The sequence below is a fragment of the Myotis yumanensis genome, unplaced genomic scaffold (genome assembly GCF_028538775.1).
Source record: "Myotis yumanensis isolate MYYU_CA2020_CCGP unplaced genomic scaffold, mMyoYum1.0.hap1 SCAF_11, whole genome shotgun sequence".
In the NCBI taxonomy this organism is placed as follows: Eukaryota; Metazoa; Chordata; class Mammalia; order Chiroptera; family Vespertilionidae; genus Myotis; species Myotis yumanensis.
Window position 1 is genome coordinate 72,447,570 of NW_027223762.1, and position 285,371 is coordinate 72,732,940.

The 285,371-nt window shown below is 46.8% G+C and overlaps 6 protein-coding genes and 3 pseudogenes across 10 annotated transcripts; 5 read left to right on the forward strand and 4 right to left on the reverse strand.

Moving 5' to 3' along the window:
• Window positions 1-19,006: 19,006 nt before the first annotated feature.
• On the forward strand, window positions 19,007-54,642 carry LOC139020180 (U5 small nuclear ribonucleoprotein 200 kDa helicase). Its single transcript, XM_070429936.1, has 45 exons — window positions 19,007-19,141; window positions 19,868-20,031; window positions 28,477-28,648; window positions 30,060-30,252; window positions 31,228-31,283; window positions 32,394-32,492; window positions 33,073-33,225; window positions 33,328-33,427; window positions 33,591-33,727; window positions 34,164-34,247; window positions 34,338-34,511; window positions 34,795-34,932; window positions 35,144-35,299; window positions 35,840-36,010; window positions 37,594-37,787; window positions 37,994-38,117; window positions 39,492-39,641; window positions 39,868-39,978; window positions 40,352-40,483; window positions 40,642-40,830; window positions 41,124-41,321; window positions 41,714-41,866; window positions 41,978-42,058; window positions 42,309-42,392; window positions 43,187-43,293; window positions 43,624-43,742; window positions 44,023-44,177; window positions 44,274-44,463; window positions 44,625-44,798; window positions 45,922-46,082; window positions 46,397-46,624; window positions 46,942-47,133; window positions 47,221-47,399; window positions 47,620-47,771; window positions 48,739-48,847; window positions 49,739-49,847; window positions 50,269-50,458; window positions 50,554-50,718; window positions 50,923-51,044; window positions 51,262-51,405; window positions 51,505-51,681; window positions 51,937-52,097; window positions 52,198-52,279; window positions 54,025-54,117; window positions 54,216-54,642. The coding sequence occupies exons 1-45, from the start codon at window positions 19,097-19,099 to the stop codon at window positions 54,357-54,359; spliced, it is 6,411 nt and encodes a 2,136-aa protein (XP_070286037.1). The 5' UTR covers window positions 19,007-19,096; the 3' UTR covers window positions 54,360-54,642.
• On the reverse strand, window positions 26,289-27,000 carry LOC139019593 (solute carrier family 25 member 16 pseudogene; annotated as a pseudogene).
• On the reverse strand, window positions 54,327-61,597 carry LOC139020181 (probable cytosolic iron-sulfur protein assembly protein CIAO1). Of its 3 annotated transcripts, XM_070429939.1 has the most exons (8): window positions 61,328-61,399; window positions 60,711-60,793; window positions 60,427-60,575; window positions 60,178-60,289; window positions 59,982-60,070; window positions 59,546-59,747; window positions 58,846-58,933; window positions 54,327-58,262 (listed from the first exon to the last, which is right to left on the reverse strand). In XM_070429939.1, the coding sequence occupies exons 2-8, from the start codon at window positions 60,727-60,729 to the stop codon at window positions 58,022-58,024; spliced, it is 900 nt and encodes a 299-aa protein (XP_070286040.1). In that variant the 5' UTR covers window positions 60,730-60,793; window positions 61,328-61,399; the 3' UTR covers window positions 54,327-58,021. The 3 variants fall into 3 exon arrangements, with proteins under 3 accessions (XP_070286040.1, XP_070286038.1, XP_070286039.1); XM_070429937.1 differs by lacking the exon at window positions 60,711-60,793 and having other exon boundaries at window positions 61,328-61,597; XM_070429938.1 differs by lacking the exon at window positions 61,328-61,399 and having other exon boundaries at window positions 60,711-61,286.
• A 216-nt stretch (window positions 61,598-61,813) lies between these two features.
• Window positions 61,814-76,665, forward strand: LOC139020182 (transmembrane protein 127). Of its 3 annotated transcripts, none has more exons than XM_070429941.1 (4): window positions 61,814-61,932; window positions 62,159-62,608; window positions 72,854-73,018; window positions 74,296-76,665. In XM_070429941.1, exons 2-4 carry the CDS (start codon window positions 62,365-62,367, stop codon window positions 74,601-74,603), a joined length of 717 nt encoding a protein of 238 aa, XP_070286042.1. In that variant the 5' UTR covers window positions 61,814-61,932; window positions 62,159-62,364; the 3' UTR covers window positions 74,604-76,665. The 3 variants fall into 3 exon arrangements, with proteins under 3 accessions (XP_070286042.1, XP_070286043.1, XP_070286044.1); XM_070429942.1 differs by having other exon boundaries at window positions 62,293-62,608; XM_070429943.1 differs by having other exon boundaries at window positions 62,297-62,608.
• A 6,323-nt stretch (window positions 76,666-82,988) lies between these two features.
• On the forward strand, window positions 82,989-83,874 carry LOC139019557 (mitoregulin-like). The gene is made up of 2 exons (XM_070428559.1): window positions 82,989-83,341; window positions 83,783-83,874. The coding sequence occupies exon 1, from the start codon at window positions 83,039-83,041 to the stop codon at window positions 83,207-83,209; it is 171 nt and encodes a 56-aa protein (XP_070284660.1). The 5' UTR covers window positions 82,989-83,038; the 3' UTR covers window positions 83,210-83,341; window positions 83,783-83,874.
• A 7,206-nt stretch (window positions 83,875-91,080) lies between these two features.
• On the forward strand, window positions 91,081-185,940 carry LOC139019558 (nephrocystin-1-like). Its single transcript, XM_070428560.1, has 20 exons — window positions 91,081-91,162; window positions 95,410-95,483; window positions 102,372-102,432; window positions 102,887-103,011; window positions 105,618-105,852; window positions 112,511-112,612; window positions 115,782-115,882; window positions 116,445-116,487; window positions 117,340-117,436; window positions 120,524-120,618; window positions 122,542-122,670; window positions 133,984-134,058; window positions 146,605-146,715; window positions 150,068-150,150; window positions 156,106-156,182; window positions 167,769-167,868; window positions 175,688-175,800; window positions 176,220-176,293; window positions 183,236-183,280; window positions 184,902-185,940. The coding sequence occupies exons 1-20, from the start codon at window positions 91,094-91,096 to the stop codon at window positions 185,172-185,174; spliced, it is 2,082 nt and encodes a 693-aa protein (XP_070284661.1). The 5' UTR covers window positions 91,081-91,093; the 3' UTR covers window positions 185,175-185,940.
• Window positions 185,941-204,226: 18,286 nt separating this feature from the next.
• LOC139019334 (protein Daple-like) lies at window positions 204,227-249,695 on the reverse strand. The gene is made up of 21 exons (XM_070428362.1): window positions 249,636-249,695; window positions 248,479-248,619; window positions 247,933-248,051; window positions 247,152-247,233; window positions 246,700-246,843; window positions 241,378-241,515; window positions 240,701-240,827; window positions 238,249-238,394; window positions 233,487-233,624; window positions 231,751-231,936; window positions 231,475-231,699; window positions 230,742-230,986; window positions 227,470-227,613; window positions 225,110-225,290; window positions 223,753-223,864; window positions 222,983-223,662; window positions 220,868-221,013; window positions 217,912-218,001; window positions 215,970-216,208; window positions 204,582-204,770; window positions 204,227-204,399 (listed from the first exon to the last, which is right to left on the reverse strand). The coding sequence occupies exons 1-21, from the start codon at window positions 249,693-249,695 to the stop codon at window positions 204,227-204,229; spliced, it is 3,705 nt and encodes a 1,234-aa protein (XP_070284463.1).
• A 12,393-nt stretch (window positions 249,696-262,088) lies between these two features.
• On the forward strand, window positions 262,089-263,380 carry LOC139019335 (F-box only protein 31 pseudogene; annotated as a pseudogene).
• Window positions 263,381-269,312: 5,932 nt separating this feature from the next.
• Window positions 269,313-270,206, reverse strand: LOC139019336 (pre-mRNA-splicing factor 38A pseudogene; annotated as a pseudogene).
• Window positions 270,207-285,371: the final 15,165 nt, after the last annotated feature.

The following is a 285,371-nucleotide window of genomic DNA, read 5'->3' on the forward strand; positions in this document are numbered from 1 at the left end:
CCAGACCCCGCCCCGCCCAGCCTCTCCCACCAACCCCGGCCGCGGAGCGTGCAACTGAGCCCACCTTGGGGCAGATGTGACCTTCGTCGCGCCCACGCACCCTCTGTCGGGGCCCCGTCTGCCAAGTATTTGCTCGCAGAGCGCAGAGCTGGCGGCCCCAGACCCATAACGGGGCGCTCACGCCGCAGCTGCTCAGCCCCCTGAACTGGCGCCAGGGGTCACTGCTTCACTCAAATCGGTTCCGTGGAGAACATACGAATTTAGGTGTAAGGGTGATGGTGGAATCGACGCGGAGAACGTCCTTTCCACTTGGGGCCTGCCCAGAAATGGTACAAGAGGTGTGGTGTCAGCATCACTCCCAGCCCAGCCCTAGTCTCAGGTGCTTCTCCCCGGCTCCTCCTGGCTCTCATGTTGGACCCGCCACACAGCACCCAAAGACCTGGCTTGAGGCCTTGCTTGCCACTCACTAGCCATGTGGGAATAATAATTCTTTTCGATCTTTATTGTTGAAAGTATTACATAGGTCCTCCAATTTTTCCCCAAAAAACCTCTTCCAACCCCTTCTCCCCCATCCTCTCCCCCCACCTTTTGGGAATAAGAATTCTAACCACTCTGGCCTGGTGGTTCAGTTGTTGAGTGTGGACCCATGTGAACCAAGAGGTCACCCATTTGATTCCAGGTCAGGCACATGCCCGGGTTGGGGGCTCCAGGAAGCAGTCCATGTTTTTATCTCTCTATCCCTCTCCCTTCTCCTCTCCCTAAGATCAATAAAAACATATTTAAAAAAAAAAAGAATTCTAAACCTATGGTAGCTCTGCTTATGAGATGGGTGTATAAGAGAGAAATTTATGAAGTGTGGAGGTGGGACAAGCCTTAGGATTAACATTAAGAAACACCAATAGCCATTTGACCCAGTGATCCCACTTCTAGGAATATATCCCAAGAAGCCAGAAACACCAATCAGAAAGGATGTATGCACTCCTATGTTCATAGCAGCACAATTCACCATAGCTAAGATCTGGAAACAGCCTAAGTGACAATCAGTAGATGAATGGATTAAAAAACTGTGGTACATCTACACAATGGAATACTACGCTGCGGTAAAAAAGAAGGAACTCTTGCCTTCTGCAACAGCATGGATGGAACTGGAGAGCATTATGCTAAGTGAAATAAGCCAGTCAGAGAAAGATAAATACCTCATGATTTCACTCATTTGTGGAATATAGAGAACAACATAGACTGATGAACAGGGACAGATCCAAAGACAGAGAAACAGCGATCAGAATATTAATCCCCAGAGGGAAAGTAGGGGAGCGAGGGGGCAAGGGGAAGAGATCAACCAAAGGACTTGTATGCATACATATAAGCCAAACCAATGGACATGGACAACAGGGGGATGAGAGCATGAGTGGAGGGGTGGGGGGGAGGGATGAGGACACATTTGTAATGCCTTAACTAATAAAGAATTTTTTTAAAAGAAAAAGAAAAACAAACAGAAAAATAGTAAAATAAATTTTTTTAAAAAGTAAAAAAAAAAAAGAAAAGAAAAGAAACACCAATAGTCCCCGCCAGCGTGGCTCAGTGAACCAGGAGATCACAGTTTGATTCCCGAACAAGGGCACATGCCAGGGTTGTGGGCTTGAGTCCCAGGAGGGGACATGCAGGAGGCAGCCGATCAATGATTCTCTCTCATTGATGTTTCTCTCTCTCTCTCCCTTTCCCTTCCTCTCTGAAATCAATAATTTCTTTTTTTAAAAAAGAAACAACAACAAAAAAGAAACACCAACAGAATGGATTTCCCTGAAAAGGATCTTCAGATATCAGGAAGAGCCTCAGCCTTCTGTCCTGTGGCAACCACCCAAGGAGAAAAGGAAGGAGTGATCTCTTGATAGTAACTGAAGTTCTTTGGCTGAAAGAACAAGTTTCAGGCCTCCTTACCCAGTGGCAGTGAAGAAGGGGCCTCAAACAACTTTGACTGTACTTCCACAAACATTGGCTTAATCAAGGGAGGGAAAGACTACCTTCTGGCTGACCATGACTGAGGTTCCAAAGTCCCTCTTTATAAATTTGCAATGCAAAGTAACAGACCACAGGCTGCTACTAAGCATTCAAGTGATGATAATGAAATTCTCCATTATTTTAACATTTATGACATGACAATGTCGGAATGAAAAAAATACATTTCAGAGTGTGCAAACCAATGGTTTTAAAAGCCAAGTGGTCAAATACAGGTTTGTTTTAAAAGTATTTGGGGTTAGAAGACATTTGCTAGTTCATGATCTGCACAGAAATGAAGTTAGTTGTTAAACAGAATTAGAGACCACAAGCTAGAGAACTATTAAACATTTCAATCACAAAAAAAAACACAAAGACTGGACATTTGTTAGCCTGTATTTTTTTGTGCTTTTTCTTCTTCAGCATGATGTGAAATGACTGTTGGTTTAGTCAATGGGAGTAATAGGAAATCAAGTCATTGGGCCACCTTGTCAGTCATGTTAATTGGTTATTGTGCACAAATGACGTATGAGTAAATTGTAGCAGTGGTTAGACCCCACTGTGGTGGAACTTACCTTCGTCAAGCAATGGGACATGGTAGTTTTCCATCCAAATAATTTTTAAAAATATATTTTATTGATTTTTTACAGAGAAGAAGGGAGAGGGATAGAGAGTAAGAAACATCGATGAGAGAGAAACATCCATCAGCTGCCTCCTGCACACCCCCTATTGGGGATGTGCCCGCAACCAAGGTACATGCCCTTGACCGGAATCGAACCCGGGACTCTTTAGTCCAAAGGCTGATGCTCTATCCACTGAACCAAACCGGTCAGGGCCAAAATAAAATTTTAAAAAAGAAAAAGGAATTTTATCTTTATTAACACCTTAAAGTACTCCATTAGTTTCAAAATACAGAGCAAACATGTTACACTTTAGACAAAGTCTATGGTGATTTCAAGAGGAGTAAACATTCAGAAACCCATGGAGAAGTAGTCACTTCCTGCCTTTCATCTGCCTACGTTGAGATCTGTCAACTAACAGACATGGTTCCCATGTGACACTGGATGTTTTCATGCTCTTTGCTGAAGTGACCGATCATATGAATACAGATAAAGGAAGAAAACAAAAATCATCACAGCCCCGCCACCCAAAGATAACTGCTGCTAGCATTTTGGAGTTTACTTAGGTCAGAAAGATGCCGAAGAGTGGGTAACAGTGGGTTGTGCAGCCCAGCCCCACTCTCTTTAGTTGTGAGGCCTTGGCAGGCTGTTTGGCCACTTTCTGTCTCATTTCTCCATCTGCAAAATGGAGGAAAGATACTACCATGCTGAAAGGTTGACATGAAGAGTGAGGAGGTTAATATTTATAAAGCACCTACAACAATGCCTGGCAATATGCACATTACATTTTTCTCTTATTTTCTAAAAAATTGAAATATTGTAATAGGAAAAACTAATCTATGGTAGAAAAACATCAGAACAGTGATTAGCCCTAGGTACAGAGATTAAGAAGGGCCTGGAGGGAAACTTCTGGGGTAACTATAATGTTCTGCGGCAGTAGGCGTTGAGTTTACACAGATATATGAGTTCATCAAAGCTCTGAGAATTTTACACTCAAGGTTCGTGTGTTCATTATATATAAATTTTATTTCAAAAGGACAAATGGTTGATCCAGCCGCGACAACTGTTGTGCCCAAGGTCACACAATCTCAGCTGACTTGGAAAAGTGGAAGGTGTGAAAGGGTGCAATGGAGGCCAGATGGGGAGAAGGAAGAAGTGTTTTTACTTTATTTTTTTCTTTTTATGTTCTGTCTTGCTTCACTGGCTACAATGTTCATTTCTACTTCAGTAATTTTTTAAAAAATGAATAAAACAAAAACATGTTAAATAGGGGGGAGGACAAACAGAACTGTAAACAAATATTCTTTTTTGCCTTATTAATAACTTTTATTTATTTAATAATTCTTTATTGTTGAAAGTATTACATATTGTCCCATTCCCCCCCTCCATTAACCCCCTAAAGCCTGTCCCCTGCCGCCCGCCACCCCCACCCACACCACCCTACTGTCTGTGTCCATGGGTTATGCATATATGCACACAAGGTCTTTGGTTTATTACCTCCCACCCACCCACCCTCTCCTGCCTTCCCTCCCAGATTCCACACTCTGTGCCATGCTCCCATGTCTCTGGATCTACTCCTTTCATCAGTTTGTTACTTAGATTCCACATATGAGTGAGTTCATGTAACATTTGCCTTTTTCGGACTGACTTATTTCACATAGTATAATACTCTCCAGGTCTCTCCATGCTGTTTCAAAGGGTAAGAGATTCTTCTTTTGTACAGCTGCATAGTATTCCATGGTATAAATGTACCACAGCTTGTTTATCCACTTCTCTACTGATGGACACTTGGGCTGTTTCCAGATCTTAGCTATTGTAAATTGTGCTGTTATGAACATAGGGAAATTGTGCTGCTATGAACATAGAGGTGCACATATCCTTTCTGATTGGTGTTTCGGGTTTCTTAGGCTATATTCCTAGAAGTGGGAATACTCGGTCAAATGGCAGTTCCATATTTAATTTTTTAAATATATTTTATTGATTTTTTTACAGAGATGAAGGGAGAGGGATAGAGAGTTAGAAACATCAATCAGCTGCCTCCAGCACACCCCCTACTGGGGATGTGCCACCAGCAACCAAGGTACATGCCCTTGACTGGAATCGAACCCGGGACCCTTCAGTCTGCAGGCTAAGCTCTATCCACCGAGCCAAACCAGTTAGGGCCATTTTTTCAACAGATTCTAAATTACCCTAGCTGGTTTGGCTCAGTGGATAGAGTGTTGTCATGTAGCCCAAAGGGTCCCGGGTTCGATTCTAGTCAAGGGCAAATACTGCGGTTGCAGGCTCCTCCCTGCCCGGACCCTGGTCAGGACGGGTACAGGAGGCAACCAATCGATGTGTTTCTCACACATCAATGTTTTGTTTTTTTTAAAAAATATATTTTATTGATATTTTACAGAGAGGAAGGGAGAGAGATAGAGAGTTAGAAACATCGATGAGAGAGAAACATCGATCAGCTGCCTCCTGCACATCTCCCACTGGGGATGTGCCCGCAATCCAGGTACATGCCCTTGACCGGAATCGAACCTGGGACCCTTCAGTCCGCAGGCCGATGCTCTATCCACTGAGCCAAACCGGTTTCGGCTCACACATCGATGTTTTTCTCTGTCTTTCCCTCTCTCTAAAAATATCCGAGGGTGAGGATTTAAAAAACAAAAAAGAGAGAGATTCTAAATTATATCCCATGATTCCTTTCTTCTCATTGCCCCACAGTCAGCTGAATTGAGCTCTTAACAGTTCTTGGGATATGTCTGTCTTCCCAACTTCACGCTTTTGTTTTTCTGTATCCCCCTGAAATCTTCACCTCTACTAAAACCTTAGCCAGCCTTTATAACACATCTGCAAAGCTTCGCTCTGGTTCCTAAATCCGAAGTGACTTCTCTGATCTCCCACAATGCCCCCTTGTGGCACTGGCTGCATCCTGCTTTTTAACTGTAGTTATTTGTATGTTTTATTTCTTCTATAAGACTGAAACTTCTCAAGGGTTCTAATTGCACCTTGTTTCTCCGAGTCCCTAAAAGTGCTCATGGAGTTTAGTGCACAGATAAATATTTGAGAGGTAACTAAATGAAGTGACAAGTCTTCAGGTACAGAAATGCAAGGCCCGGACTCTGGGCAATCCTGTGTCAGTTTGGGGCTAGGGCAGTGATGGCAAACCATTTGAGCTCGGTGTGTTAGCATTTTGAAAAACCCTAACTTAACTCTGGTGCCGTGTCACATATAGAAATTTTTTGATATTTGCAACCATAGTAAAACAAAGACTTATATTTTTGATATTTATTTTATACTAGGGGCCCAGTGCATGAATTTGTGCAGCTGGAAAGGAACTATGGGCCGGGAAGCTGCAGTGGGCACAGGGGTGGGTCTCGGCCCATCCTCGGCCCTCCGCCTGGCCCCTCCCACCATGACTCCTGGTCCCCCCTCTGCCAGCAGCCCTGCTCCCACTGCTGCCAGTTCCACATGCTGACTGCGACAGCCCCACTCACACCCACTGCTGGCACCCGGCACCAGTCCCGATTGCTTGGTGCCATCAGTGGGTGCAAGTGGCAGCTGCTGGCCCCAATCACCCCTCAGGGCTTCTCCACCGACCGGTGCCCAGTGCTGGCTGAGGCTGTGAGCGGGGCCAGCACCAGCAGCAGGTGTGAGAGGGGCCGGCACCAGTAGCAGGTGTGAGTGCCAGGCAGGATTGTGGCATGTGGGAGCAAAGAATTTTCAATAACCACCAGAGGCTTGCCCCGACGACAGTGACTGGTGCCCTGCCTTGGTCTGGCGTCTCCACTCACCTGCTCCACCATCCCACTGCAGCCAACACCCACCATGTTCCGTGCACACCCCCCTGGTGGTCAGCACATGTAATAGTGACCAGTTGTCCAGTTGTTCAGTTGTTCAGTTGTTCTGGTTGTTCCGCCATTCAGTCTATTTGCATATTAGCCGTTTATTATATAGGATATTTAAATGCCATTTAACAAAGAAAAATCAACCAAAAAAATGAGTTCGCGTGTCACCTCTGACACGCGTGTCATAGGTTCGCCATCACTGGGCTAGGGAGTAGTGAATTCTGAAGGTCATCTTTGCAGAGAGACAGCGCAACGGGGCACACTGGAACACAGCTAAATCTGAGCCCAACTCGGTAACTAATATTCTCTCTGTTGGGGTGCTCCCAGGTTCTTCAGCTTCTTGGGGATGATCCTGTTGGTTTATTTTTTTAATATATAATTTTTATACCATATGATTCTTTTTTTAAATTAAATCTTTATTGTTCACATTACATTTGTTCCTCCTTTTTTCCCCCCCATAACTCCCCTCCTCCCAGTTCCCGCCCCACCCTCCGCCCTCACTCCCCACCCACTGTCCTCATCGATAGGTGCATGATTTTTGTCCAGTCTCTTCCCGCATCTCCCACTCCCCTTTCCCCCCCAAGAATAGTCAGTCCATTCCCTTTCTATGTCCCTGATTCATTATAATCACCAGTTCATTCTGTACATCAGATTATTTATTCACTTGATTCTTAGACTCACTTGTTGATAGATGCATGTTTGTTGTTCATAATTTGATCTTTACCTTTTTCTTCTTCCTCTTCTTAAAGGATACCTTTCAGCATTTCGTATAATACTGGTTTAGTGGTGATGAACTCCTTTAGCTTTTCCTTATCTGTGAAGCTACCTTCAATTCTGAATGATAGCTTTGCTGGATAAAGTAATCTTGGTTGTAGGTTCTTGGTATTCAGCACTTTGAATATTTCTTGCCATTCCCTTCTGGCCTGCAAAGTTTCTGTTGAGAAATCAGCTGACAGTCGTATGGGTACTCCCTTGTAGGTAACTGACTGTCTTTCTCTTGCTGCTTTTAAGATTCTCTCTTTGTCTTTTGCTCTTGGCATTTTAATTATGATGTGTCTTGGTGTGGTCCTCTTTGGATTCCTTTTGTTTGGGGTTCTCTGTGCATCCTGGACCTGTAAGACCATTTCTTTCACCAGGTGGGGGAAGTTTTCTGCCGTTATTTCTTCAAATAGGTTTTCAATATCTTGCTGTCTCTCATCTTCTGGCACCCCTATAATTCTGATATTAGTGTGCTTGAAGCTGTCCCAGAGGCTCCTTACACTATCTTCGTATTTTTGGATTCTTTTTTCATTTTGCTTTTCCGGTTGGGTGTTTTTTGCTTCTTCGCTCCTCTTGATTCTTGCACTCCTCTGGTCTGCTATTGGGTGTCTGTATAATATTCTTTATTTCAGTCAGTGTATGCTTAATTTCTAGTTGGTTCTTTATCACAGCATCGAGGGTCTCATTAGATTTCATGAGGGTCTCATTAGATTTCATGAGGCTCTCATCAAGTTTATTGGCAGCTTCTAGCACATTATTGCAAGCCCTCAAAATTGTGTTTTTTAGCTCTATATCCTCCATTTCTGTCATGTTTTTTTGTCTCTGCATTTTTTATGCTTTCTTGGTGCACCCCCTTGTGGTCTTTGTGCGCGGTCTTGTTCTAGTTAAGCCTTGATTGTTGTAGTTAATACTAGAGGGATTTGACCACCAGGCCGACTGGCTGTGAGAATCAGCTGTGGGAAAACTTCTGTCCTCTGGGGAGGTGCTAATCTAGCCTTTGCCTGAGGCGATCTGGTAAATGGCTCTGCTGCAGGGCTTGGGCGGGGCGGGTCGCAGGGGATCAACAGGGCAGGTGGAGGGAGCAGTTATGGCTGCTCTCAGTCCCGTTCCCAGAGGCTCTGCTTCTCAGAACCCCAGCAACCACTGCAAACCTCGGAGAGAAAGCTGCCCTCACGTTCCAACTGATGGCAGACAATCCCGCCTCTCCCGTTTGAGTCTGAGTCCCTAGAGACTCGCCTGGATCTGGAGCTCAGAGTCTGAGACTCCCTCCTGATTGAAAACGACAACCGTGCCCTCAGCCACCAGCCCGCTTTGCGCGCGCACCTCGGTACCTTTGTATTTTCCACACTGCGCCTCCTCTGAGCTTCGGTATGCTGTTCTCTTTCCTTCTAGTTGAAGAGTCTCTCCTCAGCCAGCCTTCCTGTGGTTCTGGGTGATGTCTGTTCCATATTTTAGTTGTATTTTTGAAGTGGTTGTTTGCGGCAGCAATCTCCAGTGTTTACCTATGCCACCATCTTGGTCTCTCTCTCCCCATTTGATTCTTTAAAAATTTTTTTATTTTTATGATTTCAAAGAGGAAGGGAGAGGGAGAGAGAAACATCAATGATGAGAAAGATCATTGATCGGCTGCCTCCTGCACACCCCAAACTGGGGACCAAGCCGGCAACCCAGGCATATGCCTGACCGGGAATCGAACCGTGACCTCTTGATTCATAAGTCAACACTCAACCACTGAACCACACAGCCTCGGCTATCATGATTCTTCCATTTAAAATCTACAGTTCAATTATTTTTAATCTGCATTCATAATTGTGCACCAATCGCCGGAGTCTAATTTTAGAACATTTTCATCACCCCAACAAGAAAGCTTGTTCCCATTTGTAGTCACTCCCCATCTCTCCTCTCCACACACCACCCCTTTAACTGCTAATCTACTTTCTGTCTCTATAGATTTGCCTATTTTTGACATTTCATATAAATGAAATAATGAAACATATGGTCTTTTGTGACTGCCTTCTTTCACTTGTTAAATTAATCAATCAAGGAGGCCTAAACTGAGGTGGTTCTAATGGTTCAGCAGCCGATGTAAGCAAACCAAACCTAATCCTGAAATGCCTCAAGCACATTAAAAAATCAAAACCTAACAACAACCAATTAAAGAGCCAATCAAACAGCTTTTCCAAGTAAGATAAAAGTGTAAGTTACAGATAATAATTTCCTTGCTTTGCTTCCTCATCTTCTCCACAAAAGTCTTTCTCCTAGCTCCTGTAGGTGGAGCACTCCTAACCACTTATGGTTTGGTTCTGCCCAATTTGAATCTGCTTTTACTCAAATAAACTTATATAAAAATGCAATATGCCTCATTTTATCTTTTAACACAATGTATTTTTGAGATTTATCTATGTTGTAGCATGTATCAGTACTTCACTGGTTTTAGAGGCTGAATATCTATGTATATAAAACCCTAATATGCAAATAGACTGAACGGCTGAACAACGAACAACTGGTCACTATGACATGTGCTGACCACCAGGGGGTGTGTGGGGAACATGGCGGGCGTCGGCAGCAGGCAGCAGAGCGAGGAACATGGCGGGCATCAGCTGTGGCAGGATGGTGGAGCAGGTGAGTGGGGATGCCCAACCAAGGTGGGGCACTGGTCACTGTCATCGGGGCGAGCCTCTGGTGGTTACTGAAAATTCTTTCTTCCTGCGCACCATGGCCCCGCCAGGCGCTCACACCTTCAGCTGGCGCTGGCCCTACTTGCACCCACTGCCAGCGCCTGGCGCTGGTTCCGATGGCTCAGCGCTGCCAGCGGTGCAAGCGGCCCCAATTGCCCCTCAGGGCTTCTTCACCTCCCCCTGCTCCTGAGGAGCGATCGGGGCCGGCAGCTGCCTCACCCATCCACTGCTGGTGATGGCCCTTCTCGCACTTGCTGCTAGTGATGGAGCCGCCACTTGCACCCACACCACTGCCTGCGAAGGTGCTGGCCCCGATTGCCCCTGAGGGCTTCTCCACCACCCCCTGCTCCTGAGGGGTGACCAGGGCACAACTGAATGGCGGGTTGTTCTGCCAATCGCTCTACGCCATCAGCAGGTGCAAGCAGGGCCGAGACGTCAGCACGTGGGAGCAGTGGTGGCAGTGGGAGCAGGGCTCCCGGTAGACAGGGGATCAGGGGCCATAGCAGGAGGGGCCAGGCAGGGGCGTGGAGGATGGGCTGAGACCTACCCCTATGCCCACTGCAGCCTCATGGCCCACAGTTCCTTTCAAGGTGCACGAATTTGTGCACTGGGACCCCTGGTTTCATTATATAAATCTAAAGTGCCACAATTTGTGATCCATTCATCAGTTCGTGGAAATTTGGGTAGTTTCCACTTTTTGGCTATTATGAATAGTGCTTCAGTCCGGCAGGTGTGGCTCAGTGATAAAGCATCGACCTATGTATCAGGAGGTCATGTTTCGATTCCCAGTCAGGGTATATGCCTGGGTTGAGGGCTTGATCCCCAGTGTGGGGGGTGCAGGAGGCAGTCGATCTATTATTCTCTGTCATCATTGATGTTTCTATCTCTCTCTCTCTCCCTCTCCCTTCCTTTCTGAAATTAATAAACATATATTTTTAAAAATGAATAGTGCCCTAGCCAGTTTGGCTCAGTGGCTAGAGGACTGGGGACTCAAAGGTCCTGGGTTTGATTCTGGTCAAGGGCACATGCCTGGGTTGTGGGCTCAATCTCCAGTAGGCTGGGTGCAGGAGGCAGCCGATCAATGATTCTCTCATTATTGATATTTCTATCTTTCCCTCCCTTCCTCTCTGAAATCAATAAAAAAATGAATAGTGCTTCAATGGACATTAGTGTTCAAGTTTATGGCTACACATATATTCAATTCTATGGGTAGATACTTTGTGTTAGGGTTGCCGAAGGAGGAATGCACGAGGCCAAAGGGGGTATAGAATTATGAATTTACTAGGTCATCTGGAAACCTGGATGGGCTAAGCCTCAAAATGGCACCAGCCCCCAAAGACGGGAAGTCAGAGGTTTTTAAAGGACTCTAAGCAGGCTTTTTCTGGGCGGAGAATTCTCTGGGCGGGTCGGGATTCTGGGAAACTCTGGAGGGAAGAGATAATGGTATTAGCAAGTGGAATGTCCAGTGTGAAGTGGCCTAAAGGTCCATTCCCAGGGGAGGGGGCATTGATTCAATTATTGGATCAGACCTAACACTTAGGAGCGGAATTGTTGGGTCAAATAACTCTATATTTAACTTTTTGAAGGAGCTACCAAATTATTTTCCAAGGTGGCTGTACCATTTATATTCCCATGAGCAATGTATAAGAGTTCCAGTTTTTCCATATCCCTGCCAACACTGTTATTGTCCACATTTATTGTAGCAATCTTAGTGGGTGTTAAGTAGAGTTCCATTGTGGTTTTGATTTGCATTTCCCCAATGACTAATGATGTTGAGCATCTTTTCATGTGCTTATTGACCATTTGTATATTTTCTTTGGAGGACTATTAAAATCCTTTGCCCATTTTAGAATTGGGTTATATGTCTTACTATTTTTAAAAAAATATATTTTATTGATTTTTTACAGAGAGGAAGGGAGAGAGATAGAGAGTTAGAAATATCGATGAGGGAGAAACATTGACCAGCTGCCTCCTGCACATCTCCCACTGGAGATGTGCCCGCAACCCAGGCACATGCCCTTGACCGGAATCAAACCTTGGACCCTTCAGTCCGCAGGCCGACGCTCTATCCACTGAGCCAAACCGGTTTCAGCTATATGTCTTACTATTAAGCTGTAAGAGTTCTTTATATATTCTGGGTACTAGTCTCTTATCAATCTTTTCACTTCCCTGATGGTGCTTTTTAAAGCACAACTATTTTAAATTTTGATGAAGCCTAATTTATCTATTTGTTCTTTTGTTTGTGCTTTTGGTTTCATATCTAAGAAACCATTGCCTAACCCAAGGTCGTGAAGATTAAACCCCTACATCTTCTCATAAGAATTCTATAATTTTAGCTCTTACATTAAGCTTATTATCCATTTTGAGTTAATTTTTGTGAATGGCATGTGGTAGGGGTGTAGATTTATCCTTTTGCATGTGAATATCCAGTTGTCCCAAAACCTTTTGGTAAATACAAAACAAAAACCTCTTCTTGCCCTGGCCAGTGTTTCTCAGTGGTTAGAGCACTGGCCCTTGCACCAAAGGGTTGAGGGTTCTGTTCTCAGTCGGGGCATGTACCTGAGTTTCGGGTTCATTCCCCACCCTGAAAGATGGATGAGGGAGGCAACCAATCGATGTGTCTCTCTCACAACAATGTTTCTCTCTCTCTCCCTCTTTTGCACTCTCTCTGAAAAGCAATGGAAAAAATATCCTCAGGTAAGAATTAACAAAAAGACAAAAACAAAACAAAACCCTCTTCTTTACCCATTGCATTGTCTTGGTATCCTTGTCAAAAATCATTTGCCCACCCCTGGCTGGGTGGTTCAGTTGGTTGGAGCATTGTCCAGTACACCAAAAGGTTTTGGGTTCAATTCCCAGTCAGGGTACATATGTAGGTTGTGGGTTCGAGTCCCTGGTAACCAGTGATGTTTCCCTCTCACAATGATGTTTCTCTCTCTCCCTTACTTTCTCTCTAAAAGTCAATTTTAAAAATCATTTCCTCATAAATGTATGGGTTTATTTCTGGACTCTCAATTCTATTCCATTGACTTATCTCTTTTGTTGTTGTTAATCCTCACCTAGTATATTTTTCCATTGATTTTCAGAGAGAGTGGAAGGGAGAGGGACAGAGAGAGAAACATCAATGTGAGAGAGACACATCATTTGGTTACCTCCTGCACGTGCCAGGGATCGAGCCTGCAACCGAGGTATGTGCCCTTGACCAGAATTGAACCTGGGACCCTTCTGCTCACAGGCCAACTCTCTATCCACTGAGCCACACTGGTGAGGCCTGTTTATCTCTTTTACTCTTACAATAAATTGGCTCAAGCTTCATTCTCCATGTTATGAGGACAACAACATCTCTCCACTCTCAGAAGTCTGGGAATTCTCTGGGACATACAGGGGTGGGTATGTGAAACACCGAGCTTATTCTTGCATTATTATGTATTTATTAATTATTATATTATTTGTCTTTTTATTGTTGTTATTGTTTTGTGTCCTTACTTGTGATTTATCTTTTAGGTAATGATGACTGATAATTTAACCTACTTTTGCCCACCCCTGTGTTTTCCCTCCATTACCTCTTGTACCAAATTCTTGTTTTCACTGAATTGATTCTCAGCTCTGGGTCTTGTCGTCTATAACCTAGACTTTCTCTCTTCATTTTAACTTTCCCTAAACACCACCTTCATTCCTTCATTCCCTAGAGTACCAGGAACACAACGTGTGGCAAACTCTCACTCAGGATTCGAGTAAATGAATGGAGAATACTGCAAAGTTCATATGGATAGCAACTAAAAAACAATTTGATCATTGCCTAAAAGTATATCAGCCAGTCTCTATGATGGGAACTTTTTGTTTGTGTCTTCTTTAGGTCCTGGCTGATGGTCATCTTCTGGGCACTCTTGCCTCCTGGATACCTTTTTTCTCTCTTCTCTACATGCCAACCTCCAACCACCACTCGTCTTCCTTTTCTTATTGAGTTCTTTCCCTGACTTGCCTTCACCAAGATTCCCAGTCTCACCCTTTTCATTAAGAAGGCCCATGAAACCCTGGTTGGTTTGGCTCAGTGGATAGAGCGTCGGCCTACGGACTGAAGGGTCTGGGTTCGATCCAAGTCAAGGGCACATCCCTGGGTTGTGGGCTCAGTCCCTAGTAGGGGCATGCAGGAAGCAGCCAATCAATGATTCTCTCTCATCATTGGTGTTTCTATCTCTCCCTCCTTCTCTGAAATCAATAAAAAGTATATTTTTAAAAAGCCCATGAAATTTCCTTGAACTGGTTCCCCCAACAGAGCTGCCATCTCTGACATAAACACTGCCCTTTCCCTAGAGTGAGGAAGCATAGCTGTCATTTTTTTCTTCCTGTACATATATTTCTGTGGGATAATTCTCTCTTGTCTGCAGCCTCCTCAAGTGAGAACCTGAACTACTCTATCTCTAAAGCTCTTCCCAGTACTCATGTCCTATGGAAATTGCCAAATCTATCTAAATTACTAAATGTAGGATTAAACTTGGTAGAAACTGCTTAAAGAGGAAAAGGAGGGGGAAAACCAAGATGGCGGCATAGGTAAACACCAGAAATTGCTGCCTCCGACAACAACTTCAAAAATACAACTAAAAGACAGAACGGTCATCATCCAGAACCACAGGAAGGCTGGCTGAGTGGAAATTCTACGACTAGAAGGAAAGAGAAGAGCACACAGAGGAGCTACGAAAGTAAAGTGCAGAGGTACGGAGGCTCCGGCGCACGGGGAAAGCGGCTGGCACCTGAGGACGCGGCTGTCTTTTTGAATTGGGAGAGAGTCACAAGCTCCCGACTGCTCTGAACTCCGGTTCCGGGAAATCTCTGGGGTCCCAGGGCTCATACGGGGAGAAACTGGATGGTCTGGCAGCAGGCAGAACTCGGAACTTGAGGACGGCTTTCCCTCAGAGGTGCTGGCAGCAATTACCGGGACACTGAGACGCGTGGCCCCTTAGGGCAGGGCAGAGAATCAGCCATAGCTGCTTGCTCCACCCTGTTGATTCCGAGAACCCAACCCATCCAGGCTGCTGCAAAGGCTTTTGCATATGAATGCCCGGGTCCTTTGCAACCTGAAAATTACCTAACAAATTGCAGCTGGGCCAGACAGACCCAGAACTTCCAAAAGAAGGCCCAAGGCCCCACAGCAGCTTGCATCGCTTCACAGCTGGGCCTCATCTGGGCACCCCCAAACCCCCAAAAAAGGAAGGGGAATCTGCAGATCTCTTCGTAGCTCCTGCTGGGTAACCTCAGGAAGAGGCTTAATTAGCACCTCCTTAGATCCAAGAGCCAGTGTACCCAGTGGTCAGAGTGGGACCATCCAGATTACAACTCCTCAGATTCATAGGGAACACACTCAGGGGGCAGACTCAGTGAGCATCAAAGCCCCACTGAAGCAAGTCTTGCCCCAGAAGGGTGTCTTCAGCACAGAAGTTCTCCCACTGCAGACACAGCTGATTCTCACTGCCAATTGGCCTGGAGGTCAATTCCTTCCAGTGACACCTAAAACAGTCAAGGCATAACTACAAGAAGACTGTGCACAAAGCCCACAAGGGGGTGCACCAAGAGTGTCCACCTCAGGTAACTGGGGAGGCTGAGCCACTGGGCCCTGTAGGACACCTAGCACACAAAACCACTCTACCAACACAGGGAAGCAGACAAAATGCGAAGACAAAGAAACAGGTCACAAATGAAAGAAATGGAGGACAGCAAACGACTGGATATAGAGTTCAAAACCACATTTCTAAGATTTTTCAAGAATTTTATGGAAACCGCTGATAAATGTAGTGAGATCCTCAAGAAATCTAGTGAGACCCTCGATGTTGTGATAAAGGACCAACTAGAAATTAAGCATACACTGACTGAAATAAAGAATATTATACAGACTCCCAACAGCAGACCAGAGGATCGCAAGAATCAAGTCAAAGATTTGAAATATGAAGAAGCAAAAAACACCCAACTGGAAAAGCAAAATGAAAAAAGAATCCAAAAATACGAAGATAGTGTAAGGAGCCTCTGGGACAACTTCAAGAGTACCAACATCAGAATTATAGGGGTACCAGAAGAAGAGAGAGGGCAAGATATTGAAAACCTATTTGAAGAAATAATGACAGAAAACTTCCCTTACCTGGTGAAAGAAATAGACTTCCAAGTCCAGGAAGCGCAGAGAACCCCAAACAAAAGGAATCCAAAGAGGACCACACCAAGACACATCATAATTAAAATGCCAAGAGCAAAAGACAAAGAGAGAATCTTAAAAGCAGCAAGAGAAAGACAGTCAGTTACCTACAAGGGAGTACCCATATGACTGTCAACTGATTTCTCAACAGAAACCATGCAGGCCAGAAGAGAGTGGCAAGAAATATTCAAAGTGATGAATAGCAAGAACCTACAACCAAGATTACTTTATCCAGCTAAGCTATCATTCAGAATTGAAGGTCAGATAAAGAGCTTCACAGATAAGAAAAAGCTAAAGGAGTTCATCACCACCAAACCAGCATTTATGAAATGCTGAAAGGTATTCCTTAAGAAGAGGAAGAAAAAGGAACTCTTACCATTTGCCACAGCATGGATGGAACTAGAGAGCATTATGCTAAGTGAAATAAGCCAGTCAGAGAAGGATAAATACCACATGATCTCACTCATTTGTGGAATATAATGAACAACATAAACTGATGAACAAGGACTGATCCAGAGACGGAGAGGCATTGATTGGACTGTTGGGCCTTGGAGGGAAGGTAGGGGAGGGTGGGGGTGAGGGGGAAAGATCAACCAAAGGACTTACATTCAAGCATATAGGTCTAACCAATGGACACGGACAACGGGGGGCGGGGGGTGAGGGCATGAGGGGGGGGGGTTGGGTGTAACATGGGTATAAGGACACATATGTAATATCTTAATCAATAAAAAAATATATTAATAAATAAAAAAAAATTTAAAAAAAGAGGAAAAGGAAAGATGGGGAATTTTCCTTTTTCTCTTGCTTCAGCTTCCCTGTGGCCCAGGCTCGATTGTGAACATGAGCACCACTCCTACAGAAATGCAGAGCAGAATCCTAGAAATACTTTTCAGACCCTTTTGTGTCAGGTGGGTGAGCCACAGCACGACCATGGAATAAGTCAGTCTTGAGGACTCAGATTTCAATAGCCTTCAGTGAACTCACACCGTGAGTCAGGCACTTCATTAGTGCTTTTAAACACAGTACCACCTCATGTAATCACAACAGTCCTGTGAGGAGAGTTTTATTGCCTCGAAATTTTAAAAACTATATTGATTTTAGAGGGGAAGGGAGAAGGAGAGATAGAAACATCAATGGTGAGAGAATCATTGATCGGCTGCCTCCTGCACGCCTCCTACTGGGGACTGAGCCCACAACCCAGGCATGTGCCCTTGACTGGAATTGAACCTGGGACCCTTTAGTCTACAGGCGGATGCTCTATCCACTGAGCCAAACCGGGTAGAGCTATGGCCTCAATTTTTAAAAAAAATATATATTTTATTGATTTTTTACAGAGAGGAAAGGAGAGAGATAGAGAGTTAGAAACACTGATGAGAGAGAAATATGATCAGCCACCTCCTGCACACCTCCCACTGGGGGTGTGCCCACAACCAAAGTACATGCCCTTGACTGGAATCGAACCTGGGACCCTTTAGTCCGCAGGCCAACGCTCTATCCACTGAGCCAAACCGGCTAGGGCTATTGCCTCAATTTTAAGGATAACAAAATGAAGCTCATCCAGAGACCAGGTAGCTACCTCAAGGTCACACAGCCACTGGGGGGCAGAGCTGCCACAAGGATGACTGTCCTTTGGAAGGCCCAGTTAGAGATGGAAAAATCTGGTCAGGACTGCAAACTGGATGCTACTGGGCCCAGGCAGGTAACACCAAGGAGTGAGGAGCCAGGTCTGAGAAAACAGGGGCAGTGGCAAATGCTCATCAGCCCTGGAAGGTATGCCAGGTAGGAAGGTGGGTCTCATGTGGCCAGTGTTGATTTCTCCCTAGATGCAGGAAATGCAGATTTTGTGTGAAGTATCCCATTTTTTCCCTGCTCTCTTCTCGGTTGTCATGTTGGTAGTGAGCTACTGGAATTTTAAAATAAGGAGCCAGTAGTGAGCCAAACAAAATACCCCCACAGGTCAATTTGGGCTCAGGAGACTGTTATTGAGGATGAATTCATTTATTTTTCAAAAGCAAACAGGCTCTAAGTGAGGTACCCATTCAGCTGTTAGTTGCCATTCCACAGGTGAGAACTGTTGGTTGGGGGTGGAAGGGCAGGGGCTTTGTCCTAAGGCAGTGGTTCTCAACCTTGGCTGCACATTAGAATCACCTGGGAATCTTTTTAAAATCCTGATTTCTGGGCCTCATCCTCCGGCAATTCTGTTTCTTTGTTATGGGGTGGGGCCACAACATTAGTAACAAAGAAACAGAATTTCCGGAGGATAAGGCCCAGAAATCAGGATTTTAAAAAGATCCCCAGGTGATTCTAATGTGCAGCCAAGGTTGAGAACCACTGGGTAAGAAATTAAGTTAATTGTCTTTAAGGAGTTGATTCCCCGAGGGTGGTGCAGAGCCGTGCAGAGCCCTGCCGTGGAATGTGACAAGCCTTTTGGGAGCAAATTGAGGGCCCCAGCTGGCCGAGGGCTTCAGGTAGGGCAGGTGGGGGGAGTGGCAGAGTTTTCTTCCAGTTCTTAAATATAGAAGAGAAACCCAAAGGAAGACATCAGTTACACACACTCACACTTCATTCATTCGATGGCTTCTTAGCTTGCAGCCGGAGATGGGGCTAAGGGCCCTTCCCTGCCGGCGTAATCCCGGTCAGCGGCCGGAAAGCCAGTGCTTGGGCTAGACGGGTAAGCAGGCCTGCGTTTGTCCTGAAGTGAAGAGTCTTGGGGGCCGAAGGCCGGAGCTCGAGGTGGGGAGAGTATTGGTCCTGCGTCCGAAGTGGCAGGAGATGGTCGGATTCAGAGTTCGGGGTCCCGACTACAGGAACTGGGAATACGCCCCCGGCAACGCCAGGCACCCGCCAAAGACACGCCCTTCCGCCCTTCCGGCGCGCGACCCGGAAGCGGAAGGGAACTCGTTTCTCTTTGCCTCCGGAGCGTCTTCGCTGCGGCGTTGCTCTGGCGGGAGGAGAGCCCTGAGTGCCGGGCCTCCGGAGCGTGCGGTTTAGGGGAGCGGGTCGCCGAACCCCAGAGCAGCCGCCGCCATGGCGGATGTGACCGCCCGGAGCCTGCAGTACGAGTACAAAGCGGTGCGTGGGAGCTCGCGGAGGACTCGGGCTCCGAGCCCAGTGGGGAGGCGGGGGCCGGGGAAGGCGGTTTCGGCCTGAAGGCCTAACAGCGGTTCTCAACCTGGGGGTCGAACGATCCTTTCACAGGGGTCACCTAAGACCATTGGAAAACACATATATAATTACATATTGTTTTTGTGATTAATCACTGTGCTTTAGTTATGTTCAGTTTGTAATGAAATACATCCTGCATATCAGTTATTTACGATTCATAACTAGCAAAATTACAGTTATGAAGTAGCAATGAAAATAATTTTATGGTTGGGGGTCACCACAACGTAAGGAACTGTATTAAAGGGTCGTGGCATTAGGAAGGTTGAGAACCACTGGCCTGGGAGGACCACGCGGGGTGTGTGTGTCGGGGGGGGGGGGGGGGGGGGGGGAGAGATCTGATCTCTGAGCGCGGTACCCGCCCCCTCCCAGATGTCACCCCAGCATGCCCAGCACTTTCCCAGGGGTGGGGTGGGGTGGGGACCGAGTTAGGAGCCGCATTAGTCTACTGATTTGCTCGCCCTTTGCTCGCGTGCTATTATACGATGCTCTCCTCTAGGAAAACATCTTTTTAATCCGACTAGTGATCATCAGTGCTTAGTCGCTCTGATTTTTACTTTGTTTGTTATTATCCTTGTGATGTAGGAATTGGCCCTCCTCACATCAGAGCTTTGATGATATTGTGATCTGTTTCAGAACTCGAATCTTGTCCTCCAAGCTGACCGTTCTCTCATTGACCGGACCCGTCGGGATGAACCCACAGGAGAGGTGCTATCCCTGGTGGGGAAGCTGGAGGGCACCCGGATGGGAGATAAGGCCCAACGGACCAAACCACAAATGCAGGAGGAAAGAAGAGCCAAGTGAGTACCCAGGGGAGAATGATTTTTCTTCAGATGCAAAGACCATCTTCCTTTGAGCAATTGAGCAGCATTTTTGCTGAAATGCTGGGTACAGGATGAGAAATCAGTGGCATTAAAACAACATAGTGAAGGTAAAAACAACATGAGTTTAGAAGGTTCCTTGGCCATAACAAGTGTCCCTGAAGTGGAAAACAACTTTTAGACTTTTATCCCATTACATTTAAAAAAGTATTTTGCTGTCCTCTTTTTCTTCTTCTTTTTTTAGGAAGTTTAAGGAAGATGGCAGAATTCACCTTATGCCCTTTTAAGTAATTTTTAAAAAGTGATTTAAGTGGAAAAAGGTGTTTGCACCTTATCAGATGTATATGACCCTATGCAAACACCAGCCAGCTAAAACCCTGAGTGATCCTTGAGCTTTGGTTTGCTAGCAAAACTACCCAAAAAATTAGTTTATATTTGGTACAGTACAGTTCATCTCACTCTATACAGTTTTTAAATCAGGTATATATGAGTAAAACCTCTAAAATCAGTTAATGCATCAAGTAAACTCTATGGTCTTTGGACATATAAAAAAAAAAAATAAAACCCTGTTGTCTTCAGCAGCCTATAAACAAGAGTTCTTGAACATATGGACAAATCACTTTTCTTTTTCTTTTTTTTAAATATTTTATTGATTTTTTACAAAGAAAGGAGAGGGATAGAGAGTCAGAAACATCAATGAGAGATATTGATCAGCTGCCTCCTGCACGCCCCCCACTGGGGATGTGCCCGCAACCAGGGTACATGCCCCTGACCGGAATCGAACCCGGGACCCTTGAGTCCGCAGGCCGACGCTCTATCCACTGAGCCAAACCGGTTCGGCGACAAATCACTTTTCAAATGTACCCTTGATTGTAATGTTGAAGTCTGTACACATGCAATCAGTACTGAATCCAAAATGCATTAAGAATAGGAAAAGAATTAATTTGTTCAATGCCGAAGAATTCATAGGACACCTTTACCTTTGATCTGTTTCTTCTTCCCATGATTCTCTAAATCAGAGGTGGGGAACATCTGGCCCTGGGGCTATATAAGGCCCACAAAATCATTTGGTCTGGCCCTGCCAAGGCAGTAGGGGTGAGTTAATTAAATGTTTTTACCAAACATAGCAAGCTAATTTTTTTAAAAATATTTTTTATTGATTTTTTACAGAGAGGAAGGGAGAGAGAGAGAGTTAGAAACATCGATGAGAGAGAAACATCGATCAGCTGCCTCCTGCACATCTCCTACGGGGAATGTGCCTGCAACCCAGGTACATGCCCTTGACCGGAATCGAACCTGGGACCTTTCAGTCCGCAGGCTGACGCTCTATCCACTGAGCCAAACCGGTTTCGGCAGCAAGCTAATTTTTAAGTTGATAATTTTGTATGTCCTGAGAATGATGTTATAAGTATCCAAATAGCCCTTGGCAGAAGAAAGGTTCCCCACCCCTCTTCTAAATCATGGAAGGTTACATATAAATATATGGATACAGACTCAGATGTAGATATAGACATGTAGGTAAATGTACATAGAAGCTATCGAAACATATCACTTTTCTAGAGTCTGCTTTACTATGCTGTATAAATATTTCAATATTTTAAGTCATTCTGAGTTATATAAAAGGTTTCAGCACAATAAGAGGATATAAAGGTCATTTTTTTAGTGAAAAGATCAATTAAAATCATTGTGCCATAAAATGCCCCCAGGAGTAAATAGAGAAGTCATCACATTTGAAATTTTAAACTCCACATACCCAACCCCAGTTCATTGCTAATTTTATTTATTTATTTGTTTGTTTATTATCTTCATTATTGAAAGTATTACATATGTCCCTTATTTTCCCTCATTGACCCCCTCCAGCCTGCCCCAGGCCTTCACCACCCTATTGTCTGTGTCCATGGGTTATGTGTCTGTGCATACAAGGTCTTTGGTTGATTACCACCCACCCACCCACCTGCCCTTGCCTTCCCTCTGAGATTCTGCACTCTGTTTCATTCTTGCATGTCTCTGGATCCACTCCATTTAATTAGATTCCACATATGTGTGTGCGATCATGTAGTACTTGCCTTTCTCTGACTGATTTCACTTAGCATGATACTCTCGTGGTCCCTCCATGCTGTCTCAAAGAGTAAGAGATTTTTCTTTTTTTTACTGCTGCATAGTATTCCATGTGCCACAGCTTTTTTATCCACTCATCTACTGATGGGCACTTGGGCTGTTTCCAGATCTTAGCTATTGTAAATTGTGCTGCTATGAACATAGGAATGCACACATTCTTTCTGATTGGTGTTTCAGTTTTCTTAGGATATAATCCTAGAAGTGGGATCACTGGGTCAAATGGCAGTTCCATATTTAATTTTTTGAGAAACTCCATACTGTTTTCCATTATGGCTGCACCAGCCTGCATTCCCACCAGCAGTGGATTAGGGCTCCCTTTTCTCCACATGCTCGCCAGCACCTGTCATTTGTTGATGGTAGCCATTCTGACAGGTGTGAGGTGATACCTCATTGTCATTTTAATTTGCATCTCTCTGATGATCAATGACTTTGACCATTTTTTCATGTGTGTCTTGGCCATTTGTGTGTCCACTTTGAAGAAGTGTCTATTTAGTAGGTCCTTTGCCCATTTTTTAAATTGGATCGTTTATCTTCCTTTTGTTAAGTTGTATGAGTTCCTTATATATTTTGGGTATGAACCCTTTATCAGATGTATCATTGCTAAATATGTTCTCCCATACAGTGGGTTCCCTTTTCATTTTGTTGATGGTTTCTTTTGCTGTGCAGAACCTTTTTGCTTTGATATAGTCTCATTTATTTATTTTCTCCTAAGATTCCTTTGCCCTAGGACAGTGGTTGGCAAACTCATTAGTCAACAGAGCCAAATATCAACAGTACAACGATTGAAATTTCTTTTGAGAGCCAAATTTTTTTAACTTAAACTATATAGGTAGGTACATTGTTATTAACTTAATTAGGGTACTCCTAAGCTGGCCTTTGCCAAAAACGTCCTCAATCTGATTGAGGTACGGTCGCTGGGATCAACCCCTTCCAACTCTCTCGTCCACACTCATCTTGTATACTTGTTCCGTCTATCTCCTTTCGTTCATCCTCTCTATATGTCCAAACCATCTCAACATACCTTTCTCAATCCTCAACAGTACATCTTCTTTCACTCCACAATGTTCCCTAAAATTAACTTAATAAACTTTCCTTAAAGTTAAGTCAACTTCGCATTGTACATGTGCGCCCGCATGTGGTATTTTGTGGAAGAGCCACACTCAAGGGGCCAAAGAGCTGCATGTGGCTCGTGAGCCGCGGTTTGCCGACCACTGCCCTAGGAGGTGTATCTGTAAACATATTGCTACGAGAGATGTCTGAGATTTTGCTGCCTATGGTTTCTTCTAGAATTTTTATGGTTTCCTGACTTATATTTAAGCTTTTTATCCATTTTGAGTTTATTCTTTTGTATGGTGTAAATTGATGGTCTAGTTCAGGGGTGGGCAAACTTTTTGACTCGAGGGCCACAATGGGTTCTTAAACTGGACCGGAGGGCCGGAACAAAAGCATGGATGGAGTGTGTGAACTAATATAAATACAAAGTAAATATCATTACATAAAAGGGTACGGTCTTTTTTTTTTTAGTTTTATTCATTTCAAACGGGCCGGATCGGCCCGAGGGCCGTAGTTTGCCCACGGCTGGTCTAGTTTCATTTTTTTGCATATATCTGTCTAATTTTCCCAATACTAATTGAAGAGACTGTCGACGACATTGTATGTTTTTGCCTCTGTCAAATATTAATTGAGCGTAATGGCTTGGGTCAATTTCTGGGGTCTCTGTTCTGTTCCATTGATCTATATGCCTGTAATTCTGCCAGTACCAGTTTGCCATCCTTTTAAAAAAACACAGGTTTTTATTTTAGAGAAGGGATAGAGCGATAGAAGCATTGATGAGAGAGAAACATCAGTTGGCTGCCTCCTGCACGTCCCCCATCAAGGATGGAGCTGGAAACCCAGGCATGTGCCCTGACCAGGAATCAAACTGGTGACCTCCTGGTTCATGGGTCATTGATCAACCACTGAGCCTCATTGGCCAGGCTTGCTGTCCTTTTTATTGATAACAACTGAGATACTTATTTTAAACATCTGATAACAATATTAGCTACAGAGCAATCCAGAAATGAAAATATACAAAATAGTTTTAGAAACATATGTATTTCTGCCGGCATGTACACTTACAAATCATACAAAGATCATATTTATTTTAAAATAAAGACTTTGAAAATGAAACCAGTTCATCTAATTTTTACCAAGGTGTGACAAGAAATCTTTTATGCAAAAATAAAAATCCAAGCAGAAATAACACTTTGAACTTAGTTTTCTAATGTCTTAAAAATTACATCAGTTCTACAAATTACAATTTTTTTTTCATTTTACACATTTTATTTATTTTTTAAATTTAAATTGTTTATTGTTTAAAGTATTACATGAGTCTCCCTTTTCCCCCATTTACCTCTCCCTGGCTGCTCCCACCTCCCAGTACATGCCCTCACCCCCCTACTGTCTGTGTCCATTGGTTATGCTCATACAAATCACTATGTCTGAGGATAAAACTATAACTGTTCCTCTCCCATTTCTATCATGCTTATACTAAAACATAGAAGTACTCTAAAAACAATACATGAAATTCTTATATTTTAAACCACTTTAATATTAAGGATAACAATTCAAATCATTACTTATTTTTAATCTTCACTTGAGTACATGCTTAGATAGACAGATAGACATCCATGTGTGAAAGAAACACTGATCTGTTGCCTTCTGTACATGCCCCATCTGCGGATCGAATCTGCAACCTAGGTATGTGCCCTGACCAGGAATCTAACTGGCAACTTCTCAGTGCATAGGATGACGATCATCCAACTGAGCCACTCTCGCCTGGCCGATTCAAACCATTTTTACATTTCTACTTAAGTTTATATTGCACTAAAATTATTTTACATGAAAGTGCTGGTTGATGTATCATGACGATACTTTAGAAACAGTCTTTGACCTTTCCATCTTTATTAATGGATGTTTCAGTCTAATTAAATACATTTTCTAGTATGCACCAAGTTATCTAACAAAACAAATCTACAATGCTACTCTATTTTGAGAGCAGATAGTCAATATTTACTATTTACTAAGAATAACTTTTTTTGTGTGTATATGGGAATAACATTTGACCAATACCTGAAAATTCTTCATTTATTGATGAGTCTATTTGACTGCTTTTTAAATACAGCATTTATTTTTTTGAAAAGAGAAAAAGTGTTTGTCCTTTTATTCAGTGGAGCAGAATTCCTTTTAAAATTGATTTCAGGGAGAGGAAGAGAGATAGAAACATCAGTGACGAGAGAGAATCATCCATTCAGCTGCCTCCTGCATACCCCCTACTGGGGATGAAGCCCCTAACCTGGGCATATGCCCTGACCAGGAATCGAACTGTGACCTCCTGGTTCATAGTTTGATGCTCAACCACTGAGCCACACCAGCGGGCAGTGGAGCAGAATTTTAAGAAGAGAAATAATAAGAATAAAATTTCAATGCTGGCTTCTAAGCTATGGCTTATATAACTTAAAAGTTCAGTTCTCGTCATGCTGCTGCAAAGTTTGTTATAAAAATAATGGTCAATATTAGAGTCTTTGAAAGTCATGATTACAATGAAAAGCTTGGGACAGCATGATAAAGCTAATGGCAACCTCTTGAATCCCATTTTAAGTTACTTCTATGTCCAAATAACATTTTTGAATGGTTTCAAATAACCTAATTCTGTGATCGGCAAACTGCGGCTCGCGAGCTACATGCGGCTCTTTGGCCCCTTGAGTGTGGCTCTTCCTAACCCTTAGGAGTACCCTAATTAAGTTAATAACAGTGTACCTACCTATATAGTTTAAGTTTAAAAAATTTGGCTCTCAAAAGAAATTTCAGTCATTGTACTATTGATATTTGGCTCTGTTGACTAATGAGTTTGCCGACCACTGACCTAATTGATTAGGTAGCATCAGTTTAGGATTTTTTTCCAATGTTCTGTGGTGTAACTTTTGGCATCAGAAGGTATAGTAACCACTTTTGATTTGTGATTACTAAAAATTCAAGTGCTGAAATATCAGTGATTCTGTGACAGGATAAATATCCCCCTTCAAGTAATGTTTACCCCAAAATTAAAGTAACATTTTATTTCTCTCTCTAAGAGTTTATTAAGGAAAGAAAATTTTTTTCAGCTGAAATGCAAAAAGTTGTTTCGTAAGTTCATATGTTGTTGTAAAAGCCCCTGCTTGAGAGGGAATGCAGCGGATATAGTTCAGAGATAAACCATGATATAATCCCTTTCCAATTCCATGGTGTCCATAGGTGTATTTCATAGACTCCGGCATGGTAAGGTACTTTTCAAATTCTGGAAGAATGGTTCCTAATGGCACTCGCCTATGAGCGACATCAAATGAGTAGGATATTGTCTGTGCTATTGCTCCAGCAACGCCACCACAAAGAAAGTTTATGTGAGTTTTCAAAACAGACTTTAGGATTGTTGGATGAAGGTCTGCCAAGAAGGGTACGTGCATGGGAAAGCCCAACACTCTTTAAGGTATCAAAAGTAAAAAGTAAAACAACTGCATATGGAGCCAATCCTAATATAGTAGGCTCAGACCTCTAAAATCCAAGGAAACTGCCTTCCCTTGCATACATTGTTTTGAGTGCATGCATATGCTGTGTGTATTCCTCTTTCACCTGGAATTCTGGGTGTGTACTCTAACTTAACCATGTCAAGAAGGTATGCTGTCATACCTGCCATGGATCCAGCCATTGATCTGTACACATAACCAGAAATTTCCAGATTTGTAGTAATTAATGTTTATAATGCTCAAATGCCATAAACTGGATTGCACCATAGGGAAAGATTTGAATTATCATTGTACCATTTCCTAAAATTCTTTAGTTATTTATCCTCACCAAAGGAGTAAGGCTATTTTTTCATTGATTTTTAGAGAGAGTGGAAAGGAGTGGGGAGGAGAGAGAGAGAGAGAGAGAGAACACAGTGTGAGAGAGACACATGGATTGGTTGCCTCCCACATGCACCCTGACTGGGGTTTGGGGGGAGAGATGGGGAGGCGCAAGAATCAAACCTGCAACTCAGGTATGTGCCCTTGACGGAATCCAGTGTGCAGGCCCATGCTCTAACCATTTATCAATGCTGGGCAGGGCTTCCTAAAATTGATACTATCCAAGGTATCCCTTCTTTTGGGAATGGCACGAAATATAGAAAATATTCCTAAGTGTTTGTAATGGTGAATGTGAGCTTGTAATAAAACCTTTATTCCACCCAAAGGAGTAACCTTTAGCACAGCATCTCGAGGTACCTCAGGTCAAGAAGGAGCACAGCCAGTAGAAGTCTTGGTGGGTGGTGGGCCATCTGGCTCCTGCACCTGTGCCATTGTGGGAGGGGGATCGGCTGATACTAGGGCCACCATCACTGCCACCGTCAGGAACAGGGCTGCTTGGAGCTTTAGTCACCAATTTACAGTCCAAGGGCTGAGGCCATGGCCTTTGCTGGTGCTGACAGGACACTGACCTCCATATGGGTGGGGTGGAGTTCAACTTGACCTTTTTCTAACGTATGCTTTTTTGGTCCATAGAGAGATTTTAATTTTCTTTCTGATATTTTCAAGACCCTTGCTGTTCCCTTGTCTCAGTAACATTTTTTCTTCCATTATTAACTTCCCATCCCTACTTCCTTCTATTGCCCATTTCCTACTTATGTTATAAAGTTTATAAACTAATATTCAAGCATCCACGGTATAAATGACAGGTTTTTTGTTATTTTTTACTTTTTGGAGGAAGTGTTTTAAACTTAAAAACTCATCCAACTCCATCTCACCCCTGATCATCTGTTTTTTTCTCCTTCCATGAAGTCTCAAAAATTTGTAGGCTCAGTTTTGATTAAAGTAGTTACGTTTGAAATAAGTTAATGCATTATTGGTCTTCCACTTTGCAAAATATGACTTCTTTACCCATTCTAATTTGTTGGGACTCAGTGGCAGTAGATTCCTTTGGAGCTACTGTTGCTCTGCCAATTGTATAATGTCATACAAAATGAAAAGAGTTGTGTTTTTTAAATGAATGAGAGGATGTCTCATTATAACATTCAATGCTTCTAGAGAGAGAATGATAGTGGACTCTCTTTGCGTTAGTTACTGTTTTTCCTAATAAAGAAGTAACTCCTGCAAGTGACTAAGGCCAAGTGGGGATGACTTACTGAGGTACAGATTCATGTTCTAAGATATTACCTGTGTTCCATGGAGCTGAGAGGGAGAGAAGTGGGGCCTGATTTAGTCTTGCCTTTGGGAGGGAAGGTTCTGCCTGTTCACCATCACACTGTGTGTCCGTTAGGCGAAGAAAGCGTGACGAGGACCGGCACGACATCAACAAGATGAAGGGGTACACTCTGCTCTCGGAGGGCATCGATGAGATGGTGGGCATCATCTATAAGCCCAAAACCAAAGAAACCCGGGAGACTTACGAAGTGCTGCTCAGCTTCATCCAGGCTGCCCTTGGGGACCAGGTGAGGCAGCCAGAGGGTGAAGTCATGGTTTTGGAGAGGGAGGGAGTCACAGCTGGAAGGAGCCAGAAGAGCCTTGTCTGCAGAACCTTGTCTGTGGGTGTCCCTCTGTGGGCCGTGCCAGTTTGTTGAGACTTTATATGGGATAGCACTTTGCATGTCTTGTCTTACAGTCCTCATGTTAGCTCTATGATTAGGTGCTGCTGACACTCGTTTTCAGTTTTATAGAGGAGAGCTGTGAGGCAAAGAATAGTTACACAATTTTCCCAGGTCACAAAGGTTGTATTTGCAGAGCCATAAGAAGAGCCCGGTAGTCAGTGTCCAGAATCTGCTCTTAACCCCACTGTATGTGTGGTGAGATTCAGGACCTTCATGAGTCTCAGAGAGGCTCTGGTGAGGCGGGTGCTAGAGGAGGTGAGGACAGAATTACCAAAAGTTTGGTGGGCTAGAGGAAGACTAGAGTGCCTCTGCCCACCTGGAGAAATGTGGCAGACTAGTGGAAGTCGTGTCCTGCTTCCTAAGACCACCTACTAATCTTTTTAAAAGATTAGGTTACCTTCAATTGTGTGACTAGCATTTAAAAAAAAATATATTTTATTGATTTTTAAAATATATATTTTATTGGTTTTTTACAGAGAGGAAGGGAGAGGGATGGAGAGTTAGAAACATTGATGAGAGAGAAACATCGATCAGCTGCCTCCTGCACACCCCCTACTGGGGATATGCCCGCAACCAAGGTACATGCCCTTGACCGGAATCGAACCTGAGACCCTTGAGTCCGCAGGCCGACGCTCTATCCACTGAGCCAAACCGGTTAGGGCTATTTTATTGATTTTTTACAGTGAGGAAGGGAGAGGGATAGAGAGTTAGAAACATTGATGAGAGAGAAACATTGATCAGCCACCTCCTGCACACCCCCTACTGGGGATGTGCCCGCAACCAAGGTACATGCCCTTGACCGTAATCGAACCTGGGACCCTTCAGTCCAAAGGCCGATGCTCTATCCACCAAGCCAAACCGGTCAGGGCTAGCATTTTTTATTTTAATATATTTTTATTGATTTCAGAGAGGAAGGGAAAGTTGGAGAAAGATTTAAATATCAATGATGAGAGATAATAATAGATCGGCTGCCTCTTGCACACCACCTACTGGGGATCAAGCCCACAACCCGAGCCTGTGCTCTGACTGGGAATTAAACCATGACCTCTTTGTTTACGGTTTGACGCTCAACCACTGAGCGACACTGGTGGGCACTGGTGGCATTTTTTATTAATGTTAATGAAACTGATCAGAATCTCCTATACGGGTTTTAAAGGGGTGTGACTCTTCACATCTAGTTATCACATAAAGCTGGACTGTGGTGTGCAGCATCTCATTGTTCTAAATGTTTTTATTGTTTTTTTTTTACAACCAGCCACGTGATATTCTTTGTGGGGCAGCTGATGAAGTTCTAGCTGTCCTAAAGAATGAAAAGCTTCGTGACAAGGAAAGGAGAAAGGAGATTGACCTGTTGCTGGGGCAGACAGATGATACCAGATACCATGTGCTGGTGAACTTGGGCAAGAAGATCACAGACTATGGCGGAGACAAGGAAATCCAGAATATGGGTAACCGAGCTTATTATGTCCTGCTCATATTAACTGATTGCTTGATGACCCCTAAATGTGAACTTCTAGCTTCAGTCATTAAATCACCTGGATGTGTCAGTTCCCATAACCTGTTTGGTGTTTTTGAGGAGTTATGATTGATGGATACCAGAATCCCTACAACAGAACCCATTTCTTACTCTGGACCCTTTTATTGTATAGAACACTAGAGGCCTGGTGCATGACATTTGGGCACTGGGAGGTGAGGTGGGGGGAGGAGGGTGAACTCTCGCAGTCAGGGACCCCTTGGGAGATATCCACCCGCCACGGAGGTGGGAGAGGCTCCCACTACTGCAGCTGTGCTCACCAGGAGCCCGGCTTCTGGCTGAGCGGCGCTTCCCCTGTGGGAGCGCACTGACCACCAGGGGGCAGCTCCTGCACATCATAGTGACTGGTCGTTCTGGCGTTTGGTTGATTTGCATATTAGGATTTTATTATATAGGATGGGGGGAAATTGGGCAGAGCTGGGGAACTCAAGTGGTTGAGCAAGCAGAGCAGGGTCACATCCAAGGTTGGCTGGTCAGAGGAGCCCTCATTGGTGGCAGTACAGATGGCTCTCTCTCTTTTTAAAAAAAAAATATATTTTATTGACTTTTTACAGAGAGGAAGGGAGAGGGATAGAGAGTTAGAAACATCAATGAGAGAGAAACATCTATCAGCTGCCTCCTGCACACCCCCTACTGGGGATGTGCCTGCAACTGAGGTACATGCCCTTGACTGGAATCGAACCTGGGACCTTTCAGTCCACAGGCCGACACTCCATCCACTGAGCCAAACCAATCAGGGCAGATGGCTCTCTTATGTTGATCCTTAAGTGTCTGTGAGTCCTTAGACCTGAGATCTGTCCTGAGGAGAGGCAAGTCAGGTATTTGGGGAGAAATGTGCTCTGTAGTGCCTCATTTCATTACCTGTTTCTCTAATCCCTCCTTGTTTCAGATGACAACATTGATGAGACCTACGGTGTGAATGTACAGTTTGAGTCTGATGAGGAGGTGAGCATAAAACAAATGGACCTAGTTTCTTCTTCTTTTTTGAAATTATCCTTTTCAGGTTTTATAGAGCAAATTAAACTTATAAATCAATGCAGTAATGTAAAATAAACTAAGTGCATCAGCAAAAAGAAAGATATACTGAAGGAGTATGCTGCCACATTTTAATCTTATTGTGATTATGTCCCACTGGTCAGTGCTGTGTCCTACTGCCAGTTTCAAAAGATGTACATTTGCCCAAGAGAATGGGCATGTTTTGTATGGTTGTTTTAAGTAACGGTTGCAGCAGCCACTAAGGTTTATGACCTAATCATAATTTCTTGACTATAACTAAACAGAAACAAGGGGGCTCTTCAAAATCTTTGCAAAGTTGCCCTAAAATTCTCAGTGGTTGAATTTGGCTCAAGAAGGGAAAATGCTGGCCTTGGAATATCATATCCTAGGATGGGAAGAAGGGGCAGCACAGAAGAGTCAGAGCACCAAGCTGGGAGTCAGGAGGTCTGAATTTTGGTCCTGTATCTTGGGCAGGTCATTTTGCTTCAGTTTCACTATCAATGTGATGGAGTGAAATAGTTGACTGCTAAGCCTCTTCCTGCAGTACAAGTAATAGAATTTCAGAGTTTAAGTAGCAAGGACCTGAAAGAATGCTTTGCTTGTAGAACTCACTCACCTAACATATACTTATTATTAAGTGCCTGCTTTAAACATAATATTGTGCTGAGTCCACAGTGTAGTGTGAGCTAGTGTGTGAGTAAAGACTGGTGAGCAAGCCAAGTGTGGTCTGCACTTCTGGGTCCAAGCATGCTTCTGCAGAGTTCGTCCTGCTAGCTGCTAGCTCTTTTTTACAAATACTGATTGTGTGTTTATGAGAGATTGGGGTCCAGTTGGTTGCCTTTGTGGACAAAGCAGAAAAGAGAGTAGATGCACCTTATGAAGCCATGCCACAAGGACTTAAGAGTACTTGTGTACTGAGGTTATTCCATTAAATGTACTCTGGATAAGGCTGGACCTGGTCCCAGTTGTGCTAACCAATCTTAAGTGACTCGGGAGAGGTTCTGTGGTGATGTCAGAATCAGCTCCAAATCATGGGTTGGGTTTCGGCTCTTTCCACAGGAAGGTGATGAAGATGTGTATGGGGAGGTTCGAGAAGAGGCGTCCGATGATGACATGGAAGGGGATGAGGCTGTGGTGCGCTGCACCCTCTCAGCTAATGTGAGTATAGTCTGCTCTTGCCCACTGCTGCAGGCCAGGTCCTTTCCCACACCAAGGTCCTGTTACATCAGTGAGCTCCCTTTTTATTTAATTGATTTTTTTTTTTTAGAGAGAGAGGAAGGGAGGGGGATAGAGAGATAGAAACATTGATGAGAGAGAAACATCGATCAGCTGCCTCCTACACTGCCCCTACTAGGGATTGAGCCTGCAACCTGGACATGTGCCCTGACCAGGAATTGAAGGCGACCTGACCTCTTGGTTCCTGGTCGATGTTCAACCACTGGGCCACACCAGCCGGGCTTGAGCTCCTTTTTTATAGTGTGGGCCGTAATAAACATTTAGTGTCTTGGTTTCCTTATTTGATTTTAGTCAGTCGTCCTCCCTCCTAAGGGCATGTATGGATGAGATATGTTGATGAGTTTGGTGTGTTCCCAAATTCAGGATAGCAGACTTTTCTTTCTCCTGGAAAGCTCTCTTTCCAGAGGTGGGCTACGGGTGGCTAGTAGAGCTGCTTTGCAGGATAATGAGAAAGTAGATGGGGCAGATAGTCGTGGGAGCTCAATGTCTGTTACTTGTGCAGCTTGTAGCCTCTGGTGAACTGATGAGTTCTAAGAAGAAGGATTTGCACCCTCGGGACATTGATGCGTTTTGGCTGCAGCGGCAGCTCAGTCGCTTCTATGATGATGCCATTGTATCTCAGAAGAAGGCAGATGAAGTGTTGGAAATCTTAAAGGTATGGCTAAGGTCATATTTTTGCATTTACTGTATCTTAGGGGATGGACAGTGTATGGAGCAGATGTCTGTGCCTTTAATCCTGATGTTTCCTTCTCTGCAGACGGCCAGTGATGACCGCGAGTGTGAGAACCAGCTGGTGCTCCTGCTCGGTTTCAATACTTTCGATTTTATTAAAGTGCTGCGGCAGCACAGGATGATGAGTGAGTCACAGTGGCCCTTCTGTAGCGTGTGTGCACGTGTGTCATGAGGCTATTGTTTTCATAGCTTCAGCATGTGTTTCGTTCATTTTCCCTTCTACTCCAAGGTTGAAGGTTGATTTGATTCACTGCCTCTCACCTTCTCTTCTCCTTTTGCTGTTGACAGTTTTATATTGCACCTTGCTGGCCAGTGCACAGAGTGAAGCTGAAAAGGAAAGGATCATGGGAAAGATGGAAGCTGATCCAGAGTTATCTAAGTTCCTCTACCAACTTCACGAGACGGAGAAGGAGGATCTGATCCGGGTAAGGGCTGGGCTGGCTTTTCTGTCTGAGTCCGGGGCTAGAGTGTTTGCTTTGGAAAAGAGACATCAGTTAGAAGATTGCAGCATAAAGCGAAATGCCTACTAACTGGAAGATGAAGAAGTAAAGATTTATCTAAATGTTTTGAGGTTTGTCAGTGGTATAGATTAGAACCGACAAATTCACATTGGTGTGGTTGGGAGACCAGCACTGCAGGCCCTTTCCTGTTTGTGCATTATGCATTGCTGCTTTAAAGCCGTTTCTTGCTTTCATCATCTGGTGGCCCCCGGGGCAGGTATCTGAACATAAAGGGCTGTCTTTCTGTTTTGGGATTTGCTGGTCAGCACCCATGAGTCAAGCTCAGCTAAGGAGGGACTGAGAAGGACACGAACCTGGAGTGGTCATAAATCACCAACCTTTTTCTCTTTCCTCACTGCAGGAGGAGCGGTCCCGGAGGGAGCGCGTGCGGCAGTCCCGCATGGACACTGATCTGGAAACCATGGATCTGGACCAGGGCGGGGAGGTCGGTGTTCGGCCCTTGCCAGGGCTGTGGTGGGTGGAAGCTCATTTGCTCGGCCTCCTCACTTTGTATTTCTGTTTTTCCTGCTGTCAGGCATTGGCTCCGAGGCAGGTTCTGGACTTGGAGGACCTGGTTTTTACCCAAGGGAGCCACTTCATGGCCAACAAACGCTGTCAGCTTCCGGATGGGTCCTTCCGGCGCCAGCGCAAAGGCTACGAAGAGGTGCACGTACCTGCTCTGAAGCCCAAGCCCTTTGGCTCCGAGGAAGTGAGTTCCTTGCTTCTCTCGGTTTTCTCCTCAGCTCACCTCCCTTCCCATTTGGATTTGAGCCCATTGACCCCATGTGGCCTTGTCTCGTAGACAGTTTATTCCGGAAGTGGAAGCTTTTCCATTCTGATTTTTAGCCTAGGGGACAATACTGACCCCTCTGGTCTAGCCTTCAATGGGGAGTACATAGGGAGCTTGCCCGGAGATGTAGTCCTGGAGACCCCACGAGAACACGGCCTGCTCAGGTGCTGCCAGTTCAGTAGGAATACCTTTCTTCTTTCAGCAACTGCTTCCGGTGGAGAAGCTGCCCAAGTACGCCCAGGCTGGATTCGAGGGCTTCAAGACGCTGAACCGGATCCAGAGTAAGCTCTACCGGGCTGCCCTGGAGACAGATGAGAACCTGCTACTGTGCGCCCCCACTGTAAGTACTGCCTGCTGCGGCTTTCTTGTGGAATGTGGTGTCTATTTTTGGTGGCAAGAGGTTCATCTCCACCCATACCCCCACTTCTTCATTCTGGATTGGAGAGATGTTAAATGGTTGAATAAAATTTTTGGACATGCTCTAGTCTGTTTCGGTGGTAAGTCCACAGGAGTTAGTAAACGGGCCTCCTCATCCCTGGTCTCTGTCTCAGGGCGCCGGGAAGACCAACGTGGCCCTGATGTGCATGCTCCGAGAGATCGGGAAGCACATTAACCCGGACGGCACTATCAACGTGGACAACTTCAAGATCATCTACATCGCCCCGATGCGCTCCCTGGTGCAGGAGATGGTGGGCAGCTTTGGGAAGGTAAGAGTGGGGCTCCTCCAGAGATGCTGCAGCGTCACAGGGCAGGGGGCCTGGCGCGTCACTGCTTCCTGTATCAGGGCGTCTCTGCAGTGCCTCAGATGGCGTTTCCACTTCAAAGGTGGTACTTGACCCACGTACAGAGTGTTTCTGAACCAAGAATGTCCTTGATGTATTCTGTCCTTTACAAGGGTGTGTCGTCTTTCTGTCACCCTCTGCATAGCAGTTTTCTCCAGTTCTCCTGGGTGCTGTTGGAGTAGCTCTGTGGCCCTCATGTGGCTGGGGTTGATAAAGACCTGCTGCTGCTAGACCAGGTCCTGTGATCTGCACGTTTCCATTTCCCCCTTTGTGCGGAGCTCCCAGAGAGCCTTGGCTTCGTTTGCCCAAGTGTAAACTTGGATTTGTTCTTAGATCGATCTAATTCACCTGCTGTTTCCCTGATGGATTGGTACCTACTGCCAATGCCCTGTGCTCAGACTTCCAGACAGTTTGGTGCTAACGCCCCCGAAAGCATTCTTGCCTGACCTGCTTTTCCTCCACCAGCGCCTGGCCACATACGGCATTACTGTTGCAGAACTGACTGGCGACCACCAGCTGTGCAAGGAGGAGATCAGTGCCACTCAGATCATTGTCTGCACCCCTGAGAAGTGGGACATCATTACCCGCAAGGGTGGGGAGCGTACCTACACCCAGCTTGTGCGGCTCATCATTCTGGTAAGCAGGGGGCACTTGTTGGGGCGCAGAGACTAGTCTGGTTCAGGAACTTGTCTCCAGTCACTGGCCTTTGTAATGAGCCCTGTTGTCAGCATTGCTTTTACCATTAAATGACAGTCTGCACTTCAGTGAGAATTTCCCAGTAGGTGCACAGAGATTGCCATATTATTCTTTATATCTTTTTTATGTCTGAAATATTCTGAGAGAGATGTAAACAGGCAAACGAAAAACTAATTGTTTCCTCCCAGAACATCCAAGAACTTTATAAACAAATAGCCCATTCCCAGAGGGAATGAGTGAGGAGTCAGGATGTTATGTTCCATAGAAGCCGAAGCACCCGGGACCAATGCCAGAGTGTGAGTGTAGTTTATGTTGTCTGGGAAAGCAGAAAGGAGAGCTCATGTGATGTTCAGTGATCCAGGGGAGGGCTGGCAAGCTTTGGCTGCTGGTTTTTGTTGGAACACAGCCTTACCTATTGTTTAGCTACTGTTTATAGCTGCTTTTGTGCTGCCATGATTGAAGTGAATATTTGTAATGGAGTGTGGCCCATAATCCTGAAGTATTGACTTTCTGGCCCTTTAAGGAAATGTTTGCCGACTCCTGCTTTGGAGCCTTGCTGTTCAGTGTTTTGTTTTTTTTTAGATATATATATATTTTTTTTTACAGAGAGGAAGGGAGAGGGATAGAGGGTTAGAAACATCGATGAGAGAGAAACATCGATCAGCTGCCTCCTGCACACCCCCTACTGGAGGTGTGCCCACAACCAAGGTACATGCCCTTGACCGGAATCGAACCTGGGACCTTTCAGTCCGCAGGCCGACGCTCTATCCACTGAGCCAAACCGGTCAGGGCAGCTGTTCAGTCTTAATAGAAATACAGTCCCACCCTAGCTGGTTTGGCTCAGTGGATAGAGCGTCGGACTGTGGACTGAAGAGTCCCGAGTTCGATTCCAGTCAAGGCCATGTGCCTGGGTTGCTGACTCAATCCCCAGTGGGGAGTGTTCAGGAGGCAGCCAGTCATTGATGTTTGTATCTCTCTTTCCCTCTCCCTTTCTCTCTGAAGTAAATTAAAAAAATTAAAAAAAAAGAAAAGAAAACTGTGCCTCATCCACAGTTACTGAAATGCAGTGTGATTTTAATAAGGTCCCCTGCTGGTTTGTGTCCCGAAATTTAAGAAGCTCTGCCCTGTGATCCACCATTTGATGCACAATATCTTTTGTTCTTGGTGAGGGTGAAATCTCACCAGAGGTGAAGTCTTATTTGATATAAATGTGGTTTGATCAGAAGCTTCATTTGCAGTAAAGAAATACACCTTTGAGTGAAGTTATGAACCACTTTACCTGAAGTATCAGATTTCCTTGCGGTAAAGCATCGTTTCACTGAATGGTAGCAAAGTAGCTCGTGGGAGAGCGTGTTATTTCTGGGGGTGTTTCATGGTGGATTTTGTCTCATCACTGGTTTATCCAGCTTGAGATCCCCTTATCTGTATTTGGCATACTAGGTGTGTGCCTACAAAACGAGACTGCTCTCAGGAAAGGGCTCCATTTCTCTAGTCCTAGAGGCGATTTCTCTCTTCTTTCTCAGGATGAGATCCACCTCCTCCATGATGACAGAGGTCCTGTCTTGGAAGCTTTGGTGGCCAGGGCCATCCGAAACATTGAGATGACCCAAGAGGAAGTCAGGCTCATTGGGCTGAGCGCCACCCTCCCCAACTACGAAGATGTGGCCACATTTCTGCGTGTTGATCCTGCCAAGGGCCTCTTCTACTTTGATAATAGGTATGAGAAGTTTAGCCAGGTGACCTTCCTGTTGTATGTTCCCTTTGCCAAGGAGCTCTGTTGGATTAGGTTTAGGAAGGGCCTTTGGATTTTGATGTGGTGTAACCTGAAAAAGAGGACTAGTGCTCCTGGGCAGTGAAGAGGACCGTTTACTTTCTCAATATTTTGTGCCCAAAGCCTCATTTGTCTAACTGTTGAACTTCTAGCTTCCGCCCAGTACCTCTGGAACAGACCTACGTAGGCATCACAGAGAAAAAGGCTATCAAGCGTTTCCAGATCATGAATGAAATAGTCTACGAGAAGATCATGGAACATGCAGGAAAAAATCAGGTCTGTGTGTGGTTTCTTACCATTTTTTGAATTCTGTTCTTTCAAATTCTTGATTTACTGATAATTAGACAAGGTTGACAAAGATAGAGAGAGAAGACAATACAAAAAACCAATATCAGAAATGAAATGGGATATTACACAAGCTGTTGTCATTGAAAGCAAATAAAGGAATACTCTGAACACTTTTTGCACATAAATTTGACAACCTGGAAGAAATGCTCAATTTTTTTCAAAACTACCAACTACTACTAGTACCTGTGCTCAGACTTTTCAGACAGTTTGGTGCCAAGATGATATAACTTAGGTGACACAGGTAATCTGACTCGTGCTATGAGCCATTAACGAAATTGAATTTGTAGTCTAAAATCTCCCAGAAAAGAAGTCCCCAGGTGCAGATAATCAATCTGTCTCTTTGCGTGACCCAGGGTCCTTCTGAAACAGATCTGGGCGGCTTATACTAAAAGTGTAACAGTAAAAATGAAGATGAAAGTTAGTAGTGGAGGGAGCATTTTACTAGAAAGTAGGATGTAATTTTTAAAAAATATATATTTTATTGAATTTTTACAGAGAAGAAGGGAGAGGAATAGAGAGTTAGAAACATCAATGAGAGAGAAGCATCAATCAGTTGCCCCCTGCACACCCCCCACTGGGGATGTGCCCAAAACCAGGGTACATGCCCTTGACTGGAATCGAACCCGGGACCCTTGAGTCCGCAGGCTGACGCTCTATCCACTGAGTCAAACCGGTTTGGCAGGATGTAATTTTTTAATTGCAAACTTACTTTAGGCATGTTAACGAAGACTAAAAACTAAGGAAAAGTAACAGGTTATGTATTTGTTTTTGTCTGATAAAAAGCACTGCATTTAGGCGAGGAGGTGAATTTAGTGAAGAGGCAAATCTTTTCTTGGCACTAAATACTTGGAGGACTATATTTCCTACAAAATGGTGCTTTCATCCTGACTGTTAAAGAAATTGAATTTATAACGTGTTTATATAAAGGGTAGGGCCCGTCATGTCATGAATATTTTAGTTGTTACTTTGCAGACACATGCTTCAAGTGGCTTTGAATCTTACCAGGTGCCTGCACACAAATTCTTACTTGAGATTCCTGAGTGTGCATTCTCGCTGTGTGTAAACTTGCTGTTAACGATGTTGCTGGCAGTTAGTTTGGTTTCCCAGCGCAGGACTCTCACTGGACTGGGTGGTTCATTCTCTTAGGGTCTTATAGCCATGATGAGGCTTCTGAGCCAGTACATTCCTGCCGTGGCTCCTCCTCAGGCCCGTGGCTTCGCTTGTGCTGCTGCAGCCTCTGCATCTTGCTGCTGGTGCTGTGTGAGCTGTGTCTTGACTGTGACAAACCTGGTTTCTGCTTAGGTGCTGGTGTTTGTCCACTCCCGGAAGGAGACTGGGAAGACGGCCAGGGCCATTCGGGACATGTGCCTGGAGAAGGACACTCTGGGTCTGTTTCTGAGAGAGGGCTCCGCCTCCACAGAAGTTCTTCGGACGGAGGCAGAACAGTGCAAGGTGAGGAGAGACAGGCCAGTTCCTCCTCCCTCCCTGGAACTGGCTCCATCGAGGTGTCCAGACAGTCCCTCTGGGCTGCACCTGGGTGCTTCTGTGTTGAGTTGCTTGTCTGCATGTGGTTGTGTGGTATAGATTAGGCAAGGGGATCGCGGGAGGAGATTTATTCCTCCTTGGGAGAGCCCCCCAGCGAGGCTCATCTCACCGCCTGTTTTCCTCTGTTCCTCAGAACCTGGAGCTGAAGGATCTGCTGCCCTATGGCTTTGCTATTCATCATGCGGGCATGACCAGAGTGGACAGGACACTCGTAGAGGACCTTTTTGCTGATAAACACATTCAGGTGAGGGTGGCTGAAGCACAGGCTTCAGAGACCCAAAATGTCAAAGTTTGTGCCATACACTTGCACCTGTTTTTCGTTGTTTCTGGCAGGGCCTTCCTTGTTCACTCCCTCTCTTGGAGCCTGAGTATTTAATTGTCTGGTAACCCTAAGTTGATTACTGTAGGTCTGTACTTCTGCCTCTTAGGTTTTTCTAGAAACTTGAGAGGTTGGGTATTGACTAGATGAGGTGCCAAGGACTCCTTCCTCTTTATTCCAGCCACACACTGACAAGGATGGGACCCACCTCAGTCCTGCTAGAAGCTCTGGGGCTGGTTGCCTAGAGAAGTTGGCGATATTGACCTCTGTTTTCCTTATTACCTTGCTTTATCTACAGGTTTTAGTTTCCACAGCAACTCTGGCTTGGGGTGTGAATCTCCCCGCACATACAGTCATCATTAAAGGTACCCAGGTGTATAGTCCAGAGAAGGGGCGCTGGACAGAGCTGGGAGCACTGGACATTCTGCAGGTACAGGTCCTTTGTGTGTATTCTGGGTTGGGAAGAGTACCTTGTAAGTAAAATGCAAGTATGCTGAAAATATGGCAGATGGGAGGTGAGGAGAAGCCTGGAATCCCTTCCAGCATCCCTGTGGCTACAGCCCTCTTGGTTTGCTGTCTCTGCCCTAGATGCTGGGACGAGCCGGAAGACCGCAGTATGACACCAAGGGCGAAGGCATCCTCATCACATCGCATGGGGAGCTTCAGTACTACCTGTCCCTCCTCAACCAGCAGCTTCCTATTGAGAGCCAGATGGTGTCAAAGCTGCCTGACATGCTCAACGCGGAAATCGTGCTGGGAAATGTCCAGAATGCAAAGGTAGGGAGGGCGCTGCTCTTGGCGCCTCTTGCCTTTTCCAGAGAGGCCAGGGCACCAGGAGTGGATGGTCTCTGTGGTGCTGCGGACTGACATTTCCACTTGTTTTAAGATATTAGAAAAAAAAAAAGATATTAGAAAGGACCCTCTTTTTCATGATGAAATATTATAAACCCTCAGAAGACATGTAATAAGATAAACATTCTTGTAGTTGGGAGTCAGTTTCTAACAATCCATGGGAGCTTTTCATCTGGACACCAGTCCTCCATGCTGAGACCCACGGCTGTCTCTCATAGGATGCAGTGAACTGGCTGGGCTATGCCTACCTGTATATCCGAATGCTCCGGTCCCCAACCCTCTACGGCATCTCTCATGACGACCTCAAGGGAGACCCCCTGCTGGACCAGCGCCGGCTGGACCTGGTGCATACTGCTGCCTTGATGCTGGATAAGAACAACCTGGTCAAGTATGATAAGAAGACAGGCAACTTCCAGGTGAGGGCTGAGGGGTGGAAGTGGAGGCTTGGCAAAGTCATTGTACCAGGAGACCTGTTCAGGCCACTCTTAATTTGAGCACTGGCTCATGCTCATTGCTTGGAACAGTAGAAAGCAGGTTGCAGTATGCACTGTGCTGATTGAGCCTAGGAACTCCTAAAATGGTACAGTCAAGCCTGTCAGCGCCTCTTTTCTGTAACTTGAGTGGAGGTGGCTAATTTATCTGTCTTTTCTCTGTGGGTATCAGTTCACTATAGGGCAGATTATTGTGCCATCTTTCTTCATGTGCTTGGGCCAGGGACTTGTATTGTGATGTGTTCACCCAGTGGGCACCTGTTGTTTGCAATGAGAGGTCGAAGCTCAGCATTGGATTGTGTCTTCCTCCTTCATAGGTGACAGAACTGGGCCGTATAGCCAGCCACTACTACATCACCAACGACACAGTGCAGACCTACAACCAGCTGCTGAAGCCCACTCTGAGCGAGATTGAGCTCTTCCGAGTCTTCTCGTTGTCCTCAGAGTTCAAGAACATCACTGTGAGAGAGGTGCGGCTACGGCACGTTGGGACGGGTACCTGGTACTCATCTCCAGATCACTGTGTGGGTTCTCTCCTCTGCCACCTGGCTTTCCCTTGACCTGCTTCCTTCCCGTGGCAGGAGGAGAAGCTGGAACTGCAGAAGCTGCTGGAGAGGGTGCCAATTCCCGTAAAGGAGAGCATTGAGGAACCCAGCGCGAAGGTAAGCCCAGCACCTCTCTTAGGTGAGGGTTTCAGAATTTCCTGAAAGATGGGGGTTGTGCTTGGCTAGCCTGCTTGGTTCTCCCAGCAGACTTCTCACGCGCGCTCTTTTCATATGGAGCAAGTTACTTAATGTCTAAACCAAGAGCTGTAGAAGATCTTACCTGGCATTGATGCCTAGAGCAGAATGTGATCTGTTTCCTTGGACTATCCAATAATTGGCTGCCTTCTGGCTAACCTTGCTTTTTCAGATCAACGTGCTTCTCCAAGCCTTCATCTCACAGCTGAAACTGGAGGGCTTTGCACTGATGGCTGACATGGTGTATGTCACACAGGTGAGGGCGGACTTGTACCGCTGGGAGAGGGGGCTGAACAGTTCGCTCCCATGTGCTGTGTGCATTTTGGAGAACGTGGGCTAAACACATGAGGGAGGGAGTGCTGGGGTTGCCCTGGCAGGCTCATTGGTTCACGCGTGTGTGATACAGCTGCTCTGTCTCTCTGCTCTTGGGCGTGCAGGAAGGTAAGGCCTCGAGAGAGAGTGGTGAGGCCTCCATAGAGAGCCACACACAGCAGCGGCTTCCCTAGAGAGGACTTCCCTCTGTGGCCACTGCCCAGAATTGATGAAAAGCTTTATTAACTACTCTTTGTTAAACTTTACTTCTGAGAGCAAGTCACTAGCATCTTACTCTTGCTGGAGCCCTAAATGCTAAATGGGCTCAAAGCTTTAAAATCACATTGAGCTTTAGGTTAAAATGTATGGTGAGCTCACGCTGCCTTTTCTAATTAGTCTGTGTTTAGCAAGCACCTACTGTATAGAGGGGGAAAGAGTAGTTGCAGAGGGACTTTGTTGGTTTTGGATTTTTTATTGATTTTTAGAAAGGGAAGAGAAAAACATAGTAGAATGAAACATCAATAGGCTGTCTCTTGTACTACTCCTACTGGGGATAGAGCCATGTGCCGTGAACGGGAATTGAACCAATAACCTTCAGTACACCAGATGATACCCAGCCAATGGGCCACACCAGTCAGGGTGAGGGACTTTGTTTTTGAGTTGGTGGGGCTGATTGCATCAGAGTGAGGCAGTTAAGCTGCAGAGTAGGGACAGAGGGAATGCTTCATCTTTCTCCAGTCGGCGGGCCGGTTGATGCGGGCCATCTTTGAAATTGTCCTGAACCGAGGTTGGGCACAGCTTACAGACAAGACCCTGAATCTCTGCAAGATGATCGATAAACGCATGTAAGGACTCGGGGTGCTCACAGCTGGTCCCATGTTGGGCTCCCCGGGCTGAGAGTGGTGGGAGTTCACATGACCTCTGGTCCTGAAGCACGAAATGGGACATGCCCCTGGGGAAGTTGAGAAGAGAAAAGACTTTGAGGGGTGGAGCCGGGGAGTGGGCACAGGGTGGTGGTGAGGGTTGGCTCTCAGGTCCCACAACTGGCACGGTTTCTAATGTGTTTAACAGCTGTGTCTTGTGTGGTCACAGCTCACCTATCGGGAGCCACGATGAGGGCAGTTTGTTACAGGCCGTGCACAAGGGGTTAAATAGTTTGTTTTCTTCCTGGATAGGTGGCAGTCCATGTGTCCTCTGCGTCAGTTCCGCAAACTCCCTGAGGAAGTAGTGAAGAAGATTGAGAAGAAAAACTTCCCCTTTGAGCGTCTGTATGACCTGAATCATAATGAGATAGGTGTGTGGGAAACTGTCACCTGCCTGGTTTACAGCCCAGATGTCTTTGTCTTTCTAAGCTTTCATACTTTGCAGGTCCTAGGCCTTGTGCCTAATGTCCCGGTCACCTCTCGTGGCCCATTCAAGCACTGGGCCCGCCCCTGGTCTTGGCCTTTGACTCCTTTGGGCTCCACTGAGAGTGAAGGGAACAGCCTGCCACACTGGAGTAGAATCTGCTCCTTCCTGGTGGCCCGTGTTTGGTGGGCTGGGCTGTAGCCCCTGTGCCCTCTGTGTCCTCACAGGGGAGCTCATTCGCATGCCGAAGATGGGCAAGACCATCCACAAATATGTTCACCTGTTCCCCAAGTTGGAGCTGTCGGTGCACCTGCAACCCATCACGCGCTCCACCCTGAAGGTGGAGCTGACCATCACGCCAGACTTCCAGTGGGATGAAAAGGTAAGCTCTCGCTTGGTGGAGGGACTGGCTTCAGCGTGATTTGAGGAGAGCTGTCTTGGAGGTGCTGCTCACGCTCCTGCTTGTGCATGCTTTCAGGTCCATGGTTCGTCCGAGGCATTCTGGATTCTGGTGGAGGATGTGGACAGTGAGGTGATACTGCACCATGAGTATTTTCTACTCAAGGCCAAGTATGCCCAGGATGAGCACCTCATTACGTTCTTTGTGCCTGTCTTTGAACCACTGCCCCCTCAGTACTTCATCCGCGTGGTGTCTGACCGCTGGCTCTGTGAGTGTCTCCTCTGCACAGCCCCCTAGGGACAGGCCCTTCCCGGCGGTTTTAGGAATGAGCTGGTTGGGGGAGAGCACATGCTGCCTGGGGTTCCAGGGTGCCCGGAGGGGATCTGGAGCCGTTAGGTGAAGAGGACTGCCTGCTTTTTCTCCTGGCAGCTTGTGAGACTCAGCTTCCGGTCTCCTTCCGACACCTGATCCTGCCAGAGAAATACCCACCTCCCACTGAACTTCTGGACCTACAGCCCTTGCCCGTGTCTGCCTTAAGAAACAGCGCCTTCGAGAGCCTTTACCAAGATAAATTTCCTTTCTTCAACCCCATCCAGACCCAAGGTAGGTGTGTTGGTTCCCCTGGAGGCCTGGCAAGGCCACCGAGAAAGATGTTACCTGGGCCAGAAGGGCAGTGTGCTCAGGTCTTGGCTGGCATGGCAGCCCATCAGCGCCGGCTGATGGAGCACACCCGTCGCCCCTCGCCCCTCTAAATCCTTGATGGTTAGATTTGCTTTGCTTCTTTGCGTGTCTCACTGAGGAGGGTTGGTGGGGCAGGGTCTCATCAGTCATGGTGCATTGTCATTTCTCAAGCTCAGGGGACTGCCTGCCCTGACACTCAAGTATTGGCCGTTGTCCAGTGTTGACTGAGGCCTCCCTCTTAACATTTTGTACACCAGGCGTCTACAGAACACACGTGTGTTCTGAGGGCATCATGGACATTTTTATTCCTTCCACTAACACTATGGGGGATTTGCTATGTGAGATATTACTGTCAGTGTCCTATTTGACAGATCGGGAAACTGAGGCAGAGAGATGCCCAGTTGAATGAGCTAATAAACAGGACTTGGATGTTCACCCAGTCTCAATGCTGGGGTTTGGCTGTTTCCTTCTTTCCACATTAGGCTGTTTTTAGGAAACGTGAGAGCATCAGAGGTAGAGAAAGGTAGCCAGGGCCCTTTTGCTCTGTGTCTGGGCTATAAGGCAGAAGAGACTCGGCCTGCTTTGCTTCTGCTTTTGTCCTACAAGTCTCCCTGGGACCAGAACTCTTTTTACTTATTAAATTTTTACTGATTTCAGAGAGGAAGGGAGAGGGAGAGGGAGAGAGAGATAGAAACATCAATAATGAGAGAGAATCATGGATCAGCTGCCTTCTGCACGCACCACACACGGATGGAGCCTGCTACCCGGGCATGTGTCCTGACCGGGAATCGAATGGAGACTTCCTGATTCATAGGTCGATGCTCAACCACTGAGCCACACTGGCTGGGCATGGGACTGGGACTCTTGATCTTGACAACCCCCCCCCCCCCTCCTTCTGTGTGGGAGGGAGACCCATGAGGGGACTGACAGGCAGCCCGACTGGGGAGGGGCTGCATCCCGTCGCCCCTCAGTGCTCCTGCTGACTCTATGATGAGCGCTCTGCATCTCCTCCTGGGTTTCACGGTGCTGCTCTGTTGGTTTGCAGTGTTTAACACAGTGTACAACAGTGATGACAACGTGTTTGTGGGAGCACCCACTGGCAGTGGGAAGACCATCTGTGCGGAGTTCGCCATCCTGCGCATGCTGTTGCAGAGCTCGGAGGGGCGCTGTGTCTACATCACCCCCATGGAGGCGCTGGCAGAGCAGGTAAGCAATGGACCGCCACCTCCGTGCTTTCCCAAAGGCTGTCTCCATCTGTGAGTCCAGGTCAAGCTTCTTTTAAGGCTCTAAATCTGTAGGGTTATTTGGGGCAGGACCATTTGCTTTTTGTTGGTCATTCCTTCAATCTGTGAACTGAAGAGCAGCGTCCCATTGCTTAAAAGTTGGTGTGGCTTGTAAAGTAGCTCAGGAGCTACAGAGCAACACGTCTCTCCCTTTGGCTCCTCAGTTTTTTATCATCATAAAGGGACTTTTGCCCGGCCGGGCCTCACACTTTCTGGCCCCCTCTTCCTGCCTGCCAGGTGTACATGGACTGGTACGAGAAGTTCCAGGACCGGCTCAGCAAGAAGGTGGTGCTTCTGACGGGCGAGACCAGCACAGACCTCAAGCTTCTGGGCAAAGGCAACATCATCATCAGTACCCCTGAGAAGTGGGACATCCTCTCTCGGCGCTGGAAGCAGCGCAAGAACGTCCAGAACATCAACCTCTTTGTGGTGGACGAGGTCCACCTCATCGGGGGCGAGAATGGGGTATGGCCTGACCTTGGAGCACAGAAGGGGCTGCCACTGGCCAAATGGCCTTGGCATTGGGTCTCATGTTTGAATCTGGGGTCAGGGACTAGGACTTTTCCCAGAAGGACTCTTCTTGTCACCTTATTTCAAAGGAATGGTGTGAACTTACTGTGGCAATCTTAGTGGAGATTAGCTGATTGGAAGAGGTGGGAGCCCTAATCAGAGGAGGAACTAGGACATCATTTTGAGGGCATTGGGCTGTGCATGAAGGGTAACTCAGGGCCGAGGGTGGCACCTGGGCCTGTGGCGACTCCTCCCTCTGTCCTCTCTCCCAGCCTGTTTTGGAAGTGATCTGCTCCCGGATGCGCTATATCTCCTCCCAGATTGAGCGGCCCATTCGCATTGTGGCACTTAGCTCCTCGCTCTCAAATGCTAAGGATGTGGCCCACTGGCTGGGATGCAGTGCCACGTCCACTTTCAACTTCCACCCGAATGTGCGCCCTGTGCCCTTGGAGCTACACATCCAGGTAGGACCCTCTCTTCCTGTTCCTCGTGGCCTCCTGTGCAGAGTACCAGGTCTTGTAACCTCTGTCTCTCTTTTCCTTGGTCGCTAGGGCTTTAACATCAGCCACACACAGACTCGCCTGCTGTCCATGGCCAAGCCCGTGTACCATGCAATCACCAAGCACTCGCCCAAGAAGCCTGTCATCGTTTTTGTGCCGTCCCGTAAGCAGACCCGCCTCACTGCAATCGACATCCTCAGCACGTGTGCAGCAGACATCCAGCGGCAGAGGTGGGCAGGGCTGGGCTCTGTCCACTTCCTCTTGTCTGGCCTGGCTTCTGTGGGTGGGGCCAAGGGAAGTTGGGTCATGGGAGGTTGACCCACCGTGAAGGGTGGTTTGTTTATGAGGGTGGGATTAGCGCCCCTCTGGCTAGGGGCCGGGTGACTGCACAGTGGAGGGTGTTTGTGGGGCTGGAACCTCTCGAACTGAGCCAGTGTTGATGCCGCCCAGGTTCTTGCACTGCACCGAGAAGGACCTGATCCCGTACCTGGAGAAGCTGAGCAACAACACGCTCAGGGAGACGCTGTTGAATGGTGTGGGTTACCTACACGAGGGGCTCAGCCCCATGGAGCGGCGCCTGGTGGAGCAGCTCTTCAGCTCAGGTGAGGAGCCTGGTGGCTCAGAGTGAGATTATTGTTGCCAGGATGTGTAGGTGGTCTGCTTTCTTTTCTTTTTTTTTTTTTAAATCATTTCAGAGAGAAAGGAGGAGGAGGAGAGAGAAGCATCAATGATGAGAGAGAATCATTGATCGGCTGCCTCCTGCATGTTCTCCTCCACCTGCCACTGGGGATCAAGCCTACAACCCGGGCATGTGCCCTGACCGGGAATCGAACTGTGACCTCCTGTTTCATAGGTCGATGGTCAACCACTGAGCCAATCAGGCCACGCTGGGCTGCTTTCAACTCCAGGGTGTGGGTGCTAGTTCCCTGCAGCACACTAGTCATTTTCAAAGTACTACACTGTGTATTGAACCTGATATTGCATTCAATTCCCCCAATAATCTTGTCGTATCGGTGGGACAGATGCTATTCCTACTTACTAGAGAGACAACAAGGAGACACAAGGCTATATCATTTCAGAACCTGGTTTTCTAGACCTGGTTTTCCATGGACATCAGACTTACCAATGTCGTTAGACCTCAGAGATAGGTAAATGGTATTACCATTTTGGCAGTGGTGGAGCTTCAGGGGAGATGGTCCTGCCAGAATCGCTTCTTATCAGATTGAAGCCTTGAGTCTGTCTGGTTTGGGGCACACTCAAGACAGCTCAGTTTTGCTGCCATAGCTGAGCCAGCCCATGGTTGAATTGGCACTTACCAGTGAGCAGGGCCAGTCAGGCAGGCGTCTAAGCCTAGCTTCCCTTGTGCTGGGAATCTTGTTTCAGGGTTCTACCTCGCCTCTAGGATAGTCCCCCAAGCAGGTCAGGAGCCACCTCCTGTAGTACTGCATGTGCCTTCTTAGGCATATCAGACCTTGTTCCCAGCAAGCTTTGCTCTCGTTTCTGAAACCAGGTAAACCCCTGCCTCAGCCAGGGAGCCCTGCACTCAGTCTTCTCCTCCCCTCTGTGCAGGCGCCATCCAGGTGGTGGTCGCTTCTCGGAGTCTCTGCTGGGGCATGAGCGTGGCCGCCCACCTGGTGATCATCATGGACACCCAGTACTACAACGGCAAGATTCACGCGTGAGTCCCACTGCGCTCGGCGCTAGGGGAGCCTTTCGCAAAATAGACAGGACACCTGCAAATCCAGGAACTAACTGTATGGAGGAAAGGTGTTGGGGCTGTCGACAGCCAGCTGAGTTCCAGTTTAGCCCAGTTTTGGGGAAAGTTTTCAGTCTCAGAACGTAGGCTCACATTGGCTCTTACAGCCATCCTCCCAGGTTGCAGTAAGAGGAGAACCAGGGACCATGATACAACACAGCTTTATAGCATCTATTTGAAACATGACTGTAGTCATTAGTGTATTAAACAGTTTGTTATATCTTTCTTAAAAAAGAAAAAGAGGAGAACCAGAGAGTTTGAGCCAGAAGGAACCTTAGGGATTATGTAGTTAAACCTGTTGTTCTTTAGGTTGGGAAAGTGACTTGGTCCAGGTCACATACTCTTGGGGTGACAAGAAGTAGAAGATTTGCTTTTTCTCAGGAAAAGCTCAAATAATTTAACTTGATAATAATCTTTCCTGAAATGCAGATTGCTTTTGAAATGAGTTTTACTTTTAATGTCTGAACCTATTTGTAGGCTTGGACTTAAGTCAGGTGACTTGATAACTTAAGAAATACACAGCTGTTAAGTTTGGGCAGCTTGACTTACATATGTGATCTTTTTATTAGGAAGTTACTTTGCTTTTGCCATTAGATGGGTTTGTAGCTTTGAATCAAGGATCCTGAAAAAAAAAAGTCACAACTCAAAAACTGCAAGTGAAACTGGTGCCTCAGCACAGAAAGCCATAGACCCAGTGTTTGCTGTGATGTGCCCAGGTCTCCCCATGTTTGCATTTAATTCTGACGCCGGGGAGGGACAGCCTCCTGTGAGGTCCCTGTGTTGATGCACTCTGCCTCTGTCCCCTCTCACCAGGTACGTGGACTACCCCATCTATGACGTGCTTCAGATGGTGGGGCATGCCAACCGACCTCTGCAGGATGACGAGGGGCGCTGTGTCATCATGTGCCAGGGCTCCAAAAAGGTCAGTCCTGGCCTCTGAACACAGGCTTTCCTCTTCTCATGGAGGTTTTAGTTACTCCGTTCTTTCTGTCAGCTGCTTCTGTTATTGCCCACGTTGCTTTGTTATAAGCCTTTCAACCCCAAGGAATTTTGTAGCCTTTTGTTTTTGGAGCTCTTGTGTCCCTGGTCTTCGTCTGGCTGGTTCCATCTTCCTCTTCCTCCTGTGCTGCTCAGCTTGCACAACTCTGTGTATCCCTGTCTCGTTGTGAGAATAACCGCTGATGCCAATGGGAACAGGCAAACATTCCTGTGCAGACTTAGCTCACTTGTTTGCAGCTGCTTTCCTCTATTTTGTTGTTGGCTGTGTCTGTCACACAAGGTCCATCTCTTCTTTGTGACCAGGGTGTCATTGACTAGTATTATCTCCCCTCCCCAATCCACAGGATTTCTTCAAGAAGTTCTTATACGAGCCCTTGCCAGTGGAGTCTCACCTGGACCACTGCATGCATGACCACTTCAACGCTGAGATTGTCACCAAGACCATTGAGAACAAGCAGGACGCCGTGGACTACCTCACCTGGACCTTTCTGTACCGCCGCATGACACAGAACCCCAACTACTACAACCTGCAGGGTCAGCACACCTTGGAGCACACTGTCCTTCTGTGGTTTTCTCAGCCCTCGCTGGCCGTCTCCCTGCAACTCCTCACCAACCACTCTCCTTCACAGGTATCTCCCACCGCCACCTGTCTGACCACTTGTCAGAGTTGGTGGAGCAGACCCTGAGTGACCTGGAGCAGTCCAAGTGCATCAGCATAGAGGACGAGATGGACGTGGCACCTTTGAACCTGGGCATGATCGCCGCCTACTATTACATCAACTACACAACCATAGGTGAGGGCCAGCAAAGGCTGCTGTCTGTCTGTGGGGAGCCCGCTCCGAAGGGGTGCAGCCACCCGGGAGGAGATGGCAGGCTTCTAGTGCCTGAGTCTGTTAGAGGGACATACTGCAGGCCAGGGCAGACGTGCCCAGGCAGTGAACTCTCTTCCCTGCTCCTTTCTGCTGCTTCTGACTCCTCCCAAATCTTGTGTCTGTCAGAGCTCTTCAGCATGTCCCTGAATGCCAAGACCAAGGTGCGGGGGCTCATCGAGATCATCTCCAATGCGGCCGAGTATGAGAACATCCCCATCCGGCACCATGAGGACAACCTCCTGCGGCAGGTGAGGGCACCTTGGCGTCAGGAGAAGGGCCCATGTGCCCAGAGCACACAGATCTGTCAACACAAGAAAATCCCACCACACCCCCGTCATCCACCTCCACTGCCACCCTCTGAGTTTGAGGGGTTGTGAGCCTGGGATGGATGGTGCCTTGGGCCTGAGAGCTGGTCTCAGGCTGGGTCGCTTGTTCATCACCGGCTGTTTTTCTTGTGCTTTCCAGTTGGCTCAGAAGGTCCCGCACAAGCTGAACAACCCTAAGTTTAATGACCCGCATGTCAAGACCAACCTGCTCCTGCAGGCTCACCTGTCCCGCATGCAGCTGAGTGCTGAGCTGCAGTCGGATACCGAGGAGATCCTTAGCAAGGTAGAGTCAGTGCCGTGTGGGCGTGGTCGGGAGAGCCCGTAGGGGCCTGTGAAGTAGCAGTTTCAACCCTCCCTGCTCTCGTGCTCCTCCCCCACGCAGGCGATCCGGCTCATCCAGGCCTGTGTGGATGTCCTCTCCAGCAATGGGTGGCTCAGTCCTGCTCTGGCAGCCATGGAACTGGCCCAGATGGTCACCCAAGCCATGTGGTCCAAGGACTCATACCTGAAGCAGCTGCCGCACTTCACCTCAGAGCACATCAAACGCTGCACAGACAAGGTGAGGCTGAGAGCTGAGTGTCCTGGACTTGGGGTGAGGTGGGGAGTCACAGGAGGGGAGACTTCTGGTTCTGTCTGGTTTCTCTGAAGGTGCTATACACTGAGATGCTAGAGAGCCTGACGCATGCGGCTGTGCTCTGTGTGAAGCCGTGTCTGTAGGTGTCTGATAGGGTAGGGTGGGAATTAGCAGCCACTTGGAGCCGTTTCATTTGTTAGTAAGTGTTCTCTCTTCCCGACCTCTGGATGCCCACTGCAGGGAGTGGAGAGTGTTTTCGACATCATGGAGATGGAGGATGAAGAGCGAAACGCGCTGCTTCAGCTGTCTGACGGCCAGATGGCAGACGTGGCCCGCTTCTGCAACCGCTACCCTAATATTGAGCTCTCTTACGAGGTGGTGGATAAGGATGGCATCCGCAGGTGAGTCAGAAGGCCAGGTGCCCTGCCCTGGGGTTCCTGCTGATGTGCTGTGATTCCACTGTCCTGGTGCTGATGTGCTACCCTGCTTTCTCCCCACCAGTGGCGGGCCCGTTGTGGTGCTGGTACAGCTGGAGCGAGAGGAGGAAGTCACAGGTCCCGTGATTGCACCTCTCTTCCCACAGGTATGTCCTGGTAGCTGGCTTTTCCAGATGTCTACTGGAGGCCGTTTGTCCACTGGTAGAGTCAGAGTACAAGGGTGCACTGTCACTGGGGAGAGACGTTTAGAGTAATAATGAAGTCAGGAAGCATATACTGAGAATTAATGGGGACATTGCTTTTTTTTTTTTTTTTAAGGGAGGGGGAGAGAGAGAGAGAGAAACATCGATGTGAGAGGGACATATTGATTGGTTGTCTCCTGCACACGCCCCAACCATGATATGTGCCCTTAACTGGAATGGAACCTGGGACCCTTCAGTCCGCAGGCCGATGCTCTATCCACTGAGCCAAATCGCTAGGGCCGTTGATGTTTTTTTGCCTTAAGACAGTTTAGATGACTGGTCATTGTTAAAAATACCAGTTGAACAGTCTTGCCAATCTGTGATTGTTGAAACATATTTGTCTTTAACCTTAAATTAAATGGTTCCAAGATGTGTGTTTGTTTTTGTTTTTGTTTTAATTGATTTCAGAGAGGAAGGGAGAGGGAGAAAGAGATAGAAACATCAATGATGAGAAAGAATCAGTGATTGGCTGCCTCCCACAAGCCCCCTACTAGGAGGGATCTAGCCCACAACCTGGGCATGTGCCCTTGACCAGAATTGAACCCAGGACCCTAGTCTGCAGGCGACACCACTGAACCAAACCAGCTAGGGCTACGATGTGTTTTGTGTTTTTTTAAAATATATTTTATTGATTTTTTACAAAGAGGAAGGGAAAGGGGCAGAGAGTTAGTAACATCGATGAGAGAGAAACATCGATCAGCTGCCTCCTGCACACCCCCTACTGGGGATGTGCCCGCAACCAAGGCACATGCCCTTGACCGGAATCGAACCTGGGACCTTTCAGTCCGCAGGCCGACGCTCTAATCCACTGAGCCAAACCGGTCAGGGCAGAATATGCTTTTAAAGATTAAAAGCAGAAACCAGATATACTAAGTTTAATTTTACAAACTGGTTTAATACGCTCTGAGGAATGATGCTGGGATCTGGAATTCTTGCGCTTTCTCACAGTGGAGTGGCAGCAGGTGTCTTGATAGATGCTCTCTGGGGCAGGCTCCTCTCCCCATTTATGTGTCAGTCAGTCTGGCACATGTGCCTTAAAGGGGTGTCTGAAGGGCTCAAAGCTGCCAGGCCAGAGAGTCTCGATCTCTGACACTGGAATCTTGGATGCAGGGGCAAGTACTAAATGGAGAAGGGCCAGAACCAAAAAAATGAGTCCATTTGCTACTTAGATTTTGAAACTGTTACAAGGTATCTCAAGTGAACTCAGTTTTTTTTTTGTGTGTGTGTGTGTTTTTTAAATATATTTATTGATTTCAGAGAAGAAGGGAGAAGGAGAGAGAGATAGAAACATCAATGATGAGAGAGAATCATTGATTGCCTGCCTCCTGCACACCCCCACTAGGGAAGGAGCCCACAACCCAGGCATGTGCCCTTGGCTGGAATCGAACCTGGGACCTTTCAGTCCGAAGGCTGACGCTCTATCCACTGAGCCAAGCCGGCTAGGGCAAATGAACTGTTTTATCAAATTATATTTCATGAGGAAATTTTAGAAAGTTTTCTATCTGGTTTTTGTTTTCCTACTTTTGTAACCATTCTAATGGTCTCATGGCTGTCAAGTTTCATTTTATTTTTTAAAGTCTTTATTGTTGAAAGTATTGCATAGCTGTCAACTTTTATGTGCTGAAATTCTTGGCTTTTGGTCACTGCAGAAACGTGAAGAGGGCTGGTGGGTGGTGATTGGAGATGCCAAGTCCAATAGCCTCATCTCCATCAAGAGGCTGACTCTGCAGCAGAAGGCCAAGGTGAGTGTCCACTGGCCCAGCACTTGTTCTGAGACAGACAGGCAGGCGGGAGCACTCCCTGTGTCCCGCTCACCCTGATTACTGCCTGCTCTCTCTAGGTGAAGCTTGACTTCGTGGCCCCGGCCACTGGTGCCCACAACTACACTCTGTACTTCATGAGTGACGCTTACATGGGATGTGACCAGGAATACAAATTCAGTGTGGATGTGAAAGAAGCCGAGACAGACAGCGACTCGGATTGAGTGCAGAGGCCTTTGCCTTTGCATAGAGTTGAAACTTGTACAGTTGATCGGGATCACAGCTATGGAGACCAGGTCTGTTGGCTGGGAGAACTGGCAGTCAACGCAGGTGCCGTCCCAGCCCATCTCTAGTTTTCTGCTTGCTACCTTGCCATCCAAACTTTGGATCCAGTGTCTGCAGGTGTCGTGTAGCTGTTAAGCATAATCTGTACAGTATTTTTATGCATGTTCTTGGTAGTTCTTTGATTACACAATCAGACATTCTAATAAAACAAGTTGAAGAAACCATTTGTTGTTCCAGTGATTCCAAATTAAATTTCCTTTTGTTAACCTAAGGCCCCATGGCCAAAAATATTTATTTTTTTAACCACTGAACTCGCTTAGAAGGAATACTTCTGGAGGACAAGGCTGTTTGTTGGGCTGTCACAGGCAGCCATTTCAGCCAGTGTGGAGGAGGAGGGGTTAGGTAACTTCTCTTTAGTCAGTATACCTGCCCCCATCTCTTGCTACCCGGATATCACCACCACTGCAGAAACTAACACAGCTGCAGGGGCAGATCCAAGGTTAGAAATTTCTCAAGATCTGTAGACTCTCCCTCCTCCTGCCCCCCAAAGGAGGCAGCACAGGAGGGATTGAAATGTACCAACTGGGTACACTGATACTGTGATCCAGATCTGCAAGCTTTCTACTCCAAATTCTTGCCTTCTGCTTTTGAGGAATAACTGCGTAAAATTAGATGATTCTCAGGATATTTTCCTTAGATCTTAGGAACCCTTTACACTATAAAAATTAAGAACCCCAGAGGTTATTATCCACTGATATTTACTATATTAAAAATAAAAACAGCCCTGGCCAGTGTGGCTGTTTGAGGTTGAGCATCATCCCGTGCATGTGTGTCACTGGTTTGATTCCTGGTCAGGGTACATACCTAGCTTGTGGGTTAGTCCCTGGTGAGGGTGCTAGAGGGAGGTAACTGATTGATGTTTTTCTCTCCCTCTCTAAAATCAATAAAAATATTACTTCCAAAGCAAATCCAGGGAAAAGAGTGGCCTGTGACATTTTAAAAAATCTCATTCCTGTCTGATTAAATAGAAGACAAGGATTCTTGTAGTTGCTTCAATTATGTGTTATTTAAATGGAAATAAAGCTGATTTTATACACATAAGCAGTTGGAAGTTTTTATAGCCATTTCAGGAAATTGTGGCTATTCGATGCTATAGTGAGATTCCATAAGTGATAGTTTCTTAGGTGCAATGTGGAGTCTGAAACCTTATCAATGAGCTTCTTGTACCATTACGTTAAGACCTACAGGCTCTTACCTCTTACCCATGAGTGATTCTGTAACATCATGCATTAATCATTTGGAAAATGCTGATTCACTTAATCAGGCAGACATATGTTGACATATTTCATCCTATAAATCACATTTGTTGGTATTACCACCAATCTCATCAGGAGAGTAAGAATTGGGAAGATGGCAAGCTCATGGTTGCTATGCAAGTTTTCCAAAATTCTAATTTTTGCTTGAAAGCTTGATCATTGGCAATGCTATCAGTTGCCCTTGAAGTGAAAGGCTCATTCATTTCCTAGAAATCGTAGGCCAAGTAGCCAAATTTTGATACCACAATTTGCTACTTCTTATACATAGCTCACTTAGCTACACATCTGCTTTTCCTTGACAGACCTTTGTGCTTCTGTATGCTGCCATTGCCATCAACATTTCCCAAGGGTCGAGATCTTATATCCTGTATTTGTTCTTGAAGGGCATTTCTAAGTGAAGTTGACAATACTGTTGTGAGAGCAAGGCAGTGAAGACTACTACAGCCCTGGCTGGTATGCTCAGTGGTTAGACCTCCAGCCCACACACCAAATGGTCACAGGTTCGATTCTGGTCAAGGGCATGTACCTGGGTTGCAGGTTCCATCCCTGGCCCTAGTGGGTCAGAGTGCACGAAGGAGGCAACCAATGTTTCTCTCATATTGATGTTTCTCTCTCCCTCCCATTCTTGCTAAAAAAATAAAAAATATCCTTGGATGATGATTTTAAAAAAAGAGAAAAAGAAAACCCAAAACTATAACTACCAGTTGGTGCCACTGCCATGGTTCCTGCCAACATGTCAACAGCTGACCTCTTGGACCCAACCTCTAGGCGCTTGGGTTGGTACTGCTCTGGCTGCCACTTCAGTCTGTCAATATTTCTGTTGTGTAAAAAATTAATGAAGGCTATAGCTTTGGGGAACTGTCCTCAAGTCAAAACCCATGTGGAGATGACAAAAGAACTTGAGATGACAGAACTGATCGCCCATGGCAGTGATTCACCACCTTTATTTCATTATCACTCTCTTAAAGAGCTGTATCAGACATCTATTTTTTTTAAAAATCCTCACCCAAGGATATTTTTCCATCGATTTCTAGAGAGTGGAAAGGAGGAAGAAGGGGAGAGAAACATCGATGTGAGACACATTGGTTGGTTGTCTCCCATACATGCTCCTACCAAGGCTGGAGAACTTGTAACCCAAGTATGTGCCCTTGGCTGGGAATAGAACCTGGGACCCTTTAGTCCAGTGGTCGCCAACCTTTCAGACCTCACGGACCACCAGTGGTCCATAGTTCATAGGCTGACGCTCTAACCACTGAGCAACCAGCCAGGGCTCTATCAGACATCTTTTGCCTACTTGCCCTCACCATGAATATTTATTTATTTTTAAAATATATTTTATTGATATTTTACAGAGAGGAAGGGAGATAGAGTTAGAAACATCGATCAGCTGCCTCCCGCACATCTCCCACTGGGGATGTGCCCGCAACCAAGGTACATGCCCCTGACCGGAATCGAACCCGGGACCCCTCAGTCCGCAAGCCGACGCTCTATCCACTGAGCCAAACCGGTTTCGGCACCATGAATATTTAATACCATAGATACACTGTATATTGTGTACTACAGTCCCTTAGAAGGCCACAAATCATTGTCTCTAAGATTTTTCTGTCCTTCACCGAAGAGCCAATTTTCAGCCCCATTGAGAATACATGGCCTATGGTCAATAATAATTCTCCCTTTTAGAGGTCACACCCTTCCCTATTTTTTTGGCATTCCCCGGAAGGCATAGAAGATACACAAAGGTTCCTAAGGGAAAGCAGAGATGTCTTACTCTAAACTAGCCTACATTAGAAAATCTTCAATACTGAGTGAATGTCTTAAATGCAAGGACTTTGTCAGAAATCAGGAAGGCAGGACCTATTTCAGAAAGGGACTCATCATGGAAATATTTTAAATTATGAATGTCATAATATAAATAGGACTTGGGACTCAGATGGATTATTTCTATAAGGCTTACAATTTCAGAAAGGTCTGAGATACATGCCTCTGATATATAAACATGGTGATTATAAGTAGTACATTCACCCCGCAAACTTTAGCACTGTGTCCTGAAGGGAAGCAAAATCCATGGCATAACTACAAGGTACTGTTCTTCTGCAGTTCTTCACCAAGGGCCCATGTCAGCATGGGAAGGAGTGAGTAGTCCTATGGCTCCGCATGTCTACCCAGATCTGAACGGGAGAGCCAAGTTAAAGGAAGGCCAGGCTGCTCTTCCAGGTCTTCTGGGGCTAGAAAAGTCTTAATGACATTTTGAGGGGAACCATAATTCTGTCCAAAGTCAAGGTGGCTCAGAGGCCTTCAAGCCGCTGATACTTCCAGAAGGCCATCTCCCCATCATCACTGCAGGAGGCCAGAAGCCCCCGCTTCTTGGGGTTCCAGGCTACACAGTTGACATCCTGGGAGTGGGCCTGAGGCAAGTGCGCTGTCAGGGAGAAGGTGGGCTGCTGCGGATCTGAGCCGGGGTCCTCCTCAAACACTCGGATGGCATCGTCCCCACAAGCTGTAGCCAGGGCCCCTGTCAGCGAACACCTGGGAGGAACACATGCATCAGTGATTATGCTGGTGGCTCCTGCCTCTCCAGCCCAGCAAGTTAGTAGAGGATGCTGATTTTATAGGCCCTGGCTGGCTTTCTTCCCAAACGTCCGGCTTCAGCTAGCGTGTCTTATTGAAGAGTTCCCCTAATTAACATATAGCCACAGACATCACTCCCTAAGCATTCAAGTGCTGCCATCCAGGTTTCCCCCAATATAATTAACCTAAAAAACTAAATAAGATACTGAATTACACTTTGGTCACTTAGCATAAGCAATTTCCTTTGTCATGAAGTTTGCTTAATCATTTTTTAAAAGTAGTATAACAGGCCATTGAATTTTACCACACTTAAGCCTGTTTTTGTTACTCCCAAATGTTTGTTAATGTAGATAAAGCTTAGAGGCACATCAACTTTTTTCATTATTTAGGATTAGGTTTCATTATCTAGGGATAGAGTCACAGGGCCAGAACTACCAAAGGGGGAAGAGAGCAGCACATGGTCTGACTTCTTTAAAATGTCTCTAAATTGGGGAGTGGAGTGGAGTGGAGTGGAGATGGGGAAAGGAGATGGAGGCATTACCAAGCAATGTCGTAGATGGTCCTGGAGTGGAAGCCTGACAAAGTGCAGATACATTTCCAGCTGGGGTCAGAGCCGCTGCATGCCACCCCTGCACGACAGACCTCTCTTAAGTCCAAGGCACAGCTGTGTCCCGGGCACCTTAGGGGTCTAAACGCCTCACTGCAGAGATTCTAATTTGCCCTTGCTTACCCTTACCCTCAATCATGAGTCCTCATCTTCATTTCTCTGTCCCCTCTCTCACGGCTCTGCCTTACATACTATGGCCAGACTGGTATTTTTGCAGAATTCTGAGAAGGAAATGTGCTGTTCTTTAAAAAAACTTTTGCTGCAGACAGGTTAGCCTGCCTTTGAAGGCCACCTACCAGCCAGCCCAACCCACCTTATTTCCCCCCAAACCTTTTATATACCTCATGCTTCACCTAAAGGAAGCACTGCTCCTGTGAGATCTAGGCTTTCCCATCTTTAATGCCTTTGCTCATGCTGTTCTATTCTCACCCAGAGTTCTCTTCTTGTAAAATCCTACACATCCTTTCAAGTTCCGATGAAATAGCCCTTCTATGTAGCCTTCCCTGCTTCTTCCATCTCTCCAGCGCTCTCTCATGGCAAGTCTCCCCTTCTACCCGTTTGCTGTGCTCCATCTGGGTCTCAGCCAGACTGACAACCTCTTAGAGTCTTCTTAGCTCTGTGCCTGGCCCCTCACCTTGCTCATTGCCTGGTAGGTACTGGCGCCAGATGCGCACGGTACGGTCATCACTGCAAGACGCCAGACGCTGGCCACTGGGGTCAAAGGCCAAGCTCCACACGGTGGATTCATGACCCTCAAGGGTGGCACAGCATACCCAGTCATCCTCTTCCTCCCGGTATAGCTTCACCGTGTCATCATAGCTGGCAGAGGCTAACAGCTGGGGACATGGGAAAAACACAGCACTTATGGCCCAGGAAGTGCCTGTGGCTCCAATACCTCCCTCTGCTAGGACAGGACAATCCCAGGGAGCTTCTTCATAATGGGGACAAATGTTTTTGGCCACAGGTAGTGATCTCTTTGAAAGCCAGCTGCGGCTGACAAGCAGAGGGGGGCTGGGCACGCCCTCCATACCAGAATTCCTTCCGACCGAGATACTTTGCCAGACTCTTACCTCCTGGCTTGGGTGCCAGACCACATGCTTGACATCCTGCGTATGGGAATTGAGGACACTGACACACTCATACTCATCTTCTTCGTCAACTATGGGAAGAAAACAAAAAGGAGCCCACAAGCTGACCTTGTGAGGGTCACGTAGCAGATTATCTGTCTGCTGGCTCCCAACTGCACCGGGAGAGACCTAGACTCACCTTCCCAGACCCACACACTCTTATCTCGGCTGCAGGTAGCAAGGAGGTTGCCAGATGGGGCCCAGGCCACTGACTTGACCTCATTTTCATGGCCTTCCAGAGTGGTCACACACTGTGAGAAGGGAAGAGAGACAAGAATCAATGGCATTTAAGACCCTTGGATAGACCATTGGCCCAGGTTGGTTCAAGTTCCTGAACCAGTTCTGGGGAGCAAATTGCAACGATCCTGGTCCCATCCAGTCTGGTTACCTCAAAGTCATCCTGATTCTTCTTCCAGATACAAGTGGTAGCATCAAAACTGGCAGAGGCCAGGTAATTGCCGCAGGGAGACCAGGCCACCTTCCGCACAGTGCGCTGGTGGCCTTCAGAAAGGACAGATTTGCAGATCCAGTTGTCACCTAAAAGTAGAGGCCAGGCCAGGCACTGGGGCTGGGTGCACAAGAAGACACTGAAACACTATCACTGTCATCTGACACTGGAGCCAAACTCAATGGGCACATTTAACAATATGCTTTTAGGAAGAAGTAACTGACCTACTTCCTCTGGAGGCATCACCTCCTAATTTAAAATGGTCAAAGGCTGCCCAGTCAGCGTGGCTCCATGGTTGAGAGTCCACCTATGAACCAGGAGGTCACGGATCAATACCATGGCGGGGGCACATGCCTGGGTTGCAGGCTCCATCCCTAGTTTGGGGCGTGCAGAAGGCAACTGATCAATGGTTCTCATCACTGGTGGTTCTCTCTCTCTCCCTTTCACTTCCTCTCTGAAATCAATAAAATACACACACACACACACACACACACACACACAATTAAATAGTCAAAGGCTGCCGAATGTCCCCTCGGGATAAAATTTAAGCTTCACCGCCGTCGCAAATTACTCTGCAGGCTACTTTTCACCGCCCTTTTCTAATCGGTCTCCTGCCCCAGCAACTACCACAATTTCCTCCACAGTTCCAGGCTGTCCGCTGACGTTTTGGCTTCTAGTACTTGCCTGAAAAGTTTTTCTAGGAGTAACTAAAGTCCATCTCGAGGTGGCTTCTCCCCTCCTCTCCCTGGCTTCTCTCCCCTGCTCACCCTCAGCATAGCACCCGCATAGCACGCACGCGGAACGCCCGGCGGCGGGGTCGCGAGCCCAGGCCGAGCCTTACCCTCGGTGCCCCAGATGCGGACTCTACGGTCGCCCCCGCACGAGGCTAGCAGGGTTCCCGTGGGGTTCCAGGCCAGGAACCAGCAGCGCGAGTCCGGGTGCGCCGGGACACGGCCCAGCAGCACCAGCGAGTCCTTCATGGCGACCTGACGCAATACGAGGAGGAGTTGGGCGCTTCCCCACGGCAGGTTCCACTGTGCAGATTCCGGGAACCGACTCTGCCTCCTAGGACCGCCGGTCCGGCCACTTCCGCCCGAGAATCCCGGTCGACCTGGGAACTGAAGTGCCCTCTAATACGGCCGCGTTGCCCCCTGGGAGTTGTAGTCGACCTTCCACCCCGGCATAAAGCGTCGCGGTAAGGTTTCGAACTACCAGTCCCGTGAGGCCGTAGCGAGGCTGTGGTGCGCTGGACTATGACGCGAGCGGGGACAGGGCGGGGAGCCGGAGGAGGCGGAGGCTGAGGCCGAGGCGGAGGCAGAGGCAGAGGAAGCGGAAGTGGGTCGGACCCGGGTTGGTCCGGGAGTAGTGGGTCTATAGGGCCTGGATCGCTTGGCCCGGGCAGCTGAGGACGGGACGAGCGGCGCCACCCTTGAGGCCTGCTGACCGGTGAGGAGCAGCAGTCGGCGTGGGAAGGGTCTTTTCTGGGCAGGGGTCGCACCCCAGAGCGCTGTTCCCGGATCCAGGGTCTCCGATCCCTGCGGCTCAGCCTGGTCCTCCCCCCTTGGCACCTTCTGGCTGAGACCCCGGGTCCGGTCTCTCTCCCATCAGTAGCCCATACCCTCGCCCTCCAGCCCAATCCTCTCCGGGTCCTCATTCCGCGCCTCCATTCCAGGCACCCAGTCGCCGTCTCCGCCCCTGAATCCTGCAGCCCTCGGTTCTCCGCTCGGCCCCAGGTCCCACTCCCCTAGCCTCCGGTGTCCGCCCTGGCAGCCCTGCGGTTCCTCACCTGCGTCCTCCCTGGAACAGGCAGACTCTGCGCCCCCCGGAAGTCGGCGGCGAGCAGCAGCGACCGCGGAGCGACGGCGGGCGGCCCCGGGCATGTATGCCCCGGGAGGCGCAGGGCTGCCCGGCGGGCGCCGGCGGAGGAGCCCGGGAGGCAGTGCTCTGCCCAAGCAGCCGGAGCGTAGCCTGGCCTCTGCCCTGCCGGGCGCCTTGTCCATCACGGCGCTGTGCACTGCCCTCGCCGAGCCTGCCTGGTTGCACATCCATGGTGGCACCTGTTCCCGCCAGGAGCTGGGGGTCTCCGACGTACTGGGCTATGTGCATCCGGACCTGCTGAAAGGTAAGGCCGCGGCGCCGGGGCCTCTTCTTCCCGGGCGACCGGGGCTCCTCGGCGGGGAGCAGAATGGGGTGTGGCTGGAGAGCTGACAGCCAGGGCAGGACTTGGTGGAAGGAAACAGCCCCTTGGCTGCCTGGTGGTCCGGCCCCTCGTTAGATGTTCAGCCAAGCACCTCCTTTTCAGGCCATGCTCATAGACTACTGCTCTTGAGGATTCTGCCCGAGGAAGGGCGCGGCATACGGAGGAAAGATAAGGATGCAGGGCATTAAAACTAGCTAAGCAATCTCTGGGATGCGGGGCGGTTTCTTCGTGTCAGCTGATTGATGGAGAAAAAGAACTTTTTTTAAAAATATATTTTTATTGATTTTTTACAGAGAGGAAGAGAGAGGGATAGAGGGATAGAGAGCTAGAAACATCGACGAGAGAAACATCGACCAGCCGCCTCCTGCACACCCCCCACTGGGGATGTGCCCGCAACCAAGGCACATGCCCCTGACCAGAATCAAACCTGGGACCCCCCAGTCCGCAGGCCAACGCTCTATTCACCGAGCCAAACCGGTTTTGGCTGAGAAAAAGAACTTTTAATCTGCTTAGATTTTAAAGTATATTTTCAAATTCTACAGTAGTTGGGTTTTTATTCTAGAAAAAGGGAGTCTGTGGCATTTTAGATAACCAGGAGTCAGTTCCAGACTCAGTAACAGTTGGAACTTGGCTCTCAGCACCATACGCCTGGCGAGGTGAGGTTTCTTTGCTCAGCCTGGTGTGCAGAGGAAAAGGAAAGGGGAAAGAGACAGAACTGGTCTCCTTACTGTGGACACAGGGAGGCCACAGCCTGCCGGGGTGGATGATGGTGGGGTGGCTGCTGTCCCAGGGAGCCCAATGGCTGCTCCTGCCCAGCTCTGTGTCCAGCAGGGAGGGTACAGGCTGTGTAGTGTGAGTGCAGGATTGCACTGCCTGGCTTTTACCGGAAAAACAGTCAGTGGACCCCACTCTGCCCTTGGTCCCAGCACAGTTCATCGTCCCCACGGTCTTTTGAACTATTCTTTTTTAAAAAATATATATTTTATTGATTTTTTACAGAGAGGAAGGGAGAGGGATAGAGAGTTAGAAACATCGATGTGAGAGAAACATCATCAGCTGCCTCCTGCACACCCCCTACCGGGGATGTGCCCACAACCAAGGTACATGCCCTTGACCAGAATTGAACCTGGGACCCCCCAGTCCGCAGGCCGACACTCTATCCACTGAGCCAAACCGATGAGGGCACTTTGAACCATTCTTGAAGGTCTTTCTGTTTTCTCCCTGTGCCACTCTGGCTGTGATGTGTTCCAGCTGTCTGCTGTGCCATGTCTCAGAGGCCCTTCCTGGAGATATCTTCACGTCGTCTCTTTAAGGACTCAGACACTGGGGTTTGGTGAAACAGTCAAGTTTTCTGTGCCTTGGATCTTATACCACTTTTTGCAGGTCTAGGCTGAAAAGCTGTGTCGTTGTGGCCTAACGTCTTTCTCTAAGAGTTCTCTGATCTCTCTCTCTCTCGCTCGCTCGTATTTGAGTTTTTAGAATGATTTAGAGACCAGGATGGGGCTTCTAGTTTGTTTCCAGGTTCTTTCCTGATGATAGTCTTCGCCGGGTTGGCTCATTAAGACAGCAGTTATACACACGATGGAGGCCTTTGACATGCAGCTTTTTCTCTGGTGTGTAGCTGATGGAGAAAGGCCATCAAGCTGGAGTTGAATCTGGATGCTTTTTCCCTCAGCACATTTCCCTCACTTGCCTTCTTTGAAGCTCAGCTGCCACCTTCCACCACTTCATTCAGACCTTTGCACTTGACCCCCTGGTGTTTCAGTGTTTTAAGAGCTTGGTGTCACCTACCAACTGGGAGCGAGTTCCCAGTGCTTCTCCCTTTCAGCTCATTCCTAGGGAGGCTCATGAAGTTCGTGTGAGAGGGGAGAGGCAGTGTGATCCGAGGTCCTTATTTCAGAGGTCCAGGAAGCTGTGTCTCAGAGAAGTGAAGTCACATTTCTTCAGGGCCACACAGCTGGGAGTGACATAGCTGCACCTGTCTCGTCTATTGACTCAGTATAAAGTGATACTGTCTTATTTATCTTTTTTATCCTTTATTTTAGCTGTCATAGGAATGATCTCAGGGTTATTCTGTTTTGGTGTACATCAGTGATGGTGAACCTATGACACGCGTGTCAGAGGTGACACGCGAACTCATTTTTTTGCTTGATTTTTCTTTGTTAAATGGCATTTAAATATATAAAATAAATATCGAAAATATAAATCTTTGTTTTACTATGGTTGCAAATATCAAAAAAATTCTATATGTGACACGGCACCAGAATTAAGTTAGGGTTTTTCAAAATGCTGACACGCCAAGCTCAAAAGGTTCGCCATCACTGGTGTACATCCTTGTCAAAACCATGTAAAAAATAAAAATAAATTCTTGGTGCAGGTTCTTCTTTGTTCACATATATATTTTTATAGATATAAAAGCACATTGCCGCCCTAGCTGGTTTGGCTTAGTGGATAGAGCGTTGGCCTGCAGACTAAAGGGTCCCGGGTTTGTTCTGATCAAGGGCACATGCCCAGGTTGCAGGCTCGATTCCCAGTGGGGGGGCATGCAGGAGGCAACTAATCAATGATTCTCTCTCATCATTAATGTTTCTATCTCTCTCCCTCTCCCTTCCTCTCTGAAGTCAATTAAAAAAAAAAAAAAAGCACATTGTCTTAACCCAGTAGTTCTCAACATTGGCTGCACATTAGAATCACCTGAGAATCTTTTTTTTTTTAACATATTTTATTGATTTTCTACAGAGAGGAAGGGAGAGGAATAGAGAGTTAGAAACATCGATGAGAGAGAAACATCGATCAGCTGCCTCCTGCACACCCCCTACTGTGGATGTGCCCGCAACCAAGGTACATGCCCTTGACCGGAATCGAACCTGGGACCCTTCAGTCCACAGACCGACTTTCTATCCACTGAGCCAAACTGGTTAGGGCTACCTGGGAATCTTTAAAATCCTGATTTCTGGGCCTCATCCTCCGGAAATTCTGTTTCTTTGTTACTAATGTTGTGGCCCCACCCCATAACAAAGAAACAGAATTTCTGGAGGATGAGGCCCAGAAATCAGGATTTTAAAAAGATTCCCAGGTGATTCTAATGTGCAGCCAAGGTTGAGAACCACTGCCTTAACCTTTACATTTGCTCATGTGTTTAGGGATCTTAACCCATGGACAGTTTCGACCTGTGGCCATCTCCTTGGCCATCGCAAGCTAGGAATACTTGCTGTCCATTCATAAGAGAGTTGATAGTTTGCTTCTGATGGCTCTGCTTCTTCCCTTTCTCTGTAGTGTTTGGTTTTTGGTACTCAGTGGGCCTTTAGACATGCTGTCCTGTGTGACTGTGCTGATCCTCAGGACTTAACAGATGTCCTAGCATGGAAGTCAGTCTGGTGCCTGTAGATACTTCCAAAGGGAGAACAGACTCTGCCAAGTCTCTGCAGGTGACAGGGAGTGAGCTGGGCCAGCAGGCTTTGGAGCTGTACCTTCCTGTTTCTCAGCCCCCTGAGTGCCAGGCACTGTGCTCAGCACACTTCATGCCTGCCTTTAGTTTCTCCTAAACAGCACCTTCATTTGGTACTGTCATCACCACCACCTCACAGGGTCTTAGGCTCAGGGAGGTCAAGTGACTTGCCCGAGGCCACACAGCTGATCTCCATGGCACGACCTCCACTCTTACCTTGCACCTTAGTGCCCTCAGCTTCTTTCCCTTTTGTCAAAGCTGTCCGCGGCTTTTTACTTCGCCATTCATGTTGAGTTTTTCTCACAAGCCCAGCCCAAGCTGTGCTTTTTATTCCTCATCATCTCGGTGTGTTCCGGCTCAAGTTGGTGATCTTGAGGCAAGATCTGTCACTCGCAGAGCCCCGGAGGCTTTAGCAAATGCAGGCTGCCTCGAATGATTCCATCCTGAGTTTTTCTACTTCCCAGGGGTGCCAGCTGCTCAAAGTGCTCCTCAGCCTGGGCTCAGGTCCAGAGATATGCTCAGACCTCTAGTGGCCCCAAGCAGGGGGGCCCCTGATAGTCATTCCCTCTGAACACTAACCCCTCTGCCTCTCAAGTGTGGCAGCGAAGGGCAGCACTGACAGCAGCCTTGGGAAGTACCTTTGAAGAATGAGGAAGTCTGGGGTTTGAAGTCACGTGAATCATGATTGCCACTGGAAGTTCAAGGGCCAACCAGAGGGCCAGTCTGTTGGAGGGGTGGTGACTGATGCAATTGGCACTTCCAGGTCCTGCTGGGCCTGTCCTCTGAGGCAGCTTGGCTAGGACCATTGGTATCTCTGGTGATGGGCCAGCCAGGCACTCCAGGGGGCCCTGTTGGAATCTTGTGTTGGAAGTCTGTCTGGAAGCTCAAGTCTCAGTGGGGAGAGGTTATGCAGGTGGGGCGGATGAGTGCTGGGAAGGACGGGGCTGGGGCCAGGGTGGTGGGGCAGTGTCTCTAACTCACAGGGACTCCAGTGAGGGGAGTGAAGGGTAGGGGGACAGAAACAGGGAACTGGCCAGAGGCCACTTCAGTGTTCCTGCCTCCAGCCTGTTTGGGTTGGGAGGGGCTGGAGCAGGGGGCAGGTAGACAGGAAGAGCCAGGCCTTCAAAACAGATCCTGCCCCATGACTCACCAGTGAGTGACCTTGGGCTACAGTCAGTGCTTTGGGATCCTATTACACAGCAGCTTCCTCTTCTCTGGTGACTCGGGGGCCAGTCGAGCAGTAGTTACCAAAATAAACAGGCCACAGCACCACTGGAAGTGAGGATGGTTCTGTCTGACCAGAGTGTGGTGAGTGCACTGGTTTGAATTTAAAATGACCTTGCCTCATGAATCCTTTTTCCTCACAAATAAAATAGTGCCTGCACACATTTGGGAATTCTGTTTCCCTTTAGCAGCCCTCTCAAGGGAGCAGATATTTGTGGTCCTCCCCTCCACTCTGACGTCTGCAGGGAAGGAGCGAGCACGGAGATCCTGACCCAGGGGAGCCTGAGTTTGGCCCGAGGGGTCCGGGGTGCTCTGCCTGTCTTCTCTGTGCGCTGAGACCCGCTGAGAGACGGCCTGGGCCGTGGGGCAGATCCTGGGCTATCTGTTAGCATCTCTCCCAGGGACGTTCACATTTGGCTTTCCACTCAGCCCGAGGGTTTGCTCACCACCTTGGAGTGGAGAAAGGCAGTCACATCGAAACTAAACTTGTTTGAATTTGGGTCAAAAGCCCTTGCCCGTACTCATCATTCCTCTGGCGGGGCACATCCTTAGTCTGGCTTTAGTGGGCGCTTTCTCTGGCCCACACTGGCTATCAGCAGGAAGGGCACACCAGGGCTGACACTACTGTGGCTCCGCACAGAGGGAGCGGGGCAGTAACCACACAGGCTGCTGAGCGTTCCCTCTCAGTGCGCCCCTGTAGATGGGGCAGGCGGCACTGCCTTCATTTCACAGATGAGAGAGCAGAGACCAAGGGCAGTTAAGTGACTTGTTCAAGGTAACACATAGGCTATGGTAGGTCTTGGATTTGGTGCCAAGTCCAGTGCCTTCCTGATTTCCCTACTGCTTCTGATGGCTGCAGAAACTTAGACCATGTCAACCAGTTTTTGCCTAATAATTCCTGGTATGAGCACTTCTCTTGGCCTAATGGCCCAAACATTTTGCCTAGAAGGGATTTTGTGCTTTCAACTATTCTGTGCTCAGCAGCTACTGGCTCTGAGGGTGGCTCTGAGAGCAATTATACTAACCACTCACATGCCCCGTGTTAGCATTTGATGCATTGTCTCCATGGGTGATTCTGGGCATCACAATGCAAGGGAGCCTGTCCTAGGTTGGGAGTCTGGCTTTGGTTTGGAGTCTAATCCTGCTTTGTGGGACCTGAAGGAAGTCACTTAATGTCCTGGAACCTCCACTCCCTCATCTGAGCTGCATGATGGATCCCCAGAGTGAGGCTTAACGAAGATAATGTTTGACCTGTCAGTGTGCACAGGCTATTCCTGGAGGGGACAGAAACTGCCAACAGTGTTTGTCTCTCGGGAGGGATGTTCTCTCTGAAGCTTTGTATCATTTGAGACGCTTCCTTATTATGAAAACTAGAGGCCTGGTGCACAAAATTTATGCATGGGTATGGTCCCTAGGCCTGGCCTGAGATCAGGGACATCTTCCCCGCCTGCCACTGCCACCCACCCCCGGTTCCCTGTTTGCCATCTTGTACCCGAGGTGGGCCCGGCCCAGGATATATTTCAAGCCCGTGATTCCCCCCACCCACCCCTCCAGTGGAGGCCCATTTGTACGAGGTGCTTTTGTGTGGAATTTCTTTCAGATAAGGGATGGGGTGTGAGCCCAATGCCCGAGAGAGTTCCAGGGGGCCAGTGACACTATCAGGGTCATTCTGGTCATGCCTGAATGTTCACTGCGTTTATTCGCTGGAGGATTCTACTTGCAGGGTCCTGGGGCACGACAACCCATCTCACAAAAGGGTCCCTTTAGATTTCAGGTTGCATCACCACAGAGGAGGGTAAGATCAGGTGCTTTAAGCAGAGAACACGGAATTCTGAACAGGGTTAGAATTCAGTAGCATTAGGATTCAGGTTTCTCCAACAACCCACCTAACCAATGCCTGCTATCTTGCTGATGACCTCTCCCTCTCCCTCAGGGAGCAGGTGGGGAGGAGTGAGGAGCAACCGTCTGCAGCTGTGGGCAGGCCTGTGTCTTGGCTGTGGGAAAGAATGCCAGCCGCAGGGGGGAAGGACCGAGAGGTTGGCCGTTCCTGCTGCTCACCAGCTCCACCTCCCACCGCCGGTCACCCTCTGTGTGTGGGGCGACTGGTGGCCGCCCATGTCCGCCACCACCCACCCCTGACTCCCCGTTCCCCATCAGGCAATCAGAGCCTGTGGCCGGGGGAAGGGACCAAGAGGTTGGCCAGCAGGCGCCGACTGGGCAATTGGGGCCTGCAGGCTGGGAGCAGCTCCTGGATTGAGTGTCTGCCGCCTGGTAGTCAGTACACGTCATAGTGACCAGTTGTTCTGCCCTTCGGACGATTTGCATATTATCCTTTTATTATATTACTAGAGGCCCGATGCATGAAATTCGTGCAAGAGTAGGCCTTCCTTCCCCTGGCTGCCGACAGTGGCTTCCCTCTGGCACCCAGGACCCAGGCTCCCCTCTAGCCACCAGCAGGCACCCAGGGCCCGGGCTTCCCTTGCAGGCCCGGCTTCGTCCGGAAGGTCATCCGGTTTAATTAGCATATTACGCTTTTATTATTATAGATTATATAGGATAAGTGTATTATGGAACACAAGACATGTGGGAGTGTATATAATAGATGTACGTTTTTAAGGATGTTAATAAAATGGACATCCTGTACTCAATATGCAGCCTAGGAAAGTAGCTTTGAAGCTACTGAGTGTTACTTTTTTGCAGTTAAGACTAGTTGTTAAATTAAAACTTAGTGTTTTTTTAAAATATATTTTTATTGATTCTTAAAGAGGGAGAGAGAAAGAGAGATAGAAACATTGATGAGAGAAAAACATCAACATTGATCTGCTGCCTCCTGTAGGCCCCCTGCTGGGGATCAGCCCAGTGACCTCTTGGTGCCTGGGTCAATGCTCAACCACTGAGCCACACTGGCTGGTCAAAACTTAGTGGATTTTTAAGAGCCGCAATTAAAGCCCAAGTGCCTGGCCATATTTGTGGACGGATCACGAGAACTCGCGTGTTTTCTGTTCTAAGGCTTGTGGCCAATCTCAAGAATTCTTTAAAAAGATATTAGCTTGTAAGAACATGTATAAATAACTTAAAAATGCAATGGGTATTTAATTTTAAAGCGTGCCTTTAACATTTATGTAAAACGTTTTTTGTCCTCGTTCAATAGAAACTTACCTGGCCACTGGGTAAGGCTAACAATAAAACTACTGGTCCACAATGTGTTAAGTAATCTGAGCACAGCCTGCTGCAGAGTGGAGTGTGCTGCAAGCCCTTGCACCCTGCTGCTCCAGGTTATTCTTGGAAGCACTAGAAAGAACACTTTCATCCTGCCCCATCCCTGCTCATGCCACGTGGATCCAGAAGAACTATCTCAGAGAGCTTTTAACAATATTCAAAGTAAAGCCAGGAGACAGTCCCCGTCTCCAGAGCTCTTCCTTCAGCGAAACCTCCTGCAGGCCCACAGCACAGTCTCAGGCTATGTAGGGCTGGACGAAACGAAGCCAGGGCCTGGTCACTGGCAGAGCCATCACACAGACAAGCCTCCTGGTAGTAAGTGAACACCAGGTTGGATGATTGCGTCCATACAGATGGTCAGCTGACAAGAGAGTGACAGATAGCTCTGAGGACAGCTTAGTGGATGACCTAAAGCCAGATCACAGCATGAGTCTGGAGTGGGCTCAGCCACCATCTGCATGGTGAATTCTGCGCCTGAGGCAGGGTGTGTGTGCTGTCACAAAGGCCCAGGGTCTCCTGGTATCTGCTCTGGTCTGTGGTCTGGATGCCGGGCCCTCTGCCAAGCACCCATGATGCCACTGACTTGGTTTGAGTCTGCTTTGTTGGGTTTAGGTCTACACCCTGGGTTCTTGGCCTTTTCTTCTCAGTCCCCTGTCCTCCAGGCCCAGGATTTGTGTTTCTTGGAGTGTAAGGCTTGGGCCACCTTGCATGGAATTACCTGGGCTGCTTATTAAAATCCAGATTCCTAGGCCTGCTCCAGACTGAGAGCTTCGAATTTCTGGGGCCTGGGCAAATGCTTTCAGCCAGCACCCGGTGACTGACATGCGCACTGGAGAGTGATGACCACCATCTCCCAGCCTCAGCCTGCAGTCAAGACTCAGGAAAGGAGCTGTAGTCTAAGCTAGTGCTTTCCAGATTTTCCTAAATCACTTGACCCATGACCTAAATGAAAGAAGAGCTCACTGGTGGCTGGAACAGAGGAGAGAGGGGAAGGCACATTTCCTACTTTTTATTGAAGCTTAAAACGGCTTCTTTTCAGATCAGCCTTTATTCTGTCTGTTTCTGGGAGCTGTGGCATTTTGCACAGATATCACAGGGGTCTGACACTGTTTAGGCGAAATTTAAAAGAATAAGAATGATATGACGGCCTAGAGGGAATCTAGGTTGCTCTGTGTGTCTGGTGTACAGTTGTCCTGGGTTCTGCCTTCACCGTGTCCCTAGGGGACTCTGAATGTGGGGTCTCCTTTTTCAGCATCTTCCTTGGCCTTGGTTTGCTCCCTCGCTTTGGTGGAATGTGCACCCTGACTGGCTTTGCACTCATTTTAGAAGGCGTTTGGTGCTCAGTTTCTGAGCTCTACAGGCATTCGTGGTATAAATCTAGTTGTGTCTTAGCTTTCCCACTTCTGGCTGACACTTCAGCATACTCAGTCTGCTAAGGCAGTTCCAAGCCCCTTTATGTTCCAGTTTCCAGAATTTTGTTTTGTCCCTCTCCCTGTGGTGTGGGTTTATGTCTTTAAAACGTTTTGTTTTGTTTTGTCTTAGTAGGGTTCAGGGAGTGAACAAAAATAAATGTGAAGGTCCAGCCTACCACTGTTCCTAACTTATTTAGTACACTCTTTAAGGATGCATTTTTCTAAATGGCTTCAGATTATTTTTTAACACAAATGGGGATGAATGAGTGGCTGAATGGAGAAGTGACATGATCGGCCTCTGGCCTTGCCTCTCTGGCCATCTCAGCACAGCAGTTAGAGGGCTCCTCCTGAAGCCCAGGAGAATGGGTTGACATGTCAGATTAATTGTCAGTGTCTTTAAAAATGCTTAGAAGATCATGGCCAGTAGAATGGAGTGGAGGCCTGCACTTAGATTAGGTTTTTTTAAAAATTTAATATTTTTTTATTGATTTCAAAGAGGAAAGGAGAGTGAGATAGAAATATCAATCTTGAACAATCCGCAACCCAGGCATGTGCCCTGATCAGGAATCGAACCGTGACCTCCTGGTTCATAGGTTGATGCTCAGCCACTGAACCACACTGATGGGGCTAGACTGGTTCTTTTGGAAGGGAAGGAGTTGAGTGCATGGAAGCAGTGACCAGGGTTCCTGTCTGCCAGTTCGGGTGCTGTTCCACCTCCTGAGCCACCTGGGAGCAAGAGTTATGACCGATTTCTCTAGGACTCCCCTGGCACTCCAGGACTGTGGCTGAGGGGGACAAACTCCTCCCAGGTGGGGACTCCAAGGTGTTCTTTGGGGTCCTGAAGATCTGGTTCTCCCCTTACAGACTTCTGCATGAATCCCCAGACGGTGCTGCTCCTGCGGGTCATTGCCACCTTCTGCTTCCTGGGCATCCTGTGTAGTCTCTCCGCGTTCCTCCTAGATGTCTTTGGGCCCAAACATCCAGCCCTGAAAATCACCCGTCGCTATGCCTTTGCCCACATCCTCACAGGTAAGTCCAGGACTGCTCCTCGAGGGGAGGAGTTGCCACAGGATGGGAGCACCGCCTGGAGTTGTAGGTGGGGATGACGGGCTTTCGCTGAGCAGGCTTTGGTCCAGATGCTCATTTCAACCCTAGCCTTTCCTGGAGCACTGGTGTGATAGCAGCTTGCCTTCGTCATTTGCACGTGCACCTGGCCCAGCTGTCAGGAAGGAGTATTGTTAGAATTCCCCAAGAAATCTCCCAGCTCTCCAAGAACTGGGTTTGAAGCTCAGCTGGGCCCCTGGGGCCTGGAATGAGCAGAGTGTCTCACTGTGTCTCCCTTTGAGTTCCGGGTCTCATTGGATTCTTTCCTCCCCTTTCGCTTCCTCACAGACTAGCCTCTGCCATGACTGGGCTGGGTGTTGATTTGATTTGTGGTGGTGCAGACTCCAGTCCCAAACTGCATGGCCTTGTCTGTGTCTTTCAAGCACTCAGTGACTTCTAGCAGCCCTCAGGTTCCACCTCCAGATTGTGTTTTTTTTTTAAATATATTTTATTGATTTTTTGCAGAGAGGAAGGGAGAGAGATAGAGAGTTAGAAACATCAATGAGAGAGAAACATCGATCAGCCGCCTTCTGCACACCTCCCACTGGGGATGTGCCCGCAACCCAGGTACATGCCCTTGACCGGAATCGAACCCGGGACCTTTCAGTCTGCAGGCCGACGCTCTATCCACTGAGCCAAACTGGTTTCGGCAACCTCCAGATTCTTAAGATGAAGAGACTTGACTGGCCCAGACAGGGTCGTGCATCTGTCCCAGCCTTCGTCTAAGAACACCATGGCCTAGAGCAGTGGTTCTCAACCTGTGGGTCGCGACCCCTTTGGGGGTCGAACAACCCTTTCACAGGGGTCGCCTAAGACCATCGGAAAACACATATATAATTACATATTGTTTTTGTGATTAATCACTATGCTTTAATTATGTTCAATTTGTAACAATGAAAATACATTCTGCATATCAGATATTTACATTACGATTTATAACAGTAGCAAAATTACAGTTATGAAGTAGCAACGAAAATAATTTTATGGTTGGGGGTCACCACAACATGAAGAACTGTATTAAAGGGTCGCGGCATTAGGAAGGTTGAGAACCACTGGCCTAGAGAGCTCCCCTTTGCAGGATCCAGGGCCACGCAGGTTCTCTGACACTGGGGTTTGGGTGGAGAGGCTGCAGTTGGTTCCTTAATCATCCCAGCTGCAGGAAGCCTGCTAACCCCTTTCTGTGCTGTCCCTCTGTCCCCCAGTCCTGCAGTGTGCGACCGTCATCGGCTTTTCCTACTGGGCTTCCGAACTCATCCTGGCCCAGCAGCAGCAACATAAGAAGTACCATGGTTCCCAGGTGTATGTCACCTTTGCTGTTAGTTTCTACCTGGTGGCAGGAGCTGGTGGAGCCTCAATCTTGGCCACAGCAGCCAACCTCCTACGCCACTACCCGACAGAGGAGGAGGAGCAGGCGCTGGAGCTGCTGTCTGAGATGGAGGAGACCGAGCCCTACCCCTCGGAATATGAGGTCATCAACCAATTCCAGCCGCCCCCGGCCTACACACCCTAATGCCAGCCTAGGCCTTCTTCCTCCCTGCTCCCACGTGGTGGCTCCTCCCACCCGAGGAGCGTCTTCCCCCAGCAGGCCTCACTGGTAGGATCCTGAGCATCTTCACCAAACCTTCCCCAGGAGAGAGACTGCCTTTTGGGTTGTTCATGTATCCTTGCTCTTGAAACCTGGGGTTCATGGATTTTATATCATGCACTGTTTCCCCTCTTGCCACCTTCCTGTCCCTGAGGCCACTAGTCATTACCAACCAGGGTTGGTCATACAAGTTTTCTCCCTTCATGGGCCATATCTTTCAGACCAGAACTTTCTTTCCTTGGGGAGCTACTGACAGTGGACTGTCTCAGAGAGAGGTGTCAACAGGGCCCAAGGGAAAGGGGACTGTGCCCTGTAGGCTTCCTTCATAATGGTCAGCGGGTTCCACAGCTGCAGCTGTGGGCTGACCCCACCCCATTCCTTCTCAGAGTGCCCAGTGGCAGGCCGCCCGCTCTGGAAATCTCTGCACTTTAGTCTTTGGACTTCCCATCCTCCGTGTTCTGGTTTGACGGGGAGACGAAATTGCTGTTGGGAAGCAGAGCAAGTCGTCCCCACCCTGCCCTGGCTTAGGTGGCTGGCGCCCAGGCAAGGAGGGCAGCGGGTATGGGCCTGAGACCTCCTGGTGCCCAGAAAGGATCAGAGTGAAGGGGCTGAACCTCTCCAGCCCCTTCACCTTTTAAAATTGAGTGGTTTTAAAAGGAAAAAACAAAACCAACAGCAACAATCATCTGTTTTTAAACTAGCGATAAGACTTGTCATTTTATCAATGTTTATCCTATTCTTTTGGGCTCTGCAGTGTTTTAAGCCACAGCTCCTTCCCGCCCACAGTAGTTTCTCCCTGAACTTCTCCCAGCAGAATGCATCCCTCTTCCCTTGCTCCCTTGCTCCCAGGGCCTTCCTGTGGAACCCAGAGCCCCATCAGCAGAGGGGCTGAGGACTATGGCCTGGCTGGCTGGCCAGCGTGGTGCTCCTCAGGACTGTGGACCGAGATGTAACCTGGCCTCCGTGCAGGAACAGAGGTCACAGCAGGGCACTCTCCACATAGGAATCACAACCAGTGGCCCTGCTGCGGGAGGCGTAGACGGCAGACCTGGCTGTGTCCTTCGGGCTTAGTGCCTCCCCTAAACTGTGACTTGGGGCAACAGCTTGCTGCATGCCCCATCCCCGTCTTGAATGTCCTCTGGCCTTGCATTGTGTTACTTGCGGGCTCTTTCTTGCCCAGCCATCATTCTGGCTTTCCTGTTTGCCACTTATGGCTCCGGGTCTGGCTGAATTTTCTGCCCTGAGATCAGCATAAAAGTGGGAGAAATTCGAGAAACCTTCCGTGTGGATCCAGATGGCCAAGCGTCTTTGGAATCAGTGTTCATTGCGGAGCTGAAAAGCAGATGGGTCCCACTCTCCTCCTGCAGGTGACTGAGCAAGGCCAGAGAGTGGACACCGCTGTTGAGGGGTGGCTGGGAAGGAACGTTCTGTGCCTCATCCTTGGGCCAGACCGCCTGGGGATGTCTGGACAGACACCGATGTGGGTGGTGAAGACCATGTCTGCACACGAATGGGTGGCTGCCTGGAGTTCACTGTGATGCCAAAGTGTGTCCCATAGTGACTTGCACCCCAGACTCCACCGTGAGCAAGAAAGACTGCGTGTGATGCTGCGCACAGAGCCAAGGAGCTACATTGTCTTGTCTTTCTGTCAAGTCTGAGTTTGTCTGGCAGATAGCTAGGGTGTGGCCAGCTCTTGCTGACCTTGGGTGCTTGGGTGTCTGAGGGGCAGAGCAGGAGACCCAGCACCGGACACGCATGCCAAAATGACCGGTCATCTTGTGAGGCCTCAGACATGATCCTGTGGACTGTTCCATGTAATTCAGAACCCACGTTTTATTAACTGTCCACACCTCCGGCCTTTCTCTTCCCCTGCTATCCTGACAGCATCATATATCCCCCTGGTTGTGTTTTTTCTTTTTTTCTAGGAAAAATAAAATAAAAGGCAAAAACAAAACAAATGAACAGAAACCACAAGTAAGAATGTAAATGCCAGTGGCTCCCTGTCGTTTTTCTGTCACTATTTCCCTGAGTTGGCTTGCTCCCATCCTCTTGGAGAAGAGGAGAAATTGATGAAGTGTGTAATTTAAAATGTCAGAGGGCCAGGCCGGTGTGTCTCCGTGACCGGGTCGACCTATGAACCAGGAGGTCCCAGTTCGATTCCTGATTAGGACACGAACCTGGGTTGAGGGCTTGATTCCCCAGTAAGGGAGCATGCACGAGGCAGCCGATCAGTGATGCTTTTTTTTTTTAAAAATATATTTTATTGATTTTTTACAGAGAGGAAGGGAGAGAGTTAGAGAGTCAGAAACATCGATGAGAGAGAAACATCGACCAGCTGCCTCCTGCACATCCCCCACTGGGGATGTGCCCGCAACCAAGGTACATGCCCTTGACCGGAATCGAACCCGGGACCCTTCAGTCCGCAGGCCAACGCTCTATCCACTGAGCCAAACCAGTTACGGCAGATCAGTGATTCTTATCATTGATGTTTCTCTCTCACTTCCTCTCTGAGATTAATAAAAATGCATCTGTATAAACAGCGTCAGAGGGAGTGCATGTGCCCACTCTGTGCCAGGCGCTTCTATCTGGAAGCTCATCTAGTTGACCCTCCCATAGCCAGGCCCCGTGGAGCCCAAGTGGGTGAGCTGCGGGAAATAATTCTGGTCCTGTATGGGGAAAAATAGACCCCAGGGCAAGGACTGCCAAAGACACTACTTTCTTTTGAAACCATAGGGGGCGGTTACTTCCTTACTGGGAGAGGCGTGTGAGTGCCAGCAGTCCGGGATGTGACCTGCAGGAGAGCCTGTGTCGGTTCCTTGCAGGGCTACCCACATTCCATTCATCCATTTCTACAGTCAGCTGACATGCTGGGCCCCCAAATGTGCATCACAGTAAAAGATCTCAGGGCTCCCTTTGAGGAACAGTCTGTTTTGGTGGTTTTAAACATTTTTATTTTTATTCCTGGGAAGAGCACACATCTTTCTCGGGGGCTAGGAATGTGTCCTCTCCCATTTCATTTCAGGAATTTATCAATGATTGTTGATAAGTGATTGTTGCTGTGACTTGTGCTTTGTCCAAAGCATGTGAGATGCCATGAGGGAAAAAGGAGGACCCCCAGGACCCTGTCTCCAAGGGCTTTATATTCTCAGTTTTGGAGATGGACTTGCCCGTGGAAAGACAGTGAGTGGTCCAGTGGATAGCTGGGAAAGGGGCTGTGCCAAGCGGGCTGTGCCCGAGGCTCTGACCTGAGTACCAAAGGTTTCCTGATGACAGCTGGAGCCAGGTTCAATGTGAGAGTATTCGGAGGTGGGATGGGGGCAACTCCTGAGGAGGGGCTAGCAAGAGTGAGGCACAACTGGTGGCCAAGATGTGGCAAGAGTAGAGGTTAGCAAGGTGAGGGGGCTCTTTGAAGGCACTAAAAGCAGTGGGGAGCCCTAGAAGGGTTCTGAGAAAATAAAGGAAGGATCAGGTTTTTCTTTTTCTTTTTGTCAATCCTCACCCGAGGATATTTTTTTCCATTGATTTTAGAGAGAGTGGAAGGGAGGGAGGGAGAGAGAGAGAAATATCATCCATGTGAGAGAGACACATCGATTGGTTGCCTCTCGCACATGCCCCCAACCAGGACTCAGGATCAAACCTGCAACCCAGGTACGTGCCCTTGACCAGAAATCAAACCTGTGACCACTGCTCCAGCCACTGAACCACACTGGCCAAGCCAAGAAAGGGTCAACTTTGTATTTATTTATTTTTACCAGGTTTTTCTTAATGACTGGTGACAGTGTGAGGAGGGAGCCTTGTGTTAGTGAAGAGTCTGAGGACCTGGGAAGGAACGCATGGATGGGAAATGGTGTGGAGTCCTGGAACCTGGCCCAAGGGGAGGAGGGGGGCAGTCAGAGTTGGCCCCCAGTCTGTTGTCTCAGCAGGTGTTGGAGTGGGGAACCCAGGAGCCCCAGTCCCTGCTGACCTGTCATGAGTTGGCAAGTGGAGCCAGTGCTGCACGCTGAGAAGGACTCAGCATGAGAAGATGCAGGATGTGAAGGGCAGCAGGAAAGATGGAGGCCCGGAGCCCAACTCAGTCTTAGAGTTTGGTAATGGAAGAACTTTCAAACAGACATCTGTTCCATCTTGTTTAAGGGCTGCAGGGCTCTATGGGGATGGGGCTTGAAGGGGCAGGGCGCAGGCGGCCCTGTTTGGAAGCTTCCTGTCCTGGCTCTGTCTAGCGGAACCGCAGCCAGCCCTGTTAAGGAGCACTTCCTGATGCTGCGAGCTCACCCGGGCCCAGTCCCTGCCCCCCTGCCCCCCTCGGTTTGACCTTACTCTCGGGGGTTCTCACCTAGATTTCTAGGGCCACTGCTGTTGGGAGTTTCCTTCTGGAATGATCTGGGGGGGGCTTTGTTTTAATAAGGGAGAGGATGTTCCATATTCTTTCTTTCCCACCTGTTTCCTCCCTGTGTTCAATAAGAGTGGTGAGGGAGCCCTAACCGGTTTGGCTCAGTGGATAGAGCGTTCGCCTGCGGACTGAAGGGTCCCGGGTTCGATTCCAGTCAAGGGCATGTGCGTTGGTTGCGGGCGCATCCCCAGTGGGGGGTGTGCAGGATGCAGCTGATCGATGTTTCTCTCTCATCGATGTTTCTGACTCTCTATCCCTCTTCCTTTTCTCTGTAAAAAATCAAAATATATTAAAAGAGTGGTGAGGGAAATTTGCACGTGTGTGCACTTGCACTCACACACAGTTTCTGTCACCTGCCTTTCATGCTTTCTTTTGCAACGTTCACCTATCAAAAGGAGGTAGCTATTAGCACACATGCCTTGCCCTGTAGGGCCTTCCAGTCTGGCTGTCAGGGGAGAAAACCTGATGAGGCAGAAACTTGACACCTGGCACGCACTTGATGCCCCTTGAGACTGATGGTCTAGGACAACTTCATGAAGGAGAGATGTCATGCTGGCCTTGAAGGACGGGTAGCCTTTCATGAGAGTGATGTAATCAGGGGTGAGAAAACAGGCAGAAAGCGACAGGCTTGGGGACCGCTGAGCTGGTGTTTGAGCAGTGGTGACAGCCCCTGAAGGGGAGTGACGACATGGATGGACCCAGCCTGTGAGGTCCTGGAACACCAAGGTTATTGTCAGAACACATACAGCTGCAAGATACAGAACTGTTAGCACAGAAATACCTTAATTAAGCGGAGTTTATTGATTCCCATAGCTGAAAAGGCTGGATCCAGGGACTCGAACAATGACGTAAAGACGTGATTTCTCTCTGCTCGCTCATGGGCTCAGGAGTTTCTCCCCACAGGTGGTGAAGATGGTCACCAGCAGCCCCATCTTGTTTAAGGGCTGGATGAGTGCTTTTGCCCAACTGAGATCAGGCCCCTTGCCCTGAACAGTGGCCAAGGACCTGGAGCTCTTGTAGAAGTTCTGTGTGTCCTATCTTTGACTAGGGCTGGGCCTTGAAGTCAGGTTTGCCCACTGTCAGCAAGCAACCTGGGCCTTGATTACACCTGCCCTGGGCTCCAGATCATGCCTTTTCCTTCCCTCATTCGCTTGCCCCTTTCTTCCTGCCCCATTCCAATCAGAGAGAAAGGAGACTCTATTACTTATGACATAGCTATGAAGTATCACCATTTTTGTGCCGGATCTGAGTCCCCGTTCCCACAGGGTGATGTGAAGATGGCCAGGTGACATCTGCATGCACAGCGGTGGCATCACAGAAAAGGAACAGTGAGCTTAGAAACACATGTCTTTTAAAAACATATTTTATTGATTTCAGAGAGAGAGAGAGAGAGACATTAATGATGAGAGCAAATTATTGACTGCCTCCTGCACACCCCCATTGGAGACTGAGCCTGCCCTTGGCTCAAAGGGAGACCTCATCTGCAGTTCCTAGGGCTGAAAGCAAGCCTGCCCTTTGTTCCAGAGGCTGACACGCTCTTCCAAAACTGTTTGCTACACACCAAGGAACAAGGACAGACAGTGCCCCGTGCAAGACAAGCAGAACCATCAGGGACCCCAGAGAACTGTCTCCCATCAAGGCAACATGTAACTTTCACTTTCAGGAAATGGTGTTATGAACAACACCCTCTCCAATAGGAAGTTTCTTCTATACAAGTCAACTAAGGACAGAGAACCTGATTTGATAAAGGATGCGGCGTAGTCATTCCTTGCTGTGGAGCAATATCCCCACTAGCCTAGTGACACTACACATTCGTGACTGTCTGACAGCTCTGCAGTCGGGAGCATAGCATGGCATAAGTGGTGCCTTTGATTTGGGGCTCACGAGACCAGGGTTTTGGCTGAGACTGTGGTCTCTTCTGAGTGTCCAGGAGGAAAGGAGATGCTTCCAATCTCACCCCAGATGTGGGCAGAATTCGGTTTCCTGCAGGTGTAGGACTGAGGCTGGATCTCCTGTGGCTGCGGCTGCAGGTGTCCTCAGCTCTGAGAGGCCACAGGGAGCTTCTTGACCCGTGGGCCTTCCCAGCGCGGCCACTTGCTGCTGCACAGCCCACAGAGCAGAGGGCCAGCAACTCCAGCTGAATGGGCGCTGCAGTCGGTGTGAGGGCACCCGTCATTGTGTTGGTGCCACCACAGTGGACGTGTGCTCTCCTGCTGTCTTCAGACGTCTTCCTGGATGGGGGTTAGGGGGTGGGGGTTTGATGGGGTCAGGATAAGCAAGGTGGGTGCCAGGTGTCTTACCAGAAGCCACCATTTGGGGTTGAGTGATAGTGTGTGTGTGAGGAGGGTGTGGGCATCAGGTGCCTGTGGACTTAGAAACTTGAGAGAAGTGGCCACTGAATTGTGGTTTGGGTGATCTATGGTTGTGAATCAGGAGAGTTAGATGTTAGGAGAATTTTTGACAAGTAGGAAAAGGGAAACTGAAACAGATGGTTAGACAAATGGGGTCAATTAGAGTAATTTACAGCCTGCTAATAAATTGCAAGATCTTATCTTTCCTAACCAAGGACACTTGAGAGCAAATGGTTTACAATTCTCCTTCCTAAAAGTAAATAGCTTAAATCACCCTGGTCAGGGAGATAACAGAAACCCAGCTAGTGTCATTAATGCCAGCCAAACCCCAGCACAAATGAAGTCAGGGGAACAAATAACAAAAAAACACCCAAATTAGAATCAAGCAAATCCAAGATAGAGGTAAAGCTCACCAGAAAATGACGCTGGTCCCGCTATTTCAGCGGTTCTCAACCTGTGAGTCGCGACCCCTTTGGGGGTCGAAGGACCCTTTTACAGGGGTCGCCTAAGACCATCGGAAAAACACATATATAATTACATATTGTTTACAGTAGCTAAATTACAGTTATGAAGTAGCAACGAAAATAATTTTATGGTCAGGGGTCACCACAACATGAACTGTATTAAAGGGTTGCGGCATTAGGAAGGTTGAGAATCACTGCTCTATTTGCTCAGTTTGACATATCAGCATATTAAAAAACACACCTGGGAAGCTGATGATTATGTTGCTGAGGCCCTCCCCTAGGATTCCCGCCTTTAGGAAACAGATAAGAACCCTCAAAGCAAAGGACCCAGCGTGTGCTCTCCTTGGACTACGCCCACACCCCTCCTGTTCTGGGGCATGTACTTTTGCTCTCTTTCCCCTAAACCCTGAAGGTCCCACTGGACTTGCAACCAGGGGAGCAGTGGGCAGCAGTAGCTCCTCCGGGGCTAGCACTGGAACCTGCCTTCAAGGCTGCCCGTTCTCTCACTTTTCAGTGAGCTAACAGCAGCCTCACCTTGGCTCCCTTCTGTCATTGTGACTTTTACTTCGCAGTGAGTCCTGGCAACCCAGCGTGGCTCACTTCTTTCCTATAAAATTTCTACAGGGCCAAGGCAGCCCCTCCTCGGCTCTCCTGCTGCTGCTTCTATGCTAAGCCCTTCCTTTATTTCACTGTCCCAGCTTTAGTAAACGTTCTCTCAAAATCACCTGGACGCGTATTGTAAAATCTTCCCAGCACGAAGTCAAGAACCTACACCTCACTCCAGGCCATGGGAGGCGGATGGCTCAGGCGGGCTCCGTTCTCACGACAGTTGCAGGATGGAGGCTCTCGCTTTTGGCTGGCTGCTGGCTGGGTGGCCACTGTTCCTAGAGGCCACATCAGTGCTTTGCTATTGGAGCTTCTCCAACATGCTTGCTTAGTTCATCCCGCCCACAGGAGAGTCTGCAATCTGGTCACGAGTTTTATGTAAAGGTGACCCTTGACATCCCAGCAAGTCAGAGCCCTCCCACGCTCCCGGTGCAGGCGCTGCAGGTCCGCCACCGTGCAGCAGGCGGCGCCGGGCTCGCCTCCTCTGCTCCTTGAACGCGCGCCTTGGGCCCGGTCCCCCCGGAGGCCCTTCCGCGCGCCGGCGGCGGGATGGCGGACGTATCCGAGAGGCAGCTGCAGCTGGCGGTGCTGCTGGCCTTCGCCTCCGGGGTGCTCGTGGGCTGGCAGGCGAACCGGCTGCGGAGGCGCTACCTGGACTGGAGGAAGCGGAGGCTGCAGGACCAGCTGGCGGCGGCGCAGAAGAAACTGGACCTGGCCTGAGCGCGGACCTGGGCCCCGCCGCTCCCGCGCGCCCCCTCGCCTTGCCCACGCCCGTGGGGTGAGGGGTGGGGGGCCCGCCTGAGCCAGGCGCCCTCACACCCCACCTGCCAGCTAGGCTCCTCTGCAGTGTCGGTGAGCAGTGCTTACAGTGGCTGTAAGTCTAAGTCTAAGGGGAGCCGCCGCTCACAGCAGGTGGCTTGCTCCCACAGACACCAAGAGGAGGAAGCTTTGTTTTCCCCAGTAACTTGCACTGGTGTCCCAGTTCATTGCCTGTGTTTACTGGGAATTACTTGTCACGTAGCACCGTAGTCCTGCATTCGTGTGTTGTACTCTCCAGCCTGAGTCCCTGGTTGTTGGCAGCCTGGCAACATGGAAAGGGAAAGGCTTTGCCTGAAGTCCAGAGCCTTGCATCTAGTCCTGGCTTTTTCACCCCGAGCTGTGCAGGCGCCCAGGGTCTGTTTTCTTACCTGTAACACCAGATTTTGTAGTTCATGGTTTAGCTCTACAATAGGATAAATTGAAGTTAATGATTATGTATTTCTTATTTTTTCCCCTCTTTTCTGTTTCCAATAGCTTGTTGAAGATGGATATAGAGCACTGGACAGAAATGATTTCTCCTTGCACTTATGCACCAATTTTATTTTTAAAATAAAATGTCAAACACCTTTGAACTTTTTATTAAAAGTAGAAGGAGTAACTTATTGGCCATGCGGTTCACTGCATCAAGAGACCTGGATTTTCAAACGATATGTTAGTGTCTTAGAGCGGCTACCTTGTTTCTTAAGGAATCTATGCTAGTTCCTTGGTACAACTGCAAAGCAGAATTGGCCTGGGCACCGTTGTGAGTCCTTTTGGTCAGTTGTTTACTAGACCTGATCAGGAAAGAAGAGGCTGTATAAAAATAACTGAGGTTAGCCCAGCCAGTGTGGTTCAGTAGTTAGTGTCAACCTATGAACCAGGAGGTCATGGTTTAATTTCTATTCAGGGCACATGCCCAGTTGTGGGCTTGATCCCCAGTGTGGGGTGTGCAGGAAGCAGCCGATCAATGATTCTCTCTCATCATTGATGTTTATATATCTCCATCTCCGTTCTCTGAAATCATTAAAAATGTATTTTAAAAAATAACTGAGGTTATTATTATTACTAGAGGCCCGATGCACGAAAATTCGTGCAAGAGTAGGCCTTCCTTCCCCTGTCTGCCTGCACCAGCTTCCCTCTGGTACCCGGGACCCGGGCTGGCTGCCCACAGGCACCCGGGAACTGGGCTGGCTTCCCCTGGGCCACCCACAGGCACCCGGGACCCAGGCTGGCTTTCCCCACCCCGGCCCTAGCTTCGTCAGGAAGGACGTCTGGAATGACATCTGGAAGACATCTGGTCTAATTAGCATATTACCCTTTTATTATTATAGATTGCCCTTTAGGATCTTAAATTTATCCAAATAATATTTACTGAGTATCTACTACAGCAGTTGACACAAAAGACTAAAATCCCTATCCTCATGCAGTTTACATTCCAGTGGAGGGAGTTTGATAATAAAGATAAGTAGGTAAATTATAGTTCAGAAGGTGTTCAGTGTTACGGTGTGGGGAGCAGCTATAGGGTTAAGCCTGGGACTGACCTGTTGGCAAAGTCACAAACAAGTCCCAGCTTAGAGGGCACAGTCCTCTTAAGCATAATTAGGCTTGACCTTGTGAGGCTCCCTAGGGCTGAGGGAAGTGCAACAAGAAAAAAAACAAGTGAAACTCACAAGAACAGTGTAACTTTGGTAACCACTACCTTGTTTACCTCTGACTATAAAAATAAAGGCTCAGCTTGCCTCAGGATCTTTCTCTGTGGCCTCAGCCAGGCACAGGAAGATCCACGGAGACTAAAGAGAGCTTGAGAGTTCTGAACGCTGTCTCCGTGTAAAACATTCTTCGCTGACTCCGTCCACACCTTTGGGAACCCCTGGACCGCTGGGGCTGGACCCTGGCATTATGGGATGAAATAGATCAGAATAGGGTAAGGAAGACCAAGAAAGCTGAAGTCAGGGGTAAGTGAGGGCATATTACAAATTCTCTGATAAGTGTATCTGATTTTCTAGAAGCTCAAGGAATACCTTCAAAAATAAATCTTTTGAGGAATAGGGCAATGGTACCTATCAAGTTGACACTAAAGAAGAGGAGAATGAGGTCTATGTTTTACCATATTTGGGAATGATCTTAATTAGCATCTCTTACCCTGACTCTAGCTCATTTCCATGAAGAGAAGATGGATCTTCTTTCCTTTTTCTTTAAAAAAATTTTTTTTTATTGATTTCAGAGAGGAAGAGTGGGGGAGAAATAGAAACATTAATGAGAGAGAATCATTGATTGGCTACCTCCTGCACACCCCCCACTGGGGATCGAGCCTGCAACCCAGGCATGTGTCCTTGATCAGAATTGAACCCGGGACCTGTCAGTCTGCAGGCTGACGCTCTATCCCCTGAGCCAAACCAGTTAGGACTCTTTTTTAAATTTTAATATATATTTTTATTGATTTCAAAGAGGAAGGGAAAGGGAGAGAGCGATAGAAATATCAGTGATGAGAGAGAATCATTGATTAACTGCTTTCTGCACACCCCATACTGAGGACTGAGCTGCAATCTGGGCATGAGTCCTGACCAGGAATTGAACCATGACCTCCTGGTTCATAGGTCAAGAGGATGCTCAACCACTGCGCCTCAATGGCTGGGCTGGGTCTTATTTTCAACACTCACTAGGGTTTCCGTGGGCATATTGACATGAAAATCCCTGCTCAGGAGGGGTGTGGCACTATTGAAAACTTCTTACGCCAAAACCGGTTTGGCTCAGTGGATAGAGCGTCAGCCTGCGGACTGAAGGGTCCCAGGTTCGATTCCGTTCAAGGGCATGTACCTGGGTTGCGGGCACATCCCCAGTGGGAGATGTGCAGGAGGCAGCTGGTCGATGTTTCTCTCTCATCGATGTTTCTAACTCTCTATCTCTCTCCCTTCCTCTCTGTAAAAAATCAATAAAATATATTTAAAAAAAAAAAAGAAAGAAAACTTCTTACAATGAGGGCTCCTTGGAAATCCCAGAGCAGTAGTTTATAGGTGACAAACAGCTAAGAGATCCAAGGCCTAAGGCTCTAATTAATGGTAGGTTTGTTGCTCAGGGACCTGCCTAATCAGTCTAAATGGCAACAGATAACTTCATATCACTGTGAGAAGTGAACTGAAAATGACTCAATAAATGATCAATGACCCCCTGGAAACCAGACTCTAAGGGGCTTGAATACAGGAGGGAGTAAGGCAGAAGGGCCAACTTGAAAGCACCAGGTTCCCCTTGCCTCCTCTTCTATGTGGACACATCCTGAAAATCTCTAGCAGCTCTTGGAGCCAGTAATTTCAATGCTGCTTGAAGAATTTACCTCAGGTATCTCCTTATTAGCAGGGACAACAGTTCAGGCCTGAAAAACAATGAGATGTTTGTGCTCCCAGGAATATTATGGAATATGCATGCGAAGGAGAAACCCTCTTGAATAGAGCTTAGTGATGAATCTCCACTATATCTAAAAATCAAGAGCGAGAGACCAAGTCCCTGGTTATTGTGAATTTGCAAGAGGTGTTTTTTAGAACATTTAGCTCATTTCCTGTAAAGATTAATTTTTTTTGTCTTAGCAAATTTAATGACATCTCCATGTTAACAAAAAAATTCAGAAAGTTGTTTCCACAGAAAGCTTTCTCCTCCTCATTTTACTGGGGTCATTATGCCTTACTGCCAACCTTGTGTTCATTCTGTGAATGCAGTATTTGAGGACTGAAATGCTGGTTCTTAGAGTTCCATCCTATTAGGGTTTTTTGGCTGGTGACTCGGGCTGTGAAAGAATTCACAACTAAAAGAAGAGATAGATGCAGTGAGAAAGTTTATTTTTACTTTCCCCGAAGGGAAAAGGCCGGTGCATTCCTAATCAATACAGGGGCAGGTGATAAACAGCAGCCTGCTCTTTTAAAGGGTAATGGCTGCAGATGTCCTAGGGAAGTGTCTTAGTATTTTTCCCAAGCCTGCACAACATGCTTAGAGTAAAAGTTATGAAGAGTTCAAAGAAGGCTTGTTGGAAGAGGGGGATGGGAACTTTCCTATTAACTAGAGACTTTCTGGTGCAAATTATCCCTGAGTTGAAAACATAGCAGGGAGAAGGGGAATGCAAGAATGTACCCTTGAAAGTAACTTATCTTGCCCTGTAGTTTGAACAGAGAGCCTGTTTGAATCAGAGGAGCTAACAATCTTGGGGTTTAATTACCAGGGGCTTCTCATAAATTGTGGAAGGCTACAGCAAACAAAAAGAAAGGCCTTTTTTTTTTGTCCTTACACATCCCATCCGGGCGGCAGTTTGTTGAAGTATCCTAGTCCCCATTACTCATTGGGGCTCCAGGAGTTGAGGCTCTTTAAGACAAGATAGGTTTCTTAAGGTGCTCCCAGACTGTTGATTTGTGCCTAGTTAAGTGTCTGGACCAGGGGTGGGCAAACTTTTTGACTTGAGGGCCACAATGGGTTCTTAAACTGGACCGGAGGGCTGGAACAAAAGCATGGATGGAGTGTTTGTGTGAACTAATATAAATTCAAAGTAAACATCATTACATAAAAGAGTACGGTCTTTTTTTTTTTTTTTTTAGTTTTATTCATTTCAAGCGGGCCGTAGTTTGCCCACGGCTGGTCTGGACTATGGCCAGTTCTGCCTGTTTGGGCCTGTTCATGTGCCGTGTTACTTGTGGACCTGATCGTCCCAATGGTGCTTCCTTTCCTTTCCCATTACTTATGTGTAGCCCCGTGGCCCACTCATCTCCCTCTGCTGTCTCACCTCAGTGTTCTGTCATCCCTGTCCCTCTGGGGATGTGCTGCTCATCCCCCAAGTCCTATCTAGGCAGGTGCTTCTGTGGTTTTTAGCCACCCCATGCCCCTCCTAGTCGTTCCTTTGTTTTCTGCTTACTGCCTTTCTACACCGTGGCTGTGTGCCCAGCTCTGTGGTGGGCAATTCCCCTTGACATTGCCTCTGTGGCCATTTCTCTAGCCCTCTACCCTTTGCCCTACTTAAAATGTTTCCCCCTAAAAACGTTATCTCATGTGGACATGTTACTTGTCCCATGTTAGCTAAAATGGGCAATGGGAAGTTGGGAGATGGGTTATGATGCCAGTCATGTGCCCTGGAAATGACATTGTTCACTCATCAAAATATACCTTCTCTCCCCTGCCCCCAACCCCACCATTTTGGTGGTGATGATGTTCCAGGACTCACAAGGAATAAATGTGTGTAACTCTGAATATGGTACAAAAATGTATAAAATCAAAGTCACCTGAGGTGAACAAGAGTAATAAACTGTTTTCATTCTTCTCATTGCTCATGTTTACACATATGTTGGGAGTTTGTTTATTTTTCCCAACGTAGAGTTAAGCTAAACTATATCCATGACTTTTTTATTTAAAATATGGAAATTTCTTTAAATCAGATATAGGATTTTTCCCTGAAAATTTAAAAATTTTTTTTTATTTTTATTGATTTCAGAGAGGAAGGGAGAGGAAGAGAGAAAGAAACATCAATGATGAGAGAGAATCATTGATCAACTGCCTCCTGCACGCCCTCTTCTGGGGATTGAGCCTGAAACCCAGGCATGTGCCCTTGACTGGAATTGAACCCGGGACCCTTTAGGCCGATGCTTTATCCACTGAGCCAAACCAGCTAGGGCGCCTAGTTTATTTATAGACATATTTAAAATAAATAAGGATTTCATAAATGACAGATTGTCTTTAGTGCATTTTCCCCTCTTAACACTTACAAGATCACTTAGAAGTACTGATTTATCAGTACAACTTTGAGAAAATAGGCAGTATCTACTAAACCTGAACATAAAATATGGCCTGTGGCCCAGCATTGTGCACCTATGTTCCCACTGTGTACATGTGTAAATAGTAGCCAGTTATAATAGCCATAAACTGGAAACTTTTCACATGTCTACAATAGCAGAAGAAATGACTTGAGTACATCACACATGAAATATCAAGATGAACAAACTACAACAACACAGTCATACAAGTGCTCACAAACATGTTGAATAAAAGCCAGACAAAGCTGCCAGGACAGAGTTCAAAAAGGCAAAACAAGTTTTTGCTGTTAGTAACTAGTATTTACTTTTGACATTGAAGGAGTGGAAGTGGGTGGGGCCTAGGAGGAGAAGACTACTAGGGTATTGGTAATGCTCCGTATCCTAATCTAGGTGATGTTACGTGGGGGTGTTTCAGTGTGAAAATTCAGTGAGGTGGACACTTGTCACTTTTCTTTATATTTTACTTGAAGATGAAAATCATACATAAATAGCATGGCAGTTGGGCCTGTGGAATCAAATTGTGTGTGGTACTGAAGAACATCTATATTAGTGTGATTCATCATTTGAAAAGTAAGCTCACATCATTTTTCTTACTCATTGTAGTGGAGTTTGGGAACTGGATTTATAGGATCCAGTCCCACTTGGGGAAATGTTATTACAATCTCAGAGTACAGATATAAAATTAAAACCGAACATGGGTTCAACTGCCTGCCTCAACAAAAGCCACACTCCTGAGACAGGTATTTGTGAGAAGGAAAGTGGTTTATTCAAGTGTGGGTGACCTGAGAAGATGGTGGACTCTGGTCCTAAAAGCCATCTTCTCATCTTGGCGAAGCCAGCAGTTCTTACAGGGTGGAAGGAAGGGGGCTGGTGGACATGCAGAGAAACTGCTGATAGGCAGGCTGCCTTCTTGGGGGTCCCGATATAGATCTTTACTGTCAGCATTCTGGAACTGGTCAGCATCAGCCAAATTCCTGTGGTTGGGTGATTTGGGGTCAGGCCATTTCTTGTTCACATGGGACAGGAACAGCTGAATCCTGCTGGGTACTCGGTACTCATAAGAAAACTGTTAGTATATAACTTCATTTTTATTAGTTTTGTTGTTAGTGTATTTGATTTTCATTTTTATTTTAGTCAGTTGGTATAATAATAAGTTTTCATATTTTTATTGTAGGAACCTATATTAGCTCAAGTTAATGTTATAGTTTTCCCTAAAGTTAATACAGTTTTATGTGGGTTAAAATATTTTTTTTTCTATCACTTAATTCATATTAGTATTCTTTTTAACTCTATATTCTGACCAAGTTTAGTATTAGTCCTGTATGAGTTAAAGTACATTAAAAAATGAGGTATATGTTCATGGTTACAAAATGGGGGTGATAATTATTTGCTTACAGGCTTGCTGTAGAACAGACAGAATCACCATCCTCACAAAACTGAAACTAGAATGAATTGAAACTTCAGCAATACACCAGATAGCAAAAAACCAAAAACTGCCTTTTGAAAGAAGAGTATGCAGGAGAACTGTGTATCCCATGAGGGCGTAGAGGAACGCTGTCCTTGCGGTTTAAGATACTGCAATGGTATCTTAAGGATGGCTTAAGGACACATATGTAATACCTTAATCAATAAAGAAAAAAAAAGGAATGGCTCAGCAAAACTGGCATCAGAAAACTAGGGGCATAACACCGAGGCCCCGCAGCCACGTGGCAACACCGCCGTCATGGGACAGGCAGTTTCCGACGCCGTGGAGAGCCCCCCTTCCCCTCCCCTCCCCCCTCCCCCCGGCCTCTGGGTGCCGGTTGCAGGCGATCACGTGAGCGGGGGCTGAGGTCTCCGGCCTGCGGGGCAGCTGCGGGGGTATGCGGTAGATGACCATTGACTTTACAGTCTTCGCCAGCCCCTGCAGAGGTCGGCTGCGAGGTGGACGCCCGGTGATGGCGTCATCCGGTGACGTCACCTGCCGGGGCCGCTCAGGCGGTTTCCCTGGCGACCGGTGCGCGCCCGGCGCCGAGCTGAAGAGATGCTGCCACGGCGGCCGCGAGACCCTCTGCAGTCCCTGCGGCGTCGGGGCCGCGAGCTGAAGCTGCAGGTACATCTGGCTGTCACGGGGCCGCGTCGTGGGGCGGCCCGGGCTCTAGCGGGCGAATCCTGGGAGCCGGGTCTGACCCTCATCCTCCCCACCGGACCCCGGGGACTCCCGAAATGTTGACCTTTCACTGCGCGCCCTCACCCTAACATTTCAGTCCCCGAACCTAACACCTCCCTTAACCCCCTCACCTCCGATCTAACCTTTTAACAGGGACCATTGCCAACCAACCACATCTGGGCCCAACACCATTCTCCCCGCTCCAGCCACTACTCCCCGCCCCCACCCCGTCTCTTCCCCCCGCCCCCCGCTTCCTCCATGGAAGCCGCTATTGCTTCCCGTGAACTTAAGCGAAATAGGACTAGTCAGTGAGCAACGACTTAAAATAAAGAAGAAATACAAGTAACTAATATACATGAGAAAAGTTAACTTCAGAGACAAGTAGTTGCAAAGGAAAGATATCTCGAACACTTATTTTTTAAGTGTTTTTATTGATTTTAGACAGGGAGAGGGAGTGAGGTGGAGGAGAGAGAGAGAAGGAAAAAAGAAAGAAAAAAACCATCATTGATTGGTTGCCTCCAGTGCGCACCCTGACCCAGGATCACATCTACAACCTAAGCATGTGCCATGACCAGAAATTGAACCTGCGACCTTTTGGTCCACAGGCTGCTCAAGTAACAGCCACACTGGTCAGGGCTCTTGAACATTATTTTTTTTATTTTTATTTTTTAAATATATTTTTTATTGATTTTTTACAGAGAGGAGGGGAGAGGGATAGAGAGTTAGAAACATCGATCAGCTGCTTCCTGCAAACCTCCCACTGGGTATGTGCCCGCAACCAAGGTACATGCCCTTGACTGGAATCGAACCTAGAACCCTTGAGTCCGCAGGCCGACGCTCTATCCACTGAGCCAAACCGGTTAGGGCGAACATTAGTTTTTAAAAATATTTTTTTATTGATTGCATAGAGGAATGGAGAAGGAGAGAGAGATAGAAACATCAATAATGAGAAAGAGTCATTGATCGGCTGCCTCCTGCACTGAGGATCAAGCTGATAATCCTGACCTGGAATCCAACCATGACGACCTGGTTCATAGCTCCACACTCAATCACTGAGCCACACCAGCGAGTCCTCTTGAACATTTTTTTTTCAAATATATTCCATTGATTTTTTACAGAGAGGAAGGGAGAGATATAGAGAGTTAGAAACATCGATGAGAGAGAAACATCGATCAGCTGCCTCCTGCACATCTTCTACTGGGGATGTGCCCGCAACCCAGGTACATGCCCTTGACCGGAATCGAACCCAGGACCCTTCAGTCCTCAGGCTGACACTCTATCCACTGAGCCAAACCGGTTTCTGCTAAAAATATATATATTTTATTGATTTCAGAGAGGAAGGGAGAGGTAGAGATAGAAACATCAATGATGAGAGAGAATCATTGATCAGCTGCCTCCTGCAGGCCCCCTACTGGGGATCGAGCCCGCAACCTGGGCAAGTGCCCTTGATTGGAATCGGACCGGGACCCTTCAGTTCTCAGGTCGATGCTCTTTCCACTGAGCCAAACTGGCGAGGGCTTGACACTTTTTAAATCACAGTATTCAGTGCTGGAGGTGGTGTGATGAAACACCCTGCTTACACTGCTCCCTGGATAGGGGGCAGCCTTTCTGGAGACAATTTGACAAGATGTAGCAAATATTCATCTCCTGGGCTGGATGATTACATTTCCAGGAATTTACCACACATAGGAATCAAAATTGGGTCAGATATTAATGTGTGAAAGTGTTCATCGCAGTATTACTGGCTACAATTAAATGATCACTAGTGGGGAATGATATATAACTTAGGATAGGCTATAATACTATAATTAAAATTTTGTGAGAGATTTTAATGTATTGGTAAACTATTTGTGATATAATGTCAGTTTAAAAATATATGAATTTGAATATACAATATTTTTTAATATATAGGGTATCCCAAAAATGTACACACACACTTTGAATAATTATAAAGGCAATGTTTATTAAAATACATTTTATTTTTAAAACTGAGCTGTCAGCTGTTAAAGTGTGTATACATTTTTTTGGGACACCCTGTATATGCAGCAAAGATAGAAACATGCTAGGATGGTTATGTAGCATGCTGATGATGATTATGTTTCTCTCCATACATTTTGATATTTTTATGATTTGAATACCAGATGTATATTTTTTTTTTTTTTTTTTTTAAATATATTTTATTGATTTTTTACAGAGAGGAAGGGAGAGAGATAGAGAGTTAGAAACATCGATGAGAGAGGAACATCGATCAGCCGCCTCCTGCACATCCCCTACTGGGGATGTGCCCGCAACCCAGGTACATGCCCTTGACCGGAATCGAACCCGGGACCCCTCAGTCCGCAGGCCGACGCTCTATCCACTGAGCCAAACCGGTTTCGGCAATACCAGATGTATATTACTTAAAAAATAAAATGTGGATTATTTCCTTAAATTCCTATTTAACTTTGCTACTTTACTTTTTATTTTTCATTTGATCTATTGGCAAGTGTTGTTTCCACTAAATAAAATTATTTTATTATCTATGGCAGACAAGAGATTTACTGAATGTTCATGTTTTATCTACTTTTGGACACTCATTTAAAAGTAGGAAAGATTTGATGGATACATATTTCTTTTTTAAAAATATATTTTATTGATTTTTTATAGAGAGGAAGGGAGAGGGAGAATAAGAGATAGAAATATCAATGATGAGATTGAATCATTGATAGGCTGCCTCCTTCATACCCCCCTACTGGGGCTCAAGCCTATAACCCGGGCATATGCCCTTGACTGGAATCGAACCCAGGACCCTTCAGTCCACAGGCCGACGCTCTATCCCCTGAGCCAAACCAGCTAGGGTGGATAAATATTTCTTAATTGACCCTATTGGAATTGTAGTGGTACAACAAACACAAAATACTCTTCTGGTAGAAATTAAAATAAAACTTGATGAGGCATGAACTTAAGCTGAGCTTTGTCTAGCTATGTATTATGATTCTGAATCTAATTATAATTCAGTGCGATTTTGGGAGAATAACAAAAATTGTTATTAAAACAAAACAAACTATTAACAAGGATTGTCCAGCCTGGAGAAGAATTAGCTCAGGAGCCTTTGGTATCCTGAATGGGAAAGGTTCTTGGATAGTGTGAGCTCCTTCTTCCCTGTCTCTACAGAGGACGCCTAAAGCAAAAAATGGAACAGATTTCCCACGTGGTGTCCAGGGAACAAGAGCGCAGCTCATTCATGCCTCAGACAAGATGCAAAATAGCATGAGTAGAGAAGAAGCTAGTGAACTTCTCTCTCTCCACCCACTTTGTCTTCGCATCATTTATAGAAAAGAATCCAACAGAAGTAGGTGGCTCTTTTGTGGGTACTTTGGCAAAGTTACATGTGTTTGGAAAACACGAAGTCACGGTGTAAGCTGTAAGAATGAGGATAAACAAACATGTGATATATCCAGACAGTGCATACTACTCAGCAATAAGAAGGAACAAACTAATGATACACACCACAAACAACATGGCAGCATCTCAGAAACACGCTGTGTAGAAGGATTACACAAAAGAGCACATACTTCCTGGGCACGTCCTGGGGTGAAGGTGTTTTCTGTACGTTGATGGGGTTTGGGTTACACAGGTGTATACAAATGTATAAGATTTGTGCATTTCGCTCTAACTGGTTTGGCTCAGTGGATAGAGCGTCGGCCTGAAAGGTCCCAGGTTCGATTCCGGTCAAGGGCATGTACCTGGGTTGCGGGCACATCCCCAGTGGGAGATGTGCAGGAGGCAGCTAATCGAGGTTTCTCTCTCATCGATGCTTCTAACTCTCTATCCCTCTCCCTTTCTCTCTGTAAAAAAATCAATAAAATATATTTTTAAAAAAAGATTTGTGCATTTCATTGTATGTACATTTTACACCAATTATTGAACTCTAGTTAGTGATACCATGGTGCATTATTTAAGGGGAAATGTATTGGTGATTGCAGTTTACTTCGAAATTCATAAATGAGACTGGTGAATAGATGGGTCAAATAAGAATAAGTATAGTAAAATGTCAGTGGTGGAATCCAGCTGGTGGAGTTCACTATACAGTGCTTTCCACTTTGTTGTATGTGTTCATCCTAAAATATTGGCGAAAAGATTAAACTTTTGTTTCCTAAGGTTACATGGTATTTAAGAAGATGATATTTTAAAATTTCTTTTTGTTATAGGTTGATAGTTTGCTTTCTGAGAGTCAATTGAAAGGAACTCTAGAAACCAGTAAAAGGCGAGATATTTACCAAAGGTAAAGCATACTCAATGTTATAAGCTTTCCAAGACCTGTACTTGCATTGCAATGAGCTGTGTTTACAGAATTGAAACTGTTTACGGCATTATTTCTTTCTGTTTTTATGAATATAATTAAAAAAAACTGATAATGAGAAATATTGAGGTAACAATGAAATTTTCAAAATGTATTTAAAATGATTTCTTGCAATTATCTAGATCTATCAGGTCTAAATATTGGAATGATAAGATTAAATTGAGAATTACAATTCTTAAAAAGAGGTAATTTAATTTATTTTGTATTCTGCATGTACCAAGCAGTGTGGTCCACACTCTGAAAACTATTCCTGATTAATTCTCACAATATACCAGGAGAAAATTGAGGTTCACAGTGGTTCGTTAACTTCTCTAACATTACTTTGCTCTGAGACATTAGAGTGAAGGGGCAATAAAAATACCTTAAGTTTGCTGAGAAATGCAGGGTTCAGTGAAGGGAGAGGAAGAGCATTGCTGAAGTTGCCCTGGAGACGCAGGCTTTGGTCCTTTTGAATCGAGTGGAGGGATTACATGGTGGCCTCACTTGGGTCTAGGAGAAACCACCCTAAACCTGAAGGTGGTGGGCTTGCTGTTATGACAGCAACTCTAGAAACTGCTGAGTGAACGTGGTGGCTGAGGCAGGATTGTGGGAGGTCCTTGGCCTGTGTAGGCCCAGGTCCTGTGACCTGGTCAGAAATCTCTATTCACAATTCCAGCTTCCTTAAGGTGGAAAAACTGCTCTCTTGGTGGATACGTGTTTCTGTTTTGTTTTGACATTTTTTTTTAATCCCTGGAAAAGTTTAAAATAAAATGGAGTTTAAAATTATGTAGTCATAATGGACTACATTGAATTAGATTATTAATACTTTTATATTGTTTAGGACATCATAAGATAATCTGTGTGTTTGGGGTATTTAAAGAGTTTGTAACATTCAGAAGAACATTAGAGATTCATTCTACTAGTTTAAATGATTCACTAGAATCACTGGAAAAACTTACTGAAGTCAGGCATTCAAAGTGCTTAAAAGCAAAATTAAGTTTATATGAATTTTAAAGTGTCTAAGGGGATTTAAGTAACTACATTTATTAGTAGGATTGATTGATTAAGGAATTTAGGTCAAGTTTTAAACAATAGTGAAAGAAAAAGTGAAGGTGATTGTACTTGCTTTATAGGCTTAAAAATAGAATAAGATTTATAGGCTGAATTTGAAGCTCCAGGAAAAACTGGGTTTTAAAATTTTATTTTAATAAACTAATTATTTTTAAACCCAAATAACCATAAAATAGTCTTCTCTGTGTATACAAAGATTTCCTCACAGTCATTTTAAAGATTCACATTGAGATTTGCATGTCTGAAAGTGTATTTTAGCCTGTATGTTTGATTAATAATTGGCTGGAGGGAGATAAAGTAAAAATAATTTCTACTTAAACATTTGAAGACATTGTCAGGTTTCTTCACACCCAGTGATGCTAAGTTTGATGACCATTCCTTTCTTTTTTTTTATTTTTATTTTATTTTTATTTTTATTTTTTTTATTTTTATTTTTTATTTATTTATTTATATTTTTATTTTTATTTTTTTTTGCTTAAAGCATTACAAAGGGTATTACATATGTGTCCTTTTTTTCCCCCCCGCCCTTGACAATACCCCGGCTTCCCCTACCCCCCAGTGTCTTATGTCCATTGGTTATGCTCATATGCATGCATACAAGCCCTTCAGTTGATCTCTTAACCCCCTCCCTCCTGCCCCCCAACCCTCCCCGGCCTTCCCGCTGCAGTTTGACAATCTGTGTGAGGCAGCTCTGCCTCTGTATCTATTATTGTTCAGAAGTTTATAATGGTCTCTATTATCCATGAATGAGTGAGATCATGTGGTATTTTTCCTTCATTGACTGGCTTATTTCACTTAGCATAATGCTCTCCAGCTCCATCCATGCTGTTGCAAATGGTAAGAGTACCTTCTTTCTTACAGCAGCATAGTATTCCATCATGTAGATGTACCACAGTTTTCTAATCCATTCATCTACTGATGGGCACTTAGGCTGTTTCCAGATCTTAGCTATGGTGAATTGTGCTGCTATGAACATATAGGTGCATATATCCTTTCTGATTGGTGTTTCTGGTTTCTTCGGATAAATTCCTAGAAGTGGGATCACAGGGTCAAATGGGAGTTCCATTTCCAGTTTTTTGAGGAAACTCCATACTGTCTTCCATAGTGGCTGCACCAGTCTGCATTCCCACCAGCAGTGCACAAGTGTTCCTTTTTCTCCACATCCTCTCCAGCACTTGTTGTTTGTTGATTTGTTGATGATAGCCATTCTGACAGGTGTGAGATGGTACCTCATTGTTGTTTTGATTTGCATTTCTCGGATGATTAGTGACTTTGAGCATGTTCTCATATGTCTCTTGGCTTTCTGAATGTCCTCTTTTGAAAGGTGTCTATTTAGATCCTTTGCCCATTTTTTGATTGGATTGTTTATCTTCTTTTTCTTAAGTTGTAAGAGTTCCCTATAAATTTTGGAGATTAGGCCCTTATTAGATATGACGTTGGCAAATATGTTTTCCCACGCAGTGGGTTTTCTTGTTGTTTTGTTGATGGTTTCTTTTGTTGTGCAGAAGCTTTTTATTTTGATGTAGTCCCATTTGTTCATTTTCTCTTTAGTTTCAACTGCTCTAGGAGCTGTATCAGTGAAGAAATTGCTTCGGCATATGTCTGAGATTTTGTTGCCCTTGGATTCTTCTAGAATTTTTATGGTTTCCTGTCGTACATTTAAGTCCTTTATCCATTTTGAGTTTATTTTTGTGTATGGTGTAAGTTGGTGGTCTAGTTTCATTTTCTTGCATATATCTGTCCAATTTTCCCAACACCATTTATTGAAGAGACTATCTTGGCTCCATTGTATGTTTTTTCCTCCTTTGTCAAATATTAATTGAGCATATTGGTTCGGGCCGATTTCTGGGTTCTCTATTCTATTCCATTGATCTATATGATGATGACCATTCCTTTCTAACTGACCTGTTGGGCTTCTCTCTTCAGCTTGGGTGTTTTGAAATTTTATCACGATATCTTTGTGGTTTTTATCTTGCTCAACATTCATTGTGTCTTACATTTTTTAAAATCCTCACATGACAATATGTTTTTTTAAAACTGATTTGAGAGAAAGAGAGAGAAACATCGATTGGTTGCCTCCCGTATGTGCCCCAACCAGGGATCGAACCCCCAACCTAGTTATGTGCCCTCACCAGGAATTGAACCGGCAGCCTTTTGGTGCATGGGACAATGCTCCAACCTACTGAGCCACCTGGCCAGGGCCCAGTGCATCTTTTCAGTTTGACAGCTCATGTCTCTCATGAGCTCTAGGGGATTTTCTTTTATTAAAAGACTAGAGGCCTCGTGCACAAAAATTTGTGCACTCGAGGGTGGGGAGGGGGGGTCCCTAAGCCCGGCCTGTGCCCTCTCACAGTCTGGGACCGCTCAGGGGATGACCACCTGCTGGCTTAGGCCCGCTCCCCGGGGGATTGGGCCTAAGATGGCAATCAGACATCCCTCTGGCAGCCCAGCAGCCCTCGGGGGATGTCCACTTGCCAGCGGGGAGCAGGCCTAGACTGCAGTCGGACATCCTTAGCGCTGCTGAGGAGGCAGGAGAGGCTCCCACCACCACCACTGTACTGGCAGCCATCAGCCTGGCTTCTGGCTGAGCAGAGCTCCTCCCATGTGAGAGCACCCTGACCACCAGAGGGCAGCTCCTGCATCGAGCGTCTGCCCCCTGGTGGTCAGTGTGTGTCATAGTGACCAGTCATTCCCAGTCTTTCTGCTGTTAGGGTCAGTTTGCATATTACTCTTTTACTATATAGGATAGAGGCCTGGTGCACGGGTGGGGGCCGGCTGGTTTGCCCTGAAGGGTGTCCCGGATCAGGGTGGGGGTCCCGCTTGGGTGCCTGGCCAGCCTGGATGAGGGGATGATGGCTGTTTGCAGCTGGTCACACCCCCTTCATGGTGGGGGCCCCCACTGGGGTTCCTGGCCAGTCTGAGTGAGGGGCTGAGGGCCGTTTTCAGGCTGGCAGGTAACTGAAGCTCCTAACCTCTCCTTTTTTAATTTTTATTCTGGGATTTATTTACCTTCTGTGGCTGTCACTGGAGCTGAGAGCCGGCTTTAGCTCCGAGGCTCGGCTCCAGATCTGAGGCCTCGGCTGCTGAAAGCAGGTATCTGGGCTTTGTTTAGCTTCTATAATTGAAACACTGTTGCAACTCCAGCTCTGAGGCCCGGCTGGCTGAAAACAGGTTTCTGGGGATTGTTTAGCTTCTAAAATTGCAACATAGTTGCTTAGAGTGCAGCTCATAGCTGGGCGGCGGCAGGCAGGGAACCTTGGCTTCCTCCATCACTGGAGCAAGCAAGCCTCCTGTTTGCTTCAGCTGCCTGGCTGCCGGCCACCATCTTGTTTGGCAGTTAATTTGCATATCGCCCTGATTAGCCAATGGGAAGCGTGTCGGAGGTACAGTTAATTACCATGTTTGTCTATTATTAGATAGGATAAGTTTTTTATTTTTGTGTGTCTTTTTCTTCCTGAAACAGCTTTGAGTTAGGGAGCCTCCTGGACTATTTTCTTGGTCTCTTATCTCCCCATTAATATATAGTTTTTGTTTCTGTGTCTTTTTGTTTTTGCCTGGGAGATGCTCTTGATTTTTCTTTAACTTCCTATGGAATGTTTGATTTTAACAGACACATTGGCAACTTAGAAGTGTTTTTTCTTGCTCTTTTCCATAACATCATGCTCCTGTTTTCAGATGATCTCCTTACTACTTTCATGATTAGGAGATTTTTTAAAAGTTTTCTTCTGTTCTCTGAGTTGTCTTTATTTAATGTTGGTGAGTCTTAAATTTTATCTTCCATGTTGCCGGTTTTCTTTATTACATCTGGTGGTCCTTGGGTTATCCATTTTTATTTAAGAGCTAGAGGCCTGATGCATGAAATTCGTGCAAGAATAGGCCTTCCTTCCCCCGGCTGCCGGCACTGGCTTCCCTCTGGCATCTGGGATCTGGGCTTCCCTCCGGCCACTGGCAGGCACCCAGGACCCGGGCTTTTCTTGCAGCCCCAGCTTCGTCCAGAAGGTTGTCCAGAAGGACGTCCGGGATAATTAGTATATTATGCTTTTATTATTATAGATGAGGGACTAGGTTGATTAGTCTAGAGAGCCTTATTGGATTTTCTACTGATGTATGTCTAGATCTCCTTCTTACTGGTACTCCCTTATGAGAATGAAGTTCTCTGTGTGTGGGCAGGGATTTGCAGGGGCTGGGAGTGAGCCTTTAGCCTGAGGAGCCCTCAGTGGTAGAGTAGGTGGGCTGTACCCTGGTGTACAGGAAGTTCTTTAGCACCTAGAAGTCTCCCCAGGTCATTCATTAACTTGTTTTAGAGAAGAGTGCCCTGGTAAGGACGGAGAGCAGTGAGGGGTGAGGTAAGAGAAAGGGGAGCTAACTGTCAGGCTTTCTGTACATAAACAGGCTTATTTAATAGTCAAAGACTTATACAAGGGCCTTAACTAAATCTGAACTTAATCAGTGTCTTTACTCTCTCCCTGCATAATAGAAAGACCTTGGATTGCCCTGAGACTGATTTCCCTCTTCATAGCTTAGATGTTGTGGACATGATTTAATTTATATAATACACGATAATGCAAATAACACCCCAATATATAAAGCAAGCCCAGCTGTAGCCACTTTGGGTTGTATTTATAGTTCTCACTTGGATGTCTAAGACTTAAGCTAAATGCTATGAGCTGTCTGTGGAATAACTAAACCCTCGGTGAATGGACAGGCCAAGGTTAAGGGTACGAGTACTGTGATGGGAAGAGACCGCTGTGGGGTCCTCAGCTCTGCCTCCATGTGGTTACTCTCCCATTAACAGGCTGTGCTCACCTTTTAGAACAGCCGTGGGCAAACTACGGCCCGCGGGCCAGATCCGGCCCGTTTGAAATGAATAAAACTAAAAAAAAAAGACCGTACCCTTTTATGTAATGATGTTTACTTTGAATTTATATTAGTTCACACAAACACTCCATCCATGCTTTTGTTCCGGCCCTCCGGTCCAGTTTAAGAACCCATTGTGGCCCTCGAGTCAAAAAGTTTGCCCACCCCTGTTTTAGAACCTCACTTTCTCCATCTGGAGGGAGGGTGGCTCTAAGGGTTGAATGAGGCGATGCCTGTAAACTGTTAGCATCCCTCTTGGTGCACACTACCTGTTAGTCGTATCCTCATTCTTAGTGTCCTCTTGGCTGGGTCCTAGGCTTGTGGGCTTTAGAGTAGGTGGAGAAGCATTTTCAAGTCCGGTGCTGTCCTTATTTTAGAGGCAGGACCCTGAAGCCCGGGGTCACTTAGCTTTCTGAGCTTTGGTTTTCATATCTGTGTGCCTGAGAGCAGGGCTGTGAGGATCCCAGGCTAATGGGTGAGAAAGCATTTACATGTGCATTTTATTTACATGTGTATTTTTATTTATTTAAAATATTTATGACATATTTGCTTATTCACATAAGGTTTTCTACAGTTTAAAAAATGTTATTAATTTCAGAGAGAGGAAGGGAGAGGGAGAGATAGAAACATCAATGATGAGAGAGAATCATCAATTGGCTGCCTCCTGCTTGTCCCCCTTTCCACTCCCCCCGGGGATTGAGCCTGAAACGGGATCTCCTGGTTGATGGATCAACATTCAACCACTGAGCCACACCAGCGGGCTACATGTGTATTTTTAAACATAAGCCATATAATCACTAACTGCCTTGTCTGCTTAAAGTCTTATGTATGACTTTATAGAATAACTTTTTGGTTTTGACAATAGAAAAATCAATATATTTTTCTCTCTTTTTAAAAATTTAGGTGTATCCAATTAAAACAGGCAATCGACGAAAATAAAAATGCTCTTCAAAAATTAAGCAAAGTAAGTATTACAGACTCTCATATCCCAGAACATCTGTCTCACAGATGTTTCCATGCAGACTGACTCTCCATTTGAGAACCTGCGGACGCGTTTCCCAGATGTGGAAACAGGCTCCAGAGGTGGAGCAGCTTTCCTGGCTCACTGCCCAGGAGGGGGCGCTTGGGAGGGGCCTGCCTTTATGACAGAGCCATCTGCCTGGGAGGTAGCCCTTCCCACTGCAGAGCATCTGCAGGACCTAGAAGGGAACACAACAAGAAGCAAGTAATTTAATTTTTCGTTTGGTTTACATTCTAACCATCTACATTTCTTTTCATCTTATTTGCATAATGGAGGCTTAGTCTCATACTGCTATTTACTTTATCTTCTAGCACATATAGGAGTTGTCTTTTTTTTAAAGTAAATACAATAGAAAACAAATACATTTTTCAGTGAAATGGACTCATGTTCTCTCCAGGCCGATGAACCCGCACCTGTTGGAAACTATCATCAGAAAAAGGAGGAGGAGCTCAGTCTCTTGGACAACCTGACCCACCAACTGCAGGAACTTGCCGTGTCCATAAGTAGAGAAAGTAGAACTGAGTATGCCGTTTCCCTTCCTTCTTTCAGATGTGAGGCCACCAGTTTTAACGTTTCACTCAGGATACAGACACAACAGTACAGCTATAAACAAGTGGCCGTAGCAGGTCACAGGGCACAGTAGACAGTGTGAGAGCCCAGGAGTCATGCAGAAGACCGCAGTCCTGCTTGGTTGATGTTCAGTGAGTCAAACAGCCGTGTTGTGTATTTGTCCAGATTTTAGAGCTGTTTCTGGTTTGAGGGTTAAGTTCAGTACCAGCTACTTTGTCCTTCTCAGGACTGGAAATCGGTGGGAGTTCTAGAGTCCTTGCACCTCCATCCTTAGCATTTTCCCAGGATACAGCATAAAGATAAGGGAACAGCATTGGAGGACTTGGAATAGTTGATGTGTTCCTTTCTGCTTCCCACAAATTGCGCTTGTTCAGACCATCAGGTTCCTTCCACTTTGCAAAGGCTGTTACCGCCCTCCAGTAGGAAGCAGGGCATGTTTGTGCCTCCAGCTTTCAAAGAATAGTTATGAAAGGAGAGCGTATGCAAGCAGATGATCCAAATAATTTTTTTTTTACATATGAACATTGACATTAAAGGCAGCATCTTTATTTTCATACATTTTCACACATCTGTTTATTTAGCTTTTCAGATCTCGACTTTGTTCCCCAACTAGATGATAAATCACCTGAGGGCAAAATTGTGACTTCCCTTCTTTCCCTCTCCCATGGGACCTGACACTTTCTGCTGCAGTCTTCGTATGAATACTACACAGCACTTCAGCAGTATGTTTGGGGCCACTTTAAATGACAGAATTGCCAACAAAAAGCACAAAAATGCGAAATTCCTGGTACTAAATAGACTGTAAAAAGGACACTTGTTTTCAGTCCAAGAGCCGAAAAGAGAAGGCAGGGTGTCGCCTTGTTCAACCTCTGCTGTGAGTGTGTGCATCGGGCAACTTGAATTTTTTGCTGCTTTGCACTCATCTGTGCAAGAACACAGAAGCACTGCAAGTGTTGATTGGGGGTTACCAGATACATTTTAGCAAGTAGGTGAATTTACAAATACGGAATCTGCAAGTAGTAAGGATCAACTCTATGCAGAAGTCAATATGTGACAACAGAGGCACAGGAGTAGCTAAAAGGGCACATGGGATGATATCATCTTAAAGGTCTTTCAGTTTGGGTGAAATGTAATATTAATTCAGGTTAGACTATGATAAGTTAGGGATGCATATTGTAAAACCTAGAGCAATCACTACTAAATAAGGGAAAGAAGTAGCCAAGAAAACCAACATAAACAATAAAATGAAATCCTAAACACGACCACTTTAAAGGTAAGCTTCTACAACGTGAGCTGTAGGAGTCTCCCAAGCACACAGTGTCTGTCACGCAGTAGGTGTCCTGTAAACATTTGATGGCTTTGCTGAATGTTGAATGAATAAGCAACGCTCAGAGATTTAGTGACTTATCCCAGCCAGTATTATTTGAACTCCTCTCTCTTCCCTCACCTTCCATTTTACCTCCTGCACATCTTTCCAAAGTCTTTCTCTTCCTCCTTAATCCTGTTTTCTTAGTCCATACTGTGGCCCTGTGTCACTCTTCACAGCCATCTTTCCTTTAGCCCTTCCTCCAGTCTGTCCCCCATGTGTAGCCATCTTTCTAAAGTGCGGAGCAGATCCTGCCCTCTCACTTCATCTTAGGGACTTTACATCTTTGCATGATGCTCACCTGGATGCCTTCTGCTCACCTCTTCGCAGCCTCACCTCTCGCATTTCTCCAAGCCTGTCCTGCATTAGTGACCTACTTGAGGTTTCCTGATCTTGAGCCTCCTTTCTCCCTTCCTCCCCCTCCTTGCTACTTCCTTTTACCTGATTAACTCCAACTCATCTCTCAAGACCTATTTCTGAGTGTTTCCTGATCCGCACCCATGCGGTCTAGGTTAGGTGTCCCTCTTGTGTTTCCTTAGCATCCCGTGTGTCTCCAGGCTAGTACCTATTGAGCTCTGGAGTAATTATCCATTTTCTAGATGCCCCTTGGGGACGGAGAATTGAGCCTGGCTCACCTGTGTAGCCACCGTGTCTGACACGGACCAGCGTCGTCCGCGCTGACCTTTATTACAAGCGTGCTGTGGGCAGGCGCTGTTCCAAACACTGCGAGTTGGTAACTCATGAAGCAAGTGCTGTTATTATCTCCACTTTATCAATGAGGAATGAGGAGCTTATGATTTACTGCCTGTAAATCACAGTTATTCCTCAGCAAGCAGGAGTAGAGCCAGAATTTAAACTCGGAGCCCGTGCTCTAAGCACTGTGTGCTGATGCTCAAGCAGTTTGCTGGGTAGATGAGTCCATGACCAGAGTGCACGTCTCTTGGCCTCTAGTCCTGCGCATGCTCTCCCTGTCACTTGCCTTCCTGCTATATAACTCCTTCACCACGAAGTCCCTCAAGTTCCATATTCCTAGCTGGATGGTAGAAACCATTAGCCATGCTTTTTCCTTATTTGCTTTATTTGCTAGTTTCAAATATGGCCAGTTCTTCTATGTAGAGAAGTTACACTCATACTTCATCTGTTCTTAAGTACTATTTCAAGTGATCCTTGTCATAGAATTATTTTTTTGCAGAATTGAGGCATTTACTGAAAGAGAGGAAGATAATGATTTTGCTGAAGAAGATGAAGAAGACAACGATGATGACAAAGAAGAAAGTGAAGAAAGTAGTGGGGAGGAAGAAGAAACAGAAGAGGAAGAGGAAGAGGAAGAGAAACAGGAAAATGAATCTCAGCGGCAGGCAACAGATGAAGAATGCATTGCTGTTGGAGATTTTATTGCTCAGCAGGCTGGGGACCTTACATTTAAGGCAGGTAGAAACAAGCCTGGAACCTAAACTCAGGACCAATTTGCATACCTAACAGGATAAGGAGGTTCTATCCGGGTACCTGTGTTATATATTCCTGATACTAAGTTTTTGAATGCTCAATCCATTTAAATAAAATAAGTAATAATTATGATTTAATAAGCAGTAGTCTATATGAAATTGTTATCAAAGTTACATGGTACTAAAATGGTAAAAGAGCAATGTTACTCTTCTATTTATTTTATTTATTTATTATCTTTTTGTTAATTTAATTTTTCAATTGCAGTTTACATTCAGTATTCTTTTATATTAGTTTCAGATGTACAGCATAGTGGTCAGACAATCGTATCCTTTACAAAGTGGCCAACCTGATATTTCAGGTACCTACCTGGCACCGTACATAGTTATTAAAATATTATTGCCTATGTTCCCTATGTTGTGCTTTACATCCATGACTATTTTGTAATGATTACTTTGTACTTCTTAATCCCATTTCACTCTTTTCACCCAGTACCCTGAATCCTCTCCCCTCTGGCAACCATCAGTCTGTTCTCTGTGTCTATGAGTCTGTTTCAATTTTGTTTGTTTATTTATTTTGTTCTTTAGATTCCATATGTATGGAAGTATATATGTGGACTCTATATGGAATCTATGTGGAATCTATAAAGTGTTTTTCTTTCTCTGACTGATTTATTTTACTTAGTACAATGCCCTCTATGTCTATCCATGCTGTTGCAAATGGTAAGATTTTGTTCTTTTTTATGGCTGAGTAATATTCCATTGTATATATGTACTCTAGCTTTTTTATCCACTCATCTATTGATGGGTACTTGGGGCACTTCCATATTTTGGCTCTTGTAAATAATGCTACAGTGAAATAGGTGTTCATATATTCTTTTAAATTAGTGCTCTGGGTTTCTTTGGCTATATACCCAGAAGGGGAATGGCTGGGTCAAAAGGTAGTTCCATTTTTATTTTTTGAGGAAACTCCATACTGTTTTCCATTCTGAATTCCCACCAGCAGTACACAAGGGTTCCCTTTTCTCCACATCCTCACCAACTCTTGTTTGTTGTTTTATTGATGTTAGCCATTCAGATAAGTGTGAGGTTTTAATTTGCATTGTGGTTTTAATTTGCATCTCTTTGATGATTAGTGACATTGAGCATCTTTGCATATGTCTATTGGCCATCTGTGTGTCCTTTTTGGAGAATTGTCTATTCAGGTCCTTTGCCCATTTCTTTTTTTAAAAAAATTAAATCTTTATTGTTCAGATTATTACAGTTGTTCCTCTTTTTTCCCCCCATAGCTCCCCTCCACCCGGTTCCCACCCCACCCTCCGCCCTCACTCCCCACCCACTGTCCTCATCCACAGGTACACGATTATTGTCCAGTCTCTTCCCACATCTCCCACACCCTTTTCCCCCCCAAGAATAGTCAGTCCACTCCCTTTCTATGCCCCTGATTCTATTATAATCACCACTTTATTCTGTTCATCAGATTATTTATTCACTTGATTTTTAGATTCACTTGTTGATAGATGTGTATTTGTTGTTCATAATTTGTATCTTTACCCTTTTCTTCTTCTTCCTCTTCTTAAAGGATACCTTTCAGCATTTCATATAATACTGGTTTGGTGGTGATGAACTCCTTTAGCTTTTCCTTATCTGTGAAGCTCTTTATCTGATCTTCAATTCTGAATGATAGCTTTGCTGGGTAAAGTAATCTAGGTTGTAGGTTCTTGGCATTCATCACTTTGAATATTTCTTGCCACTCCCTTCTGGCCTGCAAAGTTTCTGTTGAGAAATCAGCTGACAGTCGTATGGGTACTCCCTTGTAGGTAACTGACTGTCTTTCTCTTGCTGCTTTTAAGAACAGTCGTATGGGTACTCCCTTGTAGGTAACTGACTGTCTTTCTCTTGCTGCTTTTAAGATTCTCTCTTTGTCTTTTGCTCTTGGCATTTTAATTATGATGTGTCTTGGTGTGGTCCTCTTTGGATTCCTTTTGTTTGGGGTTCTCTGCGCTTCCTGGACTTGTAAGTCTATTTCTTTCACCAGGTAGGGGAAGTTTTCTGTCATTATTTCTTCAAATAGGTTTTCAATATCTTGCTCTCTCTCTTCTTCTGGCACCCCTATAATTCTGATGTTGGTGTGCTTGAAGTTGTCCCAGAGGCTCCTTACACTATCTTCGTATTTTTGGATTCTTTTTTCATTTTGCTTTTCCGGTTGGGTGTTTTTTGCTTCTTCGTATTTCAAATCTTTGACTGGATTCTTGAGATCCTCTAGTCTACTGTTGGAACTCTGCATAATATCCTTTATTTCAGTCAGTGTATGCTTAATTTCTAGTTGGTCCTTTATCACAACCTTGAGGGTCTCACTAGATTTCTTGAGGGTCTCATTAAGTTAATTGGCAGTTTCTAGAAGATTCTTGAAAAACCTTAAAAGTGTGGTTTTGAACTCTATATCCAGTAGTTTGCTTTCCTCCATTTCTGTCATGTGTGCCCTGTTTCCTTGTCTCCGCATTTTTTATGCTTCCCTGTGTTGGTAGAGTGGCTTTGTGTGCTAGGTGTCCTATAGGGCCCAGTGACTCAGCCTCCCCAATTACCTGAGGTGGACACTCTTGGTGCACCCCTTTGTGAGCTTTGTGCACAGTCTTGTTGTAGTTAAGCCTTGATTGTTGTAGGTATCATTGGGAGGAATTGCCCTCCAGGCCAATTGGCTGTGAGAATCAGCTGTGTCTACAGTGGGAGAATTTCTGTGCTGAAGACACCCTTATGGGGCAAGACTTGCTTCAGTGGGGCTTTAGTGCTCACTGCGTCTGCCCCCTGAGTGTGTCCCTTATGGATCTGAGGAGTTGTAATCTGGATGGTACACTGGTTCTTGGATCTAAGGAGGTGCTAATTTAGCCTCTGCCTGAGGCTACCCAGCAGGAGCTACAAAGAGATCTGCAGATTCCTCTTCCTTTTTGGGGGTTTGGAGGTGCCCAGATGAGGCCCAGCTGTGAAGCAATGCAAGCTGCTGTGGGGCCTTGAGCCTTCTCTTGGAAGTTCTGGGTCTGTCTGGCCCAGCTGCAGTTTGTTAGGTAATTTTCAGATTGTAAAAGGCCAGGCCTTTCATATGCAAAAGCCTCTGCCACAGCTTGGGTGGGGCGGGGTCTCAGGGGATCAGCAGGGCAGAGCAAGCAGCTATGGCTGATCCTCAGCCCTGCCCTAAGGGGCCCCGAGTCTCAGTGTCCTGGTAATTGCTGCAAGCACCTCTGAGAGAAAGCCACCCCTGAGTTCTGAGTTCTGCCCGCTGCCAGACCGTCCAGTCTCTCCCCCCACGAGTCTGGGTCCCCAGAGACTCACCCGGAACTGGAGTTCAGAGCAGTCGGGGGCTTGTGACTCCCTCCCGATTCAAAAAGACAGCTGCATCCTCAGTCGCTAGCCCTTGCTGCGTGCGCCTCCGTACCTCTGCACTCCGCCTTCGCAGCTTCTCTGAGTCTCAGTGTGCTTTTCTCTTCTAGTTGTAGAATTTCCACTCAGCCAGCCTTCCTGTAGTTCTGGATGATGTCCATTTTGTCTTTTAGTTGTATTTTTGAATTTTTTGTGGGAGGCAGCAATTTCCGGTGTTTACCTATGCCGCCATCTTGGTTTCTCCTTCTTCCCATTTCTTTTTTTTTTTTTTTTTAAATATATTTTATTGATTTTTTGCAGAGAGGAAGGGAGAGAGATAGAGAGTTAGAAACATCGATCAGCTGCCTCCTGCACATCTCCCACTGGGGATGTGCCCGCAACCAAGGTACATGCCCTTGACCGGAATCGAACCTGGGACCTTTCAGTCCGCAGGCCGACGCTCTATCCACTGAGCCAAACCGGTTTTGGCCTGCCCATTTCTTAATTGGATTGTTTTTTGGTATTGATTTTCATAAGTTCTTTATAAATTTTGGATATTAATCCCTTATCAGATGTATGGGCAAATATGTTCTCCTTCAGTGGGTTGTCTTTTTTAAAAAATATATATTTTATTGATCTTTTACAGAGAGGAAGGGAGAGGGATAGGAGTTAAAAACATCGATGAGAGAGAAACATCGATCAGCTGCCTCTTGCACACCCCCTACTGGGGATGTGCCCACAACCAAGGTACATGCCCTTGACCAGAATTGAACCTGGGACCCTTCAGTCTGCAGGCCGACGCTCTATCCACTGAGCCAAACCGGTTAGGGCCAGTGGGTTGTCTTTTCATTTTGTGCATGGTTTTCTTTTCTGCACAAAACCTTTTTAATTTGATGTAGTCCCATTTGTTTGTTTGTTTATTTATTTATTTATTTTTTCATTGCTTGAGGCAATATATCAGAAAAAATATCACTCTGAGAAATGTCCAAGATTTTACTGCCTATGTTTTCTTCTAGAATTTTTATGGTTTTGAGTCTAACATTTAAGTCTTTTTTTAAAAAAATATTCTCTTGTACTTATTATTATTATTTAAAAAATATATTTTTATTGATTTCAGAGAGGAAAGGAGAGGACGAGAGAGATAGATGCATCAATGATGAGAGAGAATCATTGATTGACTGCCTCCTGCATGCCTCACACTGGGGATCAAGCTGGAACCCAGGCATGTGCCCTGATTGGAATTGAACCGTGACCTCCTTGTTCCTAGGTTGATGCTCAACCACTGAGCCATGCCAGCCAGGCCCATGTTATTTTTTTTTTAAAATATATTTTATTGATTTTTTACAGAGAGGAAGGGACAGGGATAGAGAGTTAGAAACATCGATGAGAGAGAAACATCGACCAGCTGCCTCCTGCACACCCCCTACTGGGGATGTGCCCGCAACCCAGGTACATGCCCTTGACCGGAATCGAACCTAGGACCTTTCAGTCCGTTGGCCGACACTCTATCCCCTGAGCCAAACCGGTCAGGGCCAGGCCCATGTTATTTTTTATTAATATAGCCTTGTAGGATAGTTTCTTTTAATGTGTTTTCTTTTTTAAAAAATTTGTTCTTTCTTGTATTATAGTTTGATATCAGGTATCTCTGACTTTGTTTCCGCCCCCCTCCTTGAGATTGCTGTGGGTATTTGGGGTCTTTTGTGGTTCCAAATAAATTTTGGGATTATTTGTTCTGGTTCTGTGGAAAACACCATTGGTATTTTGATGGGGATTGCATTGAATCTACAGATTGCTTTGGGTAGTATGGACATTTTAACAATATTAATTCTTCCTATCTATGAGCACAATATATGCTTCCATTTATTTGTATCTTCTTCAGTTTCTAATAATTTCCTGAGTACTGGTCTTTTACCTCCTTTGTTAAGTTTATTTCTAGTTATTTTAATTTTTTTAACATATTTTTATTGATTTCAGAGAGGAAGGAAGAGGGAGAGGGAGAGATAGAAGCATCAATGATGAGAAAGAATCATTAATTGGCTGCCTTCTGCACGCCCCACACTGGGGATCAAGCCTACAACCCAGGCATGTGCCCTTGATTGGAATCGAACCTGTCACCCTTCAGTCTGCAGGTCGACGCTTTACCCACTGAGCCAAACCAGCTAGGGCTATTTCTAGTTATTTATTTATTTTTGGATGCAATTGTAAATGGGATTATTTTCTTAGTTGCCCTTTCTTATAGTTCATTATCTTATCTATCTATCTATCGATCTATCTATCTATCTATATAAAAAAGCCCAGCGGGGTCTCTACTCGTATATAATAAAAGGGTAATATGCAAATTGACCGAACGGTGGAATGACCAATCACTATGATGCGCACTGACCACCAGGGGGCAGATGCTCAGTGCAGGAGCTGCCCCCTGGTGGTCAGTGCACTCCCACAGCGCTGCTTAGCCAGAAGCCGGGCTCAGGCAGGCGAGTGCAGCAGTGGTGGCAGGAGCCTCTCCCACCTCCATGGCAGCACTAAGGAAGGAGCAGTGAGCGAGCAGTAAGGAGCAGCAAGCAGGTGGGTGGTAAGGAGTGAGGGATCCCGGACTGTGAGAGGGATGTCCGACTGCTGGCTTAAGCCCGATTCCCACAGGGACCGGGCTTAAGCCAGCAGGCGGACATCCGGAAGGGGTCCCAGACTGCAAGAGGGCACAGGCCAGGGACCCCCGCAGTGCATGATTTTTGTACACTGGGCCTCTGGTTGGTGTATAAAAATACAACTGATTTCTGAATATTTATTTTGTGTCCTGCTACTTTACTGAATTAATTTATCAGTTCTAGTAGTTTTATGATAGAATCTTAGGGTTCCCTGTATACAATATCATGTCATCTGCAAATAATGCCAGTTTTCCTTTTTCCTTTACAATTTGGATGCCTTTTATTTCTTCTGGCCTGATTGCTGTGGCTAGGACTTCCAGTACTATGTTGAATAAGAGTGGTAAAAGTGCACATCCCTGTCTTGTTCCTGATCTTAAGGGAAATGCTTTTAGTTTTTCCCATTGAGTATGATGTTGGCTGTGAGTTTGCTGTGTCTGATCTTATGTTGAGATATGCTCCCTCTATTCCCACTTTGCTGAGGGTTTTTATCATAAATGGGAGCTGGATTTTGTCACATGCTTTTCCTGCATCTATTGATATGACCATATGATTTTTATCCTTCATTATAAAGAAGTTTTAATGTTAGTAATTCTTATTTTAAGAGCAAAATTTAATTTAAAAATTTTACTTTGTTTTTCTTTAAGAAAGGGGAAATTCTCCTTATAATTGAAAAACACCCTGATGGTTGGTGGATGGCTAAAAATGCCAAAGGAAACAAAGGTCTCGTTCCCAGAACCTACCTGGAGGTTAGTATTTGTTGCTTATTCATTCCTTTTCCTCCTTCAACACCTTTTCACTTTTCATAAAAGTTAAGCTGTATTCTTGGATCAACTGACTATTAAATGACTTGAGGTATAGAATTTGCTTTAATTCTGAGGGACAAAGCATGGAGAAATACTGTGTGTTAACAGTCCTGGGACCTGTGAGTGTTCTCATGCAGGAGAGCCCTGCAATGTCATCTCATAATAAAGGTGCTGTATGGATTTGTGCTGATCATAAAAATTAATAGGTGTTTATTATTTGTTGTAAAGCGAAACCACAGCTAACTTTGTGTTTACTTCCACGCGTATATGATCCCAACTAGGATATGAACATACTCTACATTCATGTTTGTGACCTATTGTTTTCCATATTTCATGAAATAGCATGGTCATTTTCTGTGACAATACATATAGATAATCTGTTGGGATCAGTTCTGTTTAATAGAAACCTAATATAAACTATAAATATAATTAAAATTTTTCTAGTAACCACACTGAGATGTCTTTTTCCCCCCTGACACCACTTCTAACCAACTATGTGGTTTTCTCTGACACCAAATATGTGTTGTTTTCCACACCAATTGTCTGAAACCAACCAGGTGTCCAACAGTTCAATTCAGTTCTGACACTAACTCCTGGAGTTAGCAGACCCCACAAGTTAAGGGTTCGGCCCACAAATTGCCCGATTTCAGATGCCAGTCTCAAGTCCTGGGAGCCTCCTGTATTTGAGTGACAGCTATAAACTCAGGGGTTCCCACAGCCCTTCTCAGGTTTGAGAATTTGCTAGAGGGACTCACAGACCTCAGGAAAACACCTTACTTGTGTTCATCAGGCTATTATGAAGGACCTGACTCAGGAAGAGGTGCCCAGGGGTGGGAGGCGGAGGGAGTAGGACCTGGGACTTCCATGCCCCCTCTGTGTGCTGCTGTCCCCCGCACTTGGACGTGGTCACCAGCCTGGAAGCTCCCTAAGCCCCGTCCTTTAGGGGTTTATAGAGGTTTCATTATGTGGACATGAGATTAAAGCCTTGGCCGTTGGGGACCGAATTCCCTCTCCAGCCGAATTCCCTCTCCAGCTCCTTTCCCCTTCCTGAATGGGGGAGGGTGCGGTGAAAGTTCCCGTCCTCTAATCCCAGGGTTGGTTTCTCTGGCAAACAGCACCCCCTCCCATCACCGCATTAGCATAGACTCAAGTACAATTATGAAGAACAGGACACTTCTGTCAGTCAAGACATTCCAAGGGTTTTAGGAGGAACTCTTGCCAAGAACTGGGAATAAAGACCAAATATATGTTTTTCATTATACCACATACTTAAAAAAGTAAAAAAGAAAAAGATGACATGATTTTTAATAATATATTTTATATTATTCAACATATCAAAAATATTACCATTTCAACATCTGACAATAGTAAAAAATTATTTTTTATGCGGAGTTCGAATTCCTGTGTGTATTTTACACTTAAATAGCGCATCTCATTTTGGAGGAGCCGCAGCAGCCACAGGAGGCGAGTGGCTGTCCTGTCCCACAATGGGTCTGGCTCATCTTTTCGGTGGCAGCACAGTCTTCCAGCTTCACAGGTGGACATTCAGGTTGTTTCTGCCTATCACAGCGATCAATGTTGTGGTGAAGAAGCGATGGTTAGCTTCCATTATGAGTTACAAGAGATCCCCAAATAGTGGCTTAAATTAGGTAGAAGCAGATTTCTCTCGTGCTTGGCAGAAGGTGGAGGTAGCAGTCAAAGGGTGCTGAGGCCCATCGAATGTTTCCCTCTGGGCAGGTGGGGGCAGCTCTCTCAGGTATCTCTGTAGCTTAAGTTGGCTGCTAGATCTTTTAACAGTTCCTTACAGCAAAAGAGAAGGAAAGGGAACAAGATGTCAAAACGCCCAAACTTCCATCTTTTTAAGACTGTTTCCTGGATGTTACTCAAAAAACTTCCAATTATATTAGTTCTTTTTAATGTCTAATGGCAAGAAGGGCTTGGAAACGTAGTCTCTTTGCCGGCTCCCTGCTGAAGGGAGGGATTCTGTCAGAAAGGAGGGGGTGGAGGTTCAGCGGCAGACCCCCGCAGCTTCTGTGATGCTCCGTCTGTCAGGTGAGTTTGTAGACTCCCTCCTTGCCCCCTGGTAGAGCCCCGATACTCAGTGCTGGGTCAGAGGGCTTGCACCTTTACATTTGGACTGAATTTGCTGTTTTGTCTTTCAGAAAGTTAGGCCTACTGTTCCCCACCCCAGAGTCAAGAAAGCATGCTTCCCCGCACATTTTCAGTCATGGCCATCAGCAGTCTTCCTGCCAATGTGATGGCAAAAAGGCTTGTAATTGTTTTTTAAAATATATTTTTATTGATTTCAGAGAGGAAGGAAGAGGGAGGGAGAGACAGAAACATCAGTGATAAGAGAGAATCATTGATCAGTTGCCTCCTGCAACTGGGTATTGCCTACTGGGTATTGCCTGCAACCCGGGCATGTGCCCTGACTGGTAATCGAATTGTGACTTCTGGTTTATAGGTAGATGCTCAGCCACTGAGCCACACCAGCAGGGCTTGTGATTGTTTTCATTTGCATTCATGGACCTGAGCTTCATGTCACATTCTTTATGACCATTTCTGTTTCTTCTTTGTAAATTGCCTTTTCAGTTCTTTTGACCATTTTTATAAGGGTTTTTTAAAACTCTTATTGATTTATTGGCATTTTTGTAATATTTTAATAATAAGGATATTAACTCTTGAAAATTTGTGACAGATGTTTGTTGACTTTCAACCATGTTTATTTTTTATGTAGCTAAGTCTGTCAATGTTTCTTTTCATGTATGATTTCTGGTTTGGGCATCGTAATTGGAAATGGCTTCCCCATCTCAGGATTATTTTCTTCTCGTGCTGTTCGAGTTCTTTTGTTTGTACCTTTACTTCCTTTTTTTTTCATTTGAATAAATTCTATCTGGAATGTATTTTGATTAAACTTTCTCTCTACCTCTATCCTTGTAATTTTCCAAATAGTAAAATGATCAACTACATGTTGAAATCTTCTTACCACTGACTTTTTTATATGCCCCTCATGTAAATTCCCATCTACACTCAAGTCTCTTTGAAAGTCATGTTATTGGTTGATTTTTGCATTAGGTAAGGAAAAGTGCCTTATATTTCCCTCATTTTTCAGCCCCATCATAAAGAAGAAGACCACGAGTCAGGTGAAGAAGGCAGTGAAGGCGATGTGGAGGTGGCGGAAGAGAGAGCAGAGGGAGCACAAGTTGAGCATAGGTACCAAGGCCTGAGGGGATATCAAAGTAAAATAGATGAAAGGTTTGGGAAACTTTGTTTATTTTTATCATTGTAAATAATTCAAGATTTTTTTGGTGAGAGACAACTTGCAGTTTGTGAACAGTGCTTTTCATATTACTGTTTGCTTAAAGATCATTGCTACTTTAATTTTGTGATTATTCTTTCTTGGTTTCATCTGGATACTGTTAGGTTTTCAGAACTTACTGACAGCCCTGGCTGGGTAGCTCAGTTGGTTACAGCATTGTCCGATAGGCCAAGGTTGTGGGCTCAGTCCCTGGTAGGGCACATACAAGAAGCAACCAATGAATGCATAAATAAGTGGAACAACAAATTGATATTTCTCTCTCCCTTTCTCCCTCCCTCTTTCCTCTCCCTAAAAAACAAACAAACACACCCAAAAACCTTTTCTCTCACAGTTTTGGAAAAGGAAAGAAAGGACTTACTGATAATTATGTACTTTGTTCTTTGATTAATGAAGTTTCCTAACCAAGTGAATAAGCGTGACCTGTCTGTGCATTCATGTTGCTGTTTTGTCTTCCAGAACTGATTCTCACTGGAGTGCTGTCCAAAAAGCTCTCTCAGAGGTTGGTACCTACTGTCTTGTCAATGATGTCTCACTCTGTTACCTACCAGTCCTGCTAGAGTTCAGATGCAAAACAGGATGGGGCTTTGGAAGAGAGCGTTGGATGTGAGACAGGGTGCAGGCCTGGACGGGGCAGAAACAGGCGCTTCTGGTTAGCGAGCCTGCGCACCAAGCAGCATTTCCCATCAGGTCTCTTCTGTAGGAAGAGTAGATTTGAGGGCTCGGTAACCTCTCTGACTGCTTCTGCCTGCATTTTCTATCATTTAGGTAAAGACTGCTGTTAAATTTTAGTTAATAGGAAAAATTCCAGAAACCTCCAAAAGTAAGAAATTATTCATAATCTTATCACTTAAAAAATTACATAGCAAAATGAAAATTCACTCCCCCCATAAATAACCACCATTAACAGTTTAGGATTTATTCTTTCTGACTTTTTACCCTGGGTCTTACATGGACATGCTTGTGAGTGTGTGTGTGTGGTGTACACACACACACACACACACACACACACACACATATATAGCCATTGTCAGTGCATATGAGTTAATGATATTAGCTCATCTGTTACATGGCAGTACACTGTGGGGTGGGACAGGAGGAGGACGTTTTGATGAGGGATGTATGTGCAGGAGCACAGGGCCCAGCCCACTGGGCACAACCTGAGGCTTAGGTCCTTGGGAGATGCCAGGATTCAGTGAAGGCTCCTCGCAGGAATTTGGGGTAAATTGCTGTGTTTGTTCACTAACATCTGTACACTGAGCTTTCCTTTCTGGGCTGCAGTTGCTATAATGATAATGACAATACTGTAGAGTGAGGGAAACGTGAATGAAAACAGTGAATCAATTGTTTTTAGCATCTTCAGCAGATAAACACTGTTGATGTGCTGACCACGATGGGAGCCATTCCTGCTGGGTTCAGGCCGTCCACGCTCTTCCAGCTGCTGGAGGAAGGTAACAGTCTGGGGTCTCTCAGTGCCACAGACCTTAGTTAAGCTTTATGTCTAACTTCCTTGTTTTAGCCCAAACAAGTTGCTTAAAAAGACGGTGAACCTCACATCTCATTGGTGCTCGCTCATCTTTTCCTCATCTTTCCCGTGACAGTGGAGGAAGGACCCCTTATGCCAGTGATGGCGAACCTATGACACGCGTGTCAGAGGTGACACGCAAACTCATTTTTTTGGTTGATTTTTCTTTGTTAAATAGCATTTAAATATATAAAATAATTATCAAAAATATAAATCTTTGTTTTACTATTTTTTGCAAATATCAAAAAATTTCTATATGTGACATGGCACCAGAGTTAAGTTAGGGTTTTTCAAAATGCTGACATGCCGAGCTCTAAAGGTTTGCCATCACTGCCTTATGCAATGAGAGGCCAGCCTGTCTTTCTATACTCTGGGCTCCAGTCTCTTCCCTTTATTCCAGAAACATGGCTCTTAATTGTCAGCTCCTCCCTGTATCTTCAGCTGGCCCACCACTTCTTCCCTCATCAGTAACACTGGCAAGCCTAGTGCCTCCCACCTCTGAGAACCAGCCTCTCCAGTCTTGTCCCTTCCAGGCCAAGCCTCCCTTTCTCTGCTTTTCTTCACAGCAAAACTTTTCCAAAGAGTTTCCTCCATTCGTCTTTTCTGTTGTCTTACTTTTGCTTGGATTTCCCTGTACTTTTGTCCATAAGAACATTTTATTTTTTTTAAAAAATATTTTTTTTTTTTTTTTTTTTTTAAATTAAATCTTTATTGTTCAGATTATTACATTAGTTACTCTTTTTTCCCACCATAACTCCCCTCCACCCAGTTCCAACCCCACCCTCTGCCCTCACTCCCCACCCACTGTCCTCATCCATAGGTGCACGATTGTTGTCTAATCTCTTCACTCACCCCCACACCCCTTTCCCCCCCCCCCCCCAAGAATAGTCAGTCCATTCCCTTTCTATGTCCCTGATTCTATTACAATCACCAGTTCATCAGATTATTTATTCACTTGATTTTTAGATTCACTTGTTGATAGATGTGTATTTGTTGTTCATAATTTGTATCTTTACCTTTTTCTTCTTCTTCCTCTTCTTACAGGATACCTTTCAGCATTTCATATAATACTGGTTTGGTGGTGATGAACTCCTTTAGCTTTTTCTTATCTGTGAAGCTCTTTATCTGGCCTTCACTTCTGAATGATAGCTTTGCTGGATAAAGTAGTCTTGGTTGTAGGTTCTTGGTATTCATCACTTTGAATATTTCTTGCCATTCCCTTCTGGCCTGCAAAGTTTCTGTTGAGAAATCAGCTGACAGTCGTATGGGTACTCCCTTGTAGGTAACTGATTTTCTTTCTCTTGCTGCTTTTAGGATTCTCTCTTTGTCTTTTGCTCTTGGCATTTTAATTATGATGTGTCTTGGTGTGGTCCTCTTTGGATTCCTTTTGTTTGGGGTTCTCTGCGCTTCCTGGACTTGGAAGTCTATTCCTTTCACCAGGTAGGGGAAGTTTTCTGTCATTATTTCTTCAAATAGGTTTTCAATATCTTGCTCTCTCTCATCTTCTGGCACCCCTATAATTCGGATGTTGGTACGCTTGAAGCTGTCCCAGAGACTCCTTACACTATCTTCATATTTTCGGATTCTTTTTTCATTTTGCTTTTCCGGTTGGGTGTTTTTTGCTTCTTCGTATTTCAAATCTTTGACTTGATCCTTGCAACCCTCTGGTCTGCTGTTGGGAGTCTGTATAATATTCTTTATTTCAGTCAGTGTATGCTTAATTTCTAGTTGGTCCTTTATCACAACATCGAGGGTCTCATTAGATTTCTTGAGGATCTCACTACATTTATCGGCGGTCTTACCAGTCTTTTCGAGGGCTTCTAAACAGTTCTTTAAAGACCTTAAAAGTGTGGTTTTGAACTCTGTATCCAACAGTTTGCTTTCCTCCAATTCTGTCGTTTGTGTCCTGTTTCTTTGTCTCTGCATTTTTTTATGCTTCGCTGTGTCGATAGAGTGCCTTTCTGTGCTAAGTGTCCCAATTACCTAAGGTAGACACTCTTGGTGCACCCCCTTGTGGGCTTTGTGCACAGTCTTGTTGTGGTTAAGCCTTGATTGTTGTAGTTATCACTGTGAGGAATTGACCTCCAGGTCAATTGGCTGTGAGAATCAGCTGTGTCTGCGGTGGGAGAGCTTCTGTGCTGGAGACACCCCTCTGGGGCTAGACTTGCTTCGATGGGGCTTTGGTGCTCACTGAGTCTGCCTCCTGAGTCTATTTTTTTTAAAAAATATTTTTGTTGGTTTCAGAGAAGAAGGAAAGGGAGAGAAAGATAGGAACATCAATGATGAGAGAGAATCATTGATCGGCTGCCTCCTGCATGCCCTCTACTGGGGATTGAGCCCACAACCTGGGCATGTGCCCTGACCAGCAATCAAAGCACGACCTTCGGGTTCATAGGTCAACACTCAACCACTGAGTCATGCTGGCTGGGAATCTACTTAATTTTTAAATGGTTTTCCCCACTCAACTGTAAATGCATGAGGGCAGGGCCACATTTCTCTGTTCTCATTTGGATTTCCAGGTCCTCGCATAGCACCTGGCACAGAGTAGGAAGTCAAAGATGATTTCTCCAATGAATACATGATTTTGTAATAAGTGTTCTTCATGACTAAAATTTGGGAGAACAGTATCAAAATGGTTTTGTATTAAGAAGTAACAGTAATGATGATTATATATTTTTCTGAATTTCCAAAAGAATATTTACAGATTTCTTGAATCTTACAAAAATATTTGACTGGATCATTTTCATCATGGGCCATGTTATTGGCCTAAGAGGCTTTCAGATATTTCTTGAAGCTGCTTGGTGATCAGCTCTTATGTGTTTCTATTTTTGTGTTTCCTCTGTTGTTTGTCTGTAAATCCCGGTTGGTGCCTCTGTCTTAGGAAGCCCATTCACAGGAAGCAGCTGGCCTTTTGGATGTCTGTTTCTTAAGTTTATAGCATAGAGTAATGGACTTTTGGCTTTGAATTTAGTTCCTTTCTTTGTAAGGAAATAAATAAAACGTTATTTTTCAGGGAATCAATTTCGAGCAAGTTACTTCTTACAGCCAGAGCTCACTCCTTCACAGCTGGCCTTCAGGGATCTCCTGTGGGATGCTAAGACAGGCACTGTAAGTGTAGCTACTAAGTTACAACTTTTCCAGATTGTGTCCTGGTTGCAAGTATACCAACAACATGTTAATTGATTAATGCATTATGAAAAACAAAGAAATTGTTTCTGTTCTATGATTTTGAAATACTCAGTGAGTTTCATAACTAAGACACAACTTGGGTTTGTGATTTATTTTGTTTCTCTTCTCCACAGCTCTCTTCTCCCATCGTTACAAAGGAAACAGTACCTATCTCAGTCATTCTCTGCCTCAATTTCTCATCTATAAAAAGGAAATAATAGCAATACTTGCCACATAGGGTTATTGCGAGAATTATGTGTGTGAAGGGCAGAGAATAGTGCCTGGCTCATGATGATAACTCAGGAAATGTTAGGCAGTATCACCATCATCATCATCATCATCATCATCATCATCATCATTTGTGGGGAAGCACTGGACTTGGTTGGAAAGTCTGTATGGAGGACTCTCTGAGAGCTCGGGGGCCTCTAAGGGACCTTGCCGAAGGTGGCAGCCCCTGCCTTGACTTTTGCAAACAAGTCTGAGGCCCCGGTGTTTACTGAAATCTTTATGTTTAGTCTTCAGACATCCTTGCTTAAAGGATACTGCAGATGCATGTGTCTTCTCAAGGCTACTTACCCTGCTGATAGTATCTAGAAGTTAATTTTAGTTCAAGCTATTGCTACAATAAAAGCCTAAGGAAGCAGGTGAATGGGGCTGTTGGGTTCCTATAGCCAAGCAGTCCCTTAGCCTCTCTTTCACAGAAACATGTGTAAGAGTAATCATTTATCCGTCGCTCAGGGTCTGCTGGTCAGCCTCAGCGATTATTATTATTAATATTATGTTAATTAAGTAAGAATGAGTACTTCCTGATTATACTTTTTTTGGGATTCCTTAGAGTAAAGGATTCCTGTATCCCCAGTTGAAGTAGGAAACACTCTTCATTTCATTGTACTCTCCAACTCTTTAGCAGATCTACACCTTGTTGGAGTGCATCACTCCCCTTCCTGTTTACCTTCCACTTTTTCCCCTTCCTGCCCCAGGGCCTCAAGGGGTGAACAGACTTACTGTGGTCAGGTGTTGTGGAGAGGAGTAGTACAGAATTTTAGTGCTGCTTTTCCTCTCAACCAGAGTATTGCCTGGAACCTTCTTTGTATTAAATATCTCTTATTGCAAGTCAACAAAGATGTCATATTTGGTGTGTTTAGTGTACTAGTACTGGAATACTGGGATAAATGGCATTTCATTTTATGAATTTTACACCCCGCTCTCATTTCTTAAAATGAAAAGGTGAGGCTTTTAGATGTTGCCTTATTTTATCAATGATAGAAGTATTTTATATGGAAGGACCATGATCATAAGGCAGAAAGTTAAGAATGGAAGATGTTCTTAAATTAGAAACCAGATGAAATTTGTTTATGGACATTCTGAACTGTACCTGTGAAGGTGAACCAAGCAGTCATATCCCATGGTCAATGACTTCTCTCTGTCAAAACATCTGTTTAAGAAGCCAAGGAACAATGTAGCTAAGTGCTTAGAATTAAACCAAGGAGGAGCTGGCTGGAAGCTACACGTGCTGTGACCGTCTGCCCTCACCCCCATTGTGGAGGAGCGACTGTGTGAATAAGCTCATACACCTTACCTGATTGTACGGCAGTTCCTCCCATCACAGTTTTATACATTTCCACCAAAGTGCAAATATTTAAAATATAAATCATCATAAAACATGCACCTAAAATTTTGACTTAAATTAATCATCTATTGACAGTTTTCTTGTGGGCGCATATTTGTTTGTAAAATTATTCCTTTTGTTATTTGTACATTATTCTTATGTATATTTTCTTACATATTTATAAAAGATGCTTTGAAAATGAATTTGTCTTAGTCACAAAAGTAAACCTTTTTCATAACTAATTTTTCTTTTAGATTAGGTCAAGAGCAAGTCGTGTTTCCTTGATCCTGACCCTCTGGAGCTGTAAAATGATTCCTGTTCCGGGAGTGAGCATCCAGCTCCTCAGCAGACACGTGCGCCTCTGTCTGTTTGATGGCAATAAGGTGAGCTTACTGCGGAGCACAGGGGTTCACGTCAGGATGGAAAACATTTTGTTAGTCAACACGTTAAACACGTCCTGGCGGCGGTCTGTCTGTCTCTGATTCTTTATATGTGCATGTGTATGTGTATGTATGGGCATGTGTACATACATATAAAGTAATATGTGGTAGAGTGCCACTACATGGGTTTTGATGACATGGGCTTCACTCTGGCTCCTTGAGTGGCCAGATGTGTGATGTTGGCTAATTGTCGCAGTTAAAGCCTCTGAGCCATAGATTTTTCACCTACAAAAAGGTACTGATGCTTGCCTTCTAGTATTGTATAGCTCAACACTTAGGCGCACAGAGTTGCATTTCTGTCGAACGCACATTCCTGTATAACCCTCACCCCCGTCAGGAAGTGGAGCATTACCTCCCCTTATGGAGCTTCCTTGTGTTCTTTTCCACTTGACTCCTCCCTGATTCCGAGGAGAATATTTTTTATCCAGTACCAAACAAAGAATTTGAATGACTCCTAAAAAAGTAATTGATTTGGCCCTGGCTGGGTGGCTCAGTTGGTTGGAGCGCTGTCCCATACACCAAAAGGTTGCAGGTTTGATTCCTGGTCAAGGCACATACCTAGGTTGTGGGTTCGATCCCTGGTTGGGCTGTGTATGGGAGGTAACTGATTGATGTTTCTCTCCCACATCGAAGTTTCTCTCTCTCTCCCTTCCTCTCTCTAAAATTAATAAAAACATATTCTCAGGTGAGGATTAAAAAAATTTATTTGTTTGTGAGACAATATCTTTAAATGATGCTCAGGTGGATGTGTATAGCTTTTAAAAAATATTTTTTTTTATTGGTTTTAGAGAGGAAGGGATGAAGTAGAAAGAGATAGAAACATCAGTGATGAGAGAGAATCATTGATCAGCTGCTTCCTGCATGCCCCCTACTGGGGATTGAGCCTGCAACTGGGCTTGTGCCCTGACCAGGAATCCAACCGTGAATTGGTTCAGAGATTGACTCTCAACCACTGAACCACACCGGCTGGGCTGGAAATGTATAGCTTTGATTGATATACTACTAGACAAGAAGAAAGATTTGAAATTGGTGATCTAAACTAACTCAAGAGGCTAGAAAAGGAAGAGTGAGTTAAACCAGAAGAAAGCAGAGTGGAGGAAATAATAAAGGTAAGAATAATAATTAATGAAACAGAAAACAGATGAATAAAAGAGAAAATCAGAAAAGGCAAAAGTTTATTCTTTGAAAAGGTTAGTAAAATTGAGAGCTGCCTAACTACTAAGACTGATTAAGAAAGTTTAAAAAGGGAGAAAGAAAACAAATGATCAATATTTGACATGAAAATGGCACCTCATAACAGATCCCCCAGACATTAAAAGGATAGTAAGGGGATATTATAAACATTTTTATGCCAATAAATTTGATAATTTATATACATCAATTCCCTGAAAAACTACAATTTACTGAAACTGACATAAGAAAAAAATAGAACATTTAAATAACCTTTGTTAAAAAAATTGAAACTGTAATTAAAAATCTTCCAACAAAGAAAACCCTAGGCTGAGATGGCTTCACTGGTGAATTCCTCCAAACATGTAAGGAAGAAATAATTCCAATAGTAGACAAATTCTTCTATGAGAGATGAAAAGAAAATCTCCCCACTCATTTTGCAGGGGCAGGAAAAATGTGATGCCAAAATACTATAAGATATTATAAGAAAAAAATTACAAGAGTAGTGTCCCTCATGAATATAAAATCTAAAATCCTAAACAAAATATTAGCACATTGGGGAATATTGAACTTGAATTTCAGGAATTCAAATTATGCACCTGTGTAACCAACATTTGACATTTAAATTCAGATCATTGTAATTTTCCGTATTAACAGAACTAAAGAACTAAAGAAGAACTATAGATATAGAAAAAGTATTTGATCAATTTCAAAACCCATTCATGATTAAAAAAAAAATCCCAACACACTAGGAACAAAAGAGAATGCCCTCAAATTGGTAAAGGGCAACTAGAAAACTAAAGCTAGCATCATCATCCTTAATGATGGAATGTTGAACACTTGTCCCCTAAGATCATGAACAAGTCAAGAATGTCCAAGAAACAAAAATATAACTCAGTTTTCTAAATGGACAAAAACCACTTAAAAAAAGAAAATATATGAAAAACTAAGAGGAATATAAAGATATATTCAACATATAAGAAATCATTGGGGAAATGCAAGTTAAAACCACAATGAGAGCGATCTAACCATAGCCTACGTATAAGAAACCTACCTTAAATGTAATAAGGGTGGGAAAAAATGTAGCACTTAAAATATACTAATATCAGATAAAGTGGACTTTAGAACAAGACAGTTACCAGGAATAGAGAGGTACACTGCATGATAGGGACAATTCACCAAGAAGATGTAACAGTCCCCAAAGTGTTCACCTAACATCAGAGCTTCACAATGCACAAAGTGAAAACTGATAGAGCTGAAAGGAGAAACAGGCAAAGCCACAGTTACAGTTGGAAACTCTACCACTTCTTCTCTCAGAAATCTATGCAGCCCAAGCTGGTTTGGCCCTGTGGTCAGCCTGTGGACTGAAGGGTCCCAGGTTCGATTCTGGTCAAGGGCACATGCCTGGGTTGTGGGCTCGATCCCCAGTGTGGGGTGTACAGGAGGCAGGTCATTGATTTTCTATCTCTCGCTCCCTTCCCCTCTGAAATAAATAAATATATATATATATATATATATATATATATATATATATATATATGAAATCTATGGAACAGGCAGATAGAAAATTAGTAAGGATAGAAAAGAACCCAATAACACTGCCGGGAGCCGGTCCATCCTTGCTATTTCAAGGGACCTGGCGTATATGGCATACTGTTCTTAATATGTTTGCTCCCCTTCTTGGCGCTATGTGGTTTAACCCAAGTCACCTCTCCTAGAAAGGTTGTTTCCCCAGGTAGGAATTTTTCCCTGAGGTTAGGGAGGGGATACAACCCCTTAATTAAGTGCCAGGCGGGTAGTTAAGCTACATAATCTTTACTCCCTGGAATGGCGATAAGAAACGCCCTAACCTTTGAAATAGAAATTGACAGGATTAAAATCGGCTGGTATAAATACGGATGTAACAAGACAATAAACATCAGATCCTCATCAGATCCTAACCAGAACCTAGCCAGAGAACATGGCAAAAGATCCTGAACAGAACCTGGCTACAGAACTTCACTGGAGAACCTAGACAGAACATGGCAAAAGAACCTGGATAGAACCTGGCTAAAGAACCTGGTGACTGAACCTGGCTGGAGAACCTGGAGAACTTGGCTGGAGAACCTAGAGACAGAACCTAGAGACAGAACCTAGCAAGAAAACATGGCAAGAGAATCTGGCGACAGAATCTGGCGGGAGAACCTTGCTATGCTGATCAACTGAACGCTGCCTCCATGTCATTCCTTCTTCGCCAACTCCGTCCACGCCTTTGGGGACCCCTGGACCCGCTGGGTTTGGACCCCAGCATAACACCACCGACAAACTGTGCTGGGGTCCAATCCCAGCGGGTCCAGGGGTCCCCAAAGGTGTGGACGGAGTCGGCGAAGAAGGAATGACACGAAGACAGCCTTCAGTTGATCAACAGACTAGTCAGGACCTCTAGCCAGGATCTCCAGCCAAAGTTCCGGTTGGAGTTCTGGGTAGGAGCTGATGAGGATCTGATGAGGATCTGATGTTTATTGTCTTGTTACATCCGTATTTATACCAGCCCATTTTAATCCTGTCAATTTCTATTACAAAGGTTAGGGTGTTTCTTATCTCCATTCCAGGGAGTAAAGATTATGTAGCTTAACTACCCACCTGGCACTTAATTAAGGGGTTGTATCTCCTCCCTAACCTCAGGGAAAAATTCCCACCTGGGGAAACAACCTTTCTTGGAGAGGTGACCTTGGTTAAAACACATGGCGCTAAGGAGAGCAAACATATTAAGAACAATATGCTATGTATGCCAGGTCCCTTGAAACATATGCTGTGCAGATGTTTCTTTCCTGCAGCGACTGTGTCAAGCAGCAAGGATGGACCGGCTTCCGGCAAAACTGGATCTAACTGACATTTGCACACTTCACTCCAAAATAGACATTCTCCTAGGTGAATATGGAACATTCAGCAAGGTAGATGCTTCTGAAGAAAATAAAAGGATTGAAATAATACAATGTAGTTTTTAATATGTTCTTACTGATTTCAGAGAGAGGAAGGGAGAGAAAGGAATAGAGACTTCAACGATGAGAGAGAATCATTGATTGGCTGCCTCCTGCATGCCTCCTATTGGGGATCGAGTCTGTAGCCTGGGAATTAAACCATGACCTCCTGGTATTCATGGGTTGATGTTCAACCATTGAACCATACCTGCTGGGCCGATGGTGTGGTTTTTGATCCCATGTAATTGAATTAGAAATCAGTAACAGAAAGATAAATGGAAAATCCTATATATTTGGAAATGGATTTCTAAATAATCAAAGGGTTAAAAGGAAATTTCAAGGGAAATTAGAAAATATTTTGAACTGAACAAAACATGAAAATGCAGCATATAAAGTGTGGGATGCTGGCTAAAGCTGTGCTTTCAGGGAAGTTGATAGTGCTGCATGCTTACGTTAGAGATGGGTAGTCTGACTCTCCTGAGGACGTGATGCTTGAGTTGAGATCTGTCAGGTGAACAGGCCATAACAAGGTGCAAAAAGAGAACTGTGTATCTGTTGGAAGGAGCAGTGCAGGTGAGCAGTGCATGCAAAGGTTATGTGGGAATGGACTTGGGAAGTGGGTCGGTGTGGCTGAGTGAAGAGAGCGAGGGAAGTACAGATTGGTTTAAAATGGGAGATGTCAGGACATTGTAGGCCATTGTGTAAGATTTTTGTCTTTATGCTAAAAGCTGGAGAATTACTGGGGGAAGTGACACGATTTTGATACATGTTTTGGGCAGATGTCTGGCTCCTCTCTGAAGATGGGTTAGAGGGAACAGAAGGGACATGAGTAGACTATTTGGGGACTATGACACTGGTGGTCAGTGGTCAGCAAGTATGGCTTTCAGGAAAACAAAACTGGAGGCAGCCTGCCAGGATCAACCCTGGCTCCACCAGCTGCTAAGTGGGGAACATTGACCAGAGAACTAGACCTTGCTCCCCCACTCATCTGGTTCATACCTATTAGGGTCAGTGTGAGGGTCATGTAATGAGTTAGCATAAACACATCGGACATAGTGGGTGTGTGAGAGACAATGGTGATGACTTAGATTAGGGAGGTGGAGGTAGCGATGAGAGAGATAAAAGCAAGAGGATTTGGTGATGGATTGGATGTGGCTGGTGAGGGAGCGTGGGCTCTGTCCATGGTGCTGATGTACAGTTTGGTGGGGACACTGAAAGCAGATCAGCTCTGAAGGGGTGTGGGTTTGCTTTGCTTATCCTACTAGACATCTAACTCATGACTCAAGAAAAGTGTTGTCCGTTCATCTGAATCGGGAGGAAATGAATTTGTGTTACAGAGACCCTGCCTCACTTCCACACTCTGCACAATACCAGCTACTGCCATACATGAGCCAGCAGGTGTCCTCAGTGGCCAAGAAAAGATGAATTGCCTGTTAAATGAGAATATAACACAAAGATTGAAATTTTATTGTGAATAATAAAAGTAATTTTACATAAAATAATAGAATTTTTGAAACCTATTTATGTCAACTTTCCAACTTGAGAAGTTATAGAACAAATACTGATGCTATTGACTTGAGTGCTTCTTTAATAAATCTAAGCCTCGTTCCAAATAAAAAGCATGTTTGTAAAGCTGATTAATGAGACACTGCTTGCTTCTAATACTGGTTGAGTAAGCTCCTCTCAGAACAACTTGCCCAGTGGTGACAACTGTAAATTCTGGGCGATGTACCAAAAACAACTGTCTGAGATACTGAAAAGCATCTGAAAGCAGGCAGCTACTGGAGAGGAGTCGGAAATCGTAGTCTGCTGGGGATTTTCTCTTTATTTCCTCTCTTTTTCATTCATCTGTGTTTTTTCCAACGTTAGTGTGTTACTTGAACATACTACTCTCACAGACCCTCTGAATCACCTGTGGTGCTATGGAGAAGATCTCTGTACAGCGTTTTACTGCTTGCTCTGGTTGTTCGTTATAGGCACATAACTCACCACAGTCTGCTAATGTCATCACTCCAGTTTGAGTCACGGGTAGAAACCTCACCTCCCTTTGATTGTCGTTACCCTCTTTCCTTTAAATATAATCATCTAAAATATTTCCCTTCCATACATACACTGAGAACCACATTGCACAGTATTATAATTTTTGCTTCAAAGATCAAGCATAATTTAGAAACCTCAAGAGAATATCTGTTGTACTCACCTTTTCACTCTTCCCATTGTTCTTCCTTCCTTCCTGATGTTCAGAAATTTCCTTCTTTTATTTAACCCTTCCTGTTTAGAGAACTTTCTTTAAACCATCTTTTCAGATAGGATGATGACTCTTAGTTTTTCTTTATCTGAGAATGTCTCCATTTCCCCCTCATTCCTGAAGGATATTTTCAGTGGAGATGGAATTCTGAGTTGGTGATTCTTTTCCTTGGCACTTGACAAATATTGTGTTACTTTCTTCTGGCCTCTGTGATATCTATTTTTTTCTTAAAAAAACCCTTTATTCTTGAGAGTATTACAAATGTCCCTCCCCCTTTTTAACCTCCTTGCCCACCATCACCCAGTTCCCGCCCCGCCCCAGGCCTTCACCACCCGATTGTCTGTGTTCATGGGCAATGTATATACACATATATGTTCTTGGTTAAGCTTTTCCTCCCCAGGCCCCTTCCTCTGAGATTAATCTGAGAGCCAGTTTCCATGGCTCTGTTCTATTTTATTAATGAGTTTATTGTGTTCATTAGATTCCACACTTAAGTGAGATCATGTGATACTTGTCTTTCTCTGACTGGCTTATTTTGCTTAACATAATCATTTCCAGGTCCCTCCATGATGTCTCAAAGGGTAATAGATCCTTCTTTTTTACTGCTGCATGGTATTCCATGGTATAAATGTACCACAGCTTGTTTATCCACTCATTTACTGATGGCCACTTGGGCTGTTTCTAGATCATAGCTATTGTAAATAACACTGTTATGAACAAAGGAGTGCATGTTTTCTTTCTGATTGGTGTTTCGAGATTCTTAGCATATATCCCTAGAAGTGGGATCACTGGGTCAAATGGCAGTTCCATACTTAATTTTTGGAGGAAACTGTTTTCCATAATGGCTGCACTAGTCTGCATTCCTACCAGCAGTGCATGATGGTTCCCTTTTCTTTACATTCTCGCCAGCAATTGTCATTTGTTGATTTGTTGATGATAGCCATTTTGACAGGTGTGAGGTGATACCTCATTGTCGTTTTAATTTGCATCTCTGATGATCAGTGACTTTGAACATTTTTTCATATGTCTCTTGCCCATCTGTATGTCTACTTTGGAGAAGTGTCTATTTAGGTCCTTTGTCCATTTTTTAATTGGATTTTTTGTTTTCCTTCTGTTAAGTTGTATGAGTTCCTTATATATTTTGGATATTAACCTTTATCAGATCTATCATTGCCAAATATGTTCTCCTGTACAGTGGGCTCCCTTTTCATTTTGTTAGTGGTTTCTTTTGCTGTGCAGAAGCTTTTTATTTTGATGTAGTTCCATTTGTTTATTTTCTCCTTAGTTTTCTTTATCCATAAACATAATTGCTTCGAGAGATGTCTGAGACTTTGCTGCCTATGGTTTCTTCTAGGATTTTTATGTTTCACAACTTACATTTATGTCTTTTATACATTTTGAGTTTATTCTTGTGTATGGTGTAAGTTGGTGGTCTAGTTTCATTTTTTGCATGTACCTGTCCAATTTTCCCAACACCATTTATTGAAGAGACTGACTTGACTCCATTGTGTGCTCTTGCCTCCTTTGTCAAATATTAATTGAGCATAATGGCTTGGGTCGATTTCTGGGTTCTCTGATCTGTTCCATTGACCTATATGCCTGTTCTTGTGCCAGTACCAGATTGTTTTGATTACGGTGGCTTTGTAGTATAACTTGAAATCTGGTGTTGTGATCCCTCCAACTTTGTACTTCTTTCTCAAGATTGCTGCAGTTATTCGGGGTTGTTTTTTTTTTTTTTGGTTCCATATAAACTTTTGAAGTGTTTGCTCTAGATCTGTGAAATAGGCTGTTGATATTAATAGGGGTTGCATTGAATCTATAGATTGCTTTGTTAGTGATGTTGATTCTACCAATCCATGAACACGGTATATTCTTTCACTTGTGTATATCTTCCTCTATCTCTTTTTTCAATGTCCTATAGTTTTCGGAGTACAGGTCTCTTACCTTCTTGGTTAAGTTTATTCCGAAGTATCTTAATTTTTTTTGTTGCAATGGTAAGTGGGCTTGTTTTTTTAGTTTCTCTTTCTGAGCGTTCATTATTGGTGTATAAAACTTCCATCTATTTCTGGGTGTTAATTTTGTATCCTGCTACATTGCCAAATTCATTAATTAAATCTAGTAGTTTTTTGGTGGAGTCTTTAGGGTTTTTTATGTATCTGTGAATATCATGTCATCTCTGAATAATGACAGTTTCACTTCTTCCTTTCCAATTTGGGTGCCTTTTATGTTTTCTTCTTGTCTGATCACTGTGGTTAGGACTTCCAGTACTATGTTGAATAAGAGTAGTGAAAGTGAACAGCCATGTCTTGTTCCTGTTCTTAGGGGAAATGGTTTTATTTTTTGCCTATTGAGTATGATGTTGGCTGTAAGTTTGTCATATCTGGCCTTTATTATGTTGAGGTATGATCCCTCTATTCTCACTTTGCTGAGAATTTTTATGAAAAATGGGCATTGGATTTTGTCAAATGCCTTTTCTGTCTATTGATATGATCATGTGATTTTTGTCTTTCAGTTTGTTTATGCGATATATTACATTTATTGATTTGCAAATATTATACCAGTCTTGCATCCCTGGAATAAATCCCACTTGGTCATGGAGTATGATCTTTTTAATGTATTGCTGGATCTGACTTGCTAATAATTTTTAAAATAATATATATTTATTGATTTTCAGAGAGGAATGGAGGGGGAGAGAGGGATAGAAACATCAATAATGAGGGAGAATCATTGATTGGCTGCCTCCTGCACTGCTGCCTACTCGGGATTGAGCCTGCACCCTAGGCATCTGCCCTTGACTAGAATCAACCTGGGACCCTTCAGTTCGCAGGCTGACTGAGCCAAACCAGCTAGGGCTGATTTGCTAATACTTTTTTTGAGGATTTTAGCATCCATGTCCATTAGGGATATTGGCCTGTATTTCTCTTTGTAGTGTCTTTATCTGGTTTGGAATAGGATAATGCTAGCCTCTTAAAAAGAGTTTGGAAGTGTTCCTTCCTCTTGGATTTTTTCGAGTAGTTTGAGGAGGCTACTAGGTATTACTTATTCTTTGAATGTTTGGTTAAACTCCCTTGTGAAGCCATCCAGACCAGGGCTTTTGTTTGCTGGGAGTGTTTTGATTACTACTTCAGTTTTATCAGTTGTTATTGGCCCATTTAGGTTTTCTGATTCTTCCTGATTCAGTTTTGGAAGATTGTATATTTCTAGGAATGTGTCCATTTCATCCACATGGTCCAGCTTGTTGGCATATAGTTGTTCGTAGTATTTTATTTTATTTTTTTACAATCATTTGTCTTTCTGTGGTGTAAGTTGTTCCTTCACCTCATTTGGTTCTGATTTTATTTCTTTGGGTTTTCTTTCTTTTTTTCCTTCGTTGTTCCTTCCTTTCTTTCTTTCTTTTTTTCTTCTTTCTTTCTCTCTCTTTATTTCTTTTTAAAAAAACATATATTTTATTGATTTTTTACAGAGAGGAAGGGAGAGGGATAGAGAGTTAGAAACATCGATGAGAGAGAAACATCAATCAGCTGTCTCCTGCACACCCTGTACTGGAGATGTGCCTGCAACCATGGTACATGCCCTTGACCGGAATTGAACCTGGGACCCTTTAGTCCGCAGGCTGATGCTCTGTCCACTGAGCCAAACCAGTCAGGGCTCTCTTTATTTCTTGATGTATCTGGCTAAAGGTTCATCAATCTTGTTTATCTTTTCAAAGAACCACCTCTTGGTTTCATTGGTATTTTGTATTTTCGTTTTTAGTCTCTATGCCATTTATTTCTGCTCTAATCTTTATTATTTCCTTCCTTCTGCTTACTCTGGGCTTTTCTCATTGTTCTCTTTCTAATTCTTTAAGTTGTAGGGTTAAATAGTTTATTATTAATTTTTCTTGTTTTTTTGAGATAGGCCTGTAGTGCTATGAACTTTCCTCTCAAGATTGTTTTTGCTGTGTCCCATAGATTTTTGGTTGTCATGTGTTTATTTTAATTTGTTTCCAGGAATTTAAAATAATATATTTTTATTGATTTTAGAGAGGGAGAGGAAAAGGGAGAGAGAGATAGAAACATCAACGATGAGAGAGAATCATTAATTGGCTGCCTCCTGCACGCCTGTAAGATACTGCTAACTGCCTACAGTAGGGACTTAGAGGGCAGAGAATTGAATTTGACCTCAGATGACATGTTTGGGATAATTTATAATTACTTTTAAAGATTAGTTTTAGAAGTGCTATACTAAAATATTTTTTATTGAAGATAAAATTTGTTACCTGTTCTTTGGAAGATGTCAATTTTGACTGTAACTTTGTAGAATTTGAACTTTTCTTTATAGTTTTGGCTCCTCCTTTGTTTCGTTGTTTTATGTATATTGTGTGACTGACTTCTTCAGTAGCATTTTATGAGATTAAATTGCAGAAAGAATACAATTTATGGGCCTTGAGAGCTTGAAGAAGATGGAACCATATATATGAGCTGTTAGCCTTGTCTGTCTCAGGGGCAGGGTGACAGACTACACATGAAATGCTCTTATGGGTCACGTTTCTTAAAAGGTCATTTTGTACCTGAAACTTACTTTTCTATCTCAGATATTAAGTATTTCACTTAATATAATTTATCACTAATGCAAAGATATGAGTCTGAATTCATTTTATTAGTCCTTCTCTGTTTTAAAAAGTGCTTTAACACTTGTTTTTTGTTAATCATTTAAAAAATTATATATGTACTTGATGTTAAAAAATCAGAAATGACAGAATTGCACAACGTAAAAAGTGAAAGATCCCTTCTCCCTCTGTTCCACGCAATTTAGACACTGTTAACTGTTTAGGGTGTGGAAGTAGTGGTGTTTCAGAGAGCTTTCTACATGATTTCTAATGGGAAAATCTCTTTTCAGGTTCTGAGCAATATTCATACAGTCAGAGCCACATGGCAGCCTAAAAAGCCCAGAACATGGACCTTTTCTCCCCAGGTGAGTCATCTGCTGAGTGAATGGAATGAAAGATAAATTTCTTTTACCTGTTAAGTGTCATGCAATTAATTTCTAAGGTGAGGGCTGTCAAAGTGTATTTCTGAAATGATATACTATAATATTTAGCACAGACTATATGGGATCATATTTAAATCTTTAGATTATTTAATGTTCTTTGAGGACTTCGACAAAAATTACTCATGTTTCTGACTCAGCAAAGTTATAATTCCTTGTATCATCTCATTCAGTGGATTTTAGGGCTCAATTCTGAAAAATGCTCGCTGGAGGAAGATTCCAAGATGGCTGCAGACTAGCAGGAAGCTCTGTCCACTTGCTTCCAGCACCAGATTGGGCTTGTGGCTAAATTGCAGAGCATTCAACTTGAAAAGCCAGTTGAAATGTAGCTGATCTGAATTATTATGAGTAGGGAGTGTGGAGAGGGGACAGGAAGAGATAAGGAGAGGGTGAGCTGCGTGGCTGGGAAGCCAGAGGGAAGGTGTGGCAGTCCAGCCCCCGTCCTCTGGTATCATCGGGCAGTGGTGTATCGGTCCACTTGAGACTCTCAGACCACACCATCACATGCAAAGAGTGATTGCTTTGTCACAACACCAGCCTGGGAAGTTCACCTCAATCTGTGTCTATGGGAGGAGCCGTGCATTGGAATTTGGGGCTGGCAGAAGGGTCTGACCAGTACACCCAGAAGTGAATCTGAGGGACTCTGTATTCTGTGGAAGAACTTTTTGTGGAGTTCAGGTGGGGAGCTGGACAGCATTGGAACAAAATCCAACGAGCTCCACAAGTAGCAGATCCAAAGTTTCTTTTACTTCTTTCTTATCTTTTTTCTTTCATAATGTTTGTTTCTTTCTTCCCTTTCATTCTATTTTTTCTTTCCATTTTTTTTAGTTTTTATTTATTTTATTTTTTCCTTTTCTCTGATCCCATGGAAGAGGATCAGTCCTGTCTACCTCGAGTGTAGGACAGGTGCCCCTTCTCCCACCAGGGCAATGGCTGGTTCTGCCCCACCCTGCTATAGCCTGAGACCAGAGGGAATGGCTCTGGGCTGGATATCTGTGTCCATGTGACTGGGTCTGGCAGCATAAGGGTCTTGGATATTTGGCCAGGTCTGAGCCTGGGCGGAGGCCCTGCTGAAAGATTGGCGTGTGTAGTGGGGATGATTTTTATTTTTTTTCAAATGCCTTTTGCTTGGGGTGGCAGAAAGGGGATGTCAGTGAACCAGGCAGAGCTGAAGCATTTGAAGGAGAGGAAGTGCCTGCCACCGCCTCTTACAAGGTATAGGTACCACCCCCAACACAAGTCTGTTTAAACCATCCTAACCAGAACCTAGATACCCCTACACAGCCCAGTTCAGTGGGGGAAGTGAGAGCAGCTCACAATAGACATATTCAAGGTACAAGACCTGAGGCAGACCCAGCCTCTGCCCTATGGAGGCCCTACCCCCTGGACTACTTGTGGCTCTGTCCTGGCATGGTTCAGTCAGGTTGCCCAGGGCCAGGCAGGAACAGTGACTCACAATGGTTTTGACAGAGAAAAACAAGACCAAACCTGAAACAACATGAAACTCAACAACAAAAGACTCAAAAAAACCATACTAAAAGACACAAGACCAAAAGAATTAGAGGAAACAAACAAACAAACAAACAAAGAACTGAAAAAAGAGAATATGAAAGATGGAAAAGAAATAGAATAAGAATAAAAAAAGAAAAAATTAATGAAATATACTAATTTTCAAGCAGTAATAATAATAAAATAAATCTAGAATAGGAAAAGAAAAACAGGAAAAGAAAAGAGAAAAGAAAAAAATAAAAAGAAAAACTAAAAAAAGGAAATAAATAGAAAAAAAGAACAGAATGAAAGGAATTAAATAAATAAAAGATATGAAAGAAAAAAGATAAGAACAAAAGAAAAAAAAAACTTTGGATCTGTTACTTGTGGAGCTTGTGGGATTTTGCTCCAATGCTGTTGAATCTGCCCCCATGATGTGTCAGTCCTGGGTGGCATGACATGGTTGGGATTGAGCCTCCCAGTCAGCAAGCCTGAGTGCTGAACCCTCCCATGAATGAGACAACAGCAATGAAGACCCAAATACAACAGTAGGGCCCACATAACCCACACAAGGGACATTCCTAGAGCACCCAGCTCAGAAGATAAAGGAGATTGCACTACCGGGTCCCACAAGAAGGCCACTGCCCAAAGACTGGGAGGATAGCAGCCTTATCCAATACACAGAAATAAACACAAAGAAATAGCACAAATGGGAAAACAAAGAAATAGGCCCAAATGAAAGAACAGGAGGAATCTTCAGAAAAAGAGCTAAATGAAATGGAGGAAAAGCAATTTATTGGAAACAGAGTATAAAGTAATAGTTTTTAGAATGCTCAATAGCATGAAAAAGATATAGAAATAATGAAAAACAACAAATTGGAAATGAAGACTAACATCTATACATATAAAAGCCAAAGCGACTGAATGACCGAACGACCAGTTGCTATGATGCACACTGACCACCAGGAGACAGATGCTTAACGCACAGGATTGGGCTCTCTCCTGTCTGGATCGGGCCTGTGGGGATCGGGTTCCCTCCTGTCTGGATCAGGTCTGCAGCAATCAGGCCAAAACTGGCTATCCAACATCCCCCGAGGGACCCCTGATTGCAAGAGGGTGCAGGCCAGGCTGAGGGACCCCACCGGTGCATGAATCCATGCACCAGGTCTCTAGTAGCTGAAATAAAGAATTAACAATTATTCTTAATTAAGAATTAATTAAGAATAAAGAATTAACCACACATTAAGAGTGGTTAGAGGAAGCAGAGGATTGAATCAGCAAATTAGAAAACAAGGTAGAAAAAAACAATCAGAGAAGTAAAAAGAAAAATAGTTAAGAAACATGGGGATGGTTTATGGAATTTTTGGGACAACATGAAACAGAACAACATCCATATTATACTGGTGTGAGAGGGAGAAGAAAATGAGCAAGGGCTAGAACCTGTTTGAAGAAATAATGACAGAAAACTTTCCTAACCTGGTAAAGGAAAGAGTCACTCAAGTTCAGGAAGCACAGAGAGTCCCAGTAAAGGGGAACACAAAGATCCACATCATAATTAAAATGGCAAATGTTAAAAACAGATCATCTTAAGGGCAGCAAGAGCGACAGTAAGTTACTTACAAGGGAGTTCCCATAAGGCTGTCAACTGATTTCTCAACAGAAACACTACAGGCTAGAAGGGAATGGCATGAAGTATTCAAAGTAATGTAAAGCAAGGCTCTGAAACCAAGATTACTCTCTCCAGCAAGGCCATCATTCAAAATTGAAGGTGAAACAGATTCCCAGACAAAAACAGTCTAAAGGAGTATATTAACCCCAGCATTGCAAGAAACGTTAAAGGGGCTGCTGTAAGAAAAAGAAGAAATAGAGAGAGGAGCACTGGCATGAAGAATAAAAATGGCTTTAAATAAGTACCTATCAATATAACTATAAATGTAAATGGCTTAAATGCTCTAATAAGAAAACATAGGTTAGCTGAATGGATAAGAAAACATGGCCCATGTATATGCTGTCTACAAGAGACACACTTCAGAACAAAAGACTCACACAAGATGAAAGTGAAGAGATGACCTTGGCTAGTGTTCTCAGTGGTTAGAGCATTGGCCTGTACATCAGAGGGTCGTGGGTTGCGGGTGTGCTCCCATCCCTGGTCAGGGTGCAACGTAGGAGGCAGTCAGTCGATATGTCTCCTCTCTCTCTCTCTCTCTCTCTCTCTCCCTCCCCCTCCCTCCCTCCTCCCTCCCTCCCTCCCTCCCTCCCTCCCTCCCTCCCTCTCTCCCTCTCTTCCTCCCTCTCCCTCCCTCTCCCCCCCGCCCCCTCTCTCCCCTTACACTTTCTCTGAAAAGCAATGGGAAAAAATATCCTCAGGTGAGGTTTAAAAAAATGCCCTCTGATGTAAAATGAAAACATAAAGGTAACGTTTAGGAAATGTTTTTCAAAAATGAAATCTGTGTTAATGAGAGCTGTACTTTCTTCAGATAAAATCGAGGACTGTCAAGACTGGAACAAAAAGGACTGGCATTTAGCCCAGTGATTTCACACCACTGAGTCAGTACTGCATAGGGGGCAGTGAAGACAAAGATGTCTATGTTCTCTTTTTTTGTAAAGTTGTATTTATTGGTGCTACTTGCAAGAGGAGAGACCATCCAACATGGGGAACCAGTAAAGGGATGTTAGGAAGGCCTTGTTATGGGATTAGACCTTGTGTTAGGATTTTGAGAATCTAGAGAAACTTTGAATTGGGTGCTCTCAGAAACTGGAGCAATAATTTGGTATCTTCATAAATTTAATCTGGGAAGCAAGAGAAACAAAGAGGTTAAAACTCTATTTGGGATTAGATTCCAGCGTAAGATGGCGGCTGGCAGGACGGACTTGAGGGATAGGAAGTGAGTGAGTGAGGGGATGAATGGAGAGTGTGTGGACATGTGTGGTGTGTGAGTGAGTGAGGGACAGTTAAATCCGGCAGGAGCAGCAGAGGCTGGTAGACCAGGCTCTCTGGGACACGGAGAGACTATCACCGCTGCGGCACTCCCCGGACTGCGGGACCCACGGAACCCACGCCATCTTAAAGGGGAGAGCGGCCTTTTCTAGGAACTCATCAGCACCACAACCCAGACAGGCCTTGGACACTGCCCGTGACCCGGCAGCCACTCCGGCAAAAATCCTGCAGCCATACCCGCAGACTCTGGGACTCTGCACCGAAGGAGCAACGTGCCCCGACAGCAGTAAGTGCAGTCTCCCCCTCCCCAGCGGCAGACCTCCCACGTTGCTCGTGTGTTCGCGTGTCTCCAGCGCGCAGGTCTCTGGGGCACACCACTCCATAGACTCCTCTTAGGAGTCACTGGGAGACTAAACTGGGTGTGATTTTGTACAGACACAGGCTCACTGCCACCCAGTAGAAATTCTGAATTCCCTTTGCCTGAATAACTGTCGCCACACACCCAGCTGCGCAACTTAAGTGCCAGGGCCCCCGCAGCGCCAGGGCCCCACAGAGTGTATCAGAGCTCAGCGCCAGGGGAACTGCGCAGGCAAACTGTACTGCCACAGTTGCTCACTCCCCCTCAGCCCATCTACCAACAGGGCACTTTGGGGAAGCCGTGGTGAGCCTCTGCTAGGTCCGATCTTGGACGAATACGGATGCACTCCCCTGGGCACTGGGCAGTAGACATTCTGAATTCACTCATCTTGGATACCCGCCCAAAGCGTGCCAGGGCCCTTCGGAGTGCTTCATTGCACCTGCGCTAGCAAACTCACTGCGTGTGCTCCTGTGTGCTGCTATGGGGAACGCGAGCCTATCCACCACAAGTGCACCAGCAAAATCTGAGTTTCCCCACCCCACAGCTACAGAACTCTGGACACTACAGATGCATGCTTTTCCAGCGCACAGGTCTCCCAAGACCACGGCTCCACAGGCAGCCCTGGGGCCCCGCTGCGAGCCCTGCTGGTCGTGCACTTAAACAAACAGGGGTGCACTGCTGGGCTGTAGAAACGCTGGATTCCCTCTTCTCGGATACCTGCCCACAGACACTGCAATCCAGTGGCTTCAGTGCCAGGGCCCTTCAGAGTGTGTCAGTACACCCTGCAGGCAAACACACCATAGGTGCCTCTGTGAGCTGCTGCTGGAATCGCATGTATCCAACCACGGAGGCAGCAGCAAAAGCTGAGTCTACTTACTCCACAATGACAGAACTCTGGACACAACAGTCACACTTTGCCAGAATGCAGACTTTCTGAGCCCCACCACCCCAATAGACGGTTCCTGGGTGTCACTGTGAGTCCCTGCGGGGCACGCGTGATTTCAATCAAGGGCATAAGACAGCAAAAATTGGAGCACCCCCTCCACAGCTGCTGACTTTTAGACACCTCAGTTGCGCCTTTCCAGCTCAGAGGCCTACATCAAGAGAACTCAAATAGCCCAAGTAGGGAGCTACACTAGACTACCAAACCCAGGAGACCTGAGAGGTCACACCAGTAGCACCATACCCTAAAGAAACTGGGTAGCAAAGCAATCAGAACTACAATTAAAACATTACAGCAAAACATGGGAAGACAAAAAAGCAACCCACAAAGGAAAGAAAAAGAGGAGTCACCAGAAAGGGAGTTAAATGAAATTGAGGCTACTAACTTATCAGAGAAAGAATTCAGAGTAATGGTTATAAGGATGCTCAAACGGCTGGATGACAAATGCACACAACTCAATGAGAATTAAAAGGAGCTGAATGAGAATGTCACCAACATGAAAAGGAACCAAGAGGAACTGAAGAATGACATAGCTGCAATAAAGAACACAATGGAAGGCTTAAACAGCAGACTAGAAGAGGCTGAGGACCACTTCAGTGAATTAGAAGACAAGGTAGGAAAAAACACACAAACACAGGAGCAACTGGGAAAAAATCTTAAAAAGCAAGAGACGAGTCTAAGGAAGCTTTGGGACAATGCAAAATGAAACAACATTTGCTTAATAGGGATACCAGAAAGAGAGGAGGAGAAGCAAAGATTAGAAAACCTGTTTGAAGAAATAATGACAGAAAACTTCCCTGATAGTGGTAAGAAAAAAACTACACAAGTCCAAGAAGCACATAGAGTGCCAAACAAGATGAACCCCAAAAGACCAACGCCAAGACACATCATAATTAAATTGGCAAACACCAACGACAAAGTAAGAATCTTACAGGCTGCCAGAGAGAGACAGAAAGTTACCTACAAGGGATCTCCTATTAGAATATCAGCTGACTTCTCAACAGAAACACACCAGGCAAGAAGGGAATGGAGTGAAATATACAAAGTAATGCAAAGCAAGGGAATGAATCCAAGAATACTATACCCAGCAAGGCTATCATTCAAAATTGAAGGTGGAATCAGAAGCTTCACAGACAAAAAAGGGCTAAGAGAGTTTATTACCACCAAACCAGCAATGCAAGAAATGCTAAAGGGACCACTATAAAAAGAAGAAACAGAAAGACAAGAAGAAACACAAACATTAAGAATAAAAATGACCACAAACACTTTTCAATAATAATGTTAAATGTAAATGGATTAAATGCTCCAATCAAAAGACACAGGGTAGCTGAATGGATAAGAAAACATGACCCATATATTTGCTGTCTGCAAGAGAACCACCTCAGAACAAAAGATTCACACAGACTGAGAGTGAAGGGATGGGAAGAAAATTTTCAGGCAAATGGAAATGAGAAAAAAGCTGGGGTTGTGATACTTATATCTGACAAAATAGACCTCAAAGTAAAGGCCATAACAAGAGATAAGGAAGGCCACTACATAATACTAAAGGGAGCAATTCAACAAGAAGATATAACTCCGGTAAACATATATGCACCCAATACAGGAGCACCCAAATACATAAAACAGCTTCTGGAAGATATCAAGGGAGAGATCAATAGCAATACAGTCATAGTAGGGGACTTTAATACCCCACTGACATCACTGGATAAATCCTCTAAACAAAAAATCAGCAAAGAAACAGCAATCCTAAATGACTCACTAGATCAGATGGACTTAATTGACATCTTCAGAATATTTCACCCCAAAGCTACAGAATATACATTCTTCTCCAGTGCACATGGAACATTTTCAAAGATAGACCATATATTAGGACACAGGCAAAGTCTCTTCAAATTCAAAAGAATAGAAATCGTAACAAGCATCTTCTCAGATCACAATGGCATAAAATTAGAAATCAACTACAATAAAAACATTGAAAAAAAATCAAACACTTGGAGGCTAAATAGCATGCTATTAAGCAATGACTGGGTTACCAGAGAGATCAAAGAAGAAATAAAAAGCATCCTGGAAACAAATGACAATGAAAACACAACAATCCAAAACCTATGGGACACAATGAAAGCAGTCCTGAGAGGGAAGTTCATAGCTCTACAGGCCTACCTCAAAAAACTGGCAATAAATGATCTAATGCTACAGCTCAAAGAGTTAGAAACAGAGCAACAAGAAAAGCCCACAGTATCCAGAAGGAAGGAAATAATAAAGATCAGAGCAGAAATAAACAACATAGAGACCAAAAAAACAATACAAAAGATCAATGAAACCAAGAGCTGGTTCTTTGAAAGGATTAATAAGATTGATGAACCTCTCGCCAGGCTCACCAAGAAACAAAAAGAGAGAGGACCCAAATAAACAAAACCAGAAATGAAAGAGGTGAAGTAACAACTGACCCTACTGATATACAAAGGATTGTCAAAAAATACTATGAACAACTCTACTCCAACAAACTGGACAACCTTGATGAAATAGACACATTCCTAGAAAAATACAAGCTTCCAAAACTCAACTAGGAAGAATAAAAAAACCTGAATAGGCCAATAACTACTGATGAAATTGAAACAATAATCAACAAGCTTCCAGCAAATAAAAGCCCTGGACCAGATGGCTTCACAGGGGAGTTTTACTGAACATTCAAAGAAGAACTAAAGCCAACCCTTCTCAGACTATTCCAAAAATTTCAAGAGGGAGGTACACTTCCAAGCTCTTTCTATGAAGCCAGCATTACCCTAATCCCAAAACCAGATAAAGACATCACAAAGAAAGAGAATTACAGGCCAATATCCCTGATGAACATAGATGCTAAAATCCTCAACAAAATTCTAGCAAACCGGATCCAGCATTACATTAGAAAGATCATACACCATGACCAGGTGGGATTTATTCCAGGAATGTAAGGCTGGTACAGTATCCGCAAATCAATAAACGTGATACATCACAAACAAGTTGAGAGACAAAAATCACATAATCATATCGATTGATGCAGAAAAGGCATTTGACAAAGTCCAACACCATTTTCTGATAAAAACGCTCAGCAAAGTGGGAATAGAGAGATGATACCTCAACATAATAAAAGCCTTATATGAAAAACCTACAGCCAACATCATACTCAATGGGCAAAAACTAAAACCATTTCCCTTAAGAACAGGAATAAGACAGGGATGCCCACTTTCACCACTCCTGTTCGACATAGTACTGGAAGTGCTAGCCAAAGTGATAAGACAAGAAGGAGAAATAAAAGGCATCAAGATTGGAAAAGAAGAAGTAAAATTGGCATTATTCACAGATGACATGATACTGTACTTAGAAAACCCTAAAGACTCCATCAAAAAATTATTAGATGTAATAAATGAATTTGGCAATATAGCAGGATACAAAATTAATGCTAAGAAATCTATGGCATTTTTATATGCCAACAGTGAACTTACAGAAAGAAAAATAAAAAAAAAAACAATCCCATTTACCATTGCACCAAAAAAATTAAGATACCTAGGAATAAACTTAACCAAGGAGATGAAAGACCTCTACCCAGAAAACTGCAGGACATTGAAAAAAGAGATAGAGGAAGACATAAACAGATGGAAGAACATACCGTGTTCATGGATTGGTAGAATCAACATCATCAAAATGTCCATACTACCCAAAGCAATCTATAGATTCAATGCACTCCCCATTGAAATACCAACAGCATATTTCACAGATCTAGAAAGAATTCTCCAGAAATTCATCTGGAATAAAAAAAAACCCCGAATAGCTGCTGCGATCTTGAGAAAGAAGAACAAAGTAGGAGGGATCTCAATACCAGATATCAAGCTGTATTACAAGGCCACTGTTCTCAAAACTGCCTGGTACTGGCACAAGAACAGACATATAGACCAATGGAACAGAATGGAGAACCCAGAAATCAACCCAAACCACTATGCTCAATTAATATTTGACAAAGGAGGCAAGAACATACAATGGAGTCAAGACAGTCTCTTCAATAAATGGTGCTGGGAAATGTGGTCAGACACATGCAAAAAAATGAAACTAGACCACCAACTTACACCATACACAAAAATAAACTCAAAATGGATAAAGGACTTAAACGTAAGACAGGAAACCATAAGATTATTAGAGGAATCCACAGGTAACAAAATCTCAGATATATGCCGAAGGAATTTCTTCACTGACACAGCTCCTAGGGCAATGGAAACTAAAGGGAAAATAAACAAATGGGACTACAAGACAACAAGAAAACCCACTGCATGGGAGAACATATTTGCCAATGTTATCTCCAATAAAGGTTTAATCTCCAACATTTATAGGGAACTCATACAACTTAACAAAAGGAAGATAAACAACCCAATCAAAAAATGGGCAATGGACCTAAATAGAAACTTTTTGAAAGAAGACATACATAAGGCTGAGAGACATATGAGAACATACTCAAAGTCACTAATCATCCGAGAGATGCAAATCAAAACAACAATGAGGTACCATCTCACACCTGTCAGAATGACAAATCAACAAACGACAAGTGCTGGCAAGGATGCGGAGAAAGAGGAACCCTCATTCACTGCTGGTGGGAATGCAAACTGGTGCAGCCACTGTGGAGAACAGTATGGAGTTTCCTGAAAAAAACTAAAAATGGAACTTCCATTTGACCCAGTGATCCCACTTCTAGGAATATATCCCAAGAAACCAGAAACACCAATCAGAAAGGATATATTCATCCCTATGTTCATAGCAGCACAATTTACAATAGCTAAGATTTAGAATCAGCCTAAGTGACAATCAGTAGATGAATGGATTAAAAAACTTTGGCACGGGGGATGGGAGCATGAGTATGCGGGGTTTGGGGGGAGGATTGGGGTTAATAAGGGGGAAGAAGACACATTTGTAATACCTTAACTAATAAAAAAAAATAAAAAAACTTTGGCACATCTACACAATGGAATACTATGCTGCTGTAAAAAGGAAGGAACTCCTACCATTTGCAACAGTGTGGATGGAGCTGGAGAGCATTATGCTAAGTGAAATAAGTCAGAGAAAGACAAATATCACATGCTCTCCCTCATTTGTGGATTATAAGGAACAACGTAAATCGATGAACAAAAACAGATGTAGAGACAGAGAAGCATTGATCAGATGCTCAAAACTCGGAGGGAAAGCAGGGGAGGGTGGGGGGGAGGGGGAAAGATCAACCAAAGGACTTGTATACATGCATATAAGCATAAGTGATGGATGTGGACAACAGGGGGTGAGGGTGAGGGCAGGATTGGGGGGGTGAAGGGCCATTGGGGGATAAGGACACATTTGTAATATCTTATTCAATAAAGAAAAAAATAAAATAAAACTATTTGGTAGGGAACACAGTCACTGATGTTAGCTGGGAGAGTGCCATGTTTGATCATTTTTTTGCTCTGTGTTGAGACATGACTATAACGTGGGCCTGTCTCTGTCTTGCTCCGTCCTAGTCACAGAGAAGTCTGTTCTAAAGCTGGTGTTCTGTGGAATGGCTTACATTCAGTAGGAGAAGCCATGGCCTAGCTGTGGGGCCAACCCAGCTCCCAGCTGACAGCTGTCAGGGCTCCTTTCTTCGTTCTCTCTCTTTAAATATATGTACATGAATATGTAACCATATTTAGGACCATGTAGTTTATTTCACTTAATGTTTTTTCTTCCCTCACGTTTTCATTGCTTTAGTATTTACTTCCCTGCCACACTAGTTCCCGTGTGTCCCTGCACCCTAAGAACCTTCATTAACTTCCTCTTATGGCATCAAAAGACCTTAAAGCAGGACAGAGGCGCCCGCACACGTGTGCTGGAGTGCGCACACGTGTCTGGAGTACAACTCCTGAAAGCCCCTGTGATCCCCTAAGCTTCCTCCTGCTGGTATTTTGGCACAACACTTCATAGTCCTGTTATGGTGTGTCTGTGTATGTGAAGAGTTTGGAGTAGAGTTTTCTAATGTTTTCTGATATAGAGGTGAACTGTTTGGAAGGATAAGTATGTTGAATGAAATTAAGCATCGTGAAGTACAAGGCACCTTTCCTAGGTATTGAGGGAACTTACATGGTGCTGGGGAAGAAACCTATGCACATATAATAACAATTTCTCTATTTGTGGAGCCCTAGCCATGTGCATTATCTCATGGAATCCTTAGAGCACCCTACGGAGTGTGTACTATTGGGAACTGTCTCAATGACAGAATGTAGCAGTTATGGGCCTCCTGTGCTGTGGAAGCACAGAGGAGGGAGAAATTAACTACAGGCTCAGGAAGGTTTTGTCGAAGGGAAACTAGGCCTTGAAGGATGGTGGGGTTATATTGGCAGGAAAGAGGGATGTGGTTGTCCCAGGAGAGGGAGGAGAATGAGCAAAGGGAAATTCACAGGGCTCACATGCCAATGTGTGTATGAAATCTTTAATTTTAGCTCTGTTCACAAGGAACTGTGGCCACTATAAAGATCTTATATGTGCAAATGACATCCATCACACCTCTGGGCGCGTAGGTGTAGTACTTGTTTTACTTAGCCTCTCTAAGGAAAGGGTAGTGAACGTAAAGTTATTTTCCTTTAACACAAAGTTAAAGTTTTACATTTCAAATCATTGGTTCAGATGAGTCCAGTGCATTTACAGGTGAATGGAGCTGAACACTCCCCCCAGTTTGAATTTTTATTGGTGACTTTAGTTTTCTTATTCTTTCAGGTTACTGGGACCTTGCCGTGCTTGCTTGATGGTGATTGTTTTATCAGGTCTAATTCTGCATCTCCCGATCTTGGAATATTATTTGAACTTGGAATTTCTTATATTCGTAATGTATGTCAGTTAACAAATAAGGCTTTCTCATGTATCAGTTGAAAGGGAAGATTTTTTAAAAGCTTGTATTTACAAGTAAAGTGATTGATATATTTGTTATAGAATTTTAATCCTTGAGGAATGGGAATGGCAGTGATTTTAATTTTATATATAGTGCTGCTTATTCAGTAGCACTTAAAATTAAAGTGTAAAAGATGCTCAACATCACAAATCACTGGGGAAATGCAAATCAGAACCATAGTGAGATATCATCTCCCACTGTCAGAATGGTATTATCAAAAAGATAATTGCTAATGGTATTATCAAAAAATGTTGGTGAGGATGTGGAGAAAAGGGAACTCTCCTGCACTGTTGGTGGTAATGTAAATTAGTGTAGCTACTATGTAAAACATTATGAAGGGTCCTCAAAAAATTAAAAATAGAACTACCATGTAACCCAGCAGTTTCACTTCTGGGTATTTAATCTAAAGAAATCCAAAACACTATTTCGAAAAGATGTATGTATCCCTGTATTTATTCCAACATTATTTATAATAGCCAAGATATGGAAGCAACCTAAGTGCTCATAAATAGACTATTGGATAAAGAAGATTTGATAATATATACAACAGAATATTACTCAGCCATAAAAAAGAATGAAACCTTGACATTTGCAACAACATAGATGATCCTTGAGGGCATTATGCTAAGTGAAATAAGCCAGAGAAAGGCAGGTACCATATGATTTCGCTTATACATAGAATCTAAAAATATACAAGCAGGCTCATAGATACAGAGAACAGATTGGTGGTTGCCAGGGGTGGCGGGTGGGAAGGTGAGAAGAAAAAAAAAAATGCGGTGTATTCTGTGCAACACCAGAAAACCTTACTACTGTGTAGTGATTTGTGACCGAAAGAAAAAACACAACCCTCTTTCAAAGAAGCAAAACAACCTCAAATAGGGTATATGCTGCATATAGGTTGAAACCAAACAGTGGCAACAGTCATATCTCAAGTTCTAAGGGTTATCTGGCAGATAATATAAATGAAGAATGCCACAATTCCACAGCTATTACCTATAGTCCTAAATATTACTATGAGGTTAGAAGGTGAAAAACAACAACAACAAAGCAATCTATTCCCATAAAATAATTTCCTGAGGCTCTGCTCAAAATTTTCATCTGTACCTCAATAGCTAGGAGGGACATATGGCCACCCCTCGCTGAAAAGGAAGTATATTTTAGCTGGGCATATTGCCCTTCCCTCCTTGAAAAAAAAAAGTGAGGTTATCATAGTAGTGAAGAAAAGGGAAAAATATTGGGCAGAAAAAAAAATTAAAAATAAACTAATAGATAAGAGTGTATTTGTTTACATTTATAGCTTGAGTGAACTCCAATGCTTTGAAGAATGAAAATGTGGAAAGGATGGGACTTTGCAGAAAGTGATAGATGTTGGTGGCGTTCCAGCACAGCAGTTTCCCTCTGTCCTAGAGGCAGAGGGCACTTAGCCTCGTGAATGTGGGTTCAAGTTAAGGGACCTGGCAGAGTGGTGATTTTTTTTTCATTTTATAACACTTTGCTTTATTGCACTTTGTTTTTTTTTTTAAATTTTTTTATTGCTTAAAGTATTACAAAGGGTATTACATATGTGTCCTTTTTTCCCCCCGCCCTTTACAATCCCCTAGCCTCCCTTACCCCCCAGTGTCTTATGTCCATTGGTTATGCTTATATGCATGCATACAAGTCCTTCGGTTGATGTCTTACCCCCCTCCCTCCTGCCCCCCAAACCTCCCTGGCCTTCCCGCTGCAGTTTGACAATCTGTTTGAGGCAGTTCTGCCTCTGTATATATTATTGTTCAAAAGTTTATAATGGTCTCTATTATCCATGAATGTATGAGATCATGTGGTATTTTTCCTTCATTGACTGGCTTATTTCACTTAGCATAATGCTTTCCAGTTCCATCCATGCTGTTGCAAATGGTAAGAGTTCCTTCTTTTTTACAGCAGCATAGTATTCCATCGTGTAGATATACCACAGTTTTCTAATCCATTCATCTAGTGATGGGCACTTAGGCTGTTTCCAGATCTGAGTGGTGATTTTTTAAAGGGAATACCAGGAACTTGGATTAGTTTAACATCATTTAAACTATTGAACCAGTGGTTGTGGGTCTGTGATAGTAGTTTTATGTCTCCATAGTCGCTTGAAAGGTATAGTATATATACTGGGCATCATGATAACCCAGAGAGCCCACTGTTCTTACATCGGTGGTCTTACACTGTCCTTTAATTTCTTAAGGCAAATCCATCCATCTGTGTAGTGTTGATAGGACAGGAGTGGAGCAGGTCCCCGAGTGGGCCCCAGTGTCCCCCAGTGGCCTCTGACAGTTAACAGTTGGGCAAAGTTCTGAGCAGGAAAGACCCTTGAACGATTTAACTTGTTCATTTATCTGCAAGGGTGACAAGGCTTCCTGACCTCAGGTGCTGTCAATGTGATTTGAGCTCATCCCATCACCTGTCACTCAGGGGACTCGAGGACCTGCTGCCACCTCATCAGTCAGGGAGAGAGAGAGAGAGAGAGAGAGAGAGAGAGAGAGAGAGAGAAAGAGAAACATTGATTTCTTCTACTTATTTATTCATTCATTGGTTGATTCTTGTATGTGCCCTGACTGGGGATCAAACCTCCAATATTGCTGTATTGGGACAATGCTCAAACCAATGGAGCTACTTGGCCAGGGCCTCTCAGGTGTAGAGATTTTCAGAGGGGTTTGCATATCACCATGAGCTCTGCAAGTACAAAGGGACTCTTCTGTGCTTCACTTTATTTTCTTGTGAAGAGTTGTTTAGTCTAAAGTGAATACTAATTTTGTACCTTTAAAAGGACCTGGTATGTGCTTCAGCCCTAGCTGGTTTGGTTCAGTGGATAGAGCATTGGTCTGCGGACTGGAGGGTCCAGGGTTTGATTCCTGTGAAGGGCACATGCCTGGGTTTCGGGCTCAAGGCAGCCAGTCAATGATTCTGTCTTATCATTGATGTTTCTATCTCTCATTCTCACTCTCTCTTCCTCTTTGAAATCAATAAAAATATATTTTAAAAATAATAAATAAATAAATAGCCGAAACCGGTTTGGCTCAGTGGATAGAGCGTCGGCCTGCGGACTGAAAGGTCCCAGGTTCGATTCCGGTCAAGGGCATGTACCTGGGTTGCAGGCACATCCCCAGTAGGAGATGTGCAAGAAGCAGCTGATCGATGTTTCTAACTATCTATCTCTCTCCCTTCCTCTCTGTAAAAAATCAATAAAATATATTTAAAATAAATAAATAAATAAATAAATTGGACTGTTTCAGACATTGTTTCATCTATGTTTTTATTTCCTAGTCAACTGGTGAAAGAGGAGAATTAAGCTGTGGCTGGGTGTTTCTTAAACTTTTTGATGCCAATGGAATTCCTATTCCAGCAAAGTAAGTTGGTTATATATTCCTTCTAAACAGGTAACTTTGTAGATCAGTTTTTAGAATCTAGATACCTCAGATTTGCCAAATGTATGCTCTGTTAGCATTTCAATAGCTTATGGGGAGAAGGCTTTGAATCTTGCTTTTATGTTCCTTCAGGTAGGGTATGAAAACAGCATGTAAGTCTCATGCTAGGGAGGGGAAGTGACATTTAGAAAAGGGATTTTAAAACATATTTGTACAAACTGTCTGCCGAGAATGTTCTTCAGTAATTTTGTGTGGGATTAGTACTTTTCACAGTGCTGAAACAGCTCAGTTCCCTCCAAAACGAGGGAGAGCTAAGTCCAGGGTCCCCAGGGCCTCTGTGACTCCATTTCTTATGTAGGTGGGACATTGAACTTGTTATGGCAGCCACAGTAAGCAAATTTAATACTTAAGACCAAAAGGTGGGTTTCTGGTCAAGATGGTGGTGTAGGTAAACATGGCATGCTCCTCCTCCCACAACCACATCAAAATTATAGCTAAACTACAGAACAATCATCATTCAGAACCACTTAACATCCGGCTGCATGGAAGTCCTACAACCAGGGACTTAAAGAAGAGACCATTTTGAGACTTGTAGGAGGGATGGAGATGCAGAATAGGCTGGTCCCACACCCTGTGTGTGCTGGATATAATTTGGGAGGGATATGTTGGTTGCTGAGGTCCCCCCTGAGGAGAGGAGGTCCCAGCCCCACACCAGGCCCCAAAGCCCAGGTTCCAGTGCCAGAAGAGAAGTCCCCATTACTTCTGGCTGTAAAAACTAGTGGAGAGTGTGACTGAGTGAGACATAGGCTGCTGGAGTCCCAGGCAGTTCCTCTTTTACATATATATATTATATATATATAATATTTTTATTGATTTCAGAGAAGAAGGGAGAGGAAGAGAGAGATGGAAACATCAATGATGAGAGAGAATCATTGATCGACTGCCTCCTGCATGCCCCCTACTGAGGATCGAGCCCGCAACCTGGGCATATGCCCTTGACTGGAATTGAATCCTGTACCCTTCAGTCCACAGGCTGACACTCTATCTACTGAGCCAAACCACTTAGGGCCCAGGCAGTTCCTCTTAAAGAGTCTGTGCATGGACTTACTTGCTCCCTGTGAGTTCTAACACTGGGGCAGCAGCTGGAAAGCCATCATAGATGTATGGGATGGAAGTGAATTGTTTATCATCAGGGCAAGAAATAGAGGGGCAGCTTTCTGCCAGACAAAAGTGATGGCAGAGGCCATTGTTCCTTCTCCGAAACCCCCGACCCCCAAGGAGCTGTCAGGCAGGTGCCATACCTGAGTCTCCATCAACCTGGTTAACACTGTTCACATCACTCGGGTGATTCCCTGAGACTACCCCACACCCAACTTGTGGGCCCACCCAAGCCATTTCCAGTGGGGTTTTTTTTTACACAAACTGCCTTCTTGGCTCCTGCTGTAGACTTTCCTAAAGTCTCTCAACGGTTCACAAATTGCAGACAGGCAGCATCTGGCCTTGGTGTGTCCTATACCTCTTGCTAAGTGGCCCCAAGCCTGGCACTAGTGGCAGCTGGTCTTGGTTTGCAGCTTGGCCTCTCCTGGGGACTTTTAAAAAATATATATATTTTATTGATTTTATACAGAGAGGAAGGGAGAGGGATAGAGTTAGAAACATCAATGAGAGAGAAACATCGATCAGCTGCTTCCTGCACACCCCCACTGGGAATGTGCCCGCAACCAAGGTACATGCCCTTGACTGGAATTGAACCTGGGACCCTTCAGTCTGCAGGCCAATCAATACTCTGTTTACTAAGACAGACCGGTCAGGGCTCTCCTGGGGACTTTTAAGCCCAACACAAGTAGCAGCCATCTGCAGATCCATAGCTTGTGCTGGGTGGTTCTAGGCAAAGCACAAGTGGTGGCTGACCTTGCACCTCCTGGGAGGCCCCAGAGCCAGTGCACCCAGCAGACAGCTTCAGACCATGCCAATTATAACCCTACCACCTCCATGAGTGACACACTCAAGGGGTGGACACAGTGAGCACCAAAGCCCCACTTAAGCAAGTCCTGCTTTATTGCATTAGCTCTTGCATAGCAGCAACTCTATTGTAGTCGCCGCCAGTCTTTGCAGTCAGTTGGCCTGAGGATCAATCCCTCCTAGTGATGCCAACAGCAATCGAGGCTTAACTACAGCAGGACAGTGCATACAATATGCACAGAGGTGCACCTGGAGCTTCCAGCTCGGGTGACTGGGGAGGCTGTGCAACTGGGCCCTACAGGACACCTACTACACAAAGCCACTTTACCAATTCCATGAGACATAGCAGCTCCACCTAATACACAGAAACAAACACAGGGAAGCAGCCAAGATGTGGAGACAAAGAAATAGGTCCCATATAAAAGAATAGATGGTATCTCCAGAAAAAGAATGAAATGAAATGGAGGCAAGCAAACAAACTAAGAGAAAATAATGGTTATAAGGATGCTCAAAAAACTTAGTGGGAACTTAGACAGCATGAAAAAGGACTTAGAAGCCATAAAATAGGACCAGTCAGTAATGAAGGCTATACTAACTGAAATGAAGAAAAATTTACAGGGAATCAACAATAGAGTAGAGGAAGCCGAGAATCAAGTCAGTGATTTGGAATAGTATGAGGAAGCAAAACACAGCAAAAAGAAAAAAGAATAAAAAAATATGAAGAGTGTAAGGAGTCTCTGGGACAATTTCAAGTGTACCAACATTCGCATCATGGGGTGCTGTGAGGAGAAGAGAGGGAGCAAGAAGTTGAAAACCTATTTGAAAAAATAATGACAGAAAACTTCCCTTACCTGGTGAAAGAAATAGACATACAAGCCCAAGAAGCACAGAGTGCCCCAAACAAGATTAACCCAAAGAGCCCCACACCAAGACACATCATAATTAAAATGCCAAAGGTTAAAGACAAAGAGAGAATCTTAAAAGTGGCAAGAGAAAGATACTTACCTACAAGGGAGAACCCATACCACTGTCAGCTGATTTCCCAACAGAAACTTTGCAGGCCAGAAGGGAGTGGCAAGAAATATTCAAAGTGATGAAAAGCAAGTTCCTACAATAAGATTACCCAGCAAAGTTATTATTTAGAATCGAAAGACATATAAAAAGCTTCACAGACAAGAGAAAGCTAAAGGTTGGAGTTATCACCACCAAACCAGTATTGTATGAAATATTAAAGGGTTTTCTTTAAGAAAAGAAGAAGAAAAAAGATTAAAAAAATGAATAACAAAATGGCAAATACATACTTACCAACAATTGAATCTAAAAAACAAAATCAATGAACAAATGGAACAGAAAGAAACTCATAGTTGCAGGGAACACTCTCATGGTTGCCAGATGGGAGGAGAGATCGAGGGATGGGCAAAAATGATGAAGGAATTAAGGAGTACAAATTGGTTGTTACAGAATAGTCATGGGGATGTAAAGTACAGCATAGGAAATATAGTCAATAAAATTCTAATAACTATGTATGTTGTCAGATGGGTATGAGATATATTGGGATGATCAATTAGGAAGTTGTATAATGTCTAATCACTGGGGTGGGGGTGTGTGTGCACCTGAAACTAATATAATACTGTATGTCAGCTGTAATTGAATAATAAAAGTGATTAAATGGCAAAAAAAGACCATATGGCAAGCTGGTAGCAAATATTTATAATACAGGATGGGGAAAAGTAGGTTTATAGTGTTGCATTTTCAAAACAATTTATTCTTGCATTATTTATTCATTATTGTATTATTTTCTTTTTTTTTCTTAATCCTCACCTGAGGATATTTTTTTCCATTGATTTTTAGAGAAAGTGGAAGGGAGGGAGGCAGGGGAGAAGGGGGAGAGAGAGAGAGAGAGAGAGAGAGCGAGAGAAGTATTGATATGAGAGAGATACATTGGTTGGTTTACTTCTGCACATGCCCCAGTTGGGGCTGGGAATGAACCTGCAACCCAGGTACATGCCCTTGAATGGGAATGGAATCTGTGACCCTTTGGTGTGTGGGCTGACGCTCTAACCACTGAACACACTGACAGGGCAAAGACAATTACATTTTAAAATGGGCACACACATAGAAATCTAACTTTAAAATGGCTACACACATAGAAATCTAACCTTAAAATGGTTACATACACACATACTGTAAATCTAAATCTAGGACAGTGGTCGGCAAACTCATTAGTCAGAGCCAAATATCAACAGTACAATGATTGAAATTTCGTTTGAGAGCCAAATTTTTTAAACTTAAACTATATAGGTAGGTACATTGTTATTAACTTAATTAGGGTGCTCCTAAGGCTTAGGAAGAGCCACACTCAAGGGGTCAAAGAGCCACATGTGGCTCACGAGCCGCAGTTTGCCGACCACGGGTCTAGGATATAGACAGGAAATTCACAGAGAGATACAGGTGGGTAGTCAGGAAGAGGATGATGAAGATCCCATAAAATCCAGGGCTCTAGTCTTGCTGTGCCTTGTAACTGTAAGTCTCCAAGCCAGTTTCCCCCAATTTTAGAATGGGTAATTATCATAGTTTCTAACCCCAAATGTTTAATTCAGGTAATGCTCCCCCCTCCACCTCTGCTAACACCTCAGGGTGGATGGGACCTCCTTACCGCAGGACACAGGTGGAAGTCCTGACTGTGCTAGTCCTCCGATGTCACCAGGCAGAAGGAGACGGGGCACTTTATTACCCTGGCCCTCCTACCCCTGGTAGATGCAGAAGCCCAGGCTTCTTATGCTTTGGGGGGTTTTGTTTTTATTAATGTTCAGGGCTTTAGTTATACTTAGTAGGAAGGAATGGTGTGTCTATTCAATCTTTCCTAAAATCACAGCTATTTTTTTAAATGAGGTGGAGGCCAGAGGCCTCTGAATTAATACAGAAACATTTCCAATGTATATTTTTACATGAAAAAGCAACTGGCAGGATAGGATGTGTACTGTCACTCCACTTTGGTCCATGAAGAGCTGCGTTGGTATGCATTCATGGGTGGGTTTATGTGAACTGTTTCCAAGGCTGCCCATGGAGCGGGAGTGGGGACTGGCAGCAGGATTAGAGAGGCCTTCTGCCTCCTGCTTCTACACTTCGGCAGTTTGTAACTTTAAAAGAAAACATCTTCACTGCCAAGCCGGTTTGGCTCAGTGGATAGATCGTCGGCCTGCGGACTCAGGGGTCCCAGGTTCGATTCCGGTCAAGGGCATGTACCTTGGTTGCGGGCATATCCCCACTGGGGGGCGTGCAGGAGGCAGCTGATCGATCTCTCTCATCGATGTTTCTGGCTCTCTATCCCTCTCCCTTCTTCTCTGTAAAAAATCAATAAAATATAAAAAAAATAAAAAAATAAAAGAAAACATCTTCAGTTTAAGATTCATTGTGGAATGTATTTGTTCACCTTTGCATAGAACAAGGTAGGGCGAGGGACTACCAAACTAGAGGGGAGGGAGTTGGCTGTCATTTTTTCCTTATTATTTCTAGGCCATTGAAACTTTTTACTACAATCTGCATGTTACTTTTATATTTTATTTATTTATTACTTTTATATTTTAAAAATCATATAAACTCATATTGGCTATTTAAAAAAATTATCTTCATTGTTGAAAGTATTACAGATCTTCCTCCCCCCCCCCATTGACCCCTCCACCACACCCTTGCATCCCCTCCCCCAGGCCATATTGGCTTTATTTCAAATGATGATTCAAAACATTTTAACGACATTAATAATCTTTTTCATGTTAATGTGGAAAATGTATTTCTATGGTTCATAGGTAAGAAAGAAACTTATTTACTGAGCTGATGCCGCACAGAAGGATCAGCTTCCATTCTCAGTCATCACTCATCAGTGACACAGAAATGTCTGCAAGGATATCTGTGCTGAAAGGGATTGACTCAGGCGTCCACTGCAGGTCTCGGTCACAGCACACCCTTCTTTTGTAGGACTTATGAGCTCCCCCTGAACGGTGGCACCCCTTATGAAAAAGGTGTGGAAGTGGACCCTTCCGTCTCCAGAAGAGGTACAGCTCTCACGGGGCACCTCCCTTCCCTGCCTTAGAGATCAAGCAAACAGGAGGCATCTGAGAAGATAGCCCTGTTCTAACACAAACAGGAAATTCACGTTTTTAAAAAAATCCTTATTGTTCAGATTATTACAGATGTTCCCCGTAGCTCCCCTCTACCTGGTTCCCACCCTACTCCAGGCCTTCTGTTCCCCCGCGCCCCCACCCCCCACTGACCTCTTCCATAGGTGTAAGCTCTTTGTCCAATCTCTTCCTGAACCCCCCACATCCTCTTCCCCCCAAGAATTGTCAGTCTTCTCCCTTTCCATGACCCTGATTCTGTTACATTCACCAGTCTGTTGTGTTCATCAGGTTTTTTATTCATTTGATTTTTAGGTTCACTTGTTGATAGATATGTATTTGTTGTCACTTTGTTGTCCATAATTTTTATCTTTACCTTTTTCTTCTTCCTCTTCTTAGAGAATACCCTTCAGCCTTCAGTATTTCATATAATACTGGTTTGGTGGTGATGAACTCCTTTAGCTTTTTCTTGTCTGTGAAGCTCTTTATCTGACCTTCAATTTTGAATGATAGCTTTGCTGGGTAGAGTAATCTTGGTTGTAGGTTCTTGCTATTCATCACTTTGAATATTTCTTGCCACTCCCTTCTGGCCTGCAAAGTTTCTGATGAGAAATCAGCTGACAGTCATATGGGTATTCCCTTGTAGATAACTGTTTTTCTCTTGCTGCTTTTAAGATTCTCTCTTTGTCTTTTGCTCTTGGCATTTTAATTATGATGTGTCTTGGTGTGGTCCTCTTTGGATTCCTTTTGTTTGGGGTTCTCTGCGCTTCCTGGACTTGTAAGTCTATTTCTTTCAAATAGGTTTTCAATATCTTGCTCTCTCTTCTTCTGGCACCCCCATAATTTGGATGTTGGTACGCTTGAAGTTGTCCCAGAGGCTCCTTACACTATCTTCATATTTTTGGATTCTTTTTCTTTTTGCACTTCTGGTTGGTGTTTTTTGCTTCCTCATATTTCAAACATTGATTTGATTCTTGGGATCCTCTAGTCCCATGGTCAGCAAACCGCGACTTGCGAGCCACATGCGGCTCTTTGCTCCCTTGAGTGTGGCTCTTCCACAAAATACCACGTGCAGGCGTGCACGTACAGTGCGATTGAAACTTCGTGGCCCATGTGCAGCAGTCAGCATTTTGTGGAAGAGCCGGTATTTTGTGGAAGAGCCACACTCAAGGGGCCAAAGAGCCGCATGAGGCTCGCGAGCCATGGTTTACTGAGCCACAGTTTGCCGACCACTGCTCTAGTCTACTGTTGAATCCCTATATATTCTTCTTCTTTTTTTTTTTTTAAATATATTTTATTGATTTTCTACAGAGAGGAAGGGAGAGAGATAGAGAGTCAGAAACATCGATGAGAGAGAAACATCGATCAGCTGCCTCCCGCACATCTCCCACTGGGGACGTGCCCGCAACCCAGGCACATGCCCTTGGCCGGAATCGAACCCGGGACCTTTCAGTCCGCAGGCCGACGCTCTATCCACCGAGCCAAACCGGTTTCGGCCTATATATTATTCTTTATTTCAGTCAGTGTATGCTTAATTTCTGACTTGTCCTTTTCCATTTTTTTTTTGGCATTCTAAGATCTTTGAAAGTCTCACTAAGTTCCTCGGAGGTTTCTAGAAGATTCTTGAGTAACCTTATAATGTGGTTTTGAACTCTATATCCAGTAGTTTGCTTTTCTCCATTTCTTTCATTTGTGACATGTTTCTTTATCTCCGCATTATGGCTGCTTCCTTGTGTTTGTTTCTATGTATTGGGTAGCTGCTAAGTCTCCTTGAGTTGATAGAGTGGCCTTGTGTGGTAGGTGTCCTATAGGGCCCAGTGGCTCAGCCTGCCCATTCACCTGAGGTGGACACTCTTGGTGCATCCCTTTGTGGGCTGTGTGCACAGTTTCGTTGTAGTTGAGCCTTGATTGCTATTGGTATCACTGGGAGGAATTGACCTCCAGGCCAATTGGCTGTGGGAACCAGCTGTGACTACAGTGAGAGAGTTGCTGTGCAGGAGACACCTTATGGAGCAGGACTTCAGTGGGGCTTTGGTGCTCACTGAGTCTGCCCCTTGAATGTGTTGCTTATGGATGTGAAGAATTGTAATCTGGTATGGTCTCACACTGACCACTGGTACACTGGCTCTTGGTTCTCCAGGGAGGTGCAAAGTCAACCACTGCCTGGGGCCACCAGCAGGAGCTACAGAGAGATCTGCAGATCCCTCCTCTTTCTTTTATTTTTATATATATATATATATATATATATATATATATATATATATATATTTTTTTTTTTTTTTTAAAATATATTTTATTGAATTTTTACAGAGAGGAAGGGAGAGAGATAGAGAGTTAGAAACATCGATGAGAGAGAAACATCAATCAACTGCCTCCTGCACATCTCCCACTGGGGATGTGCCGGCAACCCAGGTACATGCCCTTGACCAGAATCGAACCTGGGACCCTTGAGTCCGCAGGACGACGCTCCATCCACCGAGCCAAACCGGTTTCGGCAATATATTTTTTTTTTTATTAAGATATTACATATGTGTCCTTATACCCACGTTACCCCCCTCCCCCTCCCCCCCCCGCTCATGCCACCCCCCCCCCCCCCCGCTGTCCGTGTCCATTAGCTAGACCTACATGCTTGCATGTAAGTCCTTTGATTGATCTTTCCCCCTTACCCCCATCCTCCCCTACCTTCCCTCCAAGGCCGGACAGTCCAATCAATGCCTCTCCGTCTCTGGATCAGTCCTTGTTCATCAGTTTATGATGTTCATTATATTCCACAAATGAGTGAGATCATGTGGTATTTATCCTTCTCTGACTGGCTTATTTCACTTAGCATAATGCTCTCTAGTTCCATCCATGGTGTGGCAAATGGTAAGAGTTCCTTTTTCTTCTTCCTCTTCTTAAAGAATACCTTTCAGCATTTCATATAATGCTGGTTTGGTGATGATGAACTCCTTTAGCTTTTTCTTATCTGTGAAGCTCTTTATCTGACCTTCAATTCTGAATGATAGCTTAGCTGGATAAAGTAATCTTGGTTGTAGGTTCTTGCTATTCATCACTTTGAATACTTCTTGCCACTCTCTTCTGGCCTGCATGGTTTCTGTTGAGAAATCAGCTGACAGTCGTATGGGTACTCCCTTGTAGGTAACTGACTTTTTTTCTCTGGCTGCTTTTAAGATGCTCTCTTTGTCTTTTGCTCTTGGCATTTTAATTATGATGTGTCTTGGTGTGGTCCTCTTTGGATTCCTTTTGTTTGGGGTTCTCTGCGCTTCCTGGACTTGGAAGTCTATTTCTTTCACCAGGTAGGGGAAGTTTTTTGTCATTATTTCTTCAAATAGGTTTTCAATATCTTGCTCTATCTCTTCTTCTGGCACCCCCATAATTCGGATGTTGGTACACTTGAAGTTGTCCCAGAGGCTCCTTACACTATCTTCATATTTTTGGATTCTTTTTTCTTTTTGTTTTTCCGGTTGGGTGTTTTTTGCTTCTTCGTATTTCAAATCTTTGACTTGATTCTTGCGATCCTCTGGTCTGCTGTTGGGAGTCTGTATAATATTCTTTATTTCAGTCAGTGTATGCTTAATTTCTAGTTGGTCCTTTATCACAACATCGAGGGTCTCATTAGATTTCTTGAGGATCTCACTACATTTATCGGTGGTTTCCATAAAATTCTTGAAAAATCTTAGAGCCGTGGTTTTGAACTCTATATCCAGTCGTTTGCTGTCCTCCATTTCTGTCATTTGTGACCTGTTTCTTTGTCTTCGCATTTTGTCTGCTTCCCTCTGCACTTTACTTTTGTAGCTCCTCTGAGTCTGTGTGCTCTTCTCTTTCCTTCTAGTTGTAGAATTTCCTCTCAGCCAGCCTTCCTGTGGTTCTGGATGATGACCGTTCTGTCTTTTAGTTGTATTTTTGAAGTTGTTGTTGGAGGCAGCAATTTTTGGTGTTTTTCTATGTCGCCATCTTGGTTTTCCCCCTCCTCTTTCTTTCCTTTTTAAAAAAATATATATTTTATTGACTTTTTGCAGAGAGGAAGGGAGAGGGGCAGAGAGTTAGAAACATCGATGAGAGAGAAACATTGATCAGCTGCCTCCTGCACACCCCCTACTGGGGATGTGCCCACAACCAAGGTACATGCCCCTGACCAGAATCAAACCCAGGACCCTTCAGTCCGCAGGCCGACACTTTATCCACTGAGCAAAACCAGCTAGGGCAGATTCCTCCTCTTTCTATTAGGTTTGGAAGTGCCCAGATGAGGCCCAGCTGTGAAGCAAGGCAGGCTGCTGCTGGTGCGGGGTTTTTTGAGCCTTTTATTGATAGGTTTGCAGCTCCCTGACCCAGCTGTAACTTGTTTAACAGAGTTTTTGCCCGAGAAAGGACAGTCCATTCATATGCAAAAGTAGCTATCACAGCTTGGGTGGGGTTGTAAATTGTGTGGAGTGGGGTCTCAGGGAATCACCAGGGTGGAGCAAACAGAAATGGCTGCCAGTCAGCCCTGCACGAGGAGGTCCCAGCGCAGGAACAATGACTGCTTCGAGCACCTCTGTCTGGAAAAAAGCTGCCCTGAGGACCTGCTCCAATGACAGTCCAGTTTCTCCCCGTTTGTGTCTAGGTCCCCCAGAGCCTCACCTGAGGAAGTGGGAGCTTGTAAATTCAGTTCATGGTGCCGGCCTTTTAAGAGGAGCAGCTGGGTCTCCAGCAGTCTGTGTGTCACTCAGCTCCAATCCGCACTGGTTTTTACAGTCCATAGTGCTTACGGCCTGTAGGGACTTCTTTCCCCAGCTCTGGGACCCTAGGCTGGGGGTCTGGTGTGGGCTGGAATCCCTCGCTCCTCCAGGCGGCCTCTGCAGAGGCTATCTCCCTCCTGATTAAAAAAGCAGCACACCCGGTTGCCAGACCAGCCCGTTTTGTGCCTCCACACCTCCTACCAGTCTCTTTACCTCTAGTTGTAGTACTTCCACTCGGCCAGCTTTCCTGTGGTTCCGGGTGATAGTTGTCATGTATTTTAGCTGTAATTTTGATGTGGTTGTGGGAGGCAGCAAGTACAGGTGTTTATCTATGCCACCGTCTTGGTTCTTTCCTGAGTGCTTATTTTCTTGCTAGCACACCTGAGACTCTACTGTGGGAAATGAGGAAGTGTGAGGAGCCTGCATTTGCTCCTTCTCATTGAACACTCGGCTAAATTCATAAACAGGCTAATCCAGAGATTGTCTATTGCTAGTCCAAGGGTGTAGGCATGTGCAGTTGTGTTGTATATGTCAGATTGCCCTCCAGAAATATCGAGCACCTTCCAGTATGCTCCCTGGCCAGGCCCTGCAGTAGGCAATGGGCATGGAGAGTCAGACAGGGTGATCCTTGCCTCGTGCAGCTCCGAGCCTGACAGCGTTGGAACTTCACCTTGGCTCCTGAGACCTCCCCCTCCTTGTTTCACAGCTCAGGACACTGCTGTTGCCTCAGCAGTACCAGTCTCTCTTCTTAGAAGCGGAAGGTGTTTGAGGTCTGGGATGCACGTGGGTTGACATGCTTTTTAAAAAAAACTAGATATTTTTATTGATTTGAGAGAGGGAGAGAGAGAGAGAAACATCAATGATGAGAGAAATTCATTGATCAGCTGCTTTCTGCACATCCCCTACTGGGGGTCGAGCCCGTAACCCGGACATGTTCCCTGACTGGGAATCAAACCGTGACCTGGTTCATAGGTCTATACTCAACCACTGAGCCACGCCAGCTGGGCTAGATATACTTTTTTGTTGTTGTTAATTCTCACCTGAGGATATTTTTCCATTGATTTTTAGGGAGAGTGGCAGAGAGAGGGAAAGACAGAGAGAAACATTGATGTGAGAGAACCACATCAATTGGTTGCCTTCTGCATGAGCCCCAACTAGGGCCCAGACTGGGGAGGAGGCTGCAACAAGGTACATGCCCTTGATGGGAATCGAACCTGGGACCCTTTGGTCCATAGGCCAATGCTCTTTCCACTGAGCCAAACTGGCTAGGGCAACATGCTTTTTATTTTAAAAATTAAATTTATTGGGATTACATTGGTTAATAAATCACATAGATTTCACGTGTAGATTTCTGTGGCACAAGATCTGTACATTGCACTGTGTACTCACCACCGAAAGTCAAATCATCTTCCATCACCATATATTAGACCTCCTTCACCCCCACACCTTCCCTCTGGCAACCACCACACTGCTGTGTGTGTCCACGAGTTTCAGTTTTATATCCTGCATATGAGTAAAATCATATAGTTCTTAGCTGTTTCTGCCTGACTTATTTCACATAGCATAATACAGTATTCTCAAGGTTCATCCATGTTATTGCAAATGGCAGTACAGTGGGGCATTGACTTATGAGTTTAATTCGTTCCATGACTGAGCTCGTAACTCAAATTAATCGTATGTCAAATCAATTGTGAACGAGTGAGACACGATGCTGGGCTGATGTTGTGGCGTTCACTGTGACATTTGCTGCGCCAACTAGCGGTGGGGTATCTGAAGCTGGCTCGCAACCCGAATTTTAGCTCGCAACTCAAAGCAAAAAATTGTCTGAGAGACAGCTGGTATCTCAAAAAACGCATTAGTCGGGACACTCGTAAGTCAAGGCCCCACTGTATATCTTTATTGATTTCAGAGAGGAAGGGGAGAGGGAGAGATAATAACGTCAATGATGAGAGAGAATCATTGATGGGCTGCCTCCTGCATGCCCCCCCCCCCCCCCCATGGGGATGGAGCCCCCAACCCGGGCTTGTGCCCTGACCGGGAATCGAACTGTGACCTCCTGGTTCATAGGTTGATGCTAAAGCACTGAGCCACGCTGGCTGGATTGTACCACATCTTTTTTTCCCCAATATATTTTTTAAATTGATTTTAGAGAGGAAGGGAGAGAGAGAGAGAGAGATAGAAACATCAATGATGAGAGAGAATCATTGATCCGCTGTCTCTTGCACACCCCCAACTGGGGATCAAGTCCACAACCTGCACATGTGCCATGATAGGGAATTGAATCGTGACCTCTGAGTTCATAGGTCGACGCTCAACCCCTGAGCCACGCTGACTGGGTGTGTACAATTTCTTTATCCAGTCCTTTGTGCAGTACACTTGGGTTGTCTCCATGTCTCAGCCACTGGGAATACAGCTGCAATGAACTTAAGAGTGCATATATCTTTGTGAATATATGTTTTTGAGTTTTTCAGGTATATAGACCCAGGAGAGGTATTGCTGGATCATATGGTAGCTCCATTCTTAATTTTTTGAGGAATTGCCAGACTGTTTTTCATAGTGGTTCTACCAGTCTACATTCTCATCAACAGTGAATGAGAGTTCCCTTTTCTCCTCAACCTCTTCAACACTTATTACTTGTCTTGTTGATAATAGCTATTCTAACAGGTGAGAGGTGGCATCTCATTGTGGTTTTAATTTGCATTTCCTTAATTGCTAGTGAGGTTGAGCATCTAGCTGTTGGCCATTTGTACGTCTTCTTGGGGGAGGTGTCTGTTCAGGTCCTCTGCCCACTTTTTAATTGGGTTGTTTGTTTGGTGTTGAATTTCATGAGTTCTTTGTATGTTTTTATTTATTTCTTCTTTAGCCCATTTTTTAGTAGTATGTTGTTTAATCTCCACATAGTTGTGGGTTTCTTTACTTCCTTTTTCTAGCTGATCTCTAATTTTAAGGCACTGTGGTCAGAGAATATAATTTCAATCTTGAATTTGTTGAGGCTAGTTTTGTGACCCAACATACTGTCTATCCTTGAGATTGCTCCATGTGCACTGGAGAAGAATGTATAGTCTGATGTTCTGGGATGAAAAGCTCTATAAATGTCAATTATGTCTATTTGGTCTAGTGTGTCATTAAAGATCCATGTTTCTTTATTGATTTTCTATTTGAATGATATATCCAGAGCTGCGAATGGAGTATTAAGGACCTCAACTATGATTGTGTTTTGATTTCTTTCTCCCTTTAGTTCTAATTATAGTTGCTTTATATATTTCATGATCAGATGCATATATATTAAGAAGTATTATGTTCTCTTGATGTAGTGTCCCCTTTATCATTATAAAATGTCCATCTTTGTCTCTTGTTATCTTGAATTTATTTTGTCAGATAAAGTATGGCTACACCTGCTTTTCTGTGGATGTTTTTTGCTTGGAGAATCAATTTGCACCCTTTTACTTTGAATTTACCTTTGTCTTTGCAGCTTAGATGTGTCTCTTGTAGGCAGCATATGGTTGGTTGGGTTTTGTTTTTTGATCCACTCTGCTACTCTGTACCTCTTTATTGGTGAATCCAGATAATTTATATCCTATATAATAAAAGCATAGTATGCAAATTGTCCCATTGACCAGGAGGTTGTCCGGGAGTTTGACCGGGGGGGCAGGGCCTACCAGGGGAAGGGAGGGAGGCTCTGCCCAGTGGCAGCGGCAGGCAGCAGGGGGAAGGGAGAGAGGCCCTGGCTGGCGGCAGCGGCAGGCGGCCGGGGGAAGGGAGGGAGTACCCGGCTGGCAGCTGGCAGCCACTAGGGACCCTAACCAACTGAGCCCCACCAGCCAGTGCAGGAATTTTGTGTACTGGGCCTCTAGTTTAGTATAATTATTGATGTAAGAGGATTTCCTATAGTCATTTTATCTTTTGTTTTCTTGTAGCTCTGTGCCTTCAGTAGTTCTTTTCCTTTGTGTGTTTCTGTCTCTTGTTTTGTTTGGTGGTATTCTACACTTCTTTCTTCTGCTTTCTCTTTTTTAAGCTATGTGTTTTAATTTGGGGGGTTTTGTGTGTGGTTACCATCAGGTTTATGAAAAATAAAGTTGCATATGTACTGTAGTTTTTTCTCTTTTGAGTGCATCTAATCTCCATCCTCCTTTGCCAGTTCAGACCTTCACTCCTCTCCTCTTTTATGTTTTTGTTATAACAAATTATTCCTATTTATGCTGTAAGTTGTTTGGTGATCATACTCATAGTGTTGTGACCTTATCCTCTTTAAGTAGAATAATTCCCTTAAGTATTTCTTGCAGTGGTGGTTTTCTGGTGATAAATTCCCTCAGCTTGTGTATATCTGGGAACATCTTTATTTCTCCTTCATATTTAAAGGATAACTTTGCTGGATATATTATTCTTTTGATGAGAACTTCTCTCTTTCAGTCATTTGAATATTTGGTTCCACTTTCTTCTGGCCTGTAGAGTTTTTGTGAGAAGTCCGATGATAATCTGATGGGTTTTCTTTTGCAGATAACTTTCTTCTTTTCCCTGGCTGCTTTGAGATTTTTTTTGTCATTCATTTTTACAATTTTAATACAATGTGCCTTGGAGAGGGCCTCTTTGGACTGAGGTAACTAGGTGTTCTGTTTGTTATTGGATTTGAGGATCTAGTTCTTTCCATAGGTGTGGGAAGTTCTTATCCATTGTTTGTTTAAATAGGCTCTCTGTTTCCTTATCCCTCTCTTCTTCTTCTGGTATGCCTATTATTATTATACTAGAGACCCGGTGCATGAATTCGTGCACCACTGGGGTCCCTCAGCCTGGCCTGTGGGATTGGGCTGAAACTGGCTCTCTGACATCCCTCGAAGGGTCCTGCATTTTGAGAGGGTGCAGGCCAGGCTGAGGGACCTCACCGGTGCACGACTGGGGCTGAGGAGGGACACGGGAGGTTGGACAGCCAGGGAGGGACCGTGGGAGGGCTCCAGGGAGTGTCCGGCCCATCTCGCTCAGTCCTGATTGACTAGACCAGCCGTGGGCAAACTACGGCCCGTTTGAAATGAATAGAACTAAAAAAAAAAAAAGACCGTACCCTTTTATGTAATGATGTTTACTTTGAATTTATATTAGTTCACACAAACACTCCATCCATGCTTTTGTTCCGGCCCTCCGGTCCAGTTTAAGAACCCATTGTGGCCCTCGAGTCAGAAAGTTTGCCCACCCCTGGGCTAGACCCCAGCAGCAAGCTCACCTACTGGTTGGAGCGTCTTCCCCCTGGTGGTCAGTGCATGTCACAGTGAGCAGTTGTGCAGCCTTAGCATATCATTAGCATAGTAGGCTTTGATTGGTTGAACGGCCGACTGGCCGACCAGACACTTAGCATATTTGGCTTTTATTATGTAGGATTGCTTTTTCTGATGGAGTCAGATAGTTCTTATAGAGCTATTTCATTTTTTTAAATGCTCGGGTCTCTCTCTTCTTTTCTATGCATCATTTCTAGATTACTATATTGATATCACTAATTCTTTTCTCCATCTGGTCAGTTCTGTTTCCTATATTCAGTAGTTTACTCCTAATCTCCTTAGTTGCATGCTTCATTTCTAGGATTTCTGATTGGTTCTTTTTTTAACACTTTAGATTCTTTGGTACAGTACTCATTTTGTTCATTAATTTGTATTTTGAGTGTATTAGATTGCCTGTCTATATTTTCTCACATCTTGTTGAGTATTTTCAGAACTGCAATCTTGAATTCTCTGTCATTTATATATTTCCATGTGTTCCAGCTTGCTTTATGGAGATTTTTCATTTTTTTCTGGGCTTCCTTATTTCCATGGTTATTCATGGTATTTGCTGGTCCCCTTTGTCTAGGCATCTATGTATTATATTGGCCCTTCTCTAGCATCTTTATTTGAACAGGTCTTTCTACTGTTTTCAAGTAGGTGATGCTGAATCACAAGATTTTTAGCTCTGTGACGTCCCAGAGCTGCCCTCCACAGCTCCGATCAGACATTACAGCTGTGCTGCTTGGGGGTGGGCTTTGTTTTGCCCTCACCATAATGGTGATCCCCGGACCTCAATGGTGTCCCCCCCCCCCAAATAGGGATCAATCACTGGAGGAAACAGGGATTCTGCTGCAATATCTCTCAGTTTACAGATAATGTGCTCCTTGACCTGACACCAAGGGCAATGGAAAGTGAGTTTGGGGAGTCCAAGGGGGTGATGGGCCTCTGTGGCTCCATCTTTGCCTAGAACACTAACTGTCCAACAGCAGACAGTCACGACAGAACCCAGGCACTGTGTCCTTACCCCAGCCTCTCAGCTGGGTCAGCTGCTGTTCATGCCACTTGCCCTGCTGGAGAGCCACCGAGACTCTGTTCTTCCTGGCCCATGGAAATACCTGCTTCCTCCTTTTTCTGGGGCTGAGCTAGCAGCCAGCTCCCAGCTGCAGGGCTGCATCTGTGGCCGTGTGAGCTCTCTTCCTTTCTTGCCTCCCCATTTGCTCCTGGTTGACCACCTTTAGATGATTCAATGCATGGGTCTCTCAGGCATGCTTCTATATTGAGCATGGAATCCTTTGTTGAGTTATATAGTTGATAAACTTGTTAACAAGTTTCAGGGGGAGAGGCCAAGGGGATCTCTCATACTGCCATTCCTCTAATGTCACTCCCCAGACATGCTTTTTAAACTCCTTTTTTTCTTTGTAAATCAGCCACAACAATGCAGCTATCAGGGGCAGGCACTGGTGGTGAAAAGACTTTGTTGTGTTATAGCAAAATACCATGTGTGTTATACGCACTGTCCCAAGCACTTAAAGTTGTAACATTTATTAATTTTTTTTAAGCACAAGGGAGTGTTTTCCATCAGATGATGATGATGAGGAGGCAACCGCAGCTTCTAGTAAAACTGAGGTCTTTGAACAGAAGATCAAGAGACCTACTAAGGTTGGTATGCCTTCTGTGGTTTCTGTTTGGGAGCTCGGGTCACTCAACATGTGTAGACCATCTCTGCTCCCAGCTTCCCTCCTGCTTGGTCATCTTTTGTTGGTTAGTATTTCCTCACTAGGGGCCCAGTGCACGAATTCGTGCACCTTGAAAGGAACTGTGGGCTGTGAGGCTGTGGTGGGCACAGGGGTGGGTCTCGGCCCATCCTCCGCGCCCCTGCCTGGCTCCTCCCTCCGTGGCCCCCGGCCCCCTGTCTGCCAGCAGGCCCGCTCCTGCCGCTGCTGCTCCCACACGCTGACAGCGCCGGCCTGGCTTGCACTCGCTGATGGCGTAGAGCGATTGGGGCCGGCGCTGGGCACCAGCAGTGGGTGTGAGCGGTGGCTCTGGCGCCAGCTGCGACTGCAAGTGGGCCGTTGCCAGCAGCAGGTGTGAGCAGTGGCTGCTGGCCCTCATTGCCCCTCAGGAGCAGGGGGAGGCGGAGAAGCCCTGAGGGATGATTGGGGCTAGCAGCCACTGCTTGCACCTGCTGACAGTGCCGAGTGATTGGGGCCGGCTCCGGTGCCAGTAGCAGGAGCCGGCAGCAGGTGCAAGTGCCCACTGGAACTGCAGTGTGCGGGAGCAAAGAATTTTCAGTAACCACCAGAGGCTTGCCCTGATGACAGCAACCGGCACCCTGCCTTGGTCTGGCGCCCCCGCTCACCTGCTTCACCATCCCACTGCAGCCAATGCCCGCCATGTTCCACGCTCTGCTGCCTGCTGCCAATGCCCGCCATGTTCTTCATGTGCTCCCTAGTGGTCAGCGCACATCATAGTGACCGGTTGTTCGGTTCTGCAGTTTAGTCTATTTGCATATTAGGGTTTTGTGTGTATATATATATATATATAGAGAGAGAGAGAGAGAGAGAGAGAGAGAGAGTAACTTGTTTGCCAAAGATCATGGAAATGGAATAACAAGTTCAGATTAGATTACTCTTCTACTTACTAGTTAGCACAAAGGACAGATTTGGTCAAAAATAGAGTAGAGAACTATTAAGTGGGCTTACTGACCCATGAGTCTATCTAAAGAGAACTTTTTAAAATGTTAAGTTTGTTGAGGTATAATTTAGTTTACTCCTTTTAGTTTACAGTTCTTTGAGTTTTAACAAATCAGTACAGTCAAGATAGAGAATGTGTCCATCACTCTAAAGAGTTACCTCTGCTGCTTTGTCTTTGTTCTCAGTGCCCCGCCCCAGCCCCAGCCCCAGGCAATCACTCCTCTGTTTTCCTTCCCAACAGCTTTGCCTTTCCCAGAATGTCTTATACATCAGATCATATAGCATGTAGGCTTGTGAGTCTGGTTTTCACTCAGCATAGTGCTTCTAAAATTCATTCATGCTGATGCCCGTGTTAGTAGTTTGTTCTTTTTTGTTTTAAGCAGTACAGGAGATATTGTGGGATCAGCTCCAGATCACTGCAATAAGGTACATATCGCAATAAAGCAAGTTACATGAATTTTTGGCTTCCCAGTGTATATAAAAGTTATGTTTATACCATACTTTAGTTATTAAGTGTTCAATAGCATTATGTGTAAAAAAAAAACCCAATGTATATACCTCAATTTAAAAATGCTAACCATTATCTGTTACTGTTGGAAAAAAGGCCAGTAGACTTGCTCAACTGAGGGTTGCCACAAATTTTCATTTTTTTTTCTTTTTATAAGATTTAAATATATATATATATATATATATATATATATATATATATATATTTGATTTTAAAGAGGAAAGGAAAGGGAGAGATAGAAACATCAACAATGAGAGAAAATCATTGATTGGCTGCCTCCTGTACGCCCCACACTGGGGATCGAGCCTACAACCCAGCATGTGCCCTTGACCGGAATTGAACCCAGGACCCTTCAGTCCACATGCTGCTCTATCCACTGAGCCAAACCAGCTAGACCAGCCAGGGCTTTTTTTTTTTTAATATAAGATTTTTAATTGATTTTTAGAGAGAGAGGAAGGGAGAGGGACAGAGAAAAACATTGATGTGAGAATGGAACATTGATTGGTTGCCTCCTGAATACTCTTTACCCCTGGGGATTGAGCCTGCAACCTGGGCATGTACCCCAATTGGAATCGAATTAGCAACCCTTCAGTGCATGGGATGAAACCTAACCAACTGAGCCCCACCAGCCAGGGCCAGATTTCCAATTTGTAAAAAATGCAGTATCGCTTTGGCTAGAGTGACTTGGTTAGAGTATTATCCCATGCGCCAATAGGTGCTGCATCTGATTTCATTTCAGGGCACATATTCAGGTTGTGGATTTGATCTCCAGTTAGGATGCTTATGGGAGGCCATCAATTGATGTTTCTCTCTCACATTGATATTTCTGTCCATCTCTCTCTTTCTCTCCCCTCCTCTCTTAAAAAAAGTCAGTAAAAATTAAAAAATACACACAACACAATATCTTCAAAGCACAATAAAGCTAGATGTTCTGGTATTCCATTGGCTGGATGTATCATAGTGTGTTACCCATGAATTAGTTGATGGACATCTGGGTTGTTTCTAATTTTGGCCTATTATGGATAAAACTTCCTCTAAATATTTGTATATGAATTTTTATTATGTGTAAATGTACTGTTATTTCTGATGGGTACAGACACTTAGGAATGGGGTTGCTGGGGCATCTGGTGTTTGTTTATTTTATAAGAAGCTGCCAAGCTATTTCCCAAATGACTACACTATTTTACATTCTCACCAGCAGTGTATCAGCATTTCAGTTGCCCCATATTCTTTTAAAAAAATACATTTTTATTGATTTCAGAGAGGAAGGGAGAGGGAGAGAAAGATAGAAACATCAATAATGAGAGAGAATCACTGATCGGCTGCATCTTGCCTGTCTCCTACTGGGGATTGAGCCCACAACCTGGGCATGTGCCCTTGACCAGAATTGAACCCAGGACCCTTCAGTCCACAGGCTGAGGCTCTATGCACTGAGCCAAACCGGCTAGGGCTCAGTTGCCCCATATTCTTGACAACACTTGGTATTCTCAGCCTTTTTGTTTGTTTTAGCTATTTTAATAAGTAAGCAGTGGTATCTCATGGTTTTTGTTTTGCATTTTCTGCAGGGAGCTTTTATACTAGTAGAATCCAGGTCTGTCAATTTCAAACTCAGGAACCTTTTGGAAAAAATCATAGAATCATCTTTCTTGGGGTCTCAATGTCTATATCTTATAAAGAACACAGTAGAAATATCAATCCCATAAGTTGTAATGAAGTTTAATGAAAAAAACATAAAAAACACTTAGCAAGTATTTATAGTACATGCAATTAAGCAGTGTGAGCTCTAATAGTTGGCTAATCTTATGATTATATCTATATATATAAAAGCCTAAGTAACCGTCCGGGTCAAAGGTCATACACATGGAAAATGTAGCTGTTTCCATCCGCGACGTGTCCCTGTGTTCAGAAAAGTCTCTCACGACTTGTTCACGCTCTACTCAGAAAGGGTACGGAGATACGTAACGGCTTTTTAAAATAATGTGTCCTCTTATGTTTAAAATGAGGATTTCGCTATCAAAAGTGAGGAGAAAGCAACATTACAGCTGCTCTCACCCCTCTTGCCCTTCGGGTGATAGTTGTGCGTGGGGCTGCGCGCTGGTTCGTGGGCTGTCGACGAAGCCGTCTGGGTGCCTCACGAGGTTCTGCCGGCTTCCCAGGGGCTGTCGCAGCCTCGCAGGGGCCATCTCAGCCTCGCAGGGGCCATCGCAGCCTCGCAGGGGCCGTCTCAGCCTTGCAGGGGGCACCACATTCCATGTTGGGGGTGAAGGTGCGAGACAGAAGCTCCTCTCGCTGTCTCTCCTGCTGCTTCCTTGTGTATTGCCGATGCTGGAAGTTTCTGAAAGCAGTCTGCAGGTGCTGGACATCATACTTTAACTGGTCAACATGAAGTTTGTCATTCTGTCTTTTGTTGGGCGGTTCCTTGCTGGACAGAATCTCCAGGCGTTCTAGCTGGCTGAATATCTGGTATGCTTGCTTGGATTTCGTTTTCTACTAAGTGCACAGACTGCTTGTCTGCCGTCTCCCGGCGTCCCATGTGAGACTGGATCTGGTGGACCTGCTTGTGCGTTTGCTGGTACAGCTGTTCCATATTGCTGGCCCAGTCAGGTCCGGCTCCAGCTTTCTCCGAACCTGATTCTGCTTCTTGAGTGTGTCCCTTATGGATGCAAGGAGTTGAAATCTGCAGTTTGTTGGGTTCGATTTTGTCATTTTAAATCATGCTCTGAGTTTAACTGCCCGCCCGGGCACCCTGTGTGCAACCCGACCCAGGGCAGCGAGGCGGGACAGCATGGCTCCTCTGTCATCCCAGCTTCCTCATCACAGCTCTCTTGGGGGCCTAAGCCTTTAGTCGGACATCCCCCGAGGGCTCTCTGGCTGCCAGAAGGATGTCTGACTGCAAGCTTAGGCCTGATCCCCCCAGGGAGTGGGCCTAAATTGACAGGTGGACATCCCCCATGGGGTCCTGGACTGCAAATGGGCGTAGGCTGGGCTGAAGGACTCCCCTCCCCCTGCCGAGTGCACAAATTTTTGTGCACCAGGCCTCTAATTTATAATAATTACTGACAGGAGAGGACTTACTATTTCCATTTTGTTACTGATTTTCTATATGTCTCAGATTTGTATTGTCCCTCATTTCCTCCCTTTTTACCTTCTGTTGTGTGTGTTTATTAATAAATTTTTATTGATTAAAGAGAGGGAGGGAGAGGGAGAGAGAAATATCAATGATGAGAGAAAATCATTGATCAGCTGCCTCCTACATGCCCCTTACTGGAGATTGAGCTCGCAACCAGGGCATATACCCTTGGCTGGAATCGAACCTGGGACCCTTCAGTCCGCAGGCCAGTGCTCTATCCACCGAGTTAAAACAGCTAGGGGTCCTTCTCTTGTGTTTAATTGATTTTTTTTGTAGTGATACACTTACTCCTTTTCATTTCTTTTTGTGTGCATTCTATAGATTTTTTTCTTTGTGGATACTATGGGGATTACATAGTTATAAGAATCTATTTTAAACTGATAATAATTTAACTTTAATGTTGAAATTTATTTTGTTTTTGAACCCTTAATGTGTACCATGCATTGCATTGAACACTCCACACTTACCTCATTTTAATCTTTTTATTAGCCTTCTGAAATTCAGGTATTGCTATCTGTATTCTACAAACGAGGAAACCAAAACACAAGGAGAATAATTAATTAGCCCGAAGTTACATAGCTAGGAAGTAGCAAAGTCAGAATTCAGTCCAGGTCTGCTACACTCTCCCATGTTCCACCTAGTACTGTGAAGAATCAGCTCACATTTCTTCTACATTCATCACATCACATCAGGTGGGATGGCCACATGGCTTTGTTAAAACATGTAGCTGACTAGGCTCTATTTCCAAAACACATAAACATGCCTTTTTTTAAAATTAAATCTTTATTGTTCAGATTATTACATTTGTTCCTCTTTTTTCCCCCCATAACTCCCCTCCTTCCAGCTCCCACCTCACCCTCCGCCCTCACTCCCCACCCACTGTCCTCACCCATAGGTGCACGATTTTTGTCCAGTCTCTTCCCGCATCTCCCACACCCCTTTTCCCCCCAAGAATAGTCAGTCCATTCCCTTTCTGTGTCCCTGATTCTATTATAATCACCAGTTCATTCTGTACATCAGGTTATTTATTCACTTGATTCTTAGATTCATTTGTTGATAGATGCATATTTGTTGTTCATAGTTTGTATCTTTACCTTTTTCTTCTTCTTCCTCTTCTTAAAGGATACCTTTCAGCATTTCATATAATACTGGTTTGGTGGTGATGAACTCCTTTAGCTTTTCCTTATCTGTGAAGCTCTTTATCTGACCTTCAATTCTGAATGATAGCTTTGCTGGATAAAGTACTCTTGGTTGTAGGTTCTTGGTATTCATCACTTTGAATATTTCTTGCCACTCCCTTCTGGCCTGCAAAGTTTCTGTTGAGAAATCAGCTGACAGTCGTATGGGTATTCCCTTGTAGGTAATTGAGTCTCTTTCTCTTGCTGCTTTTAAGATTCTCTCTTTGTCTTTTGCTCTTGGCATTTTAATTATGATGTGTCTTGGTGTGGTCCTCTTTGGATTCCTTTTGTTTGGGGTTCTCTGCGCTTCCTGGACTTGGAAGTCTATTTCTTTCACCAGGTAGGGGAAGTTTTCTGTCATTATTTCTTCAAATAGGTTTTCAATATCTTGCTCTCTCTCATCTTCTGGTACCCCTATAATTCTGATGTTGGTACGTTTGAAGCTGTCCCAGAGGCTCCTTACACTATCTTTGTATTTTTGGGTTCTTTTTTCATTTTGCTTTTCCGGTTGGGTGTTTCTTGCTTCTTCGCATTTCAAATCTTTGACTTGATTCTTGCGCTCCTCTGGTCTGCTGTTGGGAGTCTGTATAATATTCTTTATTTCAGTCAGTGTATGCTTACTTTCTAGATGGTCCTTTATCACACCATCGAGGGTCTCATTAGATTTCCTGTACATCTCATCAAGTTTATCGACAGACTCTAGAAGCCTCTTGAGAGACCTCAAAAGTGTGGTTCTGAACTCAATATCCTCCCTTGATAGTTTTGTCCTGTTTCTTTGTCTCTGCATTTTTTACGCTTTCTTGGTACACCCCCTAGTGGTCTTTGTGCGCAGTCTTGTTGTAGTTAAGCCTTGATTGTTATAGTTAATACTAGAGGGATTTGACCTCCAAGCCGACTGGCTGTGATAATCAGCTGTGTTTGCAGTGGAAGAACTTGTGTCCTCTAGGGAGGTGCTAATCTAGCCTTTGCCTGAGGCTATCTGGCAAATGCCTCTGTGCAGGGCTTGGGTGGGGCGGGTCCCACGGGATCAACAGGGCGGAGGAGGGAGCAGTTATGGCTGCTCTCAGTCCGTCCCCAGGGTCTCTGCCTCTCTGTCCCAGCAACAGCTGCAAACCTCGGAGGGACCGTAGCCAGACAGTCCTGCTTCTCCCGTTTGAGTCTGGGTCCCTAGAGACTTGCCCGGATCTGGAGCTCTGAGTCTGAGGCTCCCTCTGGATTGAAATAGACAACCTCGCCCTCAGCCACCAACCCGCGCCACGCACACTCCGCACCTTAGTATTTTACTTCAGCACTGCGCCTCCTCTGATTCTTGGTTCCTCCTAGTTGTAGAACTTCCATTCAGCCAGCCTTCCTGTGGTTCTGGATGATGTCCGTTCCGTCTTTTAGTTGTATTTTTGAAGTGGTTGTTCGAGGCAGCAAACTCCGGCGTTAACCTATGCCACCATCTTGGTCGGAACCTGCCTTTTTTTTAAAAAAAAAATTGATTTCAGAGAAGAAGGGAGAAGGAGAGATAGATAGAAACAATAATGATGAGAGAGAATCATTGATTGGTTGTGTCCTGCACACCCCCCACTGGGGATCAAGCCCGAAATCTGGGCATGTGCCCTTGACCAGAATCGAACCTGGGACCCTTCAGTCTGCAGGCCGACACTCTATCCACTGAGCAAAACTGGCTAGGGCTCATGGCTTTTTAAAAATTTGACATTTAACATGGGTGTATAGCTAAAATAGAAGCATAGCTATGGCAGCACAGGGTGGAGACTTGAAAGTGTACACATAAAAATGTAAATTATCTGAAGTTTAACGTGACCAACTTGGAGTGGGAATTTCCCATATAATTGTTGCATTTTTCCCAATGATGAAACAAAACTTGGAATAGTTCATTAAAGTAATACACACATTTAAAAAACATTGTAGGTTGGAGTGTAAGATATTATTTAATGAATACATTTCTTTTCTTCTTTAATAGTTTACTGCCGGAAACATTAATTGGAAGCATGTCCTACATTCATTTGTTGATATTTTATCGCCAAATTCTTGGAGATGTACTCCTAAAAGACAGGTTGAGCATGCAAAGTGCTGGTAAGGGGGTCTTTGCAATTTCCTTTTGTACAGTAATGCATCATCATGCTTTGAGTAAATGTAACCTATGTCAGCCTGTGTCTTCTGCTTCCAAAGGTGAGACCATGGTCATGAGAAAAGTGAGTTTGGAAAAAAACAGAAAGGAGAACACAAGTTTCTAGTCTTATTCTGTTCAGAGCCACTTCACTCCCCTCCTAAAAGCTCTGTTTACATGGTACAAGACTCATTCCAGAACCCTCTATGTTGTGTACATAGGGGGGGTGGGGGTTGAGGGGACAGCTTTGAGCTCCTAGAGGTTAAAGTGTTAGAATGTGTTGTCAACAAATCTTGTGACACAGTGATTCTAATATGTTATGTCTGTTGCAGTAAAACATGTTGGATAAAGTTTGTATAAATCCTTTTTGGTCTTTGTATTTCAGATTTGATCAGTAATCCTGTACTGGCCACCTTCCCCAAGCTCTTGGAGCAGCCTGACGTGGTGGATGCGCTCAGGGTGGGTAGTATCATGATGGGAACCTGGTGGGTTCTGAAAGCAATTAAACACACAACATTAGTGTGTTCTGACATCTATTCTTTTTTTTTTTTGCCCCCTATTTGGATGACATCTCCTGATCTGTGTCCACTTTTTAGCTGACTTGGGCTCATTCTTCCTTTCTTAGCATGAGTGTTACTTTTCCAGGCTTCCCAGCACCCAATAAGCAGGTGAAGGGCATGCTATGTACACTGTTGCAATCTCTTATTTGTTTTTTGTTCCTTAACTTAAGATGGCCACTAATTGTGGCCTAAGAGCAAAAATCCAAAATAGTTTGTTATATACATGAACTGAGTTCTCAGGGGAGAGTCAGGGCACACATATCATTTTTTATTTAATTCAACATATACTGTCTGCTGCATGAAATAGCAGCTGGTTGAACCACATGAATTCTTCAATTTTCAGCCATTTTTGACCTTCAAAATGTCAATTTTATAAAGTTCAACTTATCATAACAGGGTCAGCAAACATTAGAAGACCTGTATGCCCATAAGGCAGATGTTCAGATACCATGGCAGGTGCCACAGGGGAAGCATGACCCAGGTCATTGGAGACTTAATAAGGCAGCAAAGGAAGACCAAGGACTGTTCCATTAAAGAGCTCCTGGGTGAGATGGACCTAGTACATGCTGGGGCCAAGTCCGGTTTTGACATGCTGAGATGGGAGTGAAAGACATTACAGGATAGATCCCAAGATGGCTACAGAGTAGATGGAAACTACACTCATCTGCTTCCCACCCCAAACTGGGTTTACAGGTAAATTATAGAGCAGTCAACCTGAATAACCAACTGAAGGCTAGCTAAACTGAAATATTATACCAAGGATTTATAGAAGAAGCCACTTAGAGACTGGCAAGAAGAGTGGAGACGTGGAAAGGGCTGGCCCCCACACCCAGGTGTGGTAGTGGCTGAGAAGCTGGAGGGATATTGTGACTACAAAACTTCCTCCCCCCAGTATCATGGCGTCTCAACCCCATGTAGAGAGAACACAGAGCAGCAGAGATGGGAACAGGAACCCACATAGCATCTGGTGGTGAAAATCAGTGGGTCTTCAGTCTACCTGAAAGACCCAGATGCCACCTTCACAGGGATGAGCAATCCTATTAACAGCAACAGCCTGGGGAGTGCACCACCTCGTCTCCCACTGCTAGTGAGACCACTCTGCCATGCTTGGGTCGTATGGAGGGATCTGCTGGCTGTACCCAGCAGTAACTTTTGGGGCCCTCTTTTTCTATGAAGGGTTTTGGTGAAGATTCAGACAGTGACTAAACTGTGTGACTTTTGGAAGAATGCTGGTCTCACCACCTTGAGCACATAGCCAGTGCCCCTTCCCCACTTGTTGAATCACTTAGCAGGCCTGCTGAGTTCAGTGGTGCAGGGGGACCAGAGTGCTGTGCAGAGTTGGGACTTTCAGACCAGTCTCTTGGGGAAACTTTTGTCCAGGAACCAGACAGGCAGATGCTGGGGGGTGTGGCTACTCCTGTCTCTCTAGTGATTTCAGTCTCTGCTACCCAGGAAGGGGAAGATGTGCCTGTCCCCTCTCCTATAGACTTCAGGACACCCTCCCACCCTCCACTGGGAGACTGTTGGGATCAGCCCTGCAAAATTCTGGATACCCCATCCCATTGGGCTCAGTTCTGTAAGGGGAAGGGAGAGTAGCTCAGAGCTGGGACATTAAAAGTGTAAGCCCTTGGAGGCTATTGTCCGGGGCTGGGGCAAAGTGCTTAGCTCCCTCCTGTGGGCTGTGCTGGCATCATCCCCATGGAAGACTTCTTTGATATGTCTGCATGAACCTGAGGCAGCTTAGCTTGCTCCTGCAGAGAGGACGGCTGGCTGCACTGAACCTGAACCTGCAGTGAGCTCCTCCAGGGGGAATAAGAGTTGGAGACTCAGACAGAGACTTAGTGGTTTGGCTCTGGAGTAGGGGCCACTTTTTCCTCATTGAGTGCCTGACCACATGATCTAAGTAGGGACCCATTAGCCCTGTCCTCCCAACCCCAGTTATCCCACCCTACTGAGCTTGCAACCTGTGGAAGGGGATGTGGTTTGTGGCCACCCTGTTGGGCCCACTCAACAGTCATTTTTTGGCAAGCTCTGGAGGAAGACCAGGCAACTTTAGGGTGAGCCAGAGTAGCTGACAGGTGGAGGTGGACCTCAAAGAACCTTGGTCCTTTTACAGATCTACCACCAGCTCTAACCTGGAAGAAGCTGATCATTATATAGAAATTGATCCCTCCTCCACACACCCAGGTCCAGTAGATGCAGCCACAAATAGTGAACAGAGTGGTAGCTCCAGACAGGTTGCCTACAGTCAGTTACACAAAACATCTGAGAGTGACCTGTACCTGAACCCCACCCAAGTGGACCCAGAACCAGCTCAGCCAGTGGTGGGCTGCAGATCAGACCAGAGCTCGACCCTTGTAGCCACACAAGCTGCACACCCAAAGGGGAATTATAGCAAGCACCAGACCCTCCTAGAAACAACTCTGCCTCAAGGGGCAGCCCCTGAACAGTGTCTCATACACAACGTCTTGTATAGTCAGCCAGGCTGAAAGATTAACTCTATCTACAAAAGGGCCAACAGCACTCAAGACTCAACTACAACAGGAGGGTGTACATAGCCCACAAAAAAACCCCCAAAACATTTCTGGAGCAAGGAGCTCAGGTGATCTGGAAGATTGTGCCATTAAGCACGAGACACCATCATCATAAAGCCATCATAACAAGTTTGGCAATCATAGCAGATCTACCTAATGCACAGAGACAAAATGGGGAGATAAATAAATAGGCCCCAAATGAAAAAACAAGATAAATCCCCAGAAAAAGAATTAAATGAAATGGAAGCAACTAAAATACCAGACGCAGAATTTAAAACAATGGTTATAAGGATGCTCAAGGACCTTAGGGGAGAATGGATGATCTCAGAACTTAAAGAGATAATAAGCAATAAAAAGGACATAGAAACCATAAAAAAGAACCATTTGGAAATGAAGAATAGAATTTCTCAAATGAAGAATACACTAGAAGGAATCCATAGCATATTAGATAAAGCAGAGGATTAAATCACTGATTTAGAGGACAAGATAACAGTAAGCACCCAAGCAGAGCATAAGAAATAAAAAAGAAAAGAAAAGAAAAAAAAAAGAATTAAAAAAAAAATGAGGACAGTCTAAGGGACCTTAGGAACAGCATCAAGCATAACAACGTCCACATTATAGGGGTACCAGAAGGAGAAGAGAGAGAGCAAGGGATAGACAAGAAATAATGTTTGAAGAAATGATGGCTGAAAACTTTCTTAACCTGGTGGAGGAAAAAATTGTACAAGTTCAGGAAACAAAGAGAGTCCCCATCAAATTCAGGAAACCCAAAGAGACCCAAACCAAGACATGTTATAATTAAAGTGGCAAAGGTTAAAGACAAAGACAGAATCTTAAAGGCATCAAGAGACAGAAAAGAAAAAAAAAGGCATCAAGAGAGACAGTTACCTACAAGTGAGTTCCCATAAGGCTGTCAGCTGATTTCTCAACAGAAACATATCAGGCCATGAGAGATTGGCATGAAATATTCAAAGTGGTGAAAAGCAGGGACCTGCAACCAAGACTAGTATATCCAGCAAGCCTATCATTTAAAATTGAAGGTGAAATAAGGCGCTTCCCAGAAAAAAAAAAAAGCTAAAGGAATTCATTACCATTAAACCAGTATTGTAAGAAATGTTAAAGGGCCTACTGTAAGAAGAAGAAATATATAGAGAGAGGAACATAAGTATAAAGTATAAAATGCAATAAATAAATGCTTATCAATAATAACCTTCAGAACTCTTACCATTTGCAACAGCATGGATGGAACTGGAGAGCATTATGCTAAGTGAAATAAGCCAGTCAATGAAGGAAAAATACCACATGATCTCACTCATTCATGGATAATAAAGACCATTACAAACTTTTGAACAATAATAGATACAGAGGCAGAGCTGCCTCAAACTGATTGTCAAACTGTAGTGGGAAGGCCAGAGAGGGTTGGGGGGCAGAAGGGAGGGGAGAAAGAGATCAACCGAAGGACTTGTATGCATGCATATAAGCATAACCAATGGACATAAGACACTGGGGGGTAAGGGAGGCCAGGGGATTGTCAAGGGCGGGGGGTGGGGGAAGGACACATATGTAATACCCTTTGTAATACTTATTATTTTTTTAAAAAAAGAATAAAAAAAAATAAAAAAAAATAATAACCTTCAATGTAAACAGATTAAATGCTCCAAAAGACACGGGTAGCTGAAAATGGATAAGAAAACATGACCCATGTATATGCAGCCTATAGGAGACCCACCTCAGAACAAAATAGTCACATAACTGAAAGTGAAAGGATGGGAAAAAAATTATTCCATGCAAATGGAAAGGGGAAAAAAAGCTTACGTAGCAATATTTATATTTGACAAAATGTACTTCCAAACAAGATAATAACAAGAGACAAAGAAGATTACTACATAATACTAAGGCGATTGATCCAACAAGAGAATATAATCCTTGTAAACATGTGCACCTAAAATAGGAGCACCTAAATATGTAAAGAAAATCTTGGTGAACATTAAGGGAGAGATTGACAGCAATACAGTCATAGTAGGGGATTTTAAACACCCCCATTATCATCAATGGATGGATCTTCTAGACAAAAATATAACAACAAGGAAACAGCACACTGGGTAAGGTTGATTTAATGGATATTTACTGAACATTTTATTCCAAAAGCAGCAGAATATACATTCTTCTCAAGTACCCATGCAACATTCTCAAAGATCACATGTTAGGACACAAAATAAGTCTCTACAAGTTCAAGAAGATTGAAATATCACACATCTTCTCAGATCACAGTGGTATGAAACTAGAAATTAATTACAATAACAAAACGGACAAACATTCAAACACATGTAGGCTAAATAGCATGTTATTAAACAATGACTGGGTTAACAGTGAGATCAGGGAAGAAATAAAAAATTACCTGGAATCAAATGAAAATGAGCACACAACAACCCCAAATCTATGGGACACAGTGAAAGCAGTTCCGAGAGGAAAGCTCAGCATTAAGGCCTACCCCAAGAAACAAGAAAAATCTCAAACAATTTAACCCTATATTTAAAAGAGCTAGAAAAAGAACAACAAACAAAGCCCAGAGTAAGTAGAAGGAAGGAAATAATAATGATCAGAGTGGAAATAAATCACATAGAGACTAAGAAAAAAAAATACAAAAGATTAATGAAACCAGGAGCTGATTCTTTGAAAAGATAAACAAGGTTGACAAACCTTTAACTAGATTCATCAAGAAAAAAAGAGAGAGGACCCAAATAAATCCAAATGAAAGAGAAGTAACAACTGACATTACATAAATACAAAGGACTGTAAGAAAATACTATGAACAACTATATACCAACAAATTGGTCAACCTGGGCGAAATGGATAAATTCCTAGAGACATACAATCTTCCAAAACTGAATTAGGAAGAATCAGAAAACCTGAATAGACCAGTACCAACTAATGAAATTGAAGCAGTAAAACAAACAAACAAACAAAAAAACTCTCAGCAAACAAAAGTTCTGGACGGGATGGCTTCATAGGTGACTTTTCCCAAACATTCAAAGAACTGATACCTATCCTTCTCAGACTATAACCCAAAAATTCAAGGGGAAAAGACAAGCTCATCTTACGAGGCTAGCATTATCCTAATTCCAAAGCCAGATAAAGACACTACAAAGAAGTAAAATTATAGGCCAATGTGCCTGATGAACACTGATGCTAAATTCCTCAACAAAATATTAGCAAACCAGGTCCAGCAATACATTACAAAGGTCATACACCGGCCGTGCGTCTACAGTTGCTGAGTGCTGTTCGAGTTAAGTCAGATTCCTTACAGAGTTTGTGACGTGTGAGCCCCTTACTGTTAACTTAGCCAAGTTCAGTTTGTTGTTGGCGCTTTGATGATGATGGCGGCTCCTGGTCTGGTTAGTGACGCGCTCTGGCCTCCAAGGGTCCTCTTCAAACTCTCTGGCCCCAGGCACAGCCACCAGCGGTGGAGGAGCACAGCCCCCAAGGCAGTTCTTTCAGGAGGAACTGTGAACATCTGGGGGTGGCTCCTGCCAGCGATGGCCCTGCAGAGGGGAGGGGGGGCGTACCTCTGTGGTCTCCGTGAGGAACCTCTTTGTTTTGTGGGGACTCTTGGTCCTGGTGCCACATGTCATGTTCACCCCAGGGCCTCCCCATTGGGGAAGGTCAATGCATCCACGGAAACCGTGAACTCAGGCGCCAGCGGGAGGGTACCTGCCAACAGGCACCATGTGAGGCCCAGGAGCCAGCAGCTAGAGCCCGGGCACTCCCTCGGGTACAGTGTGCAGAGCTGGCACCGGAGACTTCGATCCTGACTTCGGTGGGGCTCCCTGAACTCTGGGGTTTTATTTCTGTAAAAGAGCGTTGGGGAAGCCTCGTGGGCAGGTGGAAATAGTGACTTGTAAGGCTGTGCTGCATTTGTGCCCCATGACCACCGTCATCTTCCAGGCAGACTGTAGACAAGTGTGGTATCGGCAGTTTTCTATGTCTCTACTGGCTCACCTGCAAAGCTTGCTCGTGTTTTATTGTTCAGGTGCTGTGTCTGTGCAGTTTGAATGTGTGTGTTCACGTTTCATTGATTCTGATCGTAATCAGTTTAACTTGTAAGAAGCACGGGCTTCTGGGACGTCCCTCCCCGCCTGGCCGGTCTGGCTCCTGGTTAGAAGCAGGCGCCCTCAGACGTTCTTACGGTGGCGGTCCTGACAGGGTTCTAAACCCCGTCCACCAGCTTAATTACAGTCAACTTGCAGGCGTGTGGCAAAGACTTGCGAACCCTCAGATTAATATATCATCATTTGTTTCCTTTTCAGAGTTCGTGGGCTGAAAAAGAAAGTACATTAAAAAGATCGGAAAAGGTAATGTGTTTTTCCACGTGCACTTAATATCCACAGTGTCACTGCTCCCACATTCTAACATGGGCTCTTTTTCTTAGCTAAAATAGTCATAGTCATACCCCTCTCACTCTCTTAAATGGTGTCATTACGGTTGTAAAGACACGTTCCAGGAGTGTCTGGGTGCCGATTCCTAATGTGAACCGACGCTGGATTGAGAGTCATTTCAGGTCACCGAGTGTCATTTAGTTGAGGGGAGATTTTAAATCAAAGCTCCCAGTTGACTATCAGATTTCTCTTATTTTTAAAAAATTCCTCCTGCTCTCAAAGTGTATAACAGGTAAGGAGAAGGAAAAGGAAAATTGGCCGAGCCATGTCAGACATTGGAAAACACAGGTGTGCCTGTTGCCACAGAAGCGTGGTCATCACACACCAGCAGCACCATCCCTGTCAGTGAGCAACACCCTGACTGCTCCACTCCAGGGTCCAATAGACGGTCCTGGGAAGGGCCACATGGTCGGTACTTTTGGCTTTGCGGGCCCTATGTTCTCTGTCACAGTGACTCAACTTTGCCATCGTAACATCTGAGTGTGGCTGTTTCTATAAAACTTTGTTTATAAAAAGTAGCAGGGGCTACATGGACCCATGGGCTATGGTGTTTGGACTTCTAAAGCCTTAGTTATCTACAAACTAAAAACCCTAAATGTTAAAAAAAAAGTACCCATATTGTATCCTTATTTGACCTTTGCCAGAATTGGCAGTTTAAAAATTATATTTTTTTATTGGATTCAGAGAGGAAGGGGGGGGGGGGAGAGAGAGAGAGAGAGAGAAACAAGAGAATCATCCATTGGCAGCCTCCTGCATGTCCCACACTGGGTAATGAGCTCAAAACCCAGGCATGTGCCTGGCTGAGAATCGAACTGTGACCTCCTGGTTCACGGGTTGACACTCCTGAGTCACGGGCAGGGCTAGAAGTGGAGGCTTAATGCTATTCTGGTGAAGCCATGGGCAAGGTGTTGGCCTGTGGAAACTGCCCTGCGCACAGGGTGTGCTTGGAGGGCGCATCTCTATGCAGATTCCACAGCGTGTGGACACCTCCACCTTCGAGTGCCCTGCCCTGTGATTCCCACTCAGCCTGTCTGGTGGGGCCGAATGGCAGTGTCTACATTGCAGTCCTCTTGTGATGGGGAGAGTCCGACCGGGTCCTTACTGCTGGGGCCCTTTCTCTGGGTTTCATGCTTGTGGCCCTTCCGTTGTACACGAAATCGTCTGATGTGCTGTGATGGGACTAAGGGGCACAGCTGGCTTCACAATCTGCTTTCGTTGTATTTACTTGGACCCACATCCTTGTCACCAGAATTAGACTTCAGCGCCCATTCTCCTTGGTGGGAAGTGAGACCCTCAGTGGCCTTAGCAGAGCCCCGGTCTCGAGGAGTCGCCCGCAGCCCCACTGCTCCACGTGACTCGGTGACTCCTTTCCACTGAGGGGCTGCTTCCTGCTGCGTCCCTGGTGCAGAGCCGCTGACCAACCCAGCAGGCAATGTGCACCTCCGCCCACCTGCAATGGCTTTTAGTCAACAGAGTTCATAGAATCTAACACTTAATGATGCGGATCCACTCACAGTAATTTGTGGTATTTTCCCAGAGAGACACAGAGTTCCTGAAGGCTGCGTTTCTCCTAGTTTACCACGACTGTGCATTGCCCCTTCTCCACTCCACACTCCTGCCCCCGTTCAGGTGGGCAGAAGAAGAGACCGAGGCCACGAGGTGGAAAGTCATTGCGGACTTCCTGAAGCAAAACCGGGAAAACCAGGGCGCCCTCCCAGCTCTGCTGTCACCAGAGGGTGTCCATGAACCTTTCGACATTTCAGAGCAGACCTACGACTTCCTGGGTGAGATGAGACAGAAAGCAGCCTGACTGGTGGCCTGCGGCCCTGCAGGCCCACCGTGCTGCCCGATAAAGTACAGCCAGAAGTAACCGTCCTTGTGTGGATCACATTCTATAAGAAATACCTATCTGGTCATGTGAATCTTTTAATAAGTTTTTATAAGGAGTACTGTTATATCTAATTTTAAACTTCTTCAAAAACCAACTAACAAATATAAGTTGACTGTATTTATAGATGTGTATAAAAGCAAGGTTTTTAACAAAAGCTGAATTATGATTATTCAAGAAAGTGACTATAGAACCCAGGGGATGGCAGGAGATAGGTCCAGGTCATATGTCTTATAAGAGTCTAGTGTCTAGAGCAGGGGTGGGCAAACTTTTTGACTCGAGGGCCACAATGGGTTCTTAAACTGGACCGGAGGGCCGGAACAAAAGCATGGATGGAGTGTTTGTGTGAACTAATATAAATTCAAAGTAAACATCATTACATAAAAGGGTACGGTCTTTTTTTTTTTTAGTTTTATTCATTTCAAATGGGCTGGATCCGGCCCGCGGGCCATAGTTTGCCCACGGCTGTTCTAGAATATAGAAATGCTCCCACACAACGGTGTCCGCGGCAGCACCGCTTCCTGCGCAGGGGCGTCTGAGCTGCTCGCTCCCCTGTTGGGCTTGTGCCCGGAGCATCTGATGCCCTAGCACAGCGCCAGGCCAGGGAATGGGGAGGGGGTGGTGGTGGGGACAGGCTCCCCGTCCCCTCAGCGCCCCAGGTGGACGGATCCCACAGAGGAACCGCGGAGGAAGGAGCCAGAGGGAAGGTGCCGGCTGCAGGGCCCGCCATCGCCTTTTCGTGGCTGCGGTGACATTAAATCCAGCAGCGCTGTGGCCTGCGATGTCCTAGCCCTGGGCCTGCGCAGAGTAAGGCGGCCACGCACGACAGTGGGCATTCCTCCCCGTCCATGGTCCTCCTGTCCACAGTCCCTCCCCTTCCCGTCCACGGTGCCGAGGAAGGGCTGTGCCTCCAGGTGGGAAGGGCTCAGAGCTGCGACTCCTGAGGCTCAGGCTGAAGGGAGCCGGGTCTGCGGCCGCAATGCCAGAAGGAGTCACTGTGGACTCAGCTCAACCTCAGGATCTGGTCGTGTGTCTTGTAGTCGTTTTTCCGGCTCTGGAGGCAGCTGGACCTTAACCTGTTCGTGTGTCTGGCTTTGCCAGCAAAGATTACTTTGCAGAACTTTGTCCTTTCCAAGAGGCTGCCTGGGGAAGCAGGACAGGCGCCCAGCTCTGCAAGCCCTTCCCAGGTCGGCGTCTCTGGGTGACCTTCCGAGTCCACCCCCTGGGCAGCCCTGTGTGTGGGGGAGCCCTGGGCGAGGTGAGAATGAAGCCAACTGCAGGGACAGTGCGGAGCAGAGCTGAGGACACAGGATGGACGTCCTTGGCGGCGCTGTGATCACTGGGTCCAGTTCATCTGAGCCCACATTCCTCTGAACCGCTCGCCCCGGAGGCAGCAAGTTCCCTCCTCCGTTATCCGGAACGCGTTCTTCTAACTTTCAATGGAAGCCGCCCACTGGCTACACCTGCCCCTTCCTTCCCAAGGCACCTCAGGGTTTCCCCTGGCCTCCTGCCCCTGGTCAGGTGACCAAGAAATCTTCTCTGAAAAGTGTGTAAAGCAATGTTGGTGGGAAGAGAGTTTGAGAAGTAATAAAAGATAAAAGCAGTTGTCCCAGTCTCTATGCCTGAGAGTAGATTCAATCATTTGAAGCATGAATTGAGTGCCTACTGTGTGCTGGCAGTATTTGCTGTGAACCAAGTGACTGCTCTCCCGGAGCCAGCTTCCTGGGGAGGGGCAGGGATGGGGATACAGAGCGGATGAACCAATAGACAGGGGTACTGGGTGGTGACAGTGCTGTGCAGAGAATCACAACAGGCCGGTGCAGCCCGGTTCTGGTCAGACAGGGTGGCTCTGCCTCCTCCTCCGCCCTCTGAGGGCAGCGAGAGGCCTGGGCAGTATCTGAGGACCCGGAGCAATAAATGGGAGCAGGGAGTTTTGGGAAGGAAACCAGAACTCAAACTCCACCAAACTGGTGGAGGTTCCATTCTCCTCCCTCTGGGCTCAGGGACAGCCTGGGCCTGGGAACTGCACAGGAGACAGACCAACATCTCCAGGCGAAGCCTCGCTTGCTGGTGTGAGGAATGGGAACGAGCCCTACAGCCAGCGCACAGAAAACCCCTGTTATTTGTGTGTTTTCCATCTTTCCCGCCCGGCCCCTGCAGGCTAGTGACAGTAGTAATACCAAGTGCAGTGGCAGCCAGACAGGTGACCAGAACGCTGAGGGAGGGGGACTCTCCTCTCCGATGACTTTTAAGGAAAAGACAAAATTCTTATCAATATAAAATTCAACTGATTGAACAAGCTTTGTTCTCAATAAATTTTTAATATAGGAACTTTTAATAAGTTAAGGAGGGAGACTTACTTCAGAGTCAAATAGTCCAAAGAAATAACACATTACAAGAGATTTTTTTTAAAAATTAAATCTTTATTATTCAGATTATTACAGTTGTTCCTCTTTCCCCTGCCCATAGCTCCCCTCCACCCAGTTCCCACCCCACCCCCTGCCCTTACCCCCACCACTGTCCTCGTCCATAGGTGTACGATTTTTGTCCAGTCTCTTCCCACACCCTCCACACCCTCTTCCCCCCGAGAATTGCCAGTTCACTCCTTTTCTATGCCCCTGATTCTAGTCTATTCACCAGTTTATTCTGTTCATCAGATTTTTTATTCACTTGATTTTTAGATATGTATCGTATTTACTTGTTGATAGATATGTATTTGTTGTCACTTTGTTGTTCATAATTTTTATCTTTACCTTTTTCTTCTTCTTCCTCTTCTTAGAGAATACCCTTCAGCATTTCATATAATACTACTGGGTTTGGTGGTGATGAATTTCTTTAGCTTTTTCTTATCTGTGAAGCTCTTTATCTGACCTTCAATTCTAAATGATAGCTTTGCTGGGTAGAGTAATCTTGGTTGTAGGTTCTTGCTATTCATCACTTTGAATATTTCTTGCCACTCCCTTCTGGCCTGCATAGTTTCTGTTGAGAAATCAGCTGACAGTCGTATGGGTACTCCCTTGTAGGTAACTGTTTTTCTTTCTCTTGCTGCTTTTAGGATTCTCTCCTTGTCTTTTGCTCTTGGCATTTTAATTATGATGTGTCTTGGTGTGGTCTTCTTTGGATTCCTTTTGTTTGGTGTTCTCTGTGCATCCTGGACTTGTAAGTCTATTTCTTTCACCAGGTAGGGGAAGTTTTCTGTCATTGTTTTTTCAAATAGGTTTTCAATATCTTGCTCTCTCTCTTCTTCTGGCACCCCTATACTTCAGCTGTTGGTATGCCTGAAGTTGTCCCAATTGAAAAAGACAACAGCGCAGCACTGTCACTTAAGGTAAAGATTGACCTTGTCAGTGAAGATACTGGCCTAGGATGTAACTACCCACCATAACTGCTTTTAGTTAAAGTTTCATTTCAGACCATCCTTTGTGGTTACTTTAGGTCTCTGAGTTTGCAAGACCGCCAAGCAGGCCTCCCCTGAGCTTGTCAGGTCAGCATGTGACCCCTTTCATTCACACATTTTTAGTTATATTTAGGTTTTCGATTTCTTCTTGAGTGAATTTTGGTAAGTTATATGTTTACAGAAAATGGTATATTTTTTTTTTTTACATTTTTTGGCACCATGTTGTTTACAGAATTTCCTTATTTTTTATCCTCTTTTAATTGTAGTAATATTTTCTTTTAAATTACTATTATTGATTTTTAACTTTTCTTTTTTAATTGAGCAATTTGCTAGAGATTTGTCCATTTTCTTATTCTCGTTCAATAAATAACTTGGCCAAGCCTCTCATTTGTTCTATTTCTTTCATGATGTTCCTTTACTACTTCATTCCTTTTACTTTCTTTGTTTCTTTCATATTCTTTTTCTAAACTTTTGAGTTGACATCTAGCTCACTGGTATTTAATCATCTATACTAATAAAAGAGTAATATGCTAATTAGACTGAGAGGCCTTCCGGAGACCTTCCAGATGTCCTTCCGGACAAAGCCGGGGACTTGGCCAGCCTGCAAACCACCCCCAAACGACCCTCAGCCCCTCGCCCAGGCCAGCCATACCCCCCAGCGGGAACTCTCACCCAAGTGGGGGCATGGCCAGCCTGCAAATAACTCTCAGCCCCTCAACCAGGCAGGCCATGCACCCGAGTGGGGACTCCCCACCCTGATCAGGGTGTTACCAGCCTGCAAACCCTTAGCAGCACTTCACCCAGGCTGGTCCTGCCCCCCAAGAGGACCTCCACCCTTATCCAGGACTCCCTACAGGGCAGACCAGCTGGCCCCCACCTGTGCACCAGACCTCTATCTATACTAATAAAGGGTAATATGCTAATTAGACCGGGACCTTCTGGGAAACCTTCCAGACTTCCTTCCGGACAAAGCCATGGTGGTGGAGCCGAGGCAGAGGTGGTTAGGGGTGATCAGGCCAGGAGGGGAGGGCAGTTGGGAGTGAGCAGGCTGGCAAGGGCAAGGGGGGCAGTTGAGGGCGAGCAGGCAGGCTGGGGGGCAGTTGGGGGCGAGCGGGCTGGCAGGGGGGCAGTTGGGTGAGCAGGCAGGTGGGGGGGGAAGTTGGGGGAAAACAGGCCTGCAGGGGTGCAGTGGGGGTGAGCAGGCAGGCAGGCAGAGTGGTTAGGGGTGACCAGGCAGGCAGGCAGGTGAGCGGTTAGAGGCCAGTGGTCCTGGATTGTGAGAGGGATGTCCAACTGCCAGTTTAGGCCTGATCCCACAGAGATCGACTGTAGGATCAGGCCTAAACCAGCAGTCAGACATCCCCTGAGGGGGCCCAGATTGGAAAGGGGGCACAAGGAAGGCGCTGGGCTCCGTCACACTCTGCAGGGAGGAACGGGCCTGGCCGTGGTGAGGAGGAAGGGAAACCCTGACCTCAGAAGGCAGCTCCCTAAGTAGCTGGTGCCCACAGAGCGAGGGCCCTGCCGGGAGGACCGAGCCTGACCTGCCCTCTGCCCTGCCCTGGCCACCTTCTGGGGGAAGGGAATGGACCACCTGCAATGGGCGCTGCTCCACCGCAGGGCTGGCCTCGGAGGCGCCAGAACGGACTCCTCACCTCTTCAGGGCCCACACCAGCTCTGGGCTTCCAGTGGCGATGTGGTGCATAACCACCAGCAGATGCTCCCTTGCCTGTGGACTTCTGGCCAGGGCAGGACTTCCGGGTAGAGAGCAGCGCTCTGTGAGGGGTGGGCTGGCGCCCTCTGCTGGCGGGAGGGTGGCAGTGCTGGAAAAGGCTCAGGAGCCTCAGTGTGTCTCCTCTCAGAACACTGGTCCCCTGACTTGGTGGTGAGTGCAGGGATATGTCTCACTTCGTACAGGAGATCCCTACGGGTTATTGCCAAGAGGCCTCTTCAGGACCTGCCACCGAAGGAACCCTGGTCGTTAGCAGGGCGTGAACCTTTTCACACGTGGGATCGTTTACCTGGATGCCCATCTACCCATAGAAAAATATGTCGAGTTATTCCTGCTTGTGTTCACAGCAGTTATGGGGCATTTCATACTCAGCTTGCTGCTCTGAGACTGGTTTCCCCTCAACCCTGGGCCTCTGTCTCCTGCGTGTGGCCTGTGATACCTCTCCTGGGGTGTGTTCTACAGTGTCCCCCAACCCATGCCTAGGGAAATAGTGACCGTGACCTTATTTGGGATAGGGCCTTGGCAGATGTAATCAAGTTCAGAGGAGGGCTTGGATTGGGTGGGCGTTACCTGCAATGACAGGTGTTCTTCTAAGAGGGAATTTGGACTCACTCACAGGCCATGTGACTGGGACTCAGTGGTGGGTGGGGGGATGGGTCTCCAAGCCATGGACCAAAGATAGCTGGCTGCCACCAGCAGCTGGGGTGGACCTAGACTGACTCTCTTGCAGCCCCAGAAGGAGCCCCCGCTGCCCGCACCTTGATTTCTGGGGATGAGTATTTTACAGGTTGAGGTGGGAGCCCTGGAGGCTGGACGAGCTTCAGTGTGGAGAGCTCTGGTCACTGCCCACCTGCCTGGACCACAGTCTCTTAAGCTCCTGGAGAGAAGCGCCAGAGGGGAAGAGACTCCCAGCCAATGCCCCCCGTCTAGGGGTTTGGAGCAGGGGGAGGGGGTGCTTGTTGCACTGGCCTGCCCCTGCATCCCTGGGTACCTCCCACCGGTGCCGACTGGTGGGCCATGGCTGACTTCTGCCCAGGGGCCTGGGGACCAGTGTGAAGGGCTGTGGAAGGGAGAGGCAAGAGCACACACACTGCCCTTGGTGAGGATGGCAAGGCCGGTGCAACACAGGGTCAGGGAGAAAAGCCAGATGGCACGAGGCAGCCCCTAACTTCACCAGCAAGAAAACAGACCCAGAGAGGGAAATGGCTTTCCACAAACTCATCCACTCAGGGCAGGTCACACCTGGAAGCCTGAGCACAGCCCACTGTTTCCTTCTGTTCCTCATTTCCCGTCCAGTCGAGGGGGAAGCGGAGCTGACTGGGCGGACTGTACTCTGTCCTCAGTCCACCAGCTCAGGTGCCTGGTGAGGGCTTCATCTTAGGCCACAAGGAAGAGAAATGAGTGCAGACCAGCCCCACTCAAAGCCCTTGCAGCCACCTAGACCCTTCTCTTGATCTGGGAAATGGGGTGGTGGGAGGGAACGAGTGAGGCAGGCCAGGGGAACTCAAGGCTGAGGCTATGCAGGGAATGCCCACCCACCACTTTTCCCTTCAGGCTGTCCCCGTTGAGCAGCGTGCCAGCTGGGCTTCTCTTTGGCGACACAACTGGGGGTGGGCAGAGCCCATGGAGGCCCAGTTCTGACCCTGCTCTGGTGACGGCCACCTTCTGCCAGCACCTCCCAGCCTGGAGAAGCCAAGTGCAGGTGTTACAGAAGACCGGAGAAGAACCAAGCAACGCTTAGAGAGATGGAGTTACATTTATTATTACGTGCGGGCCCAGAGAAAAATGTCTCTAGAATTCTGGGAGAAGTCACACAGGAAGTTTCCTGTATTTATACCTTTTCACCCTCTTTGTCTCCCAAATATGGGGTTTTCTGGTCCCCTTTGCATGTTCTTAAAGAGCCCCTATGTGCTGGGTCTTTGAGACCTCAACCAAAGGCTTGGCCTGGTGCCAGCACTGATAACTTTGTCGGGGAAGGTTTAATGGCCTCTCTGGAATGGGAGTAGTCTTATTTTCCTTATTATTTAACCAAGCAAGTATTTACAGAAGCCAAATAGCAGAGTTAAAAAAATTTCAAACATTTTGTTTTATAAGACGGATACTTCATTCCCCATTGGTTTTATGTACATGAGTCAAATCATTGACTCTTTTGTGTCATTGTTGGGGAGGGAGTTATATTGACCCCTCAGGATTATAAGCTTCATAGAATTCTCTGCCAAATAAAGTCAGTGGGCCTGTTTATAAGATAAGGCCCCTGAATGAGGGCCAGGAATAATCTCTAGAGCAGTGGTTCTCAACCTGTGGGTTGAGACCCCTTTAGCAGTTCAACGACCCTATCACAGGGTTCGCCTAAGACCATCCTGCATATCAGATATTTACATTACAATTCATAACAGTAGCAACATTACAGTTATGAAGTAGCAACGAAAATAATTTTATGGTTGGGTAACAACAGGAGGAACTGTATTTAAAGGGCCAAATGTTGAGAACCATTGCTCTAGAGGGTCCAAAGAGTCCTGGACTCTCTATTTTGCCTGGCTCTCTTAAGCTGGCTGTGTTAAAGATACTTCTTCGGGATCCTGTTGACCTTGATTGCCATGGGGGTGGTCCTTTTCAGGTAGGAGTCAGTCCTTGGGTGGCAAATTTCTTTATCTAAACAGAGTCACCAGGTTGGAAGGAATGGACCAGATCAGAAGTTGATACAGGCAGAGCATCTTGGACATGCTTCTGGACTGCTTTCTGGGGGGACTGTAAAGCCTGTAAGAAGTCGAGTAAAGACTGGTTATGGATTTCAGCTTTTTTAGATTGGGTAGGTCAGGGTCTGGAAGAGTCACTAGAATCTGTAGAGGCCTCACTGGTTTTAGGGCAGCCTCCCGGGCCGCTTTGTCTGTGGCACGGTTCCCTCTTGCTTCTGTGGAGTCCCCTTACCTTGTAAATAGCATTATGTACATCAGCCGTTGCAAATGCGTACCTGCTATCAGTATAAATTGTTACTGAGTTTTCTTTGCCCACTGGAGACCCTGAAACTGGGTGACTCGAGCGTTTGACATCCAGCGCTCCAGTGTGTTCTGGAGTAAAGCCTCGACTGCATGTGGGCCATTAGTTCCTGCCCTATGATTAACTTATTTGCTTTTTTGATAAGCATAGCTGTGGCTGCTACTGCCCGGAGGTAAGTAGGTCGCCCAAATGTAAAGGGGTCAAGTCTTTTGGACAAATAGGTTACTGGCCTTTTCTAGGGGCTGAGACTTTGGGTGAGTACCACTTTGGCTATGCCCCTTGTCTTACATACCCATAATGAAGTATAACATTGGCACTGCGGCCACTTATGACAGCTAAATCTTTTGCTACTAAACATGACACATGGTAGAGCTATACAAACATCTTAGGGAGGTGACCTTCTTTTTTTGACCTTCTCACACAAAGCAAAACTGTCCTTGTCTCTCTGGAGTCACATCCATGAAGATAAAGGCATTATCTAAGCCTATTATACAGTTTTCTGCAGGCTACTATCAGGGCTGTGTATGGTGGCCAGTTCCTTCTTTTTCTAGCCTCAAACACAGTCTGTCCAATTTCCCTAAAATGTATTCTGAGTTGCCAAAACCGGTTTTGCTCAGTGGATAAAGCATTGGCCTGTGGACTGAAAGGTCTGGGGTTCGATTCCGGTCAAGGGCATGTACCTGAGTTGCGGGCACATCCCCAGTAGGAGATGTGCAGGAGGCAGCTGATTGATGTTTTTTTCTCATCGATGTTTCTATCTCTCTATCTCTCTCCCTTCCTCTCTGTAAGAAATCAATAAAATATATTTAAAAAAAAAATGTATTCTGAGTTGTTTTGCTATACACAGGCAGCTTAACCACTGTACACCTGGGCTTGGACCTCTGTCTAGCAAACTGCAGTTTATAAGTTCAATATGCAGCCTCCGGTCATCCTAACTCAATGAGGTTTCGGCCAGTCTCTGAGTCAGACTCCTCCTCTCTTGGAGAATCTCTAAGTCCTGAAGGCTCCCCAGTCCAGGGAGAGTGTTTTTCCTTTGCCCTTTGACTTTAAGCTGACAGTCCAAAATAGCCAGAGTTGCAGTTAGAAACAACTTTGCATATTGCAAAACACTCCTGTGGCAGTGACTTGGGTATTAGGCCAATTGTCTTCTTACCAGTCCCCTTTGTGGCAGAGCAGTGAACAGGCCTCTCCCAAGGTAGTGCACTGTAGGGGATATCAGCCCCTCTTCTTCCAGCAGCAACAGATACTGAACCCTTTCAGTACATTTGCAAATGGGGAGCTTTCATTAGCTCTATATGCTGCTTTCACAGATCCTGAGCTCACTGCTCTATACCTGAGGCTGCAGGAAAGATAGTAGCAGTCACTGGCTTCTGGTTTAACTGCTGTAGCCAGCAAGCCAAAGGCCTAAGTCTTGTATTGCTTGTTGAAAAACACTCATTACTCACTGGGCGGCAACAGGGCAGCTAGAGTGTCAGGTAAATGTCTGCTGTCCCCCACTTTTCTAGCTGCTGTTGCTTCTTCCAGGGCTGCAGCAGGCAGCTCAAGAATCCAGCCCCCACCCCCGCTTCTTTCACCTGGCTCTCTGGGGCTGAGTCTGCCTAGCAACCAGTTTTAAATCACCAGGGCAGCTGCAGACTTCAGCTCCATTTCTCCTCCACTTGGCTCCTGGGAATTTAGTGTTGTTGTTTTTTAAAATGTATTAGAATTCTTTATTCTTAGAAATTTCAATCCTTTAATGCTTTCCAAAAGTGAATAGTCAGTATTTTAATTTTTTAATTTTTATTTTTATTAAAATCTTTAAATTCTTTATTAGTTAAGGAATTAAAAGTGTGTCATCATCCTAGTCAACATTTTTAGATTCATATTTATGAATTTCAAGTATATTGTATTGGTCTAATTTAGTATTGGAAGGGTTAAAAAGAATAAACTGGGGCAGAGAAAGATTAATTGTGCTTGCAGAAAACTTGCGACCGTGAATCTAGTGAAGTTCTGATAAGACACCTAGTAGGCTACGGACCAGACCTCTACACCAGCAGAGTGGTCTGCAGCCAGTAAAAATCAACAAGAACCTATATCTCCCTGCTTCATAATTAACAGCCAACACCTCCCCTTGTCCCCCAGCTCAGGGCCTGTTGCTTGTCTCCCTTTCCTATTGTGAGTCAGAGGAAGACAATTCCTACAGAGGGGAGAAATAGAAACAGCGGGAGTTTTGGGGATAACCACAGACTACCACTGTAGTAGTCCTCCCTCCTGGAGGCTGGGGTCCAACCTGTGGAGAAAAATGACTCTTAGTCAGCCTAGAAAGATAGCAGATGAGGATAAGGGGGTGTAGGGAGATTTCCTGCAGACTGAAAACCTGGAGGGCCTCCTGAAAGAAAAGGTCTTTAATCCAGTTACAGATGTCAGAATCAGGATGAGGGAGGAATGGAAAGACCAGGCTATGTCCTCTATGAGGAGCCTAATAAGTAACTGAAAACAGCAAGGCAAACAAAACACACAACCATGAAGACAACAGACTGCACAAGACACACAACCAAGGTTAATGGGGTCCATAGACAGTTAATAATATCTTCAGCCGTAGTTCTGCCTCAGGTGGCTCATCTTGGACTATGATGTCACAGGCAGGGACAGAGCCCGGAAATCTCTCTGCCCTGCCGAGCTGTAAGCCCTGCCCTTGGAAGTCTCTGTCCACCAAAAGAGATAAGAAAAGCCATAAATAACAAGTTTTTGTTTTTTGAGTTTACTACTTGTTGCAAATAGTTAACTGGAAGAGACTTCTCTCTTGCTTTTCTTACAAGCAATCTCAGAACCAAACAATCTTGGAACCTAGCTGGCCTTTGTTTTAGCCTTTAAATCTACCCCAGAACTTCAAAAATTTAAATTTAATACAGCAAATTCACAACTCAGGGAAGAATAACCACTAGACAAATTTTTATTAGCTAAGTGGGCTGATTCAAACCATGATAGTGAGCAAACGTCTCTGAGAAAAATAACTCAGCAGCACTGCTTAAGACTTTTGCAGATTATCACGGGTTCAGCCTTAAATAAATCAAACGTTTAGCCAGACGAATCAACAGAAATGTAGAATTAATCAAAGTAGCTTTCGCTTTCACACAGGCTTTTACACTTATATTTATACACCAGGCAATCCGAGTTTTTTACTTTACCAGATCTTTACTCAGAGTTTAAACAGTCCACCTGATCCCTCATTAATTGCCTAAGGAAGCTGTATGGCTTCCAGGGAGGTGATCAAACTTCCCCTTCCACTCACTTGGAGTGGGCCTGACTGATAGGGGCCCCTACCTTACCGATTCTGTCGACAGGTCCAGAGGTGTCTGTCCACTCTCTCCAGATGCCGGCCAGGTCCTGGGCTGAGGTGCGGGAGTGCTCAGAGTCGCCTGGTTTAATTCTGCTAAGATCAGCAGTGTGTGTGCCTCTAGGAGGCCTGTCTCACACCCCTGGGTCCTCAACCTGGTCCAATCAGCGGATGCCAAAAGGTCAAGCATGGGTTGGTTTTCTTGGTCAGGGAACCAATAATGTTACAGAAGACCGTAGAAGAACCCAGCAACGCTTAGAGAGATGGAGTTACATTTATTATTACGCGCGGGCCCAGAATTCTAGAGACATTTTTCTCTGGGCCTGTGCATAATAATAAATGTAACTCCATCTCTTGGGGTTATACTTGCTTGGTTCTTCTCCGTTCTTCTGTAACACAGGCATCTCCTACGTGGAGGCCACCAGGAGGAGAGGAGAGGGAAGGAGGGCATGTGGAAGGTGAGTCAGGGTTCAGACTCAGGCCACCGGAATGTGGCAGGCAGCTTCAGTCTGCAGGATGGCCCAGCAGCCCAGGAGACGCCTCCACCTGCCAACTCCCTGGCCCATGAAGACATCTGGATGCTCAACTTGCCAGAGACACAGCCTGCTGTTTCACATGCCAGTCAGGAGTCCTATACTCTGGGAGTTTGACCAGGAAGACCTGCGGTCACTAATACAACAGGCACCGTGTATTACCTGCTTCCCATGTGCCAGGCACCATGCTAGAAACTGCAGGCGCAATTGCAAAAGAACAAAACAAAAACAACCCCCGAACTCATTCAATTCTCAAAGCAATCTTGCAAGGTTGTATTCAAACAACCTTCAACAGGTAAGGCAAGTGAGGCCACAGTCCAGCAGGTCCCACATCTAGAGAGTGGCAGGTGGGGGTTGAACCCACAGGTGCCCGGCTCTGCAGCCGTCTTTCACACCACCCGGCCCCTCTCTGCACAGTTCTACATCTTTGACACCATCTTCGTGAGTGCACCCTCCTGGCCACCCAGAGGGCCCATCTGTGACACCCTCTCCCAGCATCAACACTCAGGGAGAGGAGGCATGGGCATGGTTGTGAATCCCACTTCTTCATGCCTGCTCGGGGGTGACAGGTTAGTGGGGTAAGCACGCTGGGAAGAGGGAGGGAGGTGGCTCTCAGGAGGGAGCCTCAGCATCCACAACCAGCTCCTACAGCGAGGCTGCTTAGGTCTCGCTGAGGCTGAAAAGGAACAGTGACCTCTGGGCACTTGGTGGTGATGCAGATTCTCAGGGAGCTCCACCCCAGAGCCCCTGAGCCAGAAAACCAGGTCCATCCTGTGTCCAGGCAGCCCAGGTGAGCGTGAGGGAGGCCGCAGTCTGAGAAGCATGCATCAGACCATGAACTTGAGGGCAGGGCTTTGATTTTTCTCCAGCCCCCGGCGCACAGTGCTCTGTAGTTGGAAACAGAAATGATGGGAGGCAGAGACCATGTACATACTGCCTTCAGGACCACCCACCTGACTAGGCACCTAGCGAGTATGTGACAAAACTTGCCCATGAACTGGTTTACTTTGTTTTTTTTTTCGGGGGGAAGCAGGCATAATGCATGCTGCCTAACACAGAGGACACACTCAATACATATCTTCTGAACAAATAGTCTGTATTCCGTGTCACCAGGCTCTACTAATGCAGGCCAGAGAATTCGCTATGTGGCCAGAGAAAGTCCCACTGTGTATGCTTAAGGGGAAGGAGACAATTACTAAATCCTCCAAGGGTCTCAACTGTCAGGTGGTGACTTCAGCCGGTGCATGGAGGCAACAGCTCACGAACAGGTGAACGTGCAGCTTCAGGAAAGCTACATGGAGACACGAGGGTTTCCTAATCCCGCTGACATCCAGGGGTCAGAGCTGCAGAGCAGCGCTCTGCAAATTTGCACTGAGGGCTGACTCCAGCTCGCCACCCTTCTTTTGTTTTTGTTAATCCTGACCCAAGGATAATTTTTCATTGATTTTTATAGGAAGTGGAAGGGGTTAAGGGAGGGGCAGAGAGAGAGGAACATCAGTGTGAGAGAGACACAATGGCTGGTTGCCTCCTGCACATGCCCTGACCAAGACTGGTGGATCGAGCTTCCAACTGAGGCACATGCCCTTGACTGGAATCGAACTTGAGACCCTTCAGTCCACGGGCTGATGGACTAACCACTGATCCAAACCGGCTAGGACTTGCCACTCATTTTTGTATGGCCTGTGAGCTAAGCAGTCTTTACATTTTTTAATGATTAAGACAAAATATTTTTAAAGAACAGACTTTTGTGAAAACTCTATAGAATTCAAAGGACAGTGTCCACAAATAAAGTGTCATTGGAGCAAAGCCCTGACCATTTATTGACAGATGGCCTAGGACCGCCTCCTGCCCAGCGGCTGCGTAGAGTAACTGCACAGAGACTGCATGGCTCAGGCCCTCCATGTTGGCCTTTCTGCCTGCTCCCAGCACAGATGGAGAGAACAGCCTCCCAGGTCTAGGCGGGCTGCCAGCATAGTCACTTTCTGGCTAGAGGTTATGTTCCCCCATCCAAGCCAGCTCTGCAGCCAGGTGGCGCCAGCCCCACCCTATCCCTCTCCATGACTTTGCTGTCCAGGTCTCCCCTCTGGTCCAGGTCCATCTGAGGGGAGAGAGGAAAGAGCGCTCTCGGGCCTCACACAGCGAAGGGGGAGCCCGGTCACGCTCCTCCAGGAACTCCTCCAGGGTGACCATCCTCTGTTCCGGGGGACCCAGGGCTGCCCCCCGGCCTGGGGCTGGGCCACACCCCTCTTCTGGATGCTTCCTGGTGGAGAGGCCCATTCTGGGTGGCAGGTACTCCTGGAGGCTGAGGGTAGTGTGTCCTGGGGTGCTGGCATCGAGAGGCGGGGCAGAGTGCTGTGTCCCTGCTGGACATCAGGTCCTCACTGCTCTTGGGTTTGTGGTGGAGCCGGTCGGGTCAGAGGAACCTGGTGTTAGGGAGAGGGGACATAGAGGGACACACGTCAGCATCTCACTCTCCCTCACCTGCCTCCAGTGGGCTCTGTACTGCCTTCAGCTCAGGGAACACAGGGAGCCCTGCTGTGGAGTCCAGAGCACACTTCTCCCAGGCTGTCACTGGGGTGTCAAGGACATGCTGGGATTCTCTAGAAGTTCACAGTGGGGTTTAAAAACAAAATAACGTGGGAGGGAAGTGTAGAGCTCCTGCTAAAGCTGAAATTAGCAACAGCTGTGAGGCAACTCCCTCCTTAGCCCTTGGGACAGCGTAGACAGACCATCTTTTGCACCATTAACAAACTTAAACGCTGTAAAGGAATCACACTCACCCGTGTCCTCTGACCACGATGGACCGGAACTCCCAGCCCTGTCCCCACCCGGAAGCTGCAGGAACTCAGGCTCGGAGGATGAGTGGCTCACCCAGGTGCCCAGAGCTGGTCAGTGAGGAGAAGGGATCTGGACCCAAATCCGTGAAAACTCCCAGGCCTGAGCCTGAAACTGCATGATGTGTCCTATGGAGGCAAACCCATCATGCTGTGAAGAACTTGCTAATTGTCTTCTTTAAATCACACAAATAACACAAAGCCCACAGCCCAGATCCAAGGGCACTGGGAAGTGCCCAGAAGGAAAGCCAACTTACCCTTCAGGCCCTGAGGTGAGCCGTCACTGGACGCATGCCTACGGCTCTCTAAGCTGCCTGGCCGGGACCCTGCGCAGAAAGGACAACCCTTAACCCAAAGGGCCGATGACCCAGTCTAGCCCAGACTAAGCCCTCCAGTCTGACCATGAGGACATAACAGAGCGATTCTGCCACAGCTCAGGGGAGCGCCCCCAGGAGCACAGACCTGGATTCTGGAGATGCCCCAGGAGGGTCCCGCCTCCCCTGAGCGCCAGGCCCCGTGCACAGTGGGCATGGGCTGTGCGGGAGGACAGCCTGTGCTTCTGTGTCTGTGAGGTCTGGGGCTGGGCTCAAACAATTTTGTTAACAAAGGAAATTTCACGCAGAACTCCGGTACAGACCAAACAGGGCTGCTCTGGGAAAGTGAAGGGTGTGGAGCCCACCCTTACTACACATGGAGCTTTCTAGAACATGTGGAAACACCCTGCCTAGACCAGGACAGTGGCACCTGGTGAGGGCGGGAGCCAGCACAGGGCAGAGTGTGAGCGCCCACGGGTGGACAATGAAGCCTGTGCCCACTCCAGGGCCCGCTTCCCCTCGGTGGTCCGAGGGGGCGGGTGCTGGGGTCTCAGGAGGAAAGAACGTGCTGGCTTTCCGTGGCTGTTTGCTGTCCTTCAGCTCCTTCTCTTTTTTGTCTCAAATTGACATCTGCCCCAAAGGGAAAAGAAACGGACCTCCCCCATGACAAGTGTGGGGCAGCCGCCCTCCTGGCTGCAGTATGTGCCCGCCTGAGTGTGTCTAGGGCAGCCCTCCCTGCCTCCCTAGGATCACAGGCGGAGCACCTGCTGCAGGGAGGGCAGCACCACCCGGCCAGGGCAGGCGGTCCCTTCCAGGCCTGCAGACCTCCCCTCCTGGTCCACGCCCCCAGCACACTCAGTCCCAAGGTGCCACCCCAGGTATCATCAGGGCTGGCTCCGCTGCACAGTCACAGCTGGGGACAGGGACTGTGTGCCCGGCGTCCCTGCACACAGCTGGTGTTGAGCTGAACTGCACTGAGAACCGGGGACACACTAGGAGCGGCTCTGCTTCCGCCCGCCAAGCAGTCTGCTCTGGACTCACTGGGGCACAGGGCACCCAGTTCCCCAGCCCTGGCGTGCTCCCCAAATAGCAGGCATCAGAACAAGCCTGTTAGCAGCGGGATGTGCGGGTGAGCCAACAAGTACTTGGTTTCCGTGAAGAGCACAGAAGCAGAACGAGCCCCCTCTCTGAGAAGGAAAAACTTGAACAAAAAAACCCCACCTTCCTCTTGGGAAAGGACGTGTCACTGAAAGGCAACTGTGACACAGCTCAGCGGCTCCCAAAGCCTCCGTCCATTCTAGCCTTGCTCTGCCCACCCCTTCCCCTCTGTCTCTTGATGAGAGAAGCTCGAGGAATTGGAACACTGAGGAAGACGATCCCTTTCCTCAGCGGATTCGGTGTAAATCTGGCCCCTCAGTGACACTTCCAAGAGTGCTGGCCGACTCCTGTCGTGTTACCCTCCACCCAGTGCGAAGAGGGGAGGGCTCCGCGGTGTCACACTGCCCCCCACAGAGCCTGTCTCTGTCCATAAGTTGCAGGAGCCCATGCCAGCACCATGGAGCTTTCTAGGCAATGGGAGGGTGGGAGATAGTGCTCCTCCTGCACTTATTGTTGATACTTCAGAAGCCGAAGCCAATGTAAACGCTCTCAGTTTTTGTTTTAATTAAAAAGTTAGCTTCCCACCCTCCTAGGATTTTGTTCTTCGGAAATTATGAAGACCCAAAGCGACTGTTAATGTTCTAGAAGGCTGGTCTCATTCACTGATTCCCTTCTGCCTACATGAGAAGGCAAGTGTTTCCACCAATTTCTAAGATGAAATTTACCCCTGAGAGCTGCTCTGGGAAACTCCAATCCAGGTGAGGAATGTGAGACCTTCCTGCAATCAGTGCTCTCTGCCTGGGCCACTAGGCCTTCCTTCAGGCAAGGGCAGCCAGAGCCTCCAGAATAGCGACTCCCCATCACGGGAGGGGTGCAAGCAGGAGCTGCATGCTTAGGCCCCTCGGGGAGGCAGGGAAGGGGTGTTGAGGAACTGCGGGTCCCCATTCCCTCTTCAGCATAACACCTCCACTTTCACCGCCTTTGTGTGTGGGACTTTGCACACAGGCCTGAGCTTGAAGGAAAAGCACTGTTGATGGAAACAGGTCTGAGATCCAGGCTGAAGGGCACCACGCACCGCCCACTCCCCGTGCTGCCTGTGGTTGGGAACTGGAGCTCCAGGGACCGCTCACGGGGCTGTCATCTGAATTCTAGCCCGAGGAGAACATAAGGCTGGTGAGTCAGCAGACCTGGAACATCCATGGGGATTCTGGGCATTTTGCCAGACGGCCACCTCTGACTCTGGCCCAGCCCTGAGTCGTGGCCGTGCCCAACTCCTGGAGGAGGGAGGGGGGTGGGCTATGCCCTTGGGGAGTATGTGCCCTGCATGTCCTATCTCTCCGCGTTTCTCCTGCTGGGACAGCCTCACACTCGGGACTCTCTCTGACTTAACTTTAAGTCACAGTTCTGCCTGTGCAATGACTTCGACTCCAAAGGACAGCAGTGTCCTGGCCTAAGGGCCATGCAGCAAAGGCAGCTGATACTTAGAATCCCGGGAGCCCCTCCTACTTCCAGGGCCAGCTGCACCATAAGCAGGGCCCTGAGACCAATCCTCTCCCAGGGGCCTGAGGCCTCCAGGGCTTGGAGGAAGCAAAAGGAAAGAACCACCACCTGAGGGAGGAGGCTGATTCCCTAGAGACTGAGCCTGCACCAGCAGCTCCTCACCAGCAATGTCGGGAATCCATGGGCCACCATTCAGTGCTCTTCACTGAGAAGGACTAGGATTCCCTGTGCCTCAGGCCTGCCAGCTGCTCTCTGACAGCAGCCCTGGGTCCCCCCAAAATGGACACCAGGGTCTCCATTGTGAAGATAGTTCTAGGTTCCCCTGAGCGGGAGCACTAGACTGCCAGGGAATCGCCGTGGGCAGTGCTGGGTGTGCAGTGTGAGGGGCCCTCGGGCAGGCTCCGCAGGCGTCTGAACAGGCCTGGGCTCTGGCTCAGGGGGGATCCAGGCTGAGTCAGCCCAATGGTTAGCCTGGAGGGCCAGGCGTGGAGCCACACAGGCCGCGGGCAGGCCCAGGGGAGATGGTGCTCCAGGCTCCTGCTGGAGCCTAGGCAGGGCTTCTGCTCTGCAGAGATGGGGAGACCAGGCCAAGTGCTGAGTGCCCACAAGGGATACAGAGCGAGCCCACCCCAGCCGCACAGGGCACAGCGCCCCTGACACCCAACAGTCAGTGGCTGCCATTTCAGTGTCTGGCCAGGAGCACAGAGGGACTGCCTCCTGCCCTGTGCTCACTCACCTCGCCTTCTCCCAGTGGTGCTTCTGATTTGTAAACCGGGGCCAGGTCCTGAAGCTGAGCCAGGCAGCCTAGAGGGCAGGGGGCCTGTCTGTCTTTGCTGGGCTTGTCAAACCAAGGTTACGCTTGTCATAGCTTCCAGGGTCCAGTGGGAGGTAAGATGATGAAAAATCATAACCGCTTCTTCTCTCGGCAGTTTCTCACACCTCCGGGGCAGTCATTTCCAGCTCTTCTGCTGTCCTCAGATGCTGTCATCTCTAGGTCATAAGCAGAATGTCTTTTTAAGTTTTAAGCTGTATTTCTCCCCTCTGTTGCATATTTTACATTTCCCAGTGCTCATCCCCAGATGCTCCTTTTCACAGCATCCTGCTCTGCTTGCACCGTGCAAAGTGGCTTACTTTGCACAAAGGGCTACTGGCATCTGGAGACATCCAACCTGTCAATCCTCCCCGAATCCCCTTGTTTTTCAGTCTAGGACACCTGCCCTCCTCGCCATGGACCGGCCTCCAGTGCAGGGACCCTGTCAAGTCTCCGCCCTGGAGAATAAACCTCCAATGTTGCCTGATTTTAACCCAAACTCTGGTTCACCTCCGTTCAGGAGCCGCTTGGCGCCACCAATTCCTGAGCAGTGGTGTGGGTCCCAGGGCTCAGTCCCAGCCGTCCAGATGGCGGAGTTACACTCCCAAAGTTGCACAGCTGCAGGCGGAGTTGAGCTCTGAACCTGAGTGTGTGGGATGCCATCCTGTCCCCAGCGTCACCCACCTACTGACCACCTCTCAGTCTGAGAGGCGCCTCCTGCCCCTGCGAGCTGGGTCTTTGGGAAGGATCTCAGGCCGAGATGCTCATCCCTCTTGGTTCTGGAGGGACCCGTGACTCACTGTGGGTGCGGCCTGGGTGCCGGGAGGTGGAGGTGGAGCTGGGAGGAGCTGTAGTGATGGCTGAGGATGAACAGGCCCTGGAGCCCAGCTCTGATGACCTGGGCTTGGTAGCTGGGTCAGCGGAGGCATCAGTGCAGTCAAGGCTGCCTGTGGGCGGGGCCACTCCCTTTGGTATTGGGTCCCCAGGGCCTGGGGCAGAGAAGGACTGTGAGAAATGGGGCTGCAAAATCCCATGCCAAGGTGGGGCGATCACACTGAGGCCTAGAAGCAGAGGCAGCAGGGCCAGGGATCCCAGGGACAAAAACGGGGCTGTGTGCCTTATGGGCTGTGGTCTAAGGGGGGGCCCTGGTGGCAGCCTGAGTTGGAGGCCCCAGGACGCTGGCCCTGGCTCTAACCATGGCTCACAGTGCGAGCCCCCAGCAGCCGGGAGAAAATAAAGGGTGAGCTCAGGAAGCTCAACAAAATGTTGGTAAAAGTCCAACACGTTAACTACTGGGCCCCCCTGCGGTGTTCCTCAGTCCCTGATCACTAGTTAGAAGACCTGGCCTGTGGCTGCTTAGGACCACTCCCGTCCTGTGGGCCAGGCCCTCAAGGTCCAGGATGTACACCCTGCCAACGGGCTTCCCTCATGATTTGAGAAAGCAGTTCATTGCCACCCTAACAGTCATCTGTTTAAGAAGTCTTCATCTCTCATGATGACTTTGATTGCAAGAATGATTTTTACTTTGTATGTTTTGCAATCTCTGAATTTTCTCCTGTGAACACATACTCTTGTCAAAGTTAAATAAAACCCCAATAAAAACAGCAACATTGGGAGGAAAAACACACCTGAAAGACCTTCGACTACCTCGTGGTAGGAAAGGGGATGGGCTCTCCAAATACAAATGAAAAACGAATGCGGTTGGAGTTCCTCAGAGCATCAGGACAAGGCTGTTTTGCACAGTGTCCTGCTCCAGGCAGCTGGAGGGCTATGGTCCCGGAGCAAAGCCCACTGTGGGGATTCTGGCCCCTCCACTCTCTCCCAGGACCTGTTGCCCCTGCCCCTCAGCCACCCAGCGTCTGGACTCACAGGGAAGTTTTAAGCACCCAAGCCTTGCAATGTGAAACCAAGGGGAGATTTGAATTCTGAAAGGTAACCTTGATGAGCAGCAAGATTCACTTCTTGTGGGATGAATCTGACAGGCGTCCACTGTGTGAGGTCAGCGTGAGGAGCAGCGGGAAGGCGGAAGTGCCAGACAGCAGCCAGGGCAGAGAGAGCGAGTTTCCAACAGCATGCAGGGCAGGCAGGCAGGCGGGGGACCAGCACGCTGCAGCCCAGGAATGAGAGCGATGCATGTGACAAAGTCAGTGCCACATCAACTGACAGGAGCAGTGCGAGAGTCCACCCGTTTACTTTTACGGTGACCTTGTGTTTATATGGTTTATATGGTCTTCCATTCACAGTACAGATAACAATCTTTTAAAATAAATTGGAAATGGCAAGTCGATTCAAGGGAAAGTATGTAAGTATCACTCAGGTGAAATAGACTTTGCAAAATCATGGGGATGGTATGAGGATGGCTGAAGACAGAAAACAATGCAGTAGTAAAGGCCTCTGTGGACCAGCGCTCCCAGCTGACGGTGACAGTTAGCTGATGTCCTGTCTGTCCACTGCTGCCCTCACAGCAGCATCCAAGACGTCAGCGGACCTCAGCACGGTCCCAAAACGTCACTTGGGACTGAACCCTGGCTGGGCAACATCGATCCGATTATTTGAGATGCTGAGTGGAGCACTAAATTCTTCAAAAACACAGAACACATCTAAAAAGGGACTGCTCTGCAAAAGCCAAGATTCTGTTCTCTGACTCAGAAAGTGGAGACAAGGGCTGCAGATTTAAAGTTAGCTGCCCAAAAATGAGTCTTAAAAAAACTCACTTGCCAGGGGCCGCGCAGTTTCAGGAGCATAGCAACCACTGATGAGTTCTGCATTGCACAGGGGCAAGGTCTACAAGCCTGCATGTGCGAGAAAGGGGGCGGCACTGGGCCCGGGGTCTCACTTAGCACAGACACCCTGGCCCAGGGACCTGGCGTGGATGCCCTGAGGCTCCCGTAACACTGGGCTGCGCTGGAGTCAGTCCAGAGGCCGAGACAACTGGTCTCCTTTGAAGTCAGAATCCAGGTTGGCTGCTTTAAGCTTGGCTTGGAATGTGGGTCAGGAGGAGGGGTCCACTGAGGGTCACCTGGCCTTTAGCTACTGCTTTTCTGTTTGTTTTTTGAATTTCAGACATGAAGGCAGGTACATTGTGAAGACACTGATGGATTAGAAATCCCCAGCGTCTGAGAAAGGGAGGGGCTAGTGGGAAGCAGGTTTGATGTCAGAGCAGGTCCAGAACCTCAGGTGTTTACAGAAAGCCGGGCGGGATGATGGAGACTTGGCCTTGTCCTCGCTCCCGCTTCTGCAAAATCGACTCTTTTTGCGCCGAGTTGCTAAATTGTGATCCCCAGGATAACCCAAGAGAGGAAGGAAAAACAAAACAAAACAGCAAATAAATGAAATGAATAACAAATGACTGCCTTAGCTAAATGTTCTTGGGAAATCAGAGTCCTGTCCTGCCCAGGAGAGTTGGAAACAATACCCACAGCACAAGCAGAATCAGGACTCCGTGAACCATTGTGCTCTGACCCCACTGAATTAATTTAGTGGCGTCCTGTGCCCAGGCTTTACTTAGCACGTGAGGAGCATTCAATATTGCTCTAGGAGCCGATGCCTTAGACTATTTTTCAATGTCAATGTGTTTAACTATTAAATAAGAATGTTTACTAGTTTAGGACCCGGTTTTTCTTACTCGTCCATCCTAATGACAAGTTCCCTGGCAACTTGGCTCACACACAACTAACTCCTGCTCCTGTTCAAAGACCTTGGGACACTTCCTGGTGTGCTTCTGGCTGCTGCAACGGGACAGTCCACCTCAACTGCTCACTAATAGTCCTTGTTCATTTCAAACAGCCTCTTACGGAAGGATGAGTTTGAAATTCCTCTTTTTCAGACCAAAACACTGTCAACATCAAGAATTATTCCCATTTAGATCCCTACACATCCTCTACTGCAAACCTATGCTTCATGACCTTTAAATTATGGAGTCTTATCAGAGCAGATAATTGGCCTAACTTCCTGAACATGTCATGTACATGAGCATAACTGACTGATCTGATTTCTGACTTAGGATTCAAGTTCATAGCAGGTCCACTGTTATTTCTCTCTCCACACCACCACCTGGTGGCCACAGCTCACACCACAGGAGAAGGAACCCACTACCAGTGATGGTGAACCTTTTGAGCTCCGCGTGTCAGCATTTTGAAAAACCCTAACTTAACTCTGGTGCCGTGTCACATTTAGAAATATTTTGATATTTGCAACTATAGTAAAACAAAGACTTATATTTTTGATATTTATTGTATATATTTAAATGCCATTTAACAAAGAAAAATCAACCAGAAAAATGAGTTCGAGTATCATAGGTTCACCATCACTGCACTATGCAATGCTGGTGCCCCAGGTTTGGTCAACACCTTCAGGGACCAAAGCAGCTTCAACTGCAGGCAGTGCTCACAGTGGTTAAGAGTTCAGGCTCCGTAATCTGTCAGACCCAGGTTCAGATCCCAGCCCTACCTCTTATTCTCTGGGCAAGTGCTTATCCTTGTCAAGCCTCACTTTCCCAGCCCCAAAAAGGGAATAGGAATCATACCTGCTTCACATGGCAGTTGGATCTAAAGGAGAGACTTAAAGTGTGAAACTACCTAAAGGGTGCTGAGCCCAGAAAGAGCCCCCATTACATGGCTGCCGTTACTAATATCTACCACTGACCTGCTCATTCATGGATCCAAACAGTTGTTTCTTTGTTTGTTTTTTTAATTTTTATTTTATTGCTTAAAGCCGTGGTCGGCAAACCGCTGCTCACGAGCCACACGCAGCTCCCTGCCCCCGCACCCCCTGAGTGTGGCTCTTCCACAAAACACCACGTGTGGGCATGCATGTACAGTCCGATTGAGACTTTGTGGCCCATGCACAGAAGTCGGTATTTTGTGGAAGAGCTGGTATTTTGTGGAAGAGCCACACTCAACGGGCCAAAGAGCAGCATGTGGCTCTTGAGCTGCGGCCCCCTCGGAGCTGCAGTTTGCCGACCACTGGCTTAAAGTATTACAAAGAGTAGTACATATGCTTCCTTTTTTACCCATTGACCTTCCCCTGGCCTCCCCTAGCCCCGGTATCTTGAGTCCATTGGTTATGCTTATATTCATGCATACAAGTCCTTAGGTTGATCCCTTACCTCCCCCACCAGCCCTCCCCAGCCTTCCTGCTGTAGTTTGACAGTCTGTTCCATGCTGCTCTGCCTCTGTATCTATTTTTGTTCACCAGTTTATAATGTTCTTTATTATCCATACATGAGTGAGATCATGTGGTTTTTTTCTCTCATTGACTGGCTTATTTCACTTAGCATAATGCTCTCCAGTTCCATCCATACTGTTGCAAATGGAAAGAACTCCTTCTTTTTTACAGCAGCATAGTATTCCTTTGTGTAGATGTACTGCAGTTTTCTAATCCATTCATCTGCTGATGGGAATTTAGGCTGTTTCTAAATCTTAGCTATGGTAAATTGTGCTGCTATGAACATAGGGGTACATATATCCTTTCTGATTGGTGTTTCTGGTTTCTTGGGATATATTCCTAGAAGTGGGATCAGTGGGTCAAGTGGGAGTTCCATTTTTAACGTATTGAGGAAACTCCATACTGTTCTCCACAGTGGCTGCACCAGTCTGCATTCCCACCAGCAGTGCAAGAGGGTCCCTTTTTCTCCACATCCTTGCCAGCATTTGTTGTTTGTTGAATTGTTGACGATAGCCATTCTGACAGATGTGAGATGGTACCTCATTGTCTTTCGATTTGCATCTCTCTGATGATGAGTGACTTGGAGCATGTTTTCACATGTCTCTTGGCTTTCTGAATGTCCCCTTCTGAAAAGTGTCTATTCAGGTCCTTTGTCCACTTTTGATTGGATTGTTTATCATCCTTTTGTTAAGTTGTATGAGTTCCCCGTGGATGTTGGAGATTAAACCATTATCGGTGAAAACATTGGCAAATGTGTTCTCCCATGCAGTGGGTTTTCTTGTTGTTCTATTGATAGTTTTCTGTGTTTATTTGCTGTGCAGAAGCTTTTTATTTTGATGTAGTCCCATTTGTTTATTTCTCTTTAGTTTTCATTGCCCTAGGAGCTGTATCGGTAAAGATATTGCTACCACAAATGTCTGCTATTTTGCTGCCTATTTCTTCTTCTAAGATTTTTATGGTTTCCTATCTTAAATTCCTTTATCCATTTTGAGTTTATTTTTGTGTATGGTTTAAGTTGGTGCTCTAGTGCTTGTTTTTTGCAAGTATCTGTCCAGTTTCCCCAAAACCATTTATTGAAGAGACTCTTATCTCCATTGTATGCTCTTGACTCCTTTGTCAAACATTAGTTGAGCATACTGGCTTGTGTTGATTTCTGGGTTCTCTGTTCTGTTCCACTAGTCTATATGTTTGTTTTTGTGCCAGTACCAGGCAGTTTTGAGAATAGTGGTTTTGTAGTATAGCTTGCGATCTTGTATTGGGATCCCTCCTACATTGTTCTTTCTCAAGGTCGCTGCAGCTATTTGGGGTCTTTTTTAATTCCAGGTGAATTTTTGGAGAGTTTGTTCTAGATCATTGAAGTATGCCATTGGTATTTGAATGGGGATTGCATTGAATTTATAAATTGCTTTGGGTAGTATGGGCATTTTAATGATGTTGATTCTACCAATCCATGAACATGGTATATTCTTCCATTTGTTCATGTCTTCCTCTATCTCTTTTTTTTCAATGTTGTGTAGTTTTCTAAGTACAGGTCTTTTATGTCCTCAGTTAAGTTTATTCCTAAGTATCTTAATTTTTTTGGTGCACTGGTAAATGGGATTGTTTTTTTCACTTCTCTTTCTGTGATTTCATTATTAGTGTATAAAAAGGCAATAGGTTCCTGGGTGTTAACTTTATATCCTGCTACTTTGCCAAATTCACTTATTACGTCAGTAGTTTTTTAATGGAGTCTTTGGGATTTTTTATGTATAGTAACATGTCATCTGCTAATAAGGACAGTTTTACTACTTCTTTTCCAATTGGATGCCTTTTATTTCCTCTTCTTGTCTGATCACTATGGCTAGCACTTCCAGTACTATTTCAAACAGGAGTGGTGAGAGTGGGCATCCCTGTCTTCTTCCCGTTTATAGGGGAAACGAGTTTAGTTTTGCCCATTGATTTTGATGTTGGCTGCAGGTGTGTCATTTAAGGCTTTTATTATGTGGAGGCATGGTCCCTCTATTCCCACTTTGCTGAAAGTCTTTATCAAGAAAGGGTGTTGGATTTTGTCAAATGTGTTTTCTGCATCGATTGATAAGATTATGTGATTTTTGTCTCTCGGTTTGTTTATGTGATGTATCACATTTATAGATTTGCGGATATTGTACCATCCTTGCATCCTCGGAATAAATCCAACTTCGTCATGACGTATGATCTTTATAATGTAATGCTCAATTCGATTTGCTAGAATTTTGTTGAGGATTTTAGCATCTATGTTGATCAAGGATATTGGCCTGTAGTTCTCTCTTTTTTTGTGGTGTCTTTATCAGGTTTTGGAATTAGGGTAATGCTGGCTTTATAGGAAGAGCTTGGAAGTGTGCCTTCCTCTTGAATTTTTGAAATAGTCTGTGGAAGATAGGTTTAAGTTCTTCTTTGAATGCTTGGTAGAAGTCCCTTGTAAAGCCATCTTGATCAGGGCTTTTGTTTGCTGGAAGATTTTTGCTCACTGCTTCAATTTCTTCAGTAGTCATCGGCCTATTCAGGTTTTTTTTTATTCTTCTTGATTGAGTTTTGGAAGGTTGTATTTTTCGAATATGTCTATTTCATCTAGGTAGTCCACTTTATTGGAATAGAGTTGTTCATAGTACTTTTTCATAATCCTTTGTAATTCTGTGGCATTGGTTGTTACATCGCCTCTTTCATTTCTAATTATATTTGGGCCCTCTCTCTTTGCTTCTTGGTGAGCCTGGCTAGAGGTTCATCAATCTTATTTCTCCTTTCAAAGAACCAGCTTTTGGTTTTGCTGACCTTTATTATTGTGTTTTTGGTCTTTATGTCATTTATCTCCATGCTGATCTTTATTATTTCCTTCCTTCTGCTTACACTGTGATTTTTTTGTTGCTCTCTTTCTAAATCTTTGAGTTGTAGGGTTAGACAATTTATTACCATTTTTCTTGTTTTTTTGAGATAGGTCTGCAAAGCTATGAACGTCCCTCTCAAGACTGCTTTCGCTGTGTCCTATAGATTTTGGACGTTGTGTTTTCATTGTCATTTGTTGCCATGATGCTTTTTACTTCTTCTTTGATCTCTTTGATAACCCAATCATTATTTATAAGTATGCTATTTAGCCTCCAGGTGTTTTATTTTTTTATTGTTTTTATTGTAATTGATTTCCAGTTTTTTGCCATTGTAATCTGAGAAGATGCTTAATATGATTTCTTCTTGAATTTGAAAAAACTTTACCTGTCCCCCAATACATGGTCTATCTTTGAAAATGACCCATGTGCACTTGGGAAGAATGCATATTCTGTGGCTTTGAGGTGGAATGTTCTGAAGATGTCAATTCCATCTGATCTAGTGAGTCATTTAGGATTGCTGTTTCTTTGCTGACTTTTTGTTTAGGGGATTTGTCCAGTGGTGTTAGTGGGGTACTAAAGTCCCCTACTATGACTGTATTGCTGTTAATCTCTCCCTTGATAGCCTCCAGAATTTTTGTTATGTACTTGGGTGCTCCTGTATTGGGAGCCTATTTGTTTACCAGAATTATATCTTCTTGTTGAATTGCTCCCTTTAGTATTATGAGGTGGCCTTCCTTATCTCTTGTTATGGCCTTCACTTTGAGATCTAATTTGTCAGATATAAGTATTGCTACCCCAGATTTTTTTTCATTTCCATTCGCCTGAAAAAGCTTTTTCCAACCTTTCACCATCAGTCTGTGTGAGTTCTTTGTTCTAAGATGAGTTTCCTGTAGACAGGAGATATATGGGAATTGTTTTCTTATCCACTTAGCTCCACTATGTCTTTTTTGGGGCATTTGATCCATTTACATTTAAAGTGATTATTGATAGGTACCTGTTTGTCACCATTTTTATTCTTTATGCCTGTGTTCCTTGTTCCCTTCCTATTTCTTCTTTTGATAGCAGACCCTTTCGCATTTCTTGCATTGTTGGTTTGGGGGTAATAAACTCCCTTAGTCCTTTTTTGTCTGGGAAGATCTTGATTTCACCCTCAATTTTAATTGACGGCCTTGCTGGATACAGTATTCTTGGATTCAGACCCTTTCTTTACATGACTTTGTATATTTCATTCCATTCCCTTCTGGCCTGATGTGTTTCTGTTGAGAAATCAGTCAATAGTCTGATGGCAGATAATTTGTAGGAACTTTCTGTCTCTCTCTGGCAGCCTTTAAGATTCTTACTTTGTAGTTGGTGTTTGCCAATTTAATTATAATGTGTCTTGTTATCATTATTTTGGGGTTCATCTTGTTTGGGACTCTGTGAGCTTTTTGGACCGTGTGAGCTTTTTCTTCCCGATATCAGGTAAGTTTTCTGTCATTATTTCTTCAAAGAGATTTTCTATTCCTTGTTCATATTCCTCTTCTTTTGGCACCCCTATTATGCATGCGGATGTTGTTTCATTTCGTGTTGTCCCAAAGTTCCTTTAGGCTCTCGTCCTGTTTTTTAAGTTTCTTTTCTAGATGCTGCTCTGCTTGTGTATTTTTCCTACCTTGTCTTGTAGCTCACTGATGTGGTCCTCTGCTTCTTCTTATCTACTGTTGATGCTTTCTATTGAGTTCTTTATTGCAGTGATGTCATTGTTTCATTTCTTCTTACTTCTTCTTCATTTCTTCTTGGTTTCTATGCATATTATTGAATGTGTCTTCCATCCTTTTCAGTGACCTCATGACCACTTCTCTGAATTCTTTCTCTGTCATATTGCTTGCCTCCATTTCCTTTCCTTCCTTTTCTGGTGATTCCTCCTTTCTTTTGTATGCGGGCTGTTTCTTTGTCTCCCCCTGATCTCTCCTCTCAGGGTTTCTGGTTATGTAGCTCTCTGTCTCCTGTGCTGACTTTCTTTAGGCAATGCCAGCTGTATTTACTTTTCCAGTTCTGGGTGAGTGCTCTTTGATTCAGCTGTTCCTTCTGCTCTGTGAGGAGGCACAGTGCTTGTCCTTGAGTTCTCGCATTTGTCTCCCCCTGAGAAGACCTGCCAGGTGCCCGTGGCCAGGGAGGTTGGAGTTCTTCCATTCCTAGATTTGCAGCTGAGATAACTGGTCTCTGGACGTCTTGGTTTTAAGGTCCTGGGAGGCATCTGAGATCTCCCCAGTTGAAGGTAAGGCTGGAGTTCCGATAACAGTCAGTCTCTGATCACAGACATCTCCCCTTAAAGATGGCATGACCTCTGCAGCAGAGCCAGCTACTCCAGAAGTGATTTCAGCTGCAGTAGAGTCTGCCCAATCATGGGTGGCCAGTCCCCAGCAGTCCCTTGGATTATAGCTGTCCCTCACTCACAAATACTGACACTCCCTACACATCCATGCACTCTCCTTTTGTTCTCTCACTCTCACACTATCTCGCAGCCTGCAGTCCCGTCTGCAGCCATCTTACTTCTCCTATTTTTTATTTTTTAATCCTCACCTGAGGTTATTTTTTTCAGAGAGAGTGGAAGGGAGGTGCAGAGTCAGAGAGAAAAATATCTATGTGAGAGAGACACATTGATTGGGTGCCACGCACCAACTTCGACAGGGCCAGGCATTGAGTGTGCAACCCAGGTATTTGCCCTTGACCAGAATCGAACCCTGGACTCTCTGATATGAGAGATGATGCTCTAACCACTGAGAATAACCAGCCTGGGCAGTCAAGCAGCTTTTCTCTGAAAGTTTTGCTAAGTCAATTAGGCTGATTATCAGTTAACTAAGTCAACTGAGACAATAACACAAGGGGAGGTGTGAGTGTAAAAAAAATTCTGTATCCTGTATGAAAACCAGAGGCAACAGAGACCTCTAGATAAATATTAATAAGTTTATTATCATTTCCCTGCATGTGAGGGTTTTACCTAATTCACCTCCTGTAAAGACTTGGAATGCAAGCATTAGTCCCCAAACACTAGTATGGGTGCATGTACACATTGTGTTTTTTGAGTTTTGAGGGACACACCAGGTCCTGAAGTGGTGAATGTCACCCAGAAAGGCATGTGCACGGGTCACACTCAAGAGGCGGCTTATCATGGGCCCTGGTGCTGCCACGGCTGCCCCTGAGAGGGCATGAGTCTTAGGCCTGGGTTGGTCTTTAGGAAGTCCTGGTATCCTTCATAAATTTTAAATTCTCAGGGTGCACGTTTGGCAGGTTTATAGGTAAGTCATGTAGAACATGATATTTAAAATTAAATTGAAAACTTAGTCATGTTTAAGGCAAATAAGATGCACTTTCCCCCTTTCCCAAACCTTATCATCTCTGAAATAGGATGCAGCTTTGAGCCTGCCTCACAGTCACTGTGGGCTAGGTGGCAACTGTGACAAAATCGTCACTGCCACAACCCATTTATCTTCTTCTTATGTGAGCACCCTTGTCTGACAGCCTCTTAGATTCGATGAAATACGTACAGCACATGCAACTAGAAATGCACTTCAAAAGCTCTGGCAATTCCACATGACAACCCTGAATGATGAGGTGCAGTGCTCCCCATGGTGGCAGGGCTCAAGGCCAGATCAGGTCAGAGAAGAAAACTGGACCCGCTTGTCAAAGTGACAGGAAGATCAGAGCCACAGGAGGCCTCGCTGAAGACCTGGCAGCTGTCCCTCACGTGTTAAATGCACCGCGGATATCCCTACAGAAGTGGCCTACTGTAGGCCTGGAGGGAACATCCGCTGTGGAGCTTGTATCTGTGGTAACTGTGTGGAGATCAGCTCTGGATATTCGAGTCCCTACCACAGTGTCCATGATTTGTGAGGCTCCTCATGCTAAAGGACCTGAATTGTTCTGGGAGAAAGTGCAGCCACACTGACGGGGGTTTATATTTCCTACTTGGGTGTTCACATACCAAAGGAGACAGATGTGGTGTATGGAGTATGCCCCCTTCAGGCTCCTATACACACACACACACACACACACACACACACACACACGTGCACGCGCACGCTTGCACAAACACATACACACACGTGTGCACACCTAGCACACAGTCTCCTTGGTTCTCCCATCCCTGAGGGACACCTGAGATCCTCCCCTTCACCTCCCGCCTGCAGCCAGGTAAGCCCTTCCTACCTTTTCCCCAGAGCCCCCTGCAGGTGTCTTGCTCTTCTGTCCCCTTTGAGCAGCATGGGGTGGCCTCGAGGAGCTCCAGCTGTGATTGAAGAGGCTGAGAAGTACTGGGCGAGGCCTGGTCTGAGGACCCCAGCGACCAGGGAGGCCTCTCTGGGGTTGACTCTGGTCGTTCTCTGGAACCCCCTTTCTTTAGTTTGATGAGTTTGACTAAGGCTTTGGCTCCAATCCAGTGCTTTTTCCTGTAAGAAGTAGGTTTTTAGGACACAGCCAACCCTCACTGCCCCTCCAGCAGGTGTCTGGGTGCCCTACTCGAGCTGGGATTTCAATCACCAGCCTGAGAAGGTGGCGCTTAATCTGGTTCAGAATGAGGGTGCTCTTTGCCATCACCATGATCATCCCACCTGGGGCTCAGGAGGTGGCACACAATGTGCAGTTAATTTGCACAGACCCAGGGGTGGTAGAAGCCTTCATAATGGCAGGAACCCACACTAGCCCCTCGGGAAAACAGAACTTCAAACGCAGCTCTCAGCTCTTGATTACTGTGCCAAGTGTCAGAAGTGGTGCTGTGCTGACCTAATCATGCTGGTTAGCAAAATTCCACCAAAACGCCATTTTCAGAAAGTCACGGACCTCCTCATTTTCTGCTAGGTGTAACAATACATGAAATTGGCTGGCATACTCTGCCCATTCTCGTCATTGAGGAATCGGGGTGAGGGGAAGAGGGCAGGAGAGTGGGCAGTTTGAATGAAAAACAGTGAGCCCTGGGTGGTCTTGCCTGGTGGTTGAAGCTTTGGCCTGAGCACTGATGGGTGGTGGGTTTGATCTCCCAATAAGGGCACATACCTGGGTTGCAGGTTGGATCCCTGGCCCCGGTCAAGGTGAATGCAGATGGAAACCAACTGATGTGTCTCTCTCACATAGATGTCTCTCTCTCTCTCTCTCTCTCTCTCTCTCTCCCTCCTTCCCTCCCTCCCTCCCTCCCTCCCTCCCTCCCTCTTCCCCTCTCTCATTTCCCCTTTCCCTTCCTCCCTCCCTACTACTCTTAAGTGTCAATGGGAAAAATATCCTCGGGTGAGGATTGGAAAAATAAGTAAATAAATGAAAATTGTGAATGTAAAAGGTAATTCATTGCAACTAACAGGAAATGAAGCATTCTAATGTAACAAGGACCACAGCTGGGTTCTGGTCCTGGCTCTGCCACAAAACAGCACTGTGCTTACACAAGCCACTCAATTTCCTCATCGGTGCCTCAATTTCCCTGTCAACAGAAGGGTCAGGTGGAGGTTCTGAAATTCTGTGGTTTCTACAGAGAGGCCATGTGGGATTCATGGTGATTTGACCTCAAGGTTGGGACAGGACAATGGGAAGGCCCTGCTCCTGGGCTCAGGCCCGGGCCCAGGGGGAGCCCTGCTGGATGGAGGCCAGCAGTCTCGGGGACCAAGCTGACCCACCACCAGGGCTGCTGCTCTCTGGGGAAGGGAATGTGTTTCTAAACCTGCTCTGGGGGGTCCAGTGAACCCAGAGGAATGGAGGGCAGAACAAAAGTTTCCTGTGCTTGAAGACAGGGGTGCTTGTCCAAGCGTCTGCCCCAAGCTTCCTTCCCAAAACAGAAACATGATTTTCTAGGTCTCGCAAACTTGAGACAAAACCTGATATGCCTGCTTTAGTGGCTCTAAAAGCACAGACTCTGCCCTTAAACAGGCTCCTGGCCAGCTGGCATTCACCATCCCTTATAGGATAACCCTGAGTACCGAGGGTGGGACTGAAAGAAACTCTAAATTCTTTCCATGCTGGGAGGGACCTGCACACAGGGACCTGCCATACAGCAGAAGGTACAGGCCCAACAAACTGGCCACTGCTCTAGATGCTACAGCTTCCCCTACTCGTGAAAAAGCAAGCTTTCTGTCCTGTGTGTAAGCTACTGACGCTTAAATCAACTCACTTCTTTGGCGCTGGATCATGGAACTTGTGCTGAGCCATGTTTTTTTCTTCCAGTTTTTCATTTTGTCTCTGTAAGGCGTTTAATTTGTCTCTAACAGAGGAGAGAGAAAAACAGTCTGTTTTAAAAATAAAACACATAAATTGACTCATCACCCCACCTGGGACCTGGCCCAGAAGGAACCAGTGTGTTTCTGGGACTCAGACATCACGGTGCTCATGACCACCATGACCCCTGAGTTGGGAATATGGGGTTGGAAGCATGTTACGTGGGTCCAGGATCCTAACACGTCGAGGAGAGGGCTGAACACCTAGGGTCAGGCTGTATGTCACCTCAGGAGAGAGACCCTGAACCATCTGAAACTCAAGCTGGGAACCCCGAGGGTTCTGGCCAGGTCAGCTCAGGAAGTTGGGCACTCAGGTCAGACCCAGGGCTAGGCTAGCTCCTGTGGGTGCCAACCAACAATACCTTTAGTGGTCGGGAGGGATCTGCCCTTGGTGACTTAGATGGGCATCAGGTTAAAAGGTCAGTTTAGCAAAGTCAGAGCTCCGACCTGGACCCACTCCAATGTTGGGCTTCTGCTAACACTTCTAGTGAAGCAAACTCAAAGCCTTTTGGGGGCCAGACAGAGAAGATAAGGAGCAAAGCAGCCTGGGAGGACTTGAGAGAGGAGTGGAGGCTGCGGCGAGGCTGAGCGCTTGGTACACGTGGGACCTAATGCGTGGCCTGCAAACGAAGTGCCGCTCTCCATGTGGCGGAGCTTCTGACTGCTTTTCCGAAGGATCCAGACTCCCCGGCTCTGAAGCAAATTCTCTTAATTCCTAAATGTGGGAAGTCAGTTCACATTTTTAAAAACACAGAGAGGACCAGAGAGACACCTCTTAAACCTTGGGCTGCCAGAGGGCACCCCTGCTCCTGGGAGAGGGAGCCTGGCCTTCCTGAAACTGATGGCATGGCATGCTTTCCTGTTGTCTGTCTAGGACAGTGATGGCGAACCTATGACACGCATGTCAGAGGTGACACGCAAACTCATTTTTTTGGTTGATTTTACATTGTTAAATGGCATTTAAATATATGAAATAAATATCAAAAATATAAGTCTTTGTTTTTCTATGTTTGCAAATATCAAAAAATTTCTATATGTGACACAGCACCAGAGTTAAGTTAGGGTTTTTCAAAATGCTGACACGCCGAGCTCTAAAGGTTCGCCATCACTGGTCCAGGAGCCATGCAGGCAGTGCTCGCTATAAAGCGCCCCCACTGGGTCGCCGGCGCCTGTCCAGTTCCTGCCTCTCCTCACCCATGTGGCCTTGATCACTCAAACCCTTGCTTTCCCTGCTGGAAAATGAGTCCTCGGCATCCAGACAGCTGCTCAGGCTCCTTCATTCAAGAAGGAGCCCAGCTCCCCACGCCCCAATACAAGGGCTTTTCTGTGAGATCATGGCAAAGTGAGCGCCCGTGAGAAGTGATTGCTTGCAAACCACTGGGTCCCTGGCCACGGACCTGCTCTGCTCCCAGCACCCTCGGCTCGGCCTCTGTTCTTCTAGTCTGTGTTATTCTGTTCCCACAGCAGTCCCCCAGCCCCGAAAACTCATGGCCCAGCTATCCCAGGGCTGGGGATGACTCTGCTTGGAGCAGGCTCAGGAAGCCTGCCCACTCCCTGGCCTCCTGCAGACACTTTCTAATGCAAAAAGGTCATCAGATCATCCCCAGGGTACCAGGTCCCCACTCTTGTAGTTTGCAACTGCCCAACCTCTGCTGGTAATTTTTAGCAGCTGCGTTATAGAGAGCCCACTTCAGGCTACAAACTCTCACTTCCACCCCAAAAGTACAGTGCAGTTTCCCATGTCAACCATCCTCGGTAGATGTTGAGCTGCCTGTAGATGAGCATACGAATCCGGGAGAACAGTAAGCAGCATCATCACCCCAGGGAGCTGGGACAGTGCCCCGTGGTCACTGTGGCCATGTCCCTCTGTCCCACACAGGCCAGCCATTCCTGATGGCAAGGAAGGACAGTCCCAGCAGCACAGAACCAAGGGGTGCAGACCACCCTGGACCCACAAGATGCATCTCAGATGACTTGACTTCCAAACCACAAGGTTTCCAGCACCAAGGCTCTTCCTCCTGCCCTCATTTCTGGCAGCTTCCTAGGCCCTGTACACCAGCATCCCTTAATCACCCACTTCCCAGTGAATCCGACTCATTAGCCGGGCATGGCAGCCTTCCATGGCTGAGCGCTGCCTCCTCCAGCTCCCCTCCTGCCACTCCCTGCACCTTCCCTGCACCCAGACCATGCCAAGCCCCACCTTCACGTTCAGCCCCTACCCCCCCCCCCCACCCACACACACAGACTGGCTAGCCTTCTCCTCATCCGTGTCAGCAGCAGAACTCCAACTCCCATCACCACGCTTCCTCCTACCTCCATGGAGCTCCTCACATCTGTGTGCACACAGCTCTGCTCACATCCCATCACCCCTACTGGTTCCTGGAGACCAGGTAACTGGTTCTGTGCACTTTGCAGGGCCAGGCCTGTCGGCAAAGGCAATATGGGCAGAGGGAGGACAGCCACTGTGCACCAACAACCCACTCTGCAGCCCATTAAGGGAAAAACCGACACAGAAGGGGCTCAGCCTGTGATCTGAAGTCCTTCCCTAGGAAACTCTCTTTATCACTATTGTACTTTTCAAAGTGAACTGGATTCCAAAAGCAGATTAAGAAGCGTCTGGCAGGGGGAAGTGTCTCTGAAAAACCAACAAAGCCAACCACTCTTATTTGCAGAAATCTGGAACCATTCCCGGGATAACGAGAGAAGTATGTGCTGGTAAGATGGTCTGTCCCCTTGCCTGGGACACCGATGCGCCCAGGGGGTTCTCTGCTGCCCAGAATGGCGCGGTCTAGTCATGGAGCTGGAAGCCACGACCCCTCTGTTGATGGGCATCCGTCAGCCCACACCCCTCACATGTACTGCCGCTGCTCCTCCTGGTGCTGGTAGTTGTTCTCCACGTCCTCCAGGTGAAGCCTCTGGTTCTTCTCTGTCAAGCTTTGGATTTGACTCTGCAGGTGACGGTTTTCTCCCTCCAAGTTGCCCTTGAGGTGGGAGAGCAGCTAAAACAGAGATGGACAATGTCTCAAACACCACACGCTCCCGTGATTCCACTGCTGGGAATCTACTTCCAAAAGGAGAAAAAGGTCACATGCACAAAGATGGTCATTTTGGTATTATCTACATCAGCTGGCATGACCAATACAGCCAGTGCTATGGGGATGGCCAAACCTTCTGCCACTGCACCATTCAATCAGGCAGCCACTGGCCACGTGTGGCTGCTGAGCACTGAAAATACAGCCAGTCTGAGCTGAGGTATAAGTGCAAAATATATAATAGGTTCTGAGGACTTAATAACAATTAAAAGTAATGTAAAGTATCTCATTAATAAGCTGCCCGGTGTGTGTGGCTCAGTAGGTTGAGTGTCCCATTCACCAAGAAATCACCGGTGTAATTCCTGATCTGTGGCGAGCCGGCACGGCCATGGCATACTCAGCCCCCGGGTTCCTTATGTGCCATGCCAGCTCAGCCTGGTTCAGTGACCCTGAGAGGGGGCGGTGAAAGATTAAGAAAAGACAGCAAGAGAATGAAAGCTGGGTCTCAGTGGGATGCTGCTTCTCTGACAAAGAGACAGGGCCAGTGCCCACAAGCCGTGTCTTTATTTTATAGCAGATGCCACGAGGCAAAGTAAGGGCATGATCACGATGTTTACAACATTCTTGTGGGTTTCAGTCCTACTCAACTACATGCACCTGAACTCTATCACTCAGGCATGTGGGGCCACCTGTTTGGACCATAGGTTCAAGCTTCCCGCTATAGCTGTTGGCTATAATTGTGCTGGGAAGGCTCTGCCCTCCAAGCTGGGCCTTGCATGTGGCAATGAGAGGACTGTGCCCTTTTATCAGTCCAAGGCTTGAACATGTCCAAACACTGTAGCCGCACCCCACACTGATCAAGGCACATGCCTGGGTCGCTGGCTCCATTCCCCAGTACAGGGCATGCAGGAGACAGCTGATGGATGTTTCTCTCAAAAAATCAATAAAAAATCATATTATTTTTAAAAATCTTATTAATAAGCTTTTGGGGTTACATGTGATATTTTAGATATAAGGGTTAAATAAAACAGACCCCTACATTAATCCCACCTGATTCCTTTTACTTTTTGAATATGGCTACTAGAAAGTTGAGTGATACATGTGGTGGCCTGCGTTATATTCCTATTGCACATCTCTGCTGTAGGCAGGGTTGGCGTGCTCTTCCTGTAAAGAGCGAGGTACTAAATATGTTAGGCTTTCCAGGCCGACAGTGGTTTCTGTTGCAACTGTTCAACACTTATTACAGCAGGAAAGGAGCCAGAGAAACAATGCACATGCATGGGTGTGGCTGTTTACAAAAAACAAACCAAAAATCTTTACTCGTGACACCAACATTTACATTTCATGTCACTTTCACTTGCCCCCAAATATTATCCTACTTTTGATTTTCCCCAACCATTCAAAACTGTGAAAGCTATTCTTGGTTCACAGCCGTACACAAACAGGCATGAAGCTGGACCTGAATTTTGGGCTGAGGCTGGCCAGCTCCTGCTCTAGAATATCATCGCGGTTGGTGCAGCAGGAAGTCCCAAGCTTTGGCTTCAGACAAACCGGGTTCCAACCCGCTACTTCAGAGGGACAAGGATGGGAACCCCATCTCACAAGATCATTGCGAGAATTAAATGAGATGACACAGAGAGCAGAGTGCTCAGCCAAGAGGACGGAGATACAACGGTACTTGGCTGTTTCCATGCACCGCCCCGACCCTGCAAAAAGCAAAGATCAGGTGAAAGGTGTTCTGTAGCACACCCCTGCCAGTCCTGGTGTTCGTCCCAGTCAACTGCCTCTGGCTTCCTCTCTGCCTCTGTGTGACATTCACACACACCCTTTGAGCAGAGATGCCAATGAGGACCCATTCCCTCCTGGTTAAGCTCAAGGCGTTAGCCCAGAGAGCAGGCCCACCGAGGGTCCTGGAGCCCTGCAGCCCAGGCCTCACCTGGCAGTGGTTGTCCAGCTCGGTCAGCGAGATGTCCCTGCTCTGGAGCTCCTCCCTCAGCCAGTTGCACTGGTTCCGCCAGCAGTTCACCTCCAGCTGGGTGTCGTTGAGGGAGGTTTGCAGCTTCTTGTTGTGCGTCTGCAGGTCCTCCTGCTCCCCCTTCAGCTCCTCGTACCGGCCCTGCCAGCGGGTCACCTCCTGCTGCATCTCCTTCAGGGTGGTTTGCAGCTCCTGGTTTTCTGTGAGCAGCTCCTTGGTGTGGGTCTGCAGCTCTTTGGTGTGGGCGTACAGCGCCTCTTGCTCAGCCTTCAGCTCCTCATACTGGCCCTGCCAGTGGTTCACTCCCTGCTGCATGTCCTTCAGGGACATTTGTAGCTCCTTGTAGTCTGTGCGCAGCTCCTTGTAGTCTGTGAGCAGCTCCTTGTAGTCTGTGAGCAGCTCCTCGTTGTCTGTGAGCAGCTGCTTGTTGTCTGTGCGCAGCTCCTTGTTCTCTGTACGCAGCTCCTTGCAGTCTGTGAGCAGCTCCTCGTTGTCTGCGAGCAGCTCCTCGTTGTAGGTGAGCAGCTCCTTGTTGTCTGTGAGCAGCTCCTTGTTCTCTGTACGCAGCTCCTTGCAGTCTGTGAGCAGCTCCTCCTTGTCTGTACGCAGCTCCTTGTTGTCTGTGCGCAGCTCCTCGTTGTCTGTGAGCAGCTCCTCGTTGTCTGTGAGCAGCTCCTTGTAGTCTGTGAGCAGCTCCTCGTTGTCTGTGAGCAGCTCCCCGTTGTCTGTGCGCAGCTCCTCGTTGTCTGTGAGCAGCTCCTCTTTGTCTGTGAGCAGTTCCTCGTTGTCTGTGAGCAGCTCCTCGTTGTCTGTGCGCTGCTCCTCGTTGTCTGTGAGCAGCTCCTTGTTGTCTGTGAGCAGCTCCTCCTTGTCTGTGAGCAGCTCCTTGTAGTCTGTGAGCAGCTCCTCGTTGTCTGTGAGCAGCTCCTCGTTGTCTGTGAGCAGCTCCCCGTTGTCTGTGCGCAGCTCCTCGTTGTCTGTGAGCAGCTCCTCGTTGTCTGTGAGCAGCTCCTCGTTGTCTGTGAGCAGCTCCTCGTTGTCTGTGCGCAGCTCCTCGTTGTCTGTGAGCAGCTCCTCGTTGTCTGTGAGCAGCTCCTCGTTGTCTGTGCGCAGCTCCTCGTTGTCTGTGAGCAGCTCCTCGTTGTCTGTGCGCAGCTCCTCGTTGTCTGTGAGCAGCTCCTCGTTGTCTGTGAGCAGCTCCTCGTTGTCTGTGCGCAGCTCCTCGTTGTCTGTGAGCAGCTCCTTGTTGTCTGTGAGCAGCTCCTCGTTGTCTGTGAGCAGCTCCTTGTAGTCTGTGAGCAGCTCCTCATTGTCTGTGAGCAGCTCCTCGTTGTCTGTGAGCAGCTCCCCGTTGTCTGTGCGCAGCTCCTCGTTGTCTGTGCGCAGCTCCTCGTTGTCTGTGAGCAGCTCCTCGTTGTCTGTGAGCAGCTCCTCGTTGTCTGTGAGCAGCTCCTCGTTGTCTGTGAGCAGCTCCTCGTTGTCTGTGCGCAGCTCCTTGTTGTCTGTGAGCAGCTCCTTGTTGTCTGTGAGCAGCTCCTTGTTGTCTGTGCGCAGCTCCTTGTTGCCTGTGAGCAGCTCCTTGTTGTCTGTGAGCAGCTCCTCCTTGTAGGTGAGCAGCTCCTCATTGTCTGTTAGCAGCTCCTTGTTGTAGGTGAGCAGCTCCTTGTTGTCTGTGCGCAGCTCCTCGTTGTCTGTGAGCAGCTCCTTGTTGTCTGTGAGCAGCTCCTCGTTGTCTGTGAGCAGCTCCTCGTTGTCTGTGCGCAGCTCCTTGTTGTCTGTGAGCAGCTCCTTGTTGTCTGTGAGCAGCTCCTCGTTGTCTGTGAGCAGCTCCTCATTGTCTGTGAGCAGCTCCTCGTTGTCTGTGAGCAGCTCCTCGTTGTCTGTGCGCAGCTCCTTGTTGTCTGTGAGCAGCTCCTCGTTGTCTGTGAGCAGCTCCTCGTTGTCTGTGAGCAGCTCCTTGTTGTCTGTGCGCAGCTCCTTGTTGTCTGTGAGCAGCTCCTTGTTGTCTGTGAGCAGCTCCTCCTTGTAGGTGAGCAGCTCCTCGTTGTCTGTGAGCAGCTCCTTGTTGTCTGTGAGCAGCTCATTGACTTGGGTCTGCAGTTTCTTGGTGACTGTGTACATCTCCTCTTGCTCCCCTTTCAGCTCCTCGTACCGGGCCTTCCAGTGGTGCACCTCCAGCTGCATATCATTCAGGGAGGTTTGAAGCTTTTTAGTGTGGGACTGCAGCTCCTCCTGCTCCCCCTTCAGCTGCTGGTGCAGGAAATTGGCCCTGGGGTTGGAGAAACACAAGGCCAAGGGCTGAGGCGCACTCACAGGCTCTGTCCCAGTTGGGCAACCTTAATCAAAACTGCAACCTCTCTGGGCCTCAATTTTTTTCATGTGTTAATGAATGGTTGAACAAAATCAGAGGTTTTCAAAATGTGTTCATTGAGGTTCTAGGAGGCTACCCCAGGTGCCCCACTGCGTACTGGGGGAGAAGGACAGGCAGGCTCCGACACCACTACAACAGAGCATCCCTATAAAAGTCCTTTCTACGTGAGGCTTTGGCACATCTGCCTACTTGGAAAAAAGGTTCTTTGATTCAAACATTTAAACACTGAATCAGAACATTTCTGCTCTAAGACTCTATGTCTATATCCAGCTCTTCTCCCCAATTCCAAGCCCCTTTCTAATTGCAACTACTGAGATACACAAAATAGAAGATTCTGGAGTGTTACCTAAATCCACTTAAATTATTGTCATCATCATCATCATCATCACCCAACTGGGATTCCTTGGGGAAGATTCATACCGACAAAGCTCATATGACCAGAGGCTCATGGACTCAATGTGAACACAGGTGTGTGAAGTTTGGCCCACACAGCTTTTAAAAACTTTTTGACATTTACTTATTTTGTTCTATTCTTTTTCATTGTAAAGTGTGTATGGTTTTATTAATTAACGTCTCTCCAATAAAGTCAACTAAAAAAATAAAATAACATCAAGAAGAAACAGAACAAGATAAAAAGATTCTTCATTGTAGTCCTATGAATACTCGCAGGTTAGATTTAAGGGTCCCCGGCCTCAAATATATTTCCAGGTCCTCCCAGTCCTCTGTCCCGCCCAAAAAAGCAGATTAATAAAAAACACAAACAAAACAAAAAAATAATTAGTGTATCAGCATTCCAAAATTTTAAGGTACCCATCAACATTCAGATATCTTCTTCTCAGGAAAAAAAAAAAAAAAAAAAAAAAAAAAGAAAGCATAAAGAAGGAAGACCTGGCAGTCCATCCTGCCTCCCAGCTGACAGCCTCTAGCTGGGTGTATTCTCCACCAGAGCCTGGTCTATAGCTGACTCTCCTTCCCCACCTGCTGGACCTGCCCGGCCACTGCAGGCAGCTGAGTTTACAGCCCCACAGCACATGTTAAATCAGGGCTGTGGGAAGGAAGGCTTCATGTGGTCACGCCTCTGGGTTGAGGCAAGACTTGGATTCGAATCCTGCCTGTGTCACTAACTAGGAGCATTGACCTTGAACAAGTTGTTTAATCTCCCTGAGCCTGTTTCCTCCTCTGTTGCTGTGGATTTTTTAAAGGATAACAATAGCTCAGTCAATTCTCGTGATTCACAGTATAATGTTCTACCCAACCACGCGAACCCTGAATTAGTGAGTACTGAACCTGTTCCCACCGGTTCCTGGGAGTCTATGGTCACATTTTGTCAGCTCATCAAGACGTAAAGATGCCTCGTGTAATACACTCAGAGCCAACAGCACCATACCTGGGCCCGAATGACCCTTGTGTGCCACTCGAATATTCCCCATGAGGCCCAAGTGCAGCATTGCACTTGGGAACACTAGACAGCACTTCAGCACTCCATTTTGGGGCCATTTCAAAAGGCGAAATTGCCACCGAAGCGCAGAAAACAGAACACCATGACACTCAGTGGCCCATGAAGATGATGCTGGTTGGTGAGAAATGAAACACAGCTGGGGTCAAAGGCCTTGTTCAAACTCAGCTGCAAATGTGCACATCAGGCGACTCCAGTATCTCCCACTCTGGGCACGTCCATGACAGGCCACGGGCACTGATTTGGGGGTCACCGGTACATTTCAGCCAGGAGGTGAATTCACAAATGGGAATGCGTGGATGCTGAGGACCAAGCCTCTCTCCCTCACGGGATCACTGGTATTAGAGGATGCAGGTGCCCCTGCCCGACAGTCATCAGCATCATAACTGTGGGAGGGAACGTTGTCCAAACCTAGACAATGCCCCATCCCAGCTGCCGAGTTATTCGTTCCAGCCACCAGCTGGAGTCCCCTTAACCTTGTTACCACCAGCTGCTTCCAGGGCAGGGTTGGTAAAAATGCACCATCACCAGGGGTCTCACTTGAGCTCAGCTCAGCGGGTGCTGAGTGAGTGGGTCAGACTGACATCCCTGCAGAGGCCCTGCAGGGGGCCTGGCGGTTACCTGTCCAGCTCTCGCTGCAGCCTCTGGTTCTCCTCTGCAGCCATGGCACTTGTCCTCTGCTCCTGCTGCAGAGCCTCCTGCTCTGTGGTCAAGAGCATCCCCAGCTGATCCAGCGCCACCTTATGTTGGATCTGGTCCTTGTAGCTGTTGAAGGGAAACATACCCACTAGGAATGGGCACCCAGGGAGACCTCAAAGCCTTGGTGAGCAGCTTCTCTCTGCAAGCTGAGGGAGAATGAGATGGACAGGGGATGGGGCTGGACAGAGAGAGGGATAGGCACTGGGCCAGCTCAGGGGGTCTCCTGCAGCCCAGAAGCCAAGCCCTCTGCTCCCACTCGACATGTCTCCATGGTCCCTTCCATCCCTGTCAAAGCAGCCTCCCTCCTACATCCCACTGGGAACAAAACCACTGTTTTCTGGACTCCACACCCTTCTCAAAGAAACCACTGCACATACAGCGTAATTCCACAGCCAATAACAGCTGATCCCCCTCACCGGGCCCTGGGTGAGCCCTCCGCCCCTGCTCAGGAACAGCAGTCTCTCTGCTCTGAGCCAGGCAGCTTGGGGGCCAGAGGCTTGCCTGGTGAGGCCCAAGCAGCCATCATGGGCAGCTGCACACCCTGCTCCTCAAGGCACCCCCAATCCAGCCCTTGCCCTCGCTCTCCCTCAGCCTCTCCCTCAGCTCGGGATTTTATTTCCTTCCTGTCTCAGTCTGCAGAGGGTCCCACACAGCCACTCTGGAGGGCAGCAGAGCACAAGAGGGAGCCCCTGACCAGCTCTAGGCTGTTCCTCCTCCTGCAGGAACCTTCCCTGTTCAGGTGACTCAGGGGCCTTCCCAGGTCCAAGGTGGAGACTGAGTCATCACCTTTCAATCTTCCCCAGGCAGGCAAATGCCTTTCCAGACCCCCTTCCTGAGTTGTCCACACCCAGAGACAGGCTGACAGAGACCACCCAGGTTCCATGGTTTCAGCCCCTGCCCTCAGCCCTCCATCCCGCCCCGCCCTCATCCCATATCAGCTGTATTTATACCATCTGCCTGGAGCCAAGACTTGTGCGGACTCACACTCAGACTCAGATACCTTCTGGGCAGCTGTTGGAAGAAAAACTTTCCTTCCTGTGGCCTTTAGCCACAAGTGGAGGCTGCCCAGACATGGGAAATGGAAGGTGGGGATGATGGCTCTGCTGGGCTTTCAGGGCAGTGATCTTTCTCATCCAGGTTTGACAAACAGGGCTATGGACCATTAGGGTCCCCACCTCCTGCTTCCCTGTTGTGTCTTGGAAAATCACAGGATCAAGCATATCGCAACCATTAGTAACCACCCTCCTCCAGGGCAGAAACTGAGAGTCCTACTCCCCACTGAATCCCGGGTAGGAGGCTTGACACCCAGTACATGTGCGCCAGGGGAACGAAGGAGCAAGTGTCCCAGTCAAGTGTCAGGTGAAATGAATACAGAGCCCCTGGCCTGTGCTCCAGGCACCTCCACCTCCAACCTGCATCCTTGCTGCAGACACACCAAGGGCCTCCAGCTATCTGTCCAACCAGCAAAAACCATTGAGTCACACAGTAGGTCCATCAAGCAAGGAGTCACAGGCAGAACAATGAACTCCTCCCCCAGAGCAGTCAAATGCCACCTGCACAAACCTTCCCATGTGAACAGACATAAGAATATATCCACAAGGTTATCACAGGGCATTGAGGGTAGGGCCCGCAGCACCTTTTGCGGGGTGGGCACCACAGGAGGCTCCCATCAGTAGTCAGCTGGGTGCATTCCTACCACGTTAGACAGCACCAAGCGCCCAGTGGGTGCTCACTAAGCATCTCGTGAACACAGGATGGGTGCGGAGGAGGCAGCGAGGGAGATGCCAAGAGGCAGAAGATACTCATTCTGGCGGGAAGAAACGAGAGTCTGATAGGAGCAGACGTCCCAGCACCCCCAAAGGAAGGGAATCTGGGTGGAGAAAGGGGTGGAAGGCTCTGGAGAGCGTCCACAGGAAGCACTGGGTGAGTGTTTAAATGAACATCATCACCCCCAAGTTGATGCAGCAGCAGGCGCCCTCCACAGGCTCTGCAGGCTCAGCACCCTCCCTGGTCCCTGTGATGCCAAATCCCTGCACCTCACCTGCTCCTAGGGAAGCCCCAGCCTTTGCCTGGCATTTGCTGAGGCAGAGGCAAGGGAAGACCTCAGCAGGGACAACTCACAAGCACAGAAAGTGGACAGCTCCCTCCTGTGCTTCTCCAAGTGTGGGAGAGCCTCTCTTTAGCACATCTCTCCCCCCCTCCCCCCCACCCCCACCTTGGAGTCCTCTGTACATCTCACTTCTCCCAGGCTCTGGGTCCCACTGCACCTGCCGGGGCCATTGCAATCAGGGATCTGCCTGGTTGGAGCTCAGCTGAAGTTGGCTGACTACATGCACACAAAGCCCTGATTTTGAAAACATGCAAAGTTAAGATTTATGCATTTAAGGTACATCAATTTTACCTTTAAAAAGGTATATGGAGAGTCAGAGGTAAAGGGGACATGAGAATGGCAGAGTATTGGTAATGCTGCTGCAGGTGATGGGAACACAGGGTTTTCACTATACTATTCTGCACACATCCATATATTCAATACTTTCCAAAATTAAAAGTAAAAAAAAAAAAAAAGAAAGAAAATCAGCCGATACCGGTTTGGCTCAGTGGATAGAGCGTCAGCCTGCGGACTGAAGGGTCCCAGGTTCGATTCCGGTCAAGGGCATGAACCTGGGCTGCGGGCACATCCCCAGTGGGAGATGTGTAAGAGGCAGCTGATCGATGTTTCTCTCTCATCAATGCTTCTCACTCTCTATCTCTCTCCCTTCCTCTCTGTGAAAAATCAATAAAATATATTAAAAAAAAAGAAAATGAGAAGCCCAGATTTGGAGACTTGGACAGGGAAAAGGCCAGGGGAGCTGAGTTAGGCACGTCCCTGAAAATCGGCAGCTGTGGTGACTTCCCCTCCTTGTCCTTGGTTTGGAGAGAAAAGGAAGAGGGGGTAGGAATGCCCAGGGGAGCTGGGACCCCAATGCTGACACCTGGTTTCCCTGAGCCGAAATTAGTGGGCACACCCTTCTATCCTGGGGGACCCTCCTCCCCCTCAGTCTCCAGCCACACCAACTCTACATCATTGAGGGTGATGGTGGATTTACTTCTCTTCACTGTGAAGCAGCGGGACCAGAGGAAAGGTGAGGGACCAGAGTGAAGGGGGGACAGGAGCCGGGGGAGCCCGTCAGCTACCCCCAGCCGCAGGCACCCACCTGTCACTGAGAGCCTTGCTCTCCAGCTCCAGGATTTGATGCAGCAGTTTCTTATGGCGGCGGTACTTGTCCAGAAGGGCCTTGTGCTCCTTAGTCAGGTGCTCGTGGAGTGCGCCCAGGCTTGCGTGTTCCTGCTGCAGGGCCTGGTGGGCTGCCACCAGCTGCTGGTGCTGGAGCTGAGTGTCCTGCTCTGTGAGCGCAGTGTGCGAGGCGCTCTGGGACCTCAGAGTGGAATTTTCCACCTGCTGGAGGGAGAAGGAAAGGACGCCTCAACAGGTGCAGGCCCAGGGGGACCACAGACTCCGGATCCCCAGGTCCCCACAAGCAGTGAGGGACCAACAGCGGGTCAAGTGCTGACACCAAAATAGCAGGACCCTCAGGAGAGGCAACACCCAGCCGAGCTGAGGACAGTTCTACCTGCACTCAAGGAACTGCTATGGGAAGGCCCACGGCAGAAACGGACTGTCCCATGGGCCTAAGCTTAGTCCTGGGCCCCTCCCTGCATATGTGACCTTTCTTGGCAATTTATGCCCTTTCTCTGGATAACCTCCTTGGGTACCCTCTCTGAATACTTTGAAAAGTGCATGGAAAATCAGTTAAGGACATAGAGAAGCTGAACAGCACTACCAACCTATTTCACCGATATTTACACAACACTCATCCAACCGCATTCAAAGCACCGGAGAGTTGACTGGGGAGGAACCGTCCTAAGTCATTCTGAGGCCAGAATTACCCTGGTGTCCAGCTGCTTGTCCCGCTCCAGACCCTCAGGCTGCAGGGTGTCCAGAGACGTCTGCAGCCTCTGGTTCTCCAGCAACAGGTCCTGGCTTTCCCACTCGAGAGCGTGGACCCTCTCAGGGGCCGTCGTCAGGGTGCTGACCTCCATGGCCAGCTTCTCAATCTCCTCCTGCAGCCGATGCAGCTCCTGCTCCAGCTTCTGTGCCCGCACCACCTGCTCCTTCACCCGCACCTTCATGTGCTTCAGCTCCTGTGCCTGCACCGCCTGCGCCTTCACCTGCTCCAGGTCCCGGCACAGCTGCCGCCGCTCCCACTCCATCATGGTCACTTTCCTTTTGGTGTCCGTCACCGTCTGGAGGAGGACTTTTTGCTCAGTCTTCCTGCCCTTCATGCGGGCTTTGCTGCTGGTCTGTGAACTATCCCGCAGTGAATGCACCAGTTTTTTCATATCCTTGAACTGCAGGAAAACACAATGGAAACAACACAGGCATGATTTCGGTCCAAACTGGAGGCCCAAAGTGTAGGCCTGGAATCTCCATCTCATCGTGGACCCAAAGGATGTCCTAACGTTTCCCAAAGGCCTGATATGGATACAAGGTGAAGGGCATGGAGATCCCCACCCAGACAGTTCAAGTCTAAACACTTTCACAGAAGCCAGATGACTTAGAAACAGAAACTGCATCTTCTCCTAAAACAATGGAAGTGATTTCCTTGGTGCTTTTTACCCTGGTCCACAGTGGTGCGAGAGCTGACCGCCCACCCCTGTGGCCGCTCCTCACACCACTCTCCCCTGCAGGCATTGCACATGATCTTCCCTCTGCTGTGCATGCTCACTTGCCTCCACCCCCAGCCTCCAGCTTCTCTGGCTCCTTCTCATCATCCAGGGCTCAGTGTGATTCACAGCTCCTCAGGGAAGCCCTGCACCACGATTCTAAATGTCCTGCACCTAATAAGACTCTCCCTGGACCCACGTATATTCCCTCAATAGCACACGTCTAAAGTCTCCTGGCTTGTCACCTGTCATTCCACCTCCTAGACTGGAAGCCATATTTGGGGAGGGTGGATGCATGCCTCTTAAGTCTACACAGCACCACCCCAAGCCGGTTTTCTGCAATACTAGAGAGGCTGAAGAACTCAAGTACCTGATACCCAGCCTCCCTTGCAGCTTGGGTTAGTCATGTGTCAGGTGTGGCCAATGAGATGTCCACAGAGGATCCCAGGAGGCCTTCCCTCTGTCTCTTCACCCTCCACATTCTTCCTGCCCACTTCTTGGCGAGGTACAACAGCCACAGCCAAGACTGGCAGAGCAGGGAGGGAGAAGCCTGGTTTCTGGGTGGTGTCCCTGAGCCGCTGCCCCAGAACTGGGCTGCCTACCCTAGGACTTCCTGTAATGTGGGGGTGGATTAACCCTGGAGGTTCTCCAGAGCTCTGAGCATGAAGCTGGACATCTGAAGGGGGATCTTTGTCCTGCAGGCTATCCCATGAGCTGCAGGACATTTAGCAGCATCCTGGCCTCTCCCACCACAGCCAGGAGCACCTCGCCTCTCCTCCCCCAAGTCATGACGATCATAAACAAGATGGCCAGTGCTGCCCAGCCAGCGTGGGTCAATGGTTGAGCCTCAAACTATGAACCAGGAGGTCACGGTTTGATTACTGATAAGGGCACATGTTTAGGTTGCTGGTTCGATCCCAGTAGGTGGCATGCAGGAAGCAGCTGATCAATGAGTCTCTCTCATCATTGATGTTTTTATCCCTCTCTCCTTCTCCCTTCCCCTCTGAAATAAATAAATAAATAGATTGAAAAAACAAAAAGATTGCCAGTGTCCCTAGGAAGCAATGTCTGTCCCCATGCCCTTGCTGTGGCTGCAACAGCTGGTGTGAGCTGCATCTGAGGGAAGAAACTGGTAACCCGGGAATCACTGCTGGATTCCCAGGACATCCTATGATCCTGGACTCACATTCTTGCAGGCCGGGGCGCCAGGGGAGGCATGGCGCTGGAGGGCCTACCTGCTGGGCTCTCTCAGCATTCAGGGTCTTCTTGTCACGGAGCAGCTGTTCTCTCTCCTCCACCAGCTCCTCACAGAGAGTCTCCAGAACCTGGCTGGTCTGCTTTTCTCTTTCCATCTGAACTCGAAAGTTTTCAATCTGTGGAACCAAAGAAGAAGCCCATGCAAAAGTCCGTTTCAGGGAGTGAACTGTGTTTTAAAGCAAACCCGAAACCTGTCAGCCCCAGGGAACACTTTATCAGCCTTTTCTCAAGGGAAAACCTTCCGTCCCACTTCTTGGGGAGGTACATCAGCCACTGCCAAGACTGCAGAGCAGGAGGGGAGAAGCCTGGCTCCTGGGTGGCGTCCCTGAGCTGCTGCCCAGGTCAGGCCTAGTTGTGCAGTGAGCTCCCCACACCCTTGACCATCACCACTCAGCACACAGCGTACACTTCCAGCTCATGATAGAGAAAAAGGCCATGGACACCAATAGGTCAGCTTTCCTCCCAGTTTTCCACTGCTACTCTCAATGCTTCCATCTTAGGCCGTGTCCACTACTGTCCTGAGGGTCAGGCCACATTCCTGGGTCCAGCAGCCACCACTGGATGTCCTACCGGGACTTTCCCCAGTTGGTGACATTCCTATTGATCCAGCTGCTCTGAGGGGTCCTCTGCCATCTCTCTCCGTCCTCTCCCCTCCAAGTAAATGGACCACCAAGGCCTGTGCTCGTTCCCCATGCGGCTCCCCCTCCACACCCCACTGCTGCCCAGGCCAGACCAGTTCCGTCCTGCCTGGACGACTGCCCAATCAGTGGCCCGTCACAGAGCTCTTCTGCGGGACCCACCAGTGCCCACTCCCTGAACATGAACTGCCTGGACCCGCACATCTCACACTCTGTGCCTGACACCTGAACACCGTGATGGACGCAGATTCAGACTCAGGGTGGGCCCTGAGGTGCGACTCCCAGGCAAGGCCCATGCTGCTGTCCCTTCCCACTGACAGCAAACTCATGACCACCTGGGAGGGGGAGAGGGTGGCTCCCTGCTAACAATGTGACCACGAGTGCATTTCCGTTACTGACAGGGCCAGCAAGCAGCAGGCATGGGCGCCAGCTTCTGTCAGGGTGACGTGCTCAGCTCACACCTGGCAGGTGGCAGGTACAACAAGAGCTGACCCCTCCTGAGAGCGCCAGGCCCCTCCCATCCTCAGAGCTTCTGACATGGTCAGTCTGGGCTGGGGCCCAAGAGCCTGCATTTGGACTTGTGACCCTGATGCTGGTTTGGGTTGATGGCTCTAAAGCTAAAACAGAGGAGCCCCACGATCCAGATCAGGTGGCTCTCAGAGTGTTAAACACCCCAAACCTCAGGCTACCGACTAGAACCTCTGGGGGCAGGACCTTCAGACACCCAGTGACCCAGTGAGCAGCAGGACCAAGAGCCGGCTCCATTCACCTGGCTGGGAGCAGCCTGGCACAGACAGGTTTACAAACTCCAGGAAGGATCGCTAGCTCTGCCTATTTCTCCTGGGCCGAGGCCACCCTGCCTTTATCTCACAGGTCTGGGCACAGCCTCCAGTCTCCTCAGAAGCAGCAGGCAGGCAGCTTCTTCCCCATGAGGGGAAGGGTCAGGCACAGTGGGGCTCATATCCGTGCCCTCACAACACCCTGTGGGCACACCCAGCCCCCTGCCCCAACATGGGGACAGGGCAGCCTCACCAGCCAGGGCCAACAGCAAAAGGCGCTGCAAGGTGCCACGTGTCTGAGTCTTTCTCACAAGTGAGAACATCTTTCTTCTCCTTCCTTATCGCTGCCCCACTTCCTAGCACCAGGTCTGGGCTCAGCAGGAAGCAGGCATCTGCCCTGATAGCCGTGCCTTCTCTGGAGCTGGCCCTGAGGAGGAAGGCCCTGCACAGCTGTCACTCACCCTCATTCTGAGAAGGGCACCGGCTCAGGGAGTCCAGTGATCTGCCCAGAGTCCCACAGTGAGGATGCGGCAGAGCCAAACGCATGGCAGTGGGCTGACCCCAGGCCTGCTCTCTCAGACAAGGTCTGGGGTGTGTCCCCCCCCGCCAACCTCCAGCCTTGTTTACCCCTCCCCGTCTTACTGTTAATCCTTCTCCCCTGCCGCCCCGTCTGTCCCAGTGAAAGGAATGTTATGTCCAACCTTTGCATATCTGGCGTGGCTGCTTCTGGTCTGAAGATGTGACTACCTCATGTCCCCCCCACCCCCCGGCTGGACACCCTATCTTTCTCTGCTACTTTTTGCTGTGGAACTGGAACTCTCACTTCTGTCCTTCCCTGAAGGCCCTCCCTTCCCCTAGGGCAGCGGTTCTCAACCTGTGGGTCACGAACAATGAAAATACATGCTGCATATCAGATATTTACATTACGATTCATAACAGTAGCAAAATTACAGTTATGAAGTAGCAACGAAAATAATTTTATGATCGGGGGTCACCAAAACACAAGGTACTGTATTAAAGGGTCGCGGCATTAGGAAGGTTGAGAACCACTCTGAGAGGTCGCTGGGCTGAGATGGGTTTCCTGTCTTCCTCAAAGCGCCAGGCTTGGGCCGCAGACTCCTGTGGGGAGGCTCCAGGTCCCCAGAGCACGCGGGTGCCAGGGGCCTGCCCATCAGCCCCTATGCTGCGCTTTTGTGCTCACGATAGGCCCCAAAGGGCTGCCCCTCTTCCTAAGAGGAATGAACTCTGAGGATGTCAGTGCAAAGTGAGGGTGGGGGGCACACCCTCTCTAAGGTCCACAGAAGGGTCGTGAGTTACAGGGAAGGACGTGAACTTCGGGAACTAAGGTTTACACAGACCGAAGGGAGCCTACAGCCTGGGAGACACTGGGTGGTGGGAGAGCCGAGCTGGCACCGGGGGGCCTGGGACACTGGGCCACCTGTCCTGGCTGACCCTTGTCTCTCCTTCTCAGACACCTCCCAGAGGGCCATGTTGTCTGGACGTGTCCAAGGCTGGGCCTGTCCTGGCTCCAGGGTGGTCAATGTCAGGCCATGTCCCCTGTGGTTTTTAGCTGATGGCCCAGATGCACCATTGATCCAACACTAGGGAGGACCCATAATGCAGCCAGGCCCCGAGTGGGTTGAGCAGGACAGGGAGTAGAGCAGAAGGGCCGCCTTCGCAGGGCTCCTGGCAGCAGACAAGGGAGAGTGCTGGACTACAAATTGCAGCCCCTTCCCCCACTAGGGGCTCAGAGCCAAGACAGGTCTCTGAGAGCTGTGGCAGGACTGCCCGGGGGTCCTACAGGGAACTGATCAGGAGAGGAAGCAGGGGATGGGACCCGAGAGACAGGGCTAAGGAGTCATGTGGGGAGGCGGCAGCCACCACCTGTCCTGTGTGTGTGGAGGAGGGACTGGAGTGGACCCCAAGGACAGAAGAAGCGTCAGGGGTCATCTCTCATCCCTGCCGGGAGCTGGGCCAGAGGCTACAGCGCAGGCCTCTGCAGCTCACCCCTGGGGACCCGCCCCATTGGAGGTTCTCATCTTTCTAAAGGTCAAGCCTTTCTATCTCAGCCGAGGTCGGGCTGCCATATACAGAGACATTCACTGTGCCCAGACCACGTGAATCTAAAACCCAGACTGTCTGGTGGCTTTCCCTGAGCAGCGCTGCACAGAGAGACGGGGCATGAGGAGGGCCTTCCTCCCGGCCCCCAGGGAGAGGACACACTGCTTGGCAGCTGCTCTGCTGTGAGGCACACGGAGCCTCAAAGGACGAGAAGCGTGAGTCACTGCACCTTGGACGTCCCATGAAAGGCCAGGAGAAACCACTGCACAGGAGGAGGGGCGGTCCCAAGCCTCACCCAGAGATGAAGTTCCAGCAGAGCCATGACCAGCGGGACCCAGGTCTCTGGTCTGCAGCCCACGTCCCTGCCATTGCCGGGGCAGCCTCAGCAAATGACGCTGGCAGGACCCCTGGGCCGGATGGGATAGACACCCAGACACCTGAAAGCACCAGTCCTGCCAGGTGGTCAGCAAGCGGGAGTGCCCTTGCGCCTCCCTCATCCGGAATCGGGGCACCCGTCACGGTGTGCTCAGAGCACACGACGCAGCTGTGTCACCCGCGGTGGCTACATGGACTGAGGCCCTCTGACCCAGAATGCCCTGCTCAGGGAGGCCATCGCTAGCCTCTCAGGGCCCTTCTTGCCATGTGAATGGGGTCCTGGTAACTGTAGGATGAACCTGGCTGGTGAGCCTGTCTGTCCTCCCAGATGTCTCTTCTACTGCGCTACTGGGAAGACCTGGTTTGTCCAGAAAGGCAATGCAGTCCAGACATCTCTTCTTCCTCATGCCCTTGACCGAAAGGAGAGAGTGAGCACTGCACTCCTGTCACCACCAGCCATGCCCTGAAACGGCCCATCCATGGTCTCCACAGGGGAGGGAGTCTTCCATCGCTGCTTCTCTCCCGGGCCCGCCCGGTGGTTTCTAACAGGGTGCTGCTCTCCTTCCATGAGGCACTTACTACAGGCTGGACCCTTTGCCTGCACTAACTCACACCATCCTCACCACACCTACTGGTGGGTGCATTGTTAACCCCATTTCACAGATGAAGGCAGCGAGGCCCACAGAGGTCCTTCCTGTGTGGTCTCCCTGCTGCAGGGACTCCTCCTGCTGCCTCGTGATGCCTCTCCAGGAGGCCTCCTGTCCCCCTACCAAAACGGTGGCTGCACAGGACTCTGCCTGTCCCCCAGCTTCGCATGCTCACGGACACCTGAGTACTCCCCCTGGCCACTTACATGCCCGTATGTTCCGGACACCACCCACGGGTACCTGCTTTCTGAGCTGCTGGTTCTCCTCCTCCAGCTCCCGGCGCTGGAGGCTGCTCTCCTGCAGAGCCAGGGAGGCGTCCTGCAGCCCTTGTATGATGCCCTGGAGGCTCTGCTTCTCCTGGTCCAGCTTCAGGAAGCAGCTGGAGGCTGAAGAGCAAAGTGGAGTCAGAGCCCATATTCCAGGGGCCTCAGCTTCTGCTCTCTGTCCCTGGCCCTGAGAGGGCCATCACCCTGAGCCCTAGACTTGAGGGTCTGGGATGGTCAGCTGGGTGCCCTCCCTTTTTCCCAGGGTGCTGTTGCTGTCTGCACCTGAGGGTTCCTCAGACGGTTATGGCCCCTCTGCTGGCTCAGCTGGGTTTGTCAGGGGAGCAAGCAGAGCTTAAGAAGAAAGCAGGTGATGGTAGAGAGAAGCCAATGCAAACGTTCAAGACAGTGGAATTGCTGGCACCACTTTCTGCCAAGTTTTAACCTGACCATCAAGCCAAGGATTTCAGAGACTAACGGAGATGGCAGAGTGCGCTCTCTGTGCCAGCCTCAGAGTGGTGTGAATGCAGGTGGCTCAGCCGACAGTGTAGGGGGACACGATCACTGACCGCATGTCTGTGGGTGGAAGAAGCTATGGGGCACATATGCCCAGTACTCGCCATCTCTGGATAAGTTCCTTCAGTCAGAGATTTCATTTTATACTTTCACAAATGCATTGAAACAGAATGAGACAGTTTATCCAAACTGCTTTAAAAATTCTAAGCGAGATGAAAACATAAGGTAAAGCCAGAAAAAGGCAATGTCCTCCTTTGCTTTTAAACAGCTTCAATGCGGAACAGAAAGGGAGCACAGACCTGAGAAGAATGGGAGTTCACGGCCCCTCCCTGCCGCCAGCAGGTGCATGACTTTGGGAAAGTCCTGGGGCTTGTTCAGGAGGAAAACATGACTGTCTGAGGGGTCAGGGTTGTTCCCTCACCCGTCCCTCCAGGCCACACACTCAGCTCTGAGAGCCTTATCGCACTGTACTGCTAGTAGGGCTGCTCACGAGCACCCCAAGAAGCAGAGCAATGGGTATCTTTGGATAAGACAAGGGCGATAAGAACAGCCATCCTTTGTTGGCACCCCGTGGGCCAGGCACAGCCTAACGTTTCACTCTCTCCTCTCACAAGATACCCATAGCAATCCTGTGAGGCAGCTTCATCACCCCCATTTTTCAGATAAGTAAACTGGGGTGCAGAAGAGGTCACTTGGCTAACAAGTAGAGGAGCCAGGACTTTAAACCAGACCTTTCTGACTCAAGAAGCCACCACCCCAACCACACAGAAGTACGTTCATGCTTTGTTCGGGAGCTGCCAGCTGAGCAGTAGGAGTTGGGAACATGAAGAAGAAGTCAGTCACCGACCTGGAAGGGCTCACAAGCTACACTGAGCATCTGAATCAGGGAGGCTTTCCAACCCCATCAGCCATCCTGGATGCTAACAGAAGCACATTTGGTCTGAGCCAGTCCCTGCCAGCGGCACCACTTCTGTGTCCCAGCAGGGGGCAGTGTGCTCTCCAGGAACCTCAACTCCCAGAGCCTGGGTTCCCAGGAGTGGGGAGACACCAAACCACAGAAAGAACTAACTTCTCACACAGACTCGGAGTTCAATGAACTGATTTTAGGTTTGGAGCGGATGGGACGCCTTGAAGAGAATGAATACCCAGCTGCTTCCAACAGCCTTTCCATGACGCTGAGGAATGTTGCTCAGAATTTAAAAAGCAGCCCCTCCCCAAACCAGCCTAAGGCCCTCCTGGCTCAGCAGAGCTCTAAGCAAACCCTAACCTGCACTCTCAGGTGCACGTGTGCTATTATTGGACACAGGAACTGGCTTGTTGTTTGCTGGGTGCTGAGGCTCCTGCTGTACGACCGGCCACCACAGCCACCTTCCCTGGCCAAGCCCTCACCTCCTCTGGGGGCTGGGAGGGGCCAACACCAGAGGGAGAGGAAGAGGCCTGGGTCCCCTGAACAGCAGCCACTGAGCAGCCCCAGCCCAGGAAGGTGGAGAGCAAACTATACCCATCTGTCTGATTATGAAATCAGCAGAGGAAACCATGCCCCGGGTACAGCTATAATGGAGGTGAGTGACCACTGGGGACATCTCCTGCATCCAGAGCTTCCAATCCTCCACCGATAGATCTAAGACACCCTCTGGGCATCAGCGTGCTGTCATCTGGAAGCTCCTGGCACTGGCTGAATGGAAGCTGAGAAATCTGGCAACACTTCCTTCCATTTGGCTTCCTGACTCAAGGTGGCCAGGCCCTTCATGTTCTTGGGGAGAATTGCAATGAAACAGTTCCAAATGGCCCTTGAATAAAACCCTATTTACTTGGGTAGAGGAAGGGCTGACACATGAGTTTCAGATCCAAGGGCTCAGCTCCCCAGGTAAGAGAGAATCCACAGCCAGGCTGCCCCCAGGCACCTGCTTTACCCTCTGACAGCTGCTCCAGCTCCCAGCGCAGGTGGGCAGACTCCTCCACACTCTGCCCCTGTGCAGTCTTGAGGGCCATGTTCTCTTCCCGCAGCTCCTCAAGGCATTTCTGGTATGTGTCCCGGACCTAGTGCAGGAAGTGGGGGCGGGGGGGCAGTGAGGATGTGGACTGGGGCACACTCTGGACAAGCCCCGGCCCCGTGCATCTGTCCTCATTCCCGCAGGATGAAGGCCCTCCATGCCCCTAGGGGATGGAGACACCCGAGGTCTCTGAGCGGTGTCTGAACAAAGTGACCTACAGCTCAGGGCTTTAGAGCAAGTGCTATGGGGACTGCAGCTCTGTGGCCCCTTAGCAGGCCTAATACCGTGGAAAGGCTGTAGGGACTCACACATCACAGCTCAACCCACATCATAGACGTCGGAGGAGACCCTTTTTGCAACAGAGGCTCAATCCCTCCATCCTCACAGGAAAGCAACACAGCATCAGGCCCTCTCTGTGTTGGAGGCTTCAGTGGTGCCCACTCAAGCCACTGGGCTTAGCAAGTGATTCTCTGCCCTCAGAGGGTCACTGTGGTGGCAGCAGCACCGATCCAGTAGGTGAACATCAGAGAAGGGCACAATATGAACCTAAAACTGCCCCCATCTGTGCTACACGTGGTGACCACAGCTTGTCCTACCAATTGTAGGTGGTGCAGCTTCGATTTCAGCTGCACATTCTCCTCCTCCTGCTCGAATAGCTTATCAATCCAATACCAAATCCAATGCTCCTGGAGGTGGCTCTTGGTGTCAATTGAATAATCGTCTCCAGTCCGCACCTGGTCAGCAAGAACACACATGAGAGCCATCAGGTTAAGGCCCCTGGTCATGACAACAGCTCTTCCAGTCACTGGACCCAAACCAACAACCTAGGGATGTCTCTGCTGCCACGGAAAGTTCTGTCTCCTCTTTGTTTAAAAAAATATATTTTATTGATTTTTTACAGAGAGGAATGGAGAGGGATAGAGAGTTAGAAACATTGATGAGAGAGAAACATCGACCAGCTGCCTCCTGCACACCCCCCACTGGGGATGTGCCCGCAACCCAGGTACATGACCTTGACCGGAATTGAACCTGGGACCCTTCAGTCCGCAGGCCGACGCTCTATCCACTGAGCCAAACCGGTTGGGGCTGTCTCCACTTTTGAGCCCCTGCGCTTCTCCATTAGGCCAGTCCAGATGGAAAAATCCCCGAAGCAAGACACTATTTAAATTCAGAAGGGAAGCTGAAACCGGTTTGGCTCAGTGGATAGAGCGTCGGCCTGTGGACTGAAGGGTCCCAGGTTCGATTCTGGTCAAGGGCATGTACTTGGGTTTCGGGCACATCCCCAGTGGGAGATGTGCAGGGGGCAGCTGATCGATGTTTCTCTTTCATCGATGTTTCTAACTCTCTATCTCTCTCCCTTCCTCTCTGTAAAAAATCAATAAAATATATTTTAAAAAAATTCGAAAGGGAACACTGTCAGAGTGTCTGACATGTACAGCCTCGGTGGTTGGACGAGTGCACCTGCTGACAGGTGTGGGACTTGGCTGAGCCACTTTCTTAAACAAGGAAGGGGTGAGGCTGAGAGTCTGTCCTGGCTTTGAGGGCCGAGTCTAGGCCTCTCACAGTCACTCCACTGGTCTGGGTCCAGGAACAAAATTCAGACTAGCTTTTGTTCAATAGGCAGTTCCTATTTGAACATGTCACACACCTACTCTTAGAAAAACAACAGCTCTGGGCAGTTTCCCGGAAATGAGGGGTCTGTAAGAAACAACAAGCAAACAAGTTCTATGGCCTCTGTGTGCCAGGCACATGCTGGGGGTGGACACAATGGTTGGGCCCTCACAGGCCCCCTCATGGGAGGCGTCCACTGCACTTACTCCCGTCCCAGCGCCCAGCACACACCGGGGAGCTGTTCAGCTCATTCCCCTCATCCCTGCTCCCACCCCCCGGAGAACTCCCAGTGCCACTCAGTCTCAGGAGGACTGAGTCTCCCCTGAATGCCCTCAGTCTGTGAGCACGCATACACGGGGACATGCCCATTTCTCCTGGCGGGCTGTTTTCCAAGGCTTGCCCCACTCACGGGTTCTAACACCTGGGAGCGGGCCGGTAGCTCCTGCTTATCCATCACGTGTTCATTTCCCCGCACGGGCCAGAACCCCGGATTCTCGGTAGAGGGGAAACCGTGCACCTACCACCAGTGGACACGGTTCTGGTCAAAGCCTGGCATCCGGAAGGGTTTGTCACTGACTCTGGCTTCACCAGACGGCTCCCTCCCTGCCTGTCCCCGGCCCTGCACTAGGTGCTCTCTGTCTCTGCCACATTCACTTTCACAACAGCCCCCAGAAGGAGGCAGGGACAGTCTCTTCCTACACACGAAGAGGCTGACTTGGGTCAATTAAGGAATGAGCCCCAAGTCACAAAGCCAGCCAGTGGCGAAGCTGGGCTTGAACTTAGGCTGGAGAGGTCCAGACCTGTCTCTTCACTGCCCTCAGCAGCCTGCACCTTATCCTTAAGGAGCCCGCGGGGGTAAGGAGCCCTGAATACTATCAGCGATTGAGCCGGAGCACATGGAGGGGCTTCAAGGGGAAGGAGGCCCAGCTCTCTCCCCTTGGCCACTGTCCCCAGCATTCTCATCTTGTGTCTACCCACCAGTACTCACCAGTATCACCATACTCTCAGGCCCTGAACTACCATAGCAAAGCCTGCCTGCTCATCCTTATAACCAACTCCTACTCAGCCTTCAAAACCCAGCCAGAATTGCCTGCTCTGAAAAGGACTTCAACTCCACTCTATCCCACCCACTGAGTCAGATGCTGGGGCACCCAGAGTGCCCAGTATGAGGCAACACTGAACTGGCCTGTCCGCACCCACCCCCCAAGGCTAGTCCTGCAGGGCAGGACTATGCCACTGCTTTTCTCCTTGGGCCCCCAGAAATGTTCAAATGCACTTGTCAGCTGAATCACACCATGACGGGGGTCAGAAGCGCCATGTGAGTTGGGCCCTGAAGGACCTGGGGAAAGTCAGGGATGGACAAGTGTCCAGAAGCAGAGTACAGCGTGGAACTAAATGATTTATAGCTACTCTTCCAATGGGCCTCAGTTTTCTGGGGGTGTCAACCTTCCCATGGATCAGGCAGCAGAAACATCTAAACCTGCTTTGCACACCCACCACTGCAGAAGTGAGAGACAGGACCCCGAGAAGCTGTGCCCGAGTCCTAAAGTGGCAAAGCCTGGGCCTGGCGGAGGCAGAGAGTGTGAGACCACCAGACCCACGGTCTGATCTTAAACCCAGCTCCTACCTGCCTTGCCACCACCCACCCTGCCCCTCCCTGCACGATCGCAACCAGGGGCCCCATCTGTGGACAGAACTTCGCGTAATAAGCTCACTAGAAACGTGTTCCTATCGATGCCACCCGGTGCCAGGGCACGAGGGGATGAGAGGCACCTGGACCACCTCTCCTGTGAGGGACGGGACAAGGCTTGCTCCACACCCAGCAAGTGGAGTGAGAGCTGGGACTCACCTGAGGAGCCTCCACTGCCTCTGGGAGCAAGCCCTGCCCAGGAAGCAAAGTGCCCATCCCTCTCTGAGGGGCAGAGACAGGGCCAGCTGGCCCTCAGCTGCTCAGGACCCTCAAGGCACCCGCATGTCTGCCCCTGGTGGAGGGAATTTCAGCCAAGGACAAAGCATGGGACCAGAGGGACCTCCCAGGCACTCTCTCTCTGCCTCTGTCCTCCACCCCGGGCCCTGGCAGCAGAGGTGGGATGAGTGTTTGCAGACAGAGTCAAGGATCACCCGGTGCACCCCCACTTCCCAGGTGTGCCTAGGGGCGCCCAGGCCTGTCTCCTCGGGTTGTGGCACTGACACCCTCCCATTTTATGTATTTCTCAGTGGCGACACTGGATGGGCTATTGGGGAGGGCACAAGCTCTGTCCTCGCGGCTCCCTGGGCCCTAGCACACGGGCTTTGGAGAACAGTGTGACTCATCCTCTTTGTGGCCTGGCCTCCATGGACCACTCTGTTTCTCTTGTAATTCATTTACTAATGCAAAGTGTAAAGCATTACTAGTTTCACAGCAAAATTATTAATCAACTAGAGGCCCGGTACATGAAATTCCTGCTGGGTGCGGTCCCTGGGCTTGGCCGGAGATCCAAGTGCGAGCATCTGGCGTGGAGGCCAGCTGACCTCTGGGCCCAGGGCAGCATCTGGGCCGCTGGCCCCCCCGCGCACCCCCCTCATCCCCGCACCTGAGTCATGGTGCCCAAGTCTCCACATGGAGATGCGGTGAGCATGGACGGACATTGCGGGCTGGAGAGCAGTGTAGGCCTCTGAGCCACCCAGTGGTGTCCCCCGGAAGCAGGGAGGGCAGCATGCTCTCTCCTGGCTGGCCTTGCAGACCAGCTCCTGCTCAAACCCACCAGGAGCCCAACAGGCCCCTGTGGTCCTGGCTGCTGTGGCCTGGCTCACCTTAACAAGTTTGTGCGTGTGCAGGGTGGGCTCCTCCTGGGCACCCAGCACCTGAGCTCAGGGGCTTCCCTGGCGGGCGAGCCCTGGCGTCCCGGGGGATAGTTGCAGGGGGAGTGAGAACGAGCTTGCATTCTTACAGCACCTCCATCCCTGTCACCCCAGATCCCAGTTAGCCAGCAAGAGGTAACAGTGCATTGCCAATGCCAGCAATGTTCTGCGCTGCCACCTGGTGGCCAGCACATGTCATAGCAAGCAATCGAACTCCTGGCCTCCCTGTGGAACTCCCATCCAAGGGGACAATTTGCATATTAGGCTCTTATTAAATAGGATATTAAAAATGTTGCTGCTGCTATCCAGAGGCACACACCTTGAGAACATGGAACAGGGTTCCCACGGGAAACCCTGCAAAAGCCCAGAAGCTCCCCAGTGCCAGGAGTGAGTCTTGCTTTGTGTTAGATCCCCTGCTCCTGGCGCAGGGCTTGGTGCCACACAGGCCTTCAGTCACTGTGTCTGCATGACTGAGCGAGGCTGCTTGGACAGGCACAGAAAAGACACGGAGACAGAGGCTGTGCCCTGAAACCCACCCCCATCCACGGGGCAAAGTGTCGGCTGAGATGTGGGGGCTGCCTTAGGTCCCCAGTGTGCAGGAGACTGCGGAGGCCACAGCCTGGGGAAGCTTGCACATGACCTCCCCCAACCCTCCTACCTGTGAGTGAGGGTGCCCGTGCCCCACACCTGTCTGTGCTGCAGATTGATGCCCTTGGTCACCAGTAGGGCCAGGGGACCATTTCCAGGACAAAGCCGAGAGCTGGCCCCCACCCCACCCCCCTGGGCCGGGCTGCTTTGGCACAGCACCCAGAGTGCCTTCTCCCCAGGGAGCAGAGCAGTGAGCCACCAACATTCCTGCAGGAACAGCCACTCCCTGAGTAGGTGGGAGGAGCAAACACGCCTGGAAGAGAGGGTCCTGAACTCACTGCTCACGTGAGGCAGTTGGGTGCATGGTCAGAGCCTCAGTAACCCTATCTGGGCCTTGGTCTCCATCCCCCCTCAGCCCTGACACCCTCCTCTGAACAGACCCATAACCTTGGAATCCAAGTAGGCTACACCACGGAGAGCTTCATATGGGACTTGCCCCAATACCAGGTATTTTACCTCTTTCCTTGTATAAACCTCACGGACTAGTACAGTTATCTCTGTTTTAGAGATGAGGAAACAGTCCTGGTAAGATTTAGCCATAGAAATTACAAGAAGTCTTAAAGAAAAAGATTAGTGAATAGAAGGTCATCATTGTGGCATGAAGGAGGAAGAGGAAAAGTCCTAGAAGAATCAGGGCCCTTCAACCACATTCCCAACCCTGTTCCTTCCACTACAAGAGGGAGCCCAGGGGTCTGGCAGTCAGTCTGCGGTGCAGGGAGAGGGCCAGCTGGGGAGGCATTGCGGCCCCTCTCCCCTCTTCCAGGACAAAAGTGCCCGCGGGCCGCCTGCCCCTGCTGGGCTCACTTCCATGTGGCTACACAGAAGTCTATGTCTTTCTCCTTCTGCCTGAGGCCCATCGCCTCCATCTCCAGCCTCTCCATGCAGGTAACCTTCTCCCTCAGGGAGTCCAGCTCAGGGAGGGGGGCACGAGCAGCCTGGGTGCTGGCCGCCAGCTCCATGTTCTGGCAGGTGGGCAAAGGCAGGGGACCTGGCTCAGGGCACCCTCGGGGCTGGGAAGGCCCAATTCCCTGCAGCCCCAGGAGAAGCCAGGGGCGGCCAAGCTGGTCCATGTGCAGGCCCCTGTGTGTGGGCCCCACATTCTGTCACTGAAGCATGTCACTCCCCAGCAGCTCCCAGGAAAACTGGCTCTCAGGCAGCGCAGTTTTGGGTGGGAAGGAGAGATGTCCCAGGTCACATCCCTGGACCTGGGGCCCCGGTGACTGGGGCGTCCTAGCTCCCCACCCCCGGCCCACACGATAGGCCTGCTCACATTGTGCCGGAACTCCTGCAGCTCCCACACCAGCTGGTACAACTGATGCCTGGCGTCCTCCAGCTGCTTCGTCTTCTCCTCCCTGGGGGCGATGAGAACACGTGGTGAGGGCTCCTCAGAAGCACCCGGAAAGCCCACCACCCGGGAGACCACAGCGGGGAAGGAGGGGATCCTGGCTTCTAGGCGTGAGGAGGGCCTCTGCACGTGGGGCTGCAAAAATGCTCTGGAGTCCAAGGTGAGCTTTACTTTGTCACTGCTGCTCTCAGACTTCACCACAGACCTGAGCTTTCCTCTGAGGGTGCAGGCAGGGAAGGAGCCCCCAGAGCCACTCCTCCCTCCACAGCCAGGCAGGCAGGGAGGCCCCTGGCAGGGAGGTGAAGGCAGGCAGCTTCCCAGATACCGGGCATGGTGCCATCACCAGCTGCAGGAAAGGGGGAACAGGCCCACCGGACGAGACCAGAGAGACACATCCTCCCTCCAGCCAAGAGCACCCACACTGGGCCCGAGGCTGAGCGGCAGGCTGCTGCTCTGAGTCTGCCATGTCTGGACTGGCAGGAGTCCTAAGGCCCAGCAGAACTCTGCTGTGCAGGCTCAGGGAGGGGAGGGAGCGGGCTAGCCCAGGGCCCAACAGGGACCCAGCTCAAAGCAGAGCCCCGTCACTCCAGGGCGCTGTGAGAGCTGCCCCGTTTGCTGCACCGAATGGCAGTGAACCACATGTGCGAGCAATGGGTGGTGACACACGGCACAAGAGCAGAAAGACCAGGGTCACTGGGGGACTCACAGCTCCTGCCTGACGCCTCGCAGCGTGGCCTTGGTGTCCGCCAGCTCCATGGCCAGGTGCTGCATGTCCTCGCTGGGGCGGCTGCTGGTGTTCCACTCCTGGGTCAGGGTCACGACCAGCTACAGCAGGGCAGACAGAGGGGTCTCACCGGCGTGCTCCTGTGCCCGGCACAGTGCCCGCACTAGAACGTGGTGAAGAATGACCAAAAGACGGAAGAAAGTAAAAGAGAAGATGGCAGCCAAGACTGCAAAGCCAGGAGGGAGGCAGGAGAAAGTGGGGGAGTTTTTAAGAAGCGAGGATATATTTAGTGAGACAGAAGGGCCGAGTGAATGGACCAAGCTCAACCTCTGTCGTCACACAGGTGTCTCAGGGGACTATGCACTGCAGGGAAAGTGCCCACGTCCTGCCCCCTCGGAAATGGGCCAGGAGGACAGACAGTGTGCAGCTTGAGAGGAAGTCAGGATGAGGAGCACAGCCATAACTAGGGCCCCAAACCCAGGCCCCTCTCCACCCATCCCCCAGGCTGTGGGCCACCCGCAAACACACCTCCCTGCATCTGTCATGTTCAATTAAGAGCCTCCTGAGGCGAAAGGTCATGTTGTTGGTGACGTACTCCACGTCCTCCAGGGCCATGTCTGGGACCTCCAACCACTGCAGGTCAAACAGGCTCTCCTGGTGGCGGGTCACCTGAGGGCACACAAGGGTAAGGTGCTGCGGAGGCCGGGCAGGGAGCAGTGGAGGGTCCCTGAGAGCACCCGCCTCCCAAGGCCACGCCCCCTGGGACCTAGGCCCACTCTCCCACAGCTGACCCACCTCACTGACATTATTAACCCTCAGCCACCAAGTTCCTGTGGGGGGCGGGCAGGCTCCTCAGCAAGTGCAGCCACACTCTGCAGCCAAGCCCTGTCCTCACACACCACTGCTGCTGTCACACTAGCTCAAGGAGGACACTGACTTCCCACCAGACAGCACTTCTCCCAGTGTGGGAGCTCCCTCAACTGTCCCAGGGATTTCAGTCACACACCATCCATGTGTCACACAAAGAGGGTAAGCCTTGGGAGGGGAGGGTCAGGAGGGATAGCATCTTATTCTTCAAATAAAATCTAATGCGAAGATGGCAAAATATTAGAGCGCTAATGTTAGAAGGTTGGGTCCATGATAATCTTATTTTTTGAGGAAACCTTTCATAACCTGAAATCCTTTCCCGGTGAGCCTGGATCTCATGCCCACAGGCCACACCAGACCACCTGGTTCCCCTTTCTGCCGGGTGTGAGCGCAGGCCCACAGCCTCATCCTCACTGGGCAGCCTCTCTTCCAACTGCCGACATCACCTCCTTCAAACCAGGGACATGCCATTGACAGGGAATCAAAGCTGCGACCCTTTGGTGGGCAGTCCAACACTCTAACCACTGAGTCAAACCATCTAGAGCCTGGACCCGCAGCCTAGCCCCCTGGCAGGAGCAGGTGAACTCATCTCGGTCCAGGGCTGGAAGCGCCAGGGCGTTCTGCACCTGGTGCATGGGCTCCAGAGTAGGAAACCCCTCAGGCCCCCAAGCCAGGATCCCTGCCCCAGTTTGGAAACCTGTGAAGACCCCTGAGTCCCAGGACTGCCAGGACCCAGGCGGGTGGGGTCTATGGAGACCTCGGGGGGTGGGAAAGGAGCCAGGGCACCCGCAATGGGACAGGGAGGCAGGTGTACTCACCCCTGCTAACAACGGGCTCTGTAGAAAGAGCTCCATGAGCTCGCGGACAGTAACGTCCATCCTGAGGCTGTGTCTACCGTCCATTGCTATGCACACAGGCTCTGGGCCCACCGTCTCTGTGCCCACCAGCTCTGTGGCAAGCACTGCCAACGGCTACTCGTCCCACATTCCAAATGGCTCCTCACCCCACATTCTAAACTGCTATTTGCACCACATTCTAAACTGCTATTTGCTCCACATTCGAAAAAGGCTCTTTGCCCCAAATTCTAAACGGCTCTTGAGCCTGTATTCCTAACTGCTCTGGGCCCCGTACTCCAAAGGGCTCTAGCAGGGAACACAGCTGTGTCAGGGGCTGTGGCAGCTCCCTGTCAATGCTCAGTGCTTTGGAATACACAAAAATTATGACACACTCCCTATGAAATTTAAAATCTTTCTGGGCACATGAAATAGGAGGAAATATAAAAGGTCTATGTCTACATCCTATGTACTTATAAATGTAAATTAACCACTTCAACATAATTTTGCCAATCTCCATTTTTAATTATTTTTTCCATCAGCCAAATTGCAGAAATTTGATCAGTTCCTTTGAAGTAACCATTCATTTTATTTTGTTAAGTCTGACCTAGTAGCTCAGCTTGGGAGTTCTCTTTCCCATCACAGTGAACGGAGACCCTCCAGTTAGTAGTTGACACAGTACAACACCTAAACCCACCAGTCAGCTGCCTACAAAACAATTTCATAGAATAGTAACTAGTAAGTCATTTAGAGGAAAGAAAAATGAACAAAATAAAGCTGCATATTTGGGAAATATTTGAACAAAAAGAGCCTGTGCATAGCTTTCTGTGCAAGGAGCATTAAACTAGCACATGCAAGAAAGACATTTAGAGAACAGATATGCAGGTATGTCAGAACAAATTTAAACATCTAGGCTGTCAATCAATGAACTAAAAGTGTTTTAATTATTTTCTAAACTAGTAATGGTTTTATTTTGGTTAACTAAAAAATTTATTTTGATTTAAAATAAATTTAATTTTTTTAAGTAAATGAAATCTTTGGACTTATGATAGAGGGGGGGACAAAGTACCAATTAGCATTTTTAGTAACTATCCAGCTCCAATAAATATTACAAATTCCTTAAAGTCAAAGAACAAAAATGAAAAAAAAGCCCACCTACAGATGTTATTTTTTCATAAGCACCTAAATCAATTCCTCTTATAGAACCTTCCAAAAATCTAATAGCCTTCATTTGTGGGAAGCATGATGAGATTTAAAATAATGCAAAACAAAACGTGATCTAAATGGGAAACAAATTTATAAATGTAGTTACCTGAACTGAGAACACAGCAAATTACACATAACTTAGAGATTCTTGATATATGGAAAATTACTTCCATTATGATTATGCAAATCAGGATTTGAATAATGGTTGCCTATATGAGCTTATGCCAATGAGATATTAACTGGATGCTAAAATTTTAAACTCTCTGCTTCCAAATTTCAGGGCCAAGGTTTCAGAGAAATGCAGCCAAATTTATGGGACTAGGATTGTTGTAAAGAAAACATGTAACAGTGACATAGAAAACAGGGTCAGGCAGACTGAAACCACAAGAGTGCGTGCAAGCCAGGCACAGTGATGAGCACGTTGCACACATTATAGCTCATTCAATCAACTCAAAGGCCTCAAGGGGTCCCATCTACTCTCAATGACATAGCTGAACTTTGGACCTCAGGTATGCAGAAATTCTAGGAGGAATATAAGGTTTTCTTTCCTGAAACCCGGTTCCATGCCCTGGCTGCTGTGGCTCAATGTTGGCTGGAGCATCATTCCATACACTGAAAGGTTGTGGGTTTGATTCCAGTCAGGCCATATACCTAGGTTGTGGGTTCAATCCCCAGTCAGGCTGCATATGGGAGGCAACCAAGCAATGTTTCTCTCTTACCTAAATGATTCATTCTCATTCTCTCTTTCTCTCTCTCTCTCTCTCTCTCTCTCAATCTCTGTCTCTCTATCTCCCCCCACCCCTCTCTAAAATCAATAAGCATATCCTCAGGTTAGGATGAAAAGAAAATTGGTTCTATTAGATCTCAGAAAACTTAGAAAGTAATTTTCAAATTTTAATAGTTATAAATTCCTGCCGAAATTCTCAATAGTTTCAGAGAATACCTTGACTCGAACTAAACCAACAATTCAATTATTTTATTTATACAAGCAGTTTTACTGCCATCTGAGTCAGACCCTCAGAATGCTCTGCTGTTGGATTGGAAATCAATAGATACAGCTCTACAATCAGATTCCTAGTTGTGAAAAGTTGAATAATAGTCTTTAAACATATAATGAGTCATTAGCGAACATCTCTACACTTAAGATATGTGGAAAGTACATGTGGGATTTTGCAAGGGAATGAGGAAGAGGGGAAGGTAAGAAACAAAAAATAGTCAGAATCCCTTACTTGGAGAAAGTTATTAATAAAGCAAAAGTGCTCACAACTGGACAGCCCTAACCGGTTTGGCTTAGTGGATAAAAAGTCAGCCTGCAGACTGAAGGATCCCTCCCAGGTTTGATTTCAGTCAAGGGCATGTACCTTGGACGCAGGCTCAATCCCCAGTAGGGGACGTGAGGAGGCAGCTGGTTGATGTTTTTCTCTCATCGATGTTTCTAACTCTCTGTCCCTTTCCCTTCCTCGTTTTAATAGCCATTAAATATATATTTTTTAAAAAAGATAAAGAACTGGACAGGTGTGTACCCTTTCATTCATGAAATAAAAATATGTGACCTAGATTTTGTAACATAATTACTTAGAAAGCCTCTTCCCAGCCGTCATTTTGCAAATACAAAGAAAGTGGGAAGGAAAAAATTGAGCTCTTTAGAGCAGCGGTCACCCACCTTTCGGACCTCACGGACCACCAACGGTCTGCGGCCACCGGTTGGCGATTGCTGCTTTAGAGGGCTAACGAAAAGAGAGACTATCTTGGATTTTCTTTCTCCAAGGACTGTTACAATGATTATTCCTGTGGGAGAGATAATCAACAAAGTCTCCAGTATGTCTACAAAGTTAAAAGCACAATTGGAAATAAAAAATAGGAAAGATTCCCTTTTCAATGCCCTCTTAGAAAGCAAATATCAACCTAAGGTGACACAGCCAACTATATGTCCCATGTATTTTTCTAACAAAAATCAATAATGCCAGCGCTGTCCAAAATCATCAAGCGCGACTCACATAGGAGCAGTGGACAGTCTGCGCATTCAGTGACACCTCTGCACTGTGCTGTGGCTCAGCTGAGTCCTAAAAGAGCAGGTCCCATGCAACAGAAAATGAATGATTTTGGTTTTATATAGAGTTACCACTGGTGCTTTGCTCAAGATACAAATCCTTTTCATGCAAATAATGTAAAAATTATTATATGAAGAATCAGTTGCTTTTGAAGTTTCCTTTAACAAAGTGTTACTCTATAAAACCAAAGATGATCCTCAGGCGTAAACCTTGAAAAAAGGGAAATCCAGAATGTCCCAACCTTTCTATTATTTTTTCCCTCTACAACCCTAGATACCATAATGTGCTCATGTATACAAAGCAAAGGAGAGAAAAAGTAAAGATAAGGCAACACCAGAAAGAGGACTCTGTTGGAAACTCTACCTAAGTTATTAGCTAGGATTCTTATTATACAGTTTATAGTGATATATAAAGATGTGTCAAAAAGAGAACATACCTTGTCATGTCCTGAATCTCCCCCTCTGACAGTATCTGGTGCCATGTGTTCAATAGTGCCACAGAACAAACACAACAAATCGAGGAGGTACGACAGGCGACAGTTTCTGGTGGGAGGCAGGAAATGTTGTAGGTCATATTTTACGAACTACTAGAGGCCTGAGCCGGGCTTGCACCCTCTCACAGTCTGGGGCTCCCTGTGGGCAGTTGGACATCCTTAGCTTTGCTGCAAAGGCAGGCTCCTGCCACTGCCACTGCCCCTGCACTCGCCAGCTGTGAGCCCAGCTTCTGCCTGAGCTGCTCCCCCTGTGGGAGCATACTGACCACCAGAGGGCAGCTCCTGTGTTGAGCATTTGCCCCCTGGTTGGCAGTGCATGTCACAGTGTCATAGCTTGGTCTTTCTGCCATTAGGTTGATTTGCATATTAGCCTTTTATTAGATAGGATGATATAAAAAGGCTAGGAAAACATAGCTAAATTCTATTGTGATTACTGTTTATTGTAGCACCTAAAAAGAAATAAATGAAACACAGACCATATTTTATTTTTATTTATACATGTATATATCATAATTAAGTAGTTTTAATATATTTATTAGCATTGACCTATGACACCAGGAGGTCACAGTTTGATTAGAGTCAGGGCACATCTAAATATCCTGTTTTGTTTTGTTTTTTAGGAAAATCTTTATTGCTGAGAGCATTATAGATGCCCCCCTTTGCCCTTCAGGGCCCCCATCCACCCAGATCCCACCCCACTCCAGGCCTTCACCACCCTATTGTCTGTGTCCATAGGTAATGCATATATGCATATAAGATTTTCCTTAATATCTTCCTATTCTCCTTTCCTCTGAGATTTGTCAGTCTGTTCTGTTTCCATGCCTCTGATTCTATTTTATTCATCAGTTTATTTTGTTCATTAGATTTCTTGTTCATTTATTTTGATTTTTAAATTCAGTTGCTGATAGATATGTATTTATTGCCATTTTGTTGTTCATATTTTTTTATCTTTTTTTCTTCTGCCTCTTCTTCTTCTTAAAGAATACCCTTCAACATTTCATGTAATGCTGGCTTGGTGGAGATGAACTCCTTTAGCTTTCTCTTGTCTGTGAAACTCTTTATCTGACGTTCAATTCTCAATGATAGCTTTGCTGGGTAGAGTAATCTTGGTTATAGGTTCTTGCTATTCATCACTTTCATTATTTCTTGCCACTCCCTTCTGGCCTGCAAAATTTCTGTTGAGAATTCAGCTGACAGTCATACGAGTGCTCCCTTGTAGGTAACTAAATGCTTTTCTCTTGCTGCTTTTAAAATCCTCTGTTTTTCTTTTAACTCTTGGCATTTTAGTAATGATGTGGACCTCTTTGGATTCATCTTGTTTGGGACTTATTGTGTTTCCTGAACTTGCAAGACTCTTTCTTTCACCATGTGGGGCAAGTTTTCTGTCATTATTTATTCAAATAGGTTTTCAAGATCTTGCTCTCTCTTTCTTCTCCTTCTAGCACCCCCATAATGGGAATGTTGGTACACTGGAAGTTGTCTCAGAGGCTCCTTGCATTATCTTCATACCTTTTTATTCTTTTCCCTTTTGTTCTTCTTATTAGGTGTCGTTTGCTTCCTCATATTCCAAATCATTTATTTGATTCTCAGAATCCTCTACTCTACTGTTGAATTCCTGTAAATTATTCTTTATATCACTTAGTATATGCTTAATTTCTGACTGGTCCTATTTTTATGTCTTTGGCATTCTCACCAAGATCCTTGAAAGTCTTACTAAGACCCTTGAATCTCTCATTAATTCCTTTGAAGCTCTCATTAAGTCCCTTGAATCTCTCGTGAAGATCCTTGACTAACCTTAGAACCATTGTTTTGAACACTGTCTCCAGTAGTTTGCTTACTTCCATTTCTTTCATTTGTGACATGTTTCATTGTCTCTGCATTTTGGCAGCTTCCCTGTATCTGTATTTGTTTCTATGTATTAGGTAGAACTATTATGTCTCCTGGAATTGGTAGAGAGAACTTGTGTATTAGGTTTCCTGTAGGGCCTAGTGGCTCAGACTCCCCAGTCACCTGAGCAGGGCACTCTAGGTATGTTCCTGTGTGTGCTGTGTGCTCTGCACAGTCTTGTTGTAGTTGAGACTTGACTGCCGTTGGCATCACTGGGAGGAACTGATTTCCAGGCTGATGGGCTATAAGGACCAGTTGCATCCAAAATGGAAGAGCTGCTGTGCAGGAGACACCCATATGGAACAGGACTTGTTTCAGTGGGGCTTTGGTGCTCACTGAGTCAGCTCGAGTGTGTTGCTTGTGGATGTGCAGAGCTGTAATTTGCTATGATATGAAGCTGTCCACCAGTTTCACTGGTTTTGGGGCCTCCAAGAGGTGTAAAGTCAGCCACTTCCTGGGGCCACCTAGCAGGAGCTAGAGAGAGATCTGCAGATGGCTGCTATTTGTTTTGGGCTAGGAAGTGCCCAGGTAAGACCCAGCTGTGAAGCAAAACAGGCTGGTGCTAGTGCAGAGTCTTGGGCCTTTTATTGATAGGTTCGATGCCAGCTGCTGCTTGTTTGAGATTTTAGTAAAGTCTAAAGCCTGAGCCAAGATAGGCCACTCATATGGAAAATTGGCTACAAACAGCTTGGGTAGGGCTGCCAATTGGATGGAGTGTTGTCTCAGGGAATAACCAGGGGGGATAAAACAGGAAGAGCCACGCTGACGGAAAGTCTGATATGGCTGCCAGTCAGCTTTGTGACTGGGGAGGTCCCAGCACAGGAACAATGAACCTTGTGAGCACACACTTGACAATCATGCTGGCAAGGTACTCTCAGGGATCCTTCTTTTCAACAAAATTAGATGTTTATGTTGAAAGAATCAGTACTTTAAAAATTAATGCATAAGTCAGGCCAGTGTCGCTCTGTGGTTGAACATTGAACTATGAACCAGGAGGTCACAGTTCAATTCCAGTCAGGGCACAACCCCAGCATTTCTGGCTCATTTCCCAATAGGGGGCATGCAGGAGGCAGCCCATCAGTTATTCTTTCTCATCATTGATGTCTCTCTCTCTCTCTCTCCCTCTCCCTTTCTCTCTGAAGTTAACAGAAACATATTAAAAATTAACACATAGATATACATATGATAGTGTGTACACTACCACAGGGCATAATCTTTGCAAACCTGTCTGAGTGTACAGTACTGATGCACAACAGGACTGGTGAATGAACCACAGAGCAATCTGCCACAGCACTCAAACCTCCCGTGTAAGTACACCATCTCATCTCCTACAAGGTGGTGTGCTTTGATCAGCAGCCATCTGGTTCCCTGGAAAAACAGCACTGTTAGAAGTGTTCAAATGCATCTCTGTCCGTAACCCTGCACAAGGATGCATATCTAACAGCACTCATTCTGAACTGCAGGCTGAGACTGGAGGAGGAGGAGGGAGAAGTAGGATGGCTTGGATGGATGTCAACGGTCCAGTCAGGAAGTGAGACCTAGGCCTTGAGGAACACAGCTGTGCCAGACAACTAGCAGGTATGACCAGCCACTCGGACACTGGATGAGAAAGATTTAAACATTGGGGAACAAAAGCCGGAAAAAGAAACTGGGGGGAGAGCAGGTTAGCGGGGGCTAGTTAAATTGTGGGTGCAGGTGAGCTCAACAGGTTAGACTGTAAACACTAAATGCTAGAAGACCCCAGAGAAAGGCACTGATGGGCAGGGTGGGACAATGACTTCACAGAGGCCAGATCCTATAGACTTGGAATATTCTTTAGTTAACACATAAATGTAACCTGTAAACTCCCCATTCGAGCCCCTTTTAAAGATAAACCTGAAGAGGCACTATATTATGTTCAAATATAACTTAAAAAAGAAATTGGAATTCTTTAGATATCAAGAAAAACTCATGCATAACACCCACTCAAGTTGGATATTTTAAACAAGTGAATGAGATTATTTAATTATATCAAATTTTCTCAAATTTTAAATTTAATTGATGTCTTCAAAATAAAACTTAATATAGCATTTAAAAATAGCAATACCGTTCATGTTACTGAGGTTATTTAAGCTCTTACATTCATTCGATGGGATTTTAACACAAATCAGCAGAGACCTGGTTTTATTTTTAAGTGACTCAAGCGCCATTCAGTGACTCACGCCAAGGGCTTCATGCTCCTCTCATCCCGGGAGGACCTTCCTGGCCCCACAGAACTGAGGTTCCCTGGGCGCAGCGTCGGGAGAGCTCCTCGCTGGGCACAGGCTTCAGGGGCTGCCATGGGCTGAGGCCCCGCAATGGCTTCCCTGGAACTGTCATTGCTGGTGCCCTTCACGCCACGAGTGAAGGTGAAGTGAGAAGTGGCCATAACCTCAGGCCCACGGCTGTCCCCGCATCTCCCTGCGATCCTGTCCTGGCCAGAACCACGTGGCTGTGGGGGGGGTCCCAGTCTGACACAGGAGGTGGGGGGGCGTGGCGCTGGGAAACTCTGGAGCCACACGGGCACGAGGAAGGCCCGGGCTCCGTCACACTCTGCAGGGAGCCTGGCGAGGTGAGGATGGAGGGAACCCGAACCTCAGAAGGCGGCTCCCTACGCAGCTGGTGCCCGCAGAGCGGGGGTCCCACCGGGATGACCGAGCCCAGCCTGCCCTACCCTGGCCTGGCCTGGCCTCCTTCTGGGGGAGGGAATGGACCACCTGCAATGGGCGCTGCTCCGCCACGGGGCTGGCCTAGGAGGCCCCAGCAGGGACTCCTCACCGCGGGCTTAGCTTCTCTAGGGCCCCGCCTGCCGCCCTCTTTGCTCCATCCCAAGGTCCCATGCCTGCCTCACGCTTCCTGAGGCCATGAGCACTGGAAAGCCACCATCTTCCAGAGGCAGGGACTCTAACTTCCGGCAGGGGCGGGACTTCCTGGGGAGAGCAGGGAGCAGCTAGGGGCGGGATGACGCCCCCTTCTGGCCAGAGGGCAGCAGCCCCGGAAACTCGGTCACAGTGAGTCTCCTCTCAGAAGCCTGGTCCACTGATGTGCTGAGATCAGAGCTAGGCTCTCACTTCAAGTCAGGCGGATCTGGCTTCTCCTATGGTGACTGGCACTTAGGGCATGTGAAGTGCATATTTGAGCAAAGATCAATTTAAATCAGGCAGCATGCAATCTAGTAGATAAAAAGGAGTTCTGTGAAGCTGTACAAAATGAAACATTTTTATAGCCAGAATAGAATGGGGAAAGAATGTTATAGTAAGCAGAGAAGTAGGCTGCTGGAGGCAAAGTTACATTTCTCTAGTCTAGGGGGTGGTGCGGGTCTATCTAGTGCTGATCAGGTGATTTCTGATTGACTGGTTTAAGGGTACATTTCTGGTTAAGTCTTGGCTTTGGTGATGTGGGACTTAGTAAAAGCAACTCCATTTTTGGCCTGTTGTCTTGTTTTTAACAATTCCCCTCCTTCTGATCAGATTATCAGCCACACAGAGAGATGTGGTCAATATTTAAGGCATTGGCATGATTCGTGCTACTGATTTGGAGTCCTCCATTATTTTTTTTGCTGAGTCTGTGGGGTATTCACAGGTAATGCTGTCGGGTTCACATTTTTAAATCAGTCATTCTCCTTGCTCTTTTTTTGATGTTCTAATCTTAGGGAGATCATCTTCTTGGTGGTTACTGGCTGTGAACACGCGTTTACAACTTTTGAGGTACCAAGGAGACTAATGATTATAAGCATGACTAGAGGTCAAGTGCACGAATTTGTACACATAAAGGGTCCAGCCTGCCTACCCTGATTGGGGCCATCTCAATGGGCCAGGGGGAGGGGATGAGAGAGTTTGGCCGGCTGGCTCCGCCCCCTGGGTCAAACTCCCAGTAGAGGGGCCAATTTGCATATTAGCCTTTTATTATATTGGATAATTCTCAATGTCTGAAATTCATTTCTGAGCCAAACCAATTAGGATAAAGTAAGTTTTAAAAAGACCCAGTTTTAAGGACTGACTTTCTTAAGCCAACTGGCTTCTTCTTATGTAGCTGAGTCTCAACTTCCTCAGAAGTGGCAATCCAACATATGAGGTTACCTTTCTTGCTCACGCATTTTGTAATAGAGATAACATGAGCTTATTTGACTTTTAGTAAACCTAGGTGGAATAAAGTATTATATTTAATTCTAATAACTCTAAAGACATGCCTGCTTTATTTAAACTAACAAACTTAAACTAGAAGTTTATCTTAGATCAAGTGACCTTGACAAACATTTGGTAAGACTCAAAGTCTTTGCTTTTTAGGTCGAATAAAGGTTAAACATTTAAAACAAAATAAATAAAACCTTTTATAATCTATTATCAAGAGCAGACCAATAGTCCAGGAACACTTTGTCCTCCTAGCTGATGAAAACAGTAGACTTACGTAAAAGAAAAACTTAATTTTCTTTCATTATGTGTTTTTAGTAGTCTCTATATTTTTGAGGGTATATACTTGATTTCAATAGAGCTCTTTAAAAATGAATTTTGGCTATACCATTCAGAGAAAGAAAAAAATGACCCATGTTTAACATATAAGCATGCATAGACATGCAAAAATATATAGACCAATGCTGCCAGAGATCTTGTAGCTTTCATTTTAAAATCTTAACTATGAGACAGGTACAACAATGCACAGCTCACTAGTTTAAAAACGAACAGTTGGATCAAAACTGTGTTTCTGGCAGATGGGTAAGTTAAGGTTACTTGGTCAAGTGACAGATGGCTGAAGCTTTTTGCTAATATTTGTGAAGGAGATTTTTAAGGTTTTTGTTTGTTCTTGCCACATATAGCAGGTCCTCGCATAATGTTTTGTTTAACACTAAACATTTTGTTATAACACTAATGAATTGCCCCAGGGATTTAACTCATTTTTTTTATATATATCAATAAGGCTGTGGTAAAATTGTAATTATTATGCATCATTTTGCTGCAGTTCCAAGAACCTAATGACATTGTTAAGTGAGGACTTAATATAATTTTATAAAGGCTGTGGACAAGACTTTCAAGAAGAGTGCCTTTATAAGAATCTATATTTTTAAAAGCCTCTTTCCCACTTTTATTTACCTCCATCTCCTTTGATTGTGGGCAGTGTTTTACTTACCTTTTGGGGTGTTTACATCATAAATAAGCTCTTCCTAAAATTGTTCATGTTTCTATTTCATAATCCATTAATTTTATTTTCTGCAAGTATAGATTTTTCATTGCACTCTAAAAACAAATTACTTTCTGACTAAAATGACAGATATTCCATGCTTATAGTAAATTCCCTTCATGTTCTATAATATAGCAGAAACACTCTACATACTAGCAAGTACTAAAACATTATTGTTTGCAAAAAGGCAGAGCTAGTCTCCTTTCAGCCTCTGATCATAGCTTGCCCATCCATCAGTTAGTACATCATCTTGTTTTATATGTGTCTCTATTTAAAGACATCTTAGTTGTGACTGGCTTTTTTCACTTAGCATAACATTTTGAAGTTTTATGTATGCTATATTCTAGTGTATGGTTATACCACATGTTGTTTACCCATTTTTCAGTTGATGAGTATTTCGGTTGTTTCCGGTTTGAGGCTCTTATGAATAACACCGCTGTGAACATTGTGTACAAGTTTTTTGTGTGAACATGTTTCCATTTCTTTTGGGTATGTACTTAGATGTGAAACTTCTGGGCCATCGGGTGACTCTCGTTTTCCAACATGGCCCCGCTATTTTACATTTTCACCAGCAATGTACGAGGGGTCCGATTTTTAAACGTTCTCATGAATGTTTTTTATTTTATTTTATTTTTTAATCTTTAATTTCTTTATTGGTTAAGGTATTACAAATGTGTCCTCATCCCCCCAATAACCCGCAACCTCCCCACCCACTCATGTTCTCATCCCCCTGTTGTCCATGTCCATTGGTTTGGCTTATAATGCATGCATACAAGTCCTTTGATTGATCTCTTCCCCTTACCCCCACCTTCCCCTACTTTCCCTCTGGGGATTGATAGTCTGATCACTGTTTCTCTCTCTTTGGATCTGTCCCTGTTCATCAGTCTATGTTGTTCTCTATATTCCACAAAGGAGTGAGATCATGTGGTATTTATCTTTCTCTGACTGGCTAATTTCACTTCGCATAATGCTCTCCAGTTCCATCCATGCTGTTGCAAATGGCAAGAATTCCTTCTTTTTTTACCGCAGTGTAGTATTCCATTGTGTAGATGTACCACAGTTGTGTTTATTTTTTACTGCATTTCTGGGAAATGTCTCCCCCATAACCCCCCCATAGGCATTTCCCTGGTGGCACCTCCCTACAGAAAGCAGATTAGTGACTGCCTGGGGTTAGGGTGGGAGGACAGGGTGGGGCACTGGGAAAGGGAGGCAACTGTTAACTGGTATGGGTTTAAAGTCCTACAATTGGCTCCTCTCTGAGAGGGCGTGGCTAGGCACTAGAGGGCGTGGTTGGACTCTAGGGCGGGCCCAGCCAGCTTAAAACCCTGCTGAGGGGTGGCTGCCCACACTGTGGTGGCTGTTACGCGTGGAGGCATGGAGGAGTGCGCTTGCCTCTGCGAAGTGGGCTCTTTGCTGGAATGTCGGTGTCATCAGGAGTGTCAGGGCCCAGCTGAGAGGGCAGAGGCCAAGGGCAAGGAGTGTCAACAGGATTGCCAGGGCCCAGCTGAGACGGCAGCGGCCTAGGGCAAGCCAGCACTGGCAAAAAAGCACCTCGAGGCGGACACGGAAGGGCGGTGCTGTGCGGGGAGTGGAGGAATCTCGAGCCCCATGCCGCCCCCGTACTGCTCGCTGCAGGACCTGCCAGTGGAGATGCTAGTGAAAATCTTCGCCTTGCTCCTGGGCACTGACCAGCCCAGCCTGGCCCAGGCCTGCACCAAATTCCACCACATCCTGCACACCGACAGCATCTGGAGACGGCGCTGCCGTGAAGAGTATGGTGTTTGTGAAACCTTGCAGAACCTGAAGATGATCGGTATGTCTTATCGAGAAGTCTATGTGAAGCTGTGCCACCCATACAGAAACATTTTGGGATTGTGGCAGCTAGATAAAGACTATGGAACACTGCTGAATGTAGTGGTAGATGGCTTATGCATTACTGGTGGGACGAGCAGGCCTTCCCATAACACCCATGTGGATGACCCAATGCAATTCAAGCCCTCCTTTAGAATTCGCCTGACAGAAAGAAAATCAGCCACGCTGGAGTACCTGGATGACTTCTACAGCTTTTCCCACAGCCGCCACCTGCAGATTCAGAAGGACAGGTTCAGCATCCAATGGATCCAAAGAGACCACCGAATGGATTTACCACCGCAGATTAGGAGAGAACGGGGGCTGGAGCTGGTGCGGGAGGACAGACAGCAGTATGACTGGGTGACCTACTGCCGCCTCTACCTCCCGCCAAGCCACCCGGGCGACCTCATCAGGCCAGGCCTCTTCCAATTCAAAGACGAGAGCTTCAGACCAAAGAAGGTTGCCATACTCAGCTTCCATGGGAAGTATGCCAGGGTCACCGAGATCAGGGGAGGGTTAATCTGGACGTTTGAGATCCACCTCAGGAGCGAGATGGCCAGATCTTCTGCAACTTCAATGAGCTCTCCCGCGTGATCCGGGAGATTGAAGAGCAGGTGATCCAGAAGCAGCAGCAGCAAGAAGACGGGACTGAGGAAAGCCAGGGCCATGGCTGGCAGAGCCCTGCCCAGCCCAGCGTCGGGGAGTCCGGGGCTGCAGCTTGGGAGGAGCAGCCTGCTCCGTTTGTTCTGCCTGTGAGCGTGAGATCAAGAGACCAGAACTACCCCCGAACCTGCAGGATGTGTTTCTATGGCATGCACAATGTTATCTTAAGTGGCTTCCACAACCTCATGCGCCTCCCTGGAGTCATCATCCTGTTCAATGAGAACCACCTCGGGTTCATCTCGCTGGAGGAGAAATACTTCATCCTGCTTGGCAGAGTCCAGAACACCTTCCAGAATGTGGAGGCGCCATCCCCGCAGGCCTTCCTGGAGCTGCTCTCGAACGTTCAGTCCAGACACCCTGTGATGAGCAGCTTCCATGCACTTTGAAGATTTGGCCTTCTGACCAGGTTACCCACCTTTGTTTGTTTTTTAAATCCTCACCCGAGGATATTTTCCCATTGATGTTTAGAGAGAGTGGGGGAGAGAGGGAAAGACAGAAATAATCCATGTGAAAGAAACACATCAGTTGTTTGCCTCCTGCCCAAGCCGGGACCTGGGCCAGGCTGGGTATGAGCCAGCAACTGAGGTAGAAATAAACCTTAGACCAGTGGTCTCAACCTTCCTAATGCCGCGACCCTTTAATACAGTTCCTCATGTTGTGGTGACCCCCAATTTCATTGTTACCAGTTGAACATAATTAAAGCATAGTGATTAATCACAAAAACAATATGTGTTTTCCCATGGTCTTAGGTCTTCCCATCCACAGGTCCAGGCTCTATCCACTGAGCCAAACCAGCTAGGGCTGAGCATGTCCTTTTAAAAAGAAAGAAAGAAAAAGGAAAGAGCCTAAAGGTAGATAGTGGTAATTGTTAGATTGTACAACTCTGAATATAATAAAAACCACTGAATTGTACATTTTATTTTATGTTTTTAATTAAATCTTTATTGTTCAGGATTATTACAGTTGTTCCTCTTTTTTCCCCAAATAGCTCCCCTCCACCCAGTTCCCACCCCACCCTCTGCCCTTACCTCTCTTTCCCACTGTCCTCATCCATAGGTGTATGATTTTCATCCATTCTCTTCCTGCACCCCCACACCGCTTTCCCCCTGAGAATAGTCAGTCCACTCCCTTTCTATGCTCCTAACTCTATTATATTCACCAGTTTATTCTGTTCATCAGATTATTTATTCACTTGATTTTTAGATTCACTTGTTGATAGATGTGTATTTGTTGTTCATAATTTGTATCTTTACCTTTTTCTCCTTCCTCTTCTTAAAGGATACCTTTCAGCATTTCATATAGTACTGGTTTGGTGGTGATGAACTCCTTTAGCTTTTTCTTATCTGTGAAGCTCTTTATCTGACCTTCAATTCTGAATGATAGCTTTGCTGGGTAAAATAAAGTTGGTTGTAGGTTCTTGGTATTCATCACTTGGAATATTTCTGGCCACTTCCTTCTGGCCTTCATAGTTTCTGTTGAGAAATCAGCTGACAGTCCTATGGTTACTCCCTTGTAAGTAACTGACTGTTTTCCTCTTGCTGCTTTTAACACCTTTTGTACAGCTCACGAGCTTTCTCGTGTTTCGCGTGCCATCTGTTAAGGACCGCTCATGAGTTTTCTCGTTTTTCACGTGCCATCTGTTATAGACCTTAGATGTCAACACACTGTCTTGTCCACATCGAATGAAGCGATCTCATTGGTGGAAACCGTACAGGTCAATCTATGAAAAACTATATAATTGCACGAACACATAAAGCATTGCAGTTACATTGTATTTTGGTCATTCTGTCTGTTCAGAATGGTTTACATATTTTTAAATGGGTTTACTATTTTAACCAATAGGAGGGCAGAGCTGCATCTAACACATATGTTTGAATTTCACTCATTCCTCAATGACTCAAGTGACTTCTTTGCCATATGGAACTATTGGTTTTGAATACTGGAAGCAAAATTGTTTTTCTCAATTTTTATCTTATGTACAATTGAAATAAACTGGTACCATATTAACACAGGTTTAATCTGCATTTCTTACATTGCCCATCACTCTTTTTAAGTCTAAGCATTCAATAATACATTAAGTGAAGTCTAGGTTTGTAGTACTTGCCATCTTCCCTGCTGTAAATGTTCTCATCATCATCAGAGTCAAACTGCTAAAATGATAGCACTGAACATGGACATGATAAGATATTTCAGTAGAACATCATATATTTTATTTCCAACATACTGATACAGTAGCAGCAAATATGCTCAAGACAAGACCTTTCATAATTACAGAGTAAAATAATTGGGACGTGGCAAGTTTTATACATTACTAAAAGTTTGTTTAAGTACAATTGATTTAACTGTAAATTTTTTGAAACATTCACTTTTGGTGGTTCCATACATGCCTGCATCCCTGAACCCAACTTCCTCCTGCCCTCCTCAGTGCTTCTTCCTCGGCATATGGAATAACTGCTGCAAGGACATATTCCACCTTTGTAATCAGTTATTTGAAATATCCTCCCCAATAAAGAGAGAATATACAAATGGACTGTCACACCGTCACAGAGATGGCTGCGCCCACAGTGGAGGCCATGTTCTGTAATGAGTCTTAACAAGCAATCAGCAGGAACTTGAGGCTGCATGGCATCTGGCCGGGGCAGGGACCTGAGGTTGTGCCCCCGACCCAGTGGGGCTTGACAGGGGACCTCAGACTGTGCCCCCTGCAGAAGGGCTAGACACGGGACCCCATGTTATGCCCCCCCCCCACCCAGTTGGGCTTAACAGAAGAAGGTTGGGCCAGCCAGATCTGGATCTTGTCCAATGGGAGTGGGACAAGATGGGTCTGGGTCTCAAGCAATTTTGAGGTGCCACGGGTGGACGGGCACTTGACTCTGGGTCCTGCAGTGCACCCCAGACTCTGACAGGAGGAATATTTTTCATATACATTTTACTAATTTTCTTTCATCTTTGACACATCTATTATAGAGAAAGGGCAAATAGCAATATTAAAATATTTCCTCCTCTTTGCCGAAACCGGTTTGGCTCGGTGGATAGAGCCTCAGCCTGTGGACTGAAAGGTCCCAGGTTTGATTCCGGTCAAGGGCATGTACCTGGGTTGCGGGCACATCCCCAGTGGGAGATGTGCAGGAGGCAGCTGATCGATGTTTCTCTCTCATCGATGTTTCTAACTCTCTATCTCTCTCCCTTCCTCTCTGTAAAAAATCAATAAAATGTATTTTTAAAATATTTCCTCCAATTAATTCCCTTTTAATTTGCACAAATTTTGTGCACTGGGCCACTGGTATCCATATAAAGGAAACACATATAAAACCCAATGAATCCTATTCTTGCCATACACCATTACCTATTATCATGGAGATTCTTGTATCTCTCCATTTTCCAGTACATTAGTGGGTTATTTTACTTAAAATCCCAGATATATGTGGCCATGCATGGATAGCACAGTGGGTCAGAGACTCATCTTAGTAATGCCAACGTTGCATGTTCCATCCCAGGTCAGGACAATAACAAGATTCAACCAAAGAATGTATAAAATTCTCCGAAACCGGTTTGGCTCAGTGGATAGAGCGTCGGCCTGCGGACTGAAAGGTCCCAGGTTCGATTCCGGTCAAGGGCATGTACCTGGGTTGCAGGCACATCCCCAGTGGGAGATGTGCAGGAGGCAGCTGATTGATGTTTCTCTCTCATCGATGCTTCTAACTCTCTATCTCCCTTCCTTCCTCTCTGTAAAAAATCAATAAAACATATTTTAAAAAATTAGTGGAACAACAAATTGATCTTTCACCCTCTCTCCCCATTTTTCTCAGTCTCTAAAGTCAGTATGTTTAACTTATTCACCCAATCAGTCCACACAGATGTGAACACCAGCACAGCCCAGGGGCCCCGTGGTGACCAGAAGCCAGGGTTCTCATGAGGGCAGAGCACGACATGACTGAGGTGACACAGGGGAGGTGCTGCTGTCAGTGTAACTGGTGCGGAACTGGGGTGAGCTACACAACCATCCACGAGGAATGATGACGTCAGTGTGCTCCCTGAAACTAAAACCGAAGTGACCAGGAGAAGCTCTGGACCTGGACGAGCCCCTGTGGACTCTGCACCCTCCAGCCAGGTGTTGAGGTGGGGCTATTTTAGATTCAGGTGGTTGAGGAGCCAGATTGCTCTCAGGTGTCAAGGCTGGGAGCCATGGTGGCAGCTGGGCAGGTGGGTGTGTGCAGGCAAAAGCCCAGAGCAGTTGCCAGCAGAGCTGGTGCTGGGTCCTTTTGTGTGGATCTGAGGCTCTCTCTAGTCCAAACCCAGGCTGGTGGCCACTCAGTCCCATGGTTAGTGTGAAATGGACTAAGCTCTGCTGCAGGGGTGACTGTGGGATCTGACTAGGAGTTGGCATTTCCTCCAAGAAAATTTATGATCAAGGAAGGTGCAAACTATTACCTATAATAAGTGCTTCCACCATTGAGCTGCCCAGGGAGGGAGTGGGCGACCTCTGCACAGGCTGATTATCTGCCCAGCAGGAGGGTTGCTGGCTGCTGAGCCAAGTGAGCCTCTGGTGGGTTGGGGTGTCTTCAAGTTTAGAGACTAAAGGAGGTGGTAGATATTTATAAAACTGCTAAGAGAAAATGACCCTGATCTGTCCTTAATACGTAAACATCCACCCAGACGTGGCCAGTGTGCACAATGGTAAGAGCATCATCCCACACACCTGAAGGGGGTGCGTTAGATTCCAAGTCTTGGGCATGTACCTGGGTTGCAGGTTGGATCCCTGGCCCCCATTGGGGTACATGGTGGAAGCATGCAGTTGATGTGTCTCTCTCACATCAATGTTTCTCTCTCTTTCCCTACCCATCCCCTACCTTCTCTGTGAAAATCATAGAAAAATATCCAAATATGAGGATCTATATCATAAAAGGCCTGTGGTCATAATGCTGTAATGGCGTCACGACCAAATGGGAAGCAGCTCTCGTGGTGGGCAGGGAAGGGCAAGAGCTACTAGCCTTGGAGAGCTAAGAGCAGCAATGGGCGGGGTGGCCAGCTGAGGCTGGAGGAAGCGAGCTACTTGTACATGATTTCATGTGCACTCAGCCTCTAGTTAACAGTAAAAGGGAACTCCCCCCCCCCCCCACTGCGCTGAGATAGGTCATCTGCCTGCACAGCCCACCCTTACTCATTCTTCTCTGTCTTTGCCTAGGATATTCCCACTGCCTTTGGGACATGGTCTGTCCTTTCCAGGGGTTGGCAAAGCAGAACCTGAGAAAAGGCCCTGGTAGGAATTTGGGTTCTGTGTCTGCCTGAGAGGAGCTGGCCAGGGCTCTTCTGTCTCCACCCAGAGGTCTCTCCAGGCTGCTCTTCCCCATCCCCAAGTCACCTGACCCACTGCAGCTGCACCTCCTTCTGTATCTGGGGGCGCCTCCTGATTCTTTGGTTCCCCGGATCGGTTCATCTTTGGGAAGTCCTGCCTACAGCCATCCCACACACACCCCTGAGCCCCACTATAATTGTTTGAGTCTCTGTTTTTGCATTTTTGGGATAATTTCCCACTTTGATTTAATTAAAAATAAAGCCTCCCCTCCTTAGCCTCAGAACAGTATGCGAAGTTATGAATGAGGCTGTGACAGTTACAAGCACAGGGACACCTGTGTCTCAGTCATTGAGAAGCACTGTTGAGACTGAGACCTGGGGTGAGAGGAAAATCTGGAACCTTTCACATGGTGCACCTGCAGTTAAGTTGGCATTTCCCTACGTGGAGGTGCGCGGTCTCTGACCGAAGGTGCACTCAGGGAGAACAGGTGACTGAATTGCTTTAAAAGACCTGAGGCTGCTCCATAGGGCCTCTGTCATGTCACTTGAAAACCGCAGGCGTAGAGAAGATGGGAAATGGGAGTGGGGTTCATCTGGCAGGACAAAAACACGGCCCCATTCTGGGGACTAGGAGCCATGGAGAGACTCTGCAAGGCAGGCCCACCACCCAGGAGACCCTGAGTCACGTGTTGTGGGTTTGAGCCTGGCTTCTCTCGCTGAGCATGTTGTCAGGTTGGCCATGTTGCAGTGTGAATGACCTGCGTGTGGACACATCTGCTGGCTATTTGCTTCCCAGTGGGTGGGCTATTGTGTGGTTCTCAAAAAGAGACACAAAACTCAAAACCTCTTTTATTTAAAAAGAAAAACATATGGAGAATCTTTTAGGTTAAAACAATAACAACAACAACAGAAAACCCTAAAGTATTCTCAAGGCTGCCTCAGGAGAAGATGTCAATCCTTCCACAGAGAGAGATGACTTCACATCTGCAGGAGGCCAGTCGAACTAAACCCCACCTCGGCCCATTACTCCTTCCCTCTGTGGCTCTTCCTGTGGGCCTTCTTAGATCGATTTGAGTGGCACCTGCATCTGTGACTATGGTGATGACCTGGGGACTTGGAGCAGGAGGTGTGTGGTCTATCTCAGGACCTGCAGTGGTGACTTCTTAGACTCCTACACTGATACCTCTCTGGGACACGAGGGGAAGGGTTCCTTCTTTTGAGACTGGGTCTCTGCCTACTGGGATCCCAGTACCCACTTCTTCTGTACCGCAGGCTGGGAGAGCGATGGGGCTAGTCCAAGTTCCGGTAGCTTCTCCCCCGGTGATGGAGTGATGGTATCCTCTCCAACCTCACATCCTTTTCTTCCTGCTGTTCAGTGGACTTGACATCATCCATGTCCTGGTCCAGAGCACTAGCTGCAATTGCTCAGCTCCCTCGAGCACATAGTGTTTCCGTTGCCAGGCCAGAATGACATCACGGACTCTCACTTTGAAGAAGTTTATCAATGAACTCATCTACATGCATCAGTTCAAACTTTGCATTTCAGTTCTGGCTCCTAATTATTCTGTTGACATTGCCAGAGGCTCCAAGTACTTTTAGGAATCAATTGCATTGCCTGTCAGCCTCATGGAAAGTGCTCCCAACATGCAGGCAAACGGAAGTCTTCATTTCTTATAAACTCAACAATGATGTCCTTCTCCGCCTGAATCTGAAGCCGTTTCAAGGTCAATCACAGAAAGGGAGACACTACCCACAAACCTTAATGCCATGACTTTATGGACCACAAGTCTGGGGGTCAGTCCAAAGGACTCCTCTCTCCAGTGCAGGACTCATAGATTCGAGTCCGAATGATCTTCACCTGATATGGAGGGAGGTGCCATGGATGCTCTGATCCTCCGTCACTATGAGGTTCACCATTTTTAGAGCCTGTTGCCCTTATTGCGTGCCTTCATTAGCGGCTTCTTGGATATGCCCTGACTGAGGATCGGACCCACAACATGGACCTATCTGGATGACCCTCTAGCCACAGAGCTATGGGACCAGGGCTTGAATGAGTTCGCAGTGTCCTCCTTCTTATTTATCTCCTCTCAAAGGCACATACTCTGCTCCTCCCTTCTCCCCCACCGTGACCCCACCCCAGGTGAGTCCTGCTGATCTATAACCTACTCACATAGCACCAGCATTTCCCCACCCCAGCAGCGTGTGTCTTTGTGCAGAACCAGATTTCTCTTACATTTTATGAGGTTGAGTTTCTCACCCATTGCCTGTATCGCTCCCAGGCTTTGTTTACAGTCCTTGGAAAGACCTCATCCCTGTGTTGATTTTGGGTGCAGTTATGGAACTGGTGAGTGGGGTAGGGGTTAGTGTTGGGGTGAAGTCAAAAGAAAAGGGAGAAAAGGGGAGGGGAGGAATAAATGTGAACAGAAGGAGACTTTATCCTTTGATCTCGCAGTATGCATTGAGATGATGGTACACTGCGTGTTCATAATGTTTCCTTGAAATGTACATATGAAGCCAGACAACCGAGGGGTCCAGGCTGCCTGTCCTACTTGAGCCAAGAAAGCACAGACAGGGTGAAATCATATATGAGCATTTATTCCAATAATGCCGGTGGTATGGGAGAGCAGCAGGTCACACAGGAAGTTCTGCTCTGTACCCACTCTCCCATAAGCCAGCAGGCTGTACAGGGAACAAGGACAAAGTTTCCATGGGGAAGTGGGCAAAAGGAGTAAGGATGGGTATAATGGTCACAGATTACAGGCAATGTGGGCAGTGTGGGCTGGGGGGTTGCAAAGGGCAGGGGGAATCCGGGACTCCATTGTTTCCTTTCCTCAACAAGGTTGTTAATCTTTCCATGATAGTGGGCAGCTCCCACATGGGGAGGATGGCAGCATTTCCGGTGAGCTCCCAGGTCCCGCATGTAACTCCCAGCCAGGTTAGAATGTGCTTTCTTAAATCAGAACAAACAATTATGGGTAATAGAGCATGAGTAATGTTTCTTATAATTATTTCTTATACATAATAAGTAGTCCCAAATATTCTATTTCTGCCACTGACATGTACACTTGCCAAACCTGTAACTTTAGTCTGTGTGTGAATGGGGTTCCACACAATGATTCTTATTCATTTATTTGATTTATCTATTTTATTTTAAAACCTGTATGGTTTTATTAACTGACGGTCTCCCCAGTTAATTCAATTTGAAAAAAAAAAGAGAGGGAGACAGAAAAAGATATAATGATTCGTGAGGTGTCCTGTTAATACTCACTTGCTTTTAAAGTCCCAGGCCCCAAATTTGTCTAGGACCTTCTCAGAGGTCCAGGATGGCTCCTCCCACAAAAATCCATTTGAGAGGGACTAAGGCACACCAGCCTGCTGGCGACTATCAAATTGTTTCACCTCCAAGTGGGCTGGCAGGGCCCCTGTTCTGATCAGTGCCTTATGCAGATGTTCCAAGAGCCCCTTCTGCTGCCAACGTCACCCTGTGCAGCCTCCCAGGTGGCCAGCGACTGGATCTGACCAGAGGGCATGCTGCCGGGCACTCACACCAATTCCTGTGGTGAGAGATGGTACCCCCAAGGGGACACCGGAGGGTTGGAAGAGCAGGGACAGGTGTGGCTCAGCCTGTGGTGGGCAGGGGCAGGGAAGAACACATTGTCTTCTCCATCACCCCTTGGCAGATTGCCTATGCAGCTGCCTGTGGCCAGGGTGCACAGTCTCAAAGGGAAACACACAGACACCTCAGGCACAGAAACACACGGAACACCCCCGCCTAAGATGGGCACTCAGGTGCAGGGCTTATGGCCAGGCTCACGGAGACCAACACTGTAGACACAGGTAACAACTTGAGGGGAACGCACACACAAACACACAGATAAGAACACACTCGGCCACCCAGACAGTGCAACAGGGCAATCCCACAAACACAACAGACACAAATAAACACACCAGAACCGACATACGTGGAAACATAAAAAGGACACAAAGAGGACACACACACACACACACACACACACACACATCAGAAACACCGAAAGGGGTAGCAAATTCACACATACAACCAACACGCCCACATGCAAATAAACACTTCTCAAATCCCGAGTCATACTAATTCACTGACTTGAAGGAAACATTAAGAATTAAGGTGCTGCCCTGGCCAGATGGTTCAGTTGGTTGGAGCATCATTTAATTTACTCCCCGGACCCTCAGAAAAAATTGAGGGTTCAATCTTGGTAAGGGGCTATACCTCGGTTGAGGAATCCATACCTGCTCGGGGCTCATAAGGGAGGCAACTGATCAATGTCTCCTCTCATTTTGATGTTTCAATTTTTTTGTCTCCCTTTCTCTCTCTCTAAAATCAATGACCATATCCTCAGATTAAGATGCAAAATGTATTAACTTGAGTTTTCAAGCCCAATCCCTAGGTGCCTGCTCCTCAGCCTCTGGTCAGGTTCAGAGCAGGGCCAATTGGGGAGTTGGGGCGCCGCTCCCTGTCATGCACAGAGCAGGGTGGATCGGGAGGTCTCGATGCCACCCCTGGTCACACTCAGGGTAGGGCTGATCAGGGGGTTGGGGTGCAGCCCCCAGTCACACTCAGAGCAGGGCCAAGCAGGAGGTTGTGGCGCCACCCCCGTCACACACAGAGCAGGGCCCATCCCGGAGTTGGCGTGCCACCTCCTGTCACGCACAGAGAAGGGCCGATCAGGGGGTTGGGGAGCTCCCCCCTGTCACACACAGATCCGAGAGTTGGGGCACTGCCCCCTGACACACTCAGGGCAGGGCCGATCCAGCAGTTGGGGTGCTGCCTCCTGTCAGGCACAGAGCAGGGCTGATCTGGGGGTTGGGATGCTGCCCCCTGTCAGGAAAAAGCAGGACCAATCTAGGGGTTGTGGCGCTGCCCCCTGTCATGCTGCTCCAGGGGCAGGGAGGCCTCTCGGCTCCGCTGATCCCAGGACCCTAAAGCCTTGTTGGCTCAGCTGATCCCGGGGACTTGAGGCCTCGTGACTCGTTAATCCCGGGGCGGTGAGGCCTCGCTGCTCAGCGGCTTCAGGGCTGTTTGGTTTCGCTCCACTGCTTGGAGCCTGCATATGCAAATTAACCGCCATCTTTGTTGGCAGTTAATTTGCATATCGTCCTGATTAGCCCATGGGAAGCATAGTAGAGGTATGGTTAATTACACTTTTTGTCTTTTATTAAATAGGATATTTCCATGTGTTCCAGCTTGCTTTCTGGGGATTTTTCATTGTCTTTCTTGTCATCCTCATTGCTGTGGCTTTCCATGGTATTTGCTGTCCTTTTTGCTTACGCATTTATCTCTGAAGAGGTCTTCCTATTATTTTCCAGTAGAAGGCCCTGAATCGTAAGACTTTATACCTCTGTGGTCCCCCAATCTTGAACTTCTGTTGCTTCTGTAAGACAGCTGGGCTGCTTGTGGGTGCAGTTTGTTTTGCTCTTACCTTGACCTCTGACCTCCGTGGGGGTCCACCCCAACCACCCCTCCTGGAGATCAGTCACAGAGGGAAACAGTGATTCTACTGCAACAGCTCTAGGTTTACAGATAACATGCTCCTGGATCCGACTCCAAGGGCAAGAGGCAAGTTTCAGGAGTCCAAGGGGGTGCAGGGCTCTGTGGTTCTGTTTCTTTGTCTGACACACCACCCTCGGCCCAACAGTGGAGAGCTGCACAGCAGAACCCCATGAAAGTGCTCTATCAGGCATCTGCTGGCACAATCAGATTGCTTCCTCGACACTCTCTCTTTGAGGTGCTCCCCCCGCCACCCCTACCATCCTGTGGCTCTCTGTTCTTCCCAGCCAAAGGGCTAAGCCACAAGTTCCCGGCTGCAGGGCTGCATCTAAGAGCCATCTACCCATTTATTCCCGTTGCCCACCTTTATATGTTTTAGTGTGTGCATCTCTCAGGCGTGCATCTGTGTTGAGCAGGGATTTCTTTGTTGAATTATAGCTGATTAACTTGTTGAAGTTCCTGAGAGGAAAAGGTGCACTCTCACGCTGCCATTCCTCTGCCATCACCTCTGGTGAGGTGTCTTGAAGATGAGGGAAGAAGCTGAAGGTCAGGCACCTAACGTGAGTGACTGGGCAGGCAATAGACTAGTGGAGATGGAAGCGGGGCTGTCCTCACTGAACATGTCCTATGTGGTAGCAGGAAGCTGGTTATGTCAACCTTCCCTCGGGGAGGGTGGTGCGATCTGGGCGTCCTGAGAGGGTAGAGGGGCTGGAACTACAGAAGAGCTGCTGTCCCACAGAGAGTATAAAGTGACAAGAACAAGCCAGCAGTAAATGTGAGTGGGAGGGAAGTGGGACGTGCAGCAAGCACCCACCATCTACTGCCCAGTGGCAGCCCTTTGTGCCTGTGGCCTTCCTGTCTTACAGGACTGAAGGCTCCCTGAGGGTGGGAGCCATTTCTTATCTCTCGGTCTCCTGTGTCTAGGCTGGTACTGTAGACATTATAGCTGCTCACAAATACTTGTTGAATGGAACCCAGTGGTGCTGGGTTATTGTGTAAGCCACTGCATCTTTTTAGGCTTCTGTTTCCTTTTCCCAAAATGGGGGAAATCACAAGGCTGTTGTGAAGGCCGGGCAAGAGGGCAGATGGGAAAGCTCTATAAACTGTAAAAGATTTTGCAAACACAAAGTGTAAGAAAAGTCACTACATTGGATCTGTGGCTTTAACTACAAGTCCCTGAAACTCTGTCCCAGCCAGAACCATTTGGTTGTGGAGCATCCCAGTATGACACAGGAGCGGGAGGTGGGGGTAGGGGCATTAGGAAGCCCTGGCACAGCCCCGAGTCCTGGCAGCACAGGGCAGGAGATAGGCACCCCGCTCCATCACACTCTGCAGGGAGGAGCAGGCCTGGTTGTGGTGAGGATGAAAGAAAACCCTCACTTCAGAAGGCTCCCTAAGCAGCTGGTGCCTGCAGAGTGGGATCCTCTGCGCCAGGAGGACCCATAGGCCGGCCTGCCCCTGCCCTGCTCTGTCCTGGCCACCTTCTGGGGGAAGGGAAGAGACTACCCGCAATGAGCGCTGTGGGGGCTGGCCCTCCACGGTCCCAGCACGGACTCCTCCTCACCATGGCCTTAGCCGCCCCAGAGCCCAGGCTGCCTCCAGGCTTCCAGCAGCCACATGGTGCAGGTAAACACCAGCAGAAGCTCCCTCCCCTGTGGACACAGCATCCTCCACAGGCACCAATGCTGACTTTGGTCTGGGCAGGACTTCCAGGTAGAGAGCAGCGCTCTGAGAGGGGTGGGGTGGCGCCCTCTGCTGGCGGGAAGGCAGCAGTGCTGGAAAAGGCTCAGCAGCCTCAGTGTGTCTCCTCTCAGAACACTGGTCCCTTGACTTGGTGGTGAGTGCAGGGATATGTCTCACTTCGTACAGGAGATCCCTACCGGTTATGGCCAAGAGGCCTCTTCAGGACCTGCCACCGAAGGAACCCTGCTCGTCAGCAGGGCGTGAACCTTTTCACACTTGGGATCGTTTACCTGGTTGCCCATCTACCCATAGGAAAATATGTCGAGTTATTCCTGTGTGTGTTCACCAGTAGTTATGGGGCATTTCATACTCAGCTTGCTGCTCTGAGACTTGTGTTTCCCCTCAACCCTGGGCCTCTGTCTCCTGCGTGTGGCCTGTGATACGTCTCCTGGGGGTGTTCTACAGTGTCCTCCAACCCATGCCTAGGGGAATAGTGACCGCGACCTTATTTGAGATAGGGCCTTGGCAGATGTAATCAAGTTCAGAGGAGGGCTTGAATTGGGTGGGCCTTACCTGCAGTGACAGGTGTTTTTCTAAGAGGGAATTTGGACTCACTCACAGGCCATGAGACTGGGACTCAGGGGTGGGTGGGGGGATGGGTCTCCAAGCCATGGACCAAAGATAGCTGGCCGCCACCAGCAGCTGGGGTGAACCTCGACCGATTTTCTCTTGCAGCCCCAGAAGGAGCCCACCCTGCCCGCACCTTGATTTCTGGGGATGAGTATTTCACAGGCTGAGGTGGGAGCGCTGGAGGCTGGACGAGCTTCCCTGTGGCGAGCTCTGGTCACTGCCCACCTGCCTGGACCACAGTCTCTTAAGCTCCTGGAGACAAGCGCCAGAGGGGAAGGGACTCCCAGCCAATGCCCCCCGTCTAGGGGTTTTGAGCACGGGGAGGGGGTGCTTGTTGCACTGGCCTGCCCCTGCATCCCTGGGTACCTCCCACCCATGCCGACTGGTGGGCCATGGCTGACTTCTGCCCAGGGGCCTGGGGACCAGTGTACAGGGCTGTGCAAGGGAGAGGCAAGAGCACACACACTGCCCTTGGTGAGGATGGTGGGGCTGGTGCAACACAGGGTCAGGGAGAAAAGCCAGATGGCACGAGGCAGCCCCTAACTTCACCAGCAAGAAAACAGACCCAGAGAGGGAAATGGCTTTCCACAAACTCATTCTCTCAGAGTAGGTCACACCTGGAAGCCTGAGCACAGCCCACTGTTTCCTTCTGTCCCTCATTTCCCACCCAGTCGAGGGGGAAGCGGAGCTGACTGGGCGGACTGTACTCTGTCCTCAGTCCACCAGCTCAGGTGCCTGGTGAGGGCTTTGTCCATGGCCACAAGGGAGAGAAATGAGTGCAGACCAGCCCCACTCAAAGCCCTTGCAGCCACCTAGACCCTTCTCTTGATCTGGGAAAGGGGGTGGTGGGAGGGAACGAGTGATGCTGGCCAGGGGAACTCAAGGCTGAGGCTATGCAGGGGATGGCCACCCACCACCACCACTTTTCCCTTCAGGCTGCCCCCCCCGCTGAGCAGCATGCCAGCTGGGCTTCCCTTTGATGACACAACCAGTACTTTCCCACAACAAGGGGGATGGGCAGAGCCCCTGGAGGCCCAGTTCTGACCCTGCTCTGGTGACTGCCACCTTCTGCCAGCACCTCCCAGGCTGGAGCCACCGAGTGCATGTGTTACAGAAGACCGGAGAAGAACCAAGCAACACTTAGAGAGATGGAGTTACATTTATTATTACTCGCGGGCCCAGAGAAAAATGTCTCTAGAATTCTGGGAGAACTCACACAGGAAGTTTCCTGTATTTGTACCTTTTTACCCTCTTTGTCTCCCAAATATGGGGTTTTCTGGTCCCCTTTGCGAGTTCTTAAAGAGCCCCTATGTGCTGGGTCTTTGAGACCTCAACCAAAGGCTTGGCCTGGTGCCAGCACTGATAACTTTGTCTGGGGAAGATGGATACTTCATTCCCCATTGGTTTTATGTACATGAGTCAAATCATTGGCTCTTTTGGGTCATTGTTGGGGAGGGAGTTATATTGACCCCTGAGGACTATAAGCTTAATAGAATTAATTCTCTGCCAAATAAAGTCAGTGGGCTTGCTTATAAGATAAGGGCTTGGAATGAGGGCCAGGAATAATCTTTAGAGGGTCTGAAGAGTCCTGGACTCTCTATTTCCATGGCTGTCTTAAGCCGGGTGTGATGAAGACATTTCAGGATCCCGTCGACCTTGATTGCCGTGGGGGTGGTCCTTTTCATGTAGGAGTCAGTCCTTGATGGCAAATTTCTTTATCTAAACAGAGTCACCAGGTTGGAAGGGATGGACCAGATCAGAAGTTGATACAGGCAGAGCATCTTGAACATGCTTCTGGACTGCTTCCTGGGTGGACGGTAAAGCCTGTAAGAAGTCGAGTAAAGATTGGTTATGGATTTCAGCTTTTCTAGATTGGGCACGTCAGTGGCTGAAAGAGTCACTAGAATCTGTAGAGGCCCCACTGGTTTTAGGGCAGCCTCCCAGGCCACTTTGTCTGTGGCACGGTTCCCTCTTGCTTCTGTGGAGTCTCCTTACCTTGTAAATAGCATTATGTACATGAGCCATTGCAAATGTGTACCTGCTATCAGTATAAATTGTTACTGAGTTTTCTTTTGCCCACCGGAGTGCCTGAAACTGGGTGACGAGCATTTGACATCCAGCGCTCCAGTGTGTTCTGGAGTAAAGCCTGGACTGCATGTGGGGCATTAGTTCCTACCCTATGGTTAACTTATTTGCTTTTTTGATAAGCATAGCTGTGGCTGTTACTGCCCGGAGGTAAGTAGGTCATCCAAATGTAAAGGGGTCAAGTCTTTTGGACAAATAGGCTACTGGTCTTTTCTAGGGGCTGAGACTTTGGGTGAGTAACTCTTTGGCTATGCCCCTTGTCTTACATACCTAGAGGTGGAAATACTTAGTTACATCTGGTAGTGCTAGTTGGTCTATCATCCTTGCTCTGCTCATGTCTGTCTAACTGTCCAATATATGACTTCAAGGATCCTGGCTCTGAATTATTTTAGGGAAAATGGACATTGAAATTTTTCTGTAATTACTTCCTGCTGAGGTGGGTCAGAGGATGTCTCAGAGTCAAGAGATCCTTTCTGTCTGTCACAGGGATGATGAGGCCTGGGCACAGAAGGAGGTGGGCTTGTGACCTGGCAGAGATAAACTGTAATAAATGGTCCCGTGGAAGGGAAAGAAACCATTTTAGTTTGAATAACCTCTATAGAAATTTAATTTTTCTCCTTAAAATTACCTCTATGTTTATCAAAAGAGCCAAATCAAGACAACTTTTCTATTGTATTTAGTTTGGCCTGATTGTTTATATAAACACAACAAGAATGGTAACTGACTACCTTTGCCAGAATTTCATGATTGAATCTTGGTGTGCCCCATAGGGAAGGAAGCCAAGCCATCCAGCTGCCATCAGGCCTGCCTGCAGTATCTGCTGAGTTAGGTGAATCCCTCACCTGCAGCAACTCTACCTGAGCCCACACCCTAGGCTTTAAGGCCCATCTCAGTAGCCCTCCTACTCATCGAGGCCCAGAGTGTGTGGGGGTTCCGCAGGGATGCAGAGGCATCCTTATTGCTCCCATTCTACTGTGACCAACCACCAGTGATGGTAGGGCATGGGCCTGATGCTCCAGCGCCAGCCATTTTCAGGGCTCCCAAGCAGGATACCAGGCTTTTCCTGTGGCACTCTTATTGGCTTTAAGTCTTTAGAGTTCAGACAGGGCTCTTTAAAACATGATACTCTAGTCAAAATTTCCGGTCAATAAAACCACTATTGGAAACCGCTCTTATTGAATGTATGCAAAGAAATGTACTGCCATGATTTATTAAGCATTGCTAAATTTCGCAGGAAGTAGGTAAGGAGAAAAATATACTGACCTGCTTTAAGATCTTCTGATTTTCCTTGCCAGTCCTTTTCATGGACTCTTCAGAGTAAGATAATTGTCTTCAAATGGCAAGAAGAAATTTACAATGTGTCTATATTTAAATAGATAGTAACAGCTGTCCCTTTAGTAGGGCTCCCTCTACTTGACTTGTCCTTAAACTACATATGGTTTCTGGAATGGGTGTCTCACCCTCTCAGAACAGACTAAGGAAGCTTTATTCCTTTACAGGGTCTCACATGTAACAGGACCTCACAGGGTCTGTAATTCCTGTAACAGAGGTCTAGTATTCACCACTTCACTACTTCCCCCTGTTCCAAACAGGCCTCCCCCACTTTCCTAAAGTTGAGGTTTGTGCCACCCCTGACATGGGCATGGTCACACAGGCCTGCAAGACAGTATACAGGCTCACAACTGTCTCTCAATAGAGACCAAAACCTGGTGGTTGTTCTTCTTTGTCCATGATGAAGTATAACTTTGGCACTGAGGCCACTTCTGACAGCTAAATCTTTTGCTACTAAACATGACCCATGGTAGGGCTATACAAACATCTTAGGGAGGTGACCTTCTATTTTTGACCTTCTCACACAAAGCAAAACTGTCCTTGTCTCATTGGAGTCATCTCCATGAAGACACAGGCATTATCTAAGTCTAGTATACAGTTTTCTGCAGGCTACTGTCAGGGCTGTGTATGGTGGCCAGTTCCTTTTTTTTTTCTAGCCACCAACACAGTCTGTCCAATTTCCCTAAAATGTATTCTGGCACAGGAGGAAGTTGTTTGCTATACACAGGCAGCTTAACCCCTATACAACTGGGCTTGGGCCTCTGTCTAGCAAACTGCAGTTTATAAGTTCAATGCGCAGCCTCCGGTTCTCCTAACCAAAGGGATTTGGGCCAGTCCCTAAGTCAGATTACTCCTGTCTTGGAGAATCTCAAAGTCCTGAAGGCTCCCCAGTTGAGGGAGAGTGTCTTTCCTTTGCCCTTTGACTTTGAGCTGCCAGTCCAAAACAGCCAGAGTTGCAGTTAGAAACAGCTTTGCATATTGCAAAGCGCTCCTGTGGCAGTGGCTTGGGTATTAGGCCCCTTTTCTTCCCACCAGTCCCCTTTGTGGCAGATCAGCAACCAGGCCTCTCCCAAGGGAGTGCACTGGAAGGGGATATCAGCCCCACCTCTTCCAGCAGCAACAGGTACTGAACCCTTTCAGTACGTTTGCAAACAGGGAGCTTTCACTAGCTTTATCTGCTGCTTTCACAGACTCTGGGCTTGCTGCTCTATACCTGAGGCTGAAGGAAAGATAGTAGCAGTCACTGGCTTCTGCTTTAACTGCTGTAGCCAGCAAGCCAAAGGCCTAAGTCTTGTATTGCTTGTTGTAAAACACTCATTACTCCCTGGGTGGCAGCGGGGAAGCTATAGTGTCAGGTAAATGTCTGCTGTCCCCCACTTTTCTTGCTGCTGCTGCTTCTTGCAGGGCCACTGCAGGTATCTCGGGCATCCAGCCCCCCACCCCCTTCTCCCCATCTTTCACCTGACTCTCCTGGGCTGAGTCTGCCTAGCAACCAGTTCTAAATCACCAGGGCGGCTGTGCACTTTAGCTTCCTTTCTCCGCCGCTTGGCTCCTGGGAGTTTAGGGTTTTTGTTTTTTTTATATTTTAAAATGTATTAGAATTCTTTATTCTTATAAACCACAATCCCTTAATGATTTCCAAAAGTGAACAGTCAGCATTTTTAGATTAATATTTGTGACTTTCAAGTATATTGCATTGGTCTAATTTAGTATTGGAAGGGTTAAAGAGAATAAACCAGGGCAGAGAAAGATTAATTGTGCTTGCAGAAAACTTGCGACCTTGAATCTAGTGAAGTTCTGATAAGACACCTAGTAGACTACAGACCAGACCCCTACGACAGCAGAGTGGTCTTCAGCCAGTAAAAGTCAACAAAAACCTATCTCTCCCTGCTTCATAATTAACTGCTGACACCTCCTCCCACCCTGTCCCCCAAGCCCAGGGCCCGTTGCTTGTCTCCCTTTCCTATTGTGAGTCAGAGGAAGACAATTCCTACAGAGGGGAGAAATAGAAACAGTGGGAGTTTTGGAGCAAACCACAGACTACTAGTGTAGTAGTCCTCCCTCCTGGAGGCTGGGGTCCAACCTGTGGAGAAAAATGACTCTTAGTCAACCTAGAAAGATAGCAGATGAGGACAAGGGGGTGTAGGGAGATTTCTTGCAACTGAAAGCCTGGAGGGCCTCCTGAATGAAAACATCTTTAATCCAGTTATAGATGCTTTCAGAATCAGGATGAGGGAGGAAGGGAAAGACCAGGTTATGTCCTCTATGAGGATCCTAATAAATAACTGAAAACGGCAAGTCAAACAAAACACACAAACATGAAGACAACAGATTGCACAAGACACAACCAGGGTTAATGGGGTCCATAGAAAATTAATAATAACTTCAGCCTTAGTTCTGCCTCAGGTGGCTCATGTTGGACTATGATGTCACAGACAGGGACAAGGCCCTTAAATCTCTCTGCCCTGCGGAGCTATAAGCCTGCCTCTGGAAGTCTCTGTCCACCAAAAGAGATAAGGAAAGCCATAAATAACAAGTTCTTTGTTTTTTTGAAGTTTACTACTTTGTTGCAAATAGTTAACTTGAAAACACTTCTCTCTTCCTTTTCTTAGAAGCAATCTCAGAACCAAGTGATATTGGAACCTAGCTGGCCTGTGTTTTAGCCTTTAAATGTACCCCAGAACTTCAAAATTTCAATTTAATACAGCAAATTCACAACTCAGGGAAGTGCAACTGATAGACAGAAATTTTTATTAGCTAAATGGGCTGATTCCCTCTGTGATAGAGAGCAAACGTCTCTGAGAAAAATAACTCAGCAGTGCTGCTTAAGACTTTTGCAGATTACCACAGGTTCAGCCTTTAATAAATCAAACGTTTAGCCAGACGAATCAACAGAAATGTAGAATAAATCAAAGTAGCTTTTGCTTTTACACAGGCTCTCGCACTTATATTTATACACCAGACAATCCGAGTTTTTTACTTCTACCAGATATTTACTCAGAGTTTAAAAAGTCCACCTGATCCCTCATTAATTGCCTAAGGAAGCTGTATGGCTTCTGAGGAGGTGATCAAGCTCCCCCTTCCACTCACTTGGAGTGGGCCTGACTGATAGGGGCCCATACCTTACCGATTCTGTCGACAGGTCCAGAGGTATCTGTCCACTCTCTCCAGATGCTGTCCAGGTCCTGGGCTGAGGTCTGGGAATGCCCAGAGTACCCCAGTTTAATTCTGCTAAATCAGCAGTGCATGCTCCTCCTGGAGGCCTGTCCAATGCCCCTGGGCCCCAAATCTGGTCCAATCAGTGGAGGCCAAAAGGCCAAGCATGGGTTGGTTTTCTCGGTCAGGGATCCAATAATGTTACAAAAGACCGTAGAAGAACCAAGCAACGCTTAGAGAGATGGAGTTACATTTATTATTACGTGCAGGCCCAGAATTCTAGAGACATTTTTCTCTGGGCCTGCACATAATCATAAATGTAACTCCATCTCTCTAAGCGTTGCTTCGTTCTTCTCTGGTCTTCAGTAACACAGGCTTCTCCAAAGTGGAGGCCACCAGGAGGAGAGGAGAGGGAAGGAGGGCATGTGGAAGGTGAGTCAGGGTTCCGGCCTAGGCCAGTGGACTGTGTCAGGAAGCGTCAGTCTGCGGGATGGCTCAGCAGCCCAGGAGACGCCTCCACCTGCCAACTCCCTGGCCTATGAAGACATCTGGATGCTCAACTTGCCAGAGACACAGCCTGCTGTTTCACATGCCAGTTAGGAGTCATATACCCTGGGATTTTGTCCAGGAAGACCTGCGGTCACTAATACAACAGGTACCATGTATCACCTGCTTCCCCTGTGCCAGGCACTATGCTAGAAACTGCAGGTGCAATTGCAAAAGAACAAAACAAAAACAACCCCCCAACTCATTCAATTCTCAAAGCAACCTTGCAAGGTTGTATTCAAACAACCTTCAACAGGTAAGGCAAGTGAGGTCACAGTCCAGCAGGTCCCACATCTAGAGAGTGGCAGGTGGGGGTTGAACCCACAGCTGCCCGGCTCTGCAGCCGTCTTTCACACCACCCGGCCCCTCTCTGCACAGTTCTACATCTTTGACACCATCTTCGTGAGTGCACCCTCCCTGGCCACCCAGAGGGCCCATCTGTGACACCCTCTCCCAGCATCAACACTCAGGGAGTGGAGGCAGGGGCACGGTTGTGAATCCCACTTCTTCAGGCCTGCTCAGGGGTGTCAGGTTAGTGGGGTGAGCACGCTGGGAAGAGGGAGGGAGGTGGCTCTCAGGAGGGAGCCTCAGCATCCACAACCAGCTCCTACAGCGAGGCTGCTTAGGTCTCGCGGAGTCTGAAAAGGACCAGTGACCTCTGGGTACTTGGTGGTGATGCAGATTCTCAGGAAGCTCCACCCCAGAGCCTCTGAGCCAGAAACCCCAGGTCCAGGCTGTGTCCAGGCAGCCCAGGTGAGTGTGAGGGAGGCCGCAGTCTGAGAAGCATGCATCAAACCATGAACTTGAGGGCAGGGCTTTGGTTATTCTCCAGCCCCCGGCGCACAGTGCTCTGTAGTCGGAAACAGAAATGATGGGAGGCAGAGACCATGTACATACTGTCTTCAGGACCGCCCACCTGACTAGGCACCTAGCAAGTATGTGACAAAACTTGCCGATGAACTGGTTTACTTTGGTTTTTTTTTTTTGGGGGGGGAGGGGAGCAGGCATCATGCATGCTGCCTAACACAGAGTACACACTCAATACATATCTACTGAACAAATAGTCTGTATTCTGTGTCACCAGGCTCTATTAATGCAGGCCAAAGAATTTGCTATGTGGCCAGAGAAAGTTCCACTGTGTATGCTTAAGGGGAAGGAGACAATTACTAAAATCCTCCAAGGGTCTCAACTGTCAGATGGTGACTTCAGCCGGTGAACAGAGGCAACAGCTCAGGAACAGGTGCACGTGCAGCTTCAGGAAAGCTACACAGAGACACGAGGGTTTCATAAAGCCGCTGACATCCAGGGGTCAGAGTTGCAGAGCAGCGCTCTGCAAATTCACATTGTGGGCCGACTCCAGCTCCCCACCCGTCTTTTGTTTTTGTTAATCTTGACCCAAGGATATTTTTTCATTGATTTTTATAGGAAGTGGAAGGGGTTAAGGGAGGGGCAGAGAGAGAGAAACATCAGTGTGACAGAGAGACAATGACTGGTTGCTTCCTGCACATGCCCTGACCAAGACTGGTGGATCGAGCTTGCAACTGAGGCACATGCCCTTGACTGGAATCGAACGTGAGACCCTACAGTCCACAGGCTGATGCTCTAACCACTGATCCAAGCCGGCTAGGACTTGCCACTCATTTTTGTATGGCCTGTGAGCTAAGCAGTCTTTATATTTTTTAATGATTAAAACAAAATATTTTTAAAGAACAGACTTATGTGAAAACTCTATAGAATTCAAAGGACAGTGTCCACAAATAAAGAGTGATTGGAGCAAAGCCCTGACCGTTTATTGACAGATGGCCTAGGACCGCCTCCTGCCCAGCGGCTGCTTAGAGTAACTGCACAGAGACTGCATGGCTCAGGCCCTCCATGTTGGCCTTTCTGCCCGCTCCCTGCACACATGGAGAGAACAGCCTCCCAGGTCTGGGTGGGCTGCCAGCACAGTCACTTTCTGGCTAGTGGTTATGTCGCCCATCCAAGCCAGCTCTGCAGCCAGGTGGCGCCAGCCCCACCCCATCCCTCTCTGTGACTTTGCTGTCCAGGTCTCCCCTCTGGTCCAGGTCCATCTGAGGGGAGAGAGGAAAGAGCTCTCCCGGGCCTCACACAGCGAAGGGGGAGCCCGG

Bases quoted from the DNA above. Each gene is read 5' to 3' on its own strand.
- LOC139020180 (XM_070429936.1), top strand. From the start codon at position 19,097: ATGGCGGATGTGACCGCCCGGAGCCTGCAGTACGAGTACAAAGCG. The intron at 28,649-30,059 runs GTGAGGCAGCCA...TTTTACAACCAG, and splicing joins AGGCTGCCCTTGGGGACCAG to CCACGTGATATTCTTTGTGG. The intron at 33,428-33,590 runs GTGAGTCACAGT...TGCTGTTGACAG, and splicing joins GCGGCAGCACAGGATGATGA to TTTTATATTGCACCTTGCTG.
- LOC139020181 (XM_070429937.1), bottom strand. From the start codon at position 61,466: ATGAAGGACTCGCTGGTGCTGCTGGGCCGTGTCCCGGCGCACCCGGAC. The intron at 60,071-60,177 runs GTGAGTCTAGGT...TTCTTCCCATAG, and splicing joins GAGTGTGTGGGTCTGGGAAG to TTGACGAAGAAGATGAGTAT. The intron at 59,748-59,981 runs GTAAGAGTCTGG...CCATGTCCCCAG, and splicing joins TCTGGCACCCAAGCCAGGAG to CTGTTAGCCTCTGCCAGCTA.
- LOC139020182 (XM_070429941.1), top strand. From the start codon at position 62,365: ATGTATGCCCCGGGAGGCGCAGGGCTGCCCGGCGGGCGCCGGCGGAGG. The intron at 62,609-72,853 runs GTAAGGCCGCGG...CTCCCCTTACAG, and splicing joins GCATCCGGACCTGCTGAAAG to ACTTCTGCATGAATCCCCAG. The intron at 73,019-74,295 runs GTAAGTCCAGGA...TCTGTCCCCCAG, and splicing joins CTTTGCCCACATCCTCACAG to TCCTGCAGTGTGCGACCGTC.
- LOC139019557 (XM_070428559.1), top strand. From the start codon at position 83,039: ATGGCGGACGTATCCGAGAGGCAGCTGCAGCTGGCGGTGCTGCTGGCC.
- LOC139019558 (XM_070428560.1), top strand. From the start codon at position 91,094: ATGCTGCCACGGCGGCCGCGAGACCCTCTGCAGTCCCTGCGGCGTCGG. The intron at 102,433-102,886 runs GTAAGTATTACA...TGTTCTCTCCAG, and splicing joins CTCTTCAAAAATTAAGCAAA to GCCGATGAACCCGCACCTGT. The intron at 103,012-105,617 runs GTATGCCGTTTC...ATTTTTTTGCAG, and splicing joins AGTAGAGAAAGTAGAACTGA to AATTGAGGCATTTACTGAAA.
- LOC139019334 (XM_070428362.1), bottom strand. From the start codon at position 249,695: ATGGACGTTACTGTCCGCGAGCTCATGGAGCTCTTTCTACAGAGCCCG. The intron at 231,937-233,486 runs GTAGGCCCTCCA...GTTTTCCTGCAG, and splicing joins ATGCTGAGAGAGCCCAGCAG to TTCAAGGATATGAAAAAACT. The intron at 223,865-225,109 runs GTCAATGAGCTG...ACAGACAACAAG, and splicing joins CCAAGAAACTGCAGACCCAA to GAGCTGCTCACAGACAACGA.